The sequence below is a fragment of the Eumetopias jubatus genome, unplaced genomic scaffold (genome assembly GCF_037043125.1).
Source record: "Eumetopias jubatus isolate StellerSeaLion01/CBP00866 unplaced genomic scaffold, mEumJub1_p1.0 scaffold_9, whole genome shotgun sequence".
Classification (NCBI taxonomy): Eukaryota; Metazoa; Chordata; class Mammalia; order Carnivora; family Otariidae; genus Eumetopias; species Eumetopias jubatus.
This window is the reverse complement of record NW_028274815.1, coordinates 128,310,542-128,566,392: the sequence shown is the minus strand read 5'-3', so window position 1 is coordinate 128,566,392 and position 255,851 is coordinate 128,310,542. Positions and strand designations below refer to the sequence as shown.

The following is a 255,851-nucleotide window of genomic DNA, read 5'->3' as shown; positions in this document are numbered from 1 at the left end:
TCGCATTGCCTGTTGGCGAGGCACACACCTTCCGCCCCACCTTCCCGTCGCTGCAGTAGAGCCCACGCCCGGCCATCCAGTTCAGTGAACTGTGTGTCTCGTGCCGCCTCCCTAAACCTCCCTTTGGAGTGTGTCCGTCCACGTTCATATAAATCTGTGGTTCTCCTCGGTGCTGTGCACGGGGCAGGGTGTTTGGGGTGTCTGACAGGTAGAAACGGAGATCACCAGTGTCACACAGCCTACAAGGGAGCGTAAGAAGACACAAGTCTGGCCCGAGGGCCCCTTGCCTTCTATCCCACCTCCAGTGATGTCACAACACCATTGGTGATGCCCCCTGGAGCCCTTCCTTTCACACGGCCTGCAACCGCCCCAGGGAGCCTGCATCCCTGCAACCGCCCCAGGGAGCCTGCATCCCTGCCACCCCCAAGGGAGCCGTGGTGCTGAGCAGGGCTCCTGCAAGGACAGTGTCTTTCATGAAAACCCCCAGAAATTTCCCAGGCAGCATGCTCAAATGCTCTGGTCTCAGCTCAAACATCTCAGGAGGCCCTTCCCCACCGCCTGGCGTACAGGAGCCCCCCTCTCTCTATTTGATGTTTTTTACAACACTTTCTGGCCTTTTGCACTTATTGACTTACATGCTGTCAGACTAGGCTGTAGGCCACAAAGGGGCAGCAGTCTCCCCAGGGCCTGGTCCAGAGCCAGGTAGAATGTTTCATGGCCATAAATTCCATTGCTATAATGCAACTTTGCAGCTCTTCTCATCAGGAAATGAAGTTTGTTTCTCCACCCCCTTGGACTAGTTTTGTGACTTGCCTCGACTAATGGAATGTGGTGAAAGTGAGCCTGTGCATCAAGAGGCCTCAGATGCTCAGGAGCATACTGAAGAACGAGCACATGGAGAAAGAGGCCAAGTCATTCCAGTTGTCCCAGAGCTCCCAGCTGAGCCCAGCCCCCAGCCAACTCACCAGCTGATTACAGCACCTTGAAGAACCCTTGTGAGGCAGCAGAACTGCCCAGCCAACCCACAGAATAGCAGAAAGCAACACATTATTGCTAGGTTAACCCACTATATTTGGGGGTTGTTTGTTACACAGCAATGCATCACTGAGACACCTCTCAATCCTTATGTGTTGAATGAATGTGTGAATGAATGGATGTGTGAAACTCTCAAAAAATGCAGTATAATTCACGGAATGATGTGTTTTGTGTCATTCCCCACACTGAGGTCAGGCCATGTCACTACCCTGCTGAAAAACCCACAGTTCCTCTCAATTGCCCTTGGAATTGACTCTAAGTATCTCACCATGCCTGATTTCTCTGCCCTCATCTCTCTTTTCCCTTCTTCCTCCTCGGGACTCTCCCACCACTCTGGATTCCTTTTTGTTCCCATTAAGGGCTTGGCTTATGCGCCTCCCAGTCAATGCTTCTCAATGAAGCCGGTACCAACCCGAGGGACCTTTTGAAATTTTATTGTCATGAGAGGGGAGTAGGATTGCTTGACAACATCCTCTAGAGAGCTGGACAATCCTACGTAGTCTCACGTGGCTGGAGTAGACATTCTTGTAGGTGAAAAACCTATTAATTGTCATCTGAACCTAGAACGTACATCTGCTTGACATATAAATACAAAGTGTTTTTCATAGTCTGAATATATATCGAGTCTTCCGGGAATGCAATTATTACTGTAATTCAAGAGAAAACTGCATTTTGTCTGGAACTTTACCAAATGTTGTTCTCAGTTTCGAAACCACATCACTACCATTTACGCCGGCCCTGGTATTTGAGTTGTCACAACAGCACCTCCGATCAGTCTGCAATTGTCATAATCCAGGGAATTCTACTTGTAGGTTCCAGCATCTGACTGCTTTATTATATCTTTTATTGTAATTGTGCTTTGGCATTTATATACTGGAATTAAATTTGCAGATTGTACATTGCTTTCCTTTTGTTTTGTCTTTGTTTTTTGTTACTTTTTTTTAAAAAGAGAGTGAGTAGTGAGTGAGAGAGTGAGAGAGAGGGAACACAAGCAGGAGAGGGGCAGAGGGAAAGGAGGAAGCAGGCTCCCCACTGAGCAGAGAGCTTGACACAGGGCTCGATCCCAGGACCCTGGGATCATGACCTGAACCAAAGGCAGACACTTAACCAACTGAGCCACCCAGGCACCCCTTTTGTTAGCTTTTTAAAAATTATGTCTGTAGAAAGATTCTGTAATCTACAAATTTTGTTTCAGAACAGTTAACTGAGGGCTTGTGATTATAAAAAAGGGACTGTGGTGTCTATTGGGGTTGGAAAGCACATCTGGCTGATACCTTCCATCATTCTGTTTCCAGCTCAAGGTCACCCACAAGGGAGGCTTTCACCAACCTCCCTGTCATACCACCCCCACCCCCACCACTGGATTCCACATCATCTTGATTTATTTTCTTTATTGCACTGAACTTAATTTGAAATGGGGGTGTTTATTTACCTGTGTCTTAGTTATCTATTGCTGCATCATTACCTGGACCTGCAAAACTACCTGAACACTTAATGGCTGAAAATCAAACATTTTTGGGGGCACCTGGGTGACTCAGTCTGTTGAGTGTCCAACTCTTGATTTTGGCTCAGGTCATGATCTCAGGGTCGTGAGATCCATCCCCAGCCCACTTGCTCTCTCTCTCTTAAAAAAAAAAAATCAAACATTTATTACCTCACAGTTTCTGTGGAATTTGAGAGCAGCGTGGGTGGTTCTGGCTCAGGAGCTCCCAAGAGTTGTAGTCAAGCTGTCAGCTGGGGCTGCAGTCATCTGAAGGCTTGACTGGGGCTGGAGGAACTGCTTCCAAGGTGCCTCACTCACATGGCTGTTGGCTACAGGCCTCAGTTATTCCCTTCACCATGGAGCTGCTTGAATGTGCTTGTGACATCAGGCACCTCACTTTCCCCAGCAAGTGACCCAAGAGGAAAAAAGGAAAGAACAGCCATAGGAAGATGCCGCAATTTAATTATGACTTCATCTCTGCGGTGGCTCGCCATGCAGACTGATCAAGGGTGCTGTTGGAGACTTGACTGTGGTTGACGTAAATGTCAGTGGTGTGGTTTTGCAATGGGGAATGACATTTGTTAAAGTTGTAGGCAAAATACAGTTTTCCCTTGATTTGCCTAGAGTTGATTTAGAAGTGAATGACTAAGTCCAGCCCACACTGAAGAGGAGAAAAGTTGGGCTCCACCTTTTAAAGGAAAGGTCTGTTTTCACATGAGTTTGCTTACCATCTCCTCTCCCCCAGGTAGAACATGCATTAATGTAGAGACATTGTCTTGTTCACAGCTCTATGGCCAGAGCACCTAAGAGGTGCTCAATAGCTATTTATGGATGAATGGCGCTGGGTGGATTGGGGTCCACAGGATTTAATAATTTCATCAGCAAGGGGCACCTGGGTGGCTCAGGTGTTAAGCGTCTACCTTCTGGCTCAGGTCATGATCCCAGGGTCCTGGGATTGAGCCCCACATCAGGCTCCCTCCTTGCTGGGAAGCCTGCTTCTCCCTCCCCCACTCCCTCTGCTTGTGCTCCTGCTATTGCTATCTCTCTCTCTGTCAAATAAATAAATAAAATCTTTAAAAAAATTTCATCAGCAAGTTATTTGTGGGTGACTTCTGTATTTCTATGGTAGGCACAATAACGGTCCCCAAAGATAGCCACATCTCAATCTCCTGAACTTGTGAAAATTACAGAGCAAAAGGGACTTTTTTTTTTTTAAGATTTTATTTATTTATTTGAGAGAGAGAGAGAGAGCATGAGCAGGGAGCAGGGGTAGAGGGAGAAGCAGACTCCCTGATGAGCAAGGAACCCAATGTGGGGCTCAATCCCAGGACCCTGGGATCACAAGCTGAGCCAAAGGCAGACACCCAATCGACTGAGCCACCCAGGCGCCCCTGTTTCTTTCTTTCTTCTTTTTTTAAGTATCTCTATGCCCAGCATGGGGCTTGAACTCACAACCCTGGGACAAGAGTCACAAGCTCTACTGACTGAGCCAGCCAGACACACCACAAAAGGGACTTTGAAGGTGCAATTAAGTTAAGGGTTTTGAGGGGCGCCTGGGTGGCTCAGTCGTTAAGCGTCTCCCTTCGGCTCAGGTCATGATCCCAGGGTCCTGGGATCGAGCCCCGCATCGGGCTCCCTGCTCCGCGGGAAGCCTGCTTCTCCCTCTCCCACTCCCCCTGCTTGTGTTCCCCCTCTCACTGTGTCTCTCACTGTCGGATAAATAAAATCTTTAAAAAAAAAAAAAGTTAAGGGTTTTGAGATGTGGAAATTATCCTGAATTATCCTGACTGGCTTAATATAATCATAACAGTCCTTCTAAGAGGGACACAGGAGGGCCAGAGTCAGAAGAAGTTAAGATGTTGGAAGCAGAGGTGGTGGTGATATGGGGCCATAAGCCGAGGAATACAGGCAGCCTCTAGAAGCTGGAAAAGGTGGAGAAATGGGATCGAGGCCTCCACAAGGAACATCACCCTGCTGATTCTTCGTACACCTCTGCCCTCCAAATGTGAGAGAATAAATAGGTGTTGTGTTAAGCCACTAAATTTGTGGTAATTTGTCACAGAAGTTAAATTTGAATTTCAGATAAACAATGAACACTTTCTTTGAGTGTAAGTATGTCCCATGCAATAACTGGGACATTGTTATATTTCTTTAAAAAATCACTGTTTACCTGAAATTAAAATACAGCTGGAGTGTATATATACATATATGTATATATATATATAACTGGAGGGGCGCCTGGCTGGGTCATTTGGAAAAGCATGCAACTCTTGATCTTGGGGTCACGAGTTCAAGCCCCATGGTGGGTGTAGAAATTACATTAAAAAAATAAAATAAATTGGGGTACCTGGGGGGCTCAGCTGGTTAAATGTCTCCCTTTGGCTCAGGTCGTGATCTCAGGGTCCTGGGATCGAGTCCTGCATCGAGCCCTCTCTCAGTAGGGGAGTCTGCTCCTCCCTCTCCCTCTGTGCTCTCTCTCTCTCTCTTTCTCACTCTCTTTCTCAAATAAATAAAAAATAAAATAAAACTGGATATATTGTGTTTTATCTAACAGCCCCCTCCCAGTCTCACTTTGCCAGCAGCCATATTGGACCCATGAAGCAATCTGAAATAGAAGTTTTTCTCAGCAGAGCAACAAGAGAGAAGGTGCCTGGATCCCTGACGTGCTGGAGAGTCATGCCTGTTCTGGGGTGCTTACCTATTGGCTTTTACATGAGAAAGACATAAGCACCTTTTATTTTTGCTTCCCTGTCTCTTGCCACTGAACCTAGTCCTAACTAATAAGATTGGCCACCAGAAGCGTCTGTTCTGACTCCTGCTTTCCTCTGAGTAATGTCTCAACTCGGTAGCATGAGCCAATCACCGAAGGTCCTTATGGCCATGCCTACAGCGGGCCTTTCCAGCTGCCAGTCTGGTGTCTTCCCGCTATACACAGACTCTTTATATGCCTCGCCGTCCCGGATGGCCTGCCCCTGTCCCCACAGGGCTTCTGTGTGTCACTGTTCTCCTTGAAACATTTATTTTCTGTGTTTATTTTAAGGCAAAACTCAAACACAGCCTCCCCTGATTCCTGTCTCAGGGCTGAGGAGGGTGCTTGGGGCAGAAGCCCTGTTTGGTGGGGGCCTTATATTTAGGGAAAGCCTCAAAGGTAGACTTGTAAGAGTCTCTCCAAAGGAAGTTATGTATGTATCAATTGTATTCTGTTTGTGTACATGTGTCTAGTTGCACTAAAAAAAAAAAAAGTTAACTTGTGTGGTGTAAATATTTAAGACACCACCGTTGTGGGGTTTTGCTGTTTATTTGTTTGCCTCTGGATCATGGTTTGGACTCCCTGAGACAAGGATTCGAGTGTGTTCAGGAGGTGATCCCAGGATACAGCAGCAGGGGAGGGTGGATGGAGCCAATGCAGGTGTGATATCAAGCCAGTCACCACCGAGGGTAATCTGGGGCTCCATCCCCCTGGAGACCTCTGGGAGCCAATATAGAGGCCGTAGAGCTCTCATCCCAGAGAAGAGATGAGAAAGCCAGGGCATTCATTCGACTAGTTCCCATCCGTTATTGCCTAAGGGCTGCTTCTCGGGGCTTGGATTCTGACACTGTCCTGCACCCCGGCTGACCAAGCCCCATGGCCCATGGGAAGCAGCCTCCTCCAGCTAGGAGGGGTGAGGGCCCAGGGCAGATGGCTGGGGCACCGGCAATGCCTGCTATATGCTGTTTGGGTATTTCCTGTTTTTAAATATGCCAGACCCTTGGCCTGAGTGCTCTCCTGGGACACAGAGGTGTGCTCGGCCAAGCACAGGGCAGACCGGAAGTGCCAGTGGGTTGGTACCCTGGGGAGAGCCACCTAATGATGAACAGAGAGGTCTGCGGCATGTTCTACTGTTTCCCAGAGGTCCTCAGGGCTCACTGGCCAGATAGCACACCCCACCGAGGCTTCCTTCCCCTCCGTGTCTCACTTCCCTACTCGCCTACTGGCGACTCCCAAATATACCATGGGCACCCAAATCCCCACTTCAGAATGTGCTTCCGGGGAACCCAATTGCGGTATACAGAACGATAGCTGCCCAAGGATACCCATGTCCTGATCCCCGAGACCTGTGAAAACGTGACCTTACATGGCAATGGGATGAAAATAAGGATCTTGAGATGGGAAGATGATTCCGGATTATCTGGGTGGGTTTAACTATAATCACAAGAGTCCTTATAGGGGCGTTGGGGTGGCTCAGTTGGTTAAGCATCTGACTCTTGGTCTCGGCTCAGGTCATGCATGATCTTGGGGTTGTGAGATTGAGCCCAGCATCTGTGCTCAGCAGGGAATCTGCTTGAGATTCTTTCTCTCTCTTTCCCTCTGCCCCCCCCCCCCGCTTTCTCTTTCTCTAAAATAAATAAAATAAAATAAAGTAAAAAGGAGCCCTTGTAAGTGAAAGAGGTAGAGGCAGAGATCAGAGGAATGTTACCACTGACTTTGAAGATGGAAGGGGGCTGCAAGCCAACAGATGCAGGCTGCCTCTAGAATTTGCAATAGGCAGGAAAACAGATTCTCCCCTAGAACTTCTAGAAGGGAACACAGCCCTGCCTGCCAGCACCTTGAATTTGGCCCAGTGAGACCCACTTCAGACTTCTGACTTCTAGAACAAGTCAGGTAATAAATTTGTGGTATTTTACACCACTAAGTTTGTGGCAATTTGTTACAATTTACCCCAAAACTTAGCGGCTTAAGACAACAATTTATTATTTCTCACAATTCTGCGCTTGCCCAGGATCAGCTGGGTGGTTCTTCTGTCGTGCGTGGTGTTGGCTAGATCTGCAGTCAGCAGGGCTCACACAGGGCCGGGACATCCGGAATGGTTTGCTCACACATCGGGCGCCTTGGGGAGGACAGCTGAGGTGCTGGGACAGTTGGGGCAACTGGCCTCTCTCCTCGTAGACTCAGGGTCTTGTCCCTGTGTGACCTCACCACGTGGTCTCCCGGCAGGGTAGCCAGCCTTCTCATGCAGAGGCTCAGGGCTCCCCAAAGCGCGAAAACCGAAGCTACCAGGGCTTCTTGAGGCTGAGTCTTGGGAAGGTACAGCATCCTTTCCACGGCATCCTGTGGGTTAAATCAAGGCAGGAGATCAGGCCAGAATGGATGTTTGAGGAGCCACGTGGCGCACGTGAATACTAAGAAGCTGGCCGATGGAGGTCATTTGTGACAACTGCCACACTGCTCTTTCCCAAACGCCCGAGGGTCTCCTGGGACTGATTGTAGTGGAGAAATCCCACCCACTTGTTCTCAAAAGAAGAAGTATGGTGCACTGGTAAAGAGCGCAGACACCAGACACGCATGGTCTGGGTTCGAGTCCTGCCTTTGCCTACTTGCTGGCTGGGTCACCCCGGGCCAGTTACTCACCCAGGGCAGATGGCTGGAACCTCCCGGTTCCTTCATCAATGCCTTCATCATGCAGGGCCTGGCTTGTGGCATCTCTTGTGAGGAGAATACGAGTTAATGTGTATCGAGCCTCTAACACATGACATGGCACATAGCAGGTATTCTGTGTTGGTTCTTACTCAGAGGGCCAGTTTTTTACTTTATCTGCAGATACTGGTTGGCAGAGCCCTGTCTGCAGTTTGGGAGAGGGTACAAAGAGGAAAAGGCAGGGTCTCCAGAATCGTATGCTCTATTATCGTTTGGGGGCAGGGGGTGGAAAATAAGACACAGTCAAGGATGAAATGACACAAGAAATAAAGTATCACGTAGGCAAATCTGTAGATACAGAAAGAGGACCAGTGGTTTTCAGGCACTACAGGGGAGGGGCGTGGAGAGCGACTGCTAATGGGAGTTTCTCTTGCAGGTGATGAAGATGTTCCAAAATTAGATTGTGGTAATGGTTGCACAAGTCTCAGTACACCAGAAAGCCCTGAATTGTACACCTTTAAAGGGATACATTGTATGATATGTGACTTCAATCTCAACAAAGCTGTTTAAGATAAAGAAAATACAGGGGACACATAAACTCCACAATGCAGAAATCTGCGAGCTAAGAGTGGCTAGCTCATCCGGTGCTTCGCACTGGCCAGGACTATTCTATGTACTTTGCTTCAGTGAACTCATCTAATCCTCACAACTACCCCAGGACATGTGTATGAATATTACCCCCTTTCACAGAAGAGAAAACTGAGGCTCTCTGAGGCTTCTTGTCCAAGGTCACACCATTTAGGAGAGTCACAGAGGAGGGCGGGAGCTGGATATGGGCAGTGCTTTGGCCTAACTTGGGTGGAGAGGAGAGGGGCAGACATTTCCTTCTGTTCCATCACCTTATGGTTCTTGCATTCTGTTCTAGGCCCTGGGGATACTGCAGTGAACAAAATGCCCGAGTCCTTACCTTGATTGAGCTTAATATCTAGTGCGGAAAAACAGACAATAAACACATAGACTAATGTGGGGCTGGTTAAAGCCTTATTTGTGTATTTTAAGTTTTTACTGGAAATTAGTTGTGGTGGTAGTCTTAAAGTACGTCCACAAAATCTTTGACACTCTGCCTTGAAACTCAGTGGGCATTTGAGACTGTATCAACTCAAAAACTATGTCGCCATGGGGCTTCTGAGGCTAGGTCATAAAAAGGTGATCTAGGGGCGCGCGGGTAGCTTAGTTGGTTGTGTCGACCTTCTGCTCAGGTCATGATCTCAGAGTCCTGGGATTGAGCCCCATGTCCAGCTCCCTGCTCAGTGGGGAGTCTGCTTGTCTCCATCTCCCTCTGCCACTGCTCCCCCTGCTTGTGCTCTCTAGCTCACGTGTGCTCACTCTCAAATAAATAAATAACATATTTTTAAATAAATAAATAAATAGGGCGCCTGGGTGGCTCAGTCGGTTAAGCACCTGCCTTCAGCTCAGGTCATGATCCCAGAGTCCTGGGATCGAGTCCCGCATCGGGCTCCCTGCTCAGCGGGGAGTCTGCTTCTCCCTCTGACCCTCCCCCCTCTCATGTGCTCTCTCTGTCTCCCTCTCATTCTCGCTCTCAAATAAAGAAATAAAATCTTTTAAAAAATAAAAATAAATGAATAAATAAATAAAAGGTGATATCGTCTCCACCCTGTTCCTGGGAACAGTTGTGCCCAAACCCTGGAGTTGCCATGTAACCAGGCACACCTCCCTGAGTCCACCACACTGCGAGGAAGCCCAGAAGAGCCCAGGCAGAGATCCCCCCACAGAGAGAGGGAGCTGCCAGGCCACCCCCTGCAGAGGAAGAGTAGTGTGTTATAAACTCCAACTCCAAGACTGCACCTTCCAGTAGATATTCCTCACAAGCAAAGCCAGCCTCCCTGAAACCACTTGGTATCTCCACTTGTCTTTCCATTAGAAGGGGAAGCACAACCCTCCACCCCACTTCCATCCTCAACCTTGGTGCAATTTGTATCTCGGCCACCAGAGGGCGACAATGTTCAAGAAGTTCAGACGGACTCACCACCTGGTCCTGTTTTACTCCTCTCTGAAAAAGAGGTGGGGAAAAGGTTTTGGCCTCATCATTTTGCCTTAGACTCCTTCTCATGAGCGGCCTTGGCGCCAGAAGAAAGTCTGATAGCGATGTCACGTGTGAGTCTGGCACTGGCTTAGGTGATCCCTCACCACAGTTTTCCACGAGCCCACCTCTCAAAGCACGGGGACTTTTCCATACATATTTTCATCACCAGCCTTAGGGGAAAATCAGCCACGTTGGATTATGATACACCCATACGTCTGCCCTGTGCCCTCCTCCCCCATCTATGACTTTCTCTATTGTCCCCTTTCCTCTTTTCTGTGCTTTCAGCAGTGGGAGCTTACACTTTCCTCTTTGGGACAGGAAAGCAAAGAGGACTATTTTTTCTTATCTTGAGTTCATCTACAGCTGTCCCCCGTGTCTCCTTCCCTGAAATTCTCCAAGGGGATTTAGGAGCTTGCGGGGGAGGCGGCTTCTCAGAGCCTCACAGACCCCAGCCCTGTGGTACCTGCTGTCCCAGGTGCATCTTCCTTTTGTTCCTTCATGATGGTGCTTGGACCCCACAAATCTCCTGAGCTTCTGAGGGCTGCTGCTTCCTTCCCAAACATGCTCAGGTGGCAGGCAGTGAAGGGCTAATTTCCAAGCTGGCCTCTGTCAGAGGTGATGGTTCTCAAGGGCCTCTGGGGCACAGGAGGAGAGGGGACCAAACCCACCGACTCTTTTTGTTGATGCCCCAACTGGAAGAGATTATTTGGCAATAAAACCTCTGTTCCTAAAGGCACCAAGACTCTAGGAGTTGCAGACTCTGTCTGGTCTGGTAAAAATGATCTCCCAGACTTGTGAGCATGTGGAATTCACCTCGGCTTGCTCAGGTCTCTGCCCCCCATCTGTCTTCCACAGTCAAAACCAGTTTCTGTCTCTGAGTTCTCTTGTTGCTTGTGCCTCAATTAAAGCCATTATCTTGTTTTTTTCTCCCCAAAGATTTTATTTATTTATTTGCGAGAGAGAGCACGAGCAGGGGGGAGGAGTCGAGGGAGAGGGAGAAGCAGGCTCCCCATGGAGCAGGGAGCCCAGCGTGGGGCTCAATCCCCAAGACCCTGGGATCATGACCTGAGCTGAAGATAGGCACTTAACTGACTGAGCCACCCAGGAGCCCCCATTATCCTGGTTTTTGTTCTTCTCGGAGCCTGAAGCTCCTTAGGGTCAGAACCTCTTTTTGCACATCTCAGAATTCCCTAAAGTTGGGGTACCCAACATCCCCCTGCTTCACACACACACACACACACACACACACACACACACACACACACACACACACAGCCTTGCTAGACTGTGAGGAGGTGTGTTGTATTATTGTCATTTTTTAAGCCCATTCATGGTACTTTGGAAAACAACAGTGTAGTGAAATTTGCATAAATTTAAACAACTGCTGTTTATTCTGATATTTTCATCTCTTGCCCTTGTTGTGGGTAGTGGTGGTGGTGGCAGTTAACACGTTCTTTCTTCGTAAAGTAATAATGAAAATATTTCTTTGATCTTAAAGTCTTTACTTGGCGATATAAAAAGTACATCATCTTATGTAGGTTGCCCAGTCATTTGTTTTGTTCTTAGGAATTTTTACTGGCCTTGAGAAGTCCAAAAGGCTGGGAGCTGTTGTCCGACCACAGCTGGTGCAGTCCCCAGAGCAGAGAACATTCAATTGCCATATGTCACGGCAATGCCACCCTGCAGTGTGTACCCAAGAGGATTGAAAACAAGGTCCACAAACTCCTGTACAAGAATGTTCATTGCGGCACTATTCACAACAACCAAACAGTGAAACAACCCAAGTGTCCATCGACTGATGGATGGATAAACAAGATGTGGTGTCTCCATACAATGGAGAATTATTTGGCCATAAAAAGGAATGAAGTATTGGAGCACACTACCATGGGATGAACCTTGAAAACGTCACACTCAGTGAAAGACATCAGATGTGAAAGGATGAAGGTTGCATGATTCAACTTCTGTGAAATATCTAGAAGGCACAAATTCATAGAGACGCGGAAAATAGGTTACAGGTTCCCAGAGGTTTAGGGGAGAGGGCAATGGGTAGTGATTGTTTCATGGGTACAGAGTTTCTGTTTGGAGTGACAAAAAATTTGGACATAGTGCTGATGGTTGTACAAGTTTATGAATGTAATTGATGCCACTCAACCGTGCCCTTAAAAATGACAAATATTAGGGGCACCTGAGTGGCTCAGTTGGTTAAGCGTCTGCCTTCGGCTCAGGTCAAGATCTCGGGGTCCTGGGATGGAGCCCCACGTCGGGCGCCCTGCTCAGCGGGGAGTCTGCTTCTCCCTCTCCCTCTGCACCACCCTCCCCCACTTGTGCTCGCTGTCTCTCAAACAAACGAATAAAATCTTTTTTTAAAAATGACAAATTTTTTATTACATATATTTTACCACAATAAAAAAATGTGGAAACGATCAAAATGTCCACCAGCTAGTGAGTGGTTAAAAAAATATGGTATATCCATACACTAGAAGAGTACCGGCAGCTAAAAGGAACAAAATACTGATTATATGAATATCAAGAAAAGGCAGATGTGGAGACAGAGAAAGGAGATTAGAGTCGCCTGGGGCTGGGGTGGGGGGGTGGGGAGTGACGGCAAACGGGCCTGAGGGATCTTCTCAGGGTGATGGCAATGTTCTAGAATTGCGGTAATGGCTGCACAACTTTACACATTTCACAAATGTATAAAGTGAATTGTAGAGTTAAAATGAGGGGATTGCATGGTATGTAAGCTACATCTCAATAAAGCTGTTTTTAAAAAAGAAGGAAATGACAAGTGTCAGTGAGGATTTAGAGAAATTGGAACCCTCGTGCATTGCTGGTGGGAATGTATAATGGTGCAGCTGCTAGGAATACAGTACGGTGGTTCCTCAAAAAAATTAAACATAGAAACTACCAGATGATCCAGCAGTTGCACTTCTGGGTATATATCCAAAAGAACTGAAAGCAGGGACTTGAACAGACATTTATACACCCATGTTCGTAGCAACATTATTATTAATTTTAAATAATTTATTTATTTGAGAGAAAGAGAGATAGCACACAAGCAGGGGGGAGGAGCAGGGGGAGAGGGAGAAGCAGACTCCCCGCTGAGCAGGGCCCCCCCCCCACATGGGGCTCGATCTCAGGACCCTGAGATCATGACCCAAGCCGAAGGCAGAGGCTTAACCGACAGAGCCACCCAGGCGCCCCCATAGCAACATTATTCACAGTGGCCAAAAGGTGAGAGCAACCAAGTGTCCATTGACAGACGAATGGATAAACAAAGCGTAGAAGAGCCATACAATAGAATATTATTCAGTCTTAAGAAGGACGGGAATTCTGACGCAGGCTACAGCCTGGATGAACCCTGAAAGACACCACGTTGAGCGCAACAGCTCAGAAGAGGACACATACTATATGATTCCACTTCTAGGAGGTGCGTGGGGGTAGTCAGACCCATAGAGACAGTAAGTGGATCCCTGGGTGCTATGGGCTGGGAGGGGGTCAGTGTTTCACGGGGATGGTTTTCAGTCGGCAAAGATGAAAAAGTTCTGCAGCTGGGTGGTGGTGATGGGTGCACAACAGAGATAATGTACTCAATGCCACCTAGCCGTAGTCTTAAAAATGGCTAAAATGGTAAATTTTATGTTCTGAGCATTTTACCACAATTAAAAATAGAATAGTAGGGAGTAAGCAACTGTGTCACATGCTGCTGAGTGGTCCAAGTTATGGACAGATCCATCACAAGGATAGGAAACTACAGACTAATAGCCTTATGAATATAGATGCAAATATCCTCAACAAAATACTAGCAAACTGAATCTAGGAACATATGAAAAAGATTACACGCCAGAAATGTATCCTAGGAATGCGAAGTTGACTTAACATTCAAAAATCAATTAATATAATGAACCATATCAGCAGACTAACGGATAAAAACCACATGATCATCCCACAGGTACAGAAAAAGCATTTGACAATATCCAATAGCCTTTTATGATTAAAAAAAAAAACCAAAACACTAAATGATCTATGAACAGAAGGGACTTCTTCAACCCAATAAAGGACATCCGCAAAAATCCTACAGCTAACATCCTCCTTAATGATGAAAGAATGGACGCTTTCTACCTGAGATCAGGAATAAGACAAGACTGTCTGCTCTCACCACATCTAGTAAATACTGTACTGGACATTCTAGCTGGGTCAGTCAGGTAAGAAAAAGAAATAAAAGGCATCCGGATTGGAAAGGAAGAAGTAAGACCATTCTACTTGCAAATGACATCATCTTGTATATTATGAATGGTAAGGCATTCATTTAAAAACAATTAGAACTAATAAAGCAATACAGTGAGTTTGCAGGATATGACTGATGTAAAAATCAATTAAATCTCTATAAAATACCAATAAAAACTTTTCAAATGAAATTAAGTAAAAATTCCACTTACATTAGCATCAAAAAGAATAAAGCATTTAGGAATAAATTTACAGACGAATTACAAAGCTTGTACTCTGAAAGCTACAAAACATTGTTGAAAGAAATCAGGGAAGACCTAAGCAGGTGGAAAGACATCCCGTTTTTGGGGACTGGAAGACTTAATATTGCTCTGGAGACAATACTCTCTAAATTGATCTACAGATTCAAAGCAATTCCTATAAAAATCCTAGCTGGCTACTTTTTAGTTAGCCAGCAGATCCTAAAATTCAGGTGGAAATGCAAGGGTTCCAGGATAACCAAAACAACCTTGAAAAAGAACAAAGTTGGAGGGCTCACAATTCCTGAGTTCAAAACTTAGTACAAGGCTATGGTAATCAAGACGGTGTGGTATTGGCATGAGGATAGGCATGTCAGTCAGTGGAATAGATTGAAAGAGTATAAATAAATCCTTACATTTATTAGTTAGTTGCTTTTTTTTTTTTAAGAGTATAAACCTAGAGGGTTGTGAGATCGAGCCCTACGTCAGGCTTTGTGCTCGGCGTGGAGTCCGCTTGAGATTCTCTCTCCCTCTTCCTCTGCCCCCCGACTCGTGCTCACTCTCTAAAATAAAATAAAATAAATAAATCTTTAAAAAAAAGTAAAAACAAAACAAAACATGGGGTTAGCATTTAACCCAGCCATTCCACCCCTAGGTGTATACCCAAGAGAAGTGAAAACATGTATTCACACAAAAAACTTGTACGTGAAGGTTCATATCAGCCTTATCGCAATAGCCAAAAATTGGAAACAACCAAAGTGTCCATCAATTGATGATTGGATAAACAAAATGTGGTCTATCCGTAAAATGGAAGATTCTTTGGCTGTAGAAAGGTATGAAGTACTGATGCATCCTACAACATGAATGTACCTTGAACACATTATGCCAGGTAAAGAAGCTAGTCACACACACAAAACATATCGTATGATTCCACTTACGAAATTTACAGAAGGTAAATGCATAGAGTCAGAAAGTAGGTGAGTGGTTGCTTAGGGCTGGGGCTGGAAGAAGGAGGTGCGACTACCAATAAGTATGACGTTTCTTTTTTTTAATTTTATTTAAATTCCATTAATTAACATACAGTGCATTATTAGTTTCAGAGGTAGAGGTCAGTGATTCATCAGTTGCATATAACACCCAGTGCTCATTACATAAAGTGCCCTCCTTAATGCCCATCACCCAGTTACCCCATCCCCATCCCCACCCACCCCCCAGCAACCCTCAGTTTGTTTCTGATGATTGAGGTTTGTCTCCCTCTCTGATTTGGAGGTATGACGTTTCTTTTGGGGGTGATGGAAGTACTCTAAAATAGATCGTGGTGATGGTTGTATGACTCTGCAAGAAACCAGTGAATTGTACGCTTTCAGAGGGTCAGCTGCAGGGTGTGTGAATTCTTTCTCAGTAGAGCCATTAAAAAATCAGTTAACAAATATGGAAAGTAGATAAAAAGGCCAAAAACGTTGAGGAAGTAGTTGTGATAGAAACTGCCCGTCAGTTAAACTTTAAAGCAAGGTTATTAAAGGAACATTTAAAAAAGCAATTGTAGGAAAGGATTTATTGCAGAGTTTAAATTCTTTTTTTAGTATGGAAAAATTTTAAACATACAGCAAAGTACAGGGAAACATATGAAAACTTCCATGTCTCTCTCACCTCGTACAGCAGTTATCAACTCATGGCCCATCTGGTTTTAGCTATACTCCCACCCACCCCCTCACCCCCAAGTTTTGAAACACATCCCAGAATCAAGTTGTTCCATTAATGCAGGAATATTGTTAAGGATATTGTCCACCACATCCCGTGTCTTCCTCATGAAGACCTGTGGGTAGACTTTCTTTTTAACCCGTGTACAGGAGAAGATAAGTATTTCATCATGGATTCCTTTCTGCTATTGTCATTAGGATGCTCAGAGACAATTTCATAGCCAGACACCTGAAAAGCCTTTGTGGATAGGCAGTACTGTCGACCAGATGAACTCCTGGCTTTATTTCATTTTCTCACCTGTAGGGGAAGCTACTAGTGGTTTATTTGTTATCTATTCTCCTTTCTTTCCTACTAGGAAAGAGCCCCGATTTTATTTGGGGTGACATTGAGCAGAGCTAAAAGACAGCATTTCTTGGTCCCCTATGTAGCTAGGGCTAAATCCTGGCTAATGATTTATAAATAGAAGTTTGGGGCTAGGAGTTCTAAGAGGCTCCTTAAAGAAAGCTGGGATTGCAGGGTTTTCTCCCTTCCTTCTTCCTGCTACCTGGAATGTGACTGCAATTGCTGGAGTTCCTGTAGCCATCTTGCACCATGAGGTGGCCTTGAGGATGGAAGCCACATCCTAAGGATAATAAAGTGGGATGCTAGAAGGAGCCTCTGTTCTCAGTTCTGTGGAGCTGCCACACCAGTTCTGAACTTCCTTCCCCCAAATTTTATTTACGTAAGAGAGAAATAAACATCTAAGTTGCTGAGGCCACTTTTATTTCTGGTCACTCTGACCAGCAGCTGAGCACAATACTTTATCAGATAGACTGCTCCTTATTTTTTCTTCTCCATGATTCCCTCATCTATTGATTTCATCTTGTACGTATTTTTATAAAACCACTTTAAATCCTTTATGGACTTAGAGTCAAAATAAATAATTTATTAAATGACAGCATTACACAATCGAGCACATGGGTTCTTATTTCAAAGAGCAACAACAAAAACCATTTGCAGACAAAAAGTAAAACTGTGTCTTGTGATTCGCAAAACTGAAGTTTGAATCAGGAAGGAAATCCGTTGCTTATTACCAGAAAGATGGGCACCACATGGAAAATCAATTTCCAACAGAGAGAGTTTTTAAAATTTTTGAAAAGCTGAACAAAAACGGACCATATGTCCCACTGTGCAGGAAGGGTTAGGCCATCCATAGTGTGTTAAGACAAAGGAATATCAGATTGCCACAGAAGATGACAAACATGACTGTGATGTGGAAATCATGGAAGGTGCTCCCCAAGGTAACAGGAGGAGAGAAAGCAAGACCTGGCCCGTGCCCATGCCTGCTTAGTCATCGCTGTGCAAAATTATGTCTCTGGTATCATGAGGCTCAGAGGAGGTTACACAGTTAACAATAATTGGTGATTCGAGGAATGGAGGGTGGGGCTCTTATTTTGTGGAGCTATTGATAATTCAGTGTTTCCATTTAATGCGTGCGTATTGAAGAGTTAATAGATGTACCCAGAGGTGATCTAAAAAATGCGTAGCATGGAGGGAGCCTTAGTCAGAGAGTAGGGTGCCGGAGGCCCCTGCCAGCCCTGGTTTTCACACTTTAGGTGCCAGATTGTAGGACGGGCTGGAGGATCCCAAGAGAGAAGTTGAGCACATCCTGGAGAGCCAGGGAGTACTTGGGAGATTGGGAGCGATGCTCTTTATCAACCATTACAGAAGTATTTCAGTATTTTAACAACCCTTGTGGTTGTACTGGTACCAAGTAAATATCAGCTCTGATTATACGGAAGTTTAAATATTTTTTTCTTAAGTTAAAGTTTTAAAAGTGAAAACAGATTTAAATATGTGTGTAAAAGATGGAATCGTAAAATGCTGCTACTACTAACTCCTGCTTTTTGAGCATTTGTTGTGCTAAGCACTTTATAATTCACAATTTCATTTAACCCTTATACCAGCAGCCCTGAAATGTGATCTTTTGGTTACAAGTGACTGAAATCTAATTCCAATTGGCTTGAGCAAAGAAGGAGAGCTACCAAGGTATGTAACTAAAAAGTCTCGTGGGATTCAGGCACAGCTGAATCCAGGGGCTCAAAGATATCACCAGAATTCAGTTTTCCCTCTCCTTCCATCACTGCTCTGCTTTCCCAGGTGTTTCTCAAGTAGACTCTCTCTCCACATGGTAGTTCTGGTGGTTTAATGCCTATACTATCCTTCTAACAACATCAGCATAAAGAGAGCTTTTTATTTCTAATCATCCTAATGAAAGTTTCAGGATTGAATCTCAGTAGATTGGCTTGGGTTTCATGCCCATCCCTGACCCAACGTCTGTGCTTGGTTCTGGAACACCACTAGAACACTCTGGCCAGTCACAAGTCCATCTCCGGATCTGGGGCGGGGTCAACACTTCTTGAAACACATGAGAGTGACCAAGTTGCAAGGAAAAGGGAAAGGCTGACCAGACACACTATCAGATGTCTACTACAAGTGTCCCCATTTTTAGTAACAAGGAAACTGAAGCCTAACTGTGTGTGGATCAGAAAGGAGGACAGCCTGGCTAGAACACAATGAGCACAGTGAGATCACTGGGAAAGGTGTCAGTAAAGGCAGGGGTGCAGGTCCTTTGGGACCTTAGAGCCCGTTGGAAGGACTTGGGCTTTTGCTCTGAGGGGGAAGGAAGGCTCAGAGCAGAGGAGAGAAGTGATCCCATAGAGGTTTTAGAAAGAATCATTCTAGCTGCTCTGGTGTTCAAATGTAAAATACTGTATTTCTTTCTCTAGCTTTTCCTGTCTAATCATGCAACAAATGTGAAATGGACATGGGACCCAGGCCCAGCCGATCAGCACTTTCCACTTCCCCGGCTAGTGATTGCGTCCGGTCCAGCAAGATCCAGTCCAGGCACTTTCCGCTGGAACTATTCAAAGTACCGGTGTGGCGAAAGATAGGAGTTTCGCCACGAAGAGCCACCACATAGTACAATTTCACCTGAGAAAGAGGTCGACACAAAGGACACAGAACAAGTGATGGGGAGGAAGAAAATCTAACCTCGATGACATCGGCTGACCTCTAGATCCAGCCCAGCGTGATGTCATTCAAGCCCTGGATTTCTTAGTTCTGTGAGTTAATATATTCCACTTTTCACTGGAGCCCTCTTGAGCTGGGTTTCTAATACTTACAACCGAAAGAATCCTGAGAGGACATGGACACTGACTGAGCCCCACTGCGTGCTTGTTCCAGAGCCAGAAGCCAGGGTGCTTTTGACTAGTGCCTTGCTCCCTAACAAGTTCACAGTGGAGCAAAATAAAGAACCTGTCCCTGTCTCTGTCCAGATCATAGACTCCTGGGCAAGGACAGTCTTAAAGGTCACTCCCAAGAGCATTTCGCTCTTCGTAGAGCCCTTGGTAGCTGCTCCCTAAGTGTGCCTAACAGTTTGCTTGAGGGTGGGACTCCCAACAACAACAACAAAAAATGTTAAAAATCCAGGGTGGCTGGGAAACCTGCCTGCCTTGCAGGCCAGATTACATGTCCCGGAGCCCCCCACAGACCCCTGGCCAGCACCGAACCAGGACGCAAAAGGAGGGTAAACAAGAAAAGCTTTATTCCCTTTCTTTGATTCCAAGGAGGAGTTTGCCTGATATGATCAGCACTTGGCCACCTCCTACCATCTTTCATGTCACATCGGGTTTCATCTGGGTCCTCTGAGGGCTGATCCTGCAGCCAGAGCTGTCTCCAGAGGACTCTGGTTGGCTCCCATCCCGTCCACCTGAGGCCAGGTGGATGAGAAAAACAGTTTTCCGTCTTTTGTCTCAACAGCCGACCCGGGCTGGAGCCTGCTGGGGAAAGAGCTTCTTGACTCAGGGACTGGGGTAGGGTTACAGGATCGGTCACCCCCATCTGCCACCTCGCCCTCCCCAAAAGGTGTGTCTTTGTGTGAGGGAGAGGGGAAGGGCCCCAAACGCCTTGCTCTAGTCCCCTTGGGGTGAGAGAGCAGGGAGGCGAGCTCAGTCTATTATTAGGAGACATGTGATCCCACTGTTCTTCATGTTTGTGTCTGGGCGGCTCTGCCTCCCTGATGCCCCTCTCCTCCAGGAACCCAAGCTCACGTCCTTCCCAACCTGTTCTCGCCGCCCACTGGGCACTTTGAGAACACCCTGTCTTCTCTGCCTCTGTGGTGCTTTCTGCCCGTCCGTCTTCCCTCCCGTCCTTGCTTCGTGAGCTCCCATTCATTCCTCAGGACCTAGCCCTGGCGGCACCTGTAAGGCGGTCCACATCCCAGCCCCTCTTCTACCTCTTCTCCGAGCCCGAACCACAGACACATCAGATTTTGTCTCTTGTGTGACTTGTCTAAACTCCATGGAAAGGGCTTCTCAAGTTTTGCTATCCCAGGTACCCTTTTGAAAACTTGAAATTTTTAGCTACAGACCTTAATGGATTAAATCATACGCAGAGTCATCACACGGTTTTCCGGGTAGCTACCTGGCCCTGTCCCTGAGCCCCTGGCTGCCCTGACCTCGCTCTCTTATATGCTCCTGAAGCCGCTCTTTCGCTCACATAAATGTACAATTTTCCTCTGGCACCAGCTCGTGGGCATGCCACGCCTCTGCCCTCCTGTCCACCTGCCCAGCCCAGCTCAGCGCAAGTCCTTGCATGCCCCGGCCCCTGGCGGCCACCCAGCCTCTCTCTTCCCCTCCCCCACTTGCACCCCCCACTCTTTGCCTTACCACCCAGGTATCCCTCCTCTTTCTCTGATGGCAAGCCCTCTCCTGCTTCAAATCAAGGCGTCCCCACTTGCTGTTCCCTTAGTCTTTGCCTAATTCCCACTCAGCCTTCAGGTTTCCGCTGGAATGTTACCTGCTCAAGAAGCCTCCCCTGACACCACCCCCCCCAGTCTAAATTAAGCCCCCTGGTGACACATTCATATTGCATGGGCTCCTGCGGGAAGTGTAGCAATATTACCATTTGCAATTCATGCAAGAGTTCTTTCAACTTTCTCTAAACGCTACCCTTCCCCCCCCCGTTTTTTCATGTTAGCTGGTTACCCCCCCCCCCCGTTTTTTCATGTTAGCTGGTTAAGGCTTGTGTCATCCCCAGGGCTGAGCGGGGATATCAGCCCCTGGTTGAGCTTGCATTCGCAATTCAGTTCTTAGGGGGACAGATAATAAAACTTTCCGGAGGTGCCCCCCACACAGCCAGCACATCCTGCCATGCTGTTAAACTGCCTCCAGAGACTCCTTGTTTCTTTGGCTTAATCATAAATGACCCAAAGGTGAGTGTCTTTGTCCTCTACAGCGTGTCTCCCAAAGCCCCTAACGCAAGTCTGGTCACAGTGAACACTCGTCTTTCCTTTTCCCGAAACTCACCATCCCCAACATAACACACACACACACACACACACACACACACACACACACACACACACACACACACCCCTCTTCCTCTGTGGTCCATAAGGCAGGCGTGGTGAGCTGGTGACAACAACTTTGGTGGGAAAACTCAAACCCCCTTTTATTTTATTTTTTTGGCTTAATTTAATTTTTTTTATTTGTTTAAGATTTTATTTATTCATTGACAGAGAGAGGCACAGTGAGAGAGGGAACACAAGCAGCGGGAGTGGGAGAGGGAGAAGCAGGGTTCCCACAGAGCAGGAAGCCCGACTCGGGGCTCAATCCCAGGACCCTGGGATCATGACCTGAGCTGAAGGCAGACTTTTAACGACTGAGCTACCGAGGCGCCCCCCCCCCCCATGCCTGTCTTGCCCCCTTGTTCAAGGAGCTTACAATCTAGTTGCACGGACACAATATAAATACAAAGGAATCTTCTCTTTTTTTGCTTAAGCTCACTTCCTCTGAGCGTCTCACAGCCTCAGTGTTTTGGTAAGCGGAGCCAAAGATTCTAATGTTCAAGGTACTTATTTTGTGTCCACTGTGATTACCAAGTGCAATTCAAAGTGGGGTCTATTATTATCCCCGTATTATAGTTGAAGACACAGGAGCTGAAAAAGGACGATGATCCAAAGTCCGAAACAGCTTGTGAGGGAGATTGGGCCAGAGTTGGGGTTCGGGCTGGGATCTGGATCCAAAGCTGCATCCTGGGTTCTCGTTACAGACTCCCTTCTGCAATCAGAGACTTCCTCAAGCACTTAGTGAAGGGTTTTAGGTTAAATGAACAGAAATAAGTAAGATTTTGTGGTTGGTTATTACACATCAAGAGCTGGCTAATACATCTGAGAGGTGGGCACCTGCTGGATTTGAGGGCAGCTCCATCCACATTCACTGTCTGCACAGAAGCAGGACTTTTTCCACTCATTGAACTGACAAAGGCTCCAGGTAACTCTGCAGGAGCCCTGGTTTCTTCCTTCCTTCTTTCCTTCCTTCCTTCCTTCCTTCCTTCCTTCCTTCCTTCCTTCCTTCCTTCCTTAAGATTTATTTATTTGGAGGAGCCTGGGTGGCTCAGTTGGTTAAGTGTCTGCCTTTGGCTTGGGTCATAATCCTGGAGTCCTGGGATCAAGCCTGGCATCAGACTTCCAGGGAGTGTGCTTGTCCCTCTGACCCTCCCCTCCTCATGCTCTCTCTCACTCTCTCTCTCTCTCTCAAATAAATAAATAAAAATCTTTGAAGATTTATTTATTTGAGAGAGAAAGAGAGAGAAAACACAAGCGGGAGGGGCAGAGGAGAGAGAGAATCTCAAGCAGGCTCCACACTCAGCACAAACCTGATGTGGGGCTTGATCTCACGACCCTGAGATCCCCACCTGAGCTGAAGCCAATAGTCCGGCGTTTAACTGACTGTGCCACCCAGGCGCCCCAGAAGTCCCAATTTCTTACCACCAAAGCTGAGCACTCCCCCAAGCTGGTTGTCAGCCAGGAAGTGGGTCAGGGACAGGCTTAGGCACCAGGCAGTTGAGATTTGAGTTCTGACTCTGCCATTCAATCGCTGTGCACCTTGAGGCAAGTCAACCCACATTTCTGGGCGTTGAAGGGTGGGAGCTGGTAAAATTTGGGCTAGGGTAGCCCACAGACACGTTTATTTGGATGGCACATGGTTTTATTTTGATTCGTTTTAGTTTATTTGGCAACATTAATAAGGTGTTTGTGAGGGAAGAGCCACTGATACATAACTGGCCGGAGTGGATCTTGGTGCCTCTAGGAGGGGACAAGTTGGCAAATTTATTACATCTTAAAAATGCACACACAGAAATTCTACTTTTTTGGAATTTGGCCCACAGACACACTTGCACATGTGAGAAATGATAGACGTTGGAGGTCACTCAGGCAGTATTGTTTGTAAGGCAAGAGTTCTGAAAAATAGCCCAGTGCCTCCCCAGCAGGGGATGGGTTAGATCAAATATGGATCATCCACACATTGGAATATTATGAAGCTGGAAAAAAAGTCAAGGGCACTGCCTAGGTACTGATAAGGAAACTTCTCTAGGATATACTGTTAAGTGAAAAAGCCAGGTATAAACCAAAGTTCTCATTATGTTCTCTTTTGTCTAAAGAAAAGAAATATGTATGTATATGTTACTATTTGCTTGTATAATTTTTTTTTAAAGATTTTATGTATTTGAGAGAGAGGGAGCGCATGAAAGGGGGGAGGGTCGGAGGGAGAAGCAGACTCCTTGCTGAGCAGGGAGCCCGATGCGGGGCTTGATCCTGGGACTCCAGGATCATGACCTGAGCCGAAGGCAGTCGCTTAACCCACTGAGCCCACCCAGGTCCCCCTGCTTGTACAATTATAAAGAAACCTTAAGTATTCAAGAAAAGCTGGGGTGCCTGGGTGGCTCAGTTGTTAAGCGTCTGCCTTTGGCTCAGGTCATGATTCCAGGGTCCCGGGATCGAGTCCCGTGTCGGGCTCCCTGCTCAGCGGAGAGAGTCTGTTTCTCCTTCTCCCCACTGCTTTTGCTCACTCTCACTTTCTCTCTCAAATAAATAAAATCTTTAAAAACATTTTTTAAAAAAGTATTCAAGAAAAGTCAATTAACTGTTACCTTTCGGCGTAGGAGACTGGAGTGGGAGGGAGACTTCTTCTGTTTACCTTTTCAAAATGTTTTGAATTTTGAAAAAAAAAAACCCACACCACACCACACTTAAAACATCAGATGTTTTCAGATTTAGATGATCTAGCAACCCTGCAGGCAAGGGCCAGCTTCAAACTGGGTGGTGAGTGCTTCCCAGATGGGCAAACTCTGGTTTGCCACAGTCCCCACCACTCCCTGTTGTCTCCCTGACCCCAGTCTGTTGCCATCTATCATTTTGTTCACTGTAGCTTTTCTTAGACTAGAACTAAGAGAAAAGCGAAACACTTCTTATACTCAGGTCTCCATCAAAGGCGGCAGGCGCATTGCACAACGATGTGAAAGTATTAAATCACTACACTAGGGATGCCTGGGTGGCTCAGTCCTTAAGCGTCTGCCTTCGGCTCAGGTCATGATCCCAGGGTCCTGGGATCGAGCCCCACATGGAGCTCCCTGCTCAGCGGGAAGGCTGTTTCTCCCTCTCCCACTCCCCCTACTTGTGTTCCCTCTCTCGCTGTCTCTCTCCGTCAAATAAATAAATAAATAAATAAATAAATTCTTAAAAAAAAAATCACTACACTACATTTACACTCAAAAACAGTTAAGATGGTAGGGGCGCCTGGGTGGCTCAGTCGGTTCAGTGTCAGACTCTTCGATTTCAGCTCAGGTCTTGATCTTGGGGTCCTGGGATCGAGCCCCGTGTCAGGCTCTGCGCTCAGCGAGGAGTCCGCTGGAGATTATCTCTCTCTCTCTCTCTCTCCCCCTCTGCCCTCCCCCCAGAGCTCATGCGCTCGCTCTCTCTTGCTCTTTCTCAAAATAAATAAATAAATCACTAGAAAAATGATTAAGATGGGGGCGCCTGGGTGGCTAAGTCGTTAAGCATCTGCCTTCGGCTCAGGTCATGATCCCAGGGTCCTGGGATCGAGTCTCACATTGGGCTCCTGGCTCAGTGGGGAGCTTGCTTCTCCCTCTCCCACTCCCCCTGCTTGTGTTCTCTCTCTCGCTGTGTCTCTCTCTGTCAAATAAATAAATACAATCTTAAAAAAAAGGAAAGAAAATATTATAAAAAGATAAATAAAAAATTAAAAAATGATTAAGATGGTAAATTTTATGTTATGTGTATCTTACTACAGTTGGTTTTTTTGTTTTTTTTTCTAAAGATTTTATTTATTCATCTGAGAGAGAGAGAGAATGAGAGATAGAGAGCACGAGAGGGAAGAGGGTCAGAGGGAGAAGCAGACTCCCCGCTGAGCAGGGAGCCCGATGCGGGACTCGATCCCGGGACTCCAGGATCATGACCTGAGCCGAAGGCAGTCGCTTAACCAACTGAGCCACCCAGGCGCCCCTGTTTTTTTTTTTTATATGGCAGGCTCTATACCTGCAGGTAGATGCATAGATGGTTCCTAGTGCCAACAAAAGTTCCAGAGCCGATTATCATCAGCCCAGCTTGGCCCGTGTGCTGGCTCTGTGGCCTGGGTGATGGAAAGGCCAATCTGCTTCTCTTACAGACATTGCCTGTGTGACCGACCCCTCGAGTTTGTAACTCTGAAGTCGGTGGTTTCACGTTCTCTCCTGCCTCCATGCATCCTGAAATGCTTTTGCCCCTAACTTGCTGTGTGACCTTGGACAAACCACTTGCCCTCTCTGGGCCTCTACTGCTCCATCTGTTAAATGAGAAGCTTGAAGTGGATTGTCTCAGAGGCTCTTCAGCCCTTAGCATCTCCCGGCTGATTTCTCCTTGAGCAGTGCTCCCGTCACTGTCTCCAAAGAGATGAAGTGGGCTCGGGCAGGGGAGTGGGGAGCAGCGGCCTTCCTCTCGTGTTGGGGATGTGTGGGCTGCAGTGGGAGGTTCTCTTTTCTTACTTTCTTTTTTATTTTTTAGCCAGAAAGTTATTTTAAACCCTAAGTGGGGAGCTGCTAAAAGCTACACGCCTCAGATCTCCCATGCTACAACCTCTTCTGGGGAGAGAGTGAGCAGAATTCTTTTTTTTTTTTTTTAAAGATTTTATTTATTTATTTAACTGACAGAGAGAGACAGGAAGAGAGGGAACACAAGCAGGGGGAGTGAGAGAGGGAGAAGCAGACTCCCTGCTGAGCAGGGAGCCCGATGCGGGGCTCGATCCCAGGACCCTGGGATCATGACCTGAGCCGAAGGCAGTCGCTTAACCAACTGAGCCACCCAGGCGCCCCATGAGCAGAATTCTTAATTCTTACTGTTCTCCCCCCACTCCCCCTCCCGGATCCCGAGGGAGGGGCGATTCCTTCTATTCATCCTTTGCCCTGCTGAGTCACAAAACTGAAAACACTTGTCTTCTGGTCTCTGGCAGCCGCTAGGAAACCAGCGGCCCTCAAACTTGTAGACTCAGGCGGCTCCCGGGAACCCTTGTTCAAATGCAGATTCTCGTTCAGCAGGTCTGGGGTGAGGCTGAGGGCGTAATGTTCTAGCAGTCTCCCCTGTGATGCCCATGAGCAGTGAGGTCCTGAAGGACGACGCCCCGGTTGCTGTGAGCTTAGAAAATCCTAGCTAGAAAGTCACCTGAAAACCACTCACCCGCTCCTTCTCATTTTGAATGTGCCCTGCTCCTCTATTTTAAATAATAGAGGAGCAGGGCGCTTCTTCAAGCGTGTGATACATGCACAAGGCAAAAATAAATAAATCTAATGCTTCGAGAAGGCATACACTGAAGTTAGTCACCCTCTATCCTGCCCCCCATCATTTCAGAAGCACCCTTGTTACAGTCTCTTGTATGAATCCTCCTGAGAGATTATGTGCACAATGATAATTGTTAGCCTAGCTATTCTTTATTGACCAATGCCTGTGTCCTTGGCACTGAGCAGAGCCCCTTATGGAAATTATTTAATTTAAGCTTTCCAACAAGCCCAGCGATGAGGACACAATTTTACAGTTGAGGAAGCTGAAGCACAGAGAGGTTGAGCGTTTTGCTCTTCATGACACAGCCAAGGAGGGCCAGAATTGGTCTGCCTGGCCCCAGGTCCTGGCCCTCTTTCAGGTTTCAACGCCCCTGTAGACTTGCCCCCCCTCCACTTTTGTGACCGCCGAGACAGCATATAATGTTCTGAAACTTGCTTTCCCCTCTGACCAATTTCTCTTGGAGAGAGCTCAATCACAGTACACGAGGGAGAGCTGCCTTTTTCTTTTGACAAATAGCATAGAATTTCTTTGCAAATATAGACCTTACTCATTTAACCAAGGACCTCTTTGGGGGATGGGAGAAAGATGGGTCATTCCAGTCCTTTCACTACTAACTGCTGTAATGTGTAGGTCTGTACATATATCATGCCACACATGTGTGAGGGTATTTGTAGGTTAAACTCTAGGGCCCGGAATGGGCGTGTCAAAGGCCATGTTCCTTTAAAGTTGGATCGTTGATGTCAATGTCAGTTGCTTTCCAAAACACCTAGAGCAATAGGCTCTCACCCCAGAGCCGCACCTACACCGTTTTATAAACTTTTGGCTTTTTCTGCTGCTGCTTTTGAGCTGACCTGCAGGAAGCAGAGTTGGACGAGGCTGCCCTTCCTTGCCTGCTGGTCAAAAACACCAGCTGAGGTGTGTGGCTTTGAGATCATTTTCCATACCCAGTGACTCTGTTCTCGCGGTAAGGTTAGCCTGCTCCTCCAGAGAGCAGCATTTGTCATCAGGGATTTAATGGCTTAAAAATAAAGGGGATTGGATTGCACTCAGGAGCCCTGGGCAGCCTCGAGCCCTGGCAGTAGCTCTGAACCCTTTCCCCCAAACCGTGGGACCACAGCTAAGAGACTGGGGGAAGCCACAACGAATAATGAAGTTTGGCTTCTCAGCTCCTTGAAAGGCAGAGGGGCCCCCGACACAAAGGTGAAGTTCAGAAGCTGAAGAGCAGGGTTAAGCCCAAGCTCTGCCACCGACCCTCCATCTAAATGACCTCCCCTTACTGTAGAGTGGTGGTAAGCCTGCCGACTCAGGAGCCCCAAGACCTGGGTCCACATCCTGCTTCCTCCACGTTTGAGCTATGCCACCTTAGGTTAATGATTTAACCTTCTGTACCCCAGTTTCCCCATCTGCGAAACTGGGGTAATGATGGCTAGCATAATTGTGAGAATTAACTGCCTTAATGTACATAAAGATTTTGGAACAACATCTGGCACAAAGTACACAATAAATATTAGCTATTCTTTCATTATTCATATTATTTATTTACTTACTTGATTTTTGTTTGTCTGGAATGTTAACTCCAGGAGGGCAGAGACCTCAACTCCTTATTCCCAGAGACGTCCCCTGTCCCAGCACAGTGCCTGCACGTAGTAGGTTCTCTGTCAATATTCACTGGAGGAATGAGTGAATTGGACACTTTACTTCCCCTCCTTGAGCCTCAGTTTCCTTCTTTGTAAATGAGAGATTCTTATTTTGTTCATTATGCTCATCTTTGTTTTCCTAATCTATGGTGATCATTTATCATTGCTTTTTGCAACTGGAGAAAAAAGTCATAAAAATGGATAAGCCCTTATTCATAATTGCTGAAACTTGAAAGCAACCAACATTTCCTTCAGTAGGTGAGGGGATCGACAAACTGGTACATCCAGACAATGGAATGTTATTCAGCGCTAAGAAGAAATAAGCTATCAGAGCTAGGAAAGGACATGGTAGAATCCTTTTTTTAAATTAAAAAAATTTTTAAAAATTCATTTGAGAGAGAGAGAGAGTAAGAGAGAGCACGAGCCGGGGTAGGGCCAGAGGGAGAGGGAGAAGGAGACTCCCCACTGACCATGGAGTCCGGGACCCTGGGGTCGTGACTGAAGCTGAAGGCAGACGCGTAATCGAATGAGCCACCCAGGCGCCCCAGGACACGGTAGAATCTTAAAAGCCTGTTACTAAGTGAAACAAACCGGTCTGGAAAGGCTATGTAGGATATGATCCCAACTGTATGACATTCTGGAAAAGGCAAAACTATGGTGACCATGAAAAGAACAGTGGTTGCCAAGGGCCTGCGGGGAGGGAAGGAAGGGATGAACAGGCAGAGCACAGGATTTTTAGGGCAGTGAAACCATTTTGCATGATACTGCAATGATAAAATATGTGTTATTACACGTCTGTCCAAACCCATAGAATATACAACACAGAATGAACCCTACTGTAAGCCATGAGCTTAGTTGATGATGTACCACTATGGCTTTAAGGTTGGCTCTCAGTGTAAACACACATGCCGTGCTAACACAAGATGTTAGTAACAGGGGGAGCTTAGGGGGGCGGTGAGCGGGTATAGGGGAATGCTCCGCACTTTCCCCTCGATTTTTCTGTACCCCTAAAATGGCTTTTTAAAAAGTCTATTAATTAAAAAAAAAAAGTATAGGCTCAGTTTGAAAACTTTGATTAATTGGCTTTTTTTGTTGGTTTGCTTTTATAGCTGTTTGACCCTCAGGGGTTCTCATCCACATTGCAGATTTTTAGAACGTGGTGACAGGGACACAGGTAACCAAAGGACAGAGCTTATTTGATGAATCTCCATCCTGTCATTACGTTTTCTAGACAACTGCACGTGGATACAGGAGGGGGCATTCCTTTATTCCTAGGGCCTGGGTCAGTGCACACATCTAGAGTTCCATCTCTTCCATGACAAATTTCTGGAGCTCTTTGAGGTTCCAAAGAGCACATTTGTGAAGCCCACTGCTTGGATATGCTTGTGAATGCTGATGGCATGTTCTCTGGTCATCACCTCCTTGAGGGCCTTCTTGTTCCCAACCTTCTTTGCGGAAGCCATTCTGCCTGGCCCAGGTTGGAAAAGAAGAGCACAGTGGATTTTTGATTAACTGGCTTTTAAATCACACGTGCGCGCACACACACACACACACACACACACACACACACAAGCCCTACACCGCCCTACACTGGCAAGTATAGTTTCCAATTCATTCTTTTCATATATGCTTTGAGTTTTAGGACATGAGTTCAAGACCTAACAAAATGTTTAGACCGTGGTGATGGCATTGTACAACTTGGAGATTTCACAGATGAGAAAAATCGAGGCTTGGAGAGAGGAAGTGACTTGTCCAAGGTCACATCACGAGAAGTGAGAGAACTGAGAGAACTGAAATTTACCCCTGGTCTGCTCATCACCAACGTGTGGGCTCTGCCTCAGTTGCGTCCTCTATAAAATGGGGTTACAAGAGTGTCTACGTCCTCCGACTGTTGTGAGGTATAAATGACATAATGTGCAAAGCACTTCGGAGAAAGCCTGGTGCATAGTACATGCTCAGTTAAAGCCAGCCATTATTAGTTTTCATTTGTAGTGAAGAGGAGGAGGAAGAAAGGATATTCGTTCATATTCCTCCTGTTTGGATTTTATCAGGGCAGAATCACAAGACTTTAATAAGGGTATATTTTGTTTTTATTATTATTTTTTTTTACTTTCCATAAGCTTTGAGGTGGAGAGTGGGAGGGAGGTTATTGTTTGAAGGCCCCCCCAGCAAGGCACACGGTCCACTGTAGGCTTTCTTCCCTTTCCGCTGGGAACCCCAAAAAACTGAGGTTGAAGTCGAGCAGTGAGAGAGCAGTGGGGGTGTTGAGACCCTGTTGTGGTGCCCCCCTATTTAGGGAACTTGTCTGCAGAATGCTGGGCTTAGGAGCTGAGAAACGGGAGGTCGCAGAGATCACGTGTCCCATGATCAGAAATGCCAAAGCTGTGTTTTCAAAGAAAACTTCCCCCAAGAAACTCTAGTGAAGCTCTTCTTGAAGTCAAAGGTTCTTCAGGTGTCATCTTGTCCAACTTGCAGACTACACCAGCTACAGGGCCCTGGCAGGGAAGGTTCAGGACTGGAGCGAACTGGGGAGCATGGACTTTCCCCCGGGGATGCTGCCTCCAGATGGCAGTGACCACCAAGGAGCAGAGCCCCAGGTGGCCGGACGCTCTCAATTTTAAATCTTGTGTGGGACAAACAAGACATGTCTGGGGGTCAGATATTGTTCCTGGGCACTTCTGAAGTCCAAGCCATCACTGGGAAAGATGGGGAAACTGAGGCCCAAGCAGATAGAGTGAATCGTTCAAGGTCCCTCAAAGCCAGTAATAGAACGCCATTTCTGTCAACCTCCTTTCACTGCTGTGCTGTTCTGGGACCAAAGGGGGGTCACTGAGAGTCTGTGATGGACTCTCTTGGGGTCACAGAGGCCTGCTCCAGACTCTTAATGTACAGAGGGGGCTGGATGGGGCCATAGGGCTGCTGGAGGTGCAGTCAACCCCCATCCTTCCTGTCGGAGAATGAGACCTCCTCTCTGGGCCCCAGTGAAGGGGCAGGGGCATCTTTTTCTTTAAAAATATATATTTTTTTAAATTGTGGCAAAATACACCTAACACAAAGTTTACCGTCATAACCATTTTTAAGCATTCGGTTTAGTGGTATTAAATACATTCATATTGTTGTGCAAACATCCCCACCACCCATCTCCGGAACTCTCTTCATCTGGCAGGACTGGAATCCCGTCCCCACTAAACAGCAACTCCCCAGTGCTTCCCCTGCCCGGCTCCTGGTGCTCCCCCCAACTCTACTTTCTGTCTTCATGAATTTGCCTATTCTAGGGACCTCACAGAAGTGGAGTCATACAATATTTGCCCTTGTGTCGCAAGGCTTGTTCCACTTGGCATAGAGTCTTCAAGATTCATCCACGTTGTAGCCTGGGTCAGAATTCCCTTCCTTTTTAAGGCTGGATAATGTTCTGTTGTATGAATAGACCACATTTTGCTTATTGATTTATCTATCGATGAACACTTGGGTTGCTTCAGCCTTTTGGCTACTGTGAATAATGCCGCTGTGAACGTGGGTGTATAAATATCTGTTTGAGTCCCTGCATTTGTTTATTTATTAAAGATTATATTTATTTATTTGAGAGAGAGAGAGAGAGAGAGAGAGAGTGCGCGCGCGCATGTGGGGGGGAGGGGCAGAAGGAGAGGGAGAAAGAGTCTTAAGCCGACTCCACATTGAGCAAGGAGCCCGATGTGGGGCTCGATCCCAGGACCCTGAGATCACGACCTGAGCTGAAACCAAGCGTCCGATGCTTAACCAACTGCGCCACCCAAGCGCCCCTGAGTCCCTGCTTTTAATTCTTTTGGGTATATATTCAGAAGAGGAATTGCTGGATCATATGGTAATTCTATTTTTAATTTTTTGAGGAACCACCATACTGTTTTTCAGAGGCTGCTTCATTTTGCATTCCTACCAGCAAAGCACAAGGGTTCCAATTTCTCCACATCTCCACCGACACCTGCTATTTTCTGTTATTTTGATAGCAGCCATGCTCATGGGTGTTTGATGATGCAGGGCATCCTGATTTCTGTCTGGAAGGTCCTGAAGGGCAGTTCCAGAGCAGTCATGGGGGTCTTCTGGGTGGCATCTCATGGGGCGCAGGGGGGTGGTTAGATGACCAGATCTGTGCTAAACCAGTGATGGCAGAACACCAGCGCTGGTTTTGTTGTTGTAGTTGTTTTGATTTAGCGGGCCTTTTAAAGTTTATAACAATCACCAAGTTTTCTAAGAACCTCTCCATTTCCATGAGGCATGAGTGTTTTTGTGCGGTAAAACTGTAAAGTACTTAATACAGTGCATAGGATACAGTAAGAGCTCAATAAATGTGACCCAGAGGCAGGGGTGAGGGAGGGGATGAAATGGATGAAGGGAGTCCAAAGGTATAAAGTTCCAGAGAGAAAATAAGTCGTGATGTGATGTACAGCATGGTCACTAGAGTTGCATATTCGAAAAGTTGCTGAGAGTAGATCTTACAAGTTCGGATCAGGAGAAAAAGATTTGTAAGGAGAAGAAGAAAAAGATGTGTGGTGATGGATGTTAACTAGACTTATGGTGGTGGTCATTTTGCAGCACTTACAAATATCAAATCACTATATTGCCTGCTAGAAACTAGTATAATGTTACATGTTAAGTATATCTCAGTTAAAAAAAAAAAAAAAAGACAAGACTTCAGCTCCCTACATCAAGAAAGATCACCCCAAGGAGGGATTTTGGAGGTTTGCTGGCGATTTGGTGGGGGATGTTAGGAGGCCCCGGGGTTCCGCAGAGGCTGTCCCTGCTGCTTGGCTAGTTTGGGCCCCCCTCATTCTGGACCCTGTCACCTCCTAGCACCAGGAGTAAGGGAAGATGAGACCGCTGTGGCTCCTGGGGGCCTGTCACCCAGGCCAGGGCTGATAAGCCCCCCACACCAGATCAGGCCCGTGTTCTCTGCCTTTCTATCTAGTCTGCGGCAGATTGACTCCTGGCGGACTACTCTGCTCTGTTTTCTCTCCCCCACTGTCTCTGTTTCTATCCCTGTCTCTGTCTCTGTCTCTCTCTTCTCATCCTTAACTCCTGCTGTTGTTGGGGGCAGGGAAGATGCAAATTCACCTGCTGCTGAGGGGCTCCCAGAGAGTGTGAACTTGAGAAGCTGAGGTGAAGGTCTGCCCTGTGTGTGAGCAAGGTGGTGGACGCTGAGGGAGTCTGTGCGAAATCAGGGCCCAGGAGGGCAAGCTAGAGGCGCACGCTGGGAGTACAACCGGGAACTTCCAGAGTCAGGCTGGGGATGTACTGGGATGTGAGCAAGGTCAGAGGGAGTTGTAGGAGAGGGAGCTTTGGTTCTGAAGAAGGAGACCTGAGTTTTAAGGCTCAGCTCTGCCACCAACCATAGAGCCCTGGACTTAGGACCGAATCCACATGCCTCACAGTGGCCTGCAAGGCCCTGCCGCCACACCTCTAATCTCATCTCTCCCGCCCCTCCCCCTGGTCTGCTCCGCTCTCACCTTACTGGCCTTTCTTTTCTGTTCTGCCAGCACCAAACTTGTTCCTACGCCAGGGCTTTTGCATTTGCTGTCCTTTGGTCTGGAACCCTCTTCTGCCTGGCTCTGGACATGGCAGGTTGCATCTCAAGCTACAGGCCCTCCTCCTATGTCATCTCAACTGGGGCCCTTCTCTGACCACCCTAAATTAGTCCTGCCAGATCCTTTGTTTATTTCATCCCTAGCACTTGGCATTCTCTAAAATTATCTTGTTCATGACATTGTATTCTTTTCTTTTTTTTAAGGTCTTTAAAAATGTATTTGAGAGAGCACGAGCAGAGGGGAGGGGCAGAGGGAGAGAGAGAAGCAGACTCCCCGCTGAGCAGGGAGTCTGATGTGGGTCTCGATCCCGGGACCCTGAGATCCTGACCCGAGTTGAAGGCAGATGCTTAACCGACTGAGCCACCCAGGTGCCCCCATGGCATTATTTTCTATGTGGCCTGCTCCTCACCACTTTCCTGGTCCACTGTAATGCATATCTGCTGACTGAACAGATAAACCTGCTCTATAGTCTCCCATGAGCTATTTCACTCTTCTGGGCCTCGGTTTTGTGGAAAAGTAACAAAGAGCCCAGCCTTCTCTAACCCTTGCTCAGCAAGTTGTGAAGACTTGAGAAAATTAGGGGAATGTTTTGAAAAGCACAAAGGAGAAGTCACTTGGTGAGAGCAGAGAGACCCATCTGGGGGAGAAATTGCTCATTTAACATACTGAATTTGCTTTGCAAAGTGTTACTCTTCACAGCCAACCCTCAAGCAAACAGTCTCACCTTCTTTTTACCCTTGGGGAAGTAACAACTTCTTAAGGAGATAAGAATATTGATTTTATTTACTCTGATCTGCACCTGTGAGTGGGATGGTTCACGATTTGTTGCACTCTTCAGCCAAGTCTTGAAAACTGGGGCTCTAGCAGGAACTTGCTGGGTGACCTTGGGCAGGCCTCCTCCCCTCTCTGGACTGTACCTTTTCTATCCCTTGAATGAGAGAATGGAAATGTTTGAAACTTGGGCTCTCCCAGTGCTGATATTTACGATAACACAGCCTCTCCAGGAGGGAGAAGAAACCACACTGACCCAAAGTGCCCTTGGCATGGGCCTTGGCCAACGTGTCCATTAGTAACACTGATTGTCCCTGCGCTCCTTCTCAAAGCACTTTCCCATCCATTAGCCGGGAGGGAGGTGGGGCAGCAGGCTGCTGTCTTTATTCCACTTCGGCAGAGAAAGAAGGGGGAGAGAAGCAAGACCTTGCCTGCCTGTCCAAACTCAATTCCTACCATTCTCGCCCCTCGTTGTGTCCTCAGGGCCTTTGCACATGCCCTTCACGCTTCAACCTGGAATATTCTTTCCCCAACTACCCTCACTTTATTAGCTCTGAGCTCAAATGTCTCCAGGAGGCCTTCCCTCATCACCTTTTTGAAAAATAAGAGGCCTCCAAAAGAATAAATAAAATAACAGCCCTCCCACACCTATTACTCTCCGTGCCCTTACTCTATTTTCTTTCTTTCTTTCTTTCTTTTTTTTAGGATTTTATTTATTTATTTGACAGAGAGAGAGAGAAAGAGAGAAAGCAAGGATGAGCAGGGGGAGAGGGAGAAGAAGGCTCCTCGCTGAGCAGGGAGCCCGATGCGGGGCTCGATCCCAGAACCCTGGGATCATGACCTGAGCCAAAGGCAGACGCTTAACCAACTGAGCCACCCGGGCACCCCTGTTTTATTTTTCTCAAAACTTGACTTTAGATGATGTCTCCATTTTTTAATTGTCTGTCTCCTCCCCTAGAATGTCAGCTCCGCAAGATGGGGCTTTCTGTCTATCTTGTTCAGTGCTGTGTTTCCCAATCCCCAATGGAACAGTGTGAATGCTTACTAAATAACTGTTGAATTGAATTAATCTCCTGGGGACGCAGAAGTGGAAGTGACCTTGAAAGACAAATTTCATCTGTTCCTCTGCCACCACGCTGGACTTGGTGGCCTGTGTGGGTGTCTATTCTGGGAAAGAACCTCTCAGCAGAAATGAAGATTCTCAATGTCTTTAAGAAAACAAAGTGGTTTTAATCATGACCAAGATCTGCATACTTTCTTTGCTGGCCCTACCTTGCCTTCTTACAGAGCTTGAGAGGAACAGGAAAAAAGACAAGTTATTTAGGTTATGTGCTGCAGATGAATGATACGGGCAAACGGCTAAAAAGAGAGATTTGATTCCTTCTTGCATGGGACTGAGGGTTTCTGTGCCCCATTCTAGACTGCTGGCTGACAATGAGCGTGACCATTATATTTACATGATGATCTTCACAAGGGTTAGTGTTATGTGCAAGGCTTCATGGGCAGGGCTTTCAGTACTTCATCACTAAGCCTCAAACCAGCCCTGAAAGGTGGGGTTGCTGGGATGATCCTCCTATTACAGGTGAGGAAACAGGCACGAAGCACAGGTGCCAATGTAAGTGACCCCTGAAAACCCCCTTTCAAGGGATGAGAGATTCAGAGCTGGGGCTCTGGAGTCAGGCTGCCTGCCTCAGCCAGGGGCTCTAGGACCTTGGGTGAATTAATAAGCTGCCTTGTATCTCAGTCTCCTTATCTGGAAAATGGGGCTAATGCTGCTGATGCTGGGGTCATTGAAGGTTTACTGACTTGAGTCTGTTGACGTGCTTAGCATAGAGACGGACACAAGGTAGGTGCTCAATGTTTGTTAGTTATTTGCATTATCATTTCCTTGTGCACTTTTTTTTCTCTCTTTGTCACCGCTATACATGCACACATACACGTCCAAGTACCTGGTGGGCTTCCTGGAGGGAGAGGGTCTGCCAGTCAGCCAGGCAGAGCCAGCTGAGCTCCAGACCCAGAGTCAGGCTTAGATCTCCTCCTCTGGCAGGAAATCCCCCACTTACAGGGAGTGACAGCCTCCTGCAGCCTTTCCCACCCTCCCCCAACCCCCACACTCATGCCAACCTTGCACACAGGTCATGTGCCTGTCCCTCGGCTCGTGTGTGACTCAGCCCGGCAGCTGGACCAGATGGTGGGGGAGTTGGAGATGAGCACTGCCAGGGGTTGCTCAGAGCAGCTGCCTAACTGCAAAGGTCAAGGTATTGGGTTTCCTTCTTGCGCGGCGCCCTGGGAGGTACGCACGAGACCCGCAGAGACCAGGCTGGCGGTTGTCTCACCTCTGCTCCCCCCCGGGCTTCACGTTATAATTAGTCTTTTCGTGTGTGCACTTGACAGTTTGTGAGGTGTTTTCCCCACCCCTTGGGGTCCCCGGGGCAGCCAGTGTTGTTTTGATCATCCCCATGAAATGGGGCTCATCGAGGCTGAATATCTTGCTCTATGTCCCTGGGCAAGCAGAACGGGGATCCAACTGAGGTTTACAGCGTGTCAGCCCAGGGTGCTGGCCAACACTCCGCACAGACTGTCCTCAGAGCTGTATGCAAGCGTCTCTGTGTGTGTATGTGCATGCGTGGGTACGCACACATATATGGTGTGCCAAGGAAGGAGCTGACCCTCCCTGGGACGTGCAGCTCAGCTTTTCTGATGGTCTGATTTTATGTGTGAGCATTCCAAGTATGCAGCGAGTCTTTTTGTTTGTGTATCATTTTACTCCAAATTTTAAATTTATTTTTTGGACAGGTAATCTATTCACAGAGTTCAAAATCCATATGGGTACAGTAAAATGTCACCCTTTCTCCCCTGGATCCCTCTGCTCAGTTCCCCTCTCCGGAGGCACTCCGTTATCACTTTCTCCTGCTGGGCTATTCTGTGCTTCTGCAAGTCAATGTGAACATAAATACCCACTCCTCCTGCAAGGTGACCCTGTACAAATGGTTGAACACTCCACTCACTGTTCTGCATCTTGCTTTTTTGTTTGTTTGTTTGTTTTTTGTTTAATAATATGTCCCAGGGGTCATTCCATACCAGCACATAAGGAGCTGCTTTGATACTTTTCATGACTGTGGAAGGCTCCACTGGAGGGAATCACCTATGTGACTGGCCCTCTATTGATGGACATTTAGGTGATCTCCAATACTTGTAATGACAGACATGGTACAAAGGATCATTTTGTATGTGCATCACTGGGTGTGTGTGTTTCTAGGGGGGATGTAGTACCTTGCTACTGAAAATGCCCCACGACCAGTAGCTGGGCATCCAGTAGGGCATTAGAACTGCAACGTCATGCGCTCCACCCCAGAACTACTGGATCAGGACCTGCATTTTTAAAAAAATGCCCAGGGAATTTGTATTATGCACATTAAAGTTTAAGAAGTGCTGGTCTGGAAGACAGATTCCCAGAAGTGGAATGGCTGGGTCAGGAGGTAGGTATATCAATAATTTTGACGGGTACAGCCAAATTCACATCTGCGGAGCTTGATTCAATACACATTCTCACCTGTAACGCATAAGCCTCTTGCTAGAATCTTGAAAAAGAATCCATATCCAGTGCCACAAACTACAGAGAGTAGGATTCAAGGGGCCTGGGGTGGGCCTGAATTTGCATTTCATACGCTCCCCGCTTCATTCTGGTTCAACCACGTTTGAGAACAACTGGTCTAAATACATTCCTACTTCTTTTTTTTTTTAAAAAAGATTTTATTTATTCATTTGAGAGAGAGACAGAGAGAGCACAAGTGGGGAGAGGCGGAGGGCGAGGGAGAAGCAAGGAGCCTGGGCAGGGGCTCGATCCCAGGACCCTGGGATCATGACCTGAGCAGAAGGCAGATGCTTAACGACTGAGCCACCCAGGCGCCCCTCCAGTGGCTTCTTTAAAGGGTTCCTGGGCAGCATGGCTCTACTGATCTTTAAGTCTCTGTCGAGGGATGGCAAACTCAAATGCCCACGGGGGCCTGATAGGGCTAGTGACTGCAGTGGGCTGAGTTAGGTTTATATGACATCAAAGTAAAAAGAGAATTAGAAAAAGTACAAACCAGGTAAAACATATGTGGGTGGAAATCGGTCCCTGGTCCACGAGTCTGTGGCCTCGGGTGCCCTCGTGGTGCCTCTTTTTTTTTGGTCTGTTTAGGTTAAATAATCTCGACTTGCGTGGGGAGGATTCAGGGACCCCTCCCTCATGCATGTTGGGGACCTCAGGGATCCCCACTTTACCGAGGAGAAACCTGGGCCCGGAGCGTGCAAGGGGTGGTCTGGGTTCCCGCAGAAAAGTTGAATCTGTGTTTGGTGACTGTCAGACAGAGTGCTCAGTGTGGGGGGATGGGAGCCTGCACAAGAAGGCCCAGGTCCTCGTGAAGGGGGACCGGGGACAGCACAGAGTCAGCAAGTAGTGGCCAGCGAAGGGACAGTGAGCGATAGGAGTTGCTCCCGCGTCCAGAGGGGGTCCCTGAACCCCGGGAAGATTTCACAGAGGAGCTAAGGCTGAGAAAGTCGTTGGTGGTTTTTGGTTTTTGTACATCTCAAAAAGGGATTCAGACCGGGGTCGGCAAACGTTTCCTGTCAAGGCCAGATAGCGAATATTTCAGACTTTGCAGGAGTCCGGTCTCTGTCACAACCACACTGCTGGGCTGGTCCAGCGCGGAAGCAGCCACAGACAACAGGTCAACCGGTGGGTGTGACTGTGGGCCAATACAACTTGACTGATGGACCCTCAAATTGGAATTTTATAGAATTTTCACATGTCACGAAGTGATCTTTTGACTCCCAAGTCCCTCCCCACCCAGCCATTTAAAAAATGTAAAAACCATTCGTAGCTCTCACGCCCGAAGCCAGGCGGTGGGCTGGATCTGGCTGGGGATGGTGGGGGTTGGAGTTTGCCGACCCCTGATTTAGAAGATGAGGAGGAGTTTGCCCAGCAGATGGGAAAAGGGTGTTCCAGGCACTGAGGGTGGCAGGTGCAGGGACAGGGAAGTGGCAGGGGAGAAAAAAAGATTTAACAGAGAAATTGGGGTCAAGATGCCGGGCTCCTGGTTTTTAATGTGGTGCTGTCACCTGCCCAGCTGGAAGACTATGGTGAACAGCACTGGGCGGGGGGGGGGGGGGGGGGAGCGGGCGGCCCCTCCTTTTCTAGCTCCTGCCCAGTGTTGCCAAATTCTTCTGATGGCCTAGGAGAAGTTGGACGCATGCTCATTGCACAAATATGCTCGAGGGCCCACTGTGTGCCAGGCTTGTTGCAGACGCTCGAGAGTCCCAGGGCGGGGGTGTGTGGGGTGGTCAAAGCGGGCTGAAGACACTGCTTGCAAACGGATGTGGGACAGATGTGAACAAAACAGACAGACCATGTGTCCTGGTGATAAATGCTCTGGGCGAAACGGAAGGCAGGGCAGGGGGTAGAAGTGTCAGGAGCGGTGCTAACTTTTACACCGGGGGAAAAAGGGGAACCTGCGCATTCGGGTAAAGGCTGCAAAGATTCCCAGAATGAGCTGTGGGGTACCCTTTCCCCAGGAGAAGAGCAGTCCAGGCTGAGGGAGAAGCAAGCGCAAAGGCCCCAAGGAATGAGACTGCCTGGAATGTTCTAGGGACAGCGAGGGGCCTGTGTGGCTTGAGCAGAGGGTGTAAGGGGCAGACTAGAAGGAACTAAGGGCAGAGAGGTAATGTGGACAGACCATGTAGGACTTTGTAGGCCATTGTGAGGACTTTTGTTCTGAGCAGGTGGGAGCCATGGAAGGTTCTGAGCAGAGGAGGGAGATCATCTGACTTAGGTCCTCACGGTACCCCTCTGGCTGCCTGTGGAGAATGGACGGTAGGTGAGGGAGAGAGGAGGTGGGAAGGAGCCACGGGACTCTGGACATTTGCCTTTTGAAGGTGGAGCCATGTGTAGGTTGTGGGGTGTGAGAAAGTGAGATCTTACTGTGAAAGCTTCCTATATGTCACTGGTGGCAACCAAGTCAAATTTGAAATCGTCTCCCTGTGGGCCGTGAAAACCTTTCATAGGCTGCCCCTTTGCAGCCTCTTTCGATCCAGGCCTGTCTCCTGTGTTTTAACTTTTTTCATTATGACTTTACCTTTTTCTTGTTCCTCTGCCTTTTCCCCAGTAGGCTGGAATCCACCCTGAATGAAAGGGAGGGGGAGGGGTGTGCCTTGTATTTCTTGGTATCTCGTGATGAAACGAGTGAGTGTGGGGTGGGTGGGTGAGGGGCCTTTTCCCTTCCCATGGTTAACCGTTCCGTAGACATTTGTGCAACATCTAACTGTGGCATGAACGTTCAGACAGTCAGGCCCTGAATGTCCCAGCCCCAGCTCCCATCCTTTCAGACTCTGTGGTCACGGCTTTTGAAAAAATGTTCCCCCTAAACCTGCTTGGATCTGTGATCCTTAAAAAAAAAAACCAAAAAACCAAAAACAACCCCCCCCCCCAACACACACAAAAAAACACCTTTTTTTCCACCCTCCTTTCAGGTCCAGTCCAGTCTGGCCAGATTCTCAGGAGAATACTGACCATCCTGACCAACTCCTTCGCCCCGGGGCTCCGGCCCTGTCCCTGTCCTTCTGCAGCTGGCTTCTGGCTCTACGTCCCTCTCAAAGGTCTCCTGCCACAAGGCTCTCCTAGGTCTTCACTGCACTCACTTCTGGGGCTTTTGTTCTGTTCAGCAAACGGCTCTTGTCTCGGGAAACTCTGCTCTCTCTTGGTTCTGTAAAGCTGCTCTCACCTGGGTCCCCACCCCCTTACACCTCCTGGTCCTCCCCCATCTCTCCTTTCTCCAAAACACTTGCCCCTAGGTCAGCCAATGGAAAAGCCAAGGCCTGGGGCCTGGGAGGTAAAGAGAAGGACTAAAGTGAGCTGAGTGTGTTCTTTAGACACAAACACACTTTGGTTGTTAAATAAGAATAGTAGATGACACTTACTGAGTATTTAACAAGGGCCCATCCCTGCTCTAAGCATTTTGCATATGTGTTAATTCTCCTAACAACCCCGTTGAGGTGGTTATTATCATTGTTCCGGTTTTCCAGATAGGGAAACTGAGGCACAGAGACGTTGGGTAACTAGTCCGAGGTCATACAGCTTTTCAGTGGTAGAGCCATAATTTGAATCCAGGGTGTCTGACTCCCGCGTGTCCGAACATAATCACACTCCACTACAACTTTGATGGTACCTTCTCCCCACCATCCTCCTTTTGCCAAATCAGAGAAATTCTATCCGTTTACCATTAACTCCCCCCTACCGCTCCTCACCGTGTCTCAAGTGGACAATGTCTCGATCTCCTTGCAGTATCTGGTGGTAGAAATCCTGTCCCTTTGGCTGATTTTATTAAAATTTACGGTGTGCAGACCCTGTGACCCAATCGTTCCCTTCTTCTGTAGAGAAATACTGTGTCCAAGGGGGCAAGCACAGGATGTTCACGCCAGTAGTGCTCCTAATAATAAGAAATCGGAAGCAAACTAACTGTCCAACCATAGGGTAATGAAAAAGAAATTGTGCATATTCCTATTACAGAATGCTATGAAGCAGGCTAAAAAAGGCAATAGAGCTCTAAATATTGACGTGGAAAGATCTATGACAGGTTACAGAGGGGGAAAAAAAAGCAAGTTGCAGAACAATACATACACTATTCTTGCATTCCACAGATATTTATGGAGCATTGCTCTAGGCCTGACACTGTCCTCGGCACTGGGAATACAGCCGTGAACAAAACAAACTCCTTACCCTAGCTGAGCTAATGTCCTACCTAGGGGGGCGGTAAAGGCAGGAAATACATGCTATGTTGGGTGTGGTAAGTATAATCGAGAAATATATAACGGGAGATGTTTTCCCATTTTTGTAAAAAGCATCGCCACAAAATAATACTATATGTGTTCTGTGGATATTTATTTATGTAGAAAAAAGCCCAGGAAAAGGTCTGCAAGGAAGCATTCCAAACAGCTGTGTTATTCTGGGGTGGGGTGGGGGGGGATGGTGGATGCCAGACGGTGACCTGTATATTACTTGTGTAATGGAAAGTTCATGGTAATAAGTAGCTGGAACCCTCACACAGTGCTGGTGGGATTATAAAATGGTACAACCACCTTAGAAAACTGATGGCAATTTCTGATCAAAATTAAACATGGGACTCGGCAATGCCCCTTCTAAGGTGTTTGCTTAAGAGAAATGAACACTGTGTCCACACACAGATTTGTCCGACGATGTTTATAATGGCTTTATGCACAGTAGCCCCAAAGTGGAGACCCAGGGTGACTGAATGCTCTGTAACTCCACACACTAGAGCACTACTCAGCAATGAAAACGCAACAAACTACTGGCACATAGGTGAATCCAAAAGCATTTTGCTGAATGAAAGAAGCCAGGCCCAAAAGAACACATATCATCTGATTCCAATTCTATGACAGGCAAAACAAATCTACAGTGCTAGAAACAGAAGGATGGTTTCCTGGGGGCGGGGGAGGGGGGTGGGTAATGGGTTGACTGGAAAGGGACCCGAGGGACTTTCGGGGCATGATGGAAATGTTCCAGATCTTGATTGGAGGGGTATACACATGATGTGGGCATTTGTCAAAATTCACTGAATCATATGCTTCAGATCTGTGCATTTCACTATACATATTTCCTACCTTAATAATAATAAAATAACCACCAGACCTTGGGGAGGCAACTCTGACATGTTAGGAACGCTTACTTCTCAATGGTGGAAATATAGGTGATTTTCATTTTCTCCTTTATGCTCATCTGGGTTTTTCCAAGGTTTCAGCAACGCATATATTCCTTTAGTGATCAGGAAAAAAAAGTTTAAAAAAAATGACACGGCCTGCGCATTTATTAAAAAAAAAAGAAGAAGAAGAACAGGGGCGCCTGGGTGGCTCAGTGGGTTAAGTGTCTGAATTAGGCTCAGGTCATGATCCCAGGGTCCTGCTCAGCAGGGAGCCTGCTTCTCCCTCTCCCTCTGCCTGTTACTCCCCCTGTTTGTGCTCTCTCTCTCTCTGTCAAATAAATAATAAAAAAAAAATCTTAAAAAAAAAAGAACATAGGCTTCTTTTGAGCAACTTTTATTTATTTAGTCATTTTGAGGGTTTTTTTGTTTTTGTTTTTTAAAAGGAAAGGAAGAGGGAAGAAGGGGAGGAAAGGAATCCTCTCTGTCATTTTGTTTTGTTTTCTTTTACTTTCAACAAATATTAACTGGGAAGCAGCAATCTTCAGTGTTGAGTACTATGGAAAATGACAATCATTCCAGGCAACAGATTCTGCAATCAAGAAGCTTACAATTGTGTTGAGCTCCTGAGCAATCCTCTCAGCCCTTTTAGAGTGCTTGAAAAAGGCCCCCTCCTTTATGAAGCCTGCCTTGATTTCTCCCTCAAACTTCTGCCACTGCACACAGAACTCCTCCTACCTCCACCCGGCCCTTGGAGGACAGGGTGCTTTGCTTGTCTCTGAATCCCCAGACCCTAGCGCTGTGCTTTGCAGGAGGTGAGTTCTCTGCCCAGGCTCTGTGCACTTAGTTTTTTAGAAAGCCCCAAAGCAGGCCCCGGGGCGTGGGTAGGTCCCTAGCTTTTTACACTTTCACCCTACCCTGAACCCATCCGGGGTAGATGAGGAACCGAGAGGGTGACCTCCCAGCCTCTGGGGGGTGAGAACAGATACTTAGGGGAGTCCCAGAGGCTTTGTAGAAACTCCTGCCTCCCCTTGAAAGGTCAAGCTGGCCATCTCTGGCCTGCCTTCTCCCCTTTTCGGGTTTTCTTGACCTAGAAAGAGACACGTGCACGGGTGGGGGCTGCGACCCGCCGCAGGCAGAAGTGTCACGCGCACATCTGCCTCCCCTCCTGCCCCTCTGGCTTGCCCGGGAGCTCAGGCGCCCTAGCCTCCGGGCTGGGCGAGAGTGTGTTTGCCGGCGCAAGGGTTGGCCTGGGAGCAACTGGGCCACTCGCATTGTTTGCTGTCTCGGGCAACACAATAGAAGTTTTGCAGAGCTGCAGGGAGCGTCTACAAAGTGCCCTCCTCCGAGAGCGAGGCGCTGGGCCGCGGCGTGTCGGCGGCTTTTTATCTTTGGATCCAGGCGAAGGTGTGGAGGGGCAGGGCAAGAGCAGGGGCAGAGACAGTTGTTGCAGCGTCGGCTTTTCGCGAGGGGCGGTGGTCGGGTGAGATGCACAAGAGGCCAGGCTGCAGGATAAGGGGGCGGGGGTGGGGGGTGGGGAGCATCTCCATTCATAAAGTGGGCAGGGAGTCCCCTTCGAACCAGAGCGCTGTTGAAAGTCCCGTAGGGGAGGGAATCAGAAGGCACAGATGGGATACTGTTCCTCACCACCAGCAAGATCTTTGCTTTCTATCTCGAAATTCCAGATTCAGACCCTTCTCCATCTGCAGCATTGCCAGTCAGGGCCAAGCCAGGCTCTTCCCCGCCACGTTCCCCGCCCCCCCACCGCCCCCCACCATATACAGCATGGTCTTTAGCTAGTCTCTCTGTTTCCTATAATTCTGGCTCTGATTTACTTGCTGTGTGACCCTGGGCAAGTCACTTCACCTCTCTGTGCCTCACATCTATAAAATGGTAATGATTATAGTGGCACCATAACATTCTCATTGTTATGAGGATTTAATGAGGAACAGATCCTTGCATTTCAAATGAAAATATAGAAAGTATTTATTTATTTATTTTTAAAAGATTTATTTTTAGAGAGAGAGAGAGAGAGTGGGGGGAGGGGCAGAGCGAGAGGGAGAGAACCCCAAGCAGACTCCCTGCCTAGTGTGAACCCCACGCCTGCCGATCCACCACCATGAGATCATGACCTGAGCTGAAACCAAGCGTTGGTCTCTCAACCGACTGAACCACCCCAGGTGCCCCTTTTTATTATTTTTTAAGTGATCTAAGCTCAGTGTGGGGTTTGAACTTACCACCCCCAGATCAAGAGTCACATGCTCCTGGAGCCTGGGTGGCTCAGTCTGTTAAGTGGCTGCTTTCAGCTCAGGTCGTGATCCTGGGGTCCTGCGATGGAGCCCCACATTGGGCTCCCTGCTCAGCGGGGAGTCTGCTTCTCTCCCCCCTCTCCATGCTCTGTCTCTTACTCTCTCTGTCAAATAAATAAACAAAATCTTTAAAAAAAAAAAAAAAAAGAGTTGCATGCTCTATAACTGAGCCAGCCAGGTGACCCTGAAAATATAGAAAGTTTTTAGAACAGTGCTTGGCACACAGTATGTATTACAAAAGGGTTAGTTATGATCATTTTTATTATTGAGGACTGTTCTCCACTGAACAGCACAATCGTTTAAAAACCAGAATCAGGTCGTATCATGCCTTTGTTTTAATACCTCCCCTGGCTGCCCACTGCACTTAGCATGAAATCCATGCATTTACCTGTCTCCACATCACCTTTCTGACTTTTTTTGTTAAAGATTTTACTCATTTATTTGAGAGAGAGAGAGAGAGAGAGAGAGAGAGAACGAGTGGGGGGGGCAGAAGGAGAAGCATACTCCCCACCCAGCAGGGAGCCTGATATGGGGCTCTATCCCAGGACCCTGAGATCATGACACCAGTCGAAAACAGATGCCTAACCCACTGAGCCACCCAGGCGCCCGACGTTTCTGACCTCTTTTCCTACCATTCGTTACATTATTCATTTCTCCCACCTCACTGTCCTCCTTGCTGTTCCTGGAATGTTCCAAGTTTTGCGCTTGTCATTTTTTTTTTTTTTTTTCCTCAGCTCTTCTCATGCTTTGTAGCTGGTTCTGGCTCAGCATTGAGATCTCACCTTAATTATTCCCTTCCTAGGGGAGTCATCCTGGGTCACCCTATCTAGGGATGTGCCTTCCTGTATTTCTCTATGAAAACATCTTGTATATTTCTTAGCTGTCATTGATTATGTGTTTTTTTTTTTGTTTAGTATATCTCTCCCCTGAATAGAATATAAGCTTCACAAAAGATGGAACTTTGTCTTAGTCACTGTTTTTTCTCCTACATCTAGCATAATGCCTAGTACATACTAGGTGCTCAGTAAATACGAGTTGGTTAAATGAGCAAAGGAATGAGAAAATTACTCTAGGATTACTCATGAAAGAGACCATAGATGGTAATGCCATCCATCTGGTAGGACAGTGGATAAAGTCTTTTGGGGAATGTGGAGATAATTGGTTCAAGTGTGGACTTTTTTTCTTTTTGTTTTATTGAAGATTAATTAACGTACAGTGTTATAATCGTTTCAGGTGTACAATAATTCTATACATTTCTCAGTGCTCAGCAAGATAAGTGTACTCAATCCCCTTTATCTATTTCAACCATCCCCTGACCCTGGGACATGTTTCTGAGGTGCCTGAGGGACGCTTGGAAAGATGTCCACTCTGCACCCCACATGGGTCTGAAGCCGTCTGAGGAGCGAAGCCATGGCTCGCGCTCTTTCTGGAAGTTTCGCCATTCATGGGATATATTCATCAGGAAAATTTTTTCTACAAGTAAATCAAGACCCAACTCCGTGTGGTTTAAACAATGGCAGTCCGAGGCTTGGTTAATTCAGTGATTCAACAGCAGCATTCAGGGATCCAGATTCTTTCTCTCTTTCTGTCTGCCAGGATGGCACAGTCTTTCCTCGTGGTTCCTAAATGGCTGCCATGGCTCCAGACATTGAGTCTTCATATAACATCCATAGGCCAGAAGAACAGAAGAGATCACTCTCCTTTCCTGTGTCCTATTTTAAGAGGGACAAACACTTGAAGCTTCCAGTGGACTTCCATGAATGAAACTGCACATTTGGGCACTTGGGTAGCTCAGGTGGTTGGACGTCTGCCTTTGGCTCAGGTCATGATCTCCGGGTCCTGGGATCAAGCCCCTCGTCGGGCTTCTTGCTTAGCAGGAAGTCTGCTTCTCTTGCTCGCTCTCTCCTCCCTCTGCCCCTCCCCACTGCTCGTTCTTTCTCTCTTTCTCTCTCAAATAAAATCTAAAAAAAAAAAAAAAAGAAGAAGAAGAAACTTCACATTTATTGGCTAAGAATGTGTCATATGCCTGTTCCCTATGATTGGCTAGGACTATTCAAGATTTTCCCACTGGGGATAGAAGGGGCACATTCTCTCCAGAAGCATATGGAAGCCAAATTTGGAGTTTTGATAGAAAGAGGGGGAAATGGTTGTTGAGTTTGCAACCAATGGTATCTTCAGTGGGTATAGAAGAAGAAGTCTGAGAAAGCCCCAGGAAGTGGCAGTGGGAGAGAATGAAGAGAATGGCTGGGGTGGGGGGGGGGGAGTTGGCAGGGTACCCCCAGCACTTTCCAGCAAAACAGAAGGAGGGAGAAATTCATTGTGCTGAATGCTGCTGAATAATGGAGTAAAATAAGGATGGAGAAATAGCTGTTAGTTTTGGACTTGGAGGTCCAAACTGGTGACCTTGATGAGAGCAGTTTCGGTGGAATGATGGATGTCTCTAGAATCCATGGCTGCATCCTGACTTTTGCTTCCCAACTCCGTGCTTTACCTTTGCTTTCCTGGATTCTTAGAACAGCTTCCTCACTGATCCCTGGGACATGGGAAGACCGGTGTCATGTTGCAGAGGTCTTTCCATGCCAATCAGAGCAAATTATAATTATATCAGTCAACAGTAGGGAACCACTGGAGGGACTTGAGCAAGGGAATAACTTGATCATAGCTGCCCTTTATGGAGGCTAACCTGAGAGAGTGGTACAGGCTGGAGCGGAGGCTAGTGAGACTGGCGGCCACAAGAACCTCCCTTGTCCTTTGCGTTTGCCTGCCAGCATCCATTCCCCCATCTTCTAGCGCTAGAGCCTCAGTGGACCTTTGGTAACACTCCCTCTCCACTTTCAGTCCACAAGTTTCGGGAGGAACCCACCTTCCTCTCCTCTCTAGTGGAAGACACCTAACCCAGGCCTGGCTGTTCAGAGTCCGTGATTGGACAGATGACCCAATCCTGGCTAATCACACAGCTTTGCAAAATAGGCTTTTGGGGTAAACAAAACAAAACAAAAAACCAAAACCGTTTCTTTGAGTACCTGGATCCAGCTGTACCTAGTGAAGCTAGTGTAGACTTTGTTACTTACCTGAGCCAATATAGTCCTTGGTTCACTTGAACTGGTGTGAGCTGGATTTCTGCCACTTGGATCTTAAGAATCCTTGAATAGGTAATAATAATCCTTGAATAAATAATAATAATAATGAATAATCCTTGAATAAAGTAATCCAGGGATCTGAGAGATGAGAGTTCTGGATATGGACAAAGGGAGAGCCAAAGTTGACTTTGGAGAGTGATGGGGCTTCTTAAGATTGGACAAGTATGGGAAACCATTCATTCATTTATTCAACACATCGATTGAGTACCCTACACAGTGCCAGGCTCTTTACTAGACTGTGGAGAATCAGCGGTGAGCCAAATAGATAAAAGCCCTTACCTATTTGAGCCATGGCTCAGTAAACATTAGCTACATTCATTCTGTTATTATGATTATCAGCATCATCCCCATTTATCGATGCAGAAACTGAGGTCCCAAGAGGTGACATCAAACAGCCAGTGAGGGCCCGAGTGGAACTCTGACTTCATCTCTTTATAATTTCCAAATGGGCTCTGTCCACCCCACTAGGCAGGAGAGAGAGAACACACCCACGTGGAAATGACTTCACGTTCCAGAAAGAACGCCACAAATTGGTTGATGGGAGTAGAATAGGAATTTTCTACAGAGAGGCTGTGGGAATCCACTGCAGGGCAGAAATGTGATCAGAAAAGGGTGAGATTTGATTTGCAAATCATAGTGGTTTTAGAACTGGAAGAAGGTCTTTGAGATCAGATGAATCAAGCCGGCTTTCTGAAAAGAGAGCGGCTTGTGTCAGGGTCTGAAGAGAAAGGTATTGGTAGGAGAATGTGTGTGTCTGTGGTCCCCTAATCGCCCCATGTGCCACATCCTCAGTCTGACGCTCAATCAATTATTTTTTTCTTTCCTTTTTTTGTTGGCGCCTGATGAGACTGGGGAATGGAGTCCTGGTTAGTGATGACAGCTTTTGTTGCTGTTGATGAAATCATTAGCCCCCTGCCAATGGCACCCAGACCCTGCAGGTCTGCAGGCTGGAGATATACACATAATGATGCATTAAAAAAATTCTCCAACAGGAGCTGTGTGACTCATACACAGTTCTGCTAGAAGAATAAAAATACTAGGAGTGAAAGATAGATTAGTCACTGGAACACAGTTTGCTTTTGAGAACTGAATCCCCCACAGTTGCCCTGTTCCTCATTAGCTTCTGAAATTTGGAAACCAAACCTGAAACTGATGCCTACCAGGGAGGTGGGATGAAGCCCGGTTAGGTGGGTGTGGAGCTTGGGGGGCAGAGGGTAGGCTCGATGGAGCAGGACTGGATTCCCCCTGGTATGACAGTTCAGTTGCACAGGTTGTGCACTGCTGGCTCCTGTTCTGATTGGTCTTTGCCTGCGCTGTTCAGTGGGACCACCTCTAAATTAAAGCCATACGTTCATTCATTCACCAACTCATTTACTCATTCAGTCGGTCTACTTCAGGCAAGGTAATGTGTGAGGCTCTGTGTGGGACCCCAAAATAGATTGAGAAAAGGAGCTTACCAAAGAGCTAAGACCAGAAAACATGACAACAATGTCTACATGGAGATTTAGAGAAAGGAGAGATCTCTTTTTCTGTCTAGCTCAGGGCTGTGGCCCACAGGCTATTGTTTTTATGAATAAAGTTTTATTGGCAACCAGTCACACCTAGTCATTTACGTATTATCTATGTCAGGTCTACAAGAGCGGAATTGAATAGTTGCAACAGAGACTGTATAAGCCTTAAAGACTGAAATATATACTAGCTGGCCCTTTACAGAAGTTTGCCGACTCTTGGTCTAGCATAAGTCAGGGATTTGCAGTTGTAAACAACAGACTCCACTTTAGTAAATTTTATTACTGTCTATGGGGGGCTCACAGAATCTCAAGGGTGCCCCGGAAGCCAGTCTTAGAGGTCATGCCCCCGAGAACAATGCCCAAACCATTCTGTGGGATGACTCCAGCGATGGCCCCACTGAGCACAGACATTCCAACCGGCAATGCCAACTCTGGGTAGCTGAATACCAAAGCTTTTGCTGTCATTGCCCCCCCAAAGCTGGATGCCTCTGCCATTGCTTCGGTCAGGTAAGCAAAATACATACAAACCCTATAGCCCAGCAATTCCATTTCTGGTAGACAACCTAAAAAACCTTGATCACAGATGCAAATGGAAATATGTGTGAGGATGTTCATTGTAGCATTGCTTCATGGAGTTAGGGTAATAGTGTCTAGCACTAGGAAATGGATAAGTAGACTATGGTTTGATTGGTTAGGGTTAATGTTAGCCATTATAATAAACACACCCTAAAATATGTAGAGTGTCAGGCCCAATGGAAGTTTTATTTTTTGTTCATAGAACAGTCCAAAGTGAATGTTACTGGTCAGTGGTCTGGCTCCCTCCATGCAGGCACTCAGACCCAGGCTGAGGGGGGCTCTGCCACCTTCAACCCATGGCTTCCAAGGTCACTCTGGAGTTGTCATCCCAAACAGCTTAGAAGGAAAATAAACAGGGAGGAGTGGACACAGAGATTTCGTGGCCAGGATGGAGACAATGCACACTTCTTCTGTGGGCATCCATGGGCTAAAGCTCGGCTCTGTGGCTCCACCCACCTGCAGGGGGCCCTGGGAAATGTAGTCCTTCAGTGTGTCCTGGAAGAGCAGGAAATTGCATTTGGGGAACAGCAAAACAGTCTGTACCACAGTGATGCGCACACAGTGGAATACCGAGCAGCAGTTGGAAGTGGACATTTACAGACGGCAACAAGGAGCCATCTCGAAAACATGATATTGAGTGAAAAAGGTAAGATAGTTTCAGAAGTATAGCTCTACACCATTTGCGTAGAAATTTAAAAATAATCATAAATGACACTTTATCTTGATCTCTTTATATCTTTTTCACTATGTCTATTTGGATACACATATATCCAAACAAACGTATGTATGGCAGATGGATAGAAGGAACATACTTCAAATATACCCAAGTGGGTGTCCATGGGGGAGAGGGAAACAGGAGACGCTGAGAGGAGTGGTGAAGGCAAAACTAAGAAAAATAAAACAAAATAGAGGCCACACTAGCACACTGCTGATGGTGTGCCATGGCCTGAGGAGCATGATTAACTACTTTTTGCATCCGAGGTCCAAATTAAAAGAAGAGGTGGGGGAAAGCAACATATTAAAGGATAAAAGTAGGGGCGTCTGGGAGGCTCAGTTGGTTAAGCGTCTGCCTTCAGCTCAGTTCATGGTCCCAGAGTCCTGGGATCGAGTCCTGCACTGGGCTGCCTGCTCAGCAGGGCGTCTCCCCCTCCCGCGGCCCCTCCCCCCCACTCATGCTCTCTCTTGCTCTCTCTCTCAAATCAATCAATCAATCCTTAAAAAAATAAAGAATAAAAGTATACACATCCACTGTAGAAAATTTGGGAAATGTAAGTGTAGAGAAAAAACAAATACCTGCAATTCCACTGCTCAGATGTGTCTATTCTTGTTATTTTTATATATTTCCTTCCTGTCTTTTTTGTACGACTCTGTAATATATATTGACAATACTGACATCACAGTCTGCATGTAATTTATATTCTGCTCTTTTCCTCCCCATTTATCCATGTACCGTGAGCATTTTCCTATTCCACTGAACATTCTTTGATAGCAGATTTTTTTTTTTTTTTTAAGTAGGTTCCACACCCAGCGTGGAGCCCAACACCGGCTCAAACTCACGACTCTGAGATCAAGACCTGAACTGAGATCAAGAGTCGGATGCTCAACCGACTGAGCCACTGGGCACCCCTGATAACAGCAGATTTTTAAATGGCTAATTAATTTTCCGATTGTGAAGATACTATAATATCATTAGTGAGAATGTTGGTCCGTTCCAATATGGCGCTAAGTATCACTGTAGTGAACATCTTTGTGCATCAGAGTTTGCCTGAGTGTGTGACTGTTTTGTCCTTTAGAGTCCCCGAAGGAGAAGAACTTGGTCAAAGTGTATGGATGTAGGTGTGTCTATTTATTTTTAAGGCTTTTGGTACATTTTTAAGTTGGAAAACAGAGAACATATAGAGAAAAGGGCCTAAGACATATGCCCATAAATATGAATCAGAATACATTATTATAAAGTGAACCTCTGTGAAATCACCACCAGGGGCAAGAAATCGACCGCTGCCGGCCCCCTGAAGCCCCTGTGTGGCTCATTCAAATCCCAAGACCCCTCCTCCCCAGCCCTGGGAGGAAGCCACTGCCCTGACTTGCATGGTAAAGACTGTGCTCTTTTCTTTATAGTTTTCCCGTCCAAGTGTGCGCCTCTGAGTGCTGGTCTGACGTTGTCCGCTTCAGAGCGCCGTGTGAGTGGAATCCTGCTTCACGTGCTCTTTTCTGTCCGGCTTCTCTGGCTCAGCATTATCTTTCAGAAATTCATCCATTTTGCCGCATGGAGCTATATGTAGTTCTTTCTCTGTCATAACCTCTCTTTTGTTTTCTGTGAATTGGTTTAAGTTGTTTTTTTTTTTTTTCTTTTCTTTTTTTGCTTTGGTTTCACATTTCTGAGCACCTCAGGCTGGGCGGTAGGGGAAGAAATTCCTTTCATTTGTGCAGGGCTCTTCGTGTTTGCAAGCATTTTGGGGTCTGTAAGGTCTCCATTTGTGCTTGCATTCCCTTGGAGAGCTGGCAGAGACAGGCTTCTTAGTGTCCCCACTTAACAGATGGGGAAGCTGAGGCTTGGAGCCGTGAAGGAAATGACTGAACCGGGACTGGGAGCGAGGTCATGGGAGACTCCACCGCTGTGTCCAGTCTTCTTAAGGAAGCCAGGGAAACTCAGGAAATTGGAAATGGACTCTCTCCAGTTCTGCTCTGATGTCCACTCGCTGGCTGCCCCAGCTCTGAATGTTGGTGCAGCCCGGGCCTCTGTCCTTGTCTCTTCTGCCACGTGCCCTTCCTGGGTGATCTTGCCCAATCTTGTGGCTTTAATTATCATTACATACTGACAATGCCTACATTCTTATCTATGGGCTGGCCTCCCCCGAACCCTGGGCTTGTGGATCTAACTACCCACTCAACACCTGGCTATTGATTTTGACATCTAACACAGCCAAAGCCAACTTCTCCACCTTCTCGCCCAGACCTGCCCCTCCCACAGGCTTCCCCATCATGGTCAATTCCCACCCCATCCAAGGCCAAAAACCTTGGAGTCCTGTTTAACTCCCTCTGTCACCTCCAGCACTTCAACAAATCCTGCAGGCTCTAGCTTTAGGATACATCTGGAATAGACCATTTTTCCCCCTCTCTCCTGATATCAGCCTGGTGCAAACCATCAACATCTCTTGCCTGGACTGGTGTAGTATCCTCCTCACAGGTCTCACTGCTTCTGACCTCGCCCCCTTGCTGTCTCCTCCAACAGAGTAATCAGAGCGATCCTGTTAGAACCCGTTGGATCCCACGTCTCCTCTGCTCAGAACCTCCCGTGGCTTCCACCACTCGGAGAAAGAGCCAACATCTGCACCGTTTTACCTACACAGCTCAACCATTCAGCTTCCCTGTCTGGCCTCAGGGAGTCTCCTACAGCTGCCTCGCCTTCCCCTTGCTTTCTCGGCTCCTGGCTCTTCCTGTCTCCAAGCCCCAGCACCTGCTACTTGCTCTGCCTGGAGCACATGCGGGGCCTCCTCCCTCACCTTTCACTCCTTTGCTAAAATGTCACCTCCTTTCTCTTCCCCTCTGAGGCTGTGCTGGCCCAGCACTCTCTGCTGTGTCCCCGCTCTGTTTCCCCGTGGCCCTAACTGCCATCTGGCAGACTCTGTGGTTGACTCCCAGGGGTCCTTATTCCCCACCTCTTCTGCCACTCGCCTGTCAGCTCCCAGAGGGCAAGGACCCTTGCCTGTTTCCTTCATGGCTCTCAGTGCCTAGAACAGTGCCAGGCATCCCATTGAGCTTTCTCTCAACCTGGAGTCCAAAGAGAGTCCTGGAGGTATTCATTCAGGCCCTTAACTCATATTTAGGTGTGCCTGGCACCACTCTGTGGCGGCGGAAACGAGATTCTCACAGTCCACTGGCAATACCTGGGAGTGGCTTGGCGCGGATTTTGGGTCAGACACACCTGGGTGGCCACACTCTGGCCGATCAGGTAGGAGTGGAAGTGATGTGTGAAACTGCCAGTTCGGGGGCATACAAGGACCAGGCATTCCCTTCGCCATCCCTCTTTCTCTTTCCGCTGGTTGAGATGTGGCGCCATCTTGGAGTGCTCAGTGAACACCCCATGTCAGGGATGGTGCAGCCACAAGTCGGAAGGAGCCTGGGCCCCAACATGATGGGGCCTCCATACCTACCGGCTTTGGGTTCTTCATGCCCAGACTATCACACGAGAGAGAAAGAAGCTCTACTTAGAAAAATTTATTACTATTAGGGTCTCCCATCACAGTGGCTCTCTCAATCTGAACTAATACAGTGACCCTGATTGGGTTCCTTGCTGAGCCTTGGGTTTCTCATCTGTAAAAAAAGGGATGATAATATAATAATAATTACCATGAGGGGCAGTTGTGAGAATTTGCTGCCCAATCTTACCAGCGCCTGGTGCACGGTGAGAAATGGTAACCAGTTGGCTTTAGAACTTCTTTCCTTTGCAAGGCTGCAGGAATGGAATTTGCCTAGGAAATTTGGAAGGAAGACTGGCTGCAGCACAAATGGCGTTTGGAGAGGGCGTGGCTGTTTGTGTTTCTGCTGGCTAAAGCGGAAACTGTCAGCTTTCCATAAAAGTTGCCACTGGGATTGCCAGGTGTCTGGATTTGGACTGGGCAGCCCTATTTTTGAGCTTTCAGGCCAGGAAACAAACTGAAAAAGGAAAAAACAAAAAAACAAAAAAACAACAAAAAAACCCCAGACATATAAATGTGTCTGTTGAAAGCAGTATGTCTGTTGAAACCATCTGGCATCCTGGCTGCAGAATTTCAAGATACACCAGCCGGGTCAATCTCTGGTCTTGACTAAGTTGTAGAATTTACCTTTTATGCACCGATCTTTTTCTGAAAAAATTTTAAAAGATTTTCTTTTTTTTTTAAATTATTTTATTATTTTTTAAGTAGGTTCCATGCTAGGCGTGGAGCCCAACGTGGAGCTTGAACCCACGACCCTGAGATTAAGACCTGAGCTGAAATCAAGAGTCAGACGCTTAACTCACGGAGCTACCCAGGTGCCCTAAAGATTTTATTTTTAAGTAATTTCTACACCCACTGAGGGGCTCAAACTCACAACCCAGAGAACAAGAGTCACATGCTCTGCTGACTGAGCCAGCCAGCCATCCCCTGAAGCTTTCTTTTTTTTTTTCTTAACTTTTGCCCCCAGTCCAGCCTTCACGTTACAATCCTTAGGTCTTTGCTTCATTGGGAAAGCAAGGTGGTGGAGAGCAGCACCTTGCGGGGACATCTGCATTTTAAGAGAGAACTGGAAAGAGCATAGTGCTTATTTCAAAGGATAGGGTGAGCATAATCATCCAAAGCAGGATGTTATTAATAATTATTTTGGGACAATAGGCACAAACTGGGATTGTCCCATGCAAACTGGGTGTTTAGTCTTCCTTCTTTCCTTTCCTTTTTTTTTTTTTTTAAGTTTATTTATTTTAGAGGGAGAGAGCAAGTGTGCACAAATGGGAGCAGGGGCAGAGGGAGAGAAACCCGAGTAGACTCCGTACAGAGCACGGAGCTGGACAGGGGGCTTGATCCCATGACCCTGAGATCATGACCTGAGCTGAAATCAAAAGTCAGACCCTCAACTGACTGAGCCACCCAGGTGTCCCTGGTCTTCCTTTCAGTAGAGGAATCAGTTCATCTAAGTGGGGAGAAATCTAGGGAAAGGGAGGCATATCGGTTGGGATGACTTTGGCTGCAAATGAAGGAAGCATGACTCACCTGGCTTAAACAATAAGGACATTTTATCATCTTTTAATACAAGAAGTCCAAAGGCAGAGCGGTTCCATGGTTGGTTAATTCAGGGGCTTGATGACATCAAAGATTGAGATTCTTTCCCTCTGTCATTTTGTCATCTTCAGCTGGTCAGCAATGACTGTCCTCATGGTGTCAAGATGGCTGCCACACCTCAAACATCATTGCTTTACCCAGTTCTACTAGCTAACACTGAATTGAGTGTCAGGCAGCATTCTAAGCACTTTGGATCTATTAAGTATTTTAATCCATACAACCCATGAAATAGGACCTCTTATTGACCCCATTTTACAGATAGACACGTCAAAGCCCAGAGAGACTAAGTCACTTGCACAAAGCCACACAGTTAGGAAGCTGGTGGGGCTGGGATTTGAACCCAAGTAGCTGGTCCCTAGGGCTACAACAATGTCCAAAGGCTGGGAAAAATGAACGCATGTATATCAGTGGCAGAGCTGGGATTCAAACCAAGGGTCCTAAGCATTTCCTTCTTTGTTTCCTCCAGGCTATGCTTCCAAAACTTCCTGGCAGGAATATGATTTGGCAAAGCTCTGGAGCCCTGACTTAATCTGATATCCATTATGTTCGAATCAGATCTTGAGCCAGGGTCCTCTGGAGAGATCTGCTTCTAACAGCAAGGCTTCCTTTGGGGAAGTTTTGACCTGGACAGTCGGGGGTGGTTCACCTAGGACTATAAGGAAGGGAATATTTTGGTTTGAAGAAATGAACCCTGGCCTGTATTGAGTTCAGTTGTCCAGCTATTCCGGCCAATGCCAAGGGTGGAGTTGCCTCTCTTCTCAGAAAGCTGCTCTTGGTGCTCAGAATGGGGAAAAGACTTTCTGGGCAGTTGGCCTGACTTACTGGGAACTCATTTGCATTTGGGAAATGATTGCACTCCTGGGCAGTCCTTAACTCACTTCTCATTGGTTTGTTCAACTTGGGATGGACAAAAAACCACCCCTTGTTTTTCCTTGCTTTATCTTCTTTATTTTTTCTTTGGAGCAGAGCTTGGGAAGGCAGCCTTCAAATCCTGATCCTGCAGAATCTGAGAGGCTCATCAGGGAATAAGGAACTGTCTGGTGTTTCCAAGCAGCACTAACTTTCCTACACCTGTGAAACACACACAGCAGAAATGAAAGGGTATTTCCCACTATTTGCAAAGTACATGGCAATAGAAACTCTAAAATTGTCCCTGTAGAAGAGAATTTCCCTATCCTTATCATCACGCCCCCCACCCTGCTCAACTAAAAGATTTTTTTTTTTCCTCTCTCTCGCTCTTTTGGGGAATGTTTCCCAGCTATAGCCTATTTTAGGCCCTACCCTGGAGACACACTGGTTCTAAGGGCTCCCTATTGAAGATCCTGGAGGGTGTGGGGGGAGGTGATGGGGAAGAAGGTAGGAGAGGTCAAGGCCGAAACATGGCTAGGAAAAGAAATCTCCCCAGGTTTGTGGTTGCTTAGTCATGTTTGGTTCAGTGAGTCACTCTGTGCCAGGATTAGCTGGGAGGCAGCCAGGCCCTGGACCAAGGGAGTCCCCATTGATCACACCAGTGCGGAGCTCCCTGTCTGAATCATAAGACCTGGGGTAGGCAGCGACCTGAGCAGAGGCCTGGAGATGCCACCAAGAAATTCTGGAGAAGCTGACAAGATCTCATTTGTTTATTGATTGATTATTAATTTGATTATTTTCCTTCTCCCCCTGCTCTGGACTGGAAGCACCAACAGGTGCTTCTGTGTTACTGCTCTATCCCAGCCTGGGGCACAGTAGGGCTTCCCTAAACACTCCTTGATTGAACAACAAAACTTGCTGTCTTTCGATGTTTCATTCATCACTGTCTGCCCCTCCCCTGCTGGAAAAATGTCAGCTCCTCGAGGGCCCGAACGTCATCGGTCACGTTCACTTCTTTAGTCCTAGCCGCTCACCCAAGGTCCAGCACGGAGTAGGTGCTTGTGGCAGACACTTCCCTCTTGAGAACAGAACCCCAAGTTGATCGGGCAGCCATGTCCCAGATGGGGCAGAGCTGCTGTAAATTGATAGTGACAAGTCTGCTCTTGGTCAGGGACTAAGTAAGGGTGATCACATGACCTGTGAAAATGTAAGAGAAAGCCTGCCTTGGACTTGTGTTGGCGGGGGGGGGGGGGGGGGGGGATGTTGCCATTGAAACAGCCATCTTGAGACTCTGAGGCCCCAAAGCTGGGAAGGCAAGTCACATGATGAGCATAGCAGGGTCGAACGTCCTTGGTCCTTGACATTGCGAGTCCCGAACCAGCCAGACGAACCCATCTCCTCTGGACCTCTTGTTAAATAAACAATGTCCTTACATTTGAACCCACCAGCAGCCCATTTTTCTTCTCCTTGTAGCCCCAAATGCATCCGAGTGGACTCAGCACACAATCCAAATAAAAGCCTTTACTTGCTGAGCGCTTACTGTCTGCTCCAAGCCCTTTCCACATATTAACTCAGGAATCTTTGCAACAACCTTATGATGTAGGTACAGCTATTGTCCACAGTTCATGGAAGAGGAAAAGGAGGTGCAGAGATCTTAAGTAATTTATTAAAAGTTGTATCATCTTTCAGTGGGGATGAAACATCCCAGGGGAATCGGACAGAATGTAGAAGAGATGGGAGATGGGCCAGGGGTGACCTCCATCCACAAGTGAGGAAATGTTTGGAGTCCTTTTGGCAGTGTGGGCCAACTCTTGGATGAGGCATGGGATCTGTGTGTGTGCGCGCATGAGGACAGACAGCTGAAGCTGGGAGTCACAGCTTCCGTAGTCACAGCTGGGAAGGGGACTAACATTTGTTGAGCACCTACTACGTACCAGGGGTCTGTGTCAGGAACTTTTTATCAGTGGTTCTCAACTGGGGGCGATTCTGTCTCTCAGGGGACATTTGGCACTGTCTGGTGACATTTTTGGTTGTCACAGCTGGAGTGATGCACAGGATGGCTTGCTACAACTAAGACTTATGTGGCTCTAAATGTCAATAGCCCTGAGGTTGAGAAATCCTGCTTTACGTACGTTTTTTTTTTTCTCTTATAAAGACTCCCATTTTACAGATTATGCAACTGAGGTTCAGAGGGGGTGAAGTGTCTTAGCCAAGGTCACCCAGCCACTTAGAGTTGGAGCTGGGGTACAAACCAGTTTCATTCCACAGCCATATGTTCCCACTATGTTCTCTCCTTGTGGTAGATAGGATTAATTTAAAGATGGGACATCTGAGGCTCAGAGAGGTGCTGTGACTAGTCTAAGGTCACACAGCAGAGCTCCTCAGAAACCTCTACATCTTTTGGACGTAATCGACTCCACTACCTACACCTGGCAGACTCACCTACCGCACACCCTTTACTGCCTGCCCAGAAGAACTTCACTCACTCGAGGCCCACATCAAATGCCACCACCTTGTCCACAGTTCCAAAGACACATTTCCTAGACGGCAGAGGCCACCCAACTCTCTCCCAGAGTCCTGAGGAACTTGGAGTATTTGCCCAGGCCAACAGGAGAACAGTCTTGGGTGTCTGGAACAGAAGATAAATAAGCAGTCGTGTTCTTGCCTAAAGGATGATTACAGACTAGAGGGGGCATATGAATCATTTAATCCACTGCTGAGACAGTACAATCCCTGGGGGGGACTAGGGGAAGATTTGGGATTTCGTGGACAGTTTGGAGAATGGGGCCAGGCCAATAAGAGCAGTTTGCACATGAATAACAATAATAATAAAGGACAAACATAGAGAATTTTCTAGGTACTGGGCACTGTTCCAACTATGTCCTGTGGACTAACACATAACCCTGTGTGGGACCCTACAAGGTAGGTAGCAGTATCATTCCCATTGTATTGATGAGAACACTAAGGCTCTTGAGGCAAGGAAACCAGCCCAAGGTGACCCACCAGCAAGTGAGGGAGATAGAATTCAAACCTGAGCAGCTTACTCTAGGGCCCAGAGTTCCGTCACCTCTCCATGCCTTCCTGTGAGGCAGGTGAGGACATTAGTCAAGCGGTTCTGGTGATGATCAAGGTCACACAGAGCAGCCTAGAGCAGCAGCCGGGTTTCCCAAGGCCTTTTCCCCGGGTGGTGGGTGGTTGGGGGGGGGGGGCGCGGACAGAGCAGCTGCTACTTGATAACTCGAGAGCAGATACTAATTCCTTCTGGGAAAGGTGGAAGGAGCAGGGTCGTCTCTTGGGGGCAAAGAAGTTCCGAAAGAAAGGGACAAAAACGGAAGGAAGGAGAGGGCAAGAGAAACGGAGGGACAGAGAGCCGCGCGTCTTCCTTCCCCAAGGTCGTGGCAGCGCCCGAGGGCACCCAAAGGGCTAAGTGTCCCAGAGGCTGGCACGGCCCGGCAAGGGGCCGCCCCCCCTTTCTTCCCGGGCCGGCGAGGTCGCGCGGGCCGGGGCGGGCTGGCCGCTTTTCGAGCCGGGCTTGTGTCAGCCCGAGCGGCGGCAGCCGGCGGCCGCCGCGGCCGGACCTGCGTGCGTGTGCCTGCGCGCGGTGGGTGTCGCGTGTGGCGGGTGGGAGTGGCGTAGCCCGCGGCGGGGGAGGGGGCCACGCGTCCGGGCGCGGAGTTGGCGCGTGGGCAGTGGCGCGCGCGCCGCCTCGGGGGTCCCTGGCCTCCGCGGCGCCCCTGCCGGAGGGTTCCCGCCCGAGCGCCCCGACTCCGGCCGCTCTCAGCTTCCGACGTAGCCGCCGAGCGCCGGCGGCGCGTCTCCAAGGGGCCCGGCGCGCGCGCGGAGCGCCTTTGCGGCCCGAGAGCGGCGTGGCACTTGGCAGACGCTCCCTTGGCGGCGGGGGCGGCGGCGGCGGCGGGACCCGCCGTCTGGGAGCCCCGAGGGCCAGCCCCCTCCCGCCCCTCGTCCAGCCTCCGCGCGGTGCCTCCGCCCCCGGCCCCGGCCGCCCGCCCCCAGTCCCGCCCGCCCGCCGCGCCAGGCGCCGGGCCCGCCGCTGAGCCCGGCCCGCCGGCGCGCCCCGTCCGGGATGGGGCGCCTGGACGCCTGAGTCGCCGTTCGGCGCGACCTTCGCGCGGGGGAAGGAGCAGGCGCCGCGCGGCCGCGCTAGAATGGAGGGACCCGGCGGCAGCGATCCCAGCGGCGACGGGGCTGGGGACGGTGCCCACCCGGACCCCCGGGCCCCTGGCGCCGCTGCGCCCAGCTCTGGCCCGTGCGCGGCCGCCCGGGATTCCGAGCGCCAGCTGCGCCTCCGCCTCTGCGTCCTCAATGAGATCTTGGGCACCGAGAGGGACTACGTGGGCACCTTGCGCTTCTTGCAATCGGTGAGTGTCGCCCGGGGCGCGCGGGGACAGCTTCTGTTCCGGCCGCCAGCCCTGCTTTGGAGCGCAGGGGCCTCCAGCGCGGGGCGGTCCCCACAACCTGTGGCAGAGGTCCCTGGGGGTCGCGAGAGTCGCCTCAGGGGCGCCCTACCGGGCGCACAGACAAATGGAAAAATCCGGGCTCCTCCAGAGCTGGGCTGTCGCCTCCTTGGCCGGCCAGCGGTCCAAGCCCGGACTCGGGGTCTCCCGCACTCCGTTTCCCCTCTGCACGCTGCCCTTTTGTCTTTTTCTTTTCCCCTCCCGCCTTTCAAATAGTTTTAAAATTAGTTACATCCGCGAGGTAGGGGCTCTGGGACCCAGGCGCCGGGAGCTGGCGCTCCTGCGTCCCCCCCCACCCCTCCGCGGCGATTTCTTCGCCACCTAGTGCACCACCGACTACTCATCCGGGACGGATCCTAGACATCCTAGAGCCCAGCGCCCCTCCGAGAGGAGGATTCAACCCAGAGCCCGGGAGAGGGATGGAGATCCCACAAACCCACAAAACCTCAGGGTAGGACCCCTTTCCCCAGTGCACACGCTTTTGCTGGAGCTTGGGGAGAGTGGGTTTCAAACTCAAGACTTGGCAGTCCAGGTCCCACCCCCATCTCTAAGTGGCAAAACCACCGCGTCAGACTCTAAAATAACAGTTGAGCGCTTACTATGTGGCAGGCACTTAACGTGTCATTAGGAGGTTTAGCCTTCCGAGTGGCCCATGAAGTAGGGACAAGTATTTGCCCCATTTTTTAGATGGGAGAGTTTAGCTCCAGCGAGGCTGAGTAACTTTTGCCCAGAATGACACAGCTGGTTAATTGGGGATACCGGGTTTTGAACCAGGGCGGTCCCAGCGGGTGCTCCAAACTACTATGGTGCGTTTCTTTTTCTTTTCTTCTTTCTTTCTTTTTTTTTTTTTTTTAAATTCCCCCCGTGAGAAGGAGGAAGGGGCCACTTCCCTACTCTCCTAGGAAGTGAGAAAAGTGGCCAGAGGGTAGAGGGGGTGGGCCTGGGGCCAAGCCTCGCTGGAAGTTAGGAGACTCTGAGGGCTTTAATCTACATGCCTCCTGCTGGGACCTCATTTACTCTCTTCTTGGCTCTAGGAAGTCTTTTAATCCTGGTTCAGGAAGAGCTGGTGGGGGTGGTGGTTGTACCTCCAGAAACCCCAGAGCCTGGCTCTGCAGCTCCCAGTCTCTGGGGGAAAGAGGGAGCCCTCTGGCATCCTCTGGGGTCCCCATTGGCTTGGAGGTACAGCTGAGGCTGTGTGAAGTCCTAGTTACAACACAGGGAGGAGAAAGCCCTTCTCTCTGTGAAAAGAGGTGTGTGTGTGGGGGGGGGGCTTGGGGGGTTGGGGAGTTGTGCGGTGGCATTGAAAACCATTTGGCTAAAAGACCCTTCTAGAAAGGCCTGTGAGAATAAGGCACGGTTGGCATTTCTTTCCCATCTCTCCCTCTCTCATAGTTAAAAAAATAAAAAGGAATCTGTTCAGTTTGAAGCTGGCAGTTTCTGATATAAAGATGTAGACAGCTCTGATATCTCTGAGCAATGTCAAATTCTCGGGAGCTCCTTACTGCTCCTTCTGAACCACTCCCTCCTCCTCAGTCTGGAAGGGGAAGAGGAAAGACAAACCAATTTTTATATTAACGGGTAAGAAAATATACCTCTTCCTCCCACACCCTTGCCTAGATGGTGTGGTGCATTTCGGAACAGATAACAGACTGTGTTTGAGTTAACTGTGGTTTCAAATTGTCCACTTGTAGAGTCTGAGGTTGCTGGAATAATGGAAATTGATTGGAATCAACCATTCTTACTATTAAAGAAACAGGAAAAAAAAAAACAACGGATTTCCGTACTTCCACATTATTGAGTTCATCAATTTTTGTTAGGATTGACCTGTCTGTTCTGAGATGAGCTGGTTCTTAGACCAGTCATGCTCCCTGCCGTGGCCTCCGTTTTTCCACCTGTAAACCCAGGGGAGGAGAATCCAGGCTGCTTTTCTGCCTTGTCCTTTCGGGTGTCCCCAGGCTGGTGCCGGAAACGGACTGATTGTGTAACCTGACCAGCCATACCTTGTTCTTGAGCCACAGGAGGCCTGTCTTGTTTTGTTCCATCAGAAATGCCCCCTAAACAACCCCAGGGCCTTTCAGTTTTGAAAACCCAGGGCTTAGCTTCAGGAACTGCTAATTACCAAGGCTTTCCACGCAGTGAGGCTGGCAGCCTGCAGGTTGTTCTCTTCTGTCTTCCCACTCTCTCCTCCGAGCCTTTATACTTGGTAAGGGAAGAATGCTCGGTAATCCCTCCCCGCTTTTAATTCCATGAGGCAGAGGCGGGTCTTGAAGGGCTGTCCTGGCCTTCCTGTGTCCCCTAGTTTTAAGGTCCTGTTGTCAGTAGAAATGACGGAGAAATGTGGGACATGCAGAAGGGCCAGCTCCCGGTTCCTGCCCTCAAGGAGGGGACAATCTAGTTGATGGTGGCAAAGTGGATGCTTACAGAAATTCAAATCCAAGTCTCTGGAGCTAGACTGCTTGGGTTTGAGTCCTTGGGCTGTATGACCTTAGGCAAGTGGCTTAACCTTTCTGAGCCGCACTTTCCTCATCTGTGAAATAGGAGTTGATAATAGATCTTATCTTACAGGGTTTTCAAGAGGATACGTCAGTTATATAAATATATATAAAGCACTTAGAACAGTGCCTGGCAGGTAGTATGGTATATAAATATGAGTTATCATCATTAACTTTTCTGTTATATGATGATGAAATAATACAGATGATTAGGGTTAAAGGATTCCAGCTTCCAGTGAGCAGAAGTCAGGGAGGGCTGCCTGGAGGAAGTGAGGTCTGAGTCAGCACTGAAAGGAGGACAGGGACCTGAGTGAATTTCCTTTTGACTGTCTAAACTCCGGAACTAGTGGTTTTTTTGTTTGTTTGTTTTTTCCGATTCTGGGGCTCTGTGGTTCTTCCAGAATCTCCCCACCTTTCCCCATTACCTTCAGGAACTGGTTTACACCCCTCCCCATCTCCAAGGGGGACTGATGACTTTGGTGCCATGTTTTGTGTATGTTTATGTAAGAGGCACGGGAAGGCAAGGACAGCCCTCTTGTAGAGATGCTAGATCTTTCTTGGGGGATACCACAGAGATTGTGGGAGAAAGTGCCCTGGGTTTTGACTCAGAACCTTGGATTTCAACGTTGAGAAGCCCTGGCTGTGTTGGGTGTTCCCTGTGTGTTCTTGGGCAGTGTTAACAATGATAATAACAATTCTAGTCATTACCGTGTAGGAGCTGACACTGATTCATTATTGATAGTTCTGGGCACTTCACATGTACCCATTTGTTTGATCTTTCCGCTACCCCATGAAGGGAGTGTTCTTATTACCAGTGACACATGAGGAAGTTGTGGCAAAGATAGTTTAAGTGGGCTGCCCTGGGCCACGTAGATAGCAGTGCCAGGCTCTGGTCGCAGGCTGCCCACCCCAGAGCGCATGTCCCTAGGCACCTCGCAGACTGTCTCTGGCTTATAAAGGGCTTGGCCCATGATTTCTTAAGGTGGCAGAACTGAGGTCTGTGTGACCCTGACCTTCTGCCTGCACATCCTCTGGTTACTTCTCCTGTGTGGCTCCTGTTCTGTCTTCTGCAGAATGGGCAGAACTCTAGAAGAATGGAAGTGGCAGGCTGCCAGCTTCCTCCTCTGTGCTCAATGTCTGTCCATGACGTGAGGGTTGAATGGGGTGCTCTGGAGCCAGGCTGCTGGTGTTTGCATCGTGGCTTTCCCCCACATTGACTGCGTGTGGGCCTGGGAAGGTCACTAGCCTGCTCAGTGCCTCAGTTTCCCCATCTGTACAATGGGAACAGTATAGCACCTGTGTCATAGGGGTGTTGTGACGCTTGAATGAACGTGACCTTGAAGCTGTTAGCACTGTGCCAGGCACATAGCTGATATGCTCTGGTGGCTTTTTCGGGGATGTGCAGCAGTGGGGGTCTGTTTGGGGTTGTCAGAGGGGATTGTCTGTTTGGGGTTCACAGTCTCCCCCCTCCCACTTAAAGAGGAAGCTGATTGAATCTTGGGCCCGCTTGCCTCTTGGTTGGATTGGTTTGGGGTCCCTGCTTGCAGGTGGGGAGACCTCAGGGGCAGGTGCCAACGCATCCTACGATTGGTGTGCCAGCCAGGCAGGGGTGGGAAGACAGGAGCCTGAGGGGATGGTAGAGAGACCCCTGGGTAACGGTTGGTCAGCAGGCTCCTGAAGGACTGCCCTTGGCTGGGGACAGAGACCTCTGTCACTCCCACGCACCCAGAGGGTCTGCTCGATCGGCTGAGGATCGGGGTGTCGGCAGAAAGCTCCCAGAATGCTTTCTGGTTCTGCTTTTTTGGGGGTAGGAGACCAGAGCTTCTCTTCTCATTGGAGCTCTGCTTGCCAAAACAAGAAACTGTGGTTTTGTGTTGTCAGTGTTTTTTTTGAAGATTTTTTTTTTTGCTGCTGGTCTTGCACTAGAGAGAAATGCCAGGAGGCGGGGTGGGGGTCACATTTTAAATTCTGTAGTCACTGAAACAGAGTGACCTACTCAGTGACTTCAGGGATTTTCACGACAGCGTGTTGCAAAACGTAGGAGCTGAGAAGTGTGTATAACCACAATTTTGCTTTGGGAAAATAAACGATAATCATAGCATAACACGTGTCGTATGTAGGACACTATGGGCCCTTAGGGACGAGGATGCAAGGATGTCTATCTTGTGGAGAAAGGCAAGTGGGAAGATAATAAAGGGAAAAATCTACTCAGAAATCTCATTTATAATACTGTTTTCATATAAAATTATGCATATGTATGTGAACATATATGTTACAAAACTCTGACAGAAAGAATTCTATTTCAGCATGATTATTAGCTTAATGTAACAGCAATAATAATAATTCGCTAACACTTATGAAGTACTGAATGTTTGCAAGCCCCGTATAAAGCATTCTCTGTGTATCAACTCTGAAGTGCTAGGTATTGTGCTTCCCATTTTACAAATGAAACCAAGGCACAGAGAGGCCAAGTCAGTTTTGCAAGGTCACACAGCCTGACAGAGCTGGGATTCTAGCCTAGGTAGTCTGGCCGCATAACCCACGTTCTTGACCGCTTTCCTGAACTTCCCAAGATGATGCTGTGTTCATGACCAAAATTAACTGCCTTTGTGAGACCTCCGGCTGCCCATGTGGACAAGAATTAAGCCCAGAGGTCCAAATTATCGGAGCTTCAGGATGCCGGGCCACTTTGTATTGGACAGAACACCATTAGGAAGTCAGGGAAGATCTTTTGATGATAAAAACCTCAGTTGTCAGCAGGAGTGGTGGGGGCATCTTTTGTGCAGGGCAAACAGAGCTGTCCACAGGGAAATCCAAAAAGAAATTAGACTGCTTTTCTCAGTGTGCAGGTAGTTTGGGAACACCTGCTGTATAGTCTGGCAGCGTTCTAGGCCAGAAAAGGCAGCTGTCAACAGGGCAGATGTAGCTCTTGTCCTGCGGAGAAGGACAACCCAACAGAGATGCTACATCCCATGCATTTGAATGAGTGTGTTCTTCAAATGAGCATCCCGGGCGCCCATTCACTATTATTGGGTGTTTTCCCTCATAACCATTTATCTGTCACTTAAAAAAGAGAGGCACGGAGTTGGTGTCCCTGGCTTCAGGGCACCCCTTTCTTAGAGGGTGTCCCCCTTTATCAGGCTGCTGAGCAGAAGACCTGTTGAGCTTGGGCCACTCCCTCAGATCAAGAAACCCACATCCTCTTTGCTTCACAGTGTGCCCCCCCCCCGCCCCCCACCTTTTGTAAGAGGTGTCTCTGAAACTGGGCATGCCTGCCTGTAGAAGAACTGAACCTCTCAGATTCTTGTGATTTCTCTTCTCCAGCTCTCTGGCTGGAATCCTGGTAGGAGGTGGGTAATCGAGGTGGGCTGGTCCTCAAACCAGGGTGCCTTGTTCCTCAGGTACAGGGCTGGGCCCCAGCTGGTTCTTGCCCCAGAGTTGTGGAGACATAGAACTTGATAGCAAGTGGCTGGGGGGGGGGGGTTGTGGGAGGGAGGAGAGGGGCGTCTGAAACTCCTTGTTTTGCAGGTGAGACCCTAGAGGGACCCCCTGCAGAAGTTGTGGCCCCCAGAGGGAGGTGAGCTCTGGTCAAGGGTGGTGGCCCTGGGGCTGGTCAGGGTTCCATCCTGAGAATTCTGGGAGAAGAGTTCCCAGGATTTGTGTTTTAGCCTGGCTCAAAGGTCCCTCTTAAAGAGGTTCCACAGGGGGCATTTCAGCCCTAGCTGCCGGTCTGGGGCTAATCCCTCCATACTTCAGCCCTTGGCACTGCTGAAATATTGGGGCGGGATCACTGTCCATTGTGGGAGGCTGTCCTGTGCATTGTAGGATGTTTAACAGCAGTCCTGCCCTCTCCCCACTAGATGCCTATAGCGCCCTTCTCCCTCAGTTGGCACAATCAAAAAATGTCTCCAGATATTGTCACATGTGCCCCAGGGGGACCGAATAACCCCTGGCTACAAGCTCCTTTGACCACGAGCTCTGCTTTCAGACCATTTCAGGGCATTTATATGCGTATGCAGAGACACATGGAAGTGCTGTGTCTGAGTGTGTATGTGCTTACCTGAGTGCCATGATAGGGTCGCTCTTTTCATCCAGCCTTGTGTCTCGGGTTCATGGATTTTAGAAGCCAAACGGCCTGGGGTCGAATCCCCGCTCTGCCCCCATGTGGCCTCGGGCAAGTCCTTTTGCCTCCCCGAGTCCTGGGCTCCCCGTCGCCGATGGAGGTGATGGGAGCCCTTAGGGGCTTGCCGCAAGGACCAAGTGCAGTCACCCGTGGGAAGGGCCTGCAGAGCTGAGCGCTGAGCCGAGGTCAGGGCTACCCCGGTACCTGCTGCCCGCTCTCCTGCTATCTGAGAGGAACCCCGAGGAAGGAAGGAAGGAAGTCTTCCAGCCTCCTAGCCCTGTGTCAAGTTTATTTGTATTTTCTCGGCTCCTCGAGGACCAGAAGGGGCTCAGCCTGCTCCTCTTTTGTCTTGTGGTCGGACACTCAATCTGTGTTTACCCGCCTGGTTCCTTCCCCAGGGTGGGACTGACAGACGATCCCTTGTGTCTGGGCCAGGGGAGGCAAGGCTATTTCAGGCTGGCGGGACTAGGGCCACCAAAGTCTGGTGGAAGCAGGTGGCCATGAGCCACCAGGATCTGGGGGCTTGTATTTTCCCCCTTGCAGGGAGGTGGTGGGCAGCTTCCGTAAGGAGCTGCTCCCAGCTGCAGCAGCAGCAGCAGCGAGGCTAGGGCCAGTGGGGGCTGTGGGCGGTTGGTGCTTTCATTCACTCATTCACTTCTTCATTCCATACATGGACTCTGGGCTCGGTGCTGGCACATGGCCAGAACAAGATGGATAAGGCCCCTGCCCTCGTGGAATCTTTAGACAATACAAAGAGAGATCACTTGAATAGGTGGCGACAGATGCAATGATTATATTCACTGAGGCCCTCCTATGCTTTGTGTGGATTATCTCTTTGAGCCCTTGCAACAACTCTTGTGCCGATTTTGTGGATGGGGCAACTAAGGCCCAGAGAAATGGAGTAACTTGCTCAAGTCTACTCAGCTGGGGAGTGGATGCACCAAGAAGGAAATAAAATGAAGATGTGCTGGTGATGGGGATGGTGGCATCTCCTTGAGATGGGGTGGTCAGGGAAGGCCTCTCTGAAGAGGTGGCATCTGAGCTGAGTCCTGGGGTTGAGAAGGAGCCAGCTGTAGAGAGCGTTGAGAAGAGTGTGTTCCGGGTAGAGGGGAGGCAGCATGTGCAAAGGCCCTGAAGCAGGACCATGCTTGGCTTGTTTGAGGAACAGCAGGAGGCCAGGATGGCGGAGTTGGGGAGATGAAGTTGGTGTGGTATGGGACTCATGCATGGTGAGCACTGTGGGTTTGATTCTCGGTGGAGTGGAGGGTTTTCAGCAGGGGTGTGGCATGGTCTCATTGATGATCTGGAAATTGTACTGCACGGGGGTCTTCCCAAGATCTCAGCAGCCACCTCCTGCCTCTGGCCTGGACACTCATCCAGGAGGGAGGACCATACCTTCCCCTCGCCAGGCGGATCCCCAGACCCTCAGGGTGGGCTGCTGTGTGACCCAGGGCTATTTCCATCCCTTCTGGGTCTCAGCCTCCATGAGTGCTGTGTCTGAGCTGACCACACCTGATGAAGAATTTGGATCCCTGTTCATGACCAGGGCGTAAGCAGGCTGTGTGGGTGGCCCCTGGTGAGAGGGCTGTTGATTTATGATGGGTCTCTGCTTCCTGTGAGAGAGGAAGGTACCCCCTGTTTTCTGTTCAGGAAACTAATTTGCATGATTAAAAACTGTTTGGCAGTACCTTTGCCTCCACCCGACTCATAGCCACCTTAACAACACTTTCCTGTGTGATATATTAGGTCTCACCTCTGCCCTGTAGTGTTGGGGAACATAGTTTTCAAACCCACTTCACAGGTGAGGAAGACTGAGGCACAGAAAGTGAAATGCCTTGCCCAAGGACACCCGGTCGAGAAGCAGCCAGGACGATTACAGTTGCCTGCTCTGCTCTCACCTGGGCCTGCCCCAATCTGCCCTCCATACACAGCCACAGGGGTCCAGTTAGAGCTTGAGTCAGTTCTCACCACCGCCCTGCTCAGAGCCCTCCCGTGGCTCCCGCCTCCCTCAGAGTAAAAGCAAAGTCCTCAGGATGGCCTGGAAAGTTCTGTCTCCTCTCCTGTTAGTCTGTCTTCTTCTTTCTCATACATTTTTTTTTTAATTGAGATATGATTCACACACCATAAACCTCACCCTTTCAAAGTGTATGATTCAGTGGTTTTGAGTATTTTCGCAAAGTTGTGCAATTATCACCGCTACCTAATTCCAGAATCTCCTTTCGCTCCTCCTCCCTCCCCCCACCCCTGCCCCCCCAGCCACACATGTCCTTTCTCCTGCCTCATGGTCTTCTCACTGGTTCTGTCTGGGATGCTCTTCTCCCACTATCCCTGTGGCTCACTCTGGCCTGTTCCCGAGGAGGTCTTTTGCTGACCACCCCTCCCCCTTTCAAAATTGTACTCCACCCCCACCTCGCTGCTTCCTATCTCCTTCCGCTTCCCTGCTACCACCTGACACACTAGATGGCTGACCGACTTACTGTTTATTGTTTGTCTCACTCACCCGAGTGTCAGCTCCAAGAGGACAGGCCATGTCTTCTGTTCCATTCACTTTGTCAGGCACCAAGAACATTGCCTGGCACGTAGTAGGTGCTCATTAAATATTTGTTGGATGAAAAAATTCACTTTTCCTCAGTATACGTGTGTATGTTTTCTTATGTAAGAGGACATAATTGTCTTGATTGATCTAACGGCTAAATGCTTTTGTGCAGACGTTTGGGGACCTGGGACTAAGACAGTCTCGTGCTCTCAAACATGACCAAAGGTGGCGTGTGGGCTGAGGGCCCCGGTCTGCTGTGTTTGCTGATCGGTCCCCACCACCCAGCCCTCGTTAGCTTCGGGCAAGGGAGTAGATGAGTGACAAGGGGATGAATGAGACACAGTTTGGGTCCTGCTACGTTCTTAATGAGTGGCCTTGACTTTGGGGCACGCGGAGCCCAGTATGGGGAGTGGCTACAGACTGGTGTCCTTATCACATCAGGAGGTCAGAGGGAGCTCCCTGCGGTCCCAGCCACCAGCTGATGGCTGGCCAGACTGTTGCTGGGTGGTTTTGAAGATTTATTTCCCCTTGATCACAGAGGTAATAATATAAAGTGGCAGGGTGTGTGTCAAAAGCACATTCCTTCCTGTCCATTCAGCCACAAGCATTCCTTCATGGAGCCAAGGATGGTAAAATGTTTTGCGCGTATACCTGGCTATAGGTATTCTATATTTCTACGTAGGTGCAGAGGACTAGACACAGAACCCTCGTATGCCATATTTATGGGCAATTTCATACATTTGTTTTTAAAGTTAATTTTGGGGTGACTTTTTATTTTGACATGTCAAGAATACAGAGCCGCCTGTATCCCCTTCACCCAGATTCACCAATCCTTAGCTGTTGGCTACCTTTGCTTTTAATCCTCCCCTCCTCCTTCCCCTCTCCCACCTGCCTCCCTCAACCCCGTATAGACGCAAATGCGTGCACACGCACACGCACACACGTACGTTATTACAATTATCATGACTTTGATCCATTTGAGAATAACTGCAGATATGATGCCCCTCAGTCATTCAGCATGTATCTCTTAAGGACGCAGATGTTCTCTTTACTGTAACCATAGTACACTGAACAAAATCAGGAAATTTAACATTGATACTAGTTTATATGATCTACAATCTGTATTCAGATTTCACCTGTTTCCCCAACAGTGTCCTTTATACCTAGCTCCCCTCCGCTGTCGTCCCCATTCCAGGGTTCGGTCCTACTGCCTGGATCCTGTCCCTCTGGTGATTTTGTGTGTGGTTTTGACCCCTTGGTGCGGGCAGCAGAAACTCTTCGCTGAGATGCGGTTCTGCCAGTGCTTGTCCTTGGCCACCACTTCTCAGCTCTGTGACCTGGGGCAGCGGACTCTTGGGCCTCAGTTTACTTAGCTGTAAAATAGGCAGTTTACTTAGCTGTAAAATGGGGAAGTTGCTGTTCCTACCTGACAGGCTTGTTGTATCTTCACACACATTTTACTGAGCATCTGCTGGGCATCTGGGTCTGCTGTAGATGCTGGGGGTACTGCAGCCCAGCGCAGGCAAACATGCGGGCCCTCGGGGGGCTCCCGCTGCTGTGGCCGCTGAGGAGAAAGGATTAGCCGGGCATGGTGCTGGCTCCCAGGGGCGCCCGCCGTGTGTTGGCCATCTTTGCTCTCACCACACTCATTGTAGAACCTTGGGCGATGAGGACCCTTGCAGACGACAGCCAGTGTCACCTTTTGTTAGATTTGTCCTTGTTGTTTGCCTTTGTTTTAGCCTGGGAGTAACCCCACTGCCCACACGATATTGTATCTTTCTCCTCTGGTCTCTTCTGGGGGATTCCTCCCAAGTTTGCACCAAGCCTTCTTCATCGCCGAGCCTCTGATGGCTTTGTAATGGTATGTGGGGGCTTCGTAGTGAAACGTGGGCTCCCCACTACCCAGGTCGGATGCTGACTCCTTAGTGGCTGTGTCATCAAGGGCCATCCGCTTCACCGGTGTGTGCCTCAGTGTCCTCTCTCCTGAAATAGTGCTGTTTTCTCCATCAGTGGGGGAGTTAGATGAGGTAACATCTGGAAAGCTCACGCAGCTGCCCAGCACACGGGGGCTGCTTCAAGTGTATTAGTTAGAATTCCAGTCATTCCACTGATAAACATGAAATATTATGTGAATACAATTATTATTTGTATTATTTTATTTATTTAAAGATTTTATTTATTTATTTGACAGAGAGAGAGAGACAGCGAGAGAGGGAACACAAGCAGGGGGAGTGGGGGAGGGAGAAGCAGGCTTCCCGCTGAGCAGGGAGCCCGATGCGGGGCTCGATCCCAGGACTCCGGGATCATGACCTGAGCCGAAGGCAGATGCTTAACGACTGAGCCAACCAGGCGCCCTAATTATTTTATTTTTTTTTTAAAGATTTTATTTATTTATTTGCGAGAGAGAGAGGGAGCACGAGTGGGAGGGGCAGAGGGAGAGGGGAGAGAGCACCAAGCAGACTCCCCACTGAGCGCGGAACCTGACACGGGGCTCGACCCCACGGCCCTGAGATCCATGACCTGAGCCGAAACCAAGAGTTGGATGCTCAACTGACTGAGCCACCTAGGTGCCCCTATTATTATTATTACTTAAACATTTATCTTAGATTGTGCGTTTACATGGTTTCCAGTTTGTCAAACTGGCAGACCATGTGCATTGTCTTTGTTCAAGCTGCCAGCTCTTATATCCATCTAGTAACTGAGGGCTGAAGAAGCCTTGGTTCAAACCTTTTGGTTTTTACTAACCCAAAGAAGTCACTCACTGGCAGCTAGAGTCCTAGAATCAGCTTGTAAGAGCTGGAAGAGACCAAGACATCTTCTCACTCATTTGTCTCATTTTTCCAGAGGGAGAAACTGAGACTCAGAGCTGTTCCAAGCCTGACTTGGCCCAGGCTCACCAAGTGAGCTTGTGGCTGAGATGGAATTTGAACCCAGGTTTCTTGTCTCCTGTCCCATGATTGTTCTGCTTTGTCCAACAGCTAAGACACCTTGGAGGACAGAGGGAGGCTTAAGTCATGTCCAGATGAGTCAGAGGGCTCCCACGTGCCTGCAGGGTTCCTGTGTCCCTGGGAAACATCACTCCCAGACTCTTTGACATGAGGGCCCTATAAGTGTGGGGTGTATGTGTTGGATTGGGGGGGGCCCATGCTGTGTCCCAGGTCCTGTGCTCACTGCTGAGGACACAGATGTGATGAAAACAGAGCTGCTTACTCTTACTCAACGTCCATGGGGCCACAGAACCTTGGGTTTCCAGCTGGAGGTCCTCACGCCGCATCAGGCCCATAAGTAGATTTTGTCAGGCATGTACAGTGTTTGAAAAATTTACTGGTTGCCAACATTGAAAAATCAAGGTATTTCATACAAAAATCCATATTTCTGGCTCTTTAATCAGAAAACTCTATGTACACCAAGTTCACATTCCTATAGGCAGGGCTTGGCTGGAGCTGAACGGCAGCTGTTCCATTCAGACAGGGCTTAAGTCTTCACTTTGCCACACTCCCCACTCTTCCCTAATGTCCCTGAAATAGAAACGAAATGGTAGTTGCCATTTATCATTACGCTTGCCCTGCTAGGTTTTTGTTTTTGTTTTTTAATATAGAGTTAAGAGAACAATGGAATATTTCTTCTAACCTTTGTTTCTGTCAGATGGAAAACTGAAAGGCAAAGAAGGTCCTATGTTTTAAGAAAAGTAGGAGGTGGCAGATTTCTCTTTGGAAGAAAGATGTGTTTAATAAGCAAAAATGTGTTTAACAAGCAGAAATGTGCTCTTTTGTGAAGAGGTTGGCTGCTTTCGTTGCCATTACGAAGGACACCCATCCAGCTCTGCCTTACCTTCCGGGTGGCTGTAGGCAGCTGAATTTGAGGTGGGTGGGTGGTCCCTCTGGCTCGGTGAGGTGAGCAGAGGGGAAGAAGGAGGGGCTGCCTTAGAGAGGGTGATTCCATTACCCCCTGGCTTCCATCTCCTGGGGCCTGCGGGCAAGTCCCTCTTCTTTTTTGCAAGCTCAGCTGTTGAACTGGAGATTCCCACATTCGTCTGTCCTGCTTCCCGAATCTCGTTCTGTACTTGTGCTCCGTTGGGAGGCCCTGGGTGCAGACCGCAGAGAGGAAGCAGTGGGTTCCGGCACGGGTGTGAGAGGGCCTTCTCTTGGACTGCAGGGCCCTGATACCACCCCCGGCAGGCTCCGCGTCCTCCCGACCATGTGTAGCCCAGCAGCACCCTCTCCCTGGCCTCCTTTCTCCCACGTCTCGGTTTTGAGAGAATAACAAGAGCGAGAACAAGAACAATAATATTACTGCTGTTGCTGATGAGAGTAGCAGACGCTCATCGTCAGCAGTCCTTGGTGGCAAGTGACCGGAGGCCCAGCTCAAACTGCCTTAGCGCAAATGGGAATTGCTTGGGGGCTGGTGTCAGGGAAGGGTCTGTCCTTTGTCCTGGACTGGGCTCTGATTGGCTGCCTTGGGTCGTGTGGCTGTCCCTGACCGAATCACCGAGACTTGGAGTGGCCAGGTCTGGGTGAGGGGCCCACCTGTGCCCCACGGCAGTAAGGGAACATTAACTCCAGGAAGAAAGACCCCAGGTGCTGGGACAGGAAGAAGGGAAGGGTGCCGGGTGGGAGCATCTCTCCTCGTCTCTGCTGGTGCCTCCATCTCAGATTACAAGCATTTGCCTTCTCCTGAGCCGTGAGTTCCCACTGAACCCTGTTGTCACCTGGCTTGCCTGTAGTGCCTCATGGCTTTTCCAGTTCCTACCTTCAAAGCCCTGTTCATACTCTGCTTCCTTAAGAGGTCTTCCTTGACTGTTCTGGCTCTTTTCATGGATCTAATAGTAACACCAGCGTCCATAAGTATGAGGTGTTATGCTCAGTGGACGTGTCTCAAGCAGTGTGGCCTCCAGGAACCTGATGGGGAAGGTTGCCTATGTTGCCTATTTTGTACACGAGGAAACAGAGGTTGAAAAGGTTCAGCAACCTGCCTAGAGTCACACAGCATCCTTTTCTCTTCTGGCAGACCCTGCTGGATACATTCTTTTTTTTTTTTAAAAGATTTTATTTATTTATTTGACAGAGAGAGACACAGCGAGAGAGGGAACACAGCAGGGGGAGTGGGAGATGGAGAAGCAGGCTCCCCGCGGAGCAGGAAGCCCGATGTGGGACTCGATCCCAGGACCCTGGGATCATGACCTGAGCCGAAGGCAGACGCTTAACGACAGAACCACCCAGGCACCCCCCTGCTGGATACATTTTGTCTTCTCTGAGGGCACACAGCCTGGGTTTGAATCCAGGCTCTGCCCCTTCTAGGTATTGTCACCCTAGGGAAATGACAATCTCTGTCTCTGGGAGAAGAACATTCCAGGCACAGGGAACAGCAAGTGCAAAGGCCCTGAGGCAGGAACATATTTCAGGAAAGAGGCTAGAGTGGCCAGAGCAGAGTAAGCCAGGTGGAGAGTGAATTGGAGGTGAAGCCAAGGAGGTAGCAGTGGGGGTGGGGAGCCTGGTGGCCAGATTGGGCAGGGCATTGTGGGCCACTGTAAGGATTTTGCATTTCACTTTGAGTGAGGTAGGGCTCCTTGGGACTTTTGAGTGGCGGAGGGACAGAATCTGACTTAGTTTTCCCAGGGTCCCTTTGGCTGCTAGTGGAGAATGGACTGTAGAGGGGCAGGGTGGAGGCAGAGGGAAGAGCCTGCCATGGTAGCCCAGGGAGAGCAAGGTGGCACCTGGGGCCTGGGGTTTTCTGTGGGTGGTTAGAGGTTAATTGCCTCTTCTTTGTGCTCCTGTGTTATTTAGTAGTAGTGTGATGTTGGATCCGGGCTTTATCTGATTGAGCCTCAGTTTTCTCATCTGTAAAATGAGGTTAATGATGTTACCTCTCTTATCAGGCTGTGGGGATGAATTATATGAGGTGATGAATGTGAAGTGCTTCCTGGAGCGCCTAGCACGTCATAAGCGCTCAGCAAATATTCGTGGGATGAGCCAGTGAGTGAAGGACGGGGAGTTTGGGGCTACTTCAGCTCTGCCCAAAGCATCTACCCCTAAGGTCAGTTCCAGAGTGGGAAGCCTCCTATTCTCCCCGGACTCCACTCTCCTCCTCCCCACACACGGAGATTTGAATGAACAGAACCCAGAATGTTCTGGCAACAGTCGCTCCCTCTTTCCTAGTGACAAAGCCATCTTTGTTATGTCTGGGTGTGAAATCCATTTCAGAAGTGAGGATAGTGCAGGCTCAGGAGGCAGCTTGTGAGGATGGGGAGGGGCTTGGGAGAAAGGCATCTCAGGGCCCAGTAGATGGACATCCTGCTTCCTGACAATCCTCGGTCCTCATTTGGGTCCAGAATGCTCTTGAATTGGTATTATTTTGTGGAATGAGAGCTATGTGGACATTTCTGCTGAGTAACCCGTCAACGTTACCTCTGGTAGCATTACCACTCTCTCTCTTACACGTGCAAAGTGATAATACCCAGTGTTGGCATGGCCTCTGGGACATAGGCAGTTCCATATGATGCTGGTGGGAGTGTTGACGACTGGCGTCTTTTGGGAAAAATAGTGTTTTTAGAAATAAATAAATTAAAAAAACCCACAGTACCCTTTAATTCAGTTCATTTGGGAATCTCCCCTATAAAACCAAGAAAAAAAAGCATGTAGAGACGTAAGTTACAAAGATATTTCAGTTTTCTTTGTAAATGGCCAGAAAAAAGGGCTCAGGGAAGCCACATTAACAGAAAATTCTGACTAAGATTGTTGTTTTTCCATGTGCTGGGATATCAGGCAGCTGTTGAGAAGAACGAGCTTGATCTCCTTTTGACAGGAAGGGTTGTACATGCCGTACCGTTAAGCAAGAAAGGTTAAGTTGCGAGTCAAATGTAGAGTGTGATCCCAATTTTGTAGAAAAATTAAGTACAACAAGACTCTCTCAACGGGTGTTTATGAACGGGGAGAAAGGCTCTGTAGGACGCACACCAGAAAATTAACATTGGTGGTCTCAGGCTGATAATGAGGAGGGGTGCGGAGAAGATATTTTATCTTTGTCCTTTTTTTTTTGTATTGCTTCACCAGTTATAATTAACACACTATTTCTCAAATTTGTCAAATTAAGATAAACTAATAATTTTTTTTAAAGATTTTATTTATTTATTTGACAGAGAAAGACACAGCGAGAGAGGGAACACAAGCAGGGGGAGTGGGAGAGGGAGAAGCGGGCTTCCCGCGGAGCAGGGAGCCTGATGTGGGGCTCGATCCCAGGACCCTGGGATCATGACCTGAGCCGAAGGCAGACGCTTAACGACTGAACCACCCAGGCGCCCCAAGATAAACTAATAATTAAAAGAAAAATAATTACTGGCTTTTCACCCGCTGCGTGGCAGACGTGTGTGTCTGTAACATTGGGTCAAAGACATACTCCTGTGGGGCTTTGCGAATCATAGTGGGGTGGTTGAGGCCCCTTAAGTTACCCCTGGGCCCCAGATTTGACAAAGGGACGCAGATCTTTCCCTCTAGGGAGCTGATGTGCTGGTTGGCCTCGAACTGTACCTGGGACCTCGGTTCGCAGAGAAGGGCCATTTTTGCCCCCTGCCCCCACGGCGGACATTTGGCAATGTCTGCAGACCTTCTTGGCCGTCCTAACTGGGGAGGCAGGTGCCTCTGGCCTCTTGTGGGTGGAAGCCAGCGTTGTGGCTAAACGTCCTGCAGGGCCTAGGATGGCCCCTGCAACAGTGACCTGACCCGAAATGTCAGTGGTGCCATGGTCGAGAATCTGGGTTCAAGCAGTGTCTAGCACAGTGGATGCTAGCTGGTCTGCCACACTGACGACATCGGTGTCTCTGCATCGGCCACCCATCTGACAGGCAAGGCAGTCACGGCCCGAGGGGGGCCACCGCTGAGGTGGGCTCGGATCCCTTCGCGTCCCGGCAGAGGGAAGACCCTGACCCTGGGCAGACTCTGCAGACCCGGTCCTGAGTGTGGTGCTGGCTACCCCTCCCGCCCCCCAGCTCGGTGCCTGTTCTGTCCTGGCTGCATTCACTGTGACTTGGGGGGCCAAGACATGTCCTCAGTCCCTTCCCCCCATGTCAGACTTTTGTCACACCCTCCATGCCGGCAGCTGGGGAAGGTGGGGTGGAGGCGGTGGCTGGGTGGGTGGGGGTCTCTATTTCTCTATTTCTGCTCATGAAAAGCTATGTTTGACAGCAGTGCATTGTGTCTGCAGCCCGGGGCCTGGGTCGGGCGGCTCTGCCAGCCGAGCTGGGCCTCAGAGCCCCTTGCATCAGCTTTGTCCCTCTCTGAGCCTCAGTTTCTCAGCGGGGTGGTGGAGCGGCGTGGGAAGCTAACTCCTGCCCTGCTGACCTCTCCCAGGAGCAGGGTGTCCCCAGCAGTTCATTTCAGAAGGAACTGATGTCATTGGGACTCCGTCACTCCCTGTCCCCAGCTCTCAGTCAGAGAGGCTGGCGGGCGCGGAAGCCCAGTGGCGAGGAGATGATTCGTCCCCTCTCTCCCTTGGTCTTTCGTCTTTTCTCATCCTTCTGTGGTTGAGGTCCTCTCATTCACTCCCGTGAGATGCCATCCCTTTGCTAACATTTCCTGTGCCGACCTCTGCCCTGACGTCCAGGTGTCTGTATCCCCATGACAGCTGGGCATCTCTCCCTGGGTGCCTGGTGGGCATCGCAGACTCTGCATTCTCTCCTGCTCCCCCTGTTCCGGGGCCCCTCCTGTCTAGTTAGTGGCCCCTCCGGCCTCCCACTTACTCAGGCACATGCTTGGAGCCGTCTCCACTCTGCTCGTCCCCTTAGGAAATCCCGTTAGCTCCACCTTCAACAACTACCCGGAATCAGTCCTCAGCCCTCCACAGCCGCCACCCTGGTTTCTGCCGCCATTGCCTCCTGCTGGGACTGCTGCAGTCACCTCCTCCCGGGTCCCCTCTATCATTGCCCCCTGACATCTTGTGTGAGTCACATCACATTCCTCTGCTCAAAACCCTCCCACGGCTCTGACCTCCCTCAGTATAAAAGTCACAGCCCTGAAGATGACCTAGATGGCCCTCCAGTATCTGGTCATTCCACTGCCCATGTTTACCTCTCTGACCTTATCTCTAAACATACCTAACATAGTCCAGCCCCAGGGCCTTTGCATTTGCTGACTGCATGGTCTAAAGCATTCCTCAGGTATCCATGTAGTTTGTTACCTCTTTAGGTCTCTACTCAGATATCTCACTTTCTCAGTGTGGCCTTCCCTGACCTCCCCATCTAAAAATTGCATCTCCTTCCCGTGTTCCCTTTCCCTTCTCCATTGCATTTATATTTTACTCACTTGTTTGATTATCGTCTACTCCCCACTCACTTGAATTTGAGCTCCTGGAGGGCAGGGATTTTTATCTCTCCTGTTCCCTGTTGCTCCCAGACCTAAAACAGTACCTGATACCTAGTGGGTACTCAGTAAATATTTGTAGAGTGAAGGAAGGAACACCATTCATTCGTTGTCCCTTATCTCCTGAGATTATGTTATACATCTGGACTTCTGATATAGAATATATGGATACCAGGAACAGAGCTAAATCGAACAATGGTGTGTGTCCTTAAGGAGCTCCAGTCCAGGGGAGAGAATGGGCACATAAGTAATGACAGTTCAGGGTGGTAAGTATTTTAACAGATATATCAAGATATATCAGGACTCTTTGGATTGTAAATGACAGAACCCCCAATTCAAAGGGTCCCAAGTTAAAAAAAAAAAAAGACCTTTACGGGTTCACTTAGGAGTAATGGCTTCAGGCGTATTTGGATCCAGGTGCTCTCTGGCTTCACCCTTAGGTCATATACCCGTCCATGAACCAAGGATTGCCCATCCTGGAGCCCAGAGCTCTGACCGGTCAGGCCTGGGGTCATATGTTTGTCACTGTGGATGGAGGTGAGGCTCAGCTCCTCCATAACCATATGTACCAAGATTGGGACTCAGAACGGCTTTCAGGAGGTCACATTTCTGGGAACTGCTGAAAAGGTGGATTTCATGTATTTCGTGTATATTCTCACTGGTTTTGGGGGGGGTGCATGACCCTGTGTATTGCAGGTGGTTGGGAGCAAAGTGGGGTTGCTGCAGGTTTCCTGGTGACAGGTGGCCCCCTGCCTCTCCCTGCACACACCTCCTTTGCCCCATCACCCTGCACTTTATAAATACTCCTGGTTCTCTGCCTCTCCACCATGCTCCCCTGCCTGTATCACAAAGGGGCTCCAGATGGTACGGCTCTCAGGGAGTCTGCCACGCAAATCTGCCAGGTTCCTACCCCCCTTCTCCCTCCCCTCCTGCATCTGCTGACTGTGGGCTTCTCGGATCCTATTTTGGGCCTGAGGGAGGAAAGATGCTTAGGGTCCCTGGATGGGCCTGGGGCTCTTTCTAGCCCATGGTCCTGGGAAGCTGTGTTTTACAGACTTTGGCCTTTTGGTTCCCAGGGACTCCCTGAACCAGACTGGCCTGCTATTACCAACCCATCCTGGGTCTAAACCAGGATATCTCAAATTTTACTATATAGTCAAACCACCTGGGGACCTAATTAAAGTACAGATTCTGGGTCAGCAGGTCTGGGTGGTGGGGCAGGGGGACTGAGAAGCTGCATTTCTAATGAGCTCCTGGGAGCTGGGAGGTGCATACTGCTGGCCGAGTGGGCTACAGTACCTTCTCAGGAAAGCCCTCTTTGGCTCGCCCCCTCCCTGTGCCCTAGCCTGGCTCAGATCCCCCTTTGCTAGCTCTCAGGCCTGCCTATCTTCTGTCAGAGCCCTTGCCACAGAGGGAATGGGTGATTCACACACCATGTTAGACACACTTTTAAGCTCCAGGAATCTTGTTTTCTGCTGTCTTCACAGTGTCAGCAGATATCATTTCAGGTCTTACCATTACTCCAGCCAGGCACTGAGGAAGCAGCAGGGAACGAAACAGAGAAAATCCCTGCTCTGGGAGATCGGACATTTAAGTGGGGAGAGATGGACGATAAATAAGGAAAACCCTACAAATGACAAGCCCCATGAATATGGCAGTACAGGGATATGAATTAGAGTGTTGGGGGCTGTTTTGGATTTGATGATCAGGGCAGGCCTGTCTGATGAGGTAGGTAACTTGAAATGGGACCTGAACCCATGGGAAGAAAGGCAGGAGGTGCTGTGTTCCAGGCAGAAGGGACTGCCCGTGCAAAGGCCCTGAGGCAGGGATGAGTTCAGTGAGTTTCAGGATGAGCCAGGAGGCCAGCACGACTGCGATGGAGTGAGTGAGGGGAGAGTGAGTGGGAGAGGAGATCTGAGCAGCACAGTGTGAGCTCCATCACACGCGGCCAAGGGGAGGGGCGGAGCCTCTGTTGTAAGAGCAGTTGAGGGTTTCAGGCCAGGGAGTCCGTAGTGAGTGACTTATGTCTGAGAAGAAGCCCCCTGACTGCTGTGAGGAAAGTAGGCCGGGCTGGGGGGACGGGTTCAGGATATGAGTAAAAAGCCAGTTTCCATGGAGCTGCAATTGGCCTTGGCTCTCACCTACTCAGGGGCCACACTCCACTGGGTTCCACTAAAGGATGGTTTTAGGAACCTGCTGGGTGCTGCCTTGTGGCCAGTCTGGGCTTGCTTCTGAGGAAATGGCTGATGCTGGGGGTGCAGGTCGGGGGGGGGTGTCCCCTTTTCAGAGCTTGTCTGCGAGTGGGAGAGCCCGGCTGGCTGGGCCTGGCTTCTCAGAATGAGGCCTTTGACGTAACTGACCCATACAGAGCTGCTGAAAGAGGGGGTGTGCCTTGCCCCGCTTCCACGGTTTCCACGAAAGACTGCACTGCTCATGATACTAAGAAGTACTAACACTACGGCGGCCACTGAGCGTCCGATGCTTATGGAGTGCTTCCTGCGTACGAGCTCGACTGTGTTCCGAGCCCTGCAGTGGGGAGAACCTCGGGGGCTGCTCGCCGTAATCCTGCCACAGAGTCCTCATTGTCTCCTTTGTGCAGTCGAGAGACCCGAGGCCCGCAGGGGTGCAGGGACGTGCCAGAGACCTCCTAGTTAGTAAATGGCATCTGTTACCGTCTCCGGGATTGGTTGCATCCACAACAGTCCGGTTGCGTGTCAGGTATCCCACAGGCGTGGGTCTCCTACAGGTGGATGTTCAAAGTGCGCCGTGGCCGTTGGGGCCCCGTTTGGACGCTGAGAGCCCTAGGAATGGAGAGCCGGGCTGCTTCTGCCAGACAGGCGCCTGGGCTCCCTCTGCCGGGTGCTGGCCCTGGGCAGCTTCGACAGCCTCCGTGACCCTCGGTTTCCTTGTCTGTGAAGCAGGGGAGCGGAGGAGGAGAACCAAAGCCCCGATCTGTCTCTCAGAGTGGTGTGGTGAGTGGTCAGCGAAGACCATGCTCCAGGGGCTTGCACGGAGCCTGGCTCATGGAACGGCTCAGTGGTTGTTAGCGGCTGTTACTGTTACCCTTGTCGTCTTTATTCTTACTGACAGGTGGAGTGGTACACAGAGTGACCAGCAGCCCTGGTTTGTTTAGGACTGTCCTGGTTTCAAAACGGAAAGTCCCACATCCCAGGAAACCCCTCGGTCCTGGGTAAACCGGCACAGGTGGTCACCCCTCTGATAAAGTGCTTCAAAGTAGGTTTAGGCCCTGGTGTCAGCTAAGCCTAGGTTGGGATTCCGCTCTGCTCCTTCCCGCTGTGTGACCCTGAGCAGGTTACGTGGCCGCTCTGTGCCTCAGTTTTCCTCTCTGCTCCTTGGGGAGTGGTTGTAGTACCTGCCTCAGAGGGTCTTTGTGAAGTTTAACTGAGATCATGAGTATAAAGGGTGTGTGGCGCAGTGGTTGTATTTAAATTGTCTGGGGGGGCCCAAGTGGACTCTGGGGAGAAGCTGAGAGGTTTTGAAGGCAGGGCCTGGGGCCTTGCAGGTCTTCCCCTCCCCCACAGTGGGCTTCTGAGTCTGGCTGGCTCCCTCCTCCACCACATCAAAGCTCCCCCAGGCCGCCTTTATGGCAGGGTCTGCCAGGCCCCTGGTGCAGAGGCAGATTACAGCAAGATCCTATCCGGATGCGGGGCGGCTGTGGCTGGGAGACCCTTCTTCCAGCACGCCCTGCTCCTCCCACACAGCCTAGAGCACTGGCTGGTGCTCTCTTGGGTTTCCACCTGGCCGGCCCCTCGCTGGTCCTCTTGAGGGTGGACAGAAGCCCACACGCCAGTGGGACCCTGAGAGGCTGGTCAGCCTCTCTAAATGGGTCTGTTAGAGCCTTCCTGTGGGGTGCATGGGAGGGCCTCCCAGCTTGGACTGTATTCACAAAATTCATGTAGGACAAAACCAGATCCTGGATGATGGCATTTGAAATCTTTTACTTTGAACCAGGTAGCGCTTTGAATGCACACAGGGGTTTATGGAGCTTGCTCTCTGATCTTCGGATGCTGCAGACAGGGTGCTCAGGTGCACACAGCTTCCGAAGGGCATTTCCAGCTACTTCCTCTTTCAGTCCTACCTGGGTGTCCTCGTTGGGGGTAGCTCTCTGGGCAGCGAGCCCCGGCCACCCCCAGCCCAGCTGCAGGGTTGTCTTTTGAGAATTAAGTGGGAGAAAATATGCGGGCCCTCTAGAAGTTAGTGCTATTTCTTTTACATTGAAATTAAAATTTTATTTGGATCTGTTTCCAGACTTAAGTCAGGGTTTTGCACAGATCTGAAAAGATTTCAACTTATTCCTGGTAGGAGGACCAGATACCTTGCTTACCACAATCTAATTTAGTCAGATGACAGTAACTATAGTAGATACGTTTTACTGAGCATGTACTATGTGCCAGAACCTTGCAGGTCCTTGCTGCCCTGCAGCTGTGCCCGGGGGCCAGCAGCATTGACCTGGGCGCTTGGGCCTCCCCCAGATCAGCTGTATCAGAATCTGCTTTTTCAAGCAGTTTGTGCCGGTGAATCACAAGCACGCTGCAGTCTGAGAAATGTCAGTTTGGGTGTTATTCACTCCTTCGGTCCCTACAACCACCCCGTGAGGTAGGGCTCCTTCTTACCAAAGAGGACACTGAGGCACGGAGAGCCTCCTGTGGTTAGTGGAGTCTATAGAGAGGCAGTGGGGGCTCCCGCCCAGGCCACCCGGCCCCAGAGCCCTGTTCTGAGCACCGTGCTGTAAGCACTCAGGGGCACGCCAGCTGAGAACATGGAAAAGGAGTGGGTGATTCTGATTGGGGTTGGGTCAGGCCTTGTGGCAGCCTGATTGGGTTGGACCCTCCTCAGAGAGGAAGAAGCTCTTGCCGGCAGAGGAGCAGGCCTGCTTGGTCCCCAGAGTGCTGCTCGGTTTGGCCGTCCCTGCCCCGCACCTGGGGGGAGCCCCTTGCTCTCTGCTCCAGCTTCGGGAGCTGTGCAGGATCCACCCTCCTCGTCCTGCCCGATGGGCCGGCGCTTGAATGGGACATAATTCAAGAAGAATAGGAAATTTTTTCATCAATTAATCAAGTCCCTAATCTTTACTGAGGAGGGGAAGAGGTTCTGTCTTTGACGGGGTGTTCGGGAAAGGCCTGATCTGGGAGCGAAGCCGTGGGTAATGAGTGGGAGCTGGCGTTGTGACAGTTTGGGGTAAGGGCTCCAGGGGGAGGAGGAAAGTGCAGGCGAAGCCTGGGAGGTGGGAGAGACCTTGGTGAGTTTGAAGAGCGGCTGGTGCTGGAGTGGAGGGAGGGAAGGCCAGGAGGTGAGGGGGTGGCATGGAGCAGGGCCTGGCGGGTAAAGGTGAGGGGCTGGGGCTTCCTCCTAGTTCAGCGGGAGGCCATGGGGGCTGGAAGCAGGACAGAAGAGTGGTCTGATTTGTGTTTTAAGAGCAAGGCTGGTTGGGTGGCAGTGGGTGGCAAAGGATGGTGGTGGCCTGGGCCAGGAGGTGGCGTAGAGAGAAGATGACAGATTTAGGATGGTGATCCGGCTGGCTCAGACTTGAGTTGGTGGTGGAGGAATGTGGGTGGTGTGACTCTTCAGTGGAGGGGAAATTTGACCTTGACTGGTGTAACCTGGAAGGCTTCCTGGAGGAGGTGGAGACTTTCAGGATAGGAGGGACATTCTGGAGGTAGGGATACCATGAGTGAGGGCAAAAGTGGGTTCACGTGAAGGGTAGGAGATTGGCTTATGCAACCTCTTTCCAACCCTTGAAGGTCACCGCATGAGCTCAGTTTTCCCTGGGGTTTTGAAACTAGAGAAAAGGTTGAGGGTCAAAGGTTTGGGTCACCCCCTTGAGCGGGGGGGGGGGGGGGACGGGGAGGGGAGGGGAAAGAAGGAGGCTTAGGGAAAGTCAGGACATCCAGGCAGAGGAAAGTTTAAGGCTCTTAGCACTGGCCCTGGCTGGACTGAGGTCCTGAGTGTCCTTGGGCCTCAGTTTCCTGCGGCATCAAGTGGGGTCACAGTGAGGTACAAAGTGAGCGTGCCAGTGACCTGGCACACTGGAACAGGGTGCCATTCCAGGGCCTGATGCCCCTGTGCCAGGGCCAAGAGCAGCTTGGTTTGCAAAGCAGCGCTTTCTGGGTGAGAACAGAGCTGTTTGAGGAAGGCGACAAGGAGGGGTGCGGGGGGCTCTTTCTCTTTTCTCTCTGGGGAGATCATTGAGAAGGAGCGGGCACACAGAGGGGCAGTGAACAGAGACAGCGCTGTGGGCCTCTTTTTTGGGGGTGGGGTGGGGAGCGGGAGCTAGGTCAGCTGTATGGGCCACTTAATACCCATGAACTTGCAATTAAATGCGGAAGTGGGAGACAAGGGGGTGGTAAAAGGGGATATTGTTCCCAGCTCCGGCTGGAGCCCTGGGGAAATGGCCAGCCTCCAACATGAATGAGCTTCAGTGTCCTGGGGGGGCTGGGGGGAGCAGGGGGCCGTCATTTGGCCCTTTGTCCTGCTCTGCTGGACCCAGCCACAAAGGCCAGCTTGATTCCCATTCAGCTTCTTTTGGGGGGGGGCGGAGAAGGGGGGGCTCAACCCCACTTTGGCCCCCTCCCAGGGCCTGAAGCAAAGAGTTCCCTTTGGGGCTGAGGGGATGATAGAATTTGGGGGCTCTCTAGAAATCCCTCTCTCACCATGATTGAACCTTTTCTTTTTCCACAAAAAAATTTTAATTAAAAAATTTTAAGGTGTATTTTGCATGCCAAATGCACAATATTAAATGCGCGGCTTGATAAACTTTTACATATGATTTAGCCATATAACCAACGCCCACACTGGGTAGCAAATATGGTCAGCACCCCAAAGAGGGTCTGTCTCAGTCAGTATCCCCTAAAGTATCCACTGTTCTGATTTCTGTCATCAAGATTTTGCTTACTTTTGAACTTTCTGTAAAATGGAGTGATACAGTATCTGCTTTTTTGTATCTTTACGTTAAAAATATTGTAACTATACACGTATACACGAGTGTATATATGTGTGTACATAAAAACTGTATATGCTGCATGAATAATCTGTTTTTTGGGGTGTGTATGGTATATGTAATCATCCCCATGGTCCAAATTAAGAAGGTATAAATAATGCAGAGTGAAAAGTCAGCCTCCCAAAACTGTGGAGACAGTCAAAAGATCAGTGGTTGCCAGGGGTTGGGTGTTGGGATGGGGAGGAGACCCAAAGGAGGATTTTTAGGGCAGTGAAACTACTCAGTATGATAGCATAATGACGGAAGCATGTCATTATGCGTCTCTCCAAACCCATGCAGTGTGCAGCACCACCAGGGAGCCCCTAATGTGAACTGTGGACTCAGGGTGATAATGGTGTGTCCAGGCAGGTTCATGGATTGTAACAAATGGACCACACTGGTGGGGGATGCTGGTAATGGGGGAGGCTGCATATGTGGGGGCAGAGGGTCTAGGGGAAATTTCTATACCTTCTGCTCTGTTTTGCTGTGAACCTAAAACTCCTCTAAAAAAAAATAGTCTTAAAAAAAAAAAGTCAAAGCCAGCTGCTGGCCCCAGTTTCACATAGGACTTTCTGATGGTCTGGACATGCCCCTTTTGTTACCCAAGTGGTGGCTCATTGTACTCACATTTCTGCACTTGGCTTTGGCCCCCTTTTCATCCTGTGTCATGGAGGTTGTTCCATAATAGTACAAAGAATTCCATCGGATGGTTTGGTTGTGCTGTTTTCTTTTTTTTTGTAAGCCGGTCCCCTTTTGCCAGACACTGAGGTCGCGCTCCCATCTTCTGCCATTACAAATGACACATGGCAGACACAGCCACTTCATACCTGTAGGTTTACACATTTTTTTGGAATGAAATTTCTGGGTTAAAGGGTATGTGCACTTACAATTTTTTAAAAAAGATTTATTTATTTATTTGAGGTGGGGGGGAGGGGCAGAGGGAGAGTGAGAATCTTCAGGCAGATTCCCCACCCAGCGTGGGGCCTGATGCGGGCCTCGATCTCACAACCCTGAGATTATGACCTGAGCTGAAACCAAGGGTCAGACGCTCAACCGACTGAGCCACCCAGGCACTTACAATTTTTCATTCGTCTTAAATTACGTGACAGCTATGAATGTGATCGCTTTGTAGGAAATTAAGCCATTCCAGAGAGGTAACCCTCCCCTTCCTGTTCCCGGTTGCCCCCACCTCCGGTTTCTCTTGTTACTAGTCTCCTGTGCCACCTTCCAGGTCTTTCCCTGTGCTCCTGTCATTGACATACGTGAATACGGAACGTGCAAAGGGCAGGGCGTGATTTTACGTGTGTGCGTTTGTTTGGATCACAGGCAGCAGACCGAGGCTGTGGCGCAGGTGGGTGAGGCTGTGGACTCTGGAGCCCGGCTCCTGGGTTTGACTTCTGGCTCCAACCTTCACCTGCTCTCTGGGGGGAAATCGCTGCGATCACCGAGCATCCTGCGGCTGGCTTTGTGCCCCGAATGTGTATGTCTGGGTGACCTTTCTATGGTGTTTTACACCGTTCTGGCTCCTGCCTTCTAACTTCTGCCTACTGTTTTGTAGAGTGATTATGCTGGAGTTTGTATCTGTCCCGCTCTTGATGGGCATCTAGGTGGTTCTTTTTCTTCTACAGCAGGAGTTCTCAGCATCAGCACTATTGACAATTTGGGCTGCGTAATTCTTTGATGTGGGGGACTGTCCTGTGCAGTATAGGGTGCTTAGCAGCATCCCTGGCCTCTCCCCACTAGATACCTGTCACACCTCTCTCCCCAGCTGTGACAACCAAGCCTGTCTCCACACATTGCCAAATGGAGCGCTGAGAAGTGCTGCAGGGAGCATTCATGTCTAAGCCTCTTTGTGCACCTGGGGCAAGGTGTCATAAGATAAGGAAATGGAAGCCCAGAGAGGTCAGGTCATTTGCTTGAGCTCACACAGCACGTGTGTGGCGGAGCCAGGGTTTGAGCTCACGCTTCTTCCCATTTTGGGGGCACCCTCCGAGTGCTGGGAGCAGTTCTGGGCTGAGCTGGGTGTTTAGTGGGTGACGGAGCCGACCTGAGCCCCTGCCCTCATAGACGTAGTGTTCTTGTGGGAGCGACACACAGACAGTACGCCAGTCATCTAACGGATACTTGGCACATCAGGTTGTAGTTGGGGGGTGAGGGGAAGGAGGAAAAGAATTATACCAGCAATGCCAGCTGACGTTTGATGGCATTTTACAGTAATAACTAGTGTGTAGGGAGGGTTTCAATATGTCCGTTACAGAAACCAAAGAGTTTCACATGATTAACTCATTGAATCCTCCCCTCCCCCCAGCTCCCTTTGAGATACCACTAGTGTTTTCCCCATATGGCAGGTGGGGAAACCATCGCACAGAGGGGTGAAGTCCTTTGCTAGGAAGTGGCAGAGCTGGTTCTAGAACCTGGGCTGCTGGAACTCAGAGCCACTCTGCAGCCCCGTCCTCACGCCCATGCTGGCACCTACTTCCTGGGTGGTCCTGGGAGTCACCAGGGCCAAGAGTGCAACTCAGGAGTGTGGTTTGTGTGCAAGTAGAGATGGAAACTGTGAGTGAACATTTAAACTTTTATAGCAATTGGGCAGAGGACTTTTATGCCAGTTTAGGCCAATACTAAAATAATTAGGCTTGTGGTCTTTTTTTGTTTTTCAAAGGATTCGTTTTTATTGCATTGTACAAAAGCATAAGTCTCAAATGGATTGGAAAGTAAAGGAAAAAAATAGCTCTTCCCAGCACAGGTGGAGGCAGGCTGTGGGAGGGTGGGGCCAGTGCTGAGAACAGACCCTGGCTCATAGTAAGTCTTTAGTAAATATGAGCTTTATTGTCCATCTGTTAACTCTCATGTTTGGTTCTCTCCATCCAAGCTCCTTACCCCTGAGAGCTCTAGAACAAGCTGAGACATCTTCTCTCCATTTAATGGATGAAGAAATCGAGGCCCAGGCGGGTTGAGTACTTAGGGTGGTCTGGCGGGGTCTGGATGCTGGGGATCTTCTCTCTGCTGACTGCCCCTCTCCAGCCCAGGTAGCTGGATAGGCCCTGACCTATAGGCCGCCCCTGGAGGTATGTTTGGCCAGCGGCTTGGAGCCCCAGCTAAGCAGGTCCTAGAGAGAGACTGGGCTTCTCTGGGGCTGTAGGTGGCTGGGGCCCCTCTTGGGGAACCATCCCCGGCACCTCATCAGCTCCTGTCTTTGTCTCCGTGGCCATGGCAACTTGGCTGGACGCTAGGCACTCCCAGGCCCAGCCCCCAGGCTGACCAGCCCGCTTCTTCCACTGAGGCTTCCTTGGCAGCTTCTGCCTGGCTGGGGAAGCCGCCCCCACCTCCCACCGAGGAAGGACCTCAAATGAAGGCCCCTACTGGGTCTCCTCTCTTTCTCGGCCTCTCCGCTTCTGGTTTGAGGTGCTCTTGTTCTCAGTCATCTTTCATTCTTCCTTTCTTTCCTGGCTTTCTTTCCCAGCTCTGCCTCCAGTCTCCTTCTGGGGCTCTTTGTCAGCCTGAGTCTGTTCCTGCCCTTCGCTTCCCTGTTTTTCTGCCTGTCTTATTCTTTGTGCCTCCGTCTCTTCCTCTCTGTGTCTGGCCTCTAATGCATCATTTGCAGGTTGGTCCTGCATGTGAGAATGGGGCTGGTGCGGAGCCCCCTACTGCAGGATGCCCTTGAGGACCCTTCCGTGCTCAGAAAAAGGGCCATGCTTTATAGGGGCTCATTTGTGGAAAAGCTGCGGCACTGTTCCAACCCCTAGCAGCCCAGGGAGATCCTGCTGCCCCAGGGCAGAGGGGAGAGGGGTCCATGAAGGGATCTTCCCATGAGGGTTGGGGTTCTGTTGTCCTGTTAGGGGCTTCTCCTGGTGAGGGAGGGGTTCCTCTAGCCTGGTGAGGTCATCTTCCCATCTGTGAATAAGGCATCTTCCTGCCGAATGGGATGGTCTCCTGGTCAGACCCTCTTAGGAGGAGGTGGGCTGCTGAGCGCCTCCCTCTTGCTCTGACATCCGAGCTGGTCATGGGAAGGGCTTGGACTTGGAAAACCCAGAATGTTTTCTTCCCATGTACCTGGGAGAGGGCCAGTTCCCACTGTGGGTCGTTAAATTCATCACTTATTAATGGTCACAGCTGTCCTCATAGATATGAATAAATAATGCTCCACTACAATGCCCTAGACTTGTAGGATCCTCGAGGACCTTGGAAGGATAGATTAAGAGTCTTCCTAGTCCGGCCTTTGACTGGAGTCCAGAGAGAGGAAATGATTTGCCTGGGCGAGGTTTGAAAACCCAGATGCCCATGGCTCTGCCGAGTAAAGCAGGCAGGTGTAAGAAAGAGCACGTCACCCCCCCCGCCTGTGTCTTCTCTTCACTTTCAACATCAACGTGGATAGAGAGAAATATTTATGTTTAATCTCTCTGGGCCTTGGCTTCGTCATCTATGAAATGGGGATGATAACGTCTATCCCCTAGATGTTTCTTTTTTAAAAACATTTAAAAATTGAGATAGAATTCACACACCATAAAATCCACCCTGTTAAAATGTCCACTCCAGTGGCTTTTAGTATATTCGCAGGGTGGTGCACCGTCCCTGTTTTCTCCTTCCACAACATTGTCATCACCCCAGAAAGAAATTCCAAACCCATTAGCACTCACTCCCCTGCTTCCCCTCCCTGAACCCTGGCAATTGCCACTGATCTGCCTTCGGTGTCTGTAGGCCTGGACATTTCATAGAAATGGACTCCTACAGTACGTGGCCTTTTGTGTCTGGCTTCTTTCACTCCGTATCATGTTTTTGAGGTTCATCCATGCTGTAGCGTGTGCCCGTCCTTCATTCCTTTTTATGGCTGAATAATATTCTATTTATATGGCTGTACCACATCCGGTTTATCCATTCATCCAGTGACAGACATTGGCTTGTTTCCCACTGTTTGGCTATTATACATAATGCTGCCAAGAACATTCATGTACAAGTTTTTAGATGGACATAGGTTTTCATTTCTCTTGAGCTTATACCTAGGAGTGGTCTTAAGGGCTTCTTGGGAAGATCAACTAAATCCATAAAAATACAACTCTTAGGACAGGGCCGGGCTATAGCAGGTGCTGGGTGTGTGCTAGCTTTTACTGTTCCCAAACAGTGCCTCAAGCCATTGGCCTTGGTGTTGTGGGGACAGCAGGGCTGTTGAACACTTACTGAGTGCTTACTGGGTGCCAGGCCCTAGTCCTGGTGGAGTGGCTCCTCTACAGATGAGGAAACTGAGGCACAGAAGCATTAAGTTGCCCAGGATCACACAATGAGGAGATGGCAGAGCCCAGATGCGAGCAAGCCCTAGTGGTCTGGTTCCAGAGCCCACGCCCCTGACCCCGGGCTTCTGAAGAATGGGAGAGCACGTGTCCGTGCCTCGAGTCCCAGGTCCTGTGTAAAGAGGGTAGCTGCTCCTCAGCCCGGAGTGGCGGTTCTCATGTGGGAACACGAGCCTGGTGTTGCCAGATCTCCTGACTTTTTAAGGATGTTTCCCAACAGCCGGAAATGTAGAGTTTTTGGTATGAAATCATTCGATTTTTAAAAGTTGGCAACTCAATCACATTTTTAACAAACACTGCATTGGCCAAACAAAACACGTCTGTGGGCCAGACCTGTGGGTTGCCAGTTTGTACACTCTGGGGGAGGGAGGGGCATATCTGGGCATTGACCTCAACAGCCTGGACCCCTGGACCTTGGGCACCTGCTTTCCCTGGGGGTTTCTGTTTCCCGTCTGGGCCAGTCCTGTTCAAATCTGGTCCCTCACTGGCACGGTAGGTTCCTTGAGGGCCCCAGGGGCGTCTGGTTATTTTGGGATCTCTCCCTTTCATCCCCAGGGTCGTAAAACCCTGGCTTGCTCATATTGGATACTGGATGGATAGATAGCCCTTGCCTCTGACTTTAGGAGTTCACTGTCTTCCTACAGCTGGAACCCCCTGGTCCATCAGGGCCTGGGATCCAGTTTCCGTCCCTGGTTCGGACTCTAGCCCTGCCACCTCTCAGCTGTGACCTCGGGCAAGTTATTTAACCGATTTGTGCCTCAGTTTTCTCATCTGTACACCTGCAAAATGGGACTGATACATTATTTCAGGGACTAAGACATAAATTGTGATCAGGTGCACGTGGAGCCCAGCATCCTGGTCAGCTAACTGTGCTGTTGCCGCAGTATACTGTGGTGACCGTAGGGTGCAGGCTTGGGAGCCCGGCTGCCCGGGTTCGAGTCCCAGCTCTGCCACTTGGCAGCAGTGTGACCTTGGGGCAAGTGACTTGACCTCTGGGCCTCAGTTTCCTCATCTGTCGAATAGGGGTCCCAGTAACACCTCCGTCATGGGGCTGATGTAGCACGTAGGATGGTAGGACGGCATCTGGCAGCGGGTAGGAACTCAGTGACGTCAGCTGCCGCTATTATTACATACAAACAAATGCACAGGCGTGCAGACACACGGTCATTGCCAAGGCTCTGCCATCTGGCAGAAACAGCACGACGGTGACTATTTCTGCGTGCGAATCTGTGTGCTTACCGCAGGGCGCGATGTTCGTGTGTGTGCTTGTACAAATCTGCAGGGTCCTGAGCCAGCTCGCTGGGGTGCTCTTTTCTGCATATGTAGTGCCCTGCATTAATGCAGCGTATACGTTACATGTGCATGCGTGCCCTTTCTCTCTCTCTCTCTCTGGCACGTCCCCAGAATTAAATACACGTTGGGTTCTCCAGCCATGAGCCCAGTCACTGGAGCAGCCAGTAATGTTCCAGCTGACTGGGGAGGGTGGGAGCTGGCAGGGGCCGGTGGGTGCAGGTGATGGGTGCAGAGAGGAACTGTGAGGGCCGCTCGGGAGGTCGGGATGTGGCCGGGAGAATGTTGGGGAGCACGGAGGGCCGGGTGAGGCCTTGGGCATGAGCCGCAGCTGCTGGCCACGGCTGTGGGGAGAGGCTCTGGGGTCCCATGTTCCCCCTTCTTGTGTTCAGCACTGGTCTGGGCACAGCGCCCAGTGGGCCCAAGCTTTTCTCCGCTTGTCTTCACCTTCCCTTTCTCTGCGCGGCATATTGCAGGCACTAATTTAGGCAAACGCTCCTTGGAGGCTGAGAAGAGCTGAGGCGTGCAGAAGTAGCACAACAGAATTTAGCTATCTGCAGAGGCAGCCCGGGCTACTGACTTTATCTTTTTTTTCCCTCCTGCCTCATGTTCTTTTCTCGCCCCTGTGCAACTTCTCAGATCACCTTGCGGCCCCCGCCGGCCTCGTTTCTCCTTTGAGCCTGTGGGGAGTAGAGCCTTCTCCCCTCTTTTCTCTTTTGTCCCTGGAAAATCTTTTGGAGAGGCCCGTGGAGCTTTGGGGCTGGCTGCTTCCGAAGGAAGGAGGTGGATCAGTTTGGGTTCCTTCGCCTGTCCTGGTCCTAGGAGGGATTCAAGAAATGATTCTTCACACTGTTGCTGACATAGATCAAGACTTAGGGTGTATCAGACTGTGTCCTGAGCTTTCTGCAGGCATGAACTCGCTTGTTCCTCTCTACAGCCTTAATGGAGGCGTTCTTACTGTCCAGTTTCACGGATGGGGAAACTGAGGCACAAGGAGGTTCTGTCACGTGCCTTGGGTCCCCCAGTGAGGAAAGGCCGAAGCAGGATATGAACCAGCAGTGTGACTCCAGGCCCAGGCTGCTCACTGCAGCGCTGTGCCGCTTCCCTTGAGGATGGGTTTAAGTTAGTGTGTTTCCTGAGCACCTACTATGTGCCAGGCCCATTTTTCTCTTTCCTTCCTCCCCTCCACTTCATTCTTTTCTCCTCTTTCTATCTTGTCCGTCCATCCATCCATCCATCCATCCATCCATCCATCCATCCATTTAGCCAGTTAGTGTTTCCTAAAATACGCTCGTCCAGGATCGGTCTCCTGATTTCTGTTGTATTCATCTACCAGCAGCACCATAATTTCTGTAGTTTTTTGAACTTAATCTGACCTTCCTCCCTTTTTAAAAACTTTAGTCTGAAGCAATAAAGTTCAGGAGTCATGGATTTGATGTGATAGCCATAGGTATTAATATCAAAATAAGAGATGTTTGTGCATGCTGCCCTGTGTCACCTCTGCGCAGCGTTGTGGGGAAGGCCTGGGGAAGCCCGTCGTGAAGCAAGCGCAAAGGTCGCGGCTGCACACTAGGCCCAGGGTGGCTGGGGCATCTTAGATCTGGGTTTTCCGCCAGTAGTTCTTACCGTAATGGGGAAGGTCAGACAAAAACCTCCCAGCGGGCGCGCAGCAGGGAAAGTGCCCGAGCTGTATGAGGAGCCCTGTATTAAAGAACTCTGGGCGGGCATCCGAGATCACCTCTGGCCAGAGTCAGGGAGAGGTGACATTTGAGCAGGATCCCAACATCAGATTTTTTTTTTTTTTTAAGATTTTATTTATTTGTCAGAGAGAGAGAGAGCATGAGCAGGGGGAGTGGCATGCAGAGGGAGAAGCAGGCTTCCCACAGAGCAGGGAGCCCAATGCGAGACTCCATCCCAGGACACGGGGATCATGACCTGAGCTGAAGGCAGACGCTTAACCGACTGAGCCACCCAGGCATCCCCCAACGTCGGACTTTCGTTTCTGATTTGTCAAATATATATTTTAAATATTTATTTAAGTAATCTCTACACCCAATGTGGGGCTTGAACTCACTACCCTGAGATCAAGAGTCTCATGCTCTTCTGACTGAGCCAGCCGGGTATATCCCCCCCCCCTTTTTTTTGAACATTTTATTTTTTTTTAAAGATTTTATTTATTTATTTGAGAGAGAGAGAGAGAGAGAGAGAGAGAGCACAAGTGGGGGGGAGGGGAAAGGGAAGAGGGAGAAGCAGATTCCCCACTGAGCAGGGAGCCCGACGTGGGGCTCGATCCCAGGACCCTGGGACCATGACTCGAGCCAAAGGCAGACTGGAGGGGAAAAGAATGAAGTGGAGGGGAGGAAGGAAAGAGAAAAATGGGCCTGGCACATAGTAGGTGCTCAGGAAACGCACCGACTTGCTGCATGGATTGGGGCAGGAGAGGCAGTAGACAGACCAGGGAGGAGGTGCTAGCATAGTCCAGGTGGAGGTGATGGTGGCCCTGACCAGGGAGATGTCAGAGAAGAGAGGTATTTAGAATGTGGGGCCAATAGGATTTGCTGATGGTTGGCTCTGGCGGGAGAGACGGGAGTCGACGGGAGCTGGGGTGAAGCACAGGAGGTGCTCCTTTCAGGGGCTGACCCCATGCTTGTAGGACCCTGAGGGGGAGCCCTCCTCCCCTGCAGCTGCCCTGACTCCAGGGTTTTTGGCCTGAGCACCTGAGCAGGAGGCTTGGGGAGGGAGGACATACAAAGCACGGGTGGTCCTCACTGTGGCCCCGGGATCGCCGCCTCCTCTGAGCTATGCTCAAGTGGGTCTGTGTGGGGGGCTGCCTCCTCCACTCATCTGTGGACTAATGTAGCTCATTTTCTCTCATGGACAAGAGTTTTCTTACTCTGATCCTGGTGTGAAAGAGGCTGAGGGGGTGACAGTTTGGGGGGACAGACAGTGAACAAATAAGTAAATTCATGGAGGACCCATTGGTGATGAACATCAGGAGGAGAACTAAGGCGGGGATGGGGATATTGGAGCGCGGGGGTGGGAGTGAGTTGCTCTGCTCAGGTAGGCTGAGCAGGGATGGCTTCCCAGAGACAGTGATGTGGGGAGGGTCAGGGCCAGAGCCTAATAAGGCTGAGCAGGTTGTCCTGGCAAAAAAAGGTGAATGGAGACCTCGAGGAAGCATTGTGAGGTTGGGTGAAGCTGGATGCCTGTAATTTGCCCTCAGCTGTGACACCTGAAGGACTTGTTCGTTCTGAATTGGTAGTTATTTGGAAGGGGTGGACATAGCTGGACTTCTAAGCTCCTAGCTAAAGTTAAGAGTTTTGTTTAATCCTTGGATGGGGGACTCTTCAAAAACCCAAACCAGACTGACTTAAATAAGAGAGGAAATGTCATAACTCATGAAGCTAAGACATTAGCTTCAGGTACTGTGTGATCTAGGGGCGCTATGTCCATCTCTCAGTCACCCTTTCTTTCTTTTTTTTTTAATTTTTTATTGTTATGTTAATCACCATATATTACATCATTTGTTTTTGATGTAGTGTTCCATGATTCATTGTTTGTTCATAACACCCAGTGCTCCATGCAGAACGTGCCCTCTTTAATACCCATCACCAGGCTAACCCATCCCCCTACCCCCCTCCCCTCTAGAATCCTCAGTTTGTTTTTCAGAGTCCATCGTCTCTCATGGTTCGTCTCCCCCTCTGACTTACTCCCCTTCATTCTTCCTCTCCTGCTATCTTCTTTTTTTCTTTTTTCTTAAAATATGTTGCATTATTTGTTTCAGAAGTACAGATCTGTGATTCAACAGTCTTGCACAATTCACAGCGCTCACCGTAGCACATACCCTCCCCAATGTCTATCACCCAGCCACCCCATCCCTCCCACCCCCCACCACTCCAGCAACCCTCAGTTTGTTCCTGAGATTAAGAATTCCTCATATCAGTGAGGTCATATGATACATGTCTTTCTCTGATTGACTTATTTTGCTCAGCATAACACTCCAGTTCCATCCACATCGTTGCAAATGGCAAGATCTCATTCCTTTTGACGGCTGCATAATATTCCATTGTGTATATATACCACATCTTCTTTATCCATTCATCTGTCGATGGACATCTTGGCTCTTTCCACAGTTTGGCTATTGTGGTCTCAGTCACCCTTTCCATTGGCTTCATTCTTGTGCCTTGTGTGGCTCAGGTGGAGGATGCGTCACCCCTCCAACCACACTGGGGTGCTTTACTACAAAAGGGGAAAATAGAAGCCCATGGCAAAAGACACAGTGCCTGCCATTGCAGCCCGGGTCAGAGCTTATTTCAAAGAGGGGATATTCCTCTTTGAGGTGGGAGGTGGGGACGCCTTCGGGTCTCAGTCCTGTGTTCTGCAGTGGAGATTTCTGAAGGACACTTGAGGGCTGCTTCCATGACTCATTCTTGGATGAATTCACTTCACCCAGGTTACATCATATCCCCAGACATCTGCCCTCCATCCTGCATCCTAGGACAGTGCCTGCCTGTTCCTTGGGGGGTAGAGAACAGGGTTCCACGGTGGATGCCGTCTCTACAGGGAAAGTCCAAGGCTTACAGAACTCTTCCCATGGGCTTTTCAAGCACACCAAGAGAATTAGAAGTTCCTTTTGGGTTTGCACACACGCTCCCACAGTCCTCCTCCGATGAGATGTTTGGTTTCTGGGTGCGTTCATCTCGAAGCTTCTGGCAGTCCGCACGTGAAGTCACCACATGGGCAGTGTTCCTAGCATTTCTTCCCTGGGTGCTTGTGACTTCCTTGATTTTTAGGTTTCTTAAAAACAGGAAACAAAACTAACCATAGTCGTATTTCCAGACCCCAGCATCTGGTGGCCACTTGTAATTTGGGATGTTTGGAAAAAAAAAGTGTTTTGATCATTTTTCAAAATTAGACTTTAAAAATGTATCGTTGGGTGTTTCTATGTTAAAAGTTTTTTTTTTTTTTTTCCTTTAAAAAACATTTTGCAGCCAGGCTTCTTTAGGGGTTGCCTTCGTTCTTCCCCTACCCTTCAGATCTGCTTATAAAATTCCTTGTAAAAATGGGTTCTTCTTCTTCGGTTTGTTCTTTGTTTTGTTCTTAATGTAAATCTACAATGTCATGAGCAGCAGAAAGAGAAAATGAGCTAGAAAAGTGGCTCAGGCCTTTGAAACATTCTCTCATGGACCCTGGCTGGCCAGGAGCTGTTGCTTCTTCGAATACTTGTTATGTGTGATGTTGGAAAATCAGCCTTTTTTTTTTTAAATATATAAAGGACCTTTATGATGCCTTTTAACGGAACTCACTGGACAGTTGGGACCAACTTTTGCCTGATTATAAGATTGGTATATTCAGAGGTGTTGTGTAGTCCCGTGTCTGGGGTCATTATCACCAGGTTAATTACCAGGTGTCGTTATTACCAAGTTAAAAGAGTTCTCTCTGCTCTTCCTCAGAGAGGGCCCAGGGCTACCATGGTGGGGAAGGAGGGCATCTCAAATGGCCTGCTGCTCAGCTTTGCTGGACCTACTGGCCACCAGCGAGGCCCAAGGGAGTGAGTCCCCAGAGGGTCATCAGCATGCGGTGCTCAGTGGGGCTTCTGAGAGGCTCTCAGAGCGTAGGGCAGGGAGTGGGGACCGGGAGGGTCATGGGTCATCGCAGGGATGCTCTGACCCTTTCCAGCAAACTCTTGCCCTTCCTGCGCCTTCTCCCCTTCACCGCCTCCCTACGCCCTTCCCCTTCTTCCTTCCTCCACTCCCCCCCACTCCCCACCCAGGCCCTCTGCCTGCAGAACCCCTGCTCGTCACCACTTCCCTTTCCACCTGCTCTGCATGGACTGTCTTGGGCCACAGGTGCTGGTGTGTCTGCAGAATCCAATCCAGAAGGGGACTAGTTTGCTTCCTCTGAGAACACATGGATTTTAGATTTTGGTAGTTGTTGCTCATTTATCCCATAAAGGGGTCTTAACACTTGCCCCCTCTCTCTGCCTGGAGCTCCCCTGCCCTCCTGCAGCTCCTCAGGCACCCCAGGCACCATCCTGCCCGTTCTCTTCCTGCTGTGGGACATTCTCCTCAGGATCTGCCTAACCTGGCCCCACCCCCCCGCCCTTGCCCCCCATCCCCTGCTGTTAGGCCTCTTTCCCCTGAAATACCCTTCTCAGGGGGGCCTTCTGTGGCCACCCTGTCTGAAAAAAACCCCATGCCTTCCCCAGCTTTATTCTTCCTGTAACAGCTTTCCCCTCCTGTTGGCTGGTTGTTTTTATTTTTTAAAGATTTATTCATTTATTTGAGAGAGAGTGTGTGCACAAGAGAGAGTGAGCAGGGGGAGGGGCAGAGGGAGAGGGAGAGAATCTCAAGCTGATTCCCCACTGCGCACTGAGCCTATGCAGGACTCCATCCCACCCACCAGTTCAAGATCATGACCTGAACCTAAATCAAGAGTCAGATGCTCAACTGACTGAGCCACCCAGGTGCCCCTGGTCGGTTGTATTTGTCTGCTTTTGATAATCTGTCTTCCTTTACTGGAGGTAAATGCTAGGTTTCTCCTGTTCCCTGCATCTCCATTGCCTGGCCTGCCCATGGTAGGGGGCTCATAAATATTTGTGGAATGAATTTTGGGGTATGTGCTCAATTCCTTTTTTTTTTTTTTTTTTTTTTTGCTGGGGCCTTGGTTCAAAAACCAAAACTCAGAAGTGCACACATGGGCTTAAAGAAGGATCCAGAGGGGCCATTGGCTGGGGCCTGATTATCAGGGGAGGTAAGATTTTGAAGGTTGACTGTAAAAACCAAGAGGCTGGCAGTTGAGGTACGTCCTTATGGCTGCCAAGGGGCTCCGGGTCACATCCATGGGATGAGGGGAGGAGCCCCAGAGTTTGATTCCTGAGCTTGCAACTGGCTGGGACAACAGTGCCTCCCTGGTGCCAGGCCCCCACCCTCCCCAAAGGGGTTTGGGGAGCACTGAGCTGGCATAGTTCTTGGAGCCCAGCCTGAGCACCACCAGGGAGAAGCCCTGAAGCCAGTTTCTTGGGGCAGAGTGAACAGCAGGGGGGCACCAATGGCTCTTAGCGTTCTGTGCATTTCTGAGTGAGCCTTAGTGGTGGGGGCTGGGCTGCCTGCCACAGGCCGTCCCCCAGCTGACCTGTTAGAGGGGGTGGCAGGCAGGACAGCACAGGCAGGTCAACACTTCTTACAAATTTAAGCTTTCTTGAGGTATAAATCACATAAAATAAAATGTACCCGTTTAAAGCCAGTACCTTCCCAGATTTCACAAGGGTGGATCCCCTGACTGCAGGCAGGGCTGCTGATGGCTGCTTGCTGTCTGGCCTGTGGGGTGGGAAGGGGCCGCTGTGGGGTCAGTGGGCTCAGGGGAGGCACGGGCACTCCCCACTTAAGGCGTCACACCCAGCAGCCCGCTTGGCTTTCTCTTCTGGTGGGTTTGTGGTTCCTGTGGGCAAATCGGCTTCTTGACTACCCGCCACCCCCCCACCATGAAGAGGTTTCTCTGGGGAAAGGCAGGAATGCCTTTACGGAAGGAGGGCCTGGCACCCTGAGGATCCGGGACAACCTCATTGTCCAGAACGACTGGAACCGGAGAAAGGTGTGCAGCTGAGTCCATCGGAAATGGGTCATAGCAGTGATATTGGGTGTGTTGGTTAGATGAGGACTTCACCATGGAAAAGAAAATCAAGATCTAAAAAATAAGTTGAATTTCCTCGTTTCATTAATAGGATATAGTATTTAGGATACAGGAGCAACTCAGCACGGATTCTTAGAATCAGCAAAGAGGGAAATCAGTGATTGATTTTTTTTTTTTTTTGCCCATTGGGGGATGCATAATTTTTTTCATAAAAAGAAATGATTACATGATATGATGTCATTCATGTAAGGTTGCCTTTTGCAAGGTGATGATAAAGAGCATGAGGATAGAGCCATTTTGCAAAGATGCAGGAGCCCGTTTCTGTCTCTTCTGCATGTAAGTGTGTTTATACATGTAAAATGCACAGCCTCTGATCTAACTGTAATTCTACCACTTGTTGGCTCCGCAACCTTAGATAAGTTACTTGACTTCTCTGGGCCTCAGTTTCCTAATCTGTAAAAAGGGGCTAATCATAGGGTTGTGGAGAGGATTGCATGTAGGAATTTCTGTAAAGCATGTAACTGTAAAGAGTCCAGTATATAATAACTCCTCAATAACTGTTAGGTTGTTATTACCATCATCATTTTTATTTCTAGACTAGCCTTATATGTGCATCTTGAACTTTCTCGGGGCACACTTTAATCTTCAGGATTTCCCTTTGCGAAGTCCAGGGTGGTTGTGGCCATTCCCATTTTGTAAATGGGGAAACTGAGTCGCTTTGAAGTTCACTGACTTTTTGCAGGGTTCTATAGCAGAGTAGTGAGCAGTGGGCAGCCCCAGCCCTGGCAGGCAGACCACCCCTAGGCCGCTCAGTCTTCCATGGGAGTCTAAGTGGGCTGGGCCTTCCCCTTTTGAAGCTAACCTCAAATTAGAAGGGTCCTGGGAGCTGGGGCCTCCTGGTGAGTGGTTGGGTTTCCGGCATCAGGAGTGTGGGAAGTTGGGGAGAGACTTCACGGACGTGTGGCTGGGGTATGCGGGTGGTCATGGACCTGGCAAAGGATGCGGGGTCATTCCAAGAGACCTGCCTGGGGGGGGGGGGGTCCTGTCCTTACGGACGATGGGTTCCCAGCCCTGTCTTACTCTGGTGCCCTTGGAAGCCTTAGGACCAGGTCCCTTTGGCCCTTGAAGGTTTCCCAGAGGTCCAGGGTTTGGGAGATTTCTCCAGGATTGACTCTGAACCCCTCTGCCTTTTGTTCCCTGGAAGCCAGGTCTTTTAACTCCTTATGTCGTTTAGGAAATTAAACTCCTCCATGTAGGCTGTGTGTCCACTGCCTGCCTTTCTCACCACTGCTCCTTCCTCGCTCCTCCCCAGCCTCTGGGCCTTCTTTAGGCCTCCCACAAACAGTACTCACTCCTGCCTCAGGGCCTTTGCACCTGATGTTCCCTCTGCTGGAATGTTCTTTCTTAGGTTGTCCCTTGTCTGTTTCCTTCTCATCCTTGAGGTTGGAGCCCAAGTGGCACCTCCTCAGGGAGGTCTAAGAGAATGGCCTTGGCTCCTCTCTGGATCTTCGCTTCCCCTAAAGGCTAGAAAAACCCAGTTGAAGTTAACAGAGCAAATGTGGAAGAAGTAGTAGAATCTGGGAGCAATAGTTGTAGCACCCAGGGTTGTTGTAGTGATTAAATGTGTTCATGCATGTAGGACTCTCAAACATGGTCAGCATCCAATAAATGTTAGCTATTATTTTGTTGTTCTGTTGTTACAACAAACTCATTATCCTTTGGGGATTTGGTCTGTGTGATAAGCGGTCTCCAAGATGGCCCCCAGATCCCCATCTCCTATTATTCACACCCTGTATCTTTTTCTCTTGTTGACTGTGGGCTGGACTTAATGAGTCACTTCTGATGAACGGAGTAAGGAGGAGGAGAAAGTGACCTAGACTCTCAGTCATAAAAGGATTGTGGTGGGTGTTCTCTTTCTCTGGGATCACTTGCTCTAGGGAAGTTGGCTGCCATGTTGTGAGGCAGCTTGGTAAGAAGGTAACAGAGGTTTCCAGCCCAAAACTGTGGCAATGGGTCCCTGGGCTCCAGATGACTGGAATCCTGACTGGCTGTTTGTCTGCAAACTCATGAGAGACGCAGAGTCAAATTAGCCATATTTGTAACCCTAAAAGTTAATGGCTTGAAATACTAAACATTCATATCTCACACAGTTTCTGTGGGTCAGGAATTTGGGAGCAGCTTAGCTAGGTAATTCTTTTTTTTTTTTTTTAATTTTTATTTATTTATTTGTCAGAGAGAGAGAGAGCACAAGCAGGGGGAACAGTAGAGGGAGAGGGAGAAGCAGGCTCCTCACTGAGCAAAGAGCCCGAAGAGGGGCTTGATCCCAGGACCCTGGGATCATGACCTGAGCCCAGGGCAGATGCTTAACGACTGAGCCGCCCAGGCGTCCCTTAGCTAGGTAATTCTTTTGGCTCTGGGTCTCCATTGAGGTTGCAGGGAAGCTGCCAGCCAGGTCTGCAGGCTCATCTGATGGTTTGACTGGGGGCAGAGGCTCTGCTTTAAGATGGTGCCCGCACAGGGCTGTTGGCTGGACTAGGCCTCCATGTGGGCCTCTCCGTAGGTAGACATGACGGGTGGCTCCCCCCACAAGTGTGTGGTCCCGAGAGCCATAGGTAAAATCCACAGAACTTTTATGACCTAGTCTTGGAAGTGCCATACCATCTCTTTTACTCTGCTGTATGTAGTCTCTTAGTCACAACCCTGAGGGAATGTGGGAAGACACTCTACATGTACCAGGTGTTGTGAGTACCAGGAGGTGGGGTTCGTTGGGGCTCATCTCAGACGCTGCTGGTCACACAGCTCTTCCGAGCAATGTTGCTGTGAACCTTGTTGAGAAGTCTCCTGGTACATATGTGCTGGAGGTGCTGGGTCATGAGGTCCCCCTCTCTTTTTTTCCCCTTAGTCATATATCTTTTTTTTTTTTTTAAGATTTTATGTATTTATTTGAGAGAGAGAGAGAGCATGCGTGCACACACGAGCAAGGGGAGGGGTATAGGGAGAAGCATACTTTCTGCTGAGCAGGGAGTCTGACGGGGGACTCGATCCCAGGACCCTTGAGGTCACGACCTGAGCTGAAGGCAGATGCTTAAATGACTGAGCCACCTAGGCGCCCCTCTTATTTGTATATCTTGGACCTTGTTCTCTACAGTACCTATGGGCTTCCTCATTCTTTTTCACAGCTGCATAGTTTTTCATTCCTTGAATGGACCTTAATTTGTTCAGAATTGTTGAAACAGTCCTGCAGTTACTATTCTTAAAGCAATGTTTCTGTGCCTGTGTCTGAGGATGTCCTGTGTATGAGGACGTCATCTGTATGAGGACGTTCCTAACAGGGGAGCCTTTACCCATATGCAGAAGATCATTTCCCTGCCCTGCCTCCTTGCCTCGAAGAGTTCTGGGGCTCATAGAAACTGCCGTAGACAGAGTGGGGTACGGCTATGTTCAACTTGGATTTCCTTCCCCACGCATAAATTGTCAATGAAATGTCTCTGTCCTTCAGCCCCTACGTGTTGCTGTAATGAAAAAATAACACCTAACATTAGCTCATTGTAGCTTTCCTAGCAACTTCATAGGAAGGCACGCTCATCTGAGCTTCATGATAACCCCTGAAGGTTGACCCCTGCCCAGTTTTCAGAAGAGGGGGAGTCTTCAATGAGATACCACCTCACACCAGTCAGAATGGCTAAAATTAACAAGTCAGGAAACGACAGATGTTGGCGGGGATGCGGAGAAAGGGGAACCCTCCTACACTGTTGGTGGGAATGCAAGCTGGTGCAACCACTCTGGAAAACAGTATGGAGGTTCCTCAGAAAATTGAAAATAGAGCTACCATATGATCCAGCAATTGCACTACTGGGTATTTACCCCAAAGATACAAATGTAGGGATCCAGAGAGGTACATGCACCCCAATGTTTATAGCAGCAATGTCCACAATAGCCAAACTGTGGAAAGAGCCAAGATGTCCATCGACAGATGAATGGATAAAGAAGATGTGGTACACACACACACACACACACACACACACACACACACACACACAATGGAATATTATGCAGCCATCAAAAGGAATGAGATCTTGCCATTTGCAACGACATGGATGGAATTGGAGGGGGTTATGCTGAGTGAAATAAGTCAATCGGAGAAAGACATGTATCATATGACCTCACTGATATGAGGAATTCTTAATCTCAGGAAACAAACTGAGGGTTGCTGGAGTGGTGGGGGCGGGTGGGAGGGTTGGGGTGGCTGGGTGATAGACATTGGGGAGGGCATGTGCTATGGTGAGTGTTGTGAATTGTGCAAGACTGTTGAATCACAGATCTGTACCTCTGAAACAAATAATGCAATATATGTTAAGAAAAAAAAAAGAAGATGGCAGGAGGGGAAGAATGAAGGGGAGTAAGTCGGAGGGGGAGAGGAACCATGAGAGACGATGGACTCTGAAAAACAAACTGAGGGTTCTAGAGGGGAGGTGGGTGGGGGGATGGGTTAGCTTGGTGATGGGTATTAAAGAGGGCAAGTTCTGCGTGGAGCACTGGGTGTTACACACAAACGATGAATCATGGAACACTACATCAAAAACTAATGATGTAATGTATGGTGATTAACATAACAATAAAAAATTTAAAGAAAAAGAAAGAAGAGGGGGAGTCCCTCACCCAGCCTCCCACAGTGAATTTGTAGCAGGGCTTGGGTTTGAACGGAGCTCTTATTTATAGCCCTGGGCCCTTTTTGCTGCAGACTCTAGGTGTGGCCATGAAAAGCCAATCAAGAGGGTGGTGCTGGGGACACCTGACTTGGGGAGTCTTTTATGTACAAGTTCAGAGAGTTTTTTTGTCTTGGGCCTCCCCAGGGAGGAATGGGGGTGTCAGCTGTAGACCAGTGTATTAGTCTGCTCAGGCTGCTATAACAAAACATCACAGGCTGGGTAGCTTAACCAGGACATTTGCTCACAGTCTGGGGTCTGGGAAATCCAAGATCAAGGTGTGGCCAGATTCAGTTCTTGGTGAGGATTTCCTTCCTGGTTTGTAGACAGCTGCCTTCCGACTGTGTCCTCACAGGGCAGAGAGAGAGCGCATGCTCTGGTGTCTGTTCCTCTTTTTATAAGGACGCTAATCCTCTGATGGGGACCCCACCCTCGTGACCTCATCTAAACCTAATTACCGCCCAAATGCCCCACCTCTAGATACCATCACATTGGGGGCTAGGACTTGAGTGTATGAATTTGGGGGAGGGTCACACATTAAGTCCATAACAACCATGAGTGTGAACCAGTGACTTGTGGGCCAAGTCTGTGGTGTAGACATGTGCAGTTTGACCAGTAGCTGAGTTAGCTTGGCCAGCCCAGGGTTTCTGATTTTGAGATAATTTTAGACTTATGGAAAAGTTGCATACAGTACAGAGTTCCTGTACCTCCTTCATCCAGCTTCCCCTTAAGTTAACATTTTGTAGAAACCTAGTACAGTGACCAAAATGAAGGAATTGGTTCGGACATAATGCCATTAACTAAACTACAGAATTTACTTGGATTGCACTGATTGTCCCACTCTTTGCTTTTTTCTTCCCAAGATCCCATCCGGGATACCATGTTGCCTTTATGTATTGCACCTCCTCAGTCTGTTCTAGTCTCTGGCGATTCCTCGGTCTTCCTGTGTCTCTCACAACCTTGACGCTTGTGAAGAGTACTGGTCAAGTATTTTATAGATTGCCCCTCAGTTGGGTTTGAGGTTCTGCATTATTGGGCGGGGGTAGGTCAGGGGTGAGGGATCTTTCTCAGCACGTTGTATCAGGGACCCATGGTGTCAGTATTTCCTACTAATGATATTAACCACGATCACTTGGCTCAGATGGCGAAAGCCAGGATTCTCCATGGTAAAGTTACAATTTTTTCCCTTTATAATTACTAGATTTGGGGGGAGATTCTTTGAGACTGTGGAAATATCTTGCTTTTGCTTCAATTTTCACCCACTAATTTTAGCATCCATGGGTGTATCTTGCCTGTGGCAATTCCTACTGTGATGTTCTAATGGTGAATTTCTGTTTTCTTCATTCCTTCTATTTTTATTAATTGAAACTTTTCCGTAAGGAAGCATTCCCCCTATTTACTTATTTATTCATCCAGTTATTTATATCAGGATGGCCTCATAAATCAGTGCTATCATTATTTATTTTGTCCAAGCGGTTCCAGCTTTGGACACTGGGAGCTCTTTCCACTTGGCCCCTGTGCCCTTTTGATAGACCTCCATACTTCTTTTAAAAAGAAATTAAAAAAAATTAATTAGTTAATTTATTTTTATTATCTATTTATTTAAAAAAATGTTTTCTAATTTTATTTGCCAGAGAGAGCATGCACGCACAAGCAGGGGAAGCGGCAGGCAGAGGGAGAAGCAGGCTTCCCACTGAGCAAGGAGCCTGATGTAGGACTCGATCCCAGGACCCTGAGATCATGACCTGAGCTGAAACCAAGAGTCAGACACTCAATCGACTGAGCCATATAGGCGCCCCTGCCTCCATCCTTCTAAAAAAAAAAAAAAAAAAAAAATTTCCTTCTCTTGCTTTTTTGCACCACATAATATTTCAGGCCCATCTTGTATTTTGTGTGTCCCAGCCCTGGGATCAGTTAGTTTTCCAAGGAGATCTGGTTCTTTTTTTTTTTTTTTTTTGGGAGGATGGTTCCATCCATTGGCCTCGATCTGGATGCTAGTGCATGTTACTGTTCCCAGGCTCTGAGGGAGAGAGTGAGGGGACACACGTGTACGTATTACTTCGTGCATGCACACACACCTCTGTGTCTGTAGGATTCTCTCTCAACACATCTTTTAAAAAAACCCTGAGTTCGTCTTGGTACCCAGTGCGAGATTTTTAAAGATTTAAAAAAAATTCATGTACAATGAAAATGACTTTTTGGGGGTGCAGAGTTTTATGAGTTTCAACACACGTATAGAGTCGCATTCCTACACTGCAATCCGGATACAGACCACCAGAAAACTCTTTAGTGTGGCCACTGAGAGATCCCACCACAGGTGCAACCCCTGCCAACCACTCATCTGGCTTCTGCCCTTATAGTCTCGCCTTTTCCAGAACACGTATGTGCCTTGTGAGTGGAATCACAGCACGCAGCCTTTGAGATGGCCTTCCTTCACTCAGCATGAAGCCTCTGAGATTTACCCGTGTTGTTGTGTGTCTCTAGAGCTTGTTCCTTATATTGCTGAGCAGTGTTCCCTTGTTTGCATATTCCAGTTGTTTCATCCATTGGCCAGTTGAAGGACGTACTCATTCTTTTTCGCTCTTTGGCAATTATAAATGGAGTAGCTGTAAACAGTTGTGTACAGGTTTTTGTGTGAACGTAAGTGTTGATTTCTCTAGTGTAAATGCCCAGACATGGATGTTTAACTTCATGAGAAACTGCTAAACTGTTTTCCAAAGTTGTTGGGCCATTTCACATTCCCACCAGAAGCATCCGAGACCCTGTGGTTTCCCCTTCTTGTCGGCACTTGCTATTGTCAGGTTTGTTTGTTTTTTTTTTTTAAAGCCGTTCTCATGGAAGTATAGTGATATCCCACTGTGGTTTCATTTCATTTCATTTATATTCCCAAATGTCTGATGATGTTGAATATCTTTTCATGTGTGTATTTTCCATCCATATATCCTCTCAGGTGAAGTTTATGTCCAGGTCTTGTACCTGTCTTTTTTAATTGTTTTCTTCCTTTGGAATTTAGAGTTATATTCTGCATGCAGATCTTCCATCAGCTGTGTCTTTTGCAAATATTTCTCCCAGAGAAAAAAATTCTCTTTTCATTTTCTAACAGTGTCTTATGCAGAGCAACAGTTTAAAATTTTCATTTATCGCTCTTTTCCTCTCCCCGAGCTTGCTTTTGATACCCTGAGAACTTCTTGTTTCAACTCAGGTCACAAAGATTTTCTCCTATGTTTTCTTCTAAGAGTTTTATAGTTTTACATTTAGATCTGTGATCCATCGCGAGCTAACTTTTGTATAAAGTGTGTAGATTTGGTTGAGGGTCATTAATTTGCATATGACGTCAGTGGTTCCAGCACCATCTGTTGAGAAGACTGTCCTTTCTCCGTTGAAGTGCCTTTGCGTCTTTGTCAGGAATCAGATGGCCATATTTGTATGAGTCTGTTTCTGGACTCTTTATTCTGTTCCTTTGATCTAGTGTCTGACCTTTGCCTGGTTCCATAGCGTCTTGAGAGTAACTTCGTAACTTCGGTGTAATTCTCAAAATTAGTAGTGTGACTCCTCCAACATTGTCCTTTTCAATATTGTATTGGCTCTTCTAGTTTCTTTGCCTTTCCATATACATTTTAGAACGAGCTAGCACAGGGTTTTAAAAGTGTGAAAAATGATCACAAAAATCTAGATTCCCAATTTCATTCGGACAGCAGAGAGATCTGGCTGTGTTTCTGCCCCTGACAGTTGATGGGAGCGGAGTAGTGACCACCCCTTTAGATGAGCATCTGTGCTCCCATGAGCCACAGTCTTCCCCATCTCCCTTTTGCACCACCTGGTCAGCTTCACTGATTCATCCTACCTGTGTGGCTCTTGTGGGCACGGCACTGGGATTGGCAGCTCCTGGGGTAGGCTCCTGGGGGGCGTCTCCAGGTGTGGGATCTGCAGTATTGATAATCCTGATGATGACAATGAAGATGGGGCGGCAGTCTCCAGTCAGAGCTGTGTTGTTGGTGCTATTCTCAGCCTTGCTGCTGCTTCTGCTTCTTCTCCTCCCCACCCCCCCTTCTTTTCTTCTTCTCGGCCTTGATTCTCATCCACAGTCTTTCCTCAGATCTTTGCTGCTATGGCGCACTACTTCATTACGTGCCCATTTTACGGATGCGGAAGCTGAGTCTGAGAGAGGTGAAACTGCAGGCCCAAGACCTGCGTTCTATCAGAGTCCACTGGACGTGGTTCTGGCTGCCTGGAGACTAAGGGCAGAGACCCTGCAGCATCCAGATTCTCCGCTTCCCCACCTGGCTCTGTGCTGTCAGGTTTGTTCTGAGATGTTTGTGATGTGACATTCAGGAGCCATTTATTTCCCCGCAGGCTCTCTCTGTAGATGACGCTGGGTGGTGGGGGTGGGGTGAATGTCCAGCCCAGTGGCCAGCCTCGAGGAAGACGGGTTAACAGCTTTCTGTGTTCCCCTGGGGGGAGGGGGGATTCCAGTGAAAGCCGGCACACCCTCCGGAGAATGGTGGGGTGTGGCTGGCAGGGTGGGGGGGGGGTCCCTGGGCCACAAGCTCGAGGCTGGAGAGTTGAACTGGGGACTCGGTGGCTTTTCCAAAGGCAGGCTTTGATTGTGATGATCAGACACTTACTGAGCACTCCGTGTGGTGCGGTGGGATTTGGTGTCAGGAACTGCAGTTTCCATTTTTTGAAGATTTTATTTATTTATTTGACAGAGAGACACAGCGAGAGAGGGAACACAAGCAGGGGGAGTGGGGGAGGGAGAAGCAGGCTTCCCGCTGAGCAGGGAGCCCGATGCAGGGCTCGGTCCCAGGCCCCCGGGGATCATGACCTGAGCTGGAGGCAGACACTTAACAACTGAGCCACCCAGGCGCCCTGCAGTTTCAGGACTATCTTGAGTACTTTCCAGGCAAGTTGCTTCACCTCCCTGTGCCTCAGTGGTTCCCCTGTAACAGGGGCTGTTCATAGTGGCCACCTGACAAGGTCGTGAGGATGAGGTGAGCCAGTGCGGTTGAGTGCCTGCTCCGTCCAGCACACTCAGTAAACCTTGGCAGCTGTTGTTGCTACTCTTATCAATACTGTAGGAATATTTGCTGGCTGGACCAACCCCAGGCCCTTTGTACACCAGGGACAGGGTGATGGCGTGGTTAAGAGGCCTGGCACGGCAGTCAGCCTCTCTGACTCTGCCCCTCGCTACGTGTGATGCTTTACTTCCTAGGGCCTCAGCTTTCTTGTCTGTGAAATGGGGTTAGTACATTAATAGCACCCACCTCAGGAGAGGTGTTCAGAGTGTTCTCTGTAAATGCTTGCTGCTCTTATTTTTGTGTGTTAATGCTGAATTCTCATGTGTCCCTCCATGGTAGGCATAGCCTCCCTTCCAGAGAGGACATGGAAGGCCCGGAGAAGCCAAGTGAACCACTCAGGGACCGAGTGCAGGGCAGGGCAGGGCAGGGAAGCCTGGGCCTCCAGTCCTGCAAGCGGTGCCCGCTGGATTTGCCGAGGGGCCGTGAGTCACGCTGCTTTAGAGAGGAGCCTGGGAACCCCCTGCCTTGGCTCCCCCTCTGAAGCGGTGCCTGGCCTCTGGGCCCCAGCTGCTGGTTGCCATGGAGCCCGGCTGCCATCCCACCCCACCGTTGCTAGACAGGCGTCTGGTTGCCAGGCGCCACCTCCTCAGACACCTTAGCCTTCAGAGAGCCTGTTTCAGGCCGTCTGAGGGGGGCCGGGTCCTTGAGGGCCTAGCTGACCCTGGAGGTTCACAGTGGCCCTGAGGCTGGGGTCTGGGGTACCCCAGCCTCTCGTTTCAGTGTCTCAGCATGTTCCTCACTGGACCCCCATGGGAGCCTGGGTAGGGCTTGTGTCTCCATTTTATAGATAGGGACAGATGAGGCCCAGGGAGCTGAGGGGAAGGTCTAATGGGGGGGATGTGGGGGTTGGTGTCAGGGCTCGGAGCCCTTTGCACTGCCCTGGGAGAAATGGGGCTGCACTCACCCACCAACCCTGAGGACTTGGATTTTTCCCTGGCTTGTCAGAGCTGCTGAGTGACCCGCCATGCTTAAATCCGAGTCCCATCTCCTTAGTGTGCCTTTTGGCCAGAGTCCGTGAAATCCGCCTCCGGGGTCACCTTGCCTGGTCCTGCCACTCACCTGTTTGCTCTGCTTCAGCCACCATGGTCTCCTCGCTGTTCCCCAGACACACCACGCAGGCCCCTGCCTCAGGGCCTTTGTACTTGCTTGGGCTGTGTTCTCCCCTGGAATCCTGTGGCTCATTCCTTCCTTTCATCTGCGTCTCCACTGGTTGTCCCCTCAGAGAGCCCTTCCCCTTCCTACCTCCCTTACCCACTTGAGTTTCTTCATAATGTTTGTATCCAGTGTAACCCCAGGGCCTAGACCAGTGCCTGGCCCTTTGGAGGTGCTAAATCGGAACTTTGTTGGGTGAGTGAATGAATGCATTCACAGTGTTATCAAGGACGCAGAAGTAGTCTGTCCCGGGACGTGTGAACAAGAAACGGTGTGAGCAAGAGTGTGGTGACTGGCTTGTAGAAACGCGGGCCAGCAGGCGCCCTTTCTCTCCAAAGCTGAGGAGAAACTGCCTTCCGGTTCCCTGCCACCCAGTCCTCTCTCCTCTTTCTCGAAGCCCCTGCCACCCCACACTGCTGCTTCACCCCACACTGCTGCTTCAGACTAAATTCGACCTCACTGTGGAAAAACACTCTTGCCCTGTGGCAGACTGGGAGGCTGTGCGTTTTCATAGTTCCTGTTCTGAACGGATGGAAAATCCCAGCAGGGACAGCCAGGGCGGCTGGGGGCAGGAGGCCCGACCGGAGCTGGTGCTGCAGGCCTGTGGTTTTAGCCCTGCGGGGCCCGGCCGCTCCCTGCCCGTCTGGGTCCAGCCTCGCACACAAAACAGCTTTCACTGGGGCTCAGGGGAGGCACGCTGTGTCAGGGGAGGGAGCCGGCAGCTCCCTCTGGGTTTCCAGAGCTTCACAGCACCCCGGAAAGTTGGCACCGTCACCCCCTTTTATAGATGAGGAGACTGAGGCATAGAGGGGTGAAGTCACCAGCTGAAGGCCACACAACAAAAAAGAGGTGGTTCTGGGACTTGAGCTTCACTCTGTCTGACCCCTCGCTTCCACCACAGAAGCCATACTGCCTTCATTCCTGGGCTCTGTCCCTGCCGGCTGCGAAGGGTGAGAGCAGACGCTGAGGCAAGTGGAGAATGCACAGAGAGAGGTACCAGTTTTCCTCACCTCCCTAGCTCTTCTCAAGCTCCTCAGCCTCTTGGCCTCAGCTCTGATGTGCCTCCTCCAGGCAGCCTTCCCTGAACGCCGTTGCCTGGGTCCCCTTGCCCAGTCCTGCTTCTTAACGCTCAACACGATCGTACTTGAATCCATATTGTGCAATGATTTGCTAACAGTCCGTCTTCCTTGCCAGACGGGCCTGCATGAAGGCAGAGACTTAAAATGTCCCCAGTTGAACTCTTGCTCTACCCCCAACCCCCAAACCACAGTCTTTCCTGTCTCAGTAAAAGTGACCTCCCTCCTGCCAGCGTCTCAGGCCAGATACCAGGGAGTCAGCCTCCACTCCTCTCTCTCACCCCCTACAGTCCCATCCATCAGCAAAGTCCAAGGGCTCTGCCTTCAGAATGCATCTGAGGATCTGACCATTTCTCCGCCTGCCACCGCCCGCCGACCCTGGGCGCGTCCGCCGCTGTCTCCCACCCGGGCTGTGGCAGAAGCCTCCCCGCGGGGCTCCCCACGTCCATTCTCTCCACACAGCCAGATGGGCCTCCTGGCCACTACCCCACTAAATGTAGGTGTCAGCCCATATGTCACCTCCTCGGTAAACACTTGCCGAATGAATGCACAAAGATTCCGTCCCAGGAAAGTTACTTCCCCTCTCTGTGCCTGGCATGTGGCTCGTGCTCTATATGGTTAGTGGCGATCAGGAAAGGGGTTAGCGCGGGGCACATGGAGGCCAGGGGCAGGGCCTCAGCTCCGCCAGAGGAGGCCTGTGGCAGGATGTGGGAGCCAGATGCCGGGGTGGAAAGCTGGAACTTCATAATTCTTATGGACATTCACGGAGTGCGCGCTGTGAGCCAGGCCCCATCCCAGGAAGCACTCTATAGATCTTCCCTTATTTAAGTCGTCATAGTATCCCTCATGGTAGGTGTTGTTTTGCCCATTTTCCAGATGAGTAAGACCGAGGCCAGTGACAGTGGTGGCTTGCCCGTGGACACGCAGTTGCTGAGTTAACTTGTTTGATGTCTCCAGACAACTTCTCCCTCTGCTTTGGGGCGCTGCCACCCAGCCGTCCCTGGCCGCCGCTTCCTCTTTCCTCAGCAAACATGAAATGATTTGTGTCACCGTCACCATTCCTCCTGCCGGGTTGTCGACTTCCTTTTCAGCTTGATGCAGTGGGAAGTTCTGCAAAGACAAAAAGGGAACTGGGGCTTCTGTTTGGAGCTCAGTAGAGGATTCTGGGTCCGTGTCTTGTGGCTGTTGGCCAGGGGCAAGATTTGGGACATTGGGATGTCGTCCTCCAATGGCACATCTCGCTCACTGACGTGTCTGCAGACTCATGCCTTCCTTCAGTCATGAGTCCCCTGCCATATTCCCAGGGGTTTGGCTCCAGCGCTGGGCCCTGGGCTAGGGCATCCCCTCCAGCAGGCAAGGTCCAGCAGTGACATTGGGATATGTGTAGGGTCCCAGGGACAGGGCTGGCCTTAACCACCAGGAATGGCTCTGCCACAGGGTGTAGATGGATGACCCCTCTTGTCCTGTTTTGGGGGTGTGGGCACTCTGCTAGGCCATTCCTGTGCCATCTGAGAAACTTGGCCCAGCTTTCCGGAACCCTGATTTTGTTCGGGGATGTGGTTGGACACATCTATAGGAAAATCAAACACAGGTAATAGCAGGCATGAAACGTGGCAATATGAAACTGAGTGCTTGGTACACGCCAGTATGTGGGCACCCGCCCCAGCACACAGGGTCCTGCTGAGGATCACATGGGTTCATGGTAATAGAGCACTCAGGACTGTGTCCAGGGATGAGTCGGTTCTGAAAGAACATCAGCCTTGAAGGTTTCACTGTCTGGGCCTCAGTTCCTCTGTGTGCTGGTGGGGCTGCACCTCCGGTAAAGCTCAACCTCGATGCCTTTTGTGTCATTTGGGGGCAGTGACCTAGTGCAAACCCTTTGGTGGATCGTTTAGCGGACTTAACTAGCAGGAGCCTCCCAAACACGTTGCTCCTGGGACTGCGGGACCCCCCACTGGTAAATGGAGTCTAAAAACATCCTCAGTGTGGGGAGGGGAACAGATGCTTCTGTAACCTGGTATTCATCAGAGCACCGCGTGTGAGAACCCAAGGCTGGAACAAGCCGAAAGTCCCCAAACGGCGAGGGAAACAAGCCACGCCCACTTCTTCAGTCACCGGGGAAGGGGGACACGCCAGACCACCCACAGCCTGTGAGGAGAGCCGCCACCTTCAGAACCACGCAGGAGAAGGCCCCGGGGCTATCAAGCCCAGGTATTCGCGTGGGTCCTGCTGCATTTCCAGTTCTCTTATTATGATTGTATCCGTTCTCTTGATGGAAGGCAGCTGTGCACATTCAAACCAGATCCGACCCAGCCAGTGCTTCCTAAATCTCAGGGCCCATCACACAGGCATAGTTAAAAATGCAGATGCCCAGGCCTCTTCCATCCCACTGAATTGGAGCCTCCGAATAGCAGGGTCCAGGAATTGGCTTAGCCTGATCTTGGCTGTTTGTCAGCATCTTCTCTGCCCTCCTCCTCTGAGCAGCCCTCCCTGACCACCTGCCCTGTTTCCGAGTTCCACAGGCCCTCCAGCCCTTCGGGGTTCTCTGGGCGCTTGTACAAAGGCACAGGTTTCCTGGCTTTCCCCAGACTTCTGCAGCCAGACTTGAACTTCGCCGTGCACCTCCTGGGCAAATGAGCCTTTTGAAAAGCTCCTCAGATAATTTTTACGGCCAGTCTTTGGACCTCAGACCCAGTGACCTAGGGATGGTTCCCATCTGGCTTTTAAAGCCAGATTTCTGATTGTGCCTTTTCAATTGTAAAAGTTAACACATACTCATAACAGACCATTGAAATAATGCCAAAAATAAGTGAGTGAATCCTATGATTCTGGTTTACCTTTTTGGAGCCACAAGTAATTTATTGAGCACCTACTATGTTTGTACCAGGTGGCTGGGGATGCAGTAAGTGCACAAGACAGACAAGAACCCTCACCCCCATTGAGTTTACAACTGATAGACAGCGCAGATACTAAATAAGAAAAGTTTATAGTGTTAGTGGATGCTAAGTGCTGTGGGAAAAAGAAGCAAGGCAAGGTGTCCTGGGAAGGGTGTGGCAGTCTTAAGTAGGGTGGTCAGGGTGGGCCTCCCTGAGGAGGTGATGTTTGAGTCAGGACCTGAAGGAGGGGAGGAAATGAGTTGGGTGGACACCAGGGGACAGGTACAAAGGCCCTGTGGCAGGAGCCTGCTGGGAGTTTCCCTGGAAGGGCAAAGGGGCTAGTGTGGGAGAGAGGAGAGGGAGGAGAGCCAGGGGGTTAGGAGCTAGTGATGTCAGGCCTTGAAAGCTGCAGTAAGGAGTGTGGTTTTGTTCTGAGAGTGGTCGCTGCTCTTGGAGTGTTTTAAGCAGGGCAGCGACGGTGAGATGGCTTGTGATGTACAGGGCATGCCCAGTGCTGCCACTCCTGGAGATACCCCATCAATTGTAGAGCAGACATTTGTGGGTGTCCTTGTGCCTGTCTGTGGTGGGTGGGGGACACCCATCAAACACCCAGATAGGATCTCCTACAGTATTCAAGGCACATCTCTCATTCAGGGGAGTTCCCCCCCCCCCAGTTGCCTTCCCCTCCCCTACCACCCTCGGCGTTTTTGCTTCACAACCTCAGAGCAGACTTCCTGTTCTGGCATCTTCTCGGAAGCCAGGCTGGGGGGCAGTGGTGGAGGGGTGTGTGCGGAGGGCGGCTTGTCTCTTTGGCAGTGGGCCCCACAGAAGCCAGGGCTGCGTGGATGGTGAGGGGGCCCACGTCTGCCCGAAACCAGAGGGGTGTGCTTCTGTCAGGGCCTGCGAGACCCATGTGTGCGCAAGGGGATGAACCCCTTTCCATCCCTTTGTTGAAAATAGTTTTTGGAATGATTTTTATTGCGGTGTAATTCTATACATACATGCATAAGTCTTAAGTGCACGTTGCCATGAGTCTGCCTGTACATCAGCACCAGGTGAAGCTCTAGAACATTGACTGACCCCAGAGGTCCCCTTGGGCCCCTTGCCGGTCAGTACCTGGCAAGAAAAAGTGGGGACTTTTGGTTTTGGGGTTAGAAAAGGAACAACTTTTGTAACCTCTTTATCACAGGTGTATTTTGTCAGTTTCTGGATTTTGTGGAGTGGATTCCGCAGGATGCACCCCATTGTGTCTGCTGCTTTGGCTCGGGCAGTATGTTTAGGACTCATGCACGCCGTTTTATGTGTCAGCAGCTTTTCTTCTGATTGCTGAGTGGTACCGCAGTGTGTGAACACACCGCAATTTGTTCGGCCATTCTCCTGTTGATGGGCATTTATGATTTTTAAAAAAGTTGAGTTCTTATTGTGTTCCTTTCCCTGTGCTAATTAAGCGCTTTATGGTACACGTAAGGTTTTCCTTAATCCTCAAAAGAACGCTCTGAGATAGAGACTCTAATTTATCCTATGTTACAGATGTAGAAATGGGGTGCTCAGAGGCTTATGTGACTTCCCTCCTTTCTTCTCTTAAGAAGTCGTTTTTGAGCATCTTATATCTGCCTCATGCCATTCTAAGGGCGGTGGATACAGCAGTGAACCAGACACACAGAAATCCCTGTCCTCAGGGAACTGGCCCTCCACGGAGGGAAGGACAGCTAGTCAATGCACAAAATAACGTATAGATTGTGATAACTGCAGGCAACGTTGTTGTACTAGCGAGTGACTGGGTTGGGCTTGAGGGAGGCTGCTGCAGGATGGTCAGAGATAGGCTCTCTGAGGAGGCAACACTTGACCTGTTCTGTGCTGTAAAGAGCTGGAGAAAATGTCTTACAGGCTGAGGGAGCATCGTGTGCAAAGGCCTTGTGGTGCGAATAAACCCGATGTGTCTGAGGAGAGGGCAGACCAGCCCGTATGACTGGAGTGGTGGGAGACACTCAGTTTTGGGGAAATGTCAGGAACATACGGTGTGGTCTGTATGTTGGGGGTGAGGTTTTCCTTTATCAGGATGCACTGACACATAAAAATAATATCAGTGATGGTAACAGTAAGTGCTCACCTCTCATAAGGCCTCCTGGTGTGACGCTGAAGTTGAAGTTCATTATCTGTTTGATCTTCTGAGGTAGGTGTTTGAATCTCCGTTTACAGAAGAGGAAACTGAGGTTTACACTCTTGGGCCTTCTGCAGCGGGCGGGTGGGGACTTGGGCCAGAGCCTCCCCCACCCTCCTGTTTCCTCCCTCCTTGGGGTCCCTGGGCTGTAGTTGAGTCCCCCAGGGAAGGAGCTGTAGAAAGCCTCACTTGTAAAGTCTCTGGTGACCTGCCACTCTGTGGTGGGGCTGGTTGCTACTGGTTTGGCTGGAAGGTAGTGGGGGCTGGGAGTGGTTAGAGTGGGTGGGCCTGACCCCCCAACTCCAGAGCTGGGGGCCCTTGGGGGTTCTATTGTCTGACCCCTGCTACCCCTATTTCACAGAAGAGGGAATAGAGGATGGAGCACGGGAGTGGGTTCCCCAGGGTCACATGGTGAGTCGGTGGTAGGGCTGCATTTGGAACCAAGCCAGCAGGTCCGAGCAGTAGACATTGTGTTGTACCCATTATGCAGAGGGGAAAACTGAGGTTCAGAGAGGAGGAGTCAGTCTCCCCAATCACCTAGCTAGTGTGCATCATTTCTTGTAACGCTCATAGTGATCCTTGAAGTCGGTGCTACTATTAATACTATTTTACAGATGAGAAAACTGAGCTCCAGGGAAAGGGACATCTCATTCATTCATTCATCAAAAGTGCACTGAATGCCCGGCACTGTAGTGCTAAGTGCTGGGCCTAAAACCATGGCTAAAACAGAGTGAATGAAATAGGAATAAAACTGTGAGTAAGCAAGACCTCTGGGAGCTCTCCATTTGGTGAGGAAGACTGCTATCAATTGAATAATCTCAAAATTGAGGTTAAGTTATAGCTCTGGTGGTGCTGAGAAGGATCTATGGAGGGGCGCCTGGGTGCTGTCAGTTAAGCGTCTGACTCTTGGTTTCGGCTCAGGTCGTGATCTCAGGGTTGTGAGATTGAGCCCTGTGTTGGGCCATGCAGTCAGCGGGGAGTCTGCTTCTCTCTGACTCCCTCTGCACCCGACCCCTTCCCCCCTCCCCTGGCCCATGCTCACTCTCTCTCTCAAATAAATTAAAAAGAAGTGTATATGAAGCTCTTGGAGCCTGTGTGTGCTGTGACCTCAGTGGGAGGATGGGGGAGGTGAATGGTTGTTAACTAGATGAAGGGAGGGAAATGAGTGTTGGAGGTAGAAGGAACAGTATGTGCAAAGGCCTGGGGCAGGTGCAAGTTTGGTGTGTTTTCAGAACAGCCTGAAGAGCCTAAAGGTTGGGCTGACTGCAGCATACTTTGGTGGTAGCAGTGAGGCTGGATCCTACTTTTGGTTGTTATTCTCAGAGCAGTGGGGAGCCACTGATGGGCGTGGTGGCATTGATGGAGGGAACTACATTTGCATTTTGTAAAGATCCCCTCTTTTTTTTTTTTAAGATTTTATTTATTTATTTGACAGAGAGAGACAAAGCGAGAGAGGGAACGCAAGTGGGGGGAGTGGGAGAGGGAGAAGCAGACCTCCCGCGGAGCAGAGAGCCCGATGCGGGGCTCGATCCCAGGAGCCTGGGATCATGACCTGAGCTGAAGGCAGGTGGTTAACGACTGAGCCACCCAGGCGCCCCTGTAAAGATCCCCTCTTGACTTGCCTGTTGTCACTCCAGCCAGGGATGTTTAAATGACCTAGGCCTCCCAACTCCTGCTCATCCCACCGGGTCACCCTGCTCTCCTACCCTAGCTAACTTCGCCCAACTTCTGGACTCAAGAGGCAAAATAGTCCCCTGGGAAAGACTTGATTCTGGAGCCCCATGAGCCCGGGCTCAGTCATGGCTCCGGCCTTTCCTCCCTGAGTGACCTTGAGGAAATGACTCTACTCCATAATTGCATTTCCTTGTCTGTGAAACAGGGATAGAGCGGTTGCCTCCTCCTAGACCCTTGGCATTGATAAACAGTAAGTACTTAATACATGTCGAAGCTTGTTCTCGTGGCCATATGTATTGGAAGCACCGGGAGCATTGAGTTCAGATAACTTGGTGTCCTGAGGTTTCCCTCATCTGATCTTACCAAATGGCTCCTGGCTTTGCAGACTCAGGAATTGAATATAATTGGGTAGTTCAGGATAGTTTATAGTTTTATAAGTATTAAAATAATTATCATTATCAGACCATCTGTCCTTAATGAATATTTGCTAATAGAGACCGTGAGTGGTGGAGAAAGAAGTCATTTCACAGCTTACTAATTATAAGACTAATACATAACGTATGAAATAGGTAGCCATGCTATATAATAATATCTATTGTGTATTTGTAATAATTAACAGTGAGGTGTTAGGACTGTGTCACCTCTTACTGGAGATGCATGGAGGTTAATGATCTTCCCAGTGAGGTGGTTATATTAGTTTCCTTTTGCTGCTGCAACAAACTGCCACAAACTTGGTGGCTCAAAACAACATAGGTTTATTATTTTAGACTTCTGGAGGTCAGAAGTCTGAAATGGGACTTACCGGGCCAACATCAAGTTGTCAGGGCTTTGTTGCCCGTGGAGGCTCTAGGGAAGAATCCACTTACTTGCATTTCCGGTTTCTAGAGTCGGCCTGTGTTCCTTAGCTCCTGGCCCCTTCCATCCTCAAGGCCAGTGTCAGGCTGCACCATGCTGATACTGTCTCTCCTGCCTCTCTCTTTCATTTTCCAGGGCCCTTGTGATTACGTTGGGCCCATCTGGATATTCCGGGATAACCTTCCCATCTCAAGTTCATTAGCTTAATTGCCTCTGCAAGGTCCCTTTTACCATGTAGGGCCACGTATTCACAGGTTTGGGGATTAGGATGCAGACGTCTCTGTGGGGCCTTGTTCAGTGGACCATAGTGGTCCGGGGCAGGTAGGGCCTCTCTGTTCTATGGCATCTGCAGGCTCCCTATGCAAGGTCTCTCTGCCTTCCCCTCCCAGGCCCGGACCATGCAGACAAGGGTGGCTGCCCTTGTGGAGCAGGCTGAAGATGGGGACACCTTCAGTGAAGTGGCCCCGTCATGAGTGGGATGTGGGTGAGTAGCCCCGGAAGCTGAGAGCACAAGACTAGGTCAGAGTGCAGGCAGCAGGCCAGTGTCTGGACTCTGATGGCCCAGAGATCAGATCGCAGCTCTCTCCACCTGGCTATATGTGCTGGGGCTGGCACTTCATCCACTGAGAACCTCGGTGTCCTTTTCTGTAAACTGGGGTGAGGTGGTCTGGGATGAGGCGATGTGCGAGAAGCGGTAGGGATGTTGCCGGCACACCCTAAATTTAAGACACCCCAACTGCATCTGAGTCGCAAATGTCTGTGCCATCGAGGCAGACTCTGCTGTCCACCGCCTCTTCCCGAGCCCGAATTTCTTCCCTGGGGTCTGAGTAGGCACTGGGAAAAATCAACTGGAGGAAACCTCCTTGCAGAGCCCCCGTCCCCTGGCCATGCCCTGAGTACCGCTATTTTTACATTCTCTCACTTTTGTGCATTGTTTCCTGACTCTGCAAACACAATCCCTCACAAGCCAGGGCGGCGGGGGCGGGGGGGGGGGGGGGATGGGGGACTCCTTCACTAGCCCCAGGAACAATTGTTTGGGGAGAAGGAAAAAAAAAAAAAACGGCTGCTCTGAGGAAAAAACAAAACCTCTTGAAAGTCATTGTCTTCAGATGTCAAGTGTCAGCCCCTTGGAGGGGAGACCACATTCCACCCATTGTCCTGCCACAGACAGGCACAGGGACCCCAGGACGTCCCGCCGCCCCGCCCTGCATCCTGGGGCCCGTGAGTGACTTGGTTTGCTTTGTCTGGGACATTCCGGCGGGAAATACCACCCAAAGCGGAGCCTGTTCCCAGCCGCCACCATCCTGGTCACTTGAGGCTTTTCCTCGCAGCTGCCCCCCCGCCCCCCGCAGTACGGGCCCCTGATCAGCATAGGCTGCTGCTGACTATAAGGGCTGACTCTCGTTTTGTGTTTTCTAGCGCATTTCATCTCAGCTCAAGGTGGGCACTGAGTGTGTGTGTGTGTGTGTGTGTGTGTGTGTGTGTAACAGCTTAGTGGGGTATCATTCATGTACCGTATGATATACCCACCTAAAGTGTGCAATACAGTGGTTTTTGCTATAGTCACAGAGGTGTGCAACCATCACCACCATCTAATTTAAGGACATCTTCAGCAGCCCCCCAAAAGAAACTCCATACCCATCAGCATTCAGTTACTGTACTTGTATCCCCATTTCACAGGGAGAGAAACTGAGACAACAGAGAGGCTGCCCAGGGTCACGCGGCCAGTAAATGACAGAGCCAGGATCGCGCCCACATACTGGCTCTGGAAATGTTTTCTTCACTCTGATGTAATGCAGTGGTTCTCAGCTGCGAGACATTTTGTCGCCTAGGGGAAATTGGGCAATGTTTGGGGGCATTTCTTGTCGTCACAACCGAGGGCAGCCTTTGTTACGTTACTTTGCAGGGAGAGGCCAGGGATGCTGCCAAACATCCTACTGTACACAGGACACCCCCACAACAATGAATTATCTGTTCAAATATCAGCGGTGCTAAGGTTAAGAAGCCCTGCCATAATCCCACTCTGATTGAGCCCATTCTTCAGGAAAAAACGCTGAGGGGCCCAAAGGAGGGGGAGAAGTTGGGGTGAGGATAGGAAGGATCTCAGACCACGTTGCAGGTCTAGGGGACAAGAACAAGGGGAGAGAAATTCCCAACAGTGTAGAAAAGATTTAGCGGGAATGAGATCTGTGTTCCATTAGCGATGTCTGCCCTGGGTGAGGGTGTGGGGACAGTGGGCTCTCAGTTGCCGGGCCTGAATCTAGGACTAGGATCTCACACGCAGATGCTTCTGGGGCCAGGTAGGAAGATGGGTATAAGCAGCAGGTTGGGTAGTGGAAAACAGTAGCGCCGGCCCTGGATAAAGATGGGAGCCGTCATGCTGGGGCCCTGCGGGCATTTGAGACCTGTGGTCAGCTTTTCCAGAAGAAGCTAGGAACTGTGATTTTAATGGGAAATCTGGTATTCAGACCTAGGCCTGAATTTTCTCAAAGCCCACTGCTGGTCAGACGAAACATGCCTGTGGGTCACCGGTTTGAGAGTGAGTTTTAGCTTGATAGCATGCAGGAGGCTCCGCCTGAGTCCTTGTTGAAAGAATGGCAGGTTGTTGGTGAGTTCAGGGAAGATCACAGGTCAGGCCCCAGCCCTGGGGTGGGGGTGGGGGGGTCCTGTGTGGGGAAAAGTGTTGGCTTCCCCTCTGTGACCCCCCCCTCCCCCTATGATTGCATCAGCCTGTTCACAGCAGGTTGTAGCAACTTGGTTTTTGCTTCATCTTCAACTTCCTCCATAGTCAGGGATGAAGTGGGGCTGGGTGAGAACTGGACACCTTTTTTCAGGGCCTAGAAACTAGGCTGGGCGTAGGGCGAGTCTTTTCTAAATGATTGATGATTCATCAACTAAACACGTATGATCTACCACGTGGCAGGCCCAGTCCTGGGCTCTGGGGTACAGTGGTCCCTGGACAGGCAAACATCATTGCCTTCCTGGAACTGACAGCCTGGTGCACTCGATGAACAATAGGCTGATAAACAGACGTGCATATTATGCACAGTGACAGGTGCTATGGAGAACACAGGACAGGAGCAGGGACAGATATTTTGGTTAGGATGGTCTTGGAAGGACTGAATGTGCCTCAGGGCCTTTGCACTGACAGTTCCCTCTCCCTCGAATGCCTTTCCATCGGATATCTGCAAAGCTGCTATCGCAGCTCAGTCCCCGAGTATCTGTCTCCTCAAATGCCATCTCATTGGAGAGGCTTTCCCGGACTGTGTCTGTGAAACAGCTCCCCCACCCCATCCCTCTGTGTTTCCTGATCCGGCTTTATTGTTACTCCTAGCACTCATCTGTCACTGCTGTCACATTTTAAAATCCGTGTGTAATTGGTCTTGCCGCTGCTCCGCGAGGGCAGATTTACTCAGTCACCGATACGTCATTGGCTCCTAGCACAGGGCCTGCCTGGTACACAGTAGGTGTGTAGTAAGTGTTGAGTAAATGGGTGGCTGCAGGAATGAGCGAACGTGCCTGGGGCAGGGTCACGTCCTGTGTGTCTGCAGGGTGCAGGTCCGTGCCCGGCGCACACAGGCCTGGGTAACGCTGGTTGGGCCGGAGAAGACTTGGTGGTGGCCTTCTCCCCCGAGAACATAATCATCCCCAGGATCCTGCACCCTTTTGTGGCCCAGCCCCGCTCCCTCGGCCCAGAACCCCAGCCGCTTCTTCCAGGTTCTTCCAGGAAGCCTTTGTAGTTGACAGAGTTTTTACCTGCATCATCTTGCTTAAACCTCAACTGCCTCTTTTTTCAAACAAGGATGTAGAGTCAGAGAAGGAGGGTGACTCACTGAGGCCATGTGGTTGGCAGTCGGCGGGGCAGGACGGCGACGTGAGCCGTTAGTGACGAGGCTGTGACGGACGGCACACTACAGTTTATAAAGCCTTCCCTCTTTCTCACTCCAGGAGACTTGGAAGCAGGCAGGCAATCACAGAACTGTTTTTATGCAAACAACAACTATCCTAAGCATTCCTCAGCCACCTCCTCGGACTTCAGCCCCCGCCCGACCCCCTTCAAGATGGTGCTGATCACCGACGTATTTCAGTGTTGTAGCAACCAGGGAGGCCGTCCTGGTTCGGACTGGGGAATGTCAGTCCAGCCTGGAGGGGCCTCTGTTAACCAGCCAGCGTGCCTTCCTTCTTCAAAGGCTTCCCTCCTGCGGACAGGGCCGCTCCAGGTGTTTCCTCCCCGCCTCAGCAAGGCCCTCGACCCTCTTTCTTTTGGAGGCCCCATGGTGGGCCCCCAGCCAGACTTGCCACTCACCCCTGCAGTCCTGTGCCTGGTGGCTTCGTCTGGCCAGCAGAGCTGCAGGGCCCACCGGAAGTGCCAGGGAATGAACACGCCCTCCCCCCTGCCCTCTAGGCAGGACGGGTTGTATAAATGCCCCAGCTCCCTTGCTGCCTCCCTGCCCCGGGGTCGCTCCCTGGCTCTCAGGGGGCCCCCCGCCCGTCGCCCACCCTGGCCCCTTGCTTGCTCTCATGCCCTGTACTGGCTGCCCTCCCTGTCCGGGCCCACTTCTCTCCTCCCTGCCTGTGTTTGCTGGAGCACCTCCCAGGTTGACTACTTGCATTCAAATCCTTGTCCCGGCCGGCATCTGCTTCTGGGGGCCCAGCCTCATAAGACTCCCATCATGGCCAGGCTGCTAAAATATGCCCACAGTCCATGTCCTCTGTGCTGGCTATATGCGCAGCTCCAGGTGGAGCTGCTTGGTGCTTGACATGGTGATGTAGGTTGTGCTTGGTAGACATTTAAATCAAGATTTATTCATTTGATGACACAGTTTTCTTTTTATATTTGGAGCCAGTACTTGGATTTTTTTAAAGGTCTCCGGGGTTTTGTTTTTTAAAGATTTTATTTATTTGAGAGAGGGAGACAGCGTGAGAGAGAGAGAGTGTGTGTGAACATGAGTAGGGGGAAGGGCAGAGGGAGAGGGAGAACCAGACTCCCCGCTGAGCAGGGAGCCCGATATGGGGCTCAATCCCAGGACCCCAGCATCATGACCCGAGCCGAAAGCAGACGCTTAAGCCACGGAGCCACCCAGGCACCCCAAGGTCTCCAGTGTTTCTGACGGTCCGAGAATCAGCGCCTAGAGGCCAGGGGGAAGGGGCCTACTCTTGTTTAATATGGAATTAAAAGTGCCTGCCCCTTCCATGGTCATTTATTGAGCACTTACTGGGCACCCCTTGTGAGCCTGGTGCTGAGCTGGATCCTGGGGGCTCTCAGCATGGGGGTGGAGGGAGACACAGAGTTGCATTTAATCTTTAATCTTTATGTGAGCACCTTGCAAGGTGAGGCCCTGTTACCCAGGCACAGAACCTGGCCAGCTGACTCTAGAACCCCCATGTGCTGGTTTATGCCCTGGTTTCCTTTTCCCTAAAATGGGGATATTCACAGCACACCTCATAGGATTGTTCTCAGGGACAAACAAGCTGGTCATTGGGTACTTGCGAACCCACTGACTTCTCTGTGCCAGGCAACAGTCTAGGCTTAGGGGTGAATGGTGTGTGAACAAGCCACTTCTTTCCCGGTGTAGACATGGCAGGCAGTAAATGAGTGACAAGCAAGGAAATAGATATGTGTAGGTGGAGGTGAATGCTGTAGGGCAGAAAAAGATGGCTAAGATGGAGCGAATGGAGGGGAAGGATGGGCTTCTGCTGTAAGTGGGGTGGTGGGGGAAGACCTCTCAGAAGTGACATTTGATTCTAGATGGGAATGAATTGAGTGAGGAAGGGGCCCTGCAGATATCTGGAGACAGTCTTCCAGACAGAGGGAACAGCAAGTGCAAAGGCCCTGAGGTGGGCTGGTGCTTGGTGTGTTCATGGAACAGTATGGAGGCCTCAACTGTAGCTTATTTTTAGTGCTTACAAGAAGATATTTGTCTGTTAAAGCTATAGTATGATGTAACATTATTTGTGCTGTTTTATATAATGACACAAGTTTTATATACATATGCAGAATTTATAATGTTTTATATGAGCTGTCACATGAAGGAATAAGTCTGAAGTTGCAGAAGGAATGTTATTTTCTCTCAGTCCTATCTGGTATATCTGTGACTGAATATGTAACTGACTGTGACGTCTCAAATCTGCAATTTGGGTATTTTGGGAAAGTTGTTCTGGGCAGTGGCTTTCTGCTCCTGGCACAGGCCCCACAAAAAGTGGCGAGAATGGAGTGCAGGAGGTTTTGCTCTCAGCCTGGTTGGTGGCAGGGGCTGTGGATGAGGGAAGGTCTCTCTCTCCTGCGGGCTGTGGGAGTGCCAGGCCAGCTCGTCGGGGGCTGGCCGAGATGGGCACCTTCCTGGGGGGCCTTGTGGCTTCCAGAGTCAACACAGAGAAGGAGGGGTGGGCAGCTCAGAGGCTCAGGGCAGAAGCAAAGCCTTCTCACCTCATATTTGCCTGGTTCCTGCTCTCTGCCGGCGGGCACTGCCCCGTCCACACAGCAACACACGCCGTTCAGGAGGAGAAGGCAGACTAGCCTCCTTGATGCTAAAGAAGTGATAACTTGGGTGGGCAGGAGGGCCTGGTTTGTTTAGCAACCTCTCCTGTCCAAAAAAAAAAAAAAAAAAGGAAGTAACATACATTTATGCTAGAGAATGACTTGTGATTTGAAAGTGGCATGCTCATTTTGGAAATGCGGGAAAAAAACAGAAACGAAGAAAGAAGAAAATTAAAATCACTTGTAATTCTACTCTCAGAATTAGGTTCCACGGCTAGCGATAAAACCCAAGAAAGAGTGCCTTCAATGAGATGGAAGTTTTCTTTCTTATTGAATTATAGGCAGCCTGGGGCAGATACACTGAGGAACATAAGCTTCTCTGTTGCTGCTCCATCTTCTTTGGTATGGTTTCCACTTCATGGTACAAGGTGGCTGCTTGACCTCCAGGCATCACATTGGTTATCCAATCAGCAGGAAGGAGGTATAGCTGAAAAGAATCCTCACCTGTTCTTCCCACCCCCAGGGATACCTCCAAGATGTCGTACATGGTACGAGCACTTAGAGCCCCTAGCCCAAACTTAGTCACACGGCCATGCCTAGCTGTAAGGGAAGCTGGGAAATAGTCTTTATTCTAAAATCTTGGATTCTATTTCTAAAGGAAAAGGTCAGACCAGATATTGGGGGACAGCTAGTAATCTCAGCCTTATTCTCACACAGTTTAGGTTCTTTCCTTCCACACTTCTTTTTTCTGTGCTTATGTGGAGATGATTTATTTAACCAAAAATGAGATTATATTTTATGTATTCTGTAACTTGTCCCCCCCCCCCCCATTAGGGATCCATCAATGGCCTTTGTCCATACCATGAAATGGACTTCTGAAAAACCATTTCTAGCATGATCATCCTTTGTGGAGATGGACAATTTAACTAAACCCCAAGTGATAGAATTATAAATCAGATACTGAAGTTCAATCTCGATGCCATGTGTGAGATTTATTTTTTGCCATGGCATAAATGCCCAGAACTTGCACGGATAGAGCATAGGACTTGGGCATTCGAAGGAGTCAGTGGGCCTTGAAGGGTTCTCCGCAAACTCTGGCCTGTGCTGGGAGCAGGCCATGCAACCCCTACTCTGCTGCTGATATTACTGTTTTATTGTTACTGCTTGGACTCCAGGGCCCTGCTCTTCTGTGACACGCTGCTTCTCTGGACACCTGGCCACCGCGACCATGTGGGGGGATGGGCCCCCCCTTTCTCTGTCCTTGCTGTAATCTGGGGCTTCCCCACCCCCCAGCTCCCCTTACTCCTGACCGGTCCCCTGGCCCTCTCCGGTTTCACCATATGTCTGGTGAGGTCACCCTGGCCACGGCAGGGGTGTCCTTGGGGGCAGCTGAGCCCACCTGCCCCCCTCAGTGATCAGGTTGCTGGCATCAGTCTCAGAGAGCGACCTCGAGGCCTCTTTCCATCCTTTTTCTCTTCGGGGAGAGATTTGTCCTCCCCAGGCTGTGGCTGCAGGTTCCAGACAGATGGCAGCTCCCTAGAGGCACCCCGAAGGACAGCTGCTACCTGTTTTATGCTCATGTGGTTTGTTGTCTGCAGTTACTCACTGAGGATGTGTGTGTGTGTGGAGGGGTAGGCTGAGGACTCATCACCAGGCCAAACTGCCTGGGTTCGAGGCCCAGCTCTGCCACTCGCTAGCTGGGTGGCTTTGGGTAAGCTCTTCACAGCGCTGGGCCTCAGTTCCCTCCTCTGTAAAATGGGCACAGCCATAAGAGTACCTTCCTGCTATGATTACCTGAGGATTAAAATGCTTAGCGCAGTACCTGACACATAATAGGGCCCCAAGATGTAAGGGATGGTAATAACAAACACTAGTAAATGTTTTATTATTACTATTATTATTATTACTGTTATTATTCCAGTACTCCCAATTCTGTACCGGTTACTTCTGGAGCCTCTTCTGGGCCCCCCTTCCTCAGTTTCTCTCCCTGTGCCACCTCTCCTCCACATCTTTGTTGAGCACCTGCTGTGGGCTAAGGAGCCGGCAGTGAATGAAACCGCCTTCTGCCCTGAGACCGCTCCCACTCTGTGGGGGCGATGCTCCCAGACAGTGAGGTACACACATAATTCCGTCGATGAGGCCACTGCCGACAGTGATCAATTCTGGAAAGGGTGGCAGGGTTCAGGTGGCTGTGGGGAGTGTGGCAAGACCCTCCTTTCTCTGGGTCTAAGAGGAGACCTCCCTGAGGGGGGGGATCTCCTGTGCTAGGTGAACGTCTGGGAAGAAAGCTCCCTAGGCCCAGAGCAACCACCACAGAGGTCTGGGCGGGGACAGGCTCGCTGTGTTCCCCGGACAAAAGGAGACCAGCTCCCGTAGCTGAGCAAGGGGTGGGAGGAGCCCTCATCCTGCAGTGTCTTGTCTTTCTGGGTTTTAGTAAGAGCCTCTTCTAAGGCATGGGTTACTCTCCCTTGGCGCTACTGACATTTGGGTCCAGATACATCTCTGTGGGGCCTGTCCCGGGCGTTGCAGGATGGTTAGCAGCATCCGTGATCTCTACACAGTAGCACTCAACCTCCCTAGTCGTGACAACCCCAGGAACCTGCAGATATTGTCCTCTCTTCCGGAAGGCACGATTACCTCTGAGTTGGAAACCACTAATCCAAGGCAAGGTGGGGCAGGTGTGAGCCTGCCATCAGGACACCTGGTTCTTCTTCTTTTTTTTAAGATTTTATTTATTTGACAGAGACACCAGCGAGAGAAGGAGCACAAGCAGGGGCAGTGGGAGAGAGAGAAGCAGGCTTCCCGCAGAGCAGGGAGCCCGATGCGGGGCTCGATCCCAGGACCCTGGGATCATGACCTGAGCCGAAGGCAGACGCTTAACGACTGAGCCACCCAGGAGCCCCAGGAGACCTGGTTCTGATCTGTGTTTTGTCACTAACCTTTTGCTTGACCTCAGATGAGTGCCTCTCATGCTCCCCGGTTTCCTCTGTGTAGTAGGAGCTCTCTGGAGATGGCAAACACACAGCCCTACTAGCCCCACCATTACCATAGCTGTGGCAGACATGACTAATCAATCATGTTGTGTCTGGGAGCCCTGGAGACACTTGGGCCCAATGAGCAGCTTCTGTGGTCCTCTGTGAGCGGCAAGCGGGAGTCACACAGTCCTGGGCTCAGGTTTGGCTCTGTTGACTTCTGGCTAGATGACTTCCTTTAGGTTACTCATCCTCTGGGCCTCAGTTTTTCTTATCTGTAGAATGGGACCAAAATACCCAGAAAGCTGATTGTGGGGTTCAAAATGAACTAATGATGGGACCGTGTGAGTCTCAGCACATGTTTGTTACATGAAAGAATGAGAGCACGTGGATCTTGTCCCAGGTGTGGAGTCGTGGGGACTCTCATCTGCTGCTGGTTGGAGTGTATGTGGGTGCGATCCTGTCACAGAGCTGTTTGGCCTTAACTAGTCAAGTTGAACATGTCTCTTAACATCTGGCCAACCATTCCACACCTGGTATACATCTGGAGAGACTTGCGTGCTTGTACCTCAGGAGATCTGGGTGTACATTTGGAGGATCTGGAGCACCTGGGCCCCACGGACCTGCTGCTCATTGTAGCATTGTTTATCGGAAGGACATTTGAAACAACCTAAACTTCTGCCTCATGATAGTGGGTGCAATACTTTTAAGTATTCAGCAACAAAGTGAACAACTTGAGATCTTAGTGTGGGTTGGGTGCCCAGAAGCAGATCCAGAGACTGATTCAGGGGGGAGGAGTTTCTTTGGGAGGAAGCACTGAGGGACTACCAATAGCCAAGTGAGGGATTGAGGTAGGGGGTGGAAGGGGGCCACGCAAGGTGTGTCGTCAAGCGGGTTGCCATTGTGGGCCCCTGGGGAGGTGGCCTGGGTCACGTGCCTCAGGCTTCTCATCTGTCTGCCTGGCCTGCCCTGCCCTGGGAGGGAGCCCCCAGGCTCCGAGATGGGGGGCCGGCAGCTGGAAGGGGTGCTGGCGTGCACCCCAGGGGTAAGGACTGAGGGACGTGGGTGGGGTCCGGGTGACAGGTGTTGCCAGGCGCGCATAACAACATGGATGAATGTGGAAGATGGGATGTCGAGTGAGAAAAGCAAGCTGCTGAAAGTGCATCATTTATAGAAATGTTGTAAACACGCAGAACAGTGTTCTTTATTGCTTATCCATTCACATGTGCATGGTAAGTGGGCACCATGTCCAGGACGGGGGCAGGGGTGCCTTGCGGGAGGGCAGGTGCATAGGTGGCTCCCCTCTTTCTGTGGTGATTCATTTCTTCTTGTTCTTCACTGAGGTTTGATGTTCACATGGTACATGGATAAAGTACACCCTGAGGAGGCTTTGCATATGCATTGGCCTGTGTAACCAGTGCTCAGATCAATAGAACATTTCCAGCACCTCCCAGGGCTCCCTTGTGCCCCTTCCCAGTCGGCACCTCCCCCAGATTTGATGAATTTCTTTTAGAGAATGGTTTAAAGCCAATTTGGGATAATGCTAGGATTTTCCAATGCTGAGTTTGTGGGTGTTGGTTGGATTTTTCTCTGTCCTTTTCTAAATCCTTCACGTATTCCATCATCATCATCATCACCAAAAGCAGAGGGGGGACTTGGGCAGGTGTGGGGGCAGGCAGCACCGACTGACAGAGATTGCGGGGCCAAAGCAGAGTCTCAGGCAGCCCTGGGAATCCTGAGAATGGCCTCATCTCTAAGGGAGGTTCCCAAGACAGAGCTGCTTTTGGCCGAGCGTTCCAGAGCTGTCAGGCTTGGACCGGCAGTCGCCCCCGAGGGTCATTCTAACCGCCTGCCTGCACGGAGGGTATTGGCACCGCCTGGAAAAGCCGGTCGTGCCTTGGGCCCAGAGCCCCTGCCTACCCATTCTTTCCGGGTCACGAGCTGCCCATTGGCCTGTTTGTGGCTGCTCTGTGGGTGGCCTGAGCCTGTCATTGTCCCAGCACAATAGTGGTGGCTTTGCTTGCTCGAAGAAACCAGGACAGGAAGCCCCGATCTAGGCCAGCACTCCCAGCTTCCTGCTGTCCCCAGCGGTGCTGGGCCAGTGGGCCTTTGTCTCTCTCCTGATCAGGAGGCTGGAGGCCGGCTTTCCCGGCAGTGCCACTGCCCTGCTGAGGCATCCTCTAGGAGCTCCTGTCCCCTGGCCCCGTGGCCCTTTAAAAGGCAAGGTCAGCAGGCTTCCAGCAGGCTCCTGCTGTGTGTCGGGCACATCCCATCCCTTCCTTTGATTGTTGAGGGCTTGCGGTATGCCAGGCACTACTGTAGGCCCTGGGGATGTAGCTGGGAAGAGAGGCAAGCCCCCTGCCCTCATGGAGCTTCCATTCACTTTATCCTGTTACATTCTTGAAAGGTAGGGCAGCAGTGCTATGATCCCCCTATTTGGGAATCTTAAACTGAGACTCAGAGAGGCTTATGCATTTTCCTGAGGTTATGCAGCAGGAAAGAGGAGGAACTCTGCTTTAAACACAAACTGTCAGTTTTTCCAAACCTGGCCTTTATCGTTGGATTGGGGTAAAGGTTTCATTCCAGCCATGCTCCCTCCTTATCTTGGCTGATGTAGATTGCCTAACCTCACTCTTTTCTTTTTTTTTTTTTAAGGTTTATTTATTTGACAGAGAGAGAGACACAGCAAGAGAGGGAACCCAAGCAGGGGGAGTGGGAGAGGGAGAAGCAGGCTTCCCGCAGAGCAGGGAGCCCGATGCGGGGCTCGACCCCAGGACCCTGGGATCATGACCTGAGCCGAAGGCAGATGCTTAACGACTGAGCCATCCGGGCTCCCCTAACCTCACTCTTTTCATCTGTCAAATGGACTTTTAATGGAAGATGGGAAGGTGGGGAGTGTATGAAGACAAGGAGGGCTTCCTGGAGGAGGTGACATTTGCGCTAAGGCCTGATAGATGAGAAGCAGCTGGCCCATGGCAGAGATGGGTAGAATACCCGGCTAGTAAGAGCAGCATGTGCAGAGGTCCTGAGGCAGGAATGTCTCCTGGCAGATGGAAGAAATAGAATGATGGTGGGGCTGAAGATTGTTGAGGTGTGGAGTGATGAAATACTGGAAGGTGTGGTGAGAGATTAACTAGGACAAGATTATGGGGGGCTTTATGGGCCGTGGAAGGATTCTTTGTTGTTGTTGTTTTGTTTCGTTTTTGTTTTTAAGCATAGTTGGAAGCCATGGAGAATTTTAAGCTGTGGATTGACAGGATCTGATTTACATATTTAATAGGATTCCTCTGGCTGTGTGTGGAGAAAGGACTTTGGGGGCAATGAGGGGGAACAGGGAGGAGGTGATTGCACCTTGGACTGGGGCAAGGGTGGCCATGGAGGTGGAGAGAAGAGGTTGGATTTTTTTTTTTTTTTTAAGATTTATTTATTTGAGAGAGACAGAGAGACAGAGAGGGTGCACACTCAAGCAGGGGGAAGGGCGGAGGGAGAGTGAGAATCTTCAGGCAGATTCCCCGCCCAGCGTGGAGCCTGATGCGGGGCTCAATCCCATGACCCATGAGATCATGACCTGAGCGGAAACCAAGAGTCGGATGCCCAACTCACTGAGCCACCCAGGCGCCCCCAAGGTTGGATTTTTAATACCTGTTAAAGGTGAAGCTGATAGAATTTGCTGATGGATAGAAGTCGGGTGCCAGAGAAAGAGGGGCATGGAGGGTGACTGGGACAACTGGGGGGTTTTGGCTGGAGCCCCCGGCAGGCAGCGGTGCCAGGTGGTGTGGGTTGGGGGGCGGGGAATCAGGAGCTAGGTTTTTGGATGCCCCTTGGCATCCAGGTGGAATATGTGGAGTCTTCAGGGGAGAAGTCCAGGCTGGGGACTTAAACATGGGCCGAGGGGACTGGTGGGGATGGCTGTGCCTGGCTCTATGTCCTTGACTTTCCTCCCCGTGACCCACTGCGTGAGGCACCAGTGCACCGCCTCCTAGGAGACCCGAGTCTGCGGCCGGCCGGCGCCCTGCGACAGCCCACTGACATCGCTTGGGTGATGGAAAGGGTCTGACAGCCGTCTGTGGAAGGCCAGCCTCCTTTTGGCCTGCCTGGCCCTGCTTTCCTCCACCCTGGGCTGTCCCCTCTGCCTCCCCGCCACTCGGAGATCTCCCCAGACAAGCATGGGCACAGGAGACACACTCTTAATTAACCAGCAGCCGGGCTCTGTGGCGGGGACAGTGTGTAGATCCCCATCGCTGTAATCAGCTGTGGCAGGGAGGGTGAGCGATGGGCCACCGCAGCTCCTCGCGGCTCTTTGGCCGTGACCGGCCTGAGAAGTCATTTTCACAGGGGATGTCCTAGAGCTGATGCCAGGTCAGCTCAGGTCCAGGTCCTCAAGTCGGGGCAGACCAGGCAGAGTTTGCTGTGTGGGACAGGCCTCAGTCTCCCTCGGGTGCGTCTCCCCCCGGCCACGTACTTGTCAGGAGATTTTCTGCTGCCTGCTCCGTCCCAGCCACACGAGGGTCAGGCCACCATCATTTGTCATTTCTCAGGGCGGCTGCACCCATCCATTCTGGTGCCCCTGCCGTCATGCTTGACCCCTAAAATCCAGTTCCTCACAAAACCCACCAATATCTGGCCAGTATTTAAAAACTGGGAGATTTTGCTTAAAAAAAAAAAAAAAAAACTTAATTTCTGGCTTCTGTTGAAAAAAATCCCAGAACATCTGGTGGTACTGGGCCGACCGGCTTCCCACCTGACCGCACTTGGAGGGGAGAAGCAGCCATCCCCCTTGGGATAGAAGCAGCCACCCCCCCTCCCTTCATCGTTGTCTGTCACATTGCAGAGGACAGAGATGACTTCTCTGTTCTGAGCCCCTGGGAAAAGTGGCGGGACAGCTGGGGTCCGTCCATGCGGCAGGATCCCGGGCCGCTGTGAAAAAGAATGAAGATGCTCCCCGTGAAGGAAAGGAAGGATCTCTAAACAGGATTAAGTGGGAAAAGCAGGTGCCGCATGTCCTGGGTATGCTGCTATTTTTGTGTGTGTAAAAAAGGGGAAGAATAAGAAGACGTGTGCGTGTGTGTATGTGTATATATATATCCCCGTTTGTCATTTTTGCATGAAGATTCTCTGGAAGGTTACCCAAGACACTAGTAGCTGTGGTTCGCCTGGGAGGTGGGGAGGGACTAGACACCCTGGGGCCCGGGGTGTAGGAGAGAGGCTTTTCGTATTTTTGACTCTATATTTTTGACTTTTGAACCGTTTGAATGTGTTATTATTTAGAAGTTAAAGTTTTGGAAAAGAGGGGGGAAGAAGGGAAATGAATTATGGCCTGGGAGAGACCTGTGGGTGAGGAAGCAGATGGGAGTGTCTTCCTGAGGGTAAGAAGGCTTTGCCATGTTCCCTGCACAGGGCCTGGGGTATAAGACATGCTCAGTAAACACTTGTTGACTGGATGGGGGTGAGGGGTATTCCAGTGTGTTTAATGCAGAAGCTAGGTAGGTTTTTCCTTATTCCCTGCCCACGTCCCTGGACCGTGGTGCCTCCCGTGTCCGTCCTAGGTGGCATTGGAACTTGTGGCCCTCCTTTTGGGCCATCCCTGGGAGATCGGAGGCCTGCATGTTCACCTCTCCTTGCTTCTCTTCCTCTAGGCATTCCTGCATCGCATCCGGCAGAACGTGGCAGACTCTGTGGAGAAGGGCCTCACCGAGGAGAACGTCAAGGTGTGGACTGCTGGCTAGCCCCTTTGCAGACTGTCCTTGCTCCTCCAGGGGCGAGGCTCCGAGGGCAGAGTGGGAGGCGCACCCACCCTGCTGGCCGCTGGCTTTGCCTTCCCGCAGCTTGCTCCCTGCAGCCCCTGGGGGCTCTGCGCTTGGCGGACGTCAGGAGGACTCAGCCAAGTCGAGGCTGTGTCTCCTTGCTCACCACGGCCTCCTGGCTTCCAGCCTTCTCTGTGCCAGGCCCCCTGGCGTGGAGCCAGTGGAAAATCCCTTCCCAAACGCCCCTGGGAGCCTTGGCACCTCCAGCTGCCCTCTCGGCAGCCCTGGCCTGTGCCCCTGCACTGGGCATTGAGTGTCGAGGCAGAGCAGTTGAGTAATTGGGTCTGGCCTTCGCCTTGGCTGTGGCTCTGGGGAGTTTCGGGAGGATGTCAATAGCCCCTCTGTGTGCGTGGCGGAGGCCCCTGCACTCCCTGGGCCTGGCTTTCTAGCGTGACCTCACTCTCTGGGAAGCTGCCTTTAGTTCTTGGGGCTCCGGGGTCCTGGTCCAAGGGGAGAGCGGGGGGCAGCGTGGGGTGGGAGTCAGAAGTGCCTGACTCGTATAGCACACGAAGGACTTGGTCCAACAGGACATTCTCCCCACGTGCCTTGGTCAGTCTGGACAGGAACCTTACAGTGGATAATCCTGAGTCTAGTTTTTTGGGTAAGAAAGCTAAGGCTTTAGATGTAAAGAGACCCGCTCAGGTCTCACTGCCTGGCTGGTCCCTGATAGCGCTGGGATTTAAGTATTTTATGCATGCATGTATTCTTCGTTCAGTAAATATTTACTGAGGACCTGCTGTTTATTTATTATGTGTATTTCTCACAATGTATTTCTTTGTTGCAATTTAAAAATTATTAGAATTTTGAATTGTAACATTATAGTTTTTAAAAAATTCCTTTTTTAATGAGCTAGGACTCCTTTTTTAATGAGTGAAGGGTGCATCCTAAGTGTCAAACGTGAAGCAGTTTCACATATGAACACAACCACAATGAAGACGGAGCATTTCCTGTCCCTGCGGGCTCCTCTGTGTTCCCCTCCCCGTAAATGCCCACTCCCCAAAGAAGAACCACTGATTAGTTTTGCCTGTATGTGAATTGTTTATAGAAGTGAGCTCTTTCACATCTGGTGCCTTTTGCTCACTGATATGTGTGTGAGATTTGCCCATGTTGTTATGTGTGGCTATGATTCAGTCTCTTTAATTGCTGGGTCGTAATCCGTAGTACGAATGTCCCATAATTTACCATCCATTCTCTTGTTGACGGATATTTGAGTTATTTCCAATTCTGGGCTTTTATATATGCCCCTAAGAATGTATATATACATTCTTTTTTTTAATGCTTTTTTATTGTTATGTTAATCACTGTACATTACATCATTCGTTTTTGATGTAGTGTTCCATGATTCATTGTTTGTGCATAACACCCAGTGCTCCACGCAGAATGTGCCCTCTTTAAAACCCATCACCAGGCTAACCCATCCCCCCACCCCCCTCCCCTCTAGAACCGTCAGTTTGTTTTTCAGGGTCCATCCTCTCTCATGGTTCGTCTCCCCCTCCGACTACTCCCCTTCAAGGAATGTATATATACCTTCTTGTATATGCCTTTTGGTGGACACAGGATCTCATTTCTTTTGGGAGACAGATATTTATTTTGAAATTTTGCAGCTGTCCGTTGAAGGAGGTATGACGGTAGATCTATCCTATCTGTCTTTAACAGAAGCCGATTTAACCATGTGAACTGGAAAGGGTGAGAGAGAAACAGAACCAGATAGTGCGGGTGGTTCTTCCAGCCACCACCCTGACAAGTGTCCCCCAGGGCGAGGCAGAGGTGGAAGACACTCCCGGCTCTTTCACAGAGCAGCCTATGAAGAAGGGTCTCCACCCCTCTGCCTTCCCTGCCCACCCTCAGGCCATCTCCCTCTGCTGACTCATTCCAAAGGTCTGTGGGGTTGCTCTTCATTCCTTGAGGTCTTCGCCTCAGATGTCACTTTCTCAGAGTGACCATCCCTGGCCCTCTACCTGGCCCTGGGATTCCCTTCCTGTTTTACTTTTGTCTTTAGTGCTTCTGGCCCCCCAGAACATTCTGTTCCGGTCTTTGTTGTCTGTCCCCATCCATTAGAATGTCACCTCCGTGGAGGCATGCACTTGTTTGTTCCCTGCTGTATCCCCCTGGGCCTCTAACTGTGCCTGGCACACAGCAGGTGCTCAGTCAGTATTTGCTGAAGGAATGAACGAGATAGAAACCCTAGAGGGAACCAGAAACCTGTATAACACTGGGTTACCCCTGCTGCGAGCCCCAGCGGGATGGGTCCAGGGAGGGACTCCATTGTATTGTGTTCTAGTTTTTGAACCATGCGGGTACCTTCTTCAAAATTAAATTAAAAAAATGCACCTCTTTTTTAAAAAAGAAGGAGAAAAGAATTTATGCAGTTCAAAAGGACCTTAAGTAAGTAAATGAAAGTCTTCCTAGTTCTCTTTCCCAGAGATCCCTGCAGTTACCAGCTTGACTCTACATTCACGTAGTCTCTGCTTTTAGCCTAGAGAGGACTGGACTTTTTTTTTTTTTAATTTCAATTTCAATTTATTTTTTTAAAAGATTTTATTTACTTGTGGGGGGCAGAGAGCATGAACTGAAGCGGGGGCAGAGGGAGAGGGAGAAGCAGACTTCCCAGTGAGCAGGGAGCCTGATGCTGGGCTCGATCCCAGGGCCCTGAGATCATGACCTGAGCCGAAGGCAGATGCTTAACCGACTGAGCCACCCAGGCGCCCCCATCCTTTTTTTTTTTGTAAACACAAATGGGCCCATGCTGGAATCTTGCTTGGCACCATGATTTTTTCCCCCTCACTTAATAATGTATATTCAGGATCATTCCTGGATTCCATATCCATATATACAGAGCTGTAGATTCTTTTTATAGGCTGCATAGTATTTCGGCATGTAGAATTTATTTAATTATAACTAGTCCAGTTTATTTAACTATTTGATGACTCCCCTTTTGGACATTTGCCTTTTTCCCCAGTTTTTTTGCTTTTGCAAATAAGGCTGTCGTATGCCCTCGTCTATCCACCAGGCTCTTCACCTTGGCATTATTAACACTTTGGGCTAGATAATTCTTTGCTGTGGGGGCTGTCTGTGTATTGTAGGGTGTTTAATAGCATCCCTAGCCTCTACCTAGGAGATGCTGGTAGCATCCTTCCCCACCATTTGTGATGACCACAGATGTCCCTAGACACTGGCAGACATCCCTTAGGGGACACAATTGTCCCTGTTTGGAGACCACTGATTGACAGGCTGAATTCTAAAATGTAGAATTGCTGGGTCAGATTGTATATGCATTTCAAACTGTAGATTCATATGGGGAAAAGGGCACTCATATTATATATTGTGCAAGTTTACACAGCGTATTTTGGACATCTTTCCCTACCATATTGTCTTCTGCCACATCATTTAATAGGTGCGTGGAAGTACCCTCGTTGTTTTCAAGATCAGCCTTATGATTGGACATGCTGGTTGTCTAGCCATGATGAAAACTGTGATGAATGTCTTAATATAAAATTCTCTGCCTGCTGAGTGTGAACTTCAGTTCTGCTGCTTCCTGGACTATGTGGCCTTGAGGATGTTAATTTACTTTGGGTCCCTGCTCTTCATCTATAAATGGGGAATGACAGTAGTCTCTACCTCATGGGGTTACAGTGAGCATTAGGTGCCATAAGTGCACGTAAAGTTCTTAGCACAGGATTAGGCATTAATCCCGTGTAATAAACATTGGCCATATTTTGTTTCAGCATTACTTTTATCAGGGGGAAACTGGCTCCAGTGATCAGAGTGCCTGTTGCATCATTATATCCTCATCCGCGCTGGGGGTTATGTTTTTTGTTTTGTTTTGTTTTGTTTTGTTTTTGCTTGATTTTGCTCTCCCCCTATGCCTTGATTAATGTGATCCTTGGGCCTCCCTTTTCCCCATAGGTCCTGTTCTCGAACATCGAAGACATCTTGGAAGTTCATAAGGACTTCTTGGCAGCCTTGGAGTACTGTTTACATCCTGAGCCTCAGTCTCAGCATGAACTTGGGAATGTTTTCTTAAAATTCGTGAGTACAATCCCCCAGCCCCTGTCGGAGGCTGTGGCTTTGGGGAAGTGGGCTTCTTCCCCAGCTTCCCCAGGCAGGCCTGTCTGGGACATGGAGTGGCAGGTGGCAGGCAGGCCCAGCCTTTGCCCCCAAGAGCAATGGGAAGCAATGCAGGCCCAGCAGATTTGTGGTATTTTTAGTGGGCTCTCCCTCCCCTTAGTGCCATGGAGAGTGTGGCTCCCTTTTCCTCAGGGCTCCTTGCTGAATGCCTGTGCCCTGGGGTTCCCCAGACCTCCTTGTCTGGCAGGGCCCTCCTGCCGCAGAGTGACCAACAGGGGCAGCCAGTGCCAAGAGGGTGGCCTTGGGTCAGACAGACCTGGGGGTGAGTCCCAGTTTGGCCAGCCCCTCACCCATGGGGGTGTCTTAGGGTCCCACTTCAGCTGCTGCTCAGAGAGGCTGAGGCTTTTCATAATAGCTTCTGTCTTCCTGCAGGATTGCCAAGTTGCTTGGAACAGTGAGGGGATGGCTGAGGAAGGAAGGGAGATGTGGGCCCCCTAAAACCCAGCCACTGACTACTGAGTTGATCACAAACTGGCACAAACGTTCTCTTTGTGCTGGGCACTGTTCAAAGTGCTTTACATATTTTCATTCATTAAAACTTCAGAACAGGGCGCCTGGGTGGCTCAGATGGTTAAGCATCTGCCTTCGGCTGAGGTCATGATCCCAGGGTCCTGGGATCGAGTCCCGCATCAGGCTCCCTGCTCGGAAGGGGGCCTGCTTCTCCCTCTCCCTCTGCTGCTCCCCCTGCTTGTGCTCTTTCGCTCTCTCTGTCAAATAAATAAATAAAATCTATAAAAAAAAACAAAACAAAAATCTCCAGAACAGCCTTCAACAGTGTGTACTATGATTGTTCTCACTTTGGAAGTAGGGGAACTGAGACCCAGAGAGGGTGAGTCCTAATGCAAGATTACACAGCCAGTGAGAGTTAGAGCCACTGTAATCTGGCCCCAGGGCTTCTGTTTTTCACCATCTTAGATGATAAGTCTCCTGAAATACGCATTAAACACCTACTGTGTGCCAGGCACTGTACTTGGCCCTGACGATGCTGCCCTGTATAGGACGGGTTTGTTCCTGCTGCCCTGAGGCTCATAGTCTGGAGAAATGGAGGAGGCCATTTCAGATGGTGACATGGGCTGTGCAGAATATAAAATACAGATGTGGCAAGCAGTGACTCTGCTCGAGGATGTTTGAAATTGGGAAGTCAGGGACAGGGCTGCTAGAGTGAGCGAACAAGAGCACCCAGGTCATCTGAGTACATTTGGTAAATGACAGATAATTTTTTAGCGTAAGTATGTCTCATGCACTATTTGGGACGGACTTATACTAAGAAATGATTTGTTGTTCATCTGAAAGTTTGAACTCAACTTGGTGTCGTGTTTTATCTGGCAACCCTGGTCAGGGCAGGCCTCTGGACCGTGGTGAGATGGGATGATCTTGGGGAGCGACATTCCAGAGGGAGAGACGAGCAAGGGCAGTGGCGCCAGACTGGGAACAGGCATGTACCTGGGAGGAAGGCAGGCAGCGCCGTGGGGCCGGAGCCGAGTGAGTGACGGAGGGTGTGCAGGGACGCCATGGGGGCAGATGCCACAGGGATCTTATTCTAAGAGTTGTAGGTTTTTAGCAGGGAGGTCATATGGTCTGCATATCCCGAGCTGTGTGAATAGGCGGACGATAAGTTGGGGAAACCCTTGCAAAAGTGAGACCTGGAGCTCATGCTCCCATCCACGCCGGAGATGTCTACGTGGCTAGCTCCGTCCCTTCTCTCAGTCTCGATGTTTTGGGTGTGAAGTGAGTGGTTTGGAGCAGATGGCCTCTGTGGAGCATGTGTTGCCCCCTGGGTAGCTGTGGACAACAGCCGTCACCTCTGACAATCCTGGAGCCCTCCCTGGGGGTTCGCCCCTCTTCCCCAGCTGTCCCCAGTGGGCACCTGCGTACTTCTCCCGCTTCGCAGCCCAAACCCACAGCCACACGTTCCCCACCCACCACATCTGTGTGTGCACAACTGCTTGTCCGTTTCTTCTTGGCACAGCAATCAAAGCCCCATGTGGGGCCCCTAGGAGGAAATTGAACGCTTGGGCTCTTAGCTGGCAAAAGCAGCACTTCCATGTCTGCAGGGTCCCAGGCCTGGGACACAGCGGGGATTGGGCTCAATGAAAGGACAGGGGGGTGACGGAGCTGGGCATGGTTTTGAGGAGGGGGCGTTGCCATTTGCTAAATTTAACCTCTTCAAGCCTCAAGACTTTGGTCCCCTGCCCTTTTCGCAAGCTGAAGGAGAGGAGGACATTGCAGAGCACTCCTGAGAAGGGGCTTGGGATGAGGAATGACAAACCTGCAGCGATCTTATCACTCACTTACTTCCCTCTCCTGCAGCCATGGCAGACATTGCTAATCAGTCACAGCATTCTGCCTCTGGGCTCCCCAGGGGGAGCTCCAGAATTCTTCTCACCAGTGTTCCAGCCAGTGCTCCTCATCGATTGGGGTCGGCATGTGAGAATAAACAGATTTGTCTCTGCTTTCTGGCCCAACCTCTTCATTGTACAGATGGAGATGGACAGGGAGACCCTGTCACCTCACCAGGCTTGGGTCCAACTTTTCATTGTCTTCCCCCTTTCAGAGTGTGCATTTATTAGGACTGTCTTCATTGCAAGTGACAAAACCACCAATTCAAATAGGCTTAAACAAAGAAACAAAAGACTTTATGACTCATTCAAATGAAATATTCCAGTGAGTGGGCTTTAGGCATAGCTGGATCCAGGGCCCCATATGTGTTTGCAGGACTTGGTCTGTATCTTTGGGCTCTAATTTCCTGTGTTGGCTTCATTCTTGAGGGGTGGGGGGGTGTATGCCTCACAGCGTGGCAGAGGTGGCCCCTCAGCAGTTTCAGGCCGACACTCTCCCAGCTTGCAGTGACAGTTCAAAGGGAGCTTCTGTTCACAGTAATTCCCGCATGAGTCTTTGAGGGCTGTCCTTGGCCCAGATTGAGTCACATGGCCACTGCAGCCCAGACAGGCAGCTCTCTGACTGGTTTGGCCTGGGTCGTATGCTCACTCGTGGTGCCTGGGAGCGGAGCTGGGTCAGTGGGCTCCGAGTGGAGGAGGTAATTCCCAGGGGAAAACTTGGGGGCCACGACCAGAACGGGGGGGAATGGCTGCTGGCTGGGTAAAATAAGACATGGTCCAGCCAAGAGCCGAGGCTGTAGTTGCGGTAGACCAGGGTCATCTGGAAGAAGCACGGGGCCCGTGTGAGGCCTGTCAGGCCCCTCTCAGTTCCTCCTTGTGCTTTCTTGCTTTCATTCATGATGCCTGCTCGCTGCCGGGGACTCCATTCCCCACTGGGACTACAGCAGTAACCCCAGCAGATGCAAAGGCCGCCCCCATGGAGCTCACAATGCGGGTGGGGGGGGTGGAGAGGGGGGAGATGGACAGTGCACAGCTGAGGAGTCAGACGTACCGGGGATCAGGGCCTACTGTATTTCCCAGATTCTGCCCAGTCCCTTTCCCTGGTGGCTTGTTATAAACCTGTGAACCCACTCAGCTCCCTTCCTCCCCACTCTGCCTGCCTCTTTTCCCACCATCAGAACCTACCCACCCATTGCCCCACCCTGTCATAGACCCATTCACCGTGGGATAATGAATTTGTTGAAGTTCTAATAGTGGTAATAGCAGCCCCGATAACAACAGCAGTAATACTAGCTGATACTTAGGGAGCCCTGGCTGCGCTCCGTTTTCAGCACTTAACAGTGTATTCACGTGATAATCCTCACAACCACCTTATGGTGGAGAGACCATTGTTGTCTGTACTTTATGGACAAGAATGCAGGGGCTCCGAAACATGACATGCCTTGCCCAAGGCCACGGAGCTGGCAGCCTGGGGAGCCGGACTCTGAACCTGGCTGGAGAACTTGCACTTGGACTTAACAGGTTGATGCTGATAGGCCCATGGAGGCTGTCTTGGCTTATCTATAAACAGGACTGATAGCAGGGTCTGTGGGCCCCGGGAAAGTTCAGGCTCTGCAGAGCAGAGCAGTCCCCCCCGCCCCCACACCCCGCTAAAGCTACTTACATACGGTTGGGACCTTCTGCTGTCATTCCTGTGCCAGCATTGGGAGCCCAGCCCCCGCTGTAGGACCCTGCAGACCTTCTCTGTAGGAGCAGGCTCCAGGCAGGCCACTTCCTGTCACCTTCACCCAGAAAGGCCCTTTCTTCTCTGCAGCCCACTTCACTGTGGTCTGCAGCAGAGGCCTGGCTCCACGTGCGTCTAGCAGCCCCCCTATTCACATCTTTTTTCCTTGCTTGGGTGAACCCCTGCACAGACTTCTCCTGACCAGTCTCCACTGGCCTCGATGGTCCCCTGGGCTCATTGGAGATAGTAGGAACGGAAAGAGGTCTGTGTGGGCAGTGTGGGGGATGCTGGGGTCCCCCCCCTTCCCCTTCCCCGTGTATCTGCAGACACTGGGTGAGGCAGACAGTCGTCGGTGACTCGGGGAGTGTTTCTGTGTGCATGCTGACATTGGTCATGGTGTCTGGAGCACCTTGCTTGTGTGTTGTGATATTTCAGAGCATTTGGCCGCTCCTTGGAGTACGCGTCAGGTTTGTTCGTCCTGGGTCATCGTGACGTTGTTGGTTTTGGTATTTTTCTCTATTGATTCATGATTATTGGCTGTGTGTGTAGCCAATACTTTTAGAGGCTTTTGAAATATTCTCTGGAGTCCATTGTGTCTCCAGCACTGTCCTTCTCATTCCGCATGGATTATTTAACCCACTAGCCGCTCGAGTAGTGGGGGGCTGTCATTATGTCTGTTGTTGTTTTTTTTTTAAAGATTTTACTTATTTATTTATTTGAGAGAGAGAATGAGAGATAGAGAGCATGAGAGGGAAGAGGGTCAGAGGGAGAAGCAGACTCCTCGCCGAGCAGGGAGCCCGATGCAGGACTCGATCCTGGGACTCCAGGATCATGACCTGAGCCGAAGGCAGTCGCTTAACCAACTGAGCCACCCAGGCGCCCCTATGTCTGTTTTGTAGATGAGGGAACCGAGGCAGAGAGAGGTGAAGCAGCCTGTGCAAGGTCCCCCGCTACTCAGGGAGCATGGGCCTGGGCTTCTGACCCAGGTGGTCTGGTTCTAGAGTCACTCTGAGCTTTTCATCATTATCTGCAGTCCCCCTCTGAGCTTAGTTTGTGGATTTGTGGCTCGCAGTTCATCCCCCTTTGCCCTTCTCCTCCCATCCCCATCCATGTCTTGGAGTGAGGGGTTCCGAGAGGTTGAGTCCTGGTGCTGCCACTTCACCAGGCGTGAGCCCTCGGGCCCCTGGCTTGTCCTCAGTTTTCCCATGTGCCGCTGGGGCACATAGAGTCATTACCTGCCAGGTGACTGAGGAGTGGATGAACGGCCCCGCCTTCCAAGAGAGCAGTGTGTGACAGCGACTCAGTGCTCAGCCCACACTTGGTGTTGGCCATCGGCTCTGGCTGTGGGCCCTTCGCTGTTGAGAGTGTCTGCCCAGGTTGTGCACCCACAGCTCCCAGCACTGAGCTGGGGCGGGCTGGGGCAGCTTATTGATTCTGAAACCCATTCTGCCTCCTCTCTGGTTTGGTCTTTCCTGCAGCCACCCAGTGGCAGGATGACTGGGGCTTTGTTTAGAGACAAGATGAGTTGCTTGCTTTGCAGACCCACCTCTTCCTTCCTTAGCTTCTTGGGGTCTCCTGCCCAACCCCCAGCCCAAGGTCAAGGCCCGTCAGCCCATCCTGTCCAGTGGCCTTACCCAGGACATCCTTGTTTAGGGTTTGGCAGGTTGGGAGGTGGTGTTCTGTGAGCCTTCTGGAGCCGAGAATGTTCAGTGCAGAGCTTCCTGCTAGTCTCGGAAGCCCTGGCTGATGGCTAGAGACCTGGTGACCCACAGGTGACCTCCAGATTGGAAAGAGTCCAGCTTTGGGCTTAGGGGCATTTGGAGGTCAACAGAGCTAGCCCCTTGCCTCAAGACTGCCACTGCTGTGTGGCAGCGACCAGGGATCTCTTTTTCCCCCCAAATTCCTGAGCCTTCTCTAGATTCTTCAGGTTCATACGTACAGCGCATCGCACATAGAAGGTGTTTAAAGTCCAGCTAGTTAGCGAATGTTCATTGAGGGCCTATTGTGTGCCAGACACTGTGCCAGAATCGGAGAATACCTCAGTGAACAAGACGGAGGTGGTCACTGCCTCTGGGGGGCGGGGAGAGCTGACTGCTATGTGGGAATAGACAGATACATAACCTGAATCCTTCCCGTTTACACCTGGCTGGCTACTTTAGCTAGGGTCGTCCAGGTGTTGTTTGAGGAGGGGGGATCTGAGTTGGGGAGTAGCCAGGCTTGGGGGAAAGAATGTTCTGGGTAGAGGGTATGGCAAGTGCAAAGCCCTGAGGTAGGAATAGGCTGGTAAATTCAAGGAGTAGATAGAAGGCCAGTGAGATGGGGTCAGAGAAAGGCAGGGTCACATTATTTGGCCCTTGAAGTTCATAATCAGGTGTTGGATTTCATTCATAGTGTAGCAGAATACCACTGGGGCGTGTTCAGCGGGGGCGTGACACAGCCTGACTTGCACTTTAATGCCAAGGATGGACACTTACTGAGCACTTAGTATATGCTGAAGCCTTGTGTTTTAACTTGTTTAATCCCTCTAACAACCCCATGAATTAAGGACTATTACTAACTCCACCTTCCCGATGATGAGATGGAGCCACAGAGAGGCCAGGGAACTTGGCCGAGTTCATACTTGGAAATGCAGAGCCAGGATCGCAAGCCCAGGCTGCTGGCTTTGAGTCTGCGCACTTGACCCTGGGCCCTGGGCTGTGCTGCTTCCTGAAAGGTTACTCAGGCTGCTGGGTGCAGACTTGGGGCAGGAGTGGAGGCTGCGAGGCCCACAGTGAGTGCACACCCCCCTACCTGAGGTTCCTTCTGCTGTGTGGTCGCTCAGGGTCTGGGGCTCCTCCCAGCCTGGCCCAGCCATCAGCACATCTCAGAGCGTCCGCTTTCCTGCCACGGGCTCTCTCCCACAGACTCTGTCCTTGTCTTGCAGAAGGACAAGTTCTGCGTGTATGAGGAATACTGTAGCAACCACGAGAAGGCCCTGCGGTTGCTTGTGGAACTCAACAAGATCCCCACTGTGCGCGCCTTCCTTTTGGTAAGTTTACTTGTCACCCTCCCTTCTACTCTGCTTCAGGCTTGCGGATCTCTGGGCACAAGAGAGTTTCACGCTGACCCATGTTGCCTGGGTCAGCTGGGAATAACAGCTGGGGTAATGCTGGGATCACCAAATGTTTTCTGTAAGGGGCCAGATTTTTGCCTTTTTGCATCATGCACTCTTGGTCACAGCGACGCGGTTTTGCCATTGCAGCATGAAAGCAGCCATAAATAATACATAAAGGAGTGAGCATGGCTGTGTTCCAGTAAAACCTTATTTACAAAACAGGTGGCGAGTTGGATCTAGCCCTTGGGCCACGTTTGCCAATTTCTGATCTAAAGTAACGATCCTGATAAGAGTGGTAGCAAGGGTAGTAATGATTGTATTGTTAGGATTGTTTAATTATAAGTGAAAGAAAATCCAGTTAAAATTGGCTTATGCCAAATGTTTTTTTTTTAAGATTTTATTTATTTATTTGACAGAGAGAGACACAGCAAGAGAGGGAACACAAGCAGGGGGAGTGGGAGAAGGAGAAGCAGGCTTCCCGCAGAGCAGGGAGCCCGATGCGGGGCTCGATCTCAGGACCCTGGGATCATGACCTGAGCTGAAGGCAGATGCTCAACAAGTGAGCCACCCAGGTGCCCCCCCCCCCAATTTTTTTTTATGGGTTCACTTTTCTGGGAAGTTTAAGTCCCAAGAGGGCTTCAGGCATAGCAAAATCTAGGTGTTCCAGTATGTCATTAAGAATGTGTTTCTTGGTTCTGCTTTTCTCTGCCTTGGCTCCATTCCCAGGGAGGCTTCCCCACGTGGTGCCAGCATGGCCTCCAGCAGCTCTGTGCTTACACCTCTCATAGCAGAGAGGCTTTAGGATAGGAAAGCTCCTTTCTCAGTAGTTAACAGCAAAAATCCTGGGTCTGGTGCTCATTGGTTCAGCTTGGCTCAAGACCTTATCCCTGAACCAATTGCTGTAGGTGGAGGGTTTGGTTGTTCCTCTGATTGGTCACTGCTGGAGCTGAGGGGCGGAGTCAACTCCACCCATACCACCAGCTCCAAGGGTGGGGTGGAGGCCTAAAGGACAGTTGGTTTGTACTTGTGCAAGTTAAGTTGGGAAGAGACATTGGTCAGACCAGACAGCAGACATCCCTGGAGGTCTTCTCTACAATTGCAGAGAGCTTCACTTGTGTAGAAAGGTTCTCATTTGTGATTTCCTGGGAGTTTTACCAGCCACTGTCTATTGTGGGTGAGTTAAGATATACATTTGTCTGCTCTGCAGACATCCCAAATAACAGTGGTTTAAACAAGGTAGACGTTTATTTCTCTGTCATGGTAAGAGTGTGGGTGTAGACAGTCTGAGGCTGGGATGGGGGCCCTAGTGTCAGGGGCCAGTGCCCTGGGCTGTGCACTCATCCACTGGTCTAAGTTGACTTCTTGCTACTTCCACATTCCGGGTAGTGGGGTGCAGGAAGGGTGGGAAGGAGGGCCTGCCCTTCTCCTTTTAAGGGCACAGTAGGAAGCTGCACACATCTCTTCTGCTCACATCCAGGACCTTGCCACGTGGCTACAACCAGCTGCAGGGGAGGCTGGGGCATGCAGCTGTGTGTCCAGATGAAAATTGTGTTGCCGTGGAAGAATACAGTAGGGGACACCGCATAGCCCTTGCCAGCAGGTGATTCTGATGACTCTAAAATCTGAAGTGACTTCCCAGGAGTATGTCTCCCAAGAGACTTCCCAAAGCAATTGAGCTTCTCATGGGTTCAAATCCTGAGCCCTCACTTCTAAATCCCCAGCTCATTCAGTCAAAGACCAGCATCCCCACCCCCAAGAACGGTTTTATTTCCCAACAGCGTGTAGAAAATAAGGCACACAAAAGTAGAACAGCTAACAGAGCACAAGGGGTGTTAACCACGTGCCCAGAGGGCTAAGCTAAACGATAAAATTCTTACCTGTGCTTCTCCCTGATGCACAGTCTCCAACAAAGTATTTCCAGAATTTTGATTCAAAAATGCGTGTTTTCTTCACTAGTACGTTCGTGTTGCTTGGTCCATTTTTAGGGAGCATCTGAAGAAGGGCAGATGGGTCTCAAGTGTCTTAGCGTTCAGGACTGATGCTGTCGGCCGCTCTTATTTGCATCCTTACCTTTCCGGTTTTATACTTAGATTCGTTAAAGAGTCGGGGCCAGAAGCAAAGATGAAGTCATGTAGCACAAGACCACACATGGCCCCACCTCCGTGTTCGACCTGCTGACTTGAGTCCTGTAGTTCCTGCTGCCCAGGTTCTAGGCTGCTGGCTGAGGGCCCCTCTTCCTGGGGATGTCCCCTTGGGCTCAGCTGGGGGAAGCAGGAGATGCCAGGATGGTGTTAGCAGGGGTGTGCGAAGGGAAGGGCCCACTTTCTCTTTCCTTCCTTCCTCTCTCTCCTGCAGTCTTTCTGGTGGGCCAGGCTGCTGTTTTCCCAGCAGCAGCTGAGTGGGGCTGGATCCGGCCGGGGAAGGACACGGGGGGAGGACACGGGGAGGGGGCTGTGCCAGCCCATGCCTCATCTTCCCGCCTCCCTGCTGGTGTCTCCCAGCTTTTGGCCACTGGCAGAAGAGCTGTCTTGAGTCTGTCATGGGATGTTAAGGCATTGGGAAGAGACAGGATCTGGCTTTCCAGTCACGATGTGTTGTGTGCTTGCTGAGAGATGGGTTGGGGATTTCATCTTTCTGTGACTCAGTTTTCTTGTCTTTAAAATGGGGGTAATTTATTCATTTATTTGTTCATTCTAAATCTTGGGGGATGACAGTAACCAAGGCAAGAAAAGGCCTTGCTGTCATGGAGCAGCCATTCTAGTAGGAGAAACTTACGTGTTGTATTGTGTGGTGTCAAGTCCTCTGGAGGAAATACAGTAACTTAAGGATGATAGGCTGTTGGAGGGAGTTAGGGTGGTGGTCGCTATTTTAGATTGGTCTGTGGGAAAACCGTGTCTTCGGTGTTTAAGCAGAGACTTTGGTAAAGTAAGAGAGAGAAGCAAGGAGTATCTGGGAGGAAAGCATTCCAGGTAGAGGAATTGTACGTCCCAAGGCCTTGAGGTAGGAGAGTATTCGACAAATAGCAAGAAGGCCAGGGTAGCTGGAATGCAGGAGGAAGTGAGATCGGAAGAGTCGAGAGGCCAGATAATAGAAAGAACATTTAGGCATCGGAAGGGATCTGAGATTCTTAAAAACCTTTTATTGCAGGATATAGCGACATGCACTAAATGCACTCATAGCATGACACCTCACCCAGATCAATTCTGTGAAGGAGCAGAATTTAAAGAGATAATTTTCACAAGTTTTTCCCATTGTGCTCGGAGTGTCATCTTGCTAGGATAGTGAATGGCAGCTCTGTGTGCGTTTGCCTTTTTTTTTTTTTTTTCCTTAAATGAAAATAAAGTGAAACAAGAATTTGGAGTGTCTGGGGAGAAGTGCGATTGGCAGCTTTGACAGTTATGTGAAAACCCCTTGATCCTGGACAAAGAGCCAGGCCCTTCTCCCTCCTGGTCCTGGGGGCTTCTGGAAAGTGCTCCCCTGCCCCCAGGCTCCCCTCTCTCTGCCCGGAGCTGACATCACCAGGGCAGCTTGTGGTGAGCTAGTGCTCTGAGGACAAAGGCCTGAGTGTGAGCAGTGTGGGGCCTGGCATCTCCCAGCTGCCGCAGCTCCCATCCCCCATCTGTGCCCCGGGGGAGATGCGGGGGTGGGGGCCAGGCAGCTCCTGCCAGAGCAGGAACCTGGGCTCCCCGGGATTCTGCTTCTCCAAGCAGAGGGCCCCCTGAGCTCCCTGAAGGGCAGCAGGTTTGAGTCTCGGAGCCGTCCTTCTGCTTTTGTGTGCCAGTTTCCCATCTGTAAGAGGGAGGGAGAGAATGTCCCTGCTTATCCTGGGGCTGTGAGGAGCGCGAGGTACAGGGCCTGGCACGTGGTAGGCACAGGGCAAATGGTCTCTGAGCTTGTTTTCACTTGAATGTAAGCAGGGAACTTGGATCTGATTTGTTGGGCAGGTGCCCCAGTGCTTGGAACCATGCCCAGCCCATAGTACACGCACAATATTTCTTCGCGGAATGAATAAATGAATGAGTGAGCGAGTGAGTGACAGGTTGAGAATCCTTTTCCCCAGGAGTTCCTGTGTCATCTGCGGTCTGCCCGCGCGGTGTCGAGGAGGGAGAGAGACGGGGACTGCGGGCTGTGTGGGCAGGTCACTCGTTCCTTAGTTTGTCCTTCCCTTCCTTCCTGCATGCATGTCAGCGTGCATGCATATACTGGGCACGTAGTGAGCCCCGGGACAGGAGGGTGGGGGGTTACGGTGGGGGACTCAGTTCATTTTCCAAATCCTGTTACCCTCCCTCTGCAGAGGTAGCCAACCCCCGTTAGAATTTGGTTTATTTTCCTTCCATCTGTGTCTTTGTATTTTACTACAGATGTGTTCTCCACAAACAATGCCTGGTTCTGTTGTGTGTGTTTTTAAAAGCTTTGTGTGAATGGGTTCATAGCATCCACATCCTTCTGTTTGTGAGGTCCACCCATGTTGCTCTGCGGTGTGCCTGGTCCCCCGTTTCCACCGCCATGGAGTGTGGCGATGTGTCAGTCGACAGGCGTATTTTTTCCGTCCTTCATTTGGTGGCTGTTCAGGTTGCTTTCCATTTTTTGCTGTTCCACACAAGGCAGTTTTGAATGTCCCCGTTCCTGTCTCCTGGTGCATATCTGTGAAAGTGCCTGTAGTTCCTACAGACTAGTAGTTAGCAACCTTTTTTGTAAAAAGCCAGATAGTGAACAGTTCAGGTGTTGTGACCGTATGGTGTCTGTCACAACCACTCAGCTCTGCCACGGTAGCTTGGAAGCAAGCACGTGCAGGTATGTAAACAAAGGATGTGACTGTGTTCTAGTGAGACCCTGCTTACCGCAACAGGGAGCGGGCAGGATTTGGCCCAGGGAGGACAGGTTGCCAGGCCTTGATCTAGGCTTTGTGCTGGGTGACAGATACGCATATTTCCATCTCCCCTAGGTGTGGCTAAATTGCTTCCGAAGTCTGCAGCTGTGTTTTGAGAGTGCTTCCCCTGCTTATTTGAAAGTGGCCAAGTCCCTTTGCAGTCCCTGGCGAGTTTTAATGAAGGTCTTCTGTCCCTTTGCAGAGCTGCATGCTTCTGGGAGGCCGGAAGACCACGGACATCCCTTTGGAGGGCTACCTGCTGTCTCCAATTCAGAGGATTTGCAAGTACCCCCTCCTCCTCAAGGTGAGACGCTCACCCAACTCCTTTCTCTGTGTTTGAAGCGACAGAAAACCCAGCTTTGACTGGCTTACTTGAAAAGTAAAACTTGTTAGTTCAAGTAGCTGAGATGTGTAGGGACCACGCTGGCTTTGGGCCAGGCTGGATCCTACCAGGACCTTACCTCTTTGTGTTCAGTTCTGCTTTATATTGTGTGGTAGCAGATGGCTGTGTTACTCTGGCCGCGCACCTCATCAAGTTCAAGGGCAGTGGGAAAGCCTGAATCTCTCTTCTAGTAGCTCCAGCATAAGTCCTGATAGTCACTCAGGCTTTTGCCATTTGTGGCCAGAAGAATGTGATGTTCTGAACAGTTTGGGACCAAGTCATGTGGTTTAATTTGAACCAATTACATGAAGCCTTTGCTTGTGCCATTTACCCTTCTCCCATGTGTTTAGACTTGGACTTTACCCCAATGGCGAGGAGCTGGGCAGTGTGGGGCTCTGATCGGTTGAGACATGGTCCAGTGCAGTGAGCTGGGCAGTGTTATGTTCTGATTGGCTGATACCAGTATTAGGTGCTCCCCGCCTGACCCAATCACACTGAGCAGATGAGCTGTAATTGGTGCAGACTTATGTCATGTGCTCCAACCTCCCAACTAATCACATGATCCCATGGGCCACAAGCCTGTGGGTGGGGGATGCAGGACCTCCTCATCCCAATTCTGGCTATTTGTGGAAGAGGTTGGGGGCTACTGCATGGGCCCAGTGCTAACAACCACACACCCGCTGTCTTCATCTTTGATTTAGTCTCGGTAGCGCAGACCAGGGGGGATTTGCTGCTTGTGTGGCTACCCAAGAAGTCTTAATTCTCAGCGTCAGAGTTGGCTTCTGGGCAGATCCCCAGCTGGGTGGATGGCTCTGCCACCATCCGCTGCTCTCTGCCCAGGGTTTTCAGTGCTTGGAAATGGCAGCTCATTGGCCCAAGCCTCCCCTGGCTCCATCCTAAAGGCCTTGCATCTGACAGCTGTTCCTTGGGGTCTCTGCTGGTGGATTAATTTGGCTGGTGGTGCCTCATTCATGCACCTGTCACTGGGGCCACATGCATCCTCGCTCTGTGAACTGGAAGGCAGAAGGGAGGGGAAGATTACTAGGGCACTCTTGAACTTGACTTTCTGCTGGACAAGGTGGGTGACCCTTGAGTCTGTGAGCTGGACCAGACCCTCTCTGGGGCCATCAGCTCTGCCTGTGAACACAGGCCTCTAACGTGTGTGGCCATGGTTGATGGGACGAAGTTCTCTCTGTACCTCCTCTGGCCTCCTGCTCTGTGTCTGTCCCTGGGATCTCAGAGGGACCGTCTGCAATCATTCTTGCAGCTGCTTTGACCCCCAAACATGTGTTTGAAATGCTGTGTATGGCTGGCTCTTCACCTTGGTGCAGGGAAAGCTCCAGGTAGAACTTGTAAATCGGTAGCCTGTGGATTGAATTGGACCTACAGACATGCTTTGTTTGATCTGTTCAGTGTGTTTTCCAAACTTGAATCACGTCCCAGCATTTAAGAAGTTGTTCTCTGTAGTGGTTTAGGGCAGGGGTTGGCAAAATGCTGGCCTGTGAGCCAGATCTAGCCCATGACCTGTTTTTGTCCAACACATGAGCTAAGAATGATGTTTACATTTTTTAAAGCCTTGTTTAGAAAAAAAGAAACCCCCAAAAACAAACAGAGAAGAATATGTGACAGAGACCGGATATAGTCGACAAAGCTTAAAATATTTACTATTTGGCCGTTTACAGAAAAAGGCTGTTGACCCCTGGATTAGCGCCAGGCTTTGCAGCCAGAGGCAGCTTGAGTTTGAATTCTAGAATGCTCACCATTTACTAGCTGCTTGACCTTGGGCAAGTCACTTCTCTCTGCCTCAGTTACTCATCTGGGGCACAGGGTTTGTATTAATACAGACAGGGTTGTTATGATGACTGAACACTTTTTCACTTAATTCTGAGAACAACTTGATGAGGGAGGCACTGTGATTAGCCCCACTGGCGACACTGAGGCACGGAGGAAGTGGCCTGTTCACGGCCAGGTAGTAGGTTAAGTGGTAGGAACCGGGATTTGAGCCCATTCTAGAGGCCCACCCTCTAACCTCTAGGCTGCACTGCCAGTTAAGCACTTTGGGGAGTCAAGCTGCCAAAGTCCTCGGGTTTTGGGGATGCTGACCTTCTCAGTGCCCTAGGTGAGGGTCTGGGGAGGTCAGTGGCCTTGTGTTTTGTGGCTCAGTGGCTGCTCTGTTCTTTCTCTCCTGGGGTTTCAAACCTGGGACATCTGACCCGTTCGGAAAAACGCCATCTGTAGTCCCGCAGCCCAGCCAGGGCTCCCTAGGTGTTAGCCCTCTGGTTTCTGGGTCTGGGAAAAGTCCGGGGTCTTAGCAGGTGCTTGGAGTGGTAGTTTCTGTAACATATTTTAACAACCAGCGGAGCTGGACCTGAGGCCCAGGCGTTTCTGAGGCCTGCTTGTCCCCAGGGGCCACAGTTCGGTCTGGTGGGACCCACGGGCTCTGGATTCCCAGGAGGACAGACAGAGAGGAGCAGAACTGGCTGGCAGCCCGCGGGAGAACAACTGCCCACCGGCAACGATGATGAAGCCAGGCTGTGCGTTTGCTCTCCTGACCGAACGGCTGTTTACTCGCCCCGTTTCCTCCGTCTCCAGCTGTGTTTATCGGGAGCTCAGATAGCACCGGGGGGACCAGCCAGCAGGGCCTTAGGTTCCCGTGGGGACGTGCCATGCTCCCCGCCTGGCGGACTCGCCCAGTGTCCTGGCCTTTGGCACCCACAGCTGGAACATTTGCATCAGAACACAGCTGGGACTGAGGGCAACGCTTCATGCTCCTCCTGAGTTCCTCCTTCCTGTCACATTTTCCAGAGGATTCTAAAAGACGGTACCATGAGCCCAATCCCTCAGGCCTCTCCCCCTCTGGCCCCTGCAACTCTGACGCCCTCGCAGATGTCCCCGTGGCCCTCTGAGCCCCCTTGTTTGAGCTGAACTCCGAATCCAGTAGGCGAATGGGGTCAGTGAGCCCGGGTGGGGAGAGAGAAGAGGCGAGAATGAAAGCTTCATTGGGAACGGCCCCAAAAAGCTGAACTTGAACGTTGCCTAAGAATAGCCAGAACATTCTATCTCAGCCTTCGGCCCAGGCTTGGGAGAGACAGTTGGCATTTTTAGGCTTTGTTGAGTTTTCCATCGACCTTTCCAGGGAAATGATTCAGGCTTGGGGTCACGCCCCTGGTGCTCAAGTGACAGGTGCCCGAGGGGAGGCTGACTGTCATTGTCCCTTTGGGTTGTTTCCTGGCGATGCACAGATCTCATTGGGCCACTCACACTGTGCCCCAGCTGCTGGCGTGGCTCAGGACCCGCAGTGGTGCCCGGGACAGCCCCTACCCCTCAGGCTCCAGGCAGACTGGGCCCCACGAGGGCCTGGTACATAATGGAAGCAGGTTGGGGCAGGTGGGGGCAAACTGGATGGGCGCACAACTGTCCAGAGAGGGCAGCTGCCACCCCAGCCCCCCTGCTCTCCTTTGCCTCCTATACTCTCGGCCCCTTCCCTGCTGTCTCCTTTGCTGGCTCCACACCTTCTGGGCCTCTAAGCACAGGTGGGCCCAGCGCTTGGTCCTGGGGCCTTTTCTTTCTCTCTCTAGACTGGCTCCCGGAGTGGCCTCAGCCACCTTGTGGCCTTTTAAGAAATATATATATATATAGTCAAAAGTTGTGCAATCTTCATCATAATAATTTTAGAATATTTTTATCACCATCAAGAGAAACTCCAGACCCATCAGCAGTCCTTGGGCTTTTCCCTCCTGCCCCAGGCCCTGGCCACCGCTCATCCACTTCCTGTCTCTGGGGATTTGCCCGTTCAGGACCTTCCATATAGACGGGATCATATCATATGTAACCTTTTGTGTCCGGCTTCTTTCCTTTAGCACAGTGTTTTCCAGGCTTGTCCACATGGCAGCACAGATCAGAGCTTCATTCCTTTTTATGGATGGATAATATTCCATTGTATGGAACCACATTTTGTTTATCCGTTCGTTCCTTGAGGGATGTTTGGGTTCTTTCCACTTTCTGGCTATTATGAATAACGCTGCTTTGAACGTCCACGTACTAGCTTCTGGCGGACACTCCCATGGCTTTAACCCCATCTCTGTGTCCGACCTGCAGCCCGGACCTGTCTCCCAAGCTCCAGGCTTGTTTTCCTGCCCACTCAGCTTCCCCACTTGGATGTCAGACAGGCATCTCCTACCTAACATGTCCAAAAACCAAATGCTTGGCTCTCTTCTTGCCCCAGACTGGGCTCCCCTTCCCTGCCACCCTCTTGCCCCCATTTCCATAAATGGCCTCTCCTTTCTGGTTGCTCAGGCCAAACCGGAGCTGTCTTTGGCTCACCCCACATCCAGTCTCTTAGGAGGTCCTCTTGGCTCTGCTTTCGGAATCTGTCCTGAGTCTAGCCCTTCTAACTCCTTCACTCCACCGTGCTCCCGGGCCCCTGCTACAGCACCCGCTGGGTCTTCCTGCCTCTGCCCTTGTCCTCCACAGTCTCTTCTCAACTCAGCAGCTAAGCCTAAGCCAGTTCATGTCACTTCCTCACTCAGAACCGTCCAGCAGCTCCCTGTCACTCCGATTGCAATCCGGATTCCTCATCAGTGTCGCCTATAAAGTGCTACACAGTTAAGTTATGTTTCTTTCTGACCTCCTCTGCTTCTTCTCCCGCCCCTCTGGCTCTGCTCCAGCCACACTTGTCTCCTTGCCGTTCTCCGAACACAACAAACACGTTCCTGCCCTAGGTCCTTTGCACTTTATTTTTCTTCTGGGACATCATTAACGTGGATATCCTGAAGCTCACTCTCTGATATTGTCAGGCGTCTGTTGCTCGGTTGTTCCTCCTCAGAGAGACCTTACCTGACCCTTCAGCTGTAGCAGAGGCACCTCTACCATTCTCTGTCCCCTTGCCCTGTTTTTATTTTTCTTCACAGTCCCTTTCCCTAACTCACATTCTGTTCTGTAACTCTTGGTGTACGGATTGATTTTCTGAATCCTCATTAGGCTATCAGCTCGGCCAGGGCAAAGGTTTGGGCCTGTTCTGTTTGTTGCTATTCCCCAAGTACCCAGAATGGTGCCTGGCACATAGTAGGTACTCCCCCCCCACCCCCCGCAGTGACTCACTGAATGACTGGAAATGCCACCCTAGTGTTGCCAACCGTTTCTAAACCCAGAAATTGGGACTTTTATAAAAGGTGCAAGCACCTGATTTCCAAATGTCAGCCTGGTTCAAAACTTGTCAAACATGCTGAGGCCAAATAGGGCGTGTCCTGGGAGCCGTCTGCTGGGGACAGCTGCTCTAGCGGGCTGGTGGCAGGGATGCTTTTGGCAGAATGGCTACTCAGGGTACAGCCTTGGGGCCCCGCACAGGCTCCGGCGTGTCTTGCACCTCCCACATCTGTTTGCAGGTGATGCAGCTGTCGCCCACGCTCAGCATGAAGACCTTGCCATTCAGTTGTTCCCTCTGTCTCCCTGGCCACCAGGGGTGTGGCACCCCTGCGGATGGACCACGGTCCATCACCGGGGCGGTGTTGGCATCAATTCCTCGTGTAGGGGGATGGCTGGGGAGTGGTGGTGTGTTCCCCGGAGTAGGGGCATGGACCACTTAGGGCTCTCCAAAGGATGTTAGGTGGCCCATGAAAAACCTTTATGTGCGGTGAGTGGTGGGGGAGGGAGGCGGGCACACTGGAAAGCAGTGCATCGCATAGGGAGAATGTTCTTTTCTTAGCAAATCCGTTTGTGTCTTCCTGATTCCCTCCAGGAGAGAGTTACGGTTGGTGCTGCAGCGTCAGGCGTTTGGGAGGCCATTTATTTACTCACCAACGATTGTTGAGCAACTCTTATGTATAAGGCGTCATCCTAGGTGCTGGAGATACAAAGTGAACAAAACGGCCCAGAGCCCTACTTCTGTGGGACTGGCATTCTGCTGGGGGAGACAGACAACAGAGGGATAGATAGGAAACGAGTAGACTCGTAGAGTTGGCCTGGGTGCTGTGCAGGAAAAGTACCTCAGACTAAGAGGGTTGGTAAGGGCCAGGAGTGAGGGACTGAGAGGGTGACATTTGAGCAAAGACCTGGAGGAGGTGAGAAAGGGGGCCATACAGGTACTAGGGGGAAGAGTCTGCCGGATAGAGGGAAGAGCCAGTGCAAAGGCCCTGTGGTAGGGCCGTGTCTGAGGAACAGTGAGGTGGCCAGAGGAGGATCTGAGGGAGAGAGTGGGGGAGTGAGGTCAGAGAGGTGGCGGGGCCAGTGTAGGCAGGGCCTTGTGGGCCATTGTAGGGTCTTTGTCTACTCTGAGTGTTGTAGGTGCCTCAGGAAGCTTCTGAGCAGGGGAAGGACAGGGTCTCCCTTTGTTTCCAGATGGACTGTGATTGGGGAGTGGGGGTGGCGGGGTCCAGGGAGTTGACTTCAGCGGTCTGACCCAGGGTGGTGGTGGTGGGGGGGTGGTGGGTTCATTTTGAGATTTACCCCTTCACATCATTTGCCCATTTCCTGTTGAATACTTTGGGTCATTCCTCTGGAGTTCTTCTCTGACTCTGAGGTTGCGAAATGAGCTCCTTATCTGCCAGGGATCTGGCAACGACTGTGGCCATCTTGCTGTGAAGGCCCAGGAAGTGAGAATTCTCCTCTCTGCGGGCCCTGCGGCCCCAGCTGTCGTGCTCCCCCAGCCGCAGCGCCCACCCTCCATCCTGCACCTCGGGCTGAGCGCAGACACCTTGCCCACAGCGGCTCTAACACCCAGTGTCAGCTCAGGTTCTTGTGTGTGGTGAGCCGCGGTAGCCTGGGGATGCTCCCTCGGGGTGGGGCACCTGCTCGCACTTCTTTTTTTTTTTTTTTTTTTCAAAGCTTCGGGTCACGCTCTCCTTCCCCTTGTCTGATTTATTTCGATCCTGTTCACCGCCTGGGGCTGTTGTCTGGTCCCCCCTTCCCCTGGGGGAGCACCTTTTGCCAGAGAGAGGGCTCCATCTCCCCCTTCCTTGCTTCCCCTTTGCTGTGTCCCCGGAACCTGGCAGGCGCTTAGGAAACCCTCCGGGTCCTGATGCTGCAGAACATCTGGGCCCTGGGACCGTTAGGACCTGTCCTCCAGAAAAGAGGCTGTTGGTTTTCAGGCGGGGCAAAAATGAAGTGAATGGAGAGGGAACATTCTGGGGTTGGTTTTCTGCTGGGAGCCCTCTGAACAATGCGCTGGCAGATTGCCCCCTGCTGTCCCGGCACGTGTTGTCAGAGAACAGGCTGCTGATGGCTAGCGTAGACTGAGAGCTTACCACGTATGTACTTGACTGCGGAGGTCCTTTCCCTGGAGTACTGGATTCACCGTGCCCGTGAACAGAACCAGATTCACATCCAGGCTCTCATCCACGTTCCTCCTTGTACTTTGTTGGGGCCTTGGATTATTCTGCCTCTATCTCCTTATCTGTTAAAGGGGATAATAATGGACCCCACTTCCCACGCACAGAGTAAAGGCTGAGTGGGCAGTAACTCTGCCACCCTTCTCCTCCTCACCATGGTCCTCCTTATCAGCACTTTTCAGCATGGAGGGCCACTGGCCCGAGGTCACCTGGCTACAGAGGGGCAGAGCCAGCCCTGGCACCCACGTGTGGCACGTCAGAGCACCACATCTGTGATTTTCAAGGGAGCAGAGAGGTGGGGAGATCCTGGAACCGTTAGGCACGTCTGGGTCGTCTGGTGAAGGAGACCTGTCTCTGCTGGCACGGGCCTGTCGGTTGAGTGATTCGGCTGGAAAATTTTCCCTGCAATCTTGAGGTCCTGCTAGCGTCTCCCTCCTGTTTCTCTCTCATCACACATAGCGCGTGGCAAAAGCCCTTTGATGACAACGAGCCTGGCCTTCAGCACGGCCCAGGCCTGCGCTTGTGGCGGGGGTGTGAAGCGGTGGGAGAGGGCCGTGGAATAGGGCCTGCCCAGACTGGCCACTTGCCGCGGGCCGTCCTGTCCCTGTGAGGTGGGGTCTTTTTCTACCTGTTCTACGGATGAGACGACTGGGGCTGGGTGGGGTCTGTATCTGTGGCCTGCTCTCTGACCTCCTGATCTCTGTCTTGTTTCTCTCTTTTCCTTTCTGTCTTTCTCATTTACATCTCCTCCAGCTACACTGTCTCATTGCCGTTCCTCCTTACATCCCGTAAACACTCCCACCCCAGGCCCTTTGCATTTGCCCTACACTGTCTGGCCCACTCTTCCCCAAGATTTTTGCAGGACTCCCTCCCTTGCTTTATCCAGAGTCTCTGTTTAAATGTCACCTCCTCCAAGAGGCCTCCCCTGACCTCCCCATTTGAAAGAACACCTCCCGGGGCTCCTGGGTGGCTCAGTCAGTTAGGCGTCTGCCTTCGGCTCAGGTCACGATCTTGGGATCCTGGGATTGAGCCCCAAATCGGGCTCCCTGCTCAGCAAGGAGTCTGTTTCTCCCTCTGCCCATCCTCTGGCTTGTGCTCTGTCTCTCAAATAAATAAATAAAATCTCAAAAAAAAAAAAACAAAAGAAAGAACACCTCCCTTCCCAAGACCTTCAAGCCTGTCTTTCTGATTTGCTTTCATAGTATTTATCAGTGCCTGACATTGTATTGTACACGTGAGTTTTCTTTATTTTGGTCCATCTCCTTTACTAGAATGTAATACCCACCAGGTGAGGAATTTTTCTCTGTTTCATTGACAGATTTGTCCCCATGCCCTAGAATACTGCTCTGCCATGAAGAAGGTGCTCAGGGGACATTTATTGAATGAGTGAATGAATGAGCGAATGAATCAGTGATGCTCCCCAGCCCCAGAACACCCGCTTTGGCTCAGGGTCAGGTGACCTGGATGCCGTGTCTGGGCCCCTCTGAGTCAACGTCTCTCATTCCTGTCCTCATCTGTCCCCTTAGGAGCTGGCCAAGAGGACTCCTGGCAAGCACCCGGACCACCCTGCGGTCCAGAGCGCCCTGCAGGCCATGAAGACCGTGTGCTCTAACATCAACGAGACCAAGCGGCAGATGGAGAAGCTGGAGGTCCTGGAGCAGCTGCAGTCCCACATTGAGGGCTGGGAGGTGCGTCAGGCGGGAGGCCTCCCGGGCTTGAGAGGGGCCCCGGGGATGCGCAGCTGCAGGTACACTGTAGTCTGGCCCCCAGATTTCAGCCTGCCATGTATGTGTGGTTTGGCCTCCGCGGCGTTTGTGTAAAAAAAAAAAAAAATTGTTATTTTCCTGTGAAGTCCACATAAAAGTCTAGATTTAAAGTTTCTTTTGAAAAATCGGTAGCCCTGGGCCCCCACTTCCCCTGACCACAGCCACTAGAGCTTCCAGTTTTTTCCTTAGTCCCCAGTGCCTCCCATTCCTCCCCAGTCTCTCTCCTTCACACGTTGCCTTGTCTGCCTGGTGTCCATAGGCCTTTGAGCTTTTGATGCCAAGGTCCACGGTAGTGCTTACCGGTCCACTCCAGGACAGAATTCTGGCCTTGACGCTCCCTTGCTGGGTGACTTTAGGCAGATGTCCTAACTTCTCTGAACCTCCTGTTTCCTCATCTATTCCTGGCACACAGTAGGTACTCAATAAATGGTAGGTGTTGCTATTACATTACTACCGTCACGCTTACGGGGGTCTGGGATTCTTGAAATCTCATTGTGCATGTGTTTAAACCTCCATGTTTTCCTTAGATTTATTTGTTTAAACCTCCATGTCTTCCTTAGATTATCAGAGATTTCCTACAAATCTGTTGAAGGAAATGGGGAAATCTGAATAAATAAAAAAAAAATGAGTATCAGAGTAAATGCAGCTGGAATGGAAGATCAAACGCAAAGATGAAAGACTCCTAGATTCTTCTCTGAATCATCTGCCTTTGGGTTTTCTGGCGCTTGCCACTTTTGGGATTTCCACTTCTTTGCCCTGCGTTCCGGAATCCTGAATGTGACTCCGTATCACTGCAGAGATTGAGAGTCTGACTGTAGAGCGGGGCCTGCTTTGAGGGAGGAGGCGGGGAGTGTCGATTAGCGCTTGCCACGTACCCATCCTCCTCCCGCTGGGCCTTCCCGTCCTCCTGGAGCCCGGGAACGAGGAGCTGCATTTTTCAGACCCCCTTGTAGATCAGGTTTGGGATGTGATTGGCCAAAGTCAGATCCAGCTGCTGGGGATTGGGCAGATGGGGTGGGACAGAGGCCACCCCGTGCTGTCTTTGCAGCAGAGCACAGCTGTGGTCGTGTTGGGCAGTCCATGGTAGCATCAGCAGAGGGTCCGGGCTCCAGCATCCTGGGTATCCGGAGGCATGGGACACCTGCTGGTTGTTGGTGGCGTGTATCTATCAGGCAGGGGACCGGCTCTGTGGCTGGCAGTTGAGGCAGTAGCTCCCAAAGGCTAGATGCAGCCTGGTGGCATTTTCCTGGAGTATCTGCTCGGGCAGGTGTGTGTGACTCTTCCTTCTCCCAGTGGGGGCCAAGGCAGTGGCTCTGTGGGGAGTGGGCCAGATATACGGTGTTGTTGGTTTTCTGGGAGCCCCGGTTTGGATTCCTGCCTCTCCTAGACCATCTGACAATTAAGTAAGCCCCTTATTTCTTTCTGCTTAAAATATATGTAGCTTGGTTTCTATGTCCTGTGACTGCAAATTGCCGGATACTCAGGCGTGTCGGTTAGGGTGTGTTGTCTCAGGACTCATGCCGGCCCCAAGGTGTCAGAGCTCCCACTTTGTCTCCTGCAGTTCTGTTGGCCTTCCCCGCCCAGTTCCATGAGAGCCGGAGCTCCAGGCATCTCGTGTTCCAGAATTGCAGGAGACAGGGGTATGGCCAGAGCAGTTGAGAGGAAGCTCTTCTCAGTGGAGGAAAACCTTTCCCGGACGCCCCAAAGAGACTTCCCCTTTTGTCTCATTGACTGGTGGGTCACACGGCCACTTTCAGCCAACACGCCTGCCTAAAGAGCAAACAGAATGGAGGGTGTGTTTAAGCCTGTTTGGGCTTTGAGCTTCCTGGCAGCCAAGGTGAAGAGAGCTGGAGACATAAGTTACTCAATATTTATTTTCAAAAAAGGAAGACTGAGCCGTTCTTCTGGGAGACAGAGAGTTTCCTGGAAACCAGCTGAAAAAGAAATTTCCCACATGGGAGCCTGTGGAGAGGAGAGTTGAGCAAGCAGTTTGGCAGCGGGAGCAGAAGTGATTTCTAGATGCCTACTTCTGGGAAGGGCCTAGGGAAATAGGAACTAAGGATCTTTGGGGGCCCTTTTAGACCCTGAAAAATCTGCAGTTGGAAAGTGGCCCTGATTTCGATCACCGTTTCTGGGTGCTGTAGGAAATACATGTGCCAGAATAAGAATTGCTGGCGATGATTGAGCCCTATTACATGTCTCCAGGACTAAGGGGAGGTGCTCTTATGATCCCCATTGGACAGCTGAGGAAACTGAGGCACAGGGACTTGGTTTGGAGGCCCAGCCCTGTAACTGACAGATTCCCCTGCCTCAGGCAAGTTTGTCACGCTCTCTTGGCCTCCATTTGCCCTTGGTTGTCTAATTTGAGTAATAATATCTCTTGAAGGTACCTCCTGGTGTCATTCTTTTTTTATTTTTTTAAGATTTTATTTATTTGTGTGTGTGTGAGAGAGAGGGAGAGCACAAGCAGGGGGAGAGGGCAGAGGGAGGAGCAGGCTCCCCGCTGAGCTAGGAGCCCAATGCAGGACTGGATCCCAGGACCCTGGGATCATGACCTGAGCCGAAGGCAGACGCTTAACAACTGAGCCACCCAGGCATCCCTCTTCTGGTGTCATTCTCAGAATAAAGTGAAAATTGGAGTATGAATGCTCTTTGGAAAAAAGTAGAGTGGTTTTCTGTGCAGTAGAAAGGTTTCTTTTTGTTTTTTTTAAAGTGTATTTATTTAAGTAATCTCTACTCCCAATTTGGGGCTTCAGCTCACAACCCCGAGATCAAAAGAGTCACGTACTCCACTGACTGAGCCAGCCAGGTGCCCCAGTAGGAAGGTTTTTAAATGCAGTTTGATCCTCAGGGTGACTTGTAAAAATAATGTGTTATCATAGCTAGAAAAAATCGCATGTAACAGTGAAGCTACTTGCAGTGGCCTCATGCTCTCTGTAGTTACAGCCTCAGGGGACAGTGTGACTTTGGGGGTAGTTTGTGGTGAACGTCAGTGGTTGCAGATCCTTACTTCTGCTAATCTTCCTGATAATTACTGATCTTTCCATCTGACCTCTCACCAGTCTGGTTAGATGGCTGCCATCTAGCTCTTGGAATATGGCTGGCAAGGGACTCATTGTGGGAGGAGGGGCAATCTCTCCTTGGCTGCTTTCTGGCCATGTGCTTGGGCTTGCATCCTGAGTTTGATCTCTGATCGCTGGCTCCTCGCCCTCCCCGCATCCTTCCTAAGCTGCTTGTCCTTTTTAGTCGTGAGACTGGTTTACTTAAAACCAGATAAGTTAATCCGTAAATCCACTTTACAGAACACGCAAGGAAATGGCAGGATGTTGCAATACGGTGGAAGTGGGTGAACGAGCCAGCCCCCTTTGCGGGGAGGGGTTCTTTGTCCTCAGTTTCCCCATCTGAAAAGTCCGGATAATCGCAGCCCCCCTTCTTGGGTCACTTGAGGATTCGGGAGGGGACGCATGTACAGCACTCAAAACAGTGCTCCTTCATCGGCTCGGAGTAAACGCTCCGTAAACGTCAGGAGGAGCAGGGGCAGAAGAGCAGGATTTCATTCTTACTTTTTTTTTAGATGAAAAAGTATCATGCAACTTTAGCTACAGCTCATACCCGGTGTGGCCCGACCCTCCTGCAGGGGGACACTCGGGGAGCAAGCCCCATGGACTTTTGTGTGAAGCTCACAGTAATAAGAAATGCATGTTCTTAATAAGAAGGAAATAGGGCACACTTGTCTTGCTGGCTCTGGAAATGCTGGTTGCCCACTCACCCATGAGGGTACAGAAGGAAAATAGGAGTGAGGAAACATAAAATTTTTATTAAAAAAAAAAAAAAAAGACCATAAACAGAAATGGTCATAGGTCCTTCCACCCTTCCTGGGATGCTCTACGCTCCAGGGGGCTATGGTCTCTCCCCTTCGGAGACCCCTGCTGTAGACCAGTAGTCTCATAAAAAGTCCTTCAGGTTGTCAGGTTACCTTCTAAAAGGCAGCCCTCCCTCCCCTCCCTGGGTAGTAGAGGTTGGTGGGTAGGAGAGGGGGGCCATCCTGTCTGGGTTCAAATCCCAGCTTGCTCACTGACCAGCTGTGTGACCTTGAACTAGTCACTTCCCTGCTCTGTGCTTCAGTTTCTTTATCCATAAAATGAGAGTTGTCGTAAGGATGAACTGTACTTGTATAAAATACTTAGAACCGTAGCGGGCGCGTGGTAAGCTTTCCTCATCTTCTCTCCACGTTAATGCTTCAGTTTGAGCGAGTCTGCACTGTCCGCAAGTCTCTAGCCCTGGCTGGTGGAAGCCTTGGTTCTCAGCCTCTTCCCTGTGCATCTGATCCTCAGCACCACCCCTGACCCAGGTTCAAGGATTCTGGGGAGACTGAGGGCCATCTGGGCTTCTCAGCAGGGCTAGGGTGGATGGGGCATCCCCCTGTAGTGTCCTTGGCAGTTCAAGTGTATTTGCTAGGTGGTCTTTGGCCAAGGCTGGAGGGGCAGCTTCCCAGGCTGGGTTCACTGCTCTTTGCAGTCCCTAGACGTTGACAGAGGGAGGTCAGGTGTAGGCCTGTGTGATGTCGGGGTTCTGGGCCCTGCAGCCAGGCCAGGTACCAGATTCACATACAAGCAGCTAAAATCCCTCTTTGGAGGCTGGAAGGTGGAGGGGTGGGCATGAGTGAGGTGAGGGGATGAGGCGGGGAGGCAGGGGGCCTCCAGGAGCTGCTGAATGGCTTCTGCCCTGAGCTGACCCATGGGCCATGGGTAGAGCCTCATCACCCCAAGAGTCATGCTCACCCTGTTGGTGAGGATACTGGGGGCCCAGGGGGCTCTTCGTCATGAGAGCCCCGAGCCCTGGCGCAGCGGGCTCACTCCCTCGCTGGTGGCTGTGTGCGGAGTCCGAGGCCTGTCTGCAGCATGCAGACGTCTGTGCTCTGGTTTCTGTTAACAGGTGCACATACCTGCCCTAGGCAGCCTAGCCCTTGACCACAAGGAGGCTGGTGTCCCAGGACCCCAAGTGGGCCCCAGAGGGATCTCTGGCATTTTTGGGTGATGAATGTGCTGTGCTCAAGGGACACAGCACGGAGCAGGGGAGACTGCAGTGGGCAGTTAGCAGAAAGCCTGATTTCTGCGTTTCTAGAACCAGTTCCCCTTCCTGGGTCTCAGAAATAACTGAGTCAGCATACCTCATCGGATGTGAACTCCTCTTTGGTTCTGGGTGTCGCGTGTTTGGGGAAGGAGACTGTGCACACTTCTCCCTCTCTCTTTCTCAAGTTCATTTCTGGGCAGAGACAGCATCATGCATCATTCTCCTCCTCTGTAATCTGTAGGTCTGTCAAACAAACCTCCCTGAACCCCTCTTTCGTGTAGTATCCCTCGGGCGTAAATGTCACAGGCACTGTCTGCCTATTGATGGGCCTGGTCCTAATCTTGATGTGTGGGTTCAAGCACCTGGTTGCCTGCCGAAAGGAGGGAAGATGGCATAAATGAGGTAGAAGTTGATTTCTCAGCAGGAGAGCAGGTGGGCGGGTGGGCAGCTCTGCTCCCTGTGGACCCAGGTTCCTGCCTGCTTCTTGCTCCACCGTCTGCTACCGTGTATGCCGTGTTCTGGTTGTCTTCCAGCCTGTGACAAGAGGGAAGGGAGGGAGAGGAGAGGAAGCTATTTTCTTTCAAGGAAATATTGTAAAAACAGGGCACACTGGCCATACTTTAGTCACATGACCCACATGGGTACAAGGGATGCTGGGAAACGGAGTCTGTGCTTGGCCAGCTGAGTGCCAGCTAACTCCATTCCTGTGACAGGTAGGAGCCTACGTGGCTGGCATCCGGGGCCCTCCCAGGTGTGTTTCCAGCCCCCTCTCATTTAGCACTTTGAGAGCTCTGTGCCCCACTCTTGGTCATGCCCAAGCTCCAGACAGACCTGTGCCTCTCCTGACCCCACCAGCTGGAACGTCACGGAGGTTCAGGGAGCTTCACACACACGGAGCGTCGTGGCCACCTCCGTCACTTAGCATAGATGACCAGGTAGAGTTTGAGAACTGCTTCCATCTGTGTTCCTATCTGTAGCTAGGGTAAGTGCTCCAAGAATCCTGCCCCGATGGTGTTCATACTGTTTATCACCCGCTCTACAGGCATTTATTGAGTATCTGCTGGGTGCCCGAGAGGGTTACAGGTGCTTGGAAGACGGTGGCAAATGCTGACTAATGCTTGATAATGCTTCCTGTCCTTAGTGGAAGGGGCATTCTAGTGGGGTCAGTGATATCATCACAAGGTAAGACATAAATGAGGAAGGGATAGGCAAAAACAAAACAAACATGAAAAGCCCCAAACCCCAAGCAAGAACTGAACCAAAATAAAACCGGATGCCAACTCAGGCTGGGTGGATCACTTCCCCTCCCCGAGCCCAGGTTTCTCTCCTAAGAAATGGGCATCTCCATGCGCTCTTCCTGGCACTGTTCCGGCGTGCTCGACAGACAGAAGCCATTGATCAGATTGTTTGGATTTTTCTGGCTGCTGAGAGAGTTCCTGCAGTGGTGCATTTAAAATGGTTTTGGGGTGCGAGCAAGGCAGTGGTAGGTTCTGTCTCTGGGAAGGAAGCGGATATCCCCGAGTGCTCTCCTGGATTTACCAGCTCATGCCCTGCTCCCCTCGTCACTCTCTCAGGGCTCCAACCTCACGGACATCTGCACCCAGCTCCTCCTGCAAGGGACTTTGTTAAAAATCTCCGCGGGCAACATCCAGGAGAGGGCCTTCTTCCTCTTCGACAACCTCCTTGTCTACTGCAAGCGGAAATCCAGGTGAGTTGCTGGGGCGGCTGGGGGCTGGGCTGCCCAGGTGGGCCAGGACGCAGGAATTCGGTGGGACCTTGACAGTCTCTCACGGTGACACCTTAGGCTTGTCACTTCCCTCTCTGGGCCTCCCTTTTCTGAGTTGAGGGGTTTGTTCTAGATCAGCACTGCCTAACAGAAATATAATGTGAGCCATACGTCTTATTTAAAATTTTCTAGCAGCCACTTTAAAAAAAATCAAAAAGAAATAGGCAAAGTGAATTTAAATTATATATTTTATGTTTTCCAATATGTCTCTAAATATTATTTTAATGTATACAACAAATATATAATCAATTTTTTAAAGTTATTAAAGAGATATTTTGCATTTTGTTTTGTACACTAAGCCTTCAAAATTGGGTGCATATCTTACACGTAATGGCACATCTCAGTTTGTCCTAGCCTTGTTTTAGGTGCTCAGCAGCCACATGTGGCTTGTGGCTGTTGTATTGGACAGTGTGGTTCTAGATGGTCATAGAAATTTGGGGATTCTTTGTGACACTGACATCCTGTGATTCTAAGATCCAAAGGTGGGGGATTCAAGGGCAGAGGGCTCTTTCACTATTAAGCTTTTTGAGGGAAAGAGTAGTACCTTTGTCACTTTTGTGTCTTTCCCTGGAGCGTCCTACACTTTGTAGAGTCGAGGAGTGAATGGACGAGTGGTGAGTGGTAGACACATACAGGTGCATGCAAGCTTGCAAGTGTGAATGATGGGGCGTGTGGGCAGATGGGAGGCGGGATAGGTGCATTGGCAGGGGTTGGAGGATGAGTGGATGGTGGATGAAGGGGGGCAGGGAGGATTGTGGATGGATGTGCGAATTGATCTGTGGATGGATGAGTGAGTGGGTGAAGGAGCGAATGGGTGAGTGGTTGGAGGTGTAGGAGATGGCTGGCTGGAGGGATGGACAGAAAATGGGGAATGTGTGGATGTTTGGTTAGTTGGAGAAGTGGATGAAGACATGATGAGCTGGCAGAGGTGCGTTCAGATGAATGGTGAGTTGGGGCCTTCAGGTGTGATATTTAAATGAATGGGTAGATGGAGGGATGGTCATAAAATGGGAGATTCGTGGGTAGATGGTCGGATGGATAGATGGATGGATGGTTGGTTGATAGTTGTTGGGGTGGTTGGATTCTGGGATGGAGGGTTGGGTAATTGAACGACCAAGTGGGTGGATGGGTGGATGGATGGTTGGCGAGGGAGCACTGGGAGACAGAGGGGTAGGGGAATGAGTGACCGGCTGGCTGGCTGGCTGGGTAGCTGGGTGGATAGATTGGTGGACTGAGAGGTCCCTGCCTTTCAGTTTTCTGAAGAAGTCCTTTTTGAATCCTCCTTCCTGTTGTCTTATTTTAGGGCTGAAACAGTGACTTTCCAGAGGCTTCTTTACTCTTTTATCTAGGAAACGCGAAGGCTGAGGGGAGGTCCAGACCCTGGGCCCTACCGTCAGCAATGCCTCCACCCTCCTCTGGGCTCTAGGCGTGTCACTTACTGTCCCTGAGCCTCTGTCTCCTTGTCTGTTTCTGCTGGCCTCCTAAGGTTGTCGTGAGGAGCCTTTCCATAGGATGAATGATGGCGTTCCTTGCGTGTTCATGGGCTTCTCTTTCTCCTCCAGCCTGACCTCTCCGAGCCTCAGTTTTCTCTTCTGTAGAATGGGGATGATAAACCCCTTCTTACAGTAGAGTTTGGTGTAGAGCCAAGCTCCTTACGGTTCACATTTCTCTGGCTCTGTGACTTTGCCTCTGTTTGCCTCAGTTCCCTTATGTGCAAAACGGGGTGAATTATCGTATGTATCTCAAAGAATCATTGTGAAGAGCAGATGTGTTAGGCATGCCCAGTATGTAGTAAAGCTCACAAAATAAGGGTTAGCTGCTATTACCATTAGTTAACTTACCTCCATCCGTGTTGGGTTCCCGTTCACCCACAGGTGCGGCTCCAGGCACAGAGTAGGCACTTCAACCACAGGCCCCGTCCCCTCTGCCCTTCTGCCCAGTTCTGGGTTTGGTCCTTCTGGTTGAAGGCCTTGGCCTCCGTCTTCGGCCATCTCCCGGAGCGTGTCTTCTTTATTTGCTGTTTCATTGCTGCCCACTCCATTAGGTCTGTGTCTCATGTCCCTCAGCCCCCCCATTAACACCCCCTTTTCCTTCTTCCTTGCTTCCCACCTGTTCTCACTGGGCCCATCCTGAGAGTCCTCCGCCCTTCCCTGCCAGCCGCTCTGGGCTGTCTGAAGCAGGCACTTTCCCCAGAACACTGGGGTTTAGAAAACAGAATGTCCCTTCGGGTGGGGCGTGTGACCTGCTCCAGCTTTGGCTGAGTTTGCTCATTATGCCCTGGTGCAGGCCCTTCCTCCGTCGGCGTGGTCGCACCTGTCGGAGCAGTGGGTCCCACGTGGGCCTTCTGGGGCTGACCCTGGGGCTGCCATGAGCTGCCTGCCTCAGTTCTGTGAGTGGGCCAGGCTGGCTGGAGGGAAAGGGTACATCTGTCTCCTGAGAGAAGGTGGCTGGCGGCCAGCATTCCTGCCTCTGGATGGGGAGCCAGAGGGCCGGGCTCCAAGAGGTCCCAGGGGGATCGGGCAGCAGTGGATGGAACTGCCGGCCTGCCGGATGTGGTCACAGGAAATGCCTGTCACTGCTAGGTGTCTGCCGATGGTTTTGTCTTTGCTTGGGTCGTGTGGGGCACCGCCCGTCCGGGACATGGGTCAGGGAAGGTCTCTGACTCAGAGTGATCCTGGCCTCATTTAAAAGTCGAGTCTTCTTGGATATCAGAAGTGGAAGGAGTGTTCTAAGAGCCCACCTCCCCATTCTTCGGAATGGGAAACTGAGACCCCCAAGAAGAGAAGAACCCAAGAAGAGCTCATCTCTAATACCTCAACTGCTTGTTTGCATCTTAGAGGTAACACGCAGTGCTTAAGGACACAGAGGCCCTGCCGCTCACTAGCTGTGCGGCCTTGGGCAAGTTACATCAGCTTTTTGTGCCTCTGTTTTCCTGTCTGTTCAATGGGGATAAAAGTAGTCCCCATCTGATAGGATTGTTTTTATAGATGAAGTACGATAAAACATGTAAATTGGTTAGAATAAGGCCTGGCACGTGTATGGAAAGGAGAAGAGTTACCACTCTGTCTTCCTTTGGGGGTCTTGCACACAGCTCAGCTCACACTTAAGTTGTGTCTGGAGCAAGACTCTTCATTTTCATCACAACTCCTGCCCCAGACGTTTTCCTCCTTGAGTCTTCCTCATTCTGAGTAAACGGCACTAAGGTTTACCCAGGAGCCCAGGCCAGAACCTTAGTTGACCTTGATGCTGACCTGCCTCACCCCAAACCCACTTCTTCAGCAAGTCCTTTCCATTCTGTCCCCAGACTTTGCCAGAACTTCAGTGTCATTCCAATAAGAATTCTAAGAGGGAGTTTTTATGTACGTATGTGTATATGATGGTAACATTTACCTGGAAATACAAAAATAGCCTCTACAGTTTTGAAAAAGGACAAAGCTGGGGGCCTCGTGCTGCTGGTAGCCGGGCTTACTATTCAGTTGCAGTAATTAAGACAACTTCGTATTGGTGCCGAATCAGACAAAGAGTTTAGTGGAATAGAAGAGTGAGTTCAGGAGCAGACCCCCATGGAAGTGTTCCTTTGAATTTCAACAAAAGTGCCAGGGCAGTTCAATAAATGATGCTTGGTTCGTTTGATATCCAATGGGGGAAAATGAGTCTTGACTGTTAGCTCACACAGTAACACAAAAAAATCAACTTCAGATGGATCACAGATTGAAATGTGCTGGGTAAAGCAATTAGGTTTCCAGAAGAAGGCATAAGAGACTACCTTCATGATCTGGCGGTAAGCAGAGATTTCTTAAATAGGACAAAAAGTGTCATTCTAAAGGAAAAATAGATTCATCAAATTACATTAAAATTAAGAACACAAATCAAAAGGCACTGCGAAGAGAGTAAAAAGGTAAGCTATGGACTAGGGATCTTCGCAATCCATGTAACTGACAGGGGACTCACATCTGGAATGTATTAAGAAGTCCTATAAGCCAAATTTGGCCCTCTGTTTTTATAAATAAAGGTTTATTGGCACACGGCATGCCCATTTGTTTTGGTGTTGTCAGTGGATGCTTTCCTGCGGCAAGGACAGAGTGGAGTAGTTGACACAGAGACATGAAGCCCCCCAAACTGAAAATGTTTACTATCTATCTGGCCCTTTTCAGAAAACGTTTGCCAACTCTTGCTATAAATCATTAAGAAAAAGACAACCCAACAGAAAAGTGCTCAAGGGACAGTCATTTCACAAAAGCCCATGCATGGCCCACAGGACCAGATGGCCAGTAGACATGAAAAGGTGCTTGGCCTTGTTACTCATCAGGGAAATATAAGTGAAATGTTTAATGAGCCACTACTCCGTGCCCACCAGAATGGCCAACATGGAAATTAGCTACAGAGGATGGGGATCCACTGGAATGTTCCTTACTCTACCAGGGCAGGGAGAATTGGTGCAACGACTTTGGAAAACAGCTTGGCATTCTCTGGTGAAGCCCACCGTGTACGTCCCTGGTAACTCAGCAGTTCAGCCTCTAGGTAGATCACCTGCAGAGACGTGCACGTGTGTTCTTCATAAGACGTGCAGGAATGGTCACAGCAGTGCCAAACGGGAAGCAACCGACATACCCGTTGCCATCACCCTTTGTGATTCCATGTATGTGAAGTTCCAAAACAGGCAGAGTGAAGCCACGGGGTCACAGGTCAGGATAGTGGTGACCCTTGTGGGGGGACGGGGCAGGGGTGGGGGGGGTGACTGGGAAGGGGGCACGGTGGGGGGCTTTGGGGGTGTTTATAGGGATAATAGAGGTGTGCTCACTCTATAAAAGTTAAACAAGCCCCATCCTTCTTCGGGCATTTTTTTCCTGTATGGATTTTATACTTTAATGAAAAGTTTATAGAAGCTTGTATATACGCACACCTGTATAGGTACGCATGGGTTGGCACACACAAACCATTGCGCTGCTCATTGGCTTCTAGTTCCCCCTGCTTTCTGTTGGCCCCCTCTGCGGTCCCTTCTTTGCAGGCCGCCATGGGGAGTCCTTTATAACCTAGATCAGATCATGTTCTTCCTCTGCTTAGACCCTCCATGGCCCCCATCTCACACGGAGGAGCCCATTTTTACCACGGCCCAGAGGACCCCGCAGGATCTGGCCTGTGTGGCCACTCTGAACCCTGGCCCCCCACTCGCCTTCACCCACTCAGCTTCAGCCACCAGCTGGCTGGCTGCTCCTTACAACATGGCATGGGGCCTGTGTCCTCCGCCTGGAATGTTCCTCCCCAGATACCCTTCCAGGTTCCTCCCTTGCTCCAAAGCCACCTCTTCAATGAGGCCTCGCCTGACCACCTCTCCCTTCCCTGTCCCAGTTAAAATCATGCCCCCCACCCTCCCTAACCATCTCCTTGCTTTATTATTATTATTTTTACAAACCTTCAGTATATTTTTTTTTAATTAAAAACATATACATTGCATTCATTAAACATTCTTTTCATCTAGAGCCAAGGTCTCTTCTTTGAGGATAAGTTCACTCTTAACACAAAAGCAACTCACCTTTATCAAGTCTTTCCAAAACAGTCAACTTAATGATCAGGGAGACAACTCTCTTTCCACATTCATATGTTCTCATGTATATAATACGTAGTTTACCCAATTACAATAACAGGTGCACATCAGGCAAATAGATTTGGGAACATCACCCACCTGGAGGAGCAGAGGGGCCTGCGTGTACCACACAGTGGCCTTCGAGCCCTGAGACTTCATTTTCTGCTTTATTTTAACCACACATTTAGCACTCCTGACATAACTTGTCTTTGACTTTTCTGCTTAGCTTCTGTCTCTGTGGCCCCTGCCCCCTCGTATTGGAGGATGAGTTTTCAGAGACTTTGTTTTGTTCACTGCTGCAGCCCCAGCAGCTAGTGGAGTGCCTGGCACTCAGTAGGTATTCTCTAAAGTGCTTGTTGAATGCATGGATGAGTGACTCCCCTTGGCCCCAACTTGGCATCCTCTCCATAGGAAGCACTGGTCAGATGTTTGTTCAGTGACTGAGTGAGTGGCAGATGGACCTGAGTGAGGGAATGAATGGTGGGCAGGTGGACATGGATGGTTGGGTGGACTGCCTACTCCAGGCACCCTTCTTCTCTGGTCAGATTTCAGGAAGGTACCCCTCTGTTAGTCACTCTGAGAGCCCCGCCCCTACTTTTTAGCCAAGAGGAATGAGTTTCTGTTGCTTTCGGTTAGTTTCTTGTCAATGTAAACTGGTTAGCTATAGCTCTGTGAGGTCAGCAAGGCGACTAGCCTGATTTCCAGGTGGAGGAATTGTGTCTGGAATGGAGAAGTGACTTGTTCAAGTCACCCATCCACCAACCAAAAACCCATGCTTCTGAGCCCGGTGCAGTGCTCCTGCCGTCTTGGGCACCCTTCCAGATTACCGCTCTGCTTCCCTTTGCTCTTTTGAGCCCCCATTAGGTGAGACATAGGGGTTGCTGACTTCCCGCTGTCTTTCAGGGTCACTGGGGGCAAGAAATCCACCAAGAGGACCAAGTCCATCAATGGCTCCCTCTACATCTTCAGGGGTCGAATCAACACTGAAGTCATGGAGGTGGAGAATGTGGAAGATGGGACAGGTAGACCCTAACCCCAAGGCCCACCTAAGCCCCAGCCCCACCTGCTCTGTGGCTCTGTTCAGTCTTTTTTTTTTTAAGAGGTGGGGAGGGACAGAGGGAGAGGGAGAGGGAGAGAGAATCTTAAGGAGGCCAATGCGCTGGGCATGGAGCCCGTTGTGGGGCTTGATCTCACGACCCTGAAATCATAACCTAAGCCAAAATCTAGAGTCTGATGTTTAACTGACTGAGCCACCCAGGTGTCCCTCAGTTTTTTCTTTTATTTGAAATGTGACCTACCTAAGAAAAGTATCTAAAACATAAGCACATTGAGTGAACACCTGGGTAGTCCCCATTCAAGTTAATAAGTAAAACTCTGTGTGTACCCCCAAAGGTCCTCACACACTCCTCCTTGGTCACAGCAGCACCTCCTACACCCCAGAAGTAACTGTCCAAATTTTGTGATGATCATTTTCTTGCTTTTTTAAAAACATTTTTATCTCCTAAGTATGCATTAGTAAACATTTTAATGAAAAATTGTTTTCAAAACTTTCTTTAAAAGATTATGTCATTATATGCAGATTAAGTAGCTTTAAATATATACATGTAGTTATAGAGATATAGTGTTATATACCTATTGAAGTGTCATAAAATATTGTATATTCTTTTGCATCTCTCTTTGTGTTTCTGCATGTAGCTTTCTGCACGGTGTTGGTTCCCACTGTAAAACTCATTCATGCCTTTGGTGATAGACATTTGGGTCATTTCTGCTGTTTGCTGTTATGAACAGTGAGGCCGTGAGCAGTCTTGTGTGAACCTCTTTGTGTATGTACCCTTGAGCCTGGCGAGGGGCAGGAGTTCCTAACAGGTTTTGAGACACGGACTCCTTTGGCAGTGTCACGAAACCTGTGGACCCCTCCTCGGATTTAGGGTATGGGCAGCTTCGGCTTCCTTGGAAACTGACAGCCTGTTTTCAGAGGTTGGCCAGTCCCCATCCCAGCCGGCAGTGCATAGGGGCCCCCGGACTTGGCATTGCTGGGTTTGCACTAGGTTTTAAGTGGCCCCAGTGCCCAGATGAGATGGGCAGGGAGCTTGGGACATATTCCCAGGCTCCAGGACTCCTGCATTTGTGCCCAGACTGTGGGGTCTTGAAGCCCCTGTAGTTGATGGGTGTGGGGGGCGTCTTCGTTTGCAGATCCTCTGTTCTTTGGAGAGAATAGAGAGGAGAGGGAGTGAGCATTTGAAGGGTTCCAGGTTCAGCTCTCAGACCCTTATCCTGTTGATGCCCCTGCCACCCTGTCTTTCTGGAGCAAGACGTGCTGGTCCGTGACCTTACTTTCAAGCGTGTAGTGGGGAATGTTCAGAGTTGTGTGGCTGAGCCCGGGCTGACCCACCTTGGTCTTCTTCCCCCGCCAGCGGATTACCACAGCAACGGCTACACTGTCACCAACGGCTGGAAGATCCACAACACGGCCAAAAACAAGTGGTTCGTTTGCATGGCCAAGACGGCCGAGGAGAAGCAAAAGTGGCTGGACGCCATCATCCGCGAGCGGGAACAGCGTGAGAGTGAGTGCGCCCTCTCCTGGGCCTCCGAAGAGCGGTGGCTCCGGGGGGCTTTCCCGGGATCCTGGGGTGTGTATGGCTTCCCTTAGGCTGGTCACTTCTGCAGAGTGAGGACTATGTCCAGGGAGGGGGCCTAGGGCCCTTTCCAGAGAGGCTGGAGCTACAAGACGCAGGTCATTGAGGGAGCAGAGAGCTCTGGGGCTGTGTTATAACTTGGTGGTACTTTGGATCACCTGAGGGCATCCGTTAGAGCCCACTCGACAGATGGTGACGCTGAGGGCCAGTGGAAGGGACTTGCCCAAGGGTCAAGGGTCACATGGTTGGTCACCCTGGGATTCGTGGTACCCTTCACACTTGAGCGGTGGTAGCCAAGACGTTCCCTCCATGCCTCTGTCTCCCCCATGGTTCTGTTACCTTCAACTGGGGTTCTTTGTGCTTGAGACTCAGAGTCTGCATCTGGGGGGAAGATCCCTGGGGGGCTGCTCATTAGCTGTGGTCACAGATCTCTCTGGGCCCAGGCTCCCCCGAGGCGGCTTGCCTAATACCTTCTGGGGCTGGGTGTGGTAGTTGGGTGGGGTTGGGACCTGGCTCTGGGTTGTTGTGCAGGGATCTGGGAAAAGGGAGCTGTGCTGTGTCTAGGGGCAAGTTACTTTAGCTTCCAGACCTCAGTGATGCCGTCTGATGAGTGGGGATAAAAGTTCCTGCTGCACAGGGTTGTAATGGTGCTAAATGCGGTATGGATTTGACCATACTTGGAAATTTGACACATGATCCTAAAAGCCCTACCCCCGCTCCCACCTTTGCAAAGGAGGAAACTGAGGTATAGTTTTCTCTGTATCTGCAGCCTTCCACTTGGGTGTGTCATAGACCTCTCGCACTTGCCATGTCTAATCAGAACTCCTAATTTCCACCCTGTCTTCCGCCCCAAACCTGGAGGTTCCTCATCTCAGTACCTGGTTCCTCCCTTCGCCTGGGGCCTCAGATTCAAACTCTTGGTGCCATCCCTGGTTTCTGCCCACTCCCCAAATTCAGTGTATGGGGTCCCTTTACTTCTGCCACATCTGCCCACTTCCCTTTCCTCCCTACTTCTACCCATGTGCAAGTCACCACCATCGCTCAGGACTATGGGCAGAAGCTAGATTTTAAGTTTTCAGGTGATATTTCTTGATTTTAAATTTTGTATCGAAATTTATTCAAGTGGCTTTAGGCCAAACAGACTACTGAAGCTGGCCCCTGGTTGGCAAGCTTGTGAGCCCTGAAACTGGTCAGGGCTGGCGGTGGGGCTCAGGGGTGTGGATTGGCCTGGGTGTGGCTGATCAGTGTCTTTGTGGTTAGAATGGAGGGCTGTGGTCCTTGCAGGGTATATATGCGATCACGGGTAGGGTGTGGCCTCAGTGGGCCTCAGCCGTTAGAATTGAGTGTTGTCCAAACCTTGACCCCAGGGCTGGGTTTACAGGGGTGGTGCATGCTGTGATCAGGAGCACAGATCTGGAGCCAAACTTTCTGGGTCAAAATCCTGGTGCCGCCACTTCTAGTCGGGTAACCTTAGACAGACAGCTTCATTTCTCTGGGCTTCCGTTTCTTGGGATAATTTTGCCTTACAGGTTTCTTAAGGATTAAGTGGCATATAGTAGAAGCTTCCAGCATTTTCTGTTGTTATTTGTCATTGCTGTTGTCAGGAGTGGACAGGGTCCAAGTAGAAAATGTGGGGCAGGGATCTGGTCAGGGTTCTGTGAGTATTGTCTAGAGAAACAGGCAGATTTTTCTCCCTGGCTGGAAGGAAGAACTCAGTAGGCTTCCTGATAACCTCTGAATTTGGAAACCCATGCTCAGGTTGAAGGGTTGAATGAGCTTGACTGCTTATTACCCTAGAACTTAACCTCTCTGGGCCTCAGCTTTGCCTTCTGTAAAATGGGGGCGATCAGCCTCCCTCCCCTACAGCGTTGTGTGAAGGTGCCCGAAGCAGTGGCTGACACGCAGGGAGTGCTCTATAGATGACCGCGGGGGGGGGCGCACTCGGGCGGGCAGATGGGCAGCGGGCTTCCAGGAGCCGCAGGCCTGCCCCCCTCTGCTCCCCAGCGCCGGTGCTCGCCTGAGTGCTGACTGTGCCCCCCCCCCCCCGTAGGCCTGAAGCTGGGCATGGAGCGGGACGCCTACGTCATGATTGCGGAGAAGGGGGAGAAGCTTTACCACATGATGATGAACAAGAAGGTGAACCTGATCAAGGACCGCCGGAGGAAACTGAGCACCGTCCCTAAGTGCTTCCTCGGGAAGTGAGTGGCCCCACCCAGGCCTCTGAGGGGTTCCTGTGCTGGTCCCGGGCCGCGGGTGGGCCGCTGTTCCCACCTGGCTCTCCCCCCGGAGCCCTGCAGGGCAGAGCCCCTCAAGCACCCTGAATCCTCATTTAACAGACCTCAGAGGTCAAGAAGGATGGTGGGGTCCCCATGTCAGGTCTTTCAAATGTTTCCTACCACAGCTCACTGCAGAATGTAAATTTTATGTTGTAACCTGGCGCACATGTCCACGTAACATCATTGAAGCCAGTTTCACAGAACTTACTGTGCTGGGTATGCTCTGAAAGTATGTGTCTTTTTCTGTTCTGTTTCTTTGCTATTCTGCCTTGTCCTTTGTATGTTATTCATTTCTCCGTTTGTTTTTAAAAAATAATGCGAAGCGAGACCATGGCATTGATTTCACAAACTACTAATGGGTTGCCCACCATGGATTGAGAGACACTGCCCTCACACTCAAAACAGAAGCCATTATAGATAGTTCAAGCAAAGAGGTTTTTAACACAGAGAGTTGCTGGGAGCGCCGGAGAGCAGATGTGGGCCTTCGCATCAGTCTGCGCAGGCTGCCGTCCCCGCACACTGCAGGCCGAGCCGCTCAAACAGAAACTTACCGCCTCGCAGTCCTAGAGGCTGGAACCCAGAGCCCAAGGTGTGGGCAGGCTTGGTGTCCTGTGAGGCCTCCCTGCCTGGGTTACACGTGAGGGAGAAGGGGAGGCTCCTGGCAGCTTTCGGGATTTGAGGGCCTCCAATGTCTCTGTTTGGGAAATACATTCCTTCCCAGTAATAAAACATTTTACCCCCTGCCCCCATTTTATAACCAAGGATCAAGGGGGTCAGAGCACAGGTGTATCTTAAACCCAGATTTACATCTCCTTCACCTGGTGAGGGCGGCAGCTACACAGTCCCACTAAAATTGCCAGGCTGTGTGCCGCCCTGCTGTGCGCTCAACGTGGTGGTCGACACAGAGGATGCCAACCTCACGGAGCTTGTGGTCCAGCAGGGGAGAGAAGTTTGCCTGGGAGGCAGGGACTTTATTTAGAATGTATTGACTTATAACCCTCCCCCTTCCCAAAAGCTTTTGAAGAGGCCCTGGATACAACCCTCTGTGTTATGATCTTGCCCCGGACCAGGGGAGAGGTGATTTGGACAGAGGGGTCACAGTAAAGATGGGGGCAGTGCTTGCATTCTGGATCATTTTGAAAGTGACCGCATTTGCTGGCCAGGTGAGAAAAAAGGGAGCTGAGGATTGAGAGCCCCTAGAAGGCTGGAGTTGCCTCTTGCTGTGAAGGGGAAGGAGATGGATGGAGGAGCAGGTTTCAGGGGCAGGAGTAGAGCTTGGAGGCTCCTTTTGGACAGGTGCCCTTGAGACTCTTAGACACTCGGATGGAGATGTTGACTCGTTAGTTGGATATAGATCTTAACTTGGGGAGAAAAGACTGGGTTGAAGGAGTAAATGCAGGGCATGTGGGCATTTTTATTTATTTTTTAAGATTTTACTCATTTATTTGAGAGACAGAATGAGCTGGGGGGAGGGGCAGAGGCAGAGGGAGAAGCAGGCTCCTGCAGAGTGGGGGAGCCTGACGTGGGGCTTGATCCCAGGACCTCAAGATCATGACCTGAGCCGAAGGCAAATGTTTAACCGACTGAGCCACCCAGGTGCCATCAAAACATTTTGATGGTTTTTAAAGCCATGGGACTGAACTCTGCAAGGGGACACGCAGGGAGAGTCGAGGCAGGTACTGTGCCTTGGGGCTGCCAGCGTCTGGAGGAAAGAGCCTAAGAGGGAGCGGGCAGAGAGGTAGGAGGCACTTGGGGCAAGTGTGGCATCCTGGAAGTCAGGTGAAGAAGATGCAGAGACAGTGCGCAGCGGCAGCCAGGTTTGGATGCGCTAAGGTTGAAATGCCTGGGGATATTCAAGTGCCAGTGTTGGGCAGGCCTTTGGAGACCAAGTATGGAGCTGGGGCAGAGCTCATTGGTCACGGCCTGAGGCTTGTGGTGGAATGGGCAGCAGGAAGGAGATTTTTGGGGGTGGTTGGTCTCCTGAGGGGTGGCCGAGGACTGCCCTGGACGGGCTGCCCTGTTGCCCCCAGGGGTCAGCAACCCCAGCCGCGAGCTCCCTGGGAAGGTGTGTGGAGAGAAGAGTCTGGGCCCCAGACCTCTGGGAATCGGGGAAGGGGCAGCTTGGCTCATTTCCATCAGCTGGTCTTTAATCCCTGGGCAGAAAGGAGGTTTTTCTCTCGGGAAGGGCTTGCTTCCGGCCCCCCCCCCCCCCCGGGTCAGACGACCTCTCTGCCTCCTGCCAAGCCCCTTGGGGAGCTCAGTCCAGCCGGATAGGATAACCTGCCTGTGATTAGAGCTTCAGCAGAGTGTTCTGTCTCCTCAGGAAGGATTAGGGAGATTTCTTTTACCGCCCGTTTGAAACAGGGCCAGGATTGAAGCTTGTTTTATAATCACCGGGGCCTTAAGGACCAGACTTCCTGCAGATGATTGTTCTAATAAAACTCTTCTCGCATAGCTCTGCTCTGTGCGCAGCCCCAGGGCTCAAGACCTTCCTCCTTCCCGGCCAGGGCTCAGCTTCCAAGTCTCCTGCAGGAGCATCCTTGGTCCCTTTGGATGGAAGGAACCTATAGCCACCAAGACATAATTATCAACCCTTTCTCTGCTCCAGGCACTGGCAGGCAGCTATGCCTTTTAACCCACATACAACACTGTGAGGCAGGTCACTGCCATTATTCCCATTTTAAGGGTAAGAGAATTAAGGCACAGAGAGAGAAGAGGTCCTGTACAAGGTCACAGAGCCACAAGTGGGGGGCTGGGATTTGAATCCAGGACTCTCTCCCACCACACTCTGCTGTGTGTATCCATTTATATCTTTGTTTAGCACATTTCATTTTTCCTTGGTTGTTCCTTTCTCCATATATCCATCTGCACTGCTGGAGGGGGAATCTATGAATACAGAATGTGTCTGATGTATCTTTATAACTTTTGAGGGTTGGGCTTTGAGTCAGACTTGGATGCAAGCCCTGGTTCCCCCACCTTCTAGCTGTGTGATTGTGGGCAAGTTTCTTAGCCTCTCTGAACTTCAGTAAATGACCAGTTAATAGGAAATAATAAAATATGCCTCACAGGATTGTCAGAGGCTTCAGTGAGAAAATGCATGTGGCATGCTAGCCCAGTGCTGGCCAGAGTGACAGAAATGTGGAGTAGCCTGTTTCTGCTGTGCTCAGAGAACTTGCGCAGAGAATCAAGGAATAAAATCTGGATATTTGTGTGGTGGAGGCATCATGGGAGGAACAGGGCGTTGGGCAGACAGAATCGACTCATTCATGCATCCATGCCGTTCATTCAGTGTTTACTGAGCCCTTACTGTGCCAGCAGGAACAGGACAGATGAATCCCTATCCTCGTGGAGAGAACTGTCCAGTGGGGAGCCAGAAAATAGACAACTAGACAAACATCAGCACAGAGGGGATTTCAGCCAATCGTCGGATATTGCAAGCAGTGAGTTAGGTTGATATTAAGGAGGTGAGGAAATGGGGTGATGTTTCAGCTGGGGTGGTCAGGGAGAGCCTCTCAGGGGAGGAGACGTTTTAACCAAGCTCTAGATGATAAGCAAGAGCCAGTCATGAGACGATCTGGGGGAACAGCCTTCCTGGCAGAGGGAGCAGCAGGTGTGAGAGCCCCACGGCTGGAATGAACCTTGAGTAAGTAAGTAAGGAACAGCCAGGCCAGTGTGGCTAGAGCGAGGGAGTGGCCAAGGACTGGGAGATGAGGCTGCAGGTGTTGGCAGGGGCCATATTGGGCAGGTAAGGGGGAAGGGGCCATATTGGGCAGGTAAGGGGGATCGGGGCGGGCTCGGGTTTTCATTCTGGGCGCTCTGGGAAGCCATTCAGAGTCTAAGCAGAAGAGGGGGATAAGGATGAGCTCATCACACCGGCTCTGGATGGAGGAACTGTCAGGGGACAAGGGTAATGGTGTGACTGGCAGGGGCAGTCAGGGAAGGCTTCCTGGAAGAGAATGCCTTTGGTTTCCCCCTTGCCGCCAGAGGTTAGATGTCATTCACTGGTGTCTGCTGTTGTAGAAGCTCTGAGGTGGAAGGGGCCTCATTGTCTCACCCACCTGCATGCACAGGTGCAGGGTATCCGTGGGTAGGAGCCGATCAGTCATGGTTTGTCAGATATTGCTGCAGGAAGCTTCTACAGGAATTGTTCAGGAAGCAACTTCAGGCAGTGGAGTTACAGGGACGAACATAAAACCTCCAGTCCTCCCCTCATGGAGGCGACAGGTGAGAACAAGGGGACTGCCTTACGGGCTGGTGAGTGGTACACGGGGCCTCTGCTCAGGGGACTGTCCCAGGGAGATGGCAAAGACACACCTGTGTGTCCCCTGTGCCTAGCATTGGGCTTGACACCTGGTAGTGATTCTGGGGGTCAGGAAGGAAGGAGGGCTGAAGCCGGGCGCATGCGAACTCAACTAGTGCCCCATTGCCTGAATCTCAGACTCCATCCCCACCGGCCTCGGCTGACCTTCTGTCTGTGTCCCCAGCTCGGCGCTCCGAGTTACATCTCTCTGAAAGGCTGGATCTTGCCGCTCTTTGTACCCAAGGCTGGCAGATTGCTGGTTTCCTTACCTTACTTCTCACTCAGGGCCTTTGTATGTGCTGATCCCCCTGCCTAGAACACCCTTCCTTGCCCCTCAGTGGAGGCAAACAGTGCCCCACTGACCTAGTGCAGTTCACGCGTGTGTTTTATGTGGGCCACATGGTGCTTTCAGGAAATTTTGGATTATATATCAACATGTAACAGTTGGGAGATTTCCCAGGAAATGCCGAATTTCCGGCTTCTCTTGGAAAGTAAGATGCTTTGGTCTTCCCATGTGGCCGCCGTCAGCTGTACGGAGGGGTGGCTCGCGTCTTCAGGAGCTGCAGTTCTGGCTGGTTCCACAGAGCCTCAACCTGGCCCTGCCTCCTCCTTTTTTTTTGAGAGAGAGAGAGAGCGAGCCAGCAAATGTGGGGGAGGAGCAGAGGGAGAGGCAGAGAGAATCTTAAGCAGGTTCCATGCCCAGCACAGATCCCGACACGGGGTTCGATCTCACAACCCTGAGATCATGACCTGAGCCAAAATCAAGAGTCGGACGCTTCGCCGACTGAGCCACTCTGGCACCTCCAGCCTAGCCCCTTGTGTTCATTTACAAGAGCTCGAGGTCCCTGTGTTAGAGATGAGTTTTATCTGTTTTGGCACACTGGGTTCCAGTTTGAGAGTTGATACGATGTGAAGGTTTACCTGCTGCTGAATCCAGAAGGCCCCGGAGTGAAGTAGTTGTCAGAACAACCATACTGAGGCCCAGAGGGGCACAGCGTCTTGCCCAAATTCGCCCAGCGAGCTATGAACTTTCCTTGTTGCTCTAAAAGGGGTAAGACCCAGCTTGGGGCAGAAACCTGGGTCACAGTTGCTCTTCTCTGGGCTGCCTTCCTTTGCCCTAGCAGAAGACACTGGGTCACTGCCTGCCCCCCATCTGGCCACAGCGCCGCTGGTTGGTGCCAGAGGCGACCCCTGATGGGACAGCTGGTGGGCAGCTGGGTGCCGAGTCTCCAGCTTCCGAGAGTGGGCGCTCAACATCTGTTCGCCTCCCTCAGCTGCTGGCAACTTTCCCCTGTCTCTGATTTTTGGGACTTGAGAATAAAACTGGGGGGTGGAGGACCTAGAACAATCTCTTCCCCCCCACCTGGGGCTCCCGCCCCACAAAATAGATCCATTTCTTCTGTGTCCCCCACCTTGGCCTGCATCCGGGGCTCTCTGAATGCCTCAGCATGCACCACTACCTACACACAGGCAGGCTTTGCTCAGCCAAACACTGGGAAGCTAAAAATAGTCCTGCCCCCTCTGGCCCTGTAATTGGAGGCGGGACAGCTGGTTTCGATAAGCGGGAGAGCTCTGTGCTCTGGCCCGCTGCCGCGTGCTTTCATTGAACACAGATTGCCTTGGTGGCAACAGCCCCATTACCGGCTCTCCCTTTTCCTGCTGGCTTGGAGTGGGTTGCGCTCTGCGCTGAGCCTGAGGGCGCCTCCAAGAGCAGGGACCTGGGGTCTGGCTGAGCCTCTACCCCACTGGCTGGTCACGTTGGATCTGCCTGATTTCCTCGGGCTCGTGAGCCCTTCTTTCTCCTAGAGACTCTTCCTGCCGACCCTAGAACATTCCTTCTTGTTTGATGGTTCATTCCTTCATGTGTTCAAGAAATGATTATTGAGGTCTACTGTGCTTTAGACCCTCCTCTAAGGTGCTGGGGGTAGGGCTGTGAGTAAGATTGACAAAAATCCCTGTCAGCGTAGAGATTACTTTCTGGTGGGGCAGATGGCTGATAAACACATATAAATCTGTAGCAGTACAAGGATAAGTGCTCAAAAGGAAGCAAAACCGAGAGATGTGAGGATTGTGTGGGGAGCTGCTTTTGCTGAGAAGGGAGGATTTAACATGAGGAGCTAGGGGAGAGCGTTTCCAGGCAGCGGGAACAGCAAGTGCAAAGGCCCCGAGGTAGGTAGGAGTCTGATCCTTTTCAAGTAGCAGAAGATGGTGGGTGTGGCTAAAACATAAGAAGTGAAAGGTATAGGAAATGAGATCCGTGAGGTTGGCAGTTCGTGTGGGGCATTGTCATCATGGGCAGAGTTTGGATCTTTTTCTGAGGGCAAGGGGGAAGCCCACTGGAGAGTTTGACTAGGAGAATGACATGATCTGATCACCATGAGCTCTCTTGACTCTCCACAGTCATCTTTCTGGGCTCTTATTTCTTCCTGCCTGCTTGTTCTTTGTTCCTTCTGCTCATCCATCCATGTTGCCATCCATCATCCGTTTCCGCCACCCATCTGCCCGGGTCTCTCTTCACTTAGTGTCTACCCATCCCCGCCATGCTCCCCTCCACCCACTTGCCCACTGGTCTTTCCAGCTACCTACTCGTTTGTTTATCAGTTCGTCCATTCATCTGCTCACTTCCTATTCATTTATCTCCCCACTCATGTGTCCATTCATCCATCCATCCATCCATTCATCCATCCATCCTCCCTTCTTCCTTCCCTCTTATCCATCCATCTATCCATGCACCCATCCAGTGCACCTGAGTTGGGGCCTGGGGTCTGGTCACACCCAACCCTCTGCCATTGGTCTTAGGGAAAGGCACAAGGTCTTAGCACAACCCCTGGGCGGTGGGCTCCCAAGCTTTGCTTTCCTGTGGGACATTCTAACTCTCCTTCACAGGAGTGGGTGGGGCCAAGCCAGTTTAGTGCTGGTCCCTGTGTTCCCAAGACTGGGGAGTTTCTCTCAACTGCATCTTATGTTCCTGGCAGTGAGTTTGTTGCCTGGCTTCTGGAAATTGGTGAAATCAGCAAGACCGAAGAAGGAGTCAACTTGGGCCAGGCCCTGTTGGAAAATGGTATAATCCACCATGGTGAGTGGGGGCTGGGCCCGGGCGGGCCTGGGGTGGGGAGGCACAGGTCAGACCTCAGACCGGGCACAGTGTAGCCTCAGCACGTGGATGCCCTTATAAATCTGCTCACAGGGCCAGAAAGCCCTGTGCTCACCTGGGACACCAGCAAAGCAGGGATGCCTCGAGAAGTCCCTTCAAAAAGGGCAAGAGCCATTGATGTTTTAGCCATTCAGCCAATATTTATCGAGTGCCCGTTACGTGGCAGGCACTGCGCACGTAGCAGAGAACAGGCCGGGTGAAAACGTCTTCGTGGGGCCGCTGTTCTAGTCAGAGGGGGAAGGTAATAAACCAAAGCAGTACAATCTGTGTATCCAGGTGGCGATCGGTGCTGGGTGGGGGGAGAGAAAGCAAGGGGGTGGTGGGCAGTTTTGAATAGGGGTTGGAAGGCCTCTCTGAGAAGGTATCCTGAGCGAGCGAGGGGCTGGGTAGCACTGGGGTTCTGGGCCGAGGGAACAGCAGGTGCAGAGTCCCCGGCGGGAGAGTGAGCCCCGTGTCCTGGGAGCCGCCACGCGGGTGTGGGCGCTGCCAGGAGACGTGGTGGCTGGGCACGGGGCGGGGCATAGTGTGGAGGGAGTGGGGTCCGGGACCTCCCGAGGGATCGTGGGGTCTTCGGCTTCTGCCCGGAGTGAGATGGGAAGCTGCTGCCGGGTGCCAAGGGGACGGCAGTCCTGCTGAGACTCAGACTTGCACGGGCTCCCTCTGGCCGCCACGTGGGCAGCTGCCCGCCAAGGGGCCGCGATGTTCCAGGCGGGAGATGACAGTGGCTTGGAGCAGGGTGGGGTGTGGAGTCAGACTGTGAATGTTTTGAAGGCAGAGCCTCCAGGATCTGCTCATGGGCCCATGGTGGGGAGGGACGGAAAGAAGCAGCAAGGGCGCCCCAAGGCCCTCGTATGGAGAGAGAGTTTCATAAATCCTGGTTGTGTGGCCTTGCACCCCAACACATGCTTTGGCGACCTAGCACCGAGGAGGTGCTGGGCCAGATGGGTCCCCACGCAGGCTGGGTCAGGGCATTTCTGGGCCTCGTGCGAGACCTGCGGATGCCCCGGCCCCAAGTGGTAGGGCTCAGCAGGGCCCCAGGCGGAGGAGGGGGACCTGGTTTCAGCAGAGGAGCGGGGGCAGAGGGGTTCAGCGAAATTGTGCGTGGCACAGAGCCTGGTCGAGTGCAGGGTGGTGATGGGTGGGGGTGGGCGGTGGGCCCGGCCTAACTGGCCCCCTGGGTCCCTCCAGTGTCTGACAAGCACCAGTTCAAGAATGAACAGGTGATGTACCGCTTCCGTTATGATGACGGCACCTACAAGGCCCGGAGTGAGCTGGAGGACATCATGTCCAAGGTAGGGATGCCGCCCTACCCTACAGCCCTGACCCCACGGCCACTGCAGAGCAGGCCTGCACCCCAGTGGCCTGTGCTCTTTGCCCTCCCCCACCTCCCTGCTCTGTCCCGGAGCCATCTCTCCCAGCAGCCCGGATTTGGAGGCTCCTGAAGGATGTGGCCTGATCCCAGACTCCCCCTCTTTCTCTTTCAGGGTGTGAGGCTTTACTGCCGCCTTCACAGCCTCTACACCCCCGTGATCAAGTAAGTTACTCTTTCCCTGCTCCAGTTTCACCTCTGCCTCTTTTCAGCTGTGTGGCCTTGGGCTGGTAACTTAACCTCTCTGAGCCTCAGTCTCCTCCATCAAATGGGGCTAATAATCGCGTCTACCTTCCATGTTTGTCCTTAGGGTTAAGTGAGTCAATCTGTGGGAAACTCTGCAGGGTGGTGGTGAAGGGTGTCCGTTCTGGAGCCAGTTTGGGTCTCAGCTGCTAGTTACCAGCTGCGTGGCTTTGGGCGGAGTTACTTAGCCTCCTGGTGCCTCAACATTTTCCTCTGTGGAATGGGGATGATGATAATAAGATCCACCTTAGGGCCTTTGTGCTTGCCATTCCCTCTGCCTGGAATGCTCTTCCCTTACCTCTCTGCATATTTATTCCCTCACTTCCTTCAAATGTCTCCAAATCAGAGGGACCTTCCCTGCCCACCTCTCTAAAGCAACTCCATCTGGTATGCACTCTCCTCCTTACTTCACTTTGGCTTTCTTCTTTAAAACTTGTTAGTGGTTGACATACTTACGTATTTATTTTTTATCGATATGCTGTCTTTCTTCCCCACTGAACTGTAAACTCACCAAGGACAGGGAGTTTGCTCACTGCTGTGTCCCCAGACCCTTGGCCAGCACCTAGAGCGGTGCCGTCCCATAGCCCTTTCTACACTGATGGCCGTGCTCTGTGTCTGTGGGGTCAAGGACAGTAGCTGTGAGTCACGTGTGGCTTTCAAGCCTTTGAGACGGAGGAATGTGATTTTAAATTTGATTTAATATTCACTGATGGAAAAATGGGTACATATTGGAGAGTGCTGGGCAGAGTAGCCTTCAATGAGTGTTTGTCACATGAAAGTTGAAAGGTAATTAACCTCTTTGACCTCTGATTCTTCCTCTGTGAAATGGGCATAAGAATAGCTCACGCCTCTTGGGTTGCTATGAGGATTAAATTTGAATGATGCCTGGCACATAGTGAGGGCTGTATAAATGCCAGCCATTGGTTATCTTCTTTATTATGAAGCTCATGGTTGTGGATGAAGGGACAGAGAGGGTGACCTAATTCTTACCAGCGGCAGATTCCTCTGTCCCCTGTCCTGACAGCTCTTGCCCACTCTTTTTTTTTTTTTTTTTAAAGATTTTATTTGTTTATTTGACAGAGAGAGACACAGCGAGAGAGGGAACACAAGCAGGGGGAGTGGGAGAGGGAGAAGCAGGCTTCCTGCCGAGCAGGGAGCCTGATGTGGGGCTCGATCCCAGGACCCTGGGATCCTGACCTGAACTGAAGGCAGATGCTTAACGACTGAGCCACCCAGGTGCCCCACTCTTGTTCACTCTTAGAGGAGTGGAGGGGATTCCAGCGTTTGCTGGCCTCGTTGGGGGTCCAGGCCCTGGGAACCCCTCACATCTGTAGACCTGCCTCTGCCTTCTCAGTCCAGCCTGGCCCTCGCGAGAAGGACCCCCTGGTCAGCCCCCAGAGAAGGAAGTGGCAGGGGCCAGCACTTAGTGCGCACATGGCCTACCCGGCTCCCCAGTTCCTAAAAATCTGAGAGAAACTCCCCAGCCAGACTTGATCATCAGCCTCAGCACGGCTGGCCACATAAACTCCTGTTTGCCAGCTTCCAAGCCTGAGAAATGGTTGCAGTCTGACTGCAAGGTTAGCCGACCCTTTGTTCCAGGACCCTGGGGGAGTTTAGATGCCACACACGTCCGAGCATGTGCCTAGGGAGAGACCCGGGGCCCTGATTCCCACGCCTGTGCTCCCCGATGTGCTCACGTGCACTCCGTCCCCCCGCAGAGACCGCGATTACCACCTGAAGACGTACAAGTCCGTGCTGCCCGGGAGCAAGCTGGTGGACTGGCTGCTGGCTCAGGTGAGCTCTCCCCCCGCCGCGTCTGAGCAGCCCGCTCATTCTGCCCAGCACTCAGGCGGGGGCTGACCGGGCTGTGGACCTTGAAATTTCTTTAAACAGTTTTTTCTCTAGTTTTTACTCATGTAAAATACACGTCACACTTAACTGTCGTAACCACTGTTCAGCACGCAGTTCGTGGCATGACATCCCCTCACATCGCTGGGCAGCCATCCCCACCCTTTCTCTCCAGAGCTCTTTTCATCTTGCAGAACTGAAACCCTGTCCCCGGTCAACACCAGCTCCCCACCCGCCCCTCCCTGCAGCCCCCCACAACCTCACTTCTGCTTTCTGTCTCCAGGCCCTTGGCCGCGCCAGGTACCCTGGGTGAGCGGGAGTCACACAGCCTTTGTCCTCCTGTGGCTGGCTGGTGGCGCTCAGCATCCTGTCCTCAGGGCATCCATGTGGTGGCCTGGGTCAGAATTGCCTTCCTTTGCGAGGCTGAAAAATAACAGTCCATTGCATGGATCGCCCACGTTTTATGTATCTGTTATTTAATATTATCTGCCTATTAATGTCTACTTAATGGACGCTTGGGTTGCTGCCACCTCGAGGCCTCCAGTTAAAACTGGGACAGTCCCGGGTGAGCTGGGACAAGTCGGTCTCATGCTAAAGCACCAGACCGGAGCCTCCACGGGGAGCTTGCCAAGTTATTCTTTTCACATAAGTTGCCAGGGGGCAGGGGCTGGGCAGAGGCTTGGGAAGTCCAAGCATTGGTTGGTTTTGCTACAGCTTCCCGAAGGTGTTTGCTCCCATGTGATGCTATGGAAACTTCTGGCAGCCTGCCTCCAATACTTCTTGGCTCCTGCGCCCAGGGTGCTTCCTCTGGGCCAGGCCCTGGCTGGGTTTTGTGCATTACCGCGTTGAGCCCTCCAACCCATTTATAGACGGGGGGACTGGGACCCAGAGAGACCAGGCACTTGGTTCAAGGGTACACAGCCCCGTAGCAGCAAAGCTGGGATTGGGAGGGGCCTGTCTCACCCTGGTTCTGCGAACTTTTCAGGGAGCTCACAAGAATGTTGATTTGTAGTCTGTAAAAAGAACGTATTGGCTCCAAAGACGAGGAGACAACTGCGAAATCAAAATGGATAAATGTTTAAACATTTACAGAGCGCAGCTTTATGTCAGCCTCCTTAATTGTTAAATTTAGCATTCATAAAAACCTCGTTCCATTTGAAAACAATTTGCTGGTGGGATTTTTCTCATGTCACACAATTCCTGATGATTGCCTAGAAATCGTAGCCAATCTGTAAAGTAAATGTTTCTTGGCGCCAAATAACTTCAAAAGCAGGTTTAGAAAAATCCTTGAAAAAATTTTTTTCGGGCCAAAACAGCATATTAATGTAGGATGTGGGTGTATTTTAATATGTTTGCTGTGGTGTGGGATGCTAAGACCAGGGAGGTCTTGAAACAGCCCCGGGTTTGAATTCAGTTTTGCACATCTGGAAAGCGCAGAGCGCTAACCATGGAGTGACACTGCCTTCCCCTTAGGATCCAGTGAAACCAGGCCGGAGCATGTTTTATTTATAGCCAGGCCGACGTGGGTCACATCCCAGCTCTGTGTCTTCCTAGCGGAGTGATTTTGGATAAGACTTTTAGCCTCTCTGTGCCTCACTTTCTACAAGTGGAGCTAAAACAGTACCTTCCCCGTTGGATTATTTTGAGGGTTCAATGAGTTAATCATGTAAAGTGCTTAGACTGGCACCTGGCACAGAGTAATTGCTCAGGAAACGCAACTGTTATTTTAATTCCTCATCTCCTGCACAAAGCGTTCAAGGGGGCTCCAAATCACATGCAGTGTGGAAGGCCGACGAACCTGCAGAAGGGTTTGGGGGCACAGGGGCAGTAAGACCGGGAAACAGCCCGTGTTGGGGGGAGGGGAGAGCTGATCCCCGGAGTGCCATCTCCTGAGTGTGCTGCCACAGGTGAGGGTGACGTGGGGTGATTTCTAATGTGGTTTAGGTTCTTCACTTGGGGCCCAGACACGCCTGGGTTCGGGCTCTCGGAAACGGCCGCTTCTCCCCACCTTGGCCCTCTCTGTGGCCCGAGCTCCACTGGTGCCCACAGCTGTGTGTGGGTTTCAAAGCATGATGTGGACTCTGCCCTAAGTGGCGAATCCCAGGCCTGAGTTGGGAGTGAGGTGGGTCCCCGAGATGGTGAGACGCCAGTGGGTCTGAGAAATGTCTGGAGATGGGGCACACGGGATGTACTGCTCTGGGGTGGGATGGAAAGCAAGGATGCGTCCTGGGGCCGTGGTGCCCTGGGAGACAGGAAGTACCCTTTACAGTGACGAGAAGACAGCGGAGGAACCCGCGGGTGCCTGGGAAATCCAGCGTTCTCCTCTGGCGCGGGAAGGCGCTGCCTTTGGGGTGCCCACTGGACTTCCCAGTGGGTGGGTGGAGGATGGGGCAGGATCGGCGTGCCTGGCGCTCGGGGGGCATCTGCACCGCAGACGCTCTGTTCCTGGTCAGCTTTGGCAGTATTTAAATGAGCAGAGTCAGGAGAGGGTGTAGAGCAATTCAACAAGAGGGCTCATTAGCTCCTCCCTTTCTTTCTTTGAGCACCGACTGTGTACCAGGCACGGTTTTAGGTTCTGAGGACACAGCAGTGACTAAGACAAAAGTCCCTGCCCTCGTGGGTCTTGAATTCTGGTGAGGGCTGGGGAGGCTGTTGATAAATAAGAACAAGAAGTAAAATACATCCGTCCTGTGTTGGCTGATGCTAGTTGCCAGCACGGTGCTTGGGGTAGAGTGCGCGGGAGCCGCGGGGGCGCATTTACCCTTCACATGGGTGGGGGTGGTGCAGTTTTCACAGGGGTCCGTGAGGGCTCTCTTGAGTGGGGACATTTGAACAGAAACCTAAGGAAGGTGGGGAGTGAGCCAGGGGGATGCGTGGGGTGCAGCCTTCTCTGGGGGGACAGCAAGTTGGAGGCTCCAAGTGGGGTGAGCTGAGGGCAGTGGGAGGTGTGAACAAGAGGTAGAGGTGCTGAGGAAAGCTGGTCTGTGGCCAGTCTCGTGGCATTTCGTGGGCTCTGGGGAGGGCTTGGGCCCCTTCAGGACTCTGAGCACAGAGGGGACAGCACTGACTTAGGTGGAGCACGGGCTGTAGGGGGACGGGGTCGGCAGAAGGGAGCCTGGGGAGGAGACAACTGCAGAACTCCAGGCAGGAAAACAGGGTGCCTGGGAACTGGGTGACCGTGGGGAGGGTGGGAGACATGCTCAGATTCTGGAGTTTTTGGAGGTAGACCTAACAGAGTTTATTGATGGGTGGATAGGGTACGGGAGGTGAGACAGAGATGTGTCTCCAAGACCCCAAGGTGCTTGGCTTGAGGCTGAGCTGGGGGCACTCAGGACTGCATCCTGGAGCTCTCCGACAAGGAGGAGAACCAGCTTCCCCCCCCCCCCCCCCGCCCCAAGCATCTCATCACAAGTGGAGGCAGAAGGGTGGTGGAATGAAGGTGGCAGCTGACCACACAGGTGCCTGTCACTTCGGCAGACCTGCCATGGCCTCGCCTGGTCTGAGGACCCAGGGAAGCTAACTGGAGCTGACGCAGGGGGATGACTTCCATGAAATGGCTGGAAGACAGCTGGTATATGGCTCTGGGAAAGGGGCAGGAGGGTGTGTGTGGGGGCCGCTGTCGGGGAGAGGTTGGTGATGAGGAGATGTCCTTGAGGACTGGTTATGGTGAGCTTTGATTTCAAGAGTTATTCCCCCTTTGTGACTTAGCAAGGAATTCAAGAAGGAAATACATACTTGTGTAGCCTGGGAGGGTAATTTTGCTTTGACTGCATCTTCATTTTGACCTTCTAGATCATTCTAGTCCTTGGAACAAAATGTTCATTGAAACCCACTGGATCAGCTAGAAATGCTTTTGGCTGCATATAACAGGAAATCTGACTTACACAGTAAAGACCTTCTTCTCTCACGTAACTAGGCATCCCCAGTTCACGGTCCTAGAGCTCAACAATGCCCTTTACACCCGGGCTCTTCCCATCTTTCTGTTTTGCTGTTTTCTTGCCAGTTGCCCTGTGGTCAGAAGATGGTTGCCATGGCTCCAGGCATCACATCTACGTAGACCTATGGCCAAAGGCAGGCAACAGGAGCAGTTGGAGAGAGCTTTCTCGCTCTGTTTGCAGGAGGAAACTTCCCCCAGTCCCCCCCCTCCCCAGTGGTCTTCCCCTTGAGTCTCATTGGCCAGATGGGTCCCACATGCAGCCCTAAACCGCTCCCTGGGGGACCAGGACAGGGATTGATGAGAGTGGCTTAGAATTTCTCAGAATTCATTCTTTGAGGCTGGGGGAGGGCCCCACGCCTCGGACGAGTCCGAGTTACCTTTTAACTCTGAGGGTGAGGGGGTGATGAGCCCTCCTGTAGACAGGCGGTGTTCCGTGTCTGTTCTCATCCTGTCTGTGCGCTAGCATCTCATTTACTCCCCACAACAACCTGAGGGAGACGCAGGTACGATTCCTGTCTTGCTGATGAGGAAACTGAGGCCGCAGGACACACAGACATGTGGCACTCCTGTAAGATTGCGTGTGGGGGGCTGTCATGACGCCTTGATAGGAGTAAATAACAATAATAGTAGTACTAGCTCTCAGTGTCGATTGGAGCCTACACTGGGGGGTCTGGTCGGGGAGCACCACTCAGGGGTGGCAGAGGCCTTGGAAAATGAAGGGCAGGGGCGCCCGGGGGGCTCAGTCGGTTAAGCGTCTGCCTTCGGCTCAGGTCATGATCCCGGGGCCCTGGGATCGAGCCCCGCGTCAGGCTCCCTGCTCAGCGGGGGTAGCCTGCTTCTCCCTCTGCCTCTTCCCTCTGCTCGTGCTCTCTGTCTCTGTCTCAGTCTCTCTCAAATAAATAAGTAAAATCTTTAAAAAAAAAAAGAAAAGAAAGAAAACGAAGGGCAAAATCTGGGAATAAAAAATAACCAGCGAGGAAGTGAAGCTCGGAGAGTTTAGGGCTTGCCCACGGTCACAGCCAGGGCCCTGCAGGGATGTGAGCCTGGGGAAACCAGGTCCAGAGTTTGCTTTCCGCACTTCTCTGCTCCGTGGGTTTTGGTCTGCGCTGCCCGGGCTTGAGGACGCCCCAAGCAGCGGCCGTCAGATGGAGGGCAGCAGGTCGGTGGGCCAGGGGGCTGGGGGAGCAGGGACGGGCCAGGAGCCGGGCGCGGGAGGGCACGGGGGTGCCGGCTCCTGTGCTGGCGCAGCAGAAATGTGCCCGGAGTGCCCGCTGCACTGACCCCCCGGAGTGTTCCATCGCCCGGGCCAGCTCTGTCTCTGCCACTGGCATCCCAGGTGCTTCTCGATAGGGATGTTTTGTGGCTCCCTGAGTGCTAGATGCCGTGGGGAGATGGGTAACCTTGACGGGAACCGCTGCTGCCCATGTGGAGCCGATGTTCTAGTGAGAGACAGACCTTAAACCCTACTCACTCACCTGGAGGAACCCAAGGACACGGAATAGTTGGTGCTGATTCTCCCGAGAGCAGTGGCGCGAAGGGGTGAGTTTGTTTCAGACCGTGACAGGTGCAGCACTGGGATCCTACAAGGTCATGAATGTAACGGGGTGAACATTGGCTGAGAGGATGCACAGGGGTGAGGGGTGGGGGACTAGTTTAGGGTGTCCTCTGAGGAGCTGACTTGGGCACTGAGACCTAAAAAGCCAGGACAGGGCATTCCAGGGGGAGGAAAGAGCAAGTGCAAAGGCCTTGAGGTGGGGGCACGTAGTTTGTGGAAGGACTGGCAAGGAGGCCAGCGTGGCTGGAGCCCCAGCACGGGGGCTAGCGGGCGGGTGGGGGAGATGAGGGGAGCGTGGCAGTGCAGTGTGCCCGTGCCTTCCTCCGGGAGGGGCGAAAACGGTGATTTGAGGTTTTCCCACAACTTGGCGGGATGTGGGGTAGGGGGCTTAACCTTTCAGGTGTCCAGGGTGGGCGTATTCCATGGTTAACTTGAGAATCCTGCTGTTATTCTAACTTTAGGAACCTCCCTGTGGGTCACCCCAGGGCCCTGGGGGCAGGGGGGCAGGGATGGGCTGGGAGCCCGGATTGTGAGTGCCTCAGAAAGCCAGGTGGGCTCCAGACGCTTGCCGCGGCCTCCCAGGCTGCCGAGCGGGGGCCTGCTTGCCACCTGGGCCCCAGCTTTGCCTCCCCTGCTGTCCCCGCGCAGCTGGGGGGTGGCTGCTCCGGATGCAGCCTCTCTCATGGACGGCCACCTCCCCTGGTGGGGCTCTGTGCATGCAGCCCTCTGGCCGCTGGCCTGGGGTCCCACAGGAGAGATTGGTCTTCCTCCAGTTGGCCGGTGCGTGAAATCCCGAGGCCAGTGGCTGCGCCAGGCCCCGTGCTCTGAGTCTTAGCCGCAGCCTTGGCAGGCTGAGTCCTGCAGCCCCTTGGCATCTGTCTCTCCTTTAGATGGGCAATTCCCTCTCTGGCCCCTCGGCTGCTGGCAGAGGGGCTGGGGGACAGTCGAGGCGACTGCCTCTCGAAACAGCTTCTCACTTTGGGAGTCCTTTAAATGAGAGGCTGTCGGGCCCCGTGGCCATCCGAGTGTAGTCGAAGCTCACTGACCTGTGACCACAAGCTCCTGTAGGATTTGGCCCCTGCTGACAGCACCTTTCTTCCATCGCCAAATATTTATTGAGTGCCTCCTGTATGCCAGACCTGAGTTCTAGGCCCTTGGGATTCCCTGGGGAACACAGCAGATCAAACTCCTTGTCCTGATGGAGCTCACTCACCCTCTCCCTGGTGGCCAGGCTGCCTTTTGTGCCGCAGGCTTCATTCCACCCCCGGACCTTTGTCCGTGCTGTTTTCTCTGCCTGTCACCCAGCTGCTCCCCCCACCCCCCGCCCCCAACCGCACCACACAGCTCCCATGGTTTCCCTGATGAACTGAGATTGTTGGGTTTGCAAGGACCAGAAACAGATTCTGGCTAACTTAAGGAGGGGCAGGGGGAAAGAAGACGGCTCACAGAAGGGTAAAGAGCACCCACAGAGTCAGGGGGAGACCCAGGAGCCTGCCTTAGAAAGAAGCGGCACCAGGCGATGCCCAGCTTCTTGGGAGCGGTAGCTGAGGGCCTCGTCTTCAGGGCACTGCTCTCGGGGAGAACCACACGAGCTGTCCCTTGTCCTTGGGCTCCGCCTCCTCCAGGTCATGTTCCCAGGTCAGGGACTATCACTGTAGCTTTGCACGGATCATGTGTCCTCAGCTTGGGTGGTGGGGGGCTTGGTGGTGGTGGTGAAAAACTCTGAGGGGCTGTCCCACCAAGACGACATTCCACATGGGAGAGTCGGCCCCAAAGGTGGGCCCAGTATGCTATGACCTTTCATACTTCAGTTTGGGGTTGGATGTCACTTCCTTAGAAAAGCCCTGAGACAAACCAGACTTCAGTTGTACTAGTTAGGAGTGTGTTCATTTGCAAGAACAGAGAACTCAACTAAACAGTAGCCCAAGTAGATAATTGTGCCCATACAGTCATACTGCGTGTCAAGAACCTTCCGTCCTTCACTCTGCTATCATCAGCACTGTCTGCCACTTTGGTCACTGGATAGCCCCTTAGCCCGACATATATCACTTCCTCGTGTGACTTTGTCCTCGGTAGGGGGGTGTGGTACTGCTTTTCCTTTTTATCAGGGAGGAAGGTGTTTTCCAGAATCCCCTGGTAGACTTCTCCAGGTGTCTCACTGACTATAGCTCGGTCAGTTAGGATTCGGACTTCATTGCTAGTATCAAAGACCCAGCTACAGAGGCTGATAAAAATTAGGGGTTGATTTTCCTTTGCTATGAGACAAGCCTAGAGGTGGGTGGTCTAGAGCTGCTAGGGCAGCCTCATGAGACCTTTGGGGGACCACACTTTCTCTCTCTTCCTGCTCTGCCATCCTTAGCATGTTTTGATTCCGGGTCATACTGTGGTCTAGGATGACTTCAGGAACTCCAGCCATCACATCTTTGTTCCAAGGAGGAGGAAGAAAAAAAGAAGGGTCAGGGACAAAGCGTTTTTCCAGAGCTCCCTACTAGTGATTTCTGCTTATATCTCATTGGCCCCCTCTAGCTGCAAGGGAGCTGGGTTTTGTGATCCTCTAGTTGGATGCATCCCCATCTTCATTACTGGTGTGGTATTGGGGAAAGGGTTATTGCTAGGCAACCAACAATATTTGCCACATAAAATCTCCATTTCTTCTTTGTGGTGTTTATAACACGATACACAATGGATTTATCCCAACTATTATTAATTTATTTGTTTGGGGTTTATTCATAATAGTCAGAGGCATGTTTGGTCAATACTAGAGTCCATAAAGCAGACACAGATCCCTGTCCCAGTGGAGCCTCTGTTCTAGGGGTGATGGTGGGCTTTGCGCAGACTCACTCAGCCCCTCCAGTGTTGGTTCACCTAACACCCTCCCCTTCTTGTTCCGTTCCAGGGTGACTGCCAGACGCGGGAAGAGGCCGTGGCACTTGGCGTGGGCCTGTGCAACAATGGCTTCATGCACCACGGTAACCTGCCCCTTCCCTTCAGGCCAGCCTCCTGGGGATGGGGTGGGTATGTCCTGGAACAGAAAAGCTAGTAGGGACCCTGGTCACTGGGGCATTTTGGGGGGGCGGGACGGGGGGAACTGAGGCCCAGAGAGAGCAAATGGTGGGCTGGAGGCTGCTCAGCCTGCTCCTGGGGGAGCCCAGGCTAGATGCCGGGTCTTGGGCCTGTAGACCCAAGCGTGGGGTTTGGGGTGGCTCAGGAATCCCCCCCCACGCCCCTCCCACTTCTGCACTGGTGGCAACATCACCTCGGGTTCAGTAGGGACCAAGATGGCTGGTAATGCTTGGCTGGAAAACTGGACTGGATTTGAGGTCAAATCTGTGGACTTCCTGGGCCCTTCTCCTGGATGGGATGTGACCTCCGGGTGGGCGGTGAGACTGGATCATGCGGGCCTGGCCCACGGGCTTCCACGGGGAGGAGAGAAGAGGGGTCTGTGTGGACAGAGGACGGGCAGGTTGTGAGTGAGAGAGGAAGGGAGCCGGGCAGGGATGTTCGCACCGCTTTTCCCGGCCTGACCCCTTAGGTCACTCTCCTTCCCACTGGAGGAGCACGGAGGAGGGGTTGAGAGGTGGGCAGTCCTGAGATGATCCTGAGGTGGGAAGATGGGCAGGAGGGAGAAACCGGTTCCACTGTCACCATTTCAAATTAAAATAGAAGTTAACGCTCTCTGGGCCTGGCCTCCTCCTGAGCACTCCCCATGTATTAATTAGTTTAATCCTGAAATGATCCTTTGATGTTGGTATTAATATTATCTCTATTTATAGATGAGGAAATGGAAGCCCAGATAGTTAAGAGACCTGCTCAAGGTCACACAGCAAGTCAGAGCTGGGATTTGAACCCAGGCAGGCGGGCTTCATGGGCCACATGCTTGGCCACTGAGCTCTGTGACCTTCCCACTTGCTGGCCCTGGAGGAGCCCTGAGTCTCCTACCCTTTCAGCAGGACAGGTAGACTTTAACTCCCACCAAGGAGCCTTTCTTCTCCTTTTAGAACATTCCCCAGGGCTTTGCCTCTTGCAGTTTCCCTGGCTTGGAGTACCATACCTGCCTCACGCCCCCGACTTACTCAGTGTTTCTGTTTGGTTCGCACCTCCCGAGGCCTCCCCAAACACCCCAGCCTAACTGCTCCGCTCCTTCATCACTCCATGCTTAGCTCAGATTCACGCTTCTTCCTGGAGCTGTTCTCTCCCTGTCAGACTAATTCCATGCTTCCCTTGTGTCTTTGTTCATGCTGTTCTTCTCTAGCCCTTGAGTTCCTGGTGCAGGCACCGTGCTAGGCTCCGGGGACAGAGCGGTGAACGAGGCAGATGAGAGTCCCATCCTCGGGAGCTCACAGCCTAGTGTGTGTGCGTGCGTGCGTGCGTGTACGTGAATCAAGCAATGAAATAAGCCCATGTTCTGGAGCAGTGTGGGCATGTGAGGAGGACTTTGGCTTTAACTCTAGTGCGGTGGGAGTCCCGGCAGGGTTCTGAGCAGAGGAGGGCCGTGGAGGATGTCTGCGGGGGTGAGGGGGGAAATCGAGAGGCCAGGGGAGGGTTGATGTGGTGTGGGCCCTGGTGGTCCAGGGAAGGGGTGAGATTCTGGCAGGTCTTTTGGCCATTCCTCCTTCTAGCTTCTGCTCTGTGCTCTAACTCAGAGGTCAGCGATCCCTCGCTGCAAATGGCCAGATAGTAAGTATTTTAGGCTTTGTAGGTCACAGGGTCTGTTACAGCTCAACTCTGCCATTGTAGCATTAAAGTTGCTACAGGCAGTACTTAAATAAGTGGGCGTGGCTGTGTGCCAATAAAACTTTATTTAGAAACACAGGCCGTGGGCCATAGTTTTCTACCCGTGGTCTAGCTGCTGGGTTTGCTGTCCCTTCGACAGGATGAGAGCTGTGCCAGCAAGATGACAGGTCCCCAGGCACATCCCCTGCCTTGGAGCCGGCAGGCCTTGTTCGAGCCCTGACTCGGCTGACTCCCCAGTAAGACTCTGCCCCTCTCTGGGCCTCTGTTTCCTTATCTTTCCAATGGATCCCCTCCTCCTGTGAGCCCAGCCTGCTCACAGCTCTGTGGGGTTAGGGGTGAGGACACACTCCCAGCTGCCTGTTTCACCAGCAGAGACAGGCAGGTCAGGCCCAGCCAGGGTCATTCCCGTCCATCAGCTCCTCACCAAAGTCCCTCATTCCCAGAAGCCACTCTGTTCCCCGCGGGGCCCTCTGACAGCTCCATCCTTCCCGCCAATCAGCTGGGCAGAACCTCTCATTTGTGGGTGAGAGTAATTAGGGGTCCACCCCAGCAGCTATTCTGGGAAGGCTGCTGGCTGAGGACATTCTGCGGGGTGTGTGTGTGTGTGTGACTCCCAGGCAGCGCCAACACCCTCGGGACCCCTCAGGGAGGGAAATTGCAGGGCGTGGCCCCTGCTCTCCTGTCCCTGCCACGACCTCAGAAATAAGCTAAAATAGGAAAGGGCTGAATCCCAAGGTTGTGGCTGCTGCAGGTTAGGGTGCCGAGTGGAGGGTGGAGGTGGGGCCCGGGGGCGCCTCCTGTGGTGTCTGACCTGAGCTCCTGGGCCCTGAAGTGCCCTTTAGGGGAAACTGAGGCTCACCGTCTCATCCCCCACCCCTCTGGAAGTTGATGCTGTTAGGATCCCCACAGATGAGCGGGCAGAGGCTCAGAGAGGCTAGGAGGAAATGAAGTCGGGCCAGGGCTGGCAGGGGTTTGAACCTGGCCAGTGGCCTTGAGCAAAGCCTACATCCAGCGAGTGGTGGGACCTCACCTGGCTGAGCTCCTGGACTCTGGGATTCCTGCTGTTGCCCCAAACATTTCCGCCGAGACACAACATCGTGCTTCATGCTCCCACTCCCAGAGACTGTCAGCCTCGTGTTTATGGTGGAGGTGAACAGCCAGCCGGCCCCTGGGCCCTGGCTCCCCAGCTCTGGGCAAAGCAGCAATTTGTGTGTCTGTTTTCTCCAAAGAGGTAGTACGGGCGGCTGGAGGAAGGCACAAACAGCTCCATGTCCTGGGAAAGGAGGAGAAAGAAAGGATCGCCTCCTCCTGCTTTTCATGTAGTCACCAAATCGGTGGATAGCCTCTGTCTTCAGCCATGGTGGGGACATCTCGAACCTCAGGCAGCTGGCTTTGCTTCTTTCAGGGGCCCTCTGACTTCAGACCCTGCCTTCCCCACACCGAGCCTGGATTAGCCTCCTTGCTGTAGTTCACCCCTGTCCCCATCTAGCAGGCCAGGCTGGGCCGTATGGTGAGAAGGAGGAGCCTGCCCGCTCTGTGACCTTGTGCAGCTTATTTAGCTTCTCTGGGCCTTAGTCTCCCTACCTGTAAAAGGGGTACAGCAAATCCTTCCTCATCTGAGGAGTAAATGAACCAAAGCTTGCATCCACAGTGTGCCCGGCACTGGTAGATACTTAGTTAAATTGTAATCTACAGGGACCAGATCACATGCTGGTTGTTGCTGGTTATTTGTATTCATTTTCCTGCCTTCTAGAACAGAGGTCAGACAGCCTCTCCTGTAAAGGCCCAAATAGGAAATATTTTAGGCTTGGTGGGCCATACGGCCTTTTGCAGTTATTCGGCTCTGTCACTGTGGCATGAAAGCAACTCCAGACAATAAGTAAATAAATGGATGTGGCTGTGTTTCAATAAAACTTTATTTATGAAAAGAGGTAGTGGGCTGGATCTGGCTTATAGGGCCTGAGTTTGCTAGTCCTCATTCTAAAGTGTCTCATTGTGGTCCGTTTCTGATTATTGGTGAGGTTGAACTCCTTTGCACCTACTTGCTGCCCACTTGGGTTTCCCCATCTGGAAATTGCCTGTTCATATCCTTTGCCCATTTATCTGTTTCTCGCTGCCTCTGGTTGATTTGTTGGAGTTTCTTGTATATTCTAGATATTTATTCCTTGTTGGCTTTAGACATTACAGTTATTTTTGAATCTGCCATTTGCCTATGGTCTTGTTATTGAACTGAAGCCCTTAATTTTATTATACTGCTTTTTTGGGGGGGGCGGCGTCTTGTATGAAATCTTTTTCTGCCTTAGGACAAAGATATTTTGCATTTTGTTTGGTGAGCTTTGGTTTCCCTGTTCATAGTTAGGTCTTAAACCATCAGGAGTTTATTGTGATACATGGTTTGAGGTAGGGATCCAATTTTATTTTTTTTCCCCAAGGGAGTCACTTTTTCCCTACATCCTCTGCAGAATACTCCATTTGGTCGTCAGTATCATACGCTAAGTTCCCATAAACACACGGTCCTCTTATGTGATTTCTGTTTCCTTCCACTGGTTCTTTATCTGTTTCTGCCATCATTCCACACTGTTTTTGCTACTGTGGCTTTGTAATATGTCTTTATATCAGGTGGGGCAAGTTACAGACTTTTCAAGAGACGTCGGAAAGCCAGACGTCTATGCGAAGTATCCTAATCCGTTAGTGTTGGCCCATGATTCCCTTTAATAAAACGCCATGCTCGCCAAAGCAGACTTGTTCTAGGGGTTGGTTCCGGCCCATGGTTGCCCGTTGGCAGGCGCTGCTGAGCCTCCCCATGCAAGCCTGATGATGTGTTTGCAGTGCTGGAGAAGAGCGAGTTCAAGGATGAGTCCCAGTACTTCCGATTCCACGCAGACGAGGAGATGGAGGGGACCAGCTGCAAGAACAAACAGCTTCGCAACGACTTCAAGCTGGTGGAGAACATCCTGGCCAAGCGCCTGCTGGTAGGAGCAGCTCTGAAGCGCTACATCTGCCTTCCCAGGCCCAGCTGCAGCCCAGGAGCTGGGTGACCTGCTGATTACGTCTAGAGAAGTCGGGCTCAACTTGGAGCACCCGAGTATGGGAATTCCAGGGGGTGGCTGGCGACACTTCATTGGCCAAGACTACCTTCTTTATGAAGAGATTGGGCTTGCTGGCTCCCTTTCCTCTCCTTTCCTTCTCCCCTTGCCCACCCCACGTCCCAGCTTAGCGTCGTGCAGGGACGTTGGCCCCCTGACATGGCTCATTCGGGATACCAAAGCCTTTGGTCTTCTGGTGGTGCCCTGTCCATGTGCAGTTGCTGTAAATACCCTTGCAGTTGAGGGAGAACATTTACCAGCCCGTTCAGCTATTTCTCCAACGTAGCCCTCCAAATCCTGTTTCTCTGCCTACCGATGACCAGCCACCTCCATCTTCATGCCTGGTCCGCAGGAGGCGGCCGAGAGGGAGGCTCAGCAGGTTAGATCTCCTGCAACAACCAGAGTTGGGGCTAATGTCTGACTCATATGAGGATGGCACCATTAACTTCTCTCCTGTGGTACTTACGGGGGTCCCATAAATATGCAGATTCCCATTTCTCCCACTATAAAACCCACCAGTGCCTTCCCATCATGCTTGGGATGAAATCCAGTTTATCATCATGGTCTCCAAGACTCTCCCTACCTCTCCAGCTTCATCTCCTGTGTTCTCCCCTCCCTCATCCCACCCCAGCCACTCTGATCTCCTCTCTTGTCCTCGAGTACTGTGGGCCTGACTCAGGGCCTTTGCACATGCTGTGCCCTCTGCCTGGAACACTTCTTCCACTCTTCATAAAGTTCTGTTCCTCATTTCATTCAGGTCTCAGCTCAGATAACTCCTCCTCTGGGACCTTTGCCACACCATGGTCTATCCCCTTAAGTGCTTTATTTTAATTCAGACTATATACACTCCCTGTATCACATTCTATATTTCTTTGTTCATTTGTTTGTAGTCTGTCTTCCCCACTAGATAGTCGGCTGCAGCAGGGCAGGAACTGTCTTGTCTTGTCCAACACTGTTTCCAGTGCCCAGTAAAGCACCTGGCTCATGTAATAGGCAGCAGCTCAGGAAAGATTCGTTGAACAAATGAATGCATTTGTCGGTGTTCCCCTCACCACTGGACTCCCAAACCTCCCAACCTGCTTGCCACCCTGCAGCTTGGAGGGACTGCTCCCTAAACTCCTTTCCTATCCGCAAGTTCTTGGTGGCTGGCCACCTTTGGATCTGTTTCATTCATTAAGCCAGCAAATTCTTACTGAGCACGTACAGTTTGCCAGCAGATAGGGGGACAGTGGTGTATAACCGAGGAGACTTGGTGCTTGGGAGGAGAAAGGGGAGGTTGGGAGGGGAAAGGGGAGATAGGCAGTGAAAAGCAAAAAGTATGTGATCAGCACCAGCCTGAGGCACGAGCCAGGTGGTGTGTCTTCGCTTGATGGGTACGTATTGAGCACCTACTGTGTACTGAGTGCTCTTTGTATTTAACGTCATTCTGCCACGCACCCCTACTCCATGTAGGTCTGGGGCACAAGGAGCTGGTAGGATCACGGTCTCGTGGGGGCCATGGTGGGGCTGGCTGTAGGCCCTGCTCACCATCTCTCTGGGTTTCTCCTGCCTTGGGCCCTCAGATCCTGCCCCAGGAGGAGGACTACGGCTTCGACATCGAGGAGAAGAACAAGGCCATAGTGGTGAAGTCGGTCCAGCGGGGCTCGCTGGCTGAGGTGAGGCCTCTCAGAGGGGCCGCCCGCAATGTCCGTGCTTCCTCCTTGCTCGTTGTCCCGTGGGGGCACACTCAGGCCAGAGCGGTCTCGCCTGCAGGCTCTACGGGGAGCTGCGAGGGAGCCCCCTGCTCGGGGCTGTCTTCCCAGCGTGTGTGCCCCTGGCTCCCCTCATGGCCCCGTGGGGAGGTCCAGGAGAAAAGCGGGTTTCTGAATCAGGTAGTTGAATAGGACAAGTTGGTGGCTCTGCCATGGACCTGACCTGTAGGCGAGGGAGGAGGGAGAGCCTGGGGAGGCCAAGGGTTCAGCCCTGGTCCTCCCAGCTGCCTCCGGGGCTGTGGAGGTGGGTGGGGGGAGGCACCTACCGCACCATCTGGGCGCTCCACCTGTGTCCTTGTAGCGGTTAGGGGGGCTTTGGGCGGCAGGTGGCCACGTGCTCGCCTCTCAGTGGCTGGAGCCATTATGTAGGTGGTTAGAAGACGGTGGCTGTGCATCTCGGTTCGGGGTCAGCACCTCTGGCCTTCCTGGCCGAGCCGTCATGGTCACAGGGTGGCCGCCCCAGTTCGATGCCTTGTGTCCTCACACGGCAGGTGGGAAGCAGGGGCAGGTTAGGGCAGTTTCTCCTCAAGGAAAACGTCTTTCCCGTTAGCACCTGCAGGCTTCCCTTCAGCTCAACGGCTGGAACTGCGCCTCCCCAGCCACTTAACTGCTCACCACAGCGGGGAGCGGGGTTGCCTTGGGGGGCTCAGTCTGGGCACGCTCGGTCCCAGGGCTGGCTCTGTGCTGCCTGAGCACAGCCAGGTCTCCCGGTGAGGAGAAAGGGAGGCTAGTAACCTGGTGTGTGTCTCCCCCAACACCCCCCGCCAAGATGGCTGGCCTGCAGGTAGGGAGGAAGATCTACTCCGTCAATGAGGATCTGGTGTTCCTGAGGCCCTTTGCTGAGGTGGAGTCCATCCTGAACCAGTCTTTCTGCTCCCGCCGCCCTCTGCGCCTCCTGGTAGCCACCAAGGCCAAAGAGTGAGTGTCCCCATGATGGGGTGTTGGCCCATCTTCCTCTCGGGCTGAGGAGTTGCCTGAGTGCCCGGGGCGGTGGCGGGGGGCCTGAGCTGTCCTGGTTCCCCACGGATGGGGCTCATTCTGCAGGCATGTGACATGAGGCTGCTACTTTCATTCATTCAGCAGTTGTTTATTGAGTGCCCACTAGGTGCTGTGTGTTGTTTCAGGCCCTGGGGATCCAGCCATGTCTGGGTGGACACATTCCTACCCTTCGTAGGTCTCAGTCTAGTTGGAGGGTAGGGCAGGAGACAGGCAGTAAAACAAAACAGGGAAGTAAGAGACATAGTGAACCGGGAGGTAGTAAGCCTGGGCCAGTCTCTACAGCTGGGAAAGGAGATGGGCTGTGTGGAGGGATGGCGGTCACCTCAGAACTGAGGTGAAGACCGAGGAGGGAAGAGAGAGAGTCAAGGGAGGAAGAGCATTCCAGGCAGAGGAGACAGCTAGTGCAAAGGTCCTGGGGTGGAACCATGGCTTATATCTTTGAGCAACAGTGAGGAAGCTGATGGGGTGGAGCACAGTGAGTGAGAGGGAGGGGTGGGTGATGAGGTCCACCAGACAAGGGAGGCCAGGCCTTGTAGGACTCTGTGCCCATGGTAAGGACCATGGAGCCACTGGAAGGTTCTGAGCAGAGGCAAGGCATGATGTGACATAGGTTCTGGAAGAATCCCTCTCGCTGCAGGTGGAGACTGGATTGTCAGGGGCAAAGGTAGAAGCAGGGGAGTGGTGAGGAGGCTGGTGGCCTGGCCCAGCCCAGTGTGGCAGCAGTGGAGGTGGTGAGAAGTGGTCGGATGCCAGATATAGGTGCAGGGAGAAGCATTTTCTATTTTAAAAACTGTGCATTTGGTTTTCTTTTCTGTCTTCTATTTAAGGCAGATGCTCCCGGTTTCCTGTTGACGGGAGTGATGGAAAGTTTTAACTATGATTCTTCCAGTGAGAAAGGCAAGCCAGTTTAGGGAAGATGATTGATAGTTTGGTATGTGGAAGTGGCAGAAATCACCCAAGGGAATGTGCCTGCTTAAAGTTCTGGAAATGCCTAGGGCTTGAGAACAGGCTCCCTCGATGGTTTTATCTGGCAGGTGGGGATAGGAGGATGATCCTGAGGCCCACTGTGGGGGACGTGCCCTTGACAGGGAAGCAGGTAGTTGCATCAAAGCCGCTGGATGAATGTCGCCCACCGCACGGCCCTGGGCAGGCGCGGCTCCCTCTGCTCTGGCCTTCCACCTGCGGAATGGCCAAGACCTGGCCTTTCGAACTGCGTTCTCTAGGGGACACTCGTGGGCGTTTTTCTAGAGTCAGCACCAAGATGTTCTGAGTCACTTCTCACCCTCCCCTCTGTGGTTGTTGAACAAAGTATGCGCTGCCTAGGGGGCTGGTTTGACCACCGAGAGGCCCCCTCTCACCAGGAGACTGACAAGAGAAGGTGTAGGAGGGTGACCTGGGATTTCTGTGCATGGATTCAATCTCCAAGGGCAGGGCGGGTGGTTCTGAGTCATTAAAGATGCCAGAGGTACGGGCTCTGGTTAAATGAGGTTTGTCTGTCTCTTTGGGAGCCGAAAGTCTAGCATTGCTACTCCTTTGGGTGGGATTTCCCCAAAGTCTGGGAGGCAGGAGCTCCCAGGGTGGCCCCCTGGGCTATTGGGCATACTACTGCTTTCTCTTACGTCTGTTCCTACCTGGTGCAGGATCATCAAAGTTCCTGACCATCCAGAGGCTCTGTGCTTCCAGATCCGTGGAGCTGCCCCGCCGTATGTCTACGCCGTGGGCAGAGGTGAGCCTCGCAGACAGAGAGGGGGACCTTGGGAGATGGGTCTGTGTGTGTGACCAGCAGGCCTGTGCTTCATTAGCCCTTCCTTTCCTCGCCTGGAACAAAGGCATGCAAGCGCTGACATCTCTGGGGGTCAGGTAGTCACAAACGGATGGCGGAGGGCAACGCATAGGGAATGGTGAGGGCTATGGCCAGGTGAAAAAAGACATGCTCACTTTAAAAGGGGTTAGTTTTCCCTCAGCTCAAGCTCATTATTGCCAGGTAGGAATGAGTTTTTAAAGGAAGCCAGAAATGAGAATTTTGGCCACATTTCTGTGGTCAGATCCAGCCCAAGGGCCAACAGTCAGAGACCCCTGCTTTCGTGGTGCCTCCTCCTTGCGTGCTGCTTAGCTCTCTCCTGGAGATGAGACCAGATAGTTCTGAGGTTCTGGGCTCCGAGCCCTCTTTGTATCTGAGGGCCCCACTTTTCAAGTTGAAACATGAACTGTCCACTTTTGTGGTCAGAGTTGTACTTGTAACATGAGTTGATGAAGAAAATGCATATCACGGCAGAAAGCTACCAAGAATTCGTTAACTATTTTAAAGTGGGTTTTTATTTTCTTCTTAATGTAATGGTTCTTGACTGGGGGCCCTTTCACCCTGCAGAGGGCATCTGCACTCTCTGGAGACATCTTTGGTCGTCAGAACTGGGGTGGCCTCTCAAGGATAGAGACTAGGGAGGCTGCTGAACAGCCTGAGCCTGCACAGAGGGTCCCATGGCAGAGGCTTACCCGGCCCCCAAATGTCAGTGGTACCGAGGTGAGAAGGCCTGCCTTGTAGCATCTGCAAGAGAAGAATAGGTGTTTGTAGGTGAGCCAGGCTAAAATAGTAAAGCAGCTAATATTTCTTGAGCACTTACTAAGGACAGGACATGGGGCTAAATGCTTTAGACGTTTAGCTCCCCAAATCTCTCGAGAACACTCTGAGTAGATATTATTAGTGTCCTCTTTTGACAGATGAGGAGCCCAAGGCGCAGAGAGGTTGGGGAGCATGCCAGAGGTCACGGGTGGTCAGTGGCAGAGCCACGTTTTGAACACCAGCCCCTGGGTCCGGGCTGGTACTCGTCGCCATCACACCAAGCAGACCTGACCTTCTCTCAGGCGCGGATGGAGCTTGGCATTCATCTGTATTTCCAGACTCTTCCTGTTAACCACACAAAACCCTGGGGGCCAAGACCTGTAGTTTGGGAGCCATGGTATACCCAAAAAAGCATGCACTTGAAGTCTGGTAGACCTGGGTTTGAATCCTGGCGTCTCCTCACTGAGTGACCTTGAGAGAGTCATTTTGCCTTTCTGAGCCTTTGTTTCGCTGTCTGCAAAATGGGGCTGATCCTGTCACGGGATCACAGGTTGTTGAGGGATTTTAAAGGAGACGAAGCTCTAGAGTGAAACGTACCCGTGTTCAAGTCTAGCCTTCCTTGCTGTGTGACCTTGGGCTCGCTGCTACTTCTCTGAGCCTCAGTTTCTTCTGCGAAATGGGAATGCCAGTCCCTGTCCTACCTACTGGAGTGGGTTGGAGAGTGGCTCTAGGGTGGAAGGGATGGGGGTGGAATGTCTGGGTGTGTGTGTGGGGGGGGTTGGGGTGGTGGGTGGGGTAGGGGACAGCGTTCATCTGGTTACTTGCCCTTGCTGCCGCTGCTCCAGGCTCTCTGCCTTGCGTCCACCCTCAGACACTCTTGTTCCCTTAGGCTCTGAGGCTGCGGCCACAGGGCTCTGTGCTGGCCAGTGCATCCTGAAGGTCAATGGCAACAACGTGGTGAGTGATGGTGCGCCGGAGGTCCTAGAGCATTTCCAGGCATTCCGGAACTGCCACGAAGAGGCCCTGGTGAGCCAGCCAGCAGCCAGGGGGATCAGGGGAGCCCTGCTCAGTGGGGCGGGGGGCTGAGGGCCACCTCCCTTCCTTGTGGGGAAGCCTGAAGGCACCCCAGCGCTTGGGGTGGGGTGGGGCTCCCTACCTTGCAGGGCTGAGCTGGGCTTGGGCTCTTGCGTGCTCTGTCCGCCTGAACCAGAGGAGCTGGGCCCTGATATCTCACGGTCTTGATTGTCACAGCTGTGACATGGGTGTGATAAGACCCTCTTTTCTTACTACATAGCACATTGGGCAAAGAGTTGATGGTAAAAGTTGATGTTGTAGTTGGGTTGGGGGCCGGGGTCCTGGGGTGGGTGGCACTCATTCATTGGTTCATCCAGTAAGCTGTTTATTGAAAACCTGCTATGTGCCCAGCATGTTTGTGGGCCCTGGGGCTGCAGGAGAGACAGCGGGGCTGCTCCCATGGGTCTGACCTTGTTTCCAAAGGCTCCCCTCTCCTCTGGCTTCTCTGCAGAGCGTAGACTCTAGAGGGTGAGGGCGGAGCATGATTGAAGGTCCCTCAGGAAGGGTCCAGAGTGGAGTCTTAGAGGACTCTCCAAAGATGGTGTCACCAGCAGGCTAGAAGCCTGGGCTTTGGAGTCAGGGAACGGTCTGCCCCTTAGCCCCATCCGTTCCTCCCCGGGCTCCTGGTGTCATGGCGCCCTCTTACTCTGCCCTCTGGTAGGGTCTGTACCAGTGGGTCTACCACACCCACGAGGATGCCCAGGAGGCCCGAACCAGCCAGGAGGCCCCCGGCGAGGACCCCCAGTCTGACTCAGGTAACGGGACAGGCGGGCCGTGTGGCTGAGACTCCAGTGGGGACTGGTCCTCTTCTGCGTCCGTGCTCCTCCCTGCTCCCGGCCAGGCCGTGTTGGTGCCATCAGCTCTGTGTTACTTTCTGCTTGCAGCTGTAACACAGTGCCACACACACACACACACACACACACACACACACACACACACACAGTTACTACCTCACAGCACTTGGAGGTCAGACGTCCACAGTGAGTCTCACTGGGCCATCAGGCAGGTGTCAGCGGGGCTCTGTTCCTTTCTGGGGCTCTAGGGGAGAATCTGTATACTTGCCTGTTGCAGCTTCTAGAAGCTTCCTGCGTTCCTGGGCACGTGGTCCCTTCCTTCATCTTGAGAGCCAGTGGCGTTGGCCTGAGTCCCCCTCACACTGCCCTCGCTCTCCAATTCTGACTCTTCTGCCTCTATCTTCCCCACGTAAAGGACGGTGTGGTCACACTGGGCTCGTCTGGATAGCCCAGGATAATCTCCTTATTATAAAGGCAGTTGTTTAACAAACTTAATTCCGTCTGCAACCATAATCCCCCCCTTGCCATGGCACAGCGTACTTACAGGGTCCGTCCAGGGCTTAGGGCACGGGCATCTTCTGGGGGCCAGTATTCAGTCCACCGCGGGCTCCCTTCTTTATCTCTAGCCCAGCCTCAGCTCTGGACTCCAGACCCGTCTTTCTACCTGCCATCCCTGGGATGTCCAGCAGGCCTGGCACACTGAGCATGACCCAGATTGAAACCCTAACCTCCCCCCGAAGCTCAGTCCTCCCCTAAGTGCCCCTGCTCCATCCTTCCATATTCTTAGGCCCCACACCTCGGAGTACATCTCGATTGTTCTCTTTCTCCTCTCTCCCTCCACCTTGATCCCAGCAGCACGCCTGTTGCCCTGCCTTCCTCCTGCATCCAGAATCTGACCCCTTCCTACCCCCTCCGTCGCTGCCTGGCCTAAGCCACCATCATTTCTTACCAGTACCCCTGCAGTAGCCCGCTCACTGTTCTCCCTGTCCTCCTACAGGCTATTCTCAAAAAACAGAACAGAACCTTCTGGTGACTCTCACCCTCCTCCAGGCAAAGCCCGAGTCCTCCTCCTCATGGTCTGACAGCCCAGGCCTGGCTCTCCAGCCGTACCTCCCAGCACTTTTCATCTGGTGCTCTCTGCTCCATCCACTCCAGTCTCTTGCTCTCAAATTCCAAATATACTCCTGCCCCAGGGCCTTTGCACTTGGAGTCTCCCCCTGCCTTGCCTGCCTCTCCTCCAGAGTACTCTTGCCTCATGCTCCTCACCTCACTCAGCTCTCTGCTCAGATGTCACCTTATCGGGGAGGCCACCTGTGTGCCCTGGTCAAGCACTCTCTGTTCCTCAGTGTCTCCTTATCCTATTTTATTTTTCTTCACTGCGAGTATTACTTAACATATCATACACCTGTTTGTCTGGTGTTTTCCCCACCAGAGCATAAAATCCACGAGGGCAGGGGTTTTGTTTGCTTTCTTCCTTGCTGGATCCTCAGAGCCTAGAACTGTGCCTGGCACATCGTAGGCACTCAGTAAATGTGTAGTTTGAATAGTAGCCTGTTTACTCCAGTGGCTTCTCTGGATTCTGCCCTGTGTTTCTGCTGGGCTGGAGGTAGAGAGGCAGAGGCTGTGGGAAGAGTAGGGGCTTTGGATACCTCTGCACCTGACATTTGTGGGCTCCTCGCTGGTCCATTCAGGGTCAGCAAAGAACAGGGTTTATGGGGTTGTTTGGGGAGCAATCCCCCTACTGCTGAAGCACACACAGCCTGGCAGAGGGATCTTGAAGGGGACAGGCTGATGGGGAGGGAGGAGAGGCCAACAGGCAGCTCTGAGCCTGCTTTATGCCCTCGGAGAGGAAAGGGCTGTGGCCTTCTTCCCCAGCAGGTGGGGGAACCCTGATAATGATGGTCAGATATGCTGAGAGGAGCTGACAGTTTCTGATCTTCTGTTCAACAAGGAGAAACACCTGCTATCTGCCAGCCCCTGTTCTAGGAGCTGGGGGTCCATAAAAACATTGGTTTCTCTTTTACACACTGTTTTCTGCCTGTGATGGTTCCAGCGACTTGGAATCCGCAGTTGAAAAAGAGAACGTCTCCTCTTTGTAGATCCAACAAAAGTCCCAGACTTGACTCTCATTGGCCTGGCTCGGGTCACATGCTTGTTCCTGAATTGCTGATTGGCCAGGCCTGTGCCTCTGGGGAAGGGTGTGGTTAGGGCTTCCTTCTTCTGAGCCACAGAGACTGGGAATGGGGCACAAAGGTTGGTTCCTAGAAGAAAAATCGAGGACAAGGAGTGAGTGAGAGTGGGCTGGCCAGAATGGTCAGAGCTGCAGCACAGGCTTCATCCCCCTGTCATGTCCCACATGAGCCACTGCAGTGCTGGGTTGGGCATGGGCTGGGCTGGGGGGTGGTGCCCCCTTCTCAGCGCTGTCTGTCTCTTTGGCTTCCAGACTTCCCCCTGCTGTCCCTGGGGCCGCAGCTGAGCCTGCATGAGGACAGCCCTGTGGTCACCCTGACTGTGGACAACGTACACTTGGAGCATGGTGTGGTGTATGAGTATGTGAGCACTGCAGGTGTCAAGTGCCATGTGCTGGAGAAGATCGTGGAACCCCGTGGCTGCTTCAGCCTCGCTGCCAAGGTCTTGCTGGGTGCTGCCCTGCCCTGGGGGATGGAGCACCTCATTCTCATTTCCTCAAACTTAGCCTGGAGCCCTGAAGTCTAGTTGCCGCCCCAACCACTTGGTAGCTGTGGGATTTAGGAGAGTAGCTTTTTTTTTTTTTTCTCTTTAGCCTCAGCTTATTTATCTGCCAAATTGGCCAGTAACAGACGCTATCTCCCAGGGTTATTACTAGGCATACAGGAACCACTGTAGATAAACTGCTTAAGACCTTCCTTGGTGCACAGTGAGCGCTGAGTGGTTGTTCATGTTTCTGCAGATCCTCAAGGCCTTTGCTGCCGATGACAGTGTCTTTGTGCAGAACTGTGGGCGGCTCATGGCCCTGAACAACAACATCAAGACCATGTCCCACTATGAGTTCCGCAACATCTGTGACACCAAGCTGGAGAGCATCGGCCAGAGAATCGCCTGCTATCAGGAGGTACTTGCACCCCAGAGGGTCTCAGCCTGGGGTATTTTGGTTGTAAATGTCAAAATCCAACCTGACGTAGATTAAACAAACAGGAGCATTTATTGGTTTATGTTACTGAAGAGTCCAGAGATGAACTTTGGGCGTGGTTGCATCCAGGTGCTCAAACAGCCATCACACCATCACGGGAATGTGGCCTCTCTCTCCTTCTCATGCCTTTGCTTTCCTGGGTTGGCTTTGCCTTTAGGCAGGCCCTTCTTGCATGGTGACAGAATGGTTCCCAGTAGCTCTAGCCTTAGCGACCCCAGAGAAAAGGAACTCAGTGGGAACTCTTATTGGCTTGGCTTGGGTCCCTTGTCTAACCCTGTACAAATCACTGCAGGATTGGGAAGGCCAGCCTTACCTACACCTCATGGACTGTGGGCTGGGGAGAGATAGTTCCTCAAGGATAGCTCAGGGCAGCTAAGATGAAGAAATGAATGTGGGTAGGTGCTTGGAGGCCTTAGATTTCTCTACACCTTCACTGAAATCTGGATGCAGTGAAAGGCAGTGTAGGGGAGTCTGCTTTTTTCCATTTGAAGCTATTGGCATTTGTCCGGGTTTGGAATGTCTGGCCTAGGCTAGGATGAAGTGGGTGCTGGGGTTGGGCCGGCGTTCCCAGGCCCCTGAATCATGACCCTATGTACCCCACTTTTCTCAGTTTGCAGCCCAACTGAAGAGCAGGGTCAGCCCACCCTTCAAACAAGCATCCCTGGAACCCCATCCGCTGTGTGGCCTGGACTTCTGCCCCACCAATTGCCACGTCAACCTCATGGAAGTGTCCTACCCCAAGACCACTCCCTCAGTTGGCAGGTCCTTTAGTATCCGTTTCGGTCGTAAACCCTCCCTCATCGGCCTTGACCCTGAGCAAGGTAACTGCATGTTTCTGTTAGATGTTGTGTTCAGGTCTATAGATACATAAATGGAACCATGTCAGGACGCCAGCAGTCCAGGGCTAGAATGGTGGCTCCCCAGTCTGTCATCCCCACCATCTCTAGATGTGGCTTCCTTCCTGAAGGATGCCTTACGATATAAAGTAGCTGCTGGAGTACCAGCCATCATGTCTGTATTCTAGTCAGGAAAAGTTTCACGGTAGTTAAAAGCATATTAGCACCAAACTGAAACTTTCTTCTCGAAGTCATCTAGTGGATTAAAAGAATATTTAACAGGGAGTTTTTCTCACTCATTGGGATCCTCGAGATAGGTTTGTATATTTCTGTCTAAGGAGTATGGGGTGCCAGGAGGCTCTTTCCAAGTGAGCTCCCCCTCCCTCCACTGTAGGCCACCTGAACCCCATGTCCTATACCCAACACTGTATCACCACCATGGCTGCCCCATCCTGGAAGTGCCTGCCTGCGGCGGACGGGGACCCCCAACACCAGGGCCTCAATGACAGTGGCTTTGGGTCAGCCAGTGAAACCACTGGCCAGGAGGACCGGGGCCTGAGCTTCCTACTCAAGCAGGAGGACCGTGAGGTCCAGGGAGCCTACCGGCAGCTCTTCACCAAACTCGATGTGGCTCTGAAGGAGATGAAGCAGTATGTCACCCAGATCAACAGGTGCGCTCTGACCCCAGAGGGAACAGGGCAGTGAGGGGGAGGGTCAGCATTTGCCAGCCTCAGCAATGGCGATATTTTGGGTAGAATAACCTTTTGTAGTGGGGGGGGGCTGTCGGTTACCTTATAGGCAACTTAGCGATGCCCCTGGTCTCTATCCGCGAGATGCTGTAGCTCCCCTGGTCCGAGGTTGTGACAGCCAAAAGTGTCCTTGGACATTGCCAAATGCCCCCTGGGCGGGGGGATGGGGTGGGGTGGGCGGAGTACCCCCTGATTGAGAACGACTGCTCTAGTGAAATAATGGATGTGGGCAGCGATCATTAAGAGAGGCTGACACTATTTGGAGAAAGGTTTGGGGGGAACTGTCCTTGCAGAAAGGGAGACAGCTAGACATGTCCTTTTTGGTGTCTTGCCACAGGACACACAATGGAAATGCGTGTCCTCCAGCCAAAGTCTGGGTCTCACTACTCGGCGACGGGATGTGAGGCATAGAGGGTGCTGAAATGGCACTTTGGGAACGCAGTTGGCCAAATCCATAGGGTGGGTGATTCTAGAAGACAAGTGACCCAGTCTCTTTAACACGTAAATGGTGGTGGGTGGGGAGCAGGTACAGGATGGAGGAGGAGAGACTTGAGACACACATAAGCCACATGCAGCATCTGGACCTGGTCAAGATTCTGTTTTTAACACACCATCTGTGAAAAGACCCCTTCGAGACTGTCAGGGACATTTGAATGTGGATGGGGGTACTAGATGGTATGAAGGAATTATTAATTTTGTTAGGTATGGTGATAGCAGTCTGGTTATGTTTGAAAGAGTGTTTCTCAGTCTTGACACTAGTGGCGTTTTGGGCTGGATCATTCTTTGTTGTGGGGCCGTCCTGTGTACTGGAAGATTTTTAGTGGCGTCGCTGGCCTCTACTCATTGGAGGCCAGAAGTGCCTCCCTTGTCCCCCATGTCAGTTGTGACAAATAGAAATGGTTCTGGACATTGCTAAATGTCTGCCTCTCAGGAAATGTGCTAAATTGCTAAATGTTTCTGGGGGGCGGGGGTGGGGTGGCAGTTAAGAACGTTGCTTTAAATGAAAGTCCTTACGTAGAGACGTACATGGAAGTATTTATGGGGGAAATTATATGCTATCTTAGATTTGTTTTAAATACTCCAGCACAGGCAGAAGCAGTGGGAACAAGTGAGGAGACGGAGGTGGGCCCTGAGTTGCCAAGGCTGCAGCTAGCTGCTGGGTACCTGGGGCTTCTCATACTGTTCCGTCTGCTTTTGGGAGTTGGAAATTGTCCATGATAAAGGAACAATAATGTAGGGTCTGGAGACAAGAGCTGTGCGACTTAGTTGCCTCACCTCTCTGAGCCTCACCTGTAAAATGGGGCTAATCCTAATACTGACCTTTTTGAGGTATAGTAGGATTATGTCAGCCAGGGTTTGTTGATCGCTTGCAAGGTACCAGACATTTTTCTAAACATTTTACGTTTTACATTTTAAGTCCCCCCCTTTTTTTTTTTTAAAGATTTTATTTATTTATTTGACAGAGACGGAGAGAGCCCAGATAGAGCAGCAGGCAGAGGGAGAGGGAGAAGCAGGCTCCCCGCTGAGCAGGGAGCCCGATGTGGGGCTTGATCCCAGGACCCTGGGATTATGACCTGAGCCGAAGGCAGACGTTTAACTGGCTGAGCCACCCAGGCGTCCTTAAGGTCCCTTCATCTTTATAGCTGCCTAGGACATAAATACTGATAGGACTGCATTTTACAGCTGAAGAAACTGAGTCTCAGAGGGGTTAAAGAGTTGCTTTAGGTCTCTAAGCTGGGAAATGGTAGCATTGTGATTTGAATCTGGGGTCTGTCTTAAAACCCCGGTGCTCTTAACCATTATATTCTGTGCCAAGGACTGACAAACTGTGACCTATGGACCAAATTCAGCCCAGCCCACTGTTTGTTTTTTTTTAAATAAAGTTTGATTGGAACACAGCCGTTCCTATTTGTTTACATCTTGTCTGTGATGCTTTCCCACCACAACAGCTGAGTTGAGTAGTAGCCGACTGTACGGCCTACAAAGCTGGAGAGATTTGCTCTCAGGGCCACTTATAGTCAGTTTCCTAGTTGTGTTCTTGCGCTTTTGAGCCTCTTGCGGCTTCCCCATGACATCAACCTCACGCCCCCTACAGGAGGGACGGTGTATGTGTATCTGCTGCGTTGCTGGCCGGCTTTTCAGGGAAGGGATTAGAAGCTCCCTTAGAGCTTAGGCTCCCTGTGTTTTGGGTCAGAGGTGAGGCCCGAGGTCAGGGCCTTATCTTGGACCTCCCTGGAGGAGAGTGAAGCTGTGGGCCTGTTCCTTTAACTTGACACTTTTTGCTCCCACAGGTTGCTGTCCACCATCACGGAGCCCATCTCTGGTGGGTCCTGCGATCCGCCGTTGGCCGAGGAGGCCTCATCCTCCCCGCTGGTCAGCGAGGAGAGCGAGATGGACAGGGCCGACCACGGGGGCATCAAGAAGGTGTGCTTCAAGGTGTCTGAGGAGGATCAGGAGGACTCGGGCCATGACACCATGAGCTACCGGGACTCTTACAGGTGAGGGCGTCACGTGGGGGCAGCGGTGGGCAGCTTGCGGGGATCATGTGGGGTTTGCTGTGGATGGTGAGGGGGGACAGTTGAGGACACTGATCCATTGGAAGTCGGAATCGGCGGGACATTTCCTGGAAAACAGTGGGATGGAGCAGTGTTCTAAACCGTTTGGTTCCGGGAGGTTCTCTGAGCTCCCCAGAGCACATCCCAGATGCCCCCTTGGCTCTCCTGCCCCGAGGCCAGTGTTCCAGGGCCTGGCCCCTTGTGGCCCCTTGTGGCCCCTTGTGGCCCCTTGTGGTCCCCACCCACTTGTTTTGCCGCAGTTCCGCTCGCACTTGTTGTTGGAATGTGGGCAAAGAAAAAGTCAAGGTCTGCGGTGTGTTTTAAAACTCAACATAAGACATATGGTTCCTACAACAAACGCCGTTTATTTTTATTTGATTCAAGGAGGAAGAGTTTTTTTTTTTTTTTCCCCCCTCTGAGAGGATCCGAATTGTTTTCCTGCTGGTTAATTATAACCAGATCAGTGAAGTCCTAATTAGTGGGCTAAGTAACACTAAAAACTCAGTTTCCCATCATAAACCATATAGTGGGCAAATAGAATTTCTTATCTCGAGTAAACAAGCACTGTGGTCTCCAGTGAAAGGTTATGTAACGTTTGACCATTGTGAGTAAAGTAGAATCTTACAGGGTGCTTCAGAAAATATGGAACTGGCCAAATTGGACAAGAAAGCCCTTTGCCCCAGCCCCCCCCCCCCCATTCTTTCTGTCTTCAGGGGATCCACTGGTCCGTGTTCTGGCTTGCTGTTTACACATCGAGATGCTCTGGCTAACTGGGCGCTCTGTGTCCTTGGAGCCTCCTGTCTATAGTCCAGGAGTTCCATTTTTACATTTTTGGGTCCTCCGATTTTTCCCTTAATTGTCAAAAAGGTGAAGGAAAGAATTGTGGGATTGTGGGTTTTGATCTCCTGTGCTTTCTGAGCTCCCGGGGCAGTCCCCGTCCTCACGAGGTCACAGCCAGGCTGGAGAGAGAACTAGAGCCGTGTGGCTGAGTGTGGCGCTGCAGGTGTGTTCAGGGGCAAGGCTGTCCCTCGGGAGGAGTGACAGAAGTTCCATACAGATGGAAACGATCCACTGCCCTGCTCCTGTTTCTGCATTTCTGTGCTGGGGCCTAGAAATGTTTCCCCACTGTCAGACGTGGAAAACCCACCCAGACAACCTTCCCGGTCTCTGGCGCTGGGGGTGGAGGGGCCAGGGGTTTGGTCTCCACTCCGGAAAGTGGGTTCTGGGAGCTGGGACCAGAAGGTGTGATCCAGAGGGTGGGTGACTCATCCCTTCCTCTGTGCCCCTTTGCAGTGAGTGTAACAGTAACCGGGACTCGGTCTTGTCCTACACCAGCGTGAGAAGTAACAGCTCCTACCTGGGCAGTGACGAGATGGGGTCTGGTGAGTGCAATGGCTCGGGCTCCCGGAGAGCGGGCCCCGCACCGGGATTTTGTTTTGCTTATTTTGATTTTATTATACTTTGTATTATTTTGTATTACTTTGCATAGAGTGGTGGTATATTTCCTTTCAATCACTTAGTCAGCAGCTGTTTATTGAGCACCTACTGTGTGCTGGGACCTCAGCAGTGAATGGAAAGACAAAGGTCCTGGCACTCGTGGATGAAGCGTATGGCGGATGTGATGACTGATGTCACTCAAGTAGGGTGACCTGACGGTCTCCATAAAAATGACACATGCTCAAAACCAACATTTCCAATGACCCAGAAAAGTGCAAAAGAAGTACATGAAAGTAAGTCAGAGTCTCACCCCGTCCCCCAGAAGTGACCAGTGGTGGTATTTGGAGATCACTGGTGAGCGCGTATTTCTGCACAGATGGATCTGTGGGTGGATGGCCAGCTGGACACACAGAAATAATAGTTTCTAAATGAGATTAGACTGTACTTGCCGCTTTTACTGAAAGACTGAAATTTGTTTTTATTTTAGTTTCATTGATTATGGCCTGTAAAAAATTTATTTTGTGCATAGGTCATACATTCATATGGTTCCTATTTCACAAGGCACGAGAGGGTGGGTGATGACAAGCCTCTCTCCCGCCCTCATCACCCGGCCGCCGATTCCCCAGCTCCCACTGTCCCTGCTGCCTTCTGGGCTCATCCCCAACTTGTTGTGCCTACAGATTTAATTGTAATTATGCTTCAGTTTAACAGAAGAAAAAGAAGCTCAAGTAAAATTGACAATATTGCTGAACTTCAGATAAATATTTCATCGCATAAGATGTTTAGCCGCATAAAGTGTCCCTGGGGAGGTGTTAGGCAGGAGCTTATGTGTGGCAGCTGATTTAACTCAAACAGCTGGGAGATGAATCTGGAAAATTTGGGATCCAGCTCCTTTTCTCTGGTTTTCTGGCTCCTCATTTGTAGAATGGAATAGTAACAATGACTTGCCATTGTGTAATGCTTTAGTTCCTGGTGTCCGTTTTGCGGATGAAGGAACTGAGGCTCAGAGATGGCAAGTGATTTGCCCAGTGTCACACAGCCAGGATCTGAGTCTGCCAGACTCCAAATCTGCCTTGGGTTTTGGAACTCTTGTCACTATACTGCCTTCTTGGCAAAGAGGTTGGGAAGGTGCGGATGGGGCAGGGATGGTTGATGGCCATGGCTGCTGCTTTCTTCCAGGGGATGAGCTTCCCTGTGATATGCGGATCCCATCGGACAAACAGGACAAGCTTCACGGGTGCCTGGAACATCTCTTTAACCAGGTAGGACGTTTGTCCCTGCCCCTGGCCTGACCTTGGGGTCCTCCCACCACCCCTGGTGAGAACAAATAAGCCAGGATCTGGGGCTGTGGGTCACATCCCCTGGAGGGCTGCAGGGGCCAAACTAACCTGGAGCTTCCTGCCACCCACAGGTGGACTCCATCCACGCACTCCTCAAGGGGCCAGTCATGAGCAGGGCTTTTGAAGAGACCAAGCATTTCCCCATGGACCACAGCTTGCAAGGTGAGCAGACAGGAGCCCCGAGGCTGGGAATGGCGTCTCACACCCAGCAGGGAGATGGCCTGCCACGGGGAATGCGTGCTGGACGGGGCCGGACACCTGGGCCGTAGTCTCAGCTTTGCCCCTCTCCTGCCCGATGGTTGTGGGCCAACCCTGGGGTCAGCAGGTTCAGCTCCTGAGCAATGTCCACCCACAGCTTGTTTTGTTTTCATGAACTGAGAACGATTTTTTTTTTTTTTAATGAAGAGTTGTAAAAATAAAGACAGAGACTATTTGTAACAGAGACCATATACCTACAAAGCCTAAAACAGTTCCTCTGTGGCTCTTCCCAGAAAAAGTCTGTGGACCCCTGGACTGGTCCTGAGCCTTTCTGGGCCTCCGTCTGCCTGTTTGTAACATGGGGGGAAGGACTGGGCAGGGACTTGCCAAATTCCCACATCCCCCCTTCATCATTTTAGCTGCATTCACAGAGCCTACTTACATCTTCACATTTTTTAAAACCATATTCATTTGTTGTCTTTGTTATTATTGACATAACTTTTTGGGAAAATATTTTCCTTTTAAAAATTTAATTTTGAAAGAACTTATTTAACCTCCCTATGTATACGGAAGACCAGTATAACATGCCATAAAATGATGATTACCGTGATGCTAAATCCAATGGAAGCACCAACCAAAAATGTCATTATACTGTCATTAGGTACCGTTGCCTGCCCAGGGCTCTCTGTGCTTTCATGAGAAGGATGAGTGAGTTAAAGAAGCATTAAGGATTTACCAGAACCAAATTGACACTTTATTCTTGAAATGACTGAGAGAAAAGGAATTGACATTTATGCCCTCCCACCAGCCTGTTCTCCTACTTACCCATCCACCCCCCATCTTTGTACTCACCCACCCACTTGTCCACACACCCACACACCCACCACCCACCCACTGTCCATCCCTCCACTGGCTCATCAACATGCCCCGCACTCACCCACCACCCACCCACCGGCCGTCCATCCATCTACCTACCTACCATCCGTCTACTCATACTCATTTACCCACATGCTCACCCATCCACATACTCACCCACCCACCTACCACCCATCCACTGTCCCTCCATTCATCCATCCATCCATTGACTCATCCACGTGCCCACCCACCCACCATCCATCTACCAACTCATCCACGTGCCCATCCACCCACTCACCTGCCATGCATCCAGCCATCCACCCGCTTGTCTACACACCCACCCACCCACCACACATCCACATGCCTGCCTATCACCCACCACCCACCCACTGTCCATCCATTCATCCATCCATCCACCCACTCATCCACATGCCCACCTACCCACCATCCATCCATTCATCCATCCACCCACCCACCCACCCACTCACCCACTTGTCTACATGCACACCCACCCACCACCCATCCACTGTCCATCCATTCATCCATCCATCCACCAACTCATCCATGAACCCACTCACCTACCTACCATCCTTTCATCCATCTGTACACATATCCATCCAGTAATTCCAAAGAACCAGCTTATGCCAGGCCTTGTGCTGGGTGCTTGGAACCCTGAGATGGATGTGATACTGCCCCTGACCTCCAGGAGCTCTCGGTTAAGTGCAGGAGTTGCTCCTAACTAAGGGTAGGAAGTGGTGAGGTGTGGGAGTGTCCTGGCTCCTCTGGCCCTCCTGCTGTCTCATGATCATCTCTCCCAGGGATGGGCCTCAACAAGCAGAAATGTCAAACTCAGAGAAACCACAAATATCTCAGAAACCTGAGACTTCATAGGAGGAAAAGAGGCCAAAGGACAGTGGCCTGGCCTTTGAATGGTCCTGCTGGGGGCCAGGTTCAAATCTGTCTCTGTCATTACCGAGCTGTGTGACTTTAGGCAAGTCTCTGTGCCAGGAATTCCCTCTCTATATAGGGAAAAGGTTATAACTCATGTGCCAGCTCAACTGGTTGTGGCTATAAGGAGGTAGTATCTGGGAATTTTTCTGTGACTATGTCCAGACTTGGGAGAAAAGGATGCAGTGATTGATTTTTTTTTAAAAGATTTTATTTATTTATTTGAGAGAGAGAATGAGATAGAGAGAGCATGAGAGGGGGGAGGGTCAGAGGGAGAAGCAGACTCCCTGCTGAGCAGGGAGCCCGATGCGGGCCTCGATCCCGAGACTCCAGGATCATGACCCGAGCCGAAGGCAGTCGCTTAACCAACTGAGCCACCCAGGCGCCCCGCAGTGATTGATTTGTGACGTCTGCATTGGATTGGTTATAGCTGTGAGAAGCAGCAGGCTCAGACTAGAGGGAAGGAGTGCTGAGATCGATTAGTGATGTCTGCCATGAGTGTGGTATTATGAATCAGTAGTGCACTTACCATGGATTTGCCCTCCATGGACTGGTTAATTCCCAAGAGTCCTGCCAGCATCCTTGATCTAGGATTCTGAGCTTTGGAATCTGGTGATGGAATATCGGCCTTTGTGCCGTCGCTCTTCAAAGCTACCTCTGTCACTTTCCTGCCCCAGAGTTCAAACAGAAAGAAGAGTGTACAATCCGTGGCCGGAGCTTGATCCAGATCAGCATCCAGGAGGACCCCTGGAACCTCCCCAACTCCATCAAGACCCTGGTGGACAACATTCAGAGATACGTGGAAGGTGAGTTGGGCAGGGAAGGATGTTTTGTGGCCTTCAGCTCTTAATGTGGAATGTAGAAGGATCAGGAATGGGTCTGTCTCCATGTCCCATATCTGTCCATGCCTAGGGGAACAGGAAGAGCGGGTGCCCCTTTCTCAGCTGAGTGTCCTGGCCTGGGCATGGCCCTGGGCCTGGGATGCACTTGACCTGGGAACTGCTGATCCTGGGTGCCTGGGGCTTCCTTGCAGTCAGGAGGCTGAGAAGGCTGAACTGGTTTCCTTCTCCGGCTCCGAAATTGTCGATTTAATTCAATTCCTTATATTTGTTATTAAGGTCACAAGCTGGGGGCCCACAGGTAGGTTTGGATGCTATCGCATTAAAAAATGTGAATCCACTGCCAGCACTTACAATCTAAGATGTCACGTAAAAATCTAGGTTTCTGGGGGCTCCTGGGGGGCTCAGTCTGTTAAGCATCTGACTCTTCGCTTTGGCTCAGATCATGAGCTCAGGGTCATGAGATTGAGTCCTGCGTCGGGCTCTGCACTGAGCATGGAGCCTGCTTGGGATTCCTTCTCTCCCTCTCCCCCCACACCCACTCACACTCTTGCTCTCTCTCTCTCTCAAAAAAAAAAAAAAATTAGATTTCTGGCTGCTCTCGAACAGTCAGAAGATCTGGCAGATTATAGGCCTGTAGTCCCACATTCATACTCGGCTAGAGAGGAGGGGCCGAGGGTGCCTTCCAGTGTCCCACACTCCCCAGCCCTCCCTGCGGCCTGGTGTCCGCTTTATGCTTGCAACGTGACCTCTTGGGTCCTTGGCAGTGTTTGAGCCCTGGCCTCTTGGGTCGGAGGGACCCTAGGGCAGCAGGAGGTGCTAGGCCTCAGGGCCATCCCCCAGGAAGAGCAGCCTCTGAGTTGGAAGTCTGTGTTGGCCCCAGGCTGTCCCGTTTTCCAAACTACAGTCAGTTAAGAGTGTGGACTCTGGAGCCAGATTGCCGAATCTCAGCTCTCCTATGCTGGGCTGCATGGTCTTGGCAAGTTCTTTGGCCTCTGTGCCTCAGTGCCTTCATGTGTAAAATGGGCTCATAGGGCTACCGTGCTCCCATGTTGTTGCGGGAATTAAATACCACTGCGGTAAAGCACTGCGTTGGGCGCCGAGGCCGTTGGGAAGTGGTGCCTCTGTAGGCGCTCTTGCTACCATGGCAGCCCGTGCCTCAGGCCTCTCCGGGACAGAATGGCTCCCAAGAGGCCAACTCTGAAGGCCTTTCCGACTTTTCTCGTAAGCCACCTCTGGGCCCAGGAGCGAGGATGTGAGGCCTGAGCTTTGTCCATGTGTGCGCAGGGCCATGACTGCGTAGCACGTGCACAAGTACCTGAGGGCACGCCTGAGTATATGTCCACGTGTGTGTGCCCACGCGCGTGTGCGAGGCTCCTGGGCTCCGGCCCACAAGTTGGAGGGGCTGGCTTCAGCGTCTTTTTGGTGGGCACATGGAAACAGATGCGGCTGACAAGTTGAGGTTCCATCCCCTGGACGTCTGGGGTTTCTGGAATTCACCCAGTATGCAGCGGAAGCTTCCTTAGCACAGCGGTGTGCATGTGTGTGTGTGTGTGTGTGTGTGTGTGTGTGTCGGTGGGCTTCGCCACAGGGGTTCCAAGCCCCTGGGCCGTGGGGAGGACCTGGCTCCATGGTACCTTTTTTTTTTTTAAATTCTATTTATTTATTTGAGAGAGAGAGAGAGCGTAGAGCACAAGCTGGAGGCACAGGGCAGAGGGAGAGAGAAGAGAAGCAGACTCCCTGCTGAGCGGGGAACCCCACACGGGGCTCGATCCCAGGACCCCAAGATCACGACCTGAGCCGAAGGCAGACACTTAACCACCTGAGGTGCATCCCTCCACCGCACCTTTTGCTGGCTCCTCTCAGCCCATCTTTTCTCTGCCTTCTCCTTCCAGATGGGAAGAACCAGCTGCTCCTGGCCTTGCTGAAATGCACAGGTGAGGCCTTTGAAGGGGCAGTGTCTGTGATTGGCACACGCCAGTGTGTCCAGGAGAGGCCGTCCTGGCGGGGGCTCTCTTGATTGCAGTCCAGGGAGACCTCTTCTGCCGGCCAAGGTCGACCTTCCCATGGTCATTGGGGCCCGCATGGGGGAAAGTAACATCATGGCCTCTAGCCCCTCTAAGAACTGCTTAGACCTCACTTCTTCCTCTTATGTCCAAGGGACAAGTCTCAGGGCCCTGGAGCCAGGAGCCTTGTCTCTTGCCATCTTCTGGGCCTGGGTGGATCTTGATGGGGGCATGGGATAGAGGGTGATGAGTAGGGAGGCTCCTTGCCTGTAGCGCCGTCAGCCCCAGCCTGGGACTCCCTGCCCAGCAGACAGTGGGGAAGAAGAGAGGGCTGATGGTGGGCTGGGTGTGGGGGAGGGGAGGGGGCTGGAGGGGTTCTCTGTTCCTCCCTTCTTTCCAGAAAGTCTCAGCCAAGGGGCAGCTAAAATAGGATCTAGGTCAAAATCGGTCACTGAAAACCAGTTGGCAGAAGCCAGTCATCAAAAATAATCTTTTCCAGAAGACCCTGTACAACTGATGGATTGAAATTGTCCAGTTCTGCAAACCGTGTCTAGAGTAGGGGCAAGGAAATTGGGCGGGGTGGGGGGGGAGGTGGGGGAAGGAAGAAGGTCGATTTCTGAGAAACAGAGAAAAGGGTAAAGTGCATTTCTTGAAACGTGGAGCTTGGCAGACATGCTTGGTGTCATTGTCATTCTCTGTCAAGGCCGAGAAATCCCCTAACACATGGAGTAACAGCTGAGGGTAAGGGTTTCGGGGAAAGCCTTAGGAAAAAGATTTTTTTTGTTGTTGTTTTTTTGACTAAGGCAGATGGATCGTTGAGAGAATTGAGTCTTTTGGCAAATTGGCTTGTTTTCAGAGAATTGAATTTTGCGAAGTTGGCTTTTGTTGGCTGGGATGAATTACCTTCTGGCAGGCGGGCCGCTGAGGGGTGGTCTGGTGGGGGGTGGGTTCGGGGAGGGGCGGTGGGAGGGGAGCCTGCGGCCGGCACAGGAGCGCCCAGCCCAGCAGGGCCCCTCCCTGGCCTCTCCCCAGACCCCGAGCTGCAGCTGCGGAGGGACAGCATCTTCTGCCAGGCCCTGGTGGCCGCCGTGTGCACCTTCTCCGAGCAGCTCCTGGCGGCCCTCAGCTGCCGCTACAACAACGACGGCGAGTACGAGGCCAGCAGCCGGGACGCCAGCCGCAAGTGGCTGGAGCAGGTGACGGCCACCGGCGTTCTCCTGCACTGCCAGTCCTTGCTGTCGCCGGCTGCCGTGGTGAGTGAGGGAGGCAGGAGGCGCCTCCCTGGGACGCGGTATGGGAGGGCCCTTGCTTGCTCACTTGGGCTCTCACTCACCTCGTCACTCAGTCGGCATTTACTGAGCGCCAACTGTATGCCACTGTTACAGGCACGGGGGATCCTGCAGTGAATAAAACAGTGTCCTTGTAGTCAGGAGCCGTGTATCCGTGTGGGGTGTGTGTGTGTGTGTGTGTGTGTGTGTGTGTGTGTGTGTGTGTGTGTGTGTGTGTGTGTGTGTGTGGCGCACGGGGGAGACATAAATAAGGAAAATACATGGTATAGACCAGTGGTTCTCAGCCAAGAGCCGTATATCCGTGTGTGTGTGTGTGTGTGTGTCGCACGGGGCAGACATAAATAAGGAAAATACATGGTATAGACCAGTGGTTCTCAGCCAGGAGCCGTATATCCGTGTGTGTGTGTGTGTGTGTGTGTGTGGCGTGCGGAGCAGACATAAATAAGGAAAATACATGGTATAGACCAGTGGTTCTCAGCCAGGAGCTGTACATCCGTGTGTGTGTGTGTGTGTGTGTGTGTGTGTGTGTGTGTGTGTGGCGTGCGGAGCAGACATAAATAAGGAAAATACATGGTATAGACCAGTGGTTCTCAGCCAGGAGCCGGATATCCGTGTGTGTGTGGTATGTGGTGTGTGTGTGTGGTGTGTGTGATCGGGTATGTGGTGTGTGTGTGTGGTGTGTGTGTGTGTGTGTGTGTGTGTGTGTGTGTGTGGCGTGCGGAGCAGACATAAATAAGGAAAATACATGGTATAGACCAGTGGTTCTCAGCCAAGAGCCGTATATCCGTGTGTGTGTGTGTGTGTGTGTGTGGCGCGGGGCAGACATAAATAAGGAAAACACATGGTATAGACCAGTGGTTCTCAGCCAGGGCAGTCTTACCTCCTAGGAGACACTTCACGATGTCTGGAGATATTTGAGGTGGTCACAACTGAGGGCAGAGGTGGATACCGCTGGTGTCTGGTGTAAGAGGCTGGGGATGCTGCTTCCCCAGTGGATAATTCTCTGGCCCCAAATGTCAATAGTGCCACATTTGAGAAGCCCTTATATAGAGTGGTAGAGGCTAAGGAGAGAAACAGGGAAGGGGGCAGGAAGGTCTGAGGTGGCAGCAGTTGAAAGTTTTGATAAGGGGGACAGTGAAGCCCTCACTGAGAAGGTGACATCTGACTGAAGAACCGCAGGGAGGGAGGGAGCCATGAGGACATTGGGGAGGAAACTTCCAGGCAGCAAGAACAGCAGGTGCAAAGGCCCTGAGGCAGGCGCTTGCATGCGGTGTCTGAGAAACAAGGTGCCCAGTGTGGCTGGAGCAGAGTGAACCAGGAGAGAGAGGGTGGAGGAGGTGAGTCCTAAGATTTATCTGCCTTACTTTGTGCATGGTCTTGCAGGCTGTGGTGGGGATGTTGGCTGTTACTCTGTGTGGTGGTGAGCCCTGGGAGGGTTTTGAGTAGAGGAGGGAACAGGGTCTGACTTCTCCACTTACTGAATCACCCATGCTGCTGGGTGGGGACAAGACTATAGAAGGGTAAGAGTGGACACTGGGAGGTTGGAGAGCAGACCTCTGTAGTAATCAGGCAAATAGCATCTCATTTAATCCTCATAATAGCCCTGAGGTGGGTGCTTTACCGCCCACATTTCAAGGATGAGAACCTTGAGGCCCAGGGAGTCAGGTTTGAACGCTGCGAGTCTGACTCCGGGCCTGGTAACTCCCAGAGTGCCCTGCTTTCTCTGCATCTCCTCTTTTATCTTTGACTGCCCTGTCCCTCCACCCTCAGGGCTCAGAATCAGGGTGGGTTCCTCTGCCAGCCCCGGGGAGGCAGAGCCAAGGCATCAGCCTTTGGGGGTGCCGGTCCCCCAGAAATGCAGCCCGCAGTGACACTTGTCTATGCTGTTTGCTCCTCCACCCCGCCTGCCCTTTGCTGGAGCTCCCCCACCTCTGTGGCTCTGAGCCTCCCAGACACTGTCCCAGGCCCCACCGGAAGCCCCCCACGCGGCGGGCGGGTTGGGAAAGTGTGGCCGAGGTGCGCCCTCTGCTGGCCAGTGTTGCAAGCGGCTGTCTGCCGGGCGGCAGATCCGCGGAAAGCTCTCCTGGAGGCCTGGAAAAGGCAGCTGGAACACCCAGCCCTTACTGTGCTCTTCTCAGATGAGGACGTGGGGCCTAGTGCATTAGTTCATCAGCCCCCATGGTGTGCCAGACCCTGAGCTGAGTGCTGTGGGTCTGAGGCGCACTTTCTAGCCCAGAAAGCGGCCTGAGAAGAGGGGGTGGGGGAGGGAGTGGGGATGGAAACAAGGTGAGTTCTGCAGAAGATGGAGAAGCGGCTGAGTTTCTTCAGGTTCAGTGGTCAGAGCCGGCTTCTCTGAGGATGGGACATTTGAGCTGAGACCAGGGTAACCAGACAGCCGGCAGGGTGAATGGTTTGAGGAAGAGAATGCTGGGCAGACAGGGAACAGTGTGTGCAAAGGCTCTGAGCAGAGCCCAATGTGGCCAGAGGGGAGCAGGCTGGGGGGTTTTGGGGGATCAGGTTGGCCGCGTCTGTAGGGCTTGTGACTATTCTAGGAGCAGAGGGGGAGGACTCAGAGGCTTTGAGGCAGGTGAGTGATAGAATTCAAACTAAGTTCTTGGAAGATAACCTGCAGTCACAGGGGACCTAGGCCTAGTAGCCCTGCTCTCCCTGCATCTCCGGGGTTTTCCCTGTCTGCCCCTTGCTCAGGGGCAAGGGTGGCAGGAGGAGACCCGCAGAGAGGCAGTTGTGGTCCTTGTCCTGGGGTGGTGAGGAGGCTGGGAGAGATTGGTGGGTCAGGGGAAGGTTTTGGTGGCTGAGCCAGCAGGACTCAGGTGATGGTCAGTATAGGGTGAGGGGAGAGAGATGCTGAGAAGTCCTTAAAGGTTTGGGGCTTGGGCACTGGGGCCGATGCCGGTGCGCTTTGCTGCAGTGGGCTTATTGGAGGAGGGTGTGTTAGGTTTGAAATGGCTAAGATGGATTGGTGCACATTAGAACAGACATGGGTTCTGACCTTGGGAGGTACAGCATAATCCAAGAGCAAATGGGATTTCACATCCAGCCCTGGACAGCTCAGCGCGGGACCTTGTGCCTGGTGGGCCCACAGCCTGGTGTGTTGACTAGAGTCGAATCACAGAAGCTTGAAGTAAAATCCCCAGTTAGGGATGGCATCTGAGACTTCTCCACCCTGTCTTCCTCCTGCAGAAGGAGGAACGGACCATGCTGGAGGACATCTGGGTGACCCTGTCAGAGCTGGACAATGTCACCTTTTCCTTTAAGCAGCTGGATGAGAACTACGTGGCGAGTGAGTGATTCTTACCACCCCTACCGTGAGAGTTGAGAGTTGGTGTTCTGGGCCACCTTGCCACCAGGCCAGCTGCCGAAGGTTAAGCTGGGATCTAGCACTTTCAAACCTCTTGCTCCCAACATGAGTCTCAAAACTGAACCTTGGGGCACATATGGAAAAGAGGGGTTTCTTTTTGAATAAATTCAGCCTTCTCCAAAAGTTCTTAGGAAGGATTAAGAGCCAATTCCCAATTCTTATTAGAATTCTACCCTAGAGATGTCCTTCTTTAGAGTGAAGACTTGTTAAGATTTCCTAAGGGTTTATACCATAATTTTCTTCCTTTCTTTTTCTCTCTAACCTTTTACCTGCCTGCACACTCACCCATCCATCCATCCATTCATTCATCCATCTGCCCCATCTACTTATCCATTCATTCACTCATCCATCCACATGTCCATCCATCCACCCACCCACCCACCCACCCATCCAATCCATCCATCCGTCCATCCATCCATTCATCCATCCATCCATCCCATCCACCTGTCTGTCCATCCATCCATCCATCCGTCTGTCTGTCCGTCCATCCATCCATAAACCAATTTCCACTTCCTTGGGGGTAGTATCATCCTGTTCAGAATGCACTGACTAGAGTCTAGAGGGACAACAGGTGTCTTCTCAGGGACCAATTAGAATTGATCGACAGTGGCTGCCTATCTATAGGCAGAGTTGGGCTCAGGGGCAACTAGTGACTGGTTAGTGGTTTTTGCTGTGGGTGTAGGATGGGGTGTGCGTGCTGTAATTCTGCCACGCCTGCCACAAGCTCTTATGGGTGTAAATAAGCTGAGGTCCTATTCGAGGACAGCTTTGGCCAGGTAGAGGTCCTGGGCTCTCAGGTGAGGCGTACAAAGAATGTGGTGAAGCTCTGAAGACACTGACAACTCCGCAGTGGGGCAGAATCAGTGCCAGGTCTAAGAATGAAGTAGTGGAAACTAGGACCTATGGAAGGAGGTGAAAAGTCAGAGGCTGCTCTCCTGAGTGTGGGAGGACAGGGCTGTCCGAGGCTAGCCCCGGCGGGCGGGAGGACGGGACGGTCCGAGGCTAGCCCTGGCGGGCGGGAGGACGGGACGGTCCGAGGCTAGCCCTGGCGGGCGGGAGGACGGGGCTGTCCGAGGCTAGCCCTGGCGGGCGGGAGGACGGGGCTGTCCGAGGCTAGCCCTGGCGGGCGGGAGGACGGGGCTGTCCGAGGCTAGCCCTGGCGGGCGGGAGGACGGGGCTGTCCGAGGCTAGCCCTGGCGGGCGGGAGGACGGGGCTGTCCGAGGCTAGCCCTGGCGGGCGGGAGGACGGGGCTGTCGGAGGCTAGCCCTGGCAGGCGAGAGGGCAGGGATGGCTGACCAGTGCTCTGAGGTGGGCAGACAGGGAGGTCCTGGGATGCCTTTCTGGAGGTCTGAAGGCAGGTGTGAAGCTGGCCTAGTGAAGAGGGGGCAGGGCTCCTCTCGGGCCCACGTGGTGAGCCACCCTGCCCCGCCATGTCCTCCCACAGACACCAACATCTTCTACCACATTGAGGGCAGCCGGCAGGCGCTGAAGGTCGTCTTCTACCTCGACAGCTACCACTTCTCGAAGCTGCCCTCCCGCTTAGAGGGCGGGGCCAGCCTGAGGCTGCACACCGTGCTCTTCACGAAAGGTGAGCTGGGGGTTGCTGAGTGGGGCCCGCTGGGGATGCCTGCAGCCTCTGAGCACACTGGGACCCAAACACCTGCGCTCCCTCTTCTTCCTTCATAGCTCTGGAGAATGAGGAGGGGCCGCCTCCTCCAGGCAGCCAGGCTGTGGAAGATTTGCAGCAGGAGATCAACGCCCAGTCCCTGGAGAAGGTTCAGCAGTATTACCGCAAACTCAGGTAACTGCCTGGGCTGCATGTTGGGGACAGGAGTCTGGACACTGCCGTGGAAGGGCGGATATTAGCGTGTGTGCTAGTGGGCCAGGCCCTCTGTGTACACCGGCTCTTCAGATCCTCCCAGCAGTCACAGTAGGCCATTCTAACCCACTTTACAGATGAGAGAACTAAGGCTCCGAGAGCCACACCCAGCTTGCCCAAGGTCACACAGATAGACAGTGGCTGAGCTGAGCTTTGAACAGGGTCTGGTTTGCTTCAAAGCAGATTTTTCCAGTTGAGAGGAGCTGCCTATTTGATTCTGTGTGGGAGTGGGAGCTGGGGCAGGGGCCCTGGGATTCTTGAACCTGGGGGGTAAGGGAGGAAGGGGGGTGGTCCCCAGGGCCTTGGCCCTGCTGAGAAGAGAACCCCCCAGAGAGAAGTGGAGAGCAGGGGCCACCTCTGCCAGAAGGAAGCTTCAGGCCTGGGGAGGCAGCTCCCACTACCACCACTCAGCCCAGCTCCTTCCTGCTCTGCCTCACCTTCTTTCCCTGTGGAAGAGGTAGGCTGAAAATCAGTTCAGGGTTTTGGGGTATGTAAGAGCTTTACTGTCTTGGGGCCCAGCTTTACCCTTTGGAAATGGGAGAATGGTGCTTCCATTAGTTTGTTCAGGGAAAATATTCAGCTGCATTATTAAAACTGGTGTCTCTCTGGATTGGCTGATGCCATCAATCAGTCCTGTGCCATTTGTCAAGTATTTTAAATATTGCCTCTGACAGCATTCATTCATCCACCCTTCCTTTATTCAGCGTACGTTAAGCGAGAGCTTTTGTGTGTCAGGCTCTGTTCTGGATGCTCTGGAGTCAGCAGTGGCCAAACAGAGCCTCTTGTTCATGGAGTACAGATTCTAGAGCGGCAGTTGCCCTGCTTTGTCGATAAAGTTTTATTAGCACCCAGCCACATCCACTCATGTACGTGCTGTCTGTGGCTGCTTTCGTGCTAGCGCAGCAGAGCTGAGTAGCATCTTGATGGAGACAGTCCGGTCCGTTAAATATTTACTGTTCGACCCTTTACAGAAAAAATTTGGCCGAGCCCTATTTTTGGGGGTGGGGGCGATGAGCAATAAGCCAGTAGACACAGAGCACTGTACCGTGTCAAGTGGTAACAAGTGCTCCGAGGAGAGATTCAGTAGGACAAGGGGATAGACAATGGGGAGGTCGGGTGCTGATTCTGACAGCAGGCAGGGAGAGGTGGCATCCGAGGAGAGCCTGTGGGGGGCTGCCCAGGAGCCCCCTTGTCATCCCCCTCCCCCCCACTGTTGGAGGAATAGGGGCCCCCCTCCCCCCTCCCGCTGTTGGAGGAATAGGGGGCTGTGGACAGGGAGAGTAGTGCAAGGTGCCCTCAGGGAGAGTCATTGGAGGAGCAGAGGGGCAGCGGCTGCAGTGAGGCGGTGGCCCCACCCTCACCCCATCTTTCTCTCTCAGGGCATTTTACCTGGAACGGTCTAACCTGCCCACGGACGCCAGCACCACGGCGGTGAAGATAGACCAGGTGCGCGCCGCCTTCCCTCACCCCGCCGTGGAGCTTGGGCAGAGCTGGGGGCTGTTGGGGTCAAGATGCAGCAGATGGGGCCCGGGGTCCCACCGCAGCCAGAATCCTGGCAGAGGAGCCCCTGAGGCCTCTGGAGTCCCTTCTTCAGGAATATCCTCCCTGGGAGAACCCCTTCCCCATTTGAGGAAATCCCAGCTTCTTCCCCACTGGCTTTGGAATTCCTGCGATGGCTTTGTCCCCGCTGGTTCCTGCTCACCTGCACCTTCCTGCTCCCCCTCGTTTACCCGCGTGTGTCTCTGAAGCAGGCCCACACCAGATGTGGCCACATGGCGTTCTTTTTGTTTGATTGGAATTTGTTGCCTACGTTTGAAAATCAAAAGCTTTCCACTGGAATGGAGGCTTCTCGCTTTCCTGGAGAAGCGGAGGGATCTGGCTGTCCAGGGCCCACGTCCCCATGTGGCACCCTTGGCTTTCCAGGGGTGTGTGCTCCAGGCCTTCACCGCCTGCCCAGGCTCAGGCAGTCCTCGAATTTGACCGTGCTTTGGGGGTACCGGCCTTGGGGCTGGAGGCTGGGGGCTCCCAGAGAGGTGGCGGGCGCTCTGGGGGTTTGTAGTGTGGATGGCAGAATGGTAAGATGACACAGAAAGAATTGGCAGACTACCATTTAATGCCTGCGCAGGGGACTGAGAAAAGCTGGAGGCACCGAGGGCGGGGTGGGGGGGTGCTCTTCCCAGGAAGGTACTGTTTGGAGAGGGCAGGAGGGGGCACTTCTTTCAGGCTTAGCTGGGGGCACACCTGGGGCAGGCGCAAGGTCAGGCCTGAAATACAGCATAAACACTGGATACCAGCTTGTGGGCCAGTGGGGAGCCGCAGATGGCCCCTGAGCGGGGGGTCATGGAAGGTTAACTGGGTGGTAACCGTGGGAGGGGTGAGCCGGGGGGACAGCTGCAGTAACAGCTGGACGGGAGGGAGCCGATGGGGAGGAAGGCCGGGTGGGGGCCTCCTGCAAGCGTCCCGGTGTGTGTGCGCCTTGCAGCTGATACGCCCCATCAACGCCCTGGACGAGCTCTGTCGCCTCATGAAGTCCTTCGTCCACCCCAAAGCTGGCGCCAGTGGGAGCTTGGGCGCCGGCCTCATCCCCATCTCCTCTGAGCTCTGCTACCGCCTGGGCGCTTGCCAGATGGCCATGTGTGGCACGGGCATGCAGAGGTGAGCCGTGGTGACGTCCGGGCAGGAGGCGGCTGGACGGGCTCCGGGAGGTTTGCAGGCCCAGGACGAGGAGGCGGGGGCCGGGTTTGAATCCCGGTTCTGCCACTGCCTGTGGAGCCCAGTTGCGGCCTCGGCCCTCTCTCGGCCTCCATTTGGGAAGTGGGACTGCAGTAGGGGGTCCCAGGCGGCCCGTGGAACTCTCCGGCTCCCTGACTCTGGGGTTGGTGTGAATGAGAGTCTGTGCGGTGTGGTTCTGCTTGACTGGCCACCGTGAGCTCACCCCTCTCCACTGGGGCAGAACTGGCCTCCGTGCCCCACTGGACGCCCTCCTGCTCTGCCCTTTGTCCCTGCTGCTTGTCCCAGGGGCGGGGGGTAGAAGTCACCTTCTGTGATTGGCCTCCCCTGACTTCCCTGAGGGTCACAGAGTGATTCTGTGGCTGAGACTTGAATCCAAGAGGTCTGGCTGCAGAGCCCATGTTCTAGAATTGTTCAGCACAGGTGGGAGGGGTGACTAGATGTGTCCGTGTCCAGCCCTGTTGACAAGTTGTGAGGCATTAGGGGAGTCACTTCATTTATTCCTTCAATAAAAATACTTACCAAGCACCTCTTCCGAGCTGGCCCACTGGGAATATCAGAAGAAAACAGGCGAAGGAAAGCTCCTGGTGCATGGTGCTGATGTATTAGAGGGTGGGCCAGAGTAGAGCAGTAAAATGCCTACTGGGTGCAGGAGTGCTGGCTGCCAGGAGGAAGGCTGGGCAGGGGTCGGGGGTGGACAGGAGGGAAAGGGGGTAGTGGGGGGGCTCTCAGGGAGAAGACGCCTGAGGGGGAGAGGGCACGTCCAGCAGTTATCTGAGGGCAGGAAGGGCAGTTCTCAGGGGGGAGAGGGCAGGCCATGAGGCCTGCCCCACGGCGACGGTCCCTCCCACCCTTCCCCTGCAGGAGTACCCTGAGTGTCTCCCTGGAGCAGGCGGCCATCTTGGCTCGGAGCCACGGGCTGCTGCCCAAGTGCATCATGCAGGCCACGGACATCATGCGGAAGCAGGTGAGGCAGCCCCCATCCACCGGGGCCTCTCCAGGGCCTTGTGGGCTGAGGGCATGGTGGGTTCTCAGTCAGGGTGGGATGAAGGGCTGTGTGGATGGTCTGGGTGTCACCAGCCCGATTTGGACCTTCTCCCCACCTGGTGGGGCCCCGGATTTCAGCTTCTGGGGCCTCCGGTTATTCCCCTCACCCCACCCACCTGCATCGACACGCTTCCTCCCTGAACTCGGGGCAGAGGCAGGTCCCGGGCCTCATGGTTCTTTCGTCCTAGGGCCCCAGGGTGGAGATTCTGGCGAAAAACCTCCGAGTCAAGGATCAGATGCCCCAGGGTGCACCGCGGTGAGTGGCTGCTCTCCCCCCACCCCTGAGAAGACCAGGACCTGGGCTTGGCATGAAACTCCCGGCCTCATGCCAGGCAGCCCCCCCTCCCCGCCACTGTGGTGTTCCTATGGGGCTTCATGTCTCATTTATGGGGACCCACTTTGGGGAGTGACGAATACCACTCCAGGCACTGTTCATATTTCTTTACCAAACAACCACCCTGTGAGCATTCTCTCCAGGTGGCCGGTGGGGACACTGAGGCACAGAGAGGTTAAGTGTCTTGTCCCAGGTCATACAGCTAATAGATGGCAGAGCTGGGATTCTGCAGCCAGGCGGTGGGCGCCCAGGGGCCGAGCTCCCGATGGCTGCACTGCCTTACTTCTCTGTCCTGCCCCTGTCCCCGCAGCAGCCTCCTGGCTGGGCCCCCTGCTGTCCTCCTGCAGAGGTGTCAAGTCTCTCCTGCTTGAGACCCATGTGGTGGCTCCTTCTTCCTTGCAGATGAAGCTCAGAATCTTGCCACTGCAGACGTTAGGGAAGCTGGGGCTGTTCGTGGGGTGCCGGAGAGGTCCCCAAGATCTGTTAAGTGGAAAAGAACTCCAGGGGCTGAGCGCTGTGTCTGGTCTGTCTTTAAGTGTGGAAAAATGCAGCACCCCACAACCTACACATACACCCCCACACACGTATCTTAACAGCCAAACACGCATGTTCAGATGCGTCTATTTTGATAAACCCACTGCCAGTCTGGAGGGGGCCAGACAGCTGGGGGAAAGCGTGTGCAGCCTGGATGTGTTTCACCGTGCATCTTTTTATACCTATTGAGTTTTGTTTTCTGGGCAGGGATTATGTGTTCAAAAAAATGGCCTGCCTGGCCATTCCTCATCGTCTTCACCTCTGTCCGCCAGGCTCTACCGTCTCTGCCAGCCGCCGGTGGATGGAGACCTCTGAACGTGGAGATACAGCTGCCCGGTGCTCGGCTGCATCCTCTGGAGCTGGGGTTTGGGAGGGCAAAGGGGGCCATGCTGGCCCTCTGCAGAGCTGGCCAAGGCTTCTTCCTGCTCTGGGACCTGCCAGCCTTCCCCATCCCCTCCTGTGAAGACAAAGCGGTGCCCCCACGCTCGGAGGGGCTGGCCGATTGGCCCTGGGCTGACCCATTCTCCACACTTTGGCCAAAAGCCCGAGGGGTGCTGGGGACCCGCAGAGCTAGCTGATGGGTGCAGCCAGGACCTGGGCTCCTGCCCACAAGTCCCCGGGACACGGGAGAAGTCACGGGCGCTGGAGCTGGAGACCTGCAGACCCAGCTGCCTCAGGATGGCTCAACCTGCACTTTTGAAACCCCTGGTTTCCTTCTAAGTCCACATTCCAGGCGACACACATGTCTCCTCCCCCTCCTCACCTTAGCTTCCAGTTCACCCCTAACCCTGTACTAACATGCTCGGTGGACTCGGAAAAGCCGGGCCTTTGCCAGGAAAGACAGAGGGACAGGGCACACCACCTGTCACCAAGAGGAAACTCGAAAGCCACACCAGCTTCTGACATGACTGCCATCAGAACTTGAGCCATCAGCCCTGGTCACGAGATTTGCTCCGACTTTATTTATATGGCGTGAAATCTCTATGGTTTATTTTGGGGTTTTTATGTTGTTGGTGTTGTCGAGATTTTTTTTTCCCCCCCTCTGGGTTGTGTGATTATATATTTGACATTTTAAATTTCAAAGAAAGGTATATTGTCTAACAGGGGACCAACATAAGGTAGCATTGACGACTTCCCACTTCTACTAAAAAAGAGAGAAAAACTAAATTATTGAAAATTCAAAAAATGTCAGTATTTCATCTTTTTTTTTTTTTAATATTAGGGTCTTAAGGTATCACTTACAGGTATTGACTGATTCCTTTTCCCACCCACCTCAGTTCCCCAGCAGTCGGTGTTAGCATGAATGACTCTGCTCTCTTTGGATGCCAGGCCACAAGGGTTGGAGTGGCAGCTGGACCAGGGCTGGGGGCTGGAGGGGGTGGAACCACCCACCTGAGACGCTGCCCCACACAGGTGTCTGTCCTGTGGGGCGGAGGGCCACTTGGAAACGCAGGGTGGTGGCTTCTGTAACTTATTTTTTTAATGTTAGCCCAGAGCAGGGCATTTAGGATTTCACAGGAAGCCAGCCTGCCCACCTCCTGGGCACAGGGACCCGCACTGGGATCTCCTCAGCACTCCGTCCCCTCTAGCTTCTGTATGCCCGCAGGGAAGCATCCTAGCTGAGGTAGCAGGGAGGGGATGTCTTTCTATGCTTGTCTGGTGACTGAGGTCAGGAGTGGGTTCCCCACTGCCCCTGAGGCTTGAAGCCCCACCAGCATCTTGGCCCCCTGGGCCTCCAGAGGCCAACCATCCCTCTCCTGCCACTGTGGCCTAGGTTGCAAGAGGTGGGCTTGTTGCTGGACACAGGTGACACGGATACAAATGAAGATGTGCTTTAGTCCCCCGGTGGGAGATGGAGAGGAGCCCCCGAGGGCAAGGGCCTTGTGCACTGGTTTACTTTAAAATGTACAGATCTTCTCATTAAATTCTTGATAGATTTTTTATTATTATTATTAAAAGTCAGTTTATAATATAAAGATCCTGATCTGTGGAGGGTTCCTTTGGGGGCAGCCCCCAGCGGGGCGGCCAGCGACACGGGTGGAGTGAGCTCCTGCTCTGAAGGCCGCCCGGGGACAGGGACGGTTCCCTTCGATGCTGTCCTCGTCCCTGAGCCAGCGACACCTGCGGTGACGTTACCACTACGAACCTGTGTCCTGCTCTAAAATGGGGGCAGTATGTGTGTTCTCTTGCGGGGGCTTGTGCCTCCCGCGGGCCGGGAAGAGAATGGTCTTTATACTGCGTTCTCCTTTACACTCCGTTCCGAGCTCCCGTTTCCCCGCAATGGTGGAACATGGGACTGTTTTTCCAGGCATTCCTTGGCTCCTCTTGGGTGTCATGCCGGGGTTCCTAGTCATACATGTGCCCAGGGGTCAGGGTAGGTCCGAGCGCCGCCACCGAGCGCCCTCCGCTCCATCCGGCAAGGCCCCCTGGGCTGTGGGATCTGGGATGGAGCTGGAGGGGAGGTCCGCTCAACACGTGGGCTTGTTCCCAGCCAATCAGAATCCAGGCTGCTGCAAGCGGGCCAATCAGGATAGGCGCCGGCGCAGACTCCGCGCTTGCGCACCTGGACCTGTGACGCGGTTCTCACCTCCCTGTGCCGGGGCCATCCTAATGGAGCTTCCGGGGTCCGTCGGTCCAGCCGGAGATACGTCATTCCCTGGGCTGGGTCTGAGCTGCAGACCTGTTTTGCTGGGCTTGTTCTTTTCCTGCCTCCCTCTATCTCCCTCCCTGTCTCCTTTCCTCCTTCCCATTCCCCTCCCTCCCGGGTCCTACCTTTTCCTCTTCCCACACTCTCGAAGACCCTGACATCTATGGAAGTCTCCCTTGGGGTACCCTCCTCTTGAATCCTGCCATCCTTGGGAACCCCCTGAGCCACGATGTCTCCACCCAGTCCTGCTTTTCACACCAGCGCTCCTTCTTTGAGTCTCCTCCTTCCACGCTAACCCGTTCCAGAGCCCATTCTCTCAAGGGCCAGATTGAGTCCTTCCCAGAGAGATAGGTCCTTGTGTCTTTCAATGAGAGGTTTCAAAGACTCCATACTGTAATAGTTGAGAATGAATCCTGGTGGGATTTGAGGCACAGGGGTGGGCTGATTGTTTGGAATTATCTGAGGCCAGTGTTTGGACCCAGGGACGAACCCTCTGAGGGGAGAGCTGTCACCTCAGTCCATATTTGGGATCAACAGGGAGGATCTGATGCCTTCCTTCAGGCAGGCACTTGTATGGGAAATAGCAGATTCTGCCTGTTCTATACCCGAGTACCAGAACCGAGAAAAGCGAAATCTCAGGTAGTGATAGACGGGGACGGCTTTGGTTTGGAGCTGAGAGGTAGGGTCTCTGTGGCCTTGAGCAAGTCACTTCCTTTCTCAGACACAGAGCTTTGTCTGCAAACGGAGGGGGTGGGGGGGAGAGGGGGTAGGGTGGGGGCAGAACCTGCTTTTGTCTCAGGAAGGCCTTTCTCACTGCCCAAAATGGAGCACGAAGTGCTGCCCAGAGCCAGGGGGCATTTTATGGGAGATCTCCAACTGGTGGCCCGCGGGTTGAAACTGGGAAATAGATGTGGGTTTTGTTTTTGTTTTTCCTGATACAGTGTTTTCATAATTTTGACTTAGACACTTGAGAATTGGCAGATTTCACTTCCAAATTCTGATTTTTTGTTTCTTGTGAAAATTCAGAAGTTCTGACCCACTGGCCCACATTTCTGCCTGGCCACGTGTGGCGGTGGCTGAGGAGGGTCACTATCTTTGGGCAAGGCACCAGCTCTCCCATCCCCTGCAGCCCCACCTGGCCCAGCACATTCCTTTACCTGACCTTCTCGGCTCTGGGCTGGCCTCGCTCAGGCAAGCTTGGCCAGTGCCTGCCTCATAACTGTCCAGATCCTCGGCTCTGGAGTCACCATGGTGATGTTGGCTGAGGGAGGACCTGGTGACCGGGGTGGGTGGGCTGGTCAATGGAGCATCACGGGGAGGGCAAAACCCTGCAGTTGATGAATCTCTTGAACCTCCCAGCTTCCAGTCCCTCTGAGCCTCGGTTTCTTCCAATTGTCAAATGGAACTGACTCAGAAATGACCCCTCGGTGGATGGTGTCAGGGGCCACTCAGGAAGCCAAAGGTGGGATGGGCTATGTTGGCCACTTTATGATTTTATCTAAATTTAAATGTCTGTGTATTTACCGTCCTCCTTTCCCCCCAGTAAGAGCACCCTGAGAGCAGGAGCCATATCCCTCCTGCATGCTCTGTCCCCAGTGTCCAGCCCAGTGCTGGGCATCAGTGAACCATGGCTAAATAAAAGAAGGATCACGACTATCAGAGCCAGGAACCCATGCCACAGCTACCTGCAGCCAAAGCTCGTGTCTCTAACCGTGTGCTCTGCACCTGGCTTTGTTCTGGGGCTGGACTGGATTGTTGAGGGCTGTGAGGATCTGGCCTGGGACCTTTGAAGTCAGATAACCTCGGCCTCCCCCCTGGACCTGGGTCTTCTGTACTTGCTGAGTGCCCTCTCCTGGGAGGTCACCACCTCTCTGGGAGCCTCAGTTTCCTTTCTGAGAAATGAAGAGGTTTACCCACCTGGCTGTGTTGTTGGAAGACCAATGGTCTCCGGGGTTCCCAAACTTGACTTCCAGGGTATAATTGTGGTGCTCTGTTCTTCCAGCAGGTGGTGCCAGAGACCGGGTAGTGACAGGAGGTGTTGGTTACCTGGGCTCTTCCCCTGCCAGGTCCTGCCTACCAGCTTCCAACACACAGGCGCATTGCTGGGTGCCCACATTTGGGACAGAAGTGGCCTGGAGGCAGGGACTGGGACTGTCTGGATGATGGGCACTGGCCCCTGCCCTTCTGGCCTGGGCTTGGCCTGATGTGGTGTGGATATTTTCTCTTTTTCTTTATTTTTCCATTTTTTGTTACTTCTCTTTCTTTAAAAAATTTTTTTTTTAATTTATTTTTATTTTAAATTTTAATGAATTAATGAATTTATTTTAATTTAATTAATTTTTTACGCTATTTCTCTTTCTTGATTATTTTTGTTTTTCCCCCCTCCATTTCTTTCTTTCCTAGATTTTCTGTTTTTTCTTTGTTCCCTAACGTACCTGTGAACTAGACTCTATAGTCTTTCCTTTTTTTTTTTTTTGTTTAATTTTGTGCGTTTCCTTCTCTCTCTTATTTCCACCCTTGCATTTGGATATATGAGAAGGATGTGCAAGACCCTTGTACACTAAGATGAGATGCTAATGAGGGCTGTGGCCCGGACCCAGCCAGTTACTGATGTGCACCCCACCCTGGCCTGGAACGAGGCCCCACCTAGAAACACTGACCACCAGGTGGCGCTGTGGCCCAGGTTGTCCTGGCTGAGCCTCCCAGAGCAACTTGGGGGCGGGGGTGGGGTGAAGGGGGTCGGGGAGTGGGGTGGGGAAGGCTCCCGCTGTAAGTCTCTAGGGTTTGGGGCTTTGTGGGGAGGTGAGTCAGAAAGCCTAGCCCAGAGTGGCCTTCTCTGGGCACTTAGTAGCCTCTCCTGGAGGGTCAGGAGAGGGCTGTGGGGCAGCAGAGCCCAAGTTGTCTTGTGTGCCTCAGTTTCCCTACCTATGATGAGAGAGGATACAACTCAATTCCTCAAAAAGGACTTATCCTCTGACCAGCCTGGACTCCTTCAGACTTCTTTGTTCTTCCTAGCAACGTTCAGAATCTCTCATGTGTGTTGAGCGCTTAGTATCTATTGGACACTTGGCTGGCATCTATTGGACACTTGGCTGGTAACAACTCCTCTGGCGTGATCCTCTTACCAGCCCTTTGACGTAGGTATTACTAAGGCTCCTTTTTACAAAGGAGGAGATGGGCTCAGATCGTTTTAAGTGACTTACCCAGGGTCACACAGCTCAGAAATACTGGGCCCTGATGTAGTTCCAGGGCCGTGGTAGCAACATTACATTTAGCAAGTGGGAAACACAGTGGCCACTGGATTTCTCAGACTCTCTGCCCCGGTGCGCCATGGGAGAATCTGACTTTGATCCCAGAACCTGGCAGAAATGGGGGCAGAGGAGGGGAAGGGTTGAGGAGGTCACCTGACTATGGAAAGGCCTGCAGGCTGTCATGGGAAAGCAGAAGGGTGCTTTGCTGCCTTCTTGCCATGGGTGCTGCCTCAGGGCCTTTGCACATATTTTCATGGCCTGGAGCACTCTTCCCTTCGCTGGCTCAGGCTTTGCTCCCTCATTTTACTCACCTCTGCTCAAATGTCTCCTCCTCCTCCATTCTTTCCTATGACCCTCTCTCCCCTCCCCCTGTTTCATTCTCCTGCATAGCATTTACCACCACCTGGCCCAAGTGATCATTGGTTCACTTCCTGTCTCTTGCACTACAGGTCAGCTCTACAAGGGCAGGGAGTCTTGTTCATCTCATTTATTAGTGACTTGCAGTTCATCAGAATGTGGTGGGAAAGGCCTTCTAATGACAGAGCAGCCTCCTGGGTCCCTGGCAGTGGGACCTGGTGGTGAAGGGTCCAGGAAAAGACCTAGAGACTTCAATGCTGAGAGGCACACTGGCTCTGGGCTGCCTCTGCCGTGTGTCCCAAAGGAGGGCAAGGAAGCCCACTGGAGGCCTGGTGGGCCCAGATGCATAGGAAGGTGCCCACTGTGGGCTCGGGCCCACCACACACACCAGCAGCAGAGCTTCATCTTGAGCACCTACTGCGTGCCTAGTGCCATACTGGGCATGTTAGTATAGTGCTTAGTCAGCATGCTGGAGGTGCCCATTATCTGCGGAATGTAACAATCAGAGTCTTGTCCCAGTAGAGTTTTCGTATTTCTTGCAGGTGTTCACTCAGTACTAGTTGACTTTAGTGGACAGAATCAGGGAGCGAGGGGTGTGGCGGCGAGGACAGTGCATCCCATTGGTGAGGATTCTGATCACTAATCCTCACCAATTCTCATGGCACCGGTGAGAAGACACAATTATTAGTCCCATTTTACAGATGAGAAAACAGGCGGAAAGTGTGACATGGCCTGCCTGAGGTCAGGAAGCCTTGGAGCTGGGACTGAGCGCCTCGGACTCCAGCTCCCCGGGTGCTTGAACACCTCCAGGGCAGGCAGAACAGCCAGTGCTAAAAGGGCTCCGGCCTTTGCGGTCTCCCCCACACCCTGCCTCTCTGGCCCGCTGTCCTTCGGGCTCTCTAATCTCATTCCTTGTTCCCACCTTGGGAACTTTGCACCTGCTGTTTTCTCTGCCTGGAACCCTCTTGCTGGCTGTCTCTCCCGCGGTGGCTGGCTCCTTCCTGTTCGTTATTCAGGTCTCAGTTGCAATGCCACCTCCTCCGAGAGGCCGTCCAGATTGAGTAAAGATATCATCACGTATTGACTCACACAGCATTCTCTTTCCTTCTGCCAAAGATTCAGTCTTTATTTAGTTTCCTTTTGCATTTTTTAACCCACATACCGTTGACCTACTCCAAGCGGACCGCACGTTCCGTGAGGGCTGGGCCTGCCTTGCTCACAACGGTATCCCAGTTCCTAGTACACCTACAGAGCATAGTAGGTGCTCAAGCAGTCCTTGTTGACTTTGGTCAAATGAATCAGTGAAGGAGTGGCCGTCGCACAGAGGATTTGGATCAGTATATGGCTGCCCCCTCATGAGGTATTTATGCTAACTTAATCTTCCGGTTTTGGAAAGCCTGAGATTATGTCTCTCTTCCTTCCCTGGGTGTGATAGTTCTGGTCCTGACCTGCTTCCCTCAGAGCGCTTCTGCTTCACCCAGGCCTCAGAGCCCTTGCGGGAGGCCGGGATGGAGCTGAATGTCCCCACGAGAATGTTCTTCCATCAGGCTGGATCCGACTCGTCAGGGGCTGGGTCTGATTTGGCAGGAGGGCACAGCTGGTGATGCAAAGCCCCCTCAACCAGAATGTGTCCTCACCCAGCATCTGGCACACCAGAGGTCTGCAGAAAGCCGTATGTGACTCTAGGTCTGCTCTGCAGCCCATCTGGGCCCACCTCGGGCCCTTGCCAGTATCATTTATCAAATATTTATTGAGGGCCTACTGGGTGCCCAGCCCTGTTCTAGGCCCAAAGTCACATCAGCGAAGTGCTTGTGGAGTTTATTTTCTGCTGGAAAAGACGGACAAAAAAAGCCAATAAACATATGGGTATGTAACATGTCAGATGGTGTAAATGCCAATAAGATAAATCCAGCAGGTGGGAGGTCAGGGACAGATGTGGGAGCTATCTTAATAAACCATCAGGGAAGGCCTCTTGGGGGCAGACCCTTGAATGGAGAGCCAAGGAGGAGAGACTGCGGAGATTATGGATTCCATAAAGCCCCAAAACAGCCGGTTCAAAGGCCCGGAGGTGGAACGTCTCCTGGTGGGTCAGAGGAGGAGTGACAAGGCCACTGCAGCTGGGACAGTGTGTGGGGGGCGGGGGGTGTGACATCGGAGCGGGCGTGGGCCAGGGTGCATGGATGAGTGGCAGGCTTTGAAATTCATGTTTAGAATCAGGAACTGGTGGGTTTGGAGCGAAAGACAGTTTTCTCATCTAGCAAACAGAGCAATTAGAGCTCTAGGTCCCCCAGCCCTGCCCACTGGAGCGCTTTCAAAAGGAAGCTGCGAAGACTCTCCCAGAGAGAAAGTGGTACTGTAACATTTTCTTTCTATAAGGTGTTGCATATATCCTATTGTATTTTATGAAATGTGTAGTATTACCATGACATACAATTATATTTCTGTCTAGTCTGTGGACAGCCTTCTCTGATGAAGGCTGAAGCAGGGGGGAGGGTTCTTCTGGAGACAAGGTACCTGACGGATGGGGGAGTCACAGGTGTGTAGTCTGCTGGGGGCGTGGGCCAGAGAAATCCTCCAGGAGTCAGGGGTTGAGGGGGGATGGGTTACAACCGTGTGACGCCAGGAGGCTGGCAAGGAGGTAGATCTGGTCCCTAGAGGTGAGGAGAATAAGAACCACTGTCCTCAGCACTTGGCAGGTGTCACCCACATCTTCCCAGCAACTCCCTGGACAACTATTTCCATTATAGAGACCAGCAAAGCTAAGGCACGTAACTCATGTACCTGAATCTCATGCTGCTGAGGCTGTGGCCCACGCTGGAATGTCTCCCCACTGCAATGCCCTCCCTCCTGCCATCTGCCTGGGTGGCCCCGTGCTTAGCCCAGGGGATGAGTCATGAGGACAGCGCTGCCTTCACAGGCACGCATGTGACCTGTGTAGTCACAAAATGCTCAGAAGGGCCCCATGATTGGCTCAAGGCTCTGTTGTTGGTGTCTTGAAATTATTTTAAAATAATTTTTTTTTTTTTAAGTAGGATCCATACCCAGTGTGGAGCCAATCACGCCTGAATTCATGACCCTGAGATCAGGACTTGATCTGAGACCAAGAGTCAGACGCTCAACCGACTGAGCCGCCCAGGTGCCCCACAGTCTTGAAATTCTTAATAATTTGTGAGCAAGGGGCTCCATATTTTTATTTTGCACTGGGCCCCACACATGGTGAGGGTGGTCTTCATGAGGCTGTAAGCCGATCCTGGGATCCTGCCCCTTTGCCTGTAATTGCTGGACATCGACCCACTTCTGACCAGTGAGGTGCAAGGGCCTTGTGCTGGTGGGTTCTGGGAAAATCTTTTCTCCCTGAAATGAGAGGGCTCATGAGGAACGTTTCTTTTCTCCCCTTGCCCCTTCCTTCCTGCTTTGGATGTTGGACACTTGGATACTTCTCTCCACATTTACTGCTGCCACCCTGATCCAAACCATCTCATCTTTTGCCTAGAATATTCTGGTGTTCTTACTAGTCTCCCTGCTCCCACCCTCCTCCCCTGCAAGCAGCGTCTGGTTTTTCTGCCTTTCTGCCCAGAAGTTCTGGGGGCTTCAGCAGAGGGGCCCAGGCCGCCAGGTCAGCCCCCTCCTGGCTGCCCAGCAGGCGGGGAGGGCACAGCTATGTCCTCCTGCTGTCCTCCCTGCTGTTTCCCTGCCAGGACTTTCCATGCCCATGTTCCCAGGGCAGGGCTGTCCCAGCATCCTCACCACGCAGCCCATCCCTGCTGCCCTGGGTTCAGTCTCCATATCTTTCCAGATCCTTCCTGCCCATTCACCCTCTCTCCAATCAAAGCCTACCCACCATCTGTCCCCCTCCCTCTGGCCCTGCTCCCTGCCGCGGGACATGTGCCTCATGGTGCCACAGGATTAGTGGGGGGACATCCCCTAGTTCCCTATTTGTGCTTTGCCAGGCCCTCCCTAGAGCTGGGGGCTTTTCAGACACCATGACAATGGAGAGGGGAACAAACTGTTGCAGGCACAGGAACACTGCAGGCCCACAGGCTGGAGGAGGGCAGCCCTGCGGGGGTCACACAGACTTGCCACTGTCTTTTCTGGCTTCTGGTTCAAAGAGCTCTTTGGAAAAAAGACCACGGGCATGGCCCTGGCAGGTGGGACTTGTTTCCATGGTGTGGAGCCAACCTTCAAGGACAATGGCACTGCAGGCTGCCGGGGAAGAGCCTGTCAGAGACCAAGGAGGCTTGGGGGTGTGGGTGGCAGAGCGGCCCCTCCATCCATCACACCACCTGCTGGCAGGGAGCTGGGCAATGTTCCTGGCGGGGAGGGGGCGGCCAGGGAGGGGATGCCATGTCTGCGTCCTAGCAGGACCAAGCCAGACCTGGATCCTGTTTGCAGAGGCCCGGCTACAGAATGGGGGGGCCAGGAAGGCTCTGTCACCCTCACCCCGACCCCTCTTCTGTTTCACCTGGTCCGACTTGCTGGTGGCAGCTCAGAATGTCTGACCCTGCCTGGCCCTGCCTGATGGGCATAAAAGGAAGTCTAGCGTCCCTCCTCCAAACTGACCGATGACGGGGATCCCAGTGCCCATCCGGGACTGGAGAATCAATATGCTGTGTAGTGTTAATTGAACACCTACTATGGGCCGGACCCAGTGTTCATGCGAACGCGTCACTTCATGGATTCCTACGACAGCCCCATGGGAGCACCGTATTCACCCCGCTCCCACTGTAGAGAGGAAGGAGGTAAAAAGGCTTCTCCCCCCGGGGGGCTCCTGGCATACCAAAACACGGAGACATGCCGGAACAGGGTTCTGAAGCCCACGGGTGGGCTGAAATGTCGAAGTGGACTAACGCTTTATCACGGTGCTGTGCAGAAAACAAGAACTGCCCTGATTTAAACAAAAGATGCTAATTCCAGGGGCCCTCAGGCACAAGGACTGGGATGCAGGGACCGGTGGAGACAGAGGGCGGGGCCTCATGATCAACTGCTGAGCTGTGTGGCCCGACTTCCTGGGTTCGAATTGGTTTTCCCGTGCCTCGGTTTCCCCGTCTGTAGCAGGGGCTCCCAGCAGCATGTTCCTCACAGGGCTGGAGTGGGGCTGCTGGGTGAGCGCAGACAAAGCCTGTGCTGGGCGCGGGGCCATGGGGAGAGCTCAGGAGGCTGCACCGACTGATGGGGCACACAGACCAGGTTTCTCTTCCACTCCCCAGGTGCCTCATTCGGGGAGAGCTCCAGAAGTCTGAGGGTCAGGCCTTTTGTGAAAGTGAGGCCCAGGGCCTGTGATAGCCTGGGCCCTGGGGACGCATTGCATCCATGTAGCTTATAAAGCGGTGTGTTTATCTGCATTTTCCACCTGAATGCTCCAGGGAAACGTTCATTTGTGAGGATGCTGCTCCCAAAATAACCGGTGATTTCATTTGAGGAGCTAATTAGGCAGAATCAATGTGGCTTACTCTAAAGAGGGTCCATTTCAGACAGAGAGGCTGGGGGATGAAGGCCTGAGCACCGCTGGGCTGGATGCAAAGCGGGTGAAGGGTTTCTCGGGCTACCCAGAACCTCCCCTGGGGAATCTCACCCGGCTGCCAGGAGCTGCAGGATCAAAGCCCGGGCCCCCTGCACTAGCGCTCCTGGCCGGCACCCTCAGGGGCGGAGGTGGCCCCTGGTCCCCACGTGCTGCCGCAGCCCTCGCGGTCACCACCAATGCCCCAGGGGGACTTCAGGATGAGCCCCAAATCAGGAGTCGGATGGGCCTTGGTTCAAACGCCAGCTCGACTGTCTGTGTGGCCTGAGGTTCGTGCATGACCACGATGAGCCTCAGTGTCCTCATCTGTCAAATGGGAACAAATAACAACACTCCCTTCCCAGCGGAATTGTGAGGCTCCAAGAAATTACCTTAAGGTGCTTGGCAAGTGCCCAACGCGTTTGAAGTGCGCAGGGATGCTCGCTGTGATTATTACTCGCCCCTTCGCTAAATGGAGAATAATACTTTGCACGCGCACATTCACCATAGAGATTATAGCCTTTATACGGAGGAGCACAAGGCCTGGCACCTGTGGGGCCTCGGTGAACGGAGCGGTTCTTCTCTGGGGGCGCATCGGTCTGAACACCCCGATGCACACACTCGGGATAAGCCGGGTGATGCTGCACCGCAAACGGCCCCCCGAGAAGAAGCCCTGCCCCAGATGGTGGAATTCTCGCTCAAAGTGCAGGTGCACAGAGGGGCGGCTGGGAGCTGTGCTCAGGAGGCTCCTCACTTGCGACCCAGGTGGTGGGGCAGCCCCGCTCCTGCGTCCCCAGGGCCTGGGCACAAAGAAGCCAGGTTGGCCAGGGGGCCTGGCACTGGCAGTGAAGCGCCCAGCCCGGGGGCGGGCAGTCCCTGTGCTCGTGGCTCATTGGCTAGAATCGGTCACGTGTCTTCTCCGCGCCCGCACCCTTCCCCCCCGCCGGGACTGGGCAGTGCAGGGGTGTGTGCCCGCAGGGTGGACGCGCCCCCGACTTCCAGAGGGTCCGCGGGAACCCAGTCCGCGTGGACGGTGGATCCTGCGCATCTGAGCACGTGGCCAGGGAGGCTGGGCCACTCTTGTCCCCGCGGTGAGCCGGGTTCAACTGCAGCCCCTCCGTGGGGGGCCGCGGGGCTTGTAGCTGATGCGCCCTGGGATCTCCTTCCCGGGGCGGCCCCTTCCAGGTCACACAGGAGCTCGTGAGGAGACACACGCGGGATCTGTTTGATTCTGCAGGAACCGTGTGCCTGTCTGCATTTCAGGTCCCAAAGAGAAGCGTTTGCTGCAGGAGGGCCTCTGTCTGATCACAGCAATTCTTAAACAACAGTCTCACTCGTGGACTGTGTGTGTAGGGTGTACATATGTGTATGTGTGTATGAGTGTGTGTATATGTATGTGTGTGTGTATATATGTGTATGTGTGTATATGTATGTCTATGTGTGTATATAGATGTATCTATGTGTGAGTGTGTATGTATATGCATGTGTGTACATATGTGCATGTGTGTATGAGTGTGTGCTTGTGTATATGTGTACACATTAGTGTATGAGTGTATATGTATGTATGTGTGTGTATGTGTGTCTATGTGCATGTGTGTATACGTGCGCGAATGTGTACATGTGTGTGTCATGCGTGCGTGCGCATGTGCACGTGTGGGTGAGAGACCTTCTCAAGGCTTCCAGGCTCACACAAAGCTCCCCACGGTGCCCGGCTCTCAGAGGCCTGGCTGCACCCACGCGGGAGCCCCCGAGAGCAGCGGTGTTGAAGGAGCCCACGTGGACGCTGTTGAACTCCTGCTCACTTCGGACAGAGAACTCTGGAGTCTCCACTCTGCAGGGAATGGCAGCTCAGGCACAGAAAATTCCAGGGCACCAGAGCCGGTCTGACGGTGCACCCACATTCCCAGCCCCCCGCCCCCGAGAAGTGCGGAAGAAGGGTTCGTCTCTGGCCTCGTGCCTCATCCCTTTTACCCTGCTCCCCGGTTACCTGTGGTCGCGGGGTCCCCCTGCCGGACTTCCCGGGCTCCGGGGGCCTTCTCAGAGGCCCGAATTGCTGTGGGAAGGGGGGCCGGTGCCCTTAGCTGGGTCTCCGCTCCTCCCCCTGGAGGCCTCCCTGACTGCCCTGTCTCCTCCGAAGTCACTTCCCGTTCCAGAACGCCCGACTGTTTCCTTCGTGGGGTTTCTCCGTCCTCCGATCATCTGGCTCCCGGGATTATTGGCCGTCTCCCCTCGAGGAAGCCAGGTCCGTGAGCGCAGGAACTGTGGCGAGCCCAGGGCCGTGGCTCCAGGACCCCGCGCTGCGTGGGGCACAGTGGGTGCACTTCGCCAGGGCTCACTGTGCGCTCGAGTGCAGGGACGAAGGACCGGAAGTTCACCCTGGTACCATGAGCAGACTCCCCTCAAGCCTCACCTGTTCCATGTCCCATATCCTTCCGAGCCTGCCAATCTGAGGACTAATGAAGAACTTGTGTTAATGAATATGTATTAGTTCTCTCAAGATGAGATATACATATTTAATAAGGAATGTCTAGAGACTCAGATTTTTAATCCAAGGAAGTTACCCCGATAATGAGAATGTAAAATGATAGTGATGAGAGGGTGTGGATATTTAAGGCACAGAGGCCTGAAGGAGCCATGGATCCCAGACCTGAGAAGGCCTCCAGGATGCAGCTCTGCAGTAGGCGTCAGCCCAGGACCAGGGCCTCAACCCGGCTCAGCTACCCCTGTGGTCTGACCCTGGGCAAGCCATTCCCCCTCCTCCTTGGCCTCAGTGTTGCTGTCTGTAAATTGGGATCCACCCGTCACAGGGGTGTCCGGTGCAGATGCCATGAATGTAGTTCTGGTATTTTGGAAGTTACTGTTTGCTTACTAAACGGAAGGGATTGTGGTAATGAGCAAAAGTTTTCCCACCTGTCACAGCTGGGATATTTTTCGGTTCAATAACCAGAAAACCCCCAAACATGTAGCTCAATAATAAGGACAGTTTATTACTTCATAAACCCAGGAATCCCGAGGGTATTCCAGGCAGCTCTGGGTCTGGCTGGCTCAGAAGCCATGGCTTCGGAAGGATCTGGTTCCTTCCAGCTTCTTGCTATGCTGTTGCCCTCTCATTGGCTTTCGCTCTGATGGTTGCGGGAAGGTAGCTCCAGGTATCACGTCCTCATGCAACAATGCCCAGAGGCTGAAAGAGAGAACAATATGTTTCTTCCTATTGACTGTAAGACCTGGGAAACCTTTTCCAGAAGCCTCTTGCGTATTTTCTCTCATGCTACTTTGGCCGAAATTGCATCCCAGGCTTATTCCTAGACCAGTTGCTGGCAGAGGAAATGTAAGGAACATGACTGGCCACCCTGAGGTTTCCACCAGAGAGGTCTGCTCCCTGGGGACATGTTGGAAATAGGGGGTGTTTTGGTTTGTCTTCATGATTGATGACACTGCTGGCCTTCACAGAGTGGGGCCAGAAATACGGGGTGTCCTACAATGTGCAAGGCAGTCTAAACAAGATAAACGTCGTCCACGTGTATGAAGAGCCATTTTAATTTAATTTAACAGTGTGAAGAGCACCGTTTAATCATAGAACCTATGTCAACCTGATAGCAAAACAAAATATTCTGCAAGATTTTAATGTATACTGAATATACTACTGATATTCAAGTAGCTCTTTCATTTTTCTGCCCTTCTGTTTTGGGGTGACTCCTGATCTTGCTTCTCTACACCCAAACTTATTCTCCCAATGTCGGAGAGGATCTGACTATTCATCACGTTTCCTCATGTGTCCGCCTGCTCATTTACATCCTGAAATGTGATTTATTTTATTACAAATGATTTTCCTTTTATTTCTTTTTTATAATCCACTTAAGAGCATTATAATGGGTTTTTAAGTACATGTGACATTATAGGTTAATTATTGATGACTTTCATTTCAGGGCAGTAGAGAGGTTACTGAGCACATTTCTTCTTTGGAGAGGTCACCAGGTCTGCCAGATTTGAGAACCACTGGCCTGAATCCATCACGATTCACATCCTGGGGTGGGAGGAGAGCCTGGGTTCTGAAACTTGTGGCTTCCTGGGACCTGAACCACATCAGAGTTGAGTTGAGAGTGAAGACCAGAAGCGGCCGTTGGCTTGGCAGCCATGATGTCTGGTTGCCCAAGCAATTACTCCTTCATTGCCATTGAGTCCCAGTGGACGTCCAGGAAAGAGATCCACAGAGCTCCGCAGAGAGGCATGAAGGTGCCATGAGGGCTACCGAGGCAGGGCTGGGTTTGCATTTAGCCCTGAGACCTGACAATGGAAACCTACCTACTCCTGGCCTGCCAGGTGTTGGTCATACAACTGCATCAATTTACCTCTGGGAGAGAATTTCCTGGTGGTAATGGAAGATTGATTTATCTCCTTGAGCACAATCTGAAGAATAGAGAGGGCAGGTAAGGTGTGACCAATGCCCAACTGAGACGGATGGTTCTGGAAGAGGTCTCCGGAAGGCAATATCCTACATTCATTCATTCAGCCATCCAGCTAAAATTTACTGAGCATCTATTGGGTCCCAAGACTCATGCTCCCAGATATGAAGGCTTGGGAGGCATCAGACTGGAGCCTGCCCTTCAGGGGAAGCATGCACTAGCCAGAGATAGGGCCAAGGAGGAGCCGGACAGGTGGGGGTTCTGTTCACGTGAGGCTTACCTAGAGGAAAGGGCTCAATTCTGACAGTCAATGTATTACAAATTAAAAAAATGAAATAGAATTTCAAATGCTTGGCCCTTGACCCTTGAAATGTTTTTACTAATCCATCCAAAAATATTTATTGTGTGCCTACTAAGTGCCTTCCCTCATGCTGGGAACTGGAAATCACACAAACATAGAAAAAAGGAACAGGAACAAAGTGGAACCAAGTAGAAACAGGCTCCTTCCCAGGTCTGCCTAGAAGGTTATTGGAGGATATCCTTGCAAGGAACTGCCTATTTCCCTCAAGCCCCACCCTAATCATTCTTGTTGCTACTAAAGTAGGGTCAGGTTTCAGCATGTTCCAGAGGGACAAGCATAAAGTCTGACCAGGAGGAAATAGCATGCAATCCAAAGTGATTTTGGGATGTTGCTGATTTACGTTGGCAGAGAGCTGGGGAGTATGCGTAGGAATAGATTTTGCAAGAGTGTTAGACTCTGGAGGACAGCATATAACATTGGATCAAAGTAAATATATAGATCTGGGTGCACTTACAGGGATTCTGAAATCAATGGTTGGCTCGCGAAGCTGGAAGCGACTCTGTTTGCTTGGTTGCCGACCATCCTTGGCCTCAGTGGTGGCCTTCATTTAATCAGGTTAGGATAACAGAATGTTCCTTGTATAACGTAAGGGAAGAAATCCAAAGGCTTAGGGATATAGGGATGTGGGAGTCACTTTGTCATGAGTGATATGGACAAGCACTCCTCCTAATACCCCTCTGTGCCCTCCAAAGGTCTGGCAGACACTCTGTTCACAAAACCACCGAGGCATACGTTGCTGAGGGAGCACCTGCAACCTCGAAACTCTGTGTGGCTGTTCTCTGTAGGCCAGGTGCAATGGTGGAGGTGCCAGAGGGAGGTACCAGATTGGCAGCTGTCAATGGGGATGAGGACAAGTGACAGCGAGACAGGATGGGCATACTTACCACATTCACCATATTTTCCAGAGGAAAAGAAGTGGTGATCTGAATGTCTCGGGAAATCTTTTGCATAGCTTATGCATCATGGTGTCCTCAGAAATGAAATAGTTGGGCAGTGTACCAAAATGTTATTGGATCTATATAATGGAAAAAGATCTGATGGCCATAAACCACCACATGACTCTCCACGGCCTCTTGTCTAATGTTTTTAAAAACAGAGATCAGGTAATACACGGAATTTTGACTCAAGTTTAAATCACAGTGGACCCAGTGGGTATGCAGATCCTGAGCTCCTCAGCAACTGGAAGGACTCGTGGAGGAAAATCCATAATAGCGGTAAGACCCAAGTGAAACCCTCTAGTAATTTCTGTCCTAACCAGGATAGCATTTTTGGTGAATTGCAGAGATTAGTGCCACCCTGAAAGACTTGAAAGATGTGGGGGGTGGAGAATCCAATCACGTTTCCATTTAACTTGCCTGTTTGGCCTTCTGTGGGGGCAGATGGTTCCTGGAGAATGACCGTGGATTACTAGAAACCTAATCAGGTGGTAACTTCGATTATAGCTGCTGTTCCAGACATAGGATCTTTGCTTGAGCCCATCAACAGCCCCCTGACACCACATATGCAGCTATTGACCTGGCAGATGCTTTATTTTTTCTAGAGCCATCCACAAGGACTATAAGAAGCAGCTTGCTTTTACCGCTCAGAGCCAACAGTACACGTTCACAGTCTTGCCCCAAGTCTATGCCAACACTTCCGCTTTGTGCCACAATATAGTCTTCCGAGATTCTTGTTCATCTTCTCATTGTACCAAGCATCACAGTGGTTCACTATGGTGTTGACATTTGGCTGTTTGGACCCAATGAACAAAATGTAGCAAGTACATTAAATGCTGTACTTAGTAAGTCAAATGTGAATCCTAATCTTGGTTCTAATTTCTGTATGAGTAAGAGTCCAGGCAGGAGACAGAAATCATGCCAGTTATTTTAACAATGAAAATAGTATATATATATAATTGTTAACTAGGTATTGAGGGATTAAAATGCAAAGAGAGAACGCTAAGGCAGGGATGGCAAATTGCTGTTCATAGGTAGGCTATCTGCCTTTGTAAATAAAGTTGTATTGACACACAGTCATGCCCATTTGTCCACATATTGTCTAAGGCTGCTTTCACACTATAAGGGCTGAGCTGAGTGGTTGCAACAGAGAGCATATAGCTTGCAAGCCTAAAGTATTTACTATGTGGCCCTTGAAGAAAA

The 255,851-nt window shown here is 51.4% G+C and overlaps 1 protein-coding gene across 2 annotated transcripts; it reads left to right on the top strand.

Moving 5' to 3' along the window:
- Positions 1-61,723: 61,723 nt before the first annotated feature.
- Positions 61,724-239,173, top strand: PREX1 (phosphatidylinositol-3,4,5-trisphosphate dependent Rac exchange factor 1). 2 transcript variants are annotated; one of them, XM_028125219.2, is made up of 40 exons: positions 61,724-62,056; positions 136,519-136,590; positions 140,593-140,715; positions 147,800-147,904; positions 153,043-153,144; positions 162,074-162,235; positions 168,961-169,094; positions 175,660-175,778; positions 177,171-177,320; positions 179,443-179,590; positions 186,944-187,044; positions 188,311-188,414; positions 188,607-188,656; positions 190,453-190,528; positions 198,971-199,043; positions 203,638-203,780; positions 205,457-205,549; positions 206,415-206,563; positions 208,285-208,370; positions 210,094-210,230; positions 210,940-211,033; positions 213,516-213,703; positions 214,002-214,163; positions 214,852-215,062; positions 215,472-215,748; positions 218,118-218,324; positions 219,675-219,763; positions 220,998-221,080; positions 221,230-221,320; positions 223,837-223,965; positions 225,894-225,935; positions 227,037-227,257; positions 230,495-230,594; positions 232,118-232,261; positions 232,360-232,474; positions 233,932-233,998; positions 235,035-235,207; positions 236,147-236,249; positions 236,518-236,585; positions 237,470-239,173. In XM_028125219.2, exons 1-40 carry the CDS (start codon positions 61,844-61,846, stop codon positions 237,510-237,512), a joined length of 4,947 nt encoding a protein of 1,648 aa, XP_027981020.2. In that variant the 5' UTR covers positions 61,724-61,843; the 3' UTR covers positions 237,513-239,173. The 2 variants fall into 2 exon arrangements, with proteins under 2 accessions (XP_027981020.2, XP_027981021.2); XM_028125220.2 differs by lacking the exon at positions 61,724-62,056 and adding an exon at positions 121,887-121,916.
- Positions 239,174-255,851: the final 16,678 nt, after the last annotated feature.

Coding starts and splice junctions, on each gene's coding strand:
- PREX1 (XM_028125219.2), top strand. CDS start 61,844: ATGGAGGGACCCGGCGGCAGCGATCCCAGCGGCGACGGGGCTGGGGAC. Junction 177,321..179,442: donor CGAGCGGGAACAGCGTGAGA/GTGAGTGCGCCC, acceptor CCCCCCCCGTAG/GCCTGAAGCTGGGCATGGAG. Junction 215,749..218,117: donor TATGTCACCCAGATCAACAG/GTGCGCTCTGAC, acceptor TTGCTCCCACAG/GTTGCTGTCCACCATCACGG.